General features: G+C 43.4%; 40 protein-coding genes, 1 long non-coding RNA gene and 3 other non-coding genes across 75 annotated transcripts in view; 18 read left to right on the top strand and 26 right to left on the bottom strand.

Moving 5' to 3' along the window:
- The first annotated feature begins 10651 nt into the window (after positions 1-10651).
- Positions 10652-11701, top strand: LOC117140375. Its single transcript, XM_033303240.1, has 2 exons — positions 10652-10707; positions 10766-11701. Exon 2 carries the CDS (start codon positions 10814-10816, stop codon positions 11552-11554), a length of 741 nt encoding a protein of 246 aa, XP_033159131.1. The 5' UTR covers positions 10652-10707; positions 10766-10813; the 3' UTR covers positions 11555-11701.
- A 2251-nt stretch (positions 11702-13952) lies between these two features.
- Positions 13953-20436, bottom strand: LOC117140372. Its single transcript, XM_033303237.1, has 3 exons — positions 20139-20436; positions 19473-19773; positions 13953-15605 (listed from the first exon to the last, which is right to left on the bottom strand). The coding sequence occupies exons 1-3, from the start codon at positions 20290-20292 to the stop codon at positions 14744-14746; spliced, it is 1317 nt and encodes a 438-aa protein (XP_033159128.1). The 5' UTR covers positions 20293-20436; the 3' UTR covers positions 13953-14743.
- Positions 20437-43260: 22824 nt separating this feature from the next.
- LOC117141262 lies at positions 43261-44349 on the bottom strand. The gene is made up of 2 exons (XR_004459470.1): positions 43863-44349; positions 43261-43806 (listed from the first exon to the last, which is right to left on the bottom strand). It is a non-coding gene; the product is annotated as an uncharacterized LOC117141262 (long non-coding RNA).
- Positions 44350-52983: 8634 nt separating this feature from the next.
- LOC117140457 (myb-like protein AA) lies at positions 52984-67084 on the bottom strand. 8 transcript variants are annotated; one of them, XM_033303396.1, is made up of 5 exons: positions 65477-67084; positions 65000-65399; positions 62734-63768; positions 61244-61409; positions 52984-53164 (listed from the first exon to the last, which is right to left on the bottom strand). In XM_033303396.1, the coding sequence occupies exons 2-3, from the start codon at positions 65305-65307 to the stop codon at positions 62787-62789; spliced, it is 1290 nt and encodes a 429-aa protein (XP_033159287.1). In that variant the 5' UTR covers positions 65308-65399; positions 65477-67084; the 3' UTR covers positions 52984-53164; positions 61244-61409; positions 62734-62786. The 8 variants fall into 8 exon arrangements, with proteins under 8 accessions (XP_033159287.1, XP_033159286.1, XP_033159281.1 ...); XM_033303395.1 differs by lacking the exon at positions 61244-61409 and adding an exon at positions 56091-56390; XM_033303390.1 differs by lacking the exon at positions 61244-61409 and having other exon boundaries at positions 65477-66048; positions 66108-67080.
- Positions 67085-72015: 4931 nt separating this feature from the next.
- On the bottom strand, positions 72016-75616 carry LOC117141072 (putative ATP-dependent RNA helicase BoYb). The gene has a single exon (XM_033304369.1). It carries the CDS (start codon positions 75456-75458, stop codon positions 72261-72263), a length of 3198 nt encoding a protein of 1065 aa, XP_033160260.1. The 5' UTR covers positions 75459-75616; the 3' UTR covers positions 72016-72260.
- A 1810-nt stretch (positions 75617-77426) lies between these two features.
- On the bottom strand, positions 77427-78518 carry LOC117140080. Its single transcript, XM_033302833.1, has 2 exons — positions 78439-78518; positions 77427-78289 (listed from the first exon to the last, which is right to left on the bottom strand). The coding sequence occupies exons 1-2, from the start codon at positions 78439-78441 to the stop codon at positions 77600-77602; spliced, it is 693 nt and encodes a 230-aa protein (XP_033158724.1). The 5' UTR covers positions 78442-78518; the 3' UTR covers positions 77427-77599.
- A 5601-nt stretch (positions 78519-84119) lies between these two features.
- LOC117140892 (cationic amino acid transporter 3) lies at positions 84120-92914 on the bottom strand. 2 transcript variants are annotated; one of them, XM_033304046.1, is made up of 3 exons: positions 92626-92914; positions 85463-86593; positions 84120-85390 (listed from the first exon to the last, which is right to left on the bottom strand). In XM_033304046.1, the coding sequence occupies exons 2-3, from the start codon at positions 86589-86591 to the stop codon at positions 84699-84701; spliced, it is 1821 nt and encodes a 606-aa protein (XP_033159937.1). In that variant the 5' UTR covers positions 86592-86593; positions 92626-92914; the 3' UTR covers positions 84120-84698. The 2 variants fall into 2 exon arrangements, with proteins under 2 accessions (XP_033159937.1, XP_033159938.1); XM_033304047.1 differs by lacking the exon at positions 92626-92914 and adding an exon at positions 88667-88785.
- Positions 92915-97455: 4541 nt separating this feature from the next.
- On the bottom strand, positions 97456-99115 carry LOC117140895 (general transcription factor IIH subunit 2). Its single transcript, XM_033304049.1, has 3 exons — positions 98940-99115; positions 98545-98886; positions 97456-98492 (listed from the first exon to the last, which is right to left on the bottom strand). Exons 1-3 carry the CDS (start codon positions 99002-99004, stop codon positions 97583-97585), a joined length of 1317 nt encoding a protein of 438 aa, XP_033159940.1. The 5' UTR covers positions 99005-99115; the 3' UTR covers positions 97456-97582.
- Positions 99116-99602: 487 nt separating this feature from the next.
- LOC117140891 lies at positions 99603-104684 on the top strand. Of its 3 annotated transcripts, none has more exons than XM_033304043.1 (6): positions 99603-99742; positions 100351-100434; positions 100496-100921; positions 100983-101908; positions 101975-103241; positions 103703-104684. In XM_033304043.1, exons 2-6 carry the CDS (start codon positions 100377-100379, stop codon positions 103798-103800), a joined length of 2775 nt encoding a protein of 924 aa, XP_033159934.1. In that variant the 5' UTR covers positions 99603-99742; positions 100351-100376; the 3' UTR covers positions 103801-104684. The 3 variants fall into 3 exon arrangements, with proteins under 3 accessions (XP_033159934.1, XP_033159936.1, XP_033159935.1); XM_033304045.1 differs by having other exon boundaries at positions 100327-100434; XM_033304044.1 differs by lacking the exon at positions 99603-99742 and having other exon boundaries at positions 100219-100434.
- Positions 104675-106347, bottom strand: LOC117140894 (tRNA (cytosine(72)-C(5))-methyltransferase NSUN6). The gene is made up of 2 exons (XM_033304048.1): positions 106041-106347; positions 104675-105952 (listed from the first exon to the last, which is right to left on the bottom strand). Exons 1-2 carry the CDS (start codon positions 106104-106106, stop codon positions 104696-104698), a joined length of 1323 nt encoding a protein of 440 aa, XP_033159939.1. The 5' UTR covers positions 106107-106347; the 3' UTR covers positions 104675-104695.
- Positions 106348-106367: 20 nt separating this feature from the next.
- On the top strand, positions 106368-109717 carry LOC117140896 (ADP-ribosylation factor 1). 2 transcript variants are annotated; one of them, XM_033304050.1, is made up of 5 exons: positions 106368-106472; positions 108246-108554; positions 108621-108730; positions 108924-109049; positions 109149-109653. In XM_033304050.1, exons 2-5 carry the CDS (start codon positions 108407-108409, stop codon positions 109311-109313), a joined length of 549 nt encoding a protein of 182 aa, XP_033159941.1. In that variant the 5' UTR covers positions 106368-106472; positions 108246-108406; the 3' UTR covers positions 109314-109653. The 2 variants fall into 2 exon arrangements, with proteins under 2 accessions (XP_033159941.1, XP_033159943.1); XM_033304052.1 differs by lacking the exon at positions 106368-106472 and adding an exon at positions 106835-106934 and having other exon boundaries at positions 109149-109717.
- Positions 108770-108853, top strand: LOC117142156. Its single transcript, XR_004459548.1, has one exon. It is a non-coding gene; the product is annotated as a small nucleolar RNA SNORD21 (small nucleolar RNA).
- Positions 109718-110150: 433 nt separating the features above from the next.
- LOC117140547 (ER membrane protein complex subunit 4) lies at positions 110151-110913 on the top strand. The gene is made up of 3 exons (XM_033303541.1): positions 110151-110299; positions 110360-110489; positions 110542-110913. The coding sequence occupies exons 1-3, from the start codon at positions 110244-110246 to the stop codon at positions 110854-110856; spliced, it is 501 nt and encodes a 166-aa protein (XP_033159432.1). The 5' UTR covers positions 110151-110243; the 3' UTR covers positions 110857-110913.
- On the bottom strand, positions 110843-112640 carry LOC117140549. Of its 3 annotated transcripts, none has more exons than XM_033303544.1 (4): positions 112487-112640; positions 111502-111555; positions 111365-111447; positions 110843-110996 (listed from the first exon to the last, which is right to left on the bottom strand). In XM_033303544.1, the coding sequence occupies exons 1-4, from the start codon at positions 112499-112501 to the stop codon at positions 110933-110935; spliced, it is 216 nt and encodes a 71-aa protein (XP_033159435.1). In that variant the 5' UTR covers positions 112502-112640; the 3' UTR covers positions 110843-110932. The 3 variants fall into 3 exon arrangements, 2 of the variants coding, with proteins under 2 accessions (XP_033159435.1, XP_033159434.1); XM_033303543.1 differs by lacking the exon at positions 112487-112640 and adding an exon at positions 111630-111846; XR_004459425.1 differs by lacking the exon at positions 112487-112640 and adding an exon at positions 111630-111863 and having other exon boundaries at positions 110857-110996; positions 111088-111447.
- A 504-nt stretch (positions 112641-113144) lies between these two features.
- LOC117140550 (single-pass membrane and coiled-coil domain-containing protein 4 homolog) lies at positions 113145-113574 on the bottom strand. The gene has a single exon (XM_033303545.1). The coding sequence runs from the start codon at positions 113424-113426 to the stop codon at positions 113250-113252; it is 177 nt and encodes a 58-aa protein (XP_033159436.1). The 5' UTR covers positions 113427-113574; the 3' UTR covers positions 113145-113249.
- Positions 113575-115019: 1445 nt separating this feature from the next.
- On the bottom strand, positions 115020-117577 carry LOC117140548. Its single transcript, XM_033303542.1, has 2 exons — positions 115356-117577; positions 115020-115300 (listed from the first exon to the last, which is right to left on the bottom strand). Exon 1 carries the CDS (start codon positions 116449-116451, stop codon positions 115993-115995), a length of 459 nt encoding a protein of 152 aa, XP_033159433.1. The 5' UTR covers positions 116452-117577; the 3' UTR covers positions 115020-115300; positions 115356-115992.
- A 3517-nt stretch (positions 117578-121094) lies between these two features.
- On the top strand, positions 121095-122581 carry LOC117141236. The gene is made up of 3 exons (XM_033304599.1): positions 121095-121298; positions 121357-121548; positions 121597-122581. The coding sequence occupies exons 1-3, from the start codon at positions 121095-121097 to the stop codon at positions 122281-122283; spliced, it is 1083 nt and encodes a 360-aa protein (XP_033160490.1). The 3' UTR covers positions 122284-122581.
- Positions 122582-123716: 1135 nt separating this feature from the next.
- Positions 123717-124973, top strand: LOC117139378 (the record flags this gene model as incomplete). The annotated part of the gene is made up of 1 exon (XM_033301636.1): positions 123717-124973. A coding segment is annotated over one exon (927 nt), but the record flags the coding sequence as incomplete, so codon positions are not given.
- A 5155-nt stretch (positions 124974-130128) lies between these two features.
- On the top strand, positions 130129-130200 carry Trnae-cuc. The gene has a single exon. It is a non-coding gene; the product is annotated as a tRNA-Glu (tRNA).
- Positions 130201-135419: 5219 nt separating this feature from the next.
- On the bottom strand, positions 135420-135502 carry Trnal-cag. Its single transcript has one exon. It is a non-coding gene; the product is annotated as a tRNA-Leu (tRNA).
- A 5255-nt stretch (positions 135503-140757) lies between these two features.
- On the bottom strand, positions 140758-141906 carry LOC117141676. Its single transcript, XM_033305272.1, has one exon. The coding sequence runs from the start codon at positions 141815-141817 to the stop codon at positions 141227-141229; it is 591 nt and encodes a 196-aa protein (XP_033161163.1). The 5' UTR covers positions 141818-141906; the 3' UTR covers positions 140758-141226.
- On the top strand, positions 141876-142422 carry LOC117141677. The gene has a single exon (XM_033305273.1). The coding sequence runs from the start codon at positions 141941-141943 to the stop codon at positions 142229-142231; it is 291 nt and encodes a 96-aa protein (XP_033161164.1). The 5' UTR covers positions 141876-141940; the 3' UTR covers positions 142232-142422.
- Positions 142423-145638: 3216 nt separating this feature from the next.
- Positions 145639-166333, top strand: LOC117141700 (zinc finger protein 768). Of its 5 annotated transcripts, none has more exons than XM_033305309.1 (6): positions 145639-147070; positions 161768-162655; positions 162721-163480; positions 164068-164265; positions 164314-164717; positions 165001-166333. In XM_033305309.1, the coding sequence occupies exons 2-6, from the start codon at positions 162191-162193 to the stop codon at positions 165571-165573; spliced, it is 2400 nt and encodes a 799-aa protein (XP_033161200.1). In that variant the 5' UTR covers positions 145639-147070; positions 161768-162190; the 3' UTR covers positions 165574-166333. The 5 variants fall into 5 exon arrangements, with proteins under 5 accessions (XP_033161200.1, XP_033161202.1, XP_033161201.1 ...); XM_033305311.1 differs by having other exon boundaries at positions 145640-147070; positions 164326-164714; XM_033305310.1 differs by having other exon boundaries at positions 145640-147070; positions 164326-164717.
- Positions 166334-174009: 7676 nt separating this feature from the next.
- LOC117141701 lies at positions 174010-174928 on the bottom strand. Its single transcript, XM_033305312.1, has one exon. It carries the CDS (start codon positions 174872-174874, stop codon positions 174257-174259), a length of 618 nt encoding a protein of 205 aa, XP_033161203.1. The 5' UTR covers positions 174875-174928; the 3' UTR covers positions 174010-174256.
- A 3310-nt stretch (positions 174929-178238) lies between these two features.
- Positions 178239-210302, bottom strand: LOC117139078 (calcium-transporting ATPase type 2C member 1). 6 transcript variants are annotated; one of them, XM_033301189.1, is made up of 5 exons: positions 209940-210302; positions 186343-188056; positions 181254-181569; positions 180238-181201; positions 178239-179705 (listed from the first exon to the last, which is right to left on the bottom strand). In XM_033301189.1, exons 1-4 carry the CDS (start codon positions 210300-210302, stop codon positions 180502-180504), a joined length of 3093 nt encoding a protein of 1030 aa, XP_033157080.1. In that variant the 3' UTR covers positions 178239-179705; positions 180238-180501. The 6 variants fall into 6 exon arrangements, with proteins under 6 accessions (XP_033157080.1, XP_033157083.1, XP_033157081.1 ...); XM_033301192.1 differs by lacking the exons at positions 178239-179705; positions 209940-210302 and adding exons at positions 189817-190224; positions 191221-191406 and having other exon boundaries at positions 180502-181201; XM_033301190.1 differs by lacking the exons at positions 178239-179705; positions 209940-210302 and adding an exon at positions 199618-199896 and having other exon boundaries at positions 180502-181201.
- A 1402-nt stretch (positions 210303-211704) lies between these two features.
- On the bottom strand, positions 211705-217358 carry LOC117140223 (ras-GEF domain-containing family member 1C). 2 transcript variants are annotated; one of them, XM_033303021.1, is made up of 5 exons: positions 216576-217358; positions 213436-214933; positions 213214-213357; positions 212950-213152; positions 211705-212881 (listed from the first exon to the last, which is right to left on the bottom strand). In XM_033303021.1, exons 2-5 carry the CDS (start codon positions 214840-214842, stop codon positions 212596-212598), a joined length of 2040 nt encoding a protein of 679 aa, XP_033158912.1. In that variant the 5' UTR covers positions 214843-214933; positions 216576-217358; the 3' UTR covers positions 211705-212595. The 2 variants fall into 2 exon arrangements, with proteins under 2 accessions (XP_033158912.1, XP_033158913.1); XM_033303022.1 differs by having other exon boundaries at positions 213436-214930.
- A 1507-nt stretch (positions 217359-218865) lies between these two features.
- On the top strand, positions 218866-221433 carry LOC117139169. The gene is made up of 4 exons (XM_033301328.1): positions 218866-219750; positions 219818-220614; positions 220810-221000; positions 221061-221433. The coding sequence occupies exons 1-4, from the start codon at positions 219093-219095 to the stop codon at positions 221170-221172; spliced, it is 1758 nt and encodes a 585-aa protein (XP_033157219.1). The 5' UTR covers positions 218866-219092; the 3' UTR covers positions 221173-221433.
- Positions 221434-221757: 324 nt separating this feature from the next.
- Positions 221758-226832, top strand: LOC117139171 (alanine--glyoxylate aminotransferase 2, mitochondrial). Of its 2 annotated transcripts, none has more exons than XM_033301330.1 (4): positions 221758-222017; positions 223587-223911; positions 224332-225406; positions 226685-226832. In XM_033301330.1, the coding sequence occupies exons 1-4, from the start codon at positions 221996-221998 to the stop codon at positions 226817-226819; spliced, it is 1557 nt and encodes a 518-aa protein (XP_033157221.1). In that variant the 5' UTR covers positions 221758-221995; the 3' UTR covers positions 226820-226832. The 2 variants fall into 2 exon arrangements, with proteins under 2 accessions (XP_033157221.1, XP_033157222.1); XM_033301331.1 differs by lacking the exon at positions 226685-226832 and adding an exon at positions 225579-225879.
- Positions 226812-232243, bottom strand: LOC117139172 (transmembrane protein 64). 2 transcript variants are annotated; one of them, XM_033301333.1, is made up of 4 exons: positions 231247-232238; positions 228115-228238; positions 227515-227676; positions 226812-227352 (listed from the first exon to the last, which is right to left on the bottom strand). In XM_033301333.1, exons 1-4 carry the CDS (start codon positions 231948-231950, stop codon positions 227233-227235), a joined length of 1110 nt encoding a protein of 369 aa, XP_033157224.1. In that variant the 5' UTR covers positions 231951-232238; the 3' UTR covers positions 226812-227232. The 2 variants fall into 2 exon arrangements, with proteins under 2 accessions (XP_033157224.1, XP_033157225.1); XM_033301334.1 differs by lacking the exons at positions 226812-227352; positions 228115-228238 and having other exon boundaries at positions 227535-227676; positions 231247-232243.
- Positions 228245-231229, bottom strand: LOC117139170 (xaa-Pro aminopeptidase 3). Its single transcript, XM_033301329.1, has one exon. It carries the CDS (start codon positions 230470-230472, stop codon positions 228868-228870), a length of 1605 nt encoding a protein of 534 aa, XP_033157220.1. The 5' UTR covers positions 230473-231229; the 3' UTR covers positions 228245-228867.
- Positions 232244-232583: 340 nt separating the features above from the next.
- LOC117140562 lies at positions 232584-233906 on the top strand. Its single transcript, XM_033303559.1, has 2 exons — positions 232584-232845; positions 232897-233906. The coding sequence occupies exons 1-2, from the start codon at positions 232661-232663 to the stop codon at positions 233828-233830; spliced, it is 1119 nt and encodes a 372-aa protein (XP_033159450.1). The 5' UTR covers positions 232584-232660; the 3' UTR covers positions 233831-233906.
- A 318-nt stretch (positions 233907-234224) lies between these two features.
- On the bottom strand, positions 234225-236330 carry LOC117140561 (protein maelstrom). The gene is made up of 4 exons (XM_033303558.1): positions 235875-236330; positions 235559-235820; positions 234946-235502; positions 234225-234883 (listed from the first exon to the last, which is right to left on the bottom strand). Exons 1-4 carry the CDS (start codon positions 235992-235994, stop codon positions 234443-234445), a joined length of 1380 nt encoding a protein of 459 aa, XP_033159449.1. The 5' UTR covers positions 235995-236330; the 3' UTR covers positions 234225-234442.
- A 2543-nt stretch (positions 236331-238873) lies between these two features.
- On the top strand, positions 238874-239780 carry LOC117140431 (gastrula zinc finger protein xFG20-1). The gene has a single exon (XM_033303348.1). It carries the CDS (start codon positions 238933-238935, stop codon positions 239725-239727), a length of 795 nt encoding a protein of 264 aa, XP_033159239.1. The 5' UTR covers positions 238874-238932; the 3' UTR covers positions 239728-239780.
- A 1060-nt stretch (positions 239781-240840) lies between these two features.
- Positions 240841-242809, bottom strand: LOC117141044 (peptidyl-prolyl cis-trans isomerase CYP63). Its single transcript, XM_033304326.1, has 2 exons — positions 242663-242809; positions 240841-242576 (listed from the first exon to the last, which is right to left on the bottom strand). Exons 1-2 carry the CDS (start codon positions 242735-242737, stop codon positions 240885-240887), a joined length of 1767 nt encoding a protein of 588 aa, XP_033160217.1. The 5' UTR covers positions 242738-242809; the 3' UTR covers positions 240841-240884.
- Positions 242810-243240: 431 nt separating this feature from the next.
- LOC117140506 (ADP-ribosylation factor GTPase-activating protein 2) lies at positions 243241-246221 on the top strand. Of its 4 annotated transcripts, none has more exons than XM_033303476.1 (7): positions 243241-243345; positions 243457-243566; positions 243647-243970; positions 244122-244238; positions 244331-244480; positions 244538-245381; positions 245436-246221. In XM_033303476.1, the coding sequence occupies exons 2-7, from the start codon at positions 243486-243488 to the stop codon at positions 245579-245581; spliced, it is 1662 nt and encodes a 553-aa protein (XP_033159367.1). In that variant the 5' UTR covers positions 243241-243345; positions 243457-243485; the 3' UTR covers positions 245582-246221. The 4 variants fall into 4 exon arrangements, with proteins under 4 accessions (XP_033159367.1, XP_033159368.1, XP_033159366.1 ...); XM_033303477.1 differs by having other exon boundaries at positions 243242-243345; positions 243471-243566; XM_033303475.1 differs by having other exon boundaries at positions 243249-243566.
- A 782-nt stretch (positions 246222-247003) lies between these two features.
- Positions 247004-248475, bottom strand: LOC117141535 (translation initiation factor IF-2). 4 transcript variants are annotated; one of them, XM_033305025.1, is made up of 3 exons: positions 248266-248475; positions 247977-248168; positions 247004-247911 (listed from the first exon to the last, which is right to left on the bottom strand). In XM_033305025.1, exons 1-3 carry the CDS (start codon positions 248342-248344, stop codon positions 247139-247141), a joined length of 1044 nt encoding a protein of 347 aa, XP_033160916.1. In that variant the 5' UTR covers positions 248345-248475; the 3' UTR covers positions 247004-247138. The 4 variants fall into 4 exon arrangements, with proteins under 4 accessions (XP_033160916.1, XP_033160917.1, XP_033160919.1 ...); XM_033305026.1 differs by having other exon boundaries at positions 247004-247896; XM_033305028.1 differs by having other exon boundaries at positions 247977-248147.
- Positions 248476-261478: 13003 nt separating this feature from the next.
- Positions 261479-262781, bottom strand: LOC117140235. The gene has a single exon (XM_033303034.1). It carries the CDS (start codon positions 261843-261845, stop codon positions 261513-261515), a length of 333 nt encoding a protein of 110 aa, XP_033158925.1. The 5' UTR covers positions 261846-262781; the 3' UTR covers positions 261479-261512.
- A 1578-nt stretch (positions 262782-264359) lies between these two features.
- On the bottom strand, positions 264360-264725 carry LOC117141231 (protein new-glue 1). The gene has a single exon (XM_033304591.1). The coding sequence runs from the start codon at positions 264723-264725 to the stop codon at positions 264360-264362; it is 366 nt and encodes a 121-aa protein (XP_033160482.1).
- Positions 264726-265841: 1116 nt separating this feature from the next.
- LOC117141050 (protein new-glue 1) lies at positions 265842-266322 on the bottom strand. The gene has a single exon (XM_033304337.1). The coding sequence runs from the start codon at positions 266293-266295 to the stop codon at positions 265945-265947; it is 351 nt and encodes a 116-aa protein (XP_033160228.1). The 5' UTR covers positions 266296-266322; the 3' UTR covers positions 265842-265944.
- Positions 266323-267914: 1592 nt separating this feature from the next.
- LOC117140500 (protein new-glue 1) lies at positions 267915-268401 on the bottom strand. Its single transcript, XM_033303466.1, has one exon. It carries the CDS (start codon positions 268299-268301, stop codon positions 267915-267917), a length of 387 nt encoding a protein of 128 aa, XP_033159357.1. The 5' UTR covers positions 268302-268401.
- Positions 268402-268551: 150 nt separating this feature from the next.
- On the top strand, positions 268552-269058 carry LOC117140499 (protein new-glue 1-like). Its single transcript, XM_033303464.1, has one exon. The coding sequence runs from the start codon at positions 268569-268571 to the stop codon at positions 268953-268955; it is 387 nt and encodes a 128-aa protein (XP_033159355.1). The 5' UTR covers positions 268552-268568; the 3' UTR covers positions 268956-269058.
- Positions 269059-270172: 1114 nt separating this feature from the next.
- LOC117141505 (protein new-glue 1) lies at positions 270173-270538 on the top strand. Its single transcript, XM_033304993.1, has one exon. The coding sequence runs from the start codon at positions 270173-270175 to the stop codon at positions 270536-270538; it is 366 nt and encodes a 121-aa protein (XP_033160884.1).
- A 3801-nt stretch (positions 270539-274339) lies between these two features.
- On the bottom strand, positions 274340-275412 carry LOC117140211. The gene is made up of 3 exons (XM_033302999.1): positions 275179-275412; positions 274802-275116; positions 274340-274694 (listed from the first exon to the last, which is right to left on the bottom strand). The coding sequence occupies exons 1-3, from the start codon at positions 275242-275244 to the stop codon at positions 274479-274481; spliced, it is 597 nt and encodes a 198-aa protein (XP_033158890.1). The 5' UTR covers positions 275245-275412; the 3' UTR covers positions 274340-274478.
- Positions 275413-275488: 76 nt separating this feature from the next.
- The window catches only part of LOC117140212, a 728-nt gene continuing 529 nt past the window's right edge, over positions 275489-275687 (top strand). The window contains exon 1 of the mRNA XM_033303000.1: positions 275489-275623. Coding sequence (XP_033158891.1) covers positions 275528-275623 — 96 coding nt within the window. The 5' untranslated portion in view covers positions 275489-275527. The remainder of the gene's footprint in view (positions 275624-275687) is intronic.

Here is a 275687-nt window from a genome sequence, read left to right as displayed (position 1 = left end):
TCCACACGCCTTGTCTTAGAAACGCTTCCAGGAAGTCCGAGAAAAACGAGAAATCTTCATCTGTATGCATCCTTGTATGCATCCCTGTAGAAACACGCCGGTCCGTAAGCTTATCCATTGTATTTGCGTATAACTCCCGCTTGTCATCCCATCGCGCATTTACACTGTGTCCACCCCAACCACCAACTCCCTTTTCCGGTTCCGCGCCGAACGAGCCAGAATCGCGCGAACTATGAATAGCGGGAATTAGTGTTATCTCCGGCCAGACGAACTTCGCATACCCTGTTTTTCAAAAATGTACTGTCGCGGTGGCCAATGTTAATAATTACCGCCTGATTGGTCTTGAATAAGTAGTAAATTTGTTTCAATTCTATTCACTTTTGTTAATATCTGAGATTCCTTTTTCACAGAAAGCCTTCCTTTAGGTGAACATTTTAGACATATTAGAGCATTCAAATGTTCAAAGTACTTTTTTTTGGGGAATCTGCTGTATTTTCTTTTTACTGTAGGCTTTCGGGAAAAAGCGGAAATATTTTCGCTATTTGCGGCTTACTCAGGAGGGGGAGTGGCACGTTGTTAGCATAGAAAGCGCTATTCGCTGTTCATGCAGGATATGTAATATGTACTAGGTGACTAAGCAGCTAAGGGAAGGATGTCGAAAACAATTGCACTGTCTGCCCTCAATCGAATATCCTTTTTCGCACTTCTCCGGGTTAAGCCAACGCCATAAATTAATAATTGTCAATGTGATACAACAAAGAAACATCCTGGTTCCTGTAAATATGTATGATTACTGTTAATTATTAATGCTATTGAGCATCGTATTAATGCATCTGCTTAATAAAATAATTATGTGAGTCCTTCGGAAGAAGTCCTTTGATGATTTCTCACTAGCCATTGCCAATTGAATTTCTGTCATGTCATTAAAATTATTTGTTGATAATTTTGTGTATTTAAAATTACATTTGATTCTCCGTATGTTTTTGGCACAGTAAGAACTAGAGTAAGTTTTAAAAAAAGTTACATGATCCTTAGGTCAGTATTAAAAGTGCAAGTCTTTGGTAAAATTGTGCTTTCAAACAGTGAAACTTATCCTCTAAAATTGTTCTTCACAGTGTGACCGCTACTACTTGTTCATAAATGGGTTTATATTAATCAATATTGTTCATTTTCAGCCAGTACTCGATGTTCGCTTGAAGAAATTGAGTAAAAAGATTAAAACTTTAACCCTTATAAATTTCTGCCATTGTCCACATGACATCTTTTGGGCGATATTAGTTTTTTGAATTTTTGCAAAATGTTTTAAATAATAAAAATAATTTGGCGAAAACTCAAAAGTGAAAAATGGTTCCATGGTGCGGGAAGATGATATATAGCAAGCTCCGACGGGTTTCATTTTCATTTTTAGCATGAAAATGTATATCAGAAAACCGGGCTCACCCAACCAACAGGAAAAATGATAAAGGGAGCGCAGAGGCCTGAAGATGCCACAATGGTTATTTTTATTGCAGCTGCGGAAACCCAGGCAGGCAAAAACTGATAGATGAGTGCAGAATTCGGCTAGAGAGCTTCCGCCGGCCATCAAGTTGGCCATAATGCTGGGAAAAATCGGAACAAGCTGTAAATACTGTGAGTACTGCGCTGGTAGTCGTATATTGTGGCACAATGCAACCGCATCCCATTGGAGACCCACGCCCTCCCAGACCAGGCCATTAATAATACGCTTACGCGCTTTTGTTTCCGAACCCTTTTGTATCTGTGATGCGGGATCAGCTACCAAGCAGGGCAGGAGCAGTGCGACGGAGATCTAGGATCTATTCGATGGGATATGGAAACAAAGCGGCCAGTGAGTTGTACATTTAAGGACTATTTTCTTAGTTTTTGGAACGAGGATATTATTTTTTTAAACCCATTTAATATACTAATCGTCGCGAGCGAGACTCTCACCAGCGGACAAGAAAACATGTAATAAATTTCAGGTGCCCTTTAGTCGCCTGATAATCTACTTTAATAAAATATTGCATATATACTTAAAGGGTTTAATGCCCTTAAGCTTAAATTATGGATTCGTAATTTGTCATAATTTAATTATAGTCTTTATTTAAATTTTAAGTAATTTGTAACATCTTTAACTCATTTCGGTGTGTGTACTACCAACGCCATGCGGGGAGTGTCCTTAAAAACGGACCGAGTCTGGTGTCCTGTCACGATGCCGACGTCATGCAAACGTTAGTAGGTACGCTTTATCGACGGGCAACATGGAAATATGTTTGTATGTCATACTGTGGTCTGTCTCAAATTGCAGTACCCATTTATAATTCCAAGCTGGAGGCATTTTAAATTGAGATATGTTATCTGTTTTAAATGTTTTTTTTTGAACCGTTCTCAAAATTAGTAACCAAAATAGTTATACTTTTTATACCCGTTAATAGGGTATACTACATTTGTTGAAAAGTATGTAACAGGCAGAAGGAAGCGTTTCCGACCATATAAAATATATATATTCTCGATCAGGATCAATAGCCAAGTAGATCTAGACATGTCCGTCTGTCCGCCTGCTGTATGAATTCCGAGATCTCAGGAACTATAAAAGGTATATGATTGAGAGTAAGCATAGATTCTAGCGACATAGACCCAGCGCAAGTTAGTTGACCTATGTTGCCACGCCCACTCTGACGTCCTAAAGCCGCAAAACCCAAATACTTATTGATATCCCAAAAAACTGAAATGTAATTTCGCGTTCGCAATTCAACTAGCTGAGTAACGGGTATCTAATAGTCGTGGAACTCGACTATAGCATTCTCTCGTGTTTTTTTTTTTTTCGAATTGTAACTTTTCACATTTCTGTTCATGCCAATCGATTCATGGCGTTTGGCACGCAGTGTAAAGAACACAATGTGGCAAAAAGAAAACAAAGTTTGTGGTGAAGATGGATAGGCATAGGATAGTCTAGATGAAAATTCAGTTAACACAGTTACCTAAATTTTTGATAATAATTTGTGCGCAGCAACCTCATTTAGCTTTGGTTCGCTGTTTTCATTTAAAGTCAGTGATATTTAATTAAACCCGTTCTTCGTGGAGTAAAAGGGTATACCAGATTCATCGAAAAGTGTGTAACAGGAAGATGTTTTCAACTATATAAAGTATATATATTCTTAATCAGGATCAATAGAAGAGTCGATCCGTCCGTATGTGCGTATGAACGTCTGAGGCATCTATAAAATCTCAGGCACTATAAAATCTAGAAGGTTGAGATTCAGCATACAGACAAAAACTCAGCGCAAGTTTGGACCTTGTTGCCATGCCACTCTAACGCCCACAAGCCGCACAAAACTGCCACGCCCACACTTTTGAAAAATGTGTTGATATTTCTTCACATTTTAACTAGTCTTGTAAATTTCTATCGATTTGCAAAAAAACTAAAACTCCCCAAACTTTAGATATTTTTTTATAATTTTATTAGTCGCTTAAATTTCTATCGATTTGTCTAACAAAATTTGCCACGCCCACTCTAACGCAATTAAGGCGCCAGACCATAGCATTTGCACTTGTTTTTGTTTGTGTTAGTTAGGCTATCGTGGGCTTGTTTCAGGAATTAGCAGCATGAAAGCAGGAAGTTTTTATCCGTAGTTTATGTATTTTCAAATATCTGAAACGTTAGGCAAATATGTATATGTGCATGGCTAAATAGACTCGGTTAATGATCTACGTGTTTCATTGTAACATTGCAGTTCTCTATATTTCCCGAAATCTCTTAATTGACTGAACCGATGATGAATTTATGAAGCAAAAATCTAAGTGATTTTTTTTTTGTTAAGACGTTTCAAACATTAAAGAAACGTATACCTTGTATACTTTGTAAAGAAAAATGCGGCTTGGGCCTGAAAAAATTATTTAAAAAATGTAAGGTAAACCAACTGAATTTGTCGGTATTTTTCTTGTTTCCTTTTAAACCAAAGCGGCAATACGCATCCTTCCCGATCCTTACTTTAAGTCACGCTAGCTTCTCGTTCTTCAATTTTCTTCTTTTAGGACATACAAAGCATCTGCAGTTTGTTGCCTCCGTCTTTGTTTCCCTCTTGTCGCTTTTGCTTGTATTAGTGGCTGGAATCTTTTCCATCGCTTTTCCTTTCTGCCGGGCGCTTTTCCACTTGAGCAATAAGCTATTCTTCGGTGGCACTTATACGGCACCTCAATTCGCACTTCACCTGAAGAGGAGGTGCCCTCCCGGCTCCAAGGGTCCAGAAGACAATCGATGGCTTACACAAAACATGGATTTCGGAAGCTTCGGCAATTAAAAAAAGGCTGCGCCAATCTTAATTTGAGTCTTTCTCTCGCCTTCTTTTCCGACAGAGCCCGTCTCTTATTTGTGTTTAATTAAAATTCCTTTTGTACTGTTCGCACATTGTGCATTCTTTATTGTAAATTTACAAGAATTTCTACTGTTTCTTGCTTGCTGATTGGCTTTCGACTGACGGCCGAAATAAGTTGCTAAACTTTCAATCTGGCTTTTGTACTACTTCACCTTTTGCATCTGTCTTTGAATTGCACTGTAGAACGATTGGGATTCCTATCCCGAAATCGGAAGTTTATAATTTTATTGACCATTATTGCTTTAAGTGCTTAAATCATATTGGTTAATACTCCTTTTACATCACGCAAACTATTAAAATTTCCATTAAACTGAGCAAACAAAATAATTTTTGAGATTCGCACTTACCTGTCTTGAATTAATCGCCTTTCTCTGGCTTCTCAAGTTTGCAGCTGCTCTGAGACCATCAGCTTGTGATTAATTTACAGACCGCACTTTGTTTTGATACTCAGACCCATAAAGTGGATTTTACTAGACTTCACTTCTAGAGAAATCGAAGCTTAATAATTCACACCCTTCCTACGATTATAAACCCATTACCATCACTCAGAACTATTATTATCCCACAGATTCTGATAGGCTTCCGCCCAAAGTTCAGGCACGTGCACAACTAACTTTTCAACTTAAAAAGAAATCTTACTGCGAGTCTTACTTGCCAAATAATGTTATTACTCTGGTCTACAACAAAATTTGGAAAACATTTTCTTTCCCTATCCCTTAAAGATTCGAGTAATTCTCCCGATGCGAAGCCTGCAGAGCCCTGCAGCCTTTAAGCCCTAATACATTTCCTAAAAATGGTAACTTTCTGTCTTGTTGGGTACATTTGCATTTATTTAGGATGTGGACGCGAAACACGCTGCACAAATAGCAATTGGCAAGCACCGAGCGGAACCGAAACGAAAACCGGATGCGGGCACGCGTACAGATTCGGCTACATGGTCGGTCCGCACTCGGAGCCGGGATTTAGCGCGTGCGAAGGACTCCGGTCCGTACATTTACGTTTTCCACTATTTCTGGACTGCAGCTTCCGCCTTTACCACTAGCGAACTCAGCGTCTGAAAGGTCCGTTTGCAACTGAACGCAGCAGGAGGACGAAAAGTGCACAGCTCTTTACAGCGGCCGTCGGGAATCAGACTCGAGTCCTCCGTCGAAGTCGGGCAAAAGTCAGCGCAGTAGTCTTCCAATGGAATCCGACTGACCGAAGTATACTGACAAAGGCGGAGAATCAGGAGGAGTAGCAACCGGATGCACGCATCTGAACGATTCGGCAGACTATTTCTTAGTTTTACCTTCCTATCTATTTGGATTGCATAAACCATTAGAAATTGTCCCCAAAACGTGAACGTGGGAAGTTTCCTGCAAAAGTGGAATGCACCGTAAAGTGCGCTTTGGGAGAGCACTGAAGCTCCGCTCCGCTCTCTTTCCGCTCTTCTGTACACGCGAGCCGACTGGAAAATGTGGAAAGCCGTGGGCACGCAATACACTCTGAACAAAGAGCGGAGTGCCGAGCGCTCTTCGTGCACTCTTGAATAGAACGCTATAAACTAAGCGAGCCAACTTCCAGTGACGAGTCCGCTATAAAGCTTTAATGTGAGAGAGGTCTGGTCGCCGCTTTCTTTCCTTACTGTGCCGCTCCTAGATGTGCTCCACATTTCGAAGCCACAAACTGCTGACAGCTGACGTTATTCCTTCGGCAGGCCGCGCAACGCGATTTATGGCCGGAGTTATCGCGGACGGAGCGGAGTGCAGTAGCTAGGTGGAGCTCCTTTCCAGAGCAGCATCCGGAGGCAGAATCAGCACACAAAACACTGCTTAAGTAATGCTAATATCTGATTTTGAAACCTTTGTTGGTTTAAAGCTAGGCGGGACCAATCACAATTCTATGGGACGTAATTTTAAAGGCCGGAAACACTTCATGTTCATGTTTTTTAATAAATTATATGTTAATTGTTTTATTTATAAAAGCTACCTTTTCTATTTGTATGTATAGATTGTCTATTTGTTTATTCAGATACTTTATCGATTTTTTAAAAGCAGTACGAAAGAAATTTACGTTTAATTCTGTTAACCTATTACAATGTAAATCAAACAAATAAACCTTTAACATGTAAAACTGATATCAACTTTTGTGTTGAAATATAAATTTGCACTTAAATATGTAAATGTTCTCATTACACATTCAAATTATGTCAGGGTGCAAACATATATATTTAATAAGGTCAATGCAAAGTAATTTTTTATACATTTCACATCGTTTGCTTGCAAATACTTCAATTATGTGACCAGAGGTAGTTCGCATAAGCGTAGTATCACCATAGTACCAGTATATATTAAATATATACAGTTAAATTTAAAAATTAAGCTTTAAAGCCGTTCCAAAAAGAAATGTGAAAAAAATGAAGAATTCGTTTCCATTGAAGGTATTTTGACAAAAAAATGCGACTAAGCAAAGATTGCAGTTGAAAAAGCTTTCCAACGACATCTATACAGTAAAAAGCAGGCTCTTTCTAGTTCTTTAAGAAAAAAATTATTTTAGATCTTAAAATCAAAAAAGGGAAAAATCTTGTCTTCGTAACAGTTTTACGTTAACACTAGTATGGCTATATTTTAATTTTTTTAAAGGGGTTTGCAATCAGTTTTAATTTTATAATACATTTTGATTGATGTATTAGTGGATATGACTGGACGCTTACAGGTGATTTAGAATTGTGCTCTACATGTCACCCGTGATGTAGAAGCATACAAAAATCAAATAAGCCCATAAGCCCTCCTGAAAGCCCATCGAAGAACAAGACTTACGCACAACAGAAGGCCCCTTATTTCACCCAAATCTCATATAGTATTCCTGTTCATCCGCTTACAACGAATGCAACGCGACATTTGCTGCTCAGAACCGCGGATCAACGTTCCTTGGTTTTCCGGTTCACCATTACCTAAAGGGCTGGCAGCAGCATCCTTGTGCTCCCGATTGAAGTACTAGTAGATTATGGAGTCCGGAAACAGCAATCAATTGCTCGCAACAATGCAAAATCTTTTGGATACATGAATTTGGTTAGTATGTTTTACTATGGCGCCCTGTGGGGCTACTCCGATGTGCAAACATGAAAATTAACGAGGGCTCTGGGAAAGACGCTTGGTATTGATTACAAGAGGCGATTTTTCCTCTTGTTGCTCAGTTTGTGTACTAATGCTGCATGCCACAATCTGGCTGGCACTTTCCACAATCAATATAAATTTTCTTTTAAGTAACTTGCGTATATTAACGAATACTACTTATATGTTCTTCGTTGCGCACCGTGATAAGTACATCTTTTAAAAGGACTATATTTGTCAATTTGTATGTCGATATGTATCATTTAATATTTATCTCCAACCGTCCAGTCACATATATTATCTACCAAAATAAGTGTGTAGTGTTTAGGCGTTTTTTAATGAATATGTACATAGTATTTTTCATACAGCATACTGGGTATATCACTTTAAAATTAAAAAGCCTTTAGAAATAGATGGCGAACAACGATATTCTACGGTGGCGCCCCCTGTCAAAAAGCCACCTAGCGTTGGATATTTAATCGGGGTTTCGATCATTTCCATGCCTCATCTCTAATGAAAACTAACGTAGCTTATCCTCTCTTTTCTCACGGGCCCAATCGTAAACAGTAACATTAAGTCAGTAAACAAATTCGACACGCCAACAGCACTATTGCCGGAATCGAATAAAGACACCCACAAACGTAGAACGTGTACTAGCATCCAGACTCGTGAATCACCCCAGTTTCAGTTAGTACACAGCCTAAATCGCAGATTATTAACACTCACTGTCTGTCTATCGCATATCTATCAATCTATGCTTCTTATATATAAATCTATTAACACGGTTAGGGAACAAAGCTCGCAAGTACATTCCATCATGTTATACCCGTTACTCGTAAGGTAAAAGGGTATACTAGAGACGTTGAAAAGTATGCAACAGGCAGAAGGAACCGTTTCCTACTATATAAAGTATATATATTCTTGATCAGAATCAATAGCCGAGTCGATCTGAACATGGCTGTCTGACCGTTTGAACTACTCGATCTCAGGATCTCAGGAACTATAAAAGCTAGAAAGTTGTGTAGGTAGAGTAGTAGTAGAGACATAGACGCAGTGCAAGTTTTATGACCCATGTTGCCACGCCCACAAACCGCAAAACATTTTTGGAAAAGTTTTTGATATTTTTACTCTTACGCCCACAAGCCGTCCGAAACTTCCACACAGACACTTTTGAAAAATGTTCAAATTTTTCTTCGTTTTATTGTTTGTCTTGCCAAATTCTATCGGTGAGCCCAAAACACTTTGTCCACGATCTCCATATACCTACAATACGCGGAAAACGGGCACACCGACACATTTGAATAATCTTTACATTTTTTCCTATTTTATTCCCCAATATCTATTGATATAACAGAAAAATTATGAAATTTCGCGTTCGCATTTCCACTATCTGAATAACGATAATCTGATAGTCGGGCAAGTCGACTATATCCTTTTCTCTTGTTTTATTTGGCATTTACTAAATAGTAAGTTCAAAGAAATGCTTAACGAAATCCAAATCTGGGCCAACACTTCCTGTGCAACCCATCATCTTACAATAACATAGATATATAACGCATTTCTTTCCTTAAAATTTTTGACATGATATTCGATAGGCGACCCACATTTAAACCAAATTGCAATGAACCCCGAATAAATCTCAATAGCAGAATAAGCATTATTAAATTCCTAACATCTATGCTTCACACCATAACACGTATTAAAGCGATAAGATGATATCCAAAATTGAATACGGACTCCCTATATTTGGCTTGTGCGCCCTACCCAACTTAAAAAAAAATGGCAGCTCCCTAGCATGCTGCCGTTAGGCGCAGCACTTAAACTAATACCAAAGCTCATTTGCTCAACGAACTCTATCCTTCACAAGGACTTTCAAATTGCCTTGCCTTGAAACACACAATTACTACAGCTACTCATAGCTACCCATAAATCCGCCGATCGGAAATGGTTTTACACGGACGGCTCAAAGTCCGACGCATCGACTACCTTTGCAGTAGTAGACGAAGGCGTATCAATTGTTCCGTGGGGTCATCTTCCTCACTACTCCTCGGTTTTTACCGCCATCATTTAGGCAAGTAAATTGGCTCTTGAACTTAAGGGAGACATATCATCTGCAGTGACAGTCTGTCCACCCTGCAAGGAATCCAAAACTTATACAACAACAACAACCTTTTTGTGCGAAAATCGTCACCTGTGAATAAAATATATTAGCAACATTTAGCTATTACGGGTCCCAGAATATAGGAAATCAATGGAAATGAGTTAGTCGACAAAGCCGCAAAGCTTGCCGGTCGGGACCGTGCCCTACAATTATACCTGGAGTGGAACAGGACATCTGGAAAAACTCAAAAAGATATTGCTCGACATCGAATTGGAAAACTGGTCATCCTTTAACCACTGGTATAAGCAATTCAGCCCCGACAAAAAATCAATCTCCCTACATCGTGCAACAGAAGGAAATGAGCCATCCTTACTCGTTTAAAAACCGGACTCACAAACTTTAGACATAGGTACGTTCTCAACGGCGAAAGGAGGCCCAATTGTTCCTACTGCGGAGACGAACTATCAGTCAAACATAAATAGATACATGCAGTAGATACATGTCTGTCCGTCCGTATGAACGTCGAGATCTCAGGAACTATAAAATTTGGAAGGTTTGGATTAAGCATGTTTTTGACCTACGTTGCCACGCCCACTCCTACGCGAAAAACCGCCCAAAACTGCCACTTTTGAAAAATTTGTGGATGCTTTTTATAATTTTGTTGCTTTACTTTGGAGTATTTAGGTATTTAATAACATTAAACAATATATAATATTATTTATGTATTAATTAGGTTTATTTGATGTTCATTTATAAAATTTGTATACCCGTTACTCCTAGAGTAGAAGGGTATACTAGTTTCGTTGAAAAGTATGTAACAGGTAGAAGAAAGCGTTTCCGACTATATAATATATATATATATTCTTGATCAGGATCAATAGCCGAGTTGAGATTCAACATACAGATTTAAGAGTCAAAGGCGCAGCGCAAGTTCGTTGACCCATGTTGCCACGCCCACTCTAACGCACACAAACCCCCCAGAACTGACAAGCCGACACTTTTGAAAAATTATGTGTTTTTTTTCATAATTTTATTAGCCTTGTAAATTTCCTACTCTAAAAATATAAACAAATAATGGCGTCAGTCACTAGCAATGCTACATCATAATACTATTCTAAAATTGATATACGGAATACGTTCAGTAAGTATTCTACTCTGAATTTCACTGTCAAAATAAAATTGCTTATTTATTTTCTTAGCTTTATTGGAAAATATAAAGCGTACATTTTCAGAAGTCTGCACAGATTATGGGCAGTAATAATAATGAAGACCAAAATGTCGCTGTATCCGGATGGACACAATCCAGTTCGCCGGAATTCACTGAAGAGGGGCGACTTTACACCAAACTTGACTCGCAAGGCCGGATGATAAGCAGGACTATGACGCCATATGAGTGTCAGCTCGAGGGCGAAGTGGAGCAGTTGCAAGAGGCGCTTTTTAAAATCTCGTCCCATTACGCCAAAGTTCAGTTCGGACTGCGGCAAATATCCTTGGCTTCAGGTTCCGAGCGGGACAATCTGTTGAAAGATTTGGAGCGATTAACAGCAAAAGGACTAGATGCGACTGGTGCCATGCGGGACGGAAAGTTCTCCATGCCAGCCAAACTGCGTGTGAAGCAAGACAAGATTCTCTGCCAACTGCGTGGAAGTCTCGGAGACTTAGTCGGAGCAACTGGAGTCTGCCTTCACGCAAATCATTCCCAGGCCACAAAAAGATCTCTAAAGATTTCTACAGATTCTTCCAATAAGACTCCACACAGCAAAGGCGTCGGCCCGGGATGTGGCATAAGCCGAAGATGTATTAGCCATGCGACGGAAGACAGCAAACCTGCCACTGGATACATGAAACGCTGTGGTGATTTAAGTACAGAAAGCAGGATACACCTTTACCATGCCAAGTCAGCCACTTATTCGAAGATTTGCGGTAATAGTAAAAGAATGGAAGATGGAAAAACTCGTACAAACAATAATTATTTGGAGCTGTTATAGTCGAATAATATTAAATTTGGCAAAAAGATTAAAAGCAAAAAAGTAACTGCACGATATCAAATAAAAAGGGGATAAAGACGAATAACAGCGCGGAATCTTCGCAAATGAGAAGACGACGATTTTAAGAAATGAAAAGTTAAATTTATATTTTTTACCAAATAAAATAATGTTTAATACATAATTATTTCGTTTTATTATTAAGATTTTACACTTTTATTATCGAGATATCCTCGAGTTTCTCGGCAATCAGATACCCGTTGCCCGTATGCCAAATAGAAGCAAAAGAGAATGCTTTAGTCTAGTTCCCCGACTATCAGATACCCACTACTCAGCTGTTTGAAGGGCGAACAACAATTTTCATCGTTTTTCTGGCATAGAAACTGGAGACAAAATGGAAAAATATAAAATATTTGTTCAAAATTGTGGCCGTTTTGTAGGTGTTAAAAGGGGCGTGGACCAAATGTACCGATAGAAATCGGCAAGACAAACAATAAACCGATAAAAGTTTTAAAAGGCGCGGCAGTTTTGGGAGATTTGTAGTCGTAAGAGTGGGCATGAGGAAAATTGTTTTGACAAATCAATAAAAATTAACTAGGCTAATAAGAAAATGAAAAAATATCAAAACATTTTCAAAAAGTGGCATGCTAAAGGGGCGTGGTAGTTTTTGCCGGCTTGTGGGCGTTCGAGTGGCAACATTTGAAATTAAGCTTGCGCTTTCACTGGAATCCGCATGTTTAATCTCAACCCGATAGCTTTATTAGTTCCTGAGACTAGTTCCGAGGCGTTCATACGGACCGATTGGTCAGTTCGATTCGGCTATTGATCCTGATAAATAATATATAAATAAACATATGTCGCAGCGTTGGCATTTTCTTGCGCCTGATCTTCCATATTGGCAAATAAACTTTTCGAGTGAAGCGAATTCCAACCGGCGTGCGCGATCGTCTGTATGCAACTGACCGTATTTTCTACGCATCGATCTATCCTTTACACACGCTAGCTGGACTACACTTGGCGACAGCGCGACAACGCCGTCGCCTCACTCGTAACGGTACTTTGGCGCCAGTCATATTCTACGTTGTAGTCAAATTCTAAGAATGTCCTCACAATATACCAACCTCATTGCTCAGCTGCGTCTTGCAAGCACAGTGGTCAAACCATGCTAATAATATGACAGACACGTACAGTGGTCAAAATACATTCGTAATGCGACACATACATATAAATATAGGTACATACATGAAGGACATGAAGTACAAACGTGAAGGATACAACTATATACATATATGTTATATTCTTAATAAGTATCAAGAAACGAGTGGTAATAGCCAAACCCGTCCGTAAATCTGCCGTTCTGCTGCAGAAACTAGTCTTAGTTGTAAAGCTTTCTGCAAACAACTTTTTCAAAAGTATTTTCTATTTCGGGCACTATATATGTAAGTCGCAGCGGGCCGGATCGGACACCTATATCTGCCAAACTGGGGCAAATTTAAGTGTCAGTCAAACGAAAATGTTGGCTCTTTAAAATTTTAGACAGGGTCATTGAACCCGCTTCTTTTAGCAACAGAGGTGCCAACGCAGGCAGCATCCCATCCCTTAGGGGCACTGCATTACGGCCTTCAATGAATCCATTCAGCTATTATTGCGTTGAAAAACCAGTTTTGGGCTAGGGCTGAATTTTGGCATCTTCTGCGCGTGCGCAACGCTATTTTTGCGGGGTTTGAGGTAGCTAGATACCTTGGCCAGGCCGAATCTCTTGATAGGGGTTGCTGACTGAAGGTTTCGATGTGGCTATGTACTTATCCAAATAAATTTTTCGGTCATATGCAGCGATACCCAGGCTCGGTTCGCCGTTTTTTTGGCTTGGCTTGCCCACATCTGCTTACCATGGTATTTATACGCTGCTCTAGTCTTTTGTTCCTTTGTTCTTTGCCTATGCGTCTTCTGTAATGAATGAATTGGAATTCCTGGCAGGAATGGATGTGTTACAGGCCCAATGTGTGTGCTTGCCATTATAAAATCTATCTATATATTTCTATCTATCTATCAATCTATTTTTAAAACTATTAAGTTCTTCAAGAAAAGTATCATATTCAAATTTTTAGTAGCTTTAAAGATACAAACAAGTTTGAAGATTTAAGCCAACAAGCGGAAAAATGAGCTTTCGCATTAATAATGATTTGTATACCTTTGCAGAAGGTATATTGACATTAGTCAGATGTTTGCAACACAGTACGGCATTTGCAACCGAATAAGTTATAAAGCCAGTCAGTCCTGAATGCCTTAGCAATAATCGCAAAAACAAAATGGATAACAAAGTTTCCTGATATGGCATCGGTATAAATTATTTATTCCTGACTATAAATAATTTCGGTTTAAATTTATAAAAATCGGGAGACTATGTTTATGTTCGGTAGATACGTTTTATTTTTTATATTTAAAGGTACTTTATTAGTCAATACCCATCGAAATACGGACAACTTTTCAAGCCGGTTTATTTCAAAAATTTTGATTTAAATTGGGCTGAATGGCCAAAACATTGTCTACGTCCATCGATATCAAAACATTACTGCCATAGATGGTGTTTTATTCAAAAACGACAAATTGTAAAATTTGTTCTCATTTAGTGTTCAGATATTGTTAATATTCATATCGCTGTATATGAAACTATGAGTAATAGGCTCGCTTTTTTAAGTTAAAAACTTTTCTTTTCTAATTTCTACGTTTTCAACTTAACAAGAAGTTATATTTTAGATTGGCGATATAATCTGGGTAAAATAGTAGGTTATATAAAGAATTGGTTCATGTGATGAGACGTTGGCATGAGTATGAACTACAGTTGATCGACTTAAAACGAAATTAACATTTAAAGCTTAATTAATCTATGTTTCTTATTTAGCTATTTCTTGGTTTACGTCTTTGTGTTGTCTTTTCGTTGAGTTTTGATGATTTTTGTAAATAGGAGCGCAAAAATTCGAGAATGTTTTAGAAAATCATTCATATTCGATTGATCCTTTTGGTATGGCACAGATTTGGCATTGGCAAGTAAATTTGTATTTCTTTAGGAAAGTCATATATAATGGCAAGAAAATTCAGTTATAAGTGCTCTGAGCAGCAACATCATTCCATTATGAACTTTTTGGCTACTATAACTACACCCGTACACTTAGCGCCCTTCTTTGCCGCTGTCTATTTCGTGGACCCTTCGCACTGCTGCACTTGAACCAGTAACAGAAGAATGCGATTCATTAAATTGTCCGCGTCCGAGTCCTCCATGCTGTTAAGCTTGGCTGAAATAAAGCCGCAGAACTTGGAGTTCAAGACCTCACGTACAGTTTGTGGGGGCGGCAGATCCAACCCTCCGCTTGCGACGCCCTGTTGCTGCCGGAGATGGCGGTGCTGCTGCAACATTTGCTCTTCGTAGTCGTCGCCATCCATAACCGCATCGCCGTGGCCGTTTCCTTCCTCCATAACATCTTGATCGACGTTACGGCGGAGCTTGCGGGCCATGACCACATCGTCTACACCAACATTGGGGCTACCGCGTGAGTTGGAATCCAGAATCAGAGGATAGGGGAAATCTGCATCGATGGCATCCAACTCCTCCACTACGTCGGATGCGTGGCCGATATCTTCGTCCCCGCTGCGTATCGAGCTGTCGTCAATGTCCTCATAGCTGTGCTGCAGTGCATTCTGCTCGTTTCTTGTCGAGCTCACCCGACTGTCGTTGTGAGCCTGGTGTTGGTGAGCTGGCAGAGGAAGTGGTCCGCCGCCGGAGCTACTCCCACTGGTGCTACTTCCGGCCCCGCCGCCCACCGAGAGATCCAGCTCCGGCTTCACATAGTAGTCGCAGTAGTAGTGATCGCCGCTCACATTGAGCGAGGAGCACTTTGAGAGATTCAACACTGCGGCGGACTCGTTGAAGGAATTGGACAGCTTCAGGGTCATTGCCTTTCCCCCTGCAGCCAAGCTGTTACTGTTATTGTTGTTGTTGTTATTGTTAATGTGGCCATAGGCTGTCAGGCTAAGATCGGTCGCATGCGAGGCGCCCCTATAATGGAAAGAACATATGTTAGAAGACGAAATTAGTTCACAGGCTAACGGTTTAATTAATTAAATACAACGGCATATAACCGTGATTAGTGATTATGCACATCCATTTCAGAACCGGGTCTTAAATTAAAAGTAGAATGAATACTTTTCTTGGTCTCTCACAAATTTTCTTTATCTCATTTTAAATTATATAAATTACAATAAATGAAAAGATATTATATAATGCTGGCAATAATCATAAGCAAAACGTTGTGCAACAAATTTGAAATGGAATAGTCTGACAGACAATTCAATAAATTCTTAAAACTTGGCTAGGTTGGACATCATGCCATGCCATTCATGTAAAATCAACTAATTAGCTTTTTTATGCGATCGGATAGTGACCCTGATAAAGAAAGCATGTTCGAGTAGATTTTGAGTTCGAAAACACACAAAAATATAATTGTAAAATCCTACTAGAGATGATATGTTTCCTGCGATTCAGCGATTCACATCCCCATTTTTAAATCGTGTCCGTTTAAGGCAATAAGAAACAAGGAATGCATAAACATAAATGTCTTTCAGTGTAGTTTCGCTTCCTGCCTCTCTCCTTACGCGTCTCAAGTTTCAAGAGCATTTTCACAGGCAATGCAGCTGCCTAGGCCGGGTGCTCGAAGAACATCTGAACGTGGCTATTTTGGGCCTCCCCCATACCCATACCCATACCGGAGCTATTTGCCGAATGCAAAGACCTGGCCTAGTAGTCATGGGCAGGGGCGACCTAGAAGACAGGCTTATCACCGCGATCGGCTGCAGGTAGTTGACAATTGTAAAATTTGAAAACTGATACTCGCTCGCCAGCCAAGACCAAGAAACTCGCAGGACTAATCACGTCGAAATACATTTTCACATGTTCCACAATCGGGAATGGCTTTATTTACTTCAATATTTTGGCTTGGTTTCTTTTCGGGGTTTGAATCGCTCAGCTTATCATTATTTGCTTCCGCTCTTGCTCAGGTCCCAAGCCGTTTTCCGAGATTGTTGATGGGTTTTTGTGGTTTGAAATTGTTATCTAAGATCTGTATCACTTGCACTTGGAAACAAATCTATGAATATAATACACCCGGAATTAAATATTCCAATGGTCAGAATGGAGTTTAGATTTTTGCAGACCTACAACTTTTTGTTATGATTGATTAAGCAAGGTCTAGCCCCATGCAAAGGTATTCGAGGGTACTCAATGGTACGAGAATCAAAAGTCAGGCACGGACTACCGCCCACTTTTCTTCTTCCGTGACGCATTGGCTAAAGCATTTCAATTCGAAATACGGCGGACAGTGATTTCAGGGCGTGTGGCGAGATTCGGACTGTGGGGATGACGGACAGCCAAACAATTTCAGCAATTTCGCAGCACATTTGCTTATTAAATCATAAGCGTGACACAGACAGAGCCCAGCAGAACTTTCACACCCAAGTGGCCTCGTGTGTGTGGGTACGAGAGCCCCCATTAAGAGAGGACCGACTGAACGCCGCAACTCGTGGGCCAGGGCAGCCTGAAAGAGGCGTCCAGACCCCGACTCTGGGTCGGAGCAACCCCTTGGCCGGGACGCGGCCGATGCGGCTGGCTAATGGTCGTGGGCATATTTTTAACCCTGGCCGAAGCCAGACCGACCGAGCGATTCGTTCAATTACTCAGCTCACCCATACAGCGATCTCTGCGAGTGTTCGTGGTGCTCATGTGTATGCAGGCAGACTCGCTCATTTTCCCTTACCAGCCAGCCCCTTTCTCGCTCACGAGCTACCAGTCTTTCCCAACTTGGTCCACTCGCAATCCGTATTCTTCTGTGCTGATTGTCATTTTCGTAGTGCTCTCATTAATTTATCGCTCTCTCGGCGCCCTCCCCACCCTCTCCCCACCCTCCGCAGGCACTACTCGATGCGATGGACTTGGGCTTGCGTTTGCAGCTTCCCTCAATTTCGTTTTTGGTTCGAGCAGCGACGATGCTGCGCCGTTGTATAATATTCGCCGCTTGGCGAGATCTGTCTTATGGCTATGGCTGTGGCTATAGCTGCGGCTATAGCTCCGGCTCAAGCGCTGCCCGACTGGCCGGGCCCGTTGAGCTGTCTGTTATCAGCTCACAATAATAAAAATTTAAATATATACACACACCATGGGTGAGTGTGCGCGGGCATGTGTCGGGGCCGTCGACTGCTTGTTGCCCATGTGGGTACAGTCAATTGAAAGGAAATGGCCTTATTTCATATAAATATGTACATAAAGTACACACACTCGCACACACCCGCAGCTCGAGCACGGCTCCATATGAGCCAGAACATTGGACGGGGCAGACTCTCGACTGAGACCATTTGCGGGTCTCTGGCCCGGTCATTCCTTTGTTCGGATTGGTTTTTTCCACATTACCGCTCCTTAGTGTCCATATGCCCCTTTGCCATGTTTTTGCTATTCTCTTTCGCTGGGCAGATGTTTTCTCAGACACGGTGCCGAGATTTGTTCGAATCGTTGGGCGTTTATGCAAATCGACTGGGCTAAGGGATGAGTGTTGTGTGAAGGCTCGAATGGAAGTGGAATTTCGTAGTTGCGGTTCGAATAACTTTATGTTTAAGTTATCACATGATTTTTATGTGACAATTATACTGTTGTCATCTGTTAATCGTTCGTGCATAATCGTCATTTGTGTGAGTGAGTGCTGACCTATTCGATCTAAACATATTTCCGAATTCTGAATTTATTTGAATTGTCAGATCTTTGCGAAGTCCGTGACACTGAATATGCACTGGTCCTTCCACGATTTTCCAAATTTATTGACATATTTCGTCCAACATTAGATCTAAGCCATGACTCACAAACACTTCTCAGTGTACATAAGCTGAAGTGGCTACTCGCATGAAATGATAAGATTCTTGGAATTTCCTGCAATAATTTTTGATTGAGCCCAGCTAAACAACAAGGTTCGCTTGACTGACTACTGACAAGCGCACATATTTTTGGGGGGGCAGATTTGGGAAAACCTTTTCCAGACACAGGACTGCAAAGCATACAATATCTTCGACCAATGTAAAAGATCGGTGGAAAGGTGAGTCACATTATTATTGTGCATAAGTTAGCTAGTCTTCAAACTGATGCATGTATTTGTTTCGCATGAATCAAGCCGTGCCTGACAAACTCAATCACAAAAACCGAAAACTGTTATTCACGACTCAAGCTGAACTTTGACCGTTGTTCGATGGTTGTTTGGTTAGCGGCTTATCAAACTCATTGTAATATAAGTAGCCAAATGTACTCCTGACACAATTAATGTTCAGAGTGTAAGGCGATATTTTTTAGCAAAGTAATATTGAAGAAATTTAGTCTTAAAGGTGCCTCACTTTGAGAAATTAAGGTTCTACGTTTTAGATTGGTTTTGGTATCGATCTCCAAAACGCAGAGGATTAGAATAATTTTGGGAAAGGTAAACATTGTCTATAAACCCTAAAAAGTTTGAAAGATTAAAAGAAAACTTAGAAATAAGTGCTATATATCTCCACGGTCTGTAATAATTATTCGTAGATATAGCATTTCACACAAAGTGTGTGAAGATATTCGAATATAAGAATGACTCGTATTTATGTCAAGTTTTAAATTGAAGTGTTCCTCTCTCGTATTCTATTATTGTTTTTGCCTTTTTAAAGCCATTTGGATTAAGATCATTTTAATGACATGATTTGTGGTGTGGCCATAATGGGTCAAGCAGAGAATGGAAAATTCATAACGCGTTCTATATCACTGATCAACCCCAGGAGTCGATATTGGCATGAAATTCCCTTGACGGTTTTAAAGAGCATCACCTGGTCACCAGTTCGGTAAAATACTATGCCTTATACTTACTTTCGTTCTCTGATGACATCGCGCAGGAAATCCATGGCCTCATAGAGACTCCACTTGGGCTTAAAGCCGTTGCCCATTAGCTTGACGTGGGCGAGTTCACGGCGGTAGGATTCCCTCAAGGACTTGAAGGCCCGTGCAACGCGACGCCCGGGAGCGTTGAACTCGCGGCCTATGTGCTCCCAGGCTCGGTTCTTTTCTTCTTCGGCGCCCTTGAAGTTCGGGAGGCGGGAGTCCCAGAGAATTGGGTTGTCGTGCACCATTTGGATGAGCTTCAGCTTGTCGGAGGCGTTGCGCCGAACCACTGTTGGGACACAAAGATGAATGCAAATAAATATAGGTTAAGATCAGCATTATTCCCCTTCTAAATAGAAGCGTTCTCGAGTTTTGTCAGTCGAATACTTTAAGAAAGCACGGTACAGGCACAGCAAAACTTCTATAAGTCGAACTTTATTAACCCAAATGTACATATGTACATACGTATGTACGTACACATATATGTATGCACATAGGGTGAACCGAACTATTTGAATAGGCAATGAAGAGATAAAATAAATTCTACTGCTTGTTCGACGTATCGACTTTCGACTGCATTTTGCATAAAAATTGTACATATATACATATGTACGTATGTTTGTATGAATGTGGGGAATAAATCTGTGTACGCACATTTCTTTATCTTCTGAGAGGGCATGGCAGTTGCGGCGGCCAGGGGGTGGGGCTCCAATTTGGGCTTCATGTCAAGAGCGATCGCCGCGGCGGCAGCACTCATGTCCTGCAGCGAGTGGGTGGCGGTGGGCGAACAGCCGCTCACGGGCGCCATCAGAATGTTCTGGAGGATTCGAAGGCTTGAGCTGGCCAGGGCTCCACTGTACTCTTTCGTTCGGACGCGATCGCGGTTGGCTGATAACGAGGCTGCTACCCTCTCACGACCAAGTTTAAACGGCGACTAAAAACCAAGACCAGAAAATAACAACCACCGCGGCAAGCGGGCTGCGCTCAGCCGTCGTCGACGCCGAGCCGGCAGCGCAGTTGGCAGCAAGCCCGCATTCAGAGCCAAAAAATCACGCGCACTCGACATCGACATGAGAGCCAGCTCCAGCTCTTTGCGCTCTCTGTCTCTCTCCGGCCGTGGCTCGCTGCCACCGTTCCCGTTATCTGATCCAGACATATAGGTCTAAAGCGCTCTCCGGGCGCTGCCTAGAGCGCGACTCTCCGGATGGAAACCCCGTTTAATCGCAATCACAAGCCACAGAAAGTAAAAGCAAGCGAAAAGCGGCGTCGCACACACACACACACAACAGGGAGAACGCGCAGAACGAAACAACAGAAAATGTGTGTAATACAAAAATCCGTTGACGCGTTCGCATTTGGTTTTAGCAGAGGAATTGACGAGCGTTCGTACGTACTTGCATACATATGTACTACATGAATGTACCATATACACATGCATGTACATACATATGTACCAAACGACTTGGATAGCGTTTCTTGGCAGAATACGCTGCACTTCGGCCATATCAGCTTCAATTAATATAGGGGGGTCGATTCCCGTATCGGAACAATTTCGAGGAATTTAAGGAATTCATGACTATGTACATACAAATATTGTAAATCTCCAACGCATTAAGCTTTTGGACTAAAATAATAATTATGAGTATACTGGAGTACACACATATATTCCTGATCAGTTCGCATGCAAGTTAGTGCGTTTGCACGCCTACAAAACGGTTCCTTGGTATCCTGCTCTCAGTTGTAAAATATGATTTGATTTTCATTTCATCGAAATTACAAAAAAGTCTCCAAATTCGCAGAGTAACGGATTTCTGATAGTCGAAAGTAATCGACTATGTTAAACATCGTTTTTCCTCTTTTAAATAAATAACAAGAGAGAACGCTCGAGTTCTCCGACCATCAGTTACCTATTACTCAGCTAGTGGAAATGCGAACGGGAAGTTTCAACATTCCTCTGGCATGTCGATAGATGTTGGGAAAAGAATAAAATAAAAATCAGAGAGAATGCTATAGTCGAGTTGCCCGACTATCAGATACCCATTACTGAGCTAGTGAAAGTGAGATAGCGAAATATCATAATTTTTCAGAACCATCGATAGATATTGGAGATTATAATAAGAAAAAATGGGAGGTTTGTGATCGTTAGAGTGGGCGTGGAACAAAGTTTTCGATTGAATTTTACAAGACTTATAAAAATATGAAAAAAGATCAACATAATTTTCAGAGGTGTTGGCCTGACAGCTTTTAATAGAAATTTAAAATTTAAAAAAAACGATTTAAAACTTTTTTTAAAAGTGGTTTGCAAAAAGTTTTTTTGCAAATCAATACAAATTTTCAAGACTAATAAAAATATAAAAAAAAAATATCAAAAAATTTTTTAAAAGTGTGGGCGTGGCAGTTTTGGTCGTGAAAACAAACTGGCGCTGCGTCTATTTTTCTAGAATCTGTACGCTTAATCTTAAACTTATAGCTCTTACAGTTCTTGAGATCTCGTCGTTCATACGGACGGGCAGACAGACGGACAGGCACAGATCGACTCCGGCTATTGGCCTGATCTTATACATATATACTTTCTTCCTCTACATAGTTTTTAACGAATCTAATATGCCAGTTTATACTACGAGTAACTGGAACATAATACTGGAAGATAAATAATTTTTTGTCGAATTTACGATATAATGCCCAAATTTGTGGTTACATGCAAAGATGGCTAAATATACTGAGCGGCTGCTTGTCTTAAAGATTTATAATTTTTTTCCAGGGGGCCTGGCCATAGCTGAAGCAATGAATAGTTGAAGAAGGGTGGGTTAGTCTTCTACCACAGTGTGTTTTTGTGGACTCCGCCCGTCGTTGGCTGCCTTCGTTCGCTGCAGTTGTAGAGTCGAAGTTCAGTTCATTATCGTATTTCCCCGTTTAGAGAATTTACAAATGAACATTTGGATCACACATGTTGGTCTTGCCAAGGAGCGACAGGGAGGAACCGAGAGTGTTAGAGTGAGAATGCGTCCGAGGGAATGCGTGTGTGTGAGTTGCTGCACAGATAAGGCCGTCCGAGGTTGCCTATTTTGTCCCCCGATCATTTAAGCCGCTGAAATCCAGTAACTGCAATCGACAACCGCGTCGGTAGGGAAGCAAATGGCGAACCGAGAGCCAGAGAAAAATGAAAACGCTTTGTCTGTACGTAATTTATGCCTAATGAACTATTTCCGGCCAAGTGTCAATTAATGTATTCTGTTTTGGGACAGCACAACGTGCCCGCACAACCGTTGTCACGATCATTTTTCTGGCAAAACTCTGCGATCTCCGCCCTATATCAGCTTCCCCACCCCCTTCACCAAGGCAATAGCTTGCTTCCGCTGCTGTCTTTCCTTATCCACAGCTACATGCATATGTATCTGGCCAGATCTGAAGATTGCCTGACCTATTGGACCGTTTGTTCGCAGAGCGCAAGGGTATACAAGGTTAGTTGATCCAGAATTTACTTACATACACACAAACTTGACCTAGACCTGATGTCTGGATTCCATCAAATCGAAATAGACGAAAGGACAACAAATATAACATCATTCTCAACTTCTTCAGGTGAATACCGCTACACGCGATTTCTATTTGGTTCAAAAATAGCACTGAATTCCTTCCGAAGAATGATTGCACTTGGACCAAAGACACTAGAATTATTCTAGTGTCTTTGCTTGCACTAACTGGCTTACTACCTTCGCTTTTCTATTTATTGATGATTTAGTGGAAATCGGATGTTTTGAAAAGCATATGCTAAAGAACTTAACCAACTTTAGAGCTATTTCAAAAATTTCTTACATACAAATTGGAAAAATTTAAAAACACCCATTTATTCTTAAGCTTATTAAGTGAAAAATTAGATTTTAAATTGAAACATGTTGAAATAAGTGCACCTTAAGCCTTCGTGATATGAACACAACATTGGCTTTGGTACATTTTTTATCGGTAATTTCTCAGCGCAATTTGAAAAACTGACACTCAAAACAAAAGCTTGGGACGGAAAAAAGAAGTCCAACGATCGTATTCTAAGGAACTTAGCTCCGTTAACCGATTTAAAACTGCTAAAGATATAAGATTCGAGTCGACTCGAAGGTCTGCAAGATTAGATTAGATTGTGGCCTCAGTATTTAAAATAGTTTCGAAAACTTTATTCATTGAGATTTTTGTTGAAAATAAAGAGGACCTTGTCTTGTCCAGGTCCACACTTTTGAAACATGTTTCGATTTGTTTCGTTTTATTATTTTTTCCCCCTTTACTCGTTGGCACTAGCTGAGTAAAGGGTATCTGATAGTCGGAGAACTCGACTATAGCTTTCTCTCTTGTTAAGAAGTGTTTCCGTGATAATTTTTTGCAGTTTGTGGCGAAAATGTCTTTGGCTTATCGATAGAAATTAAAAAACAAATGATTAAATCACGAACAAACGCTCTGGTAGATGAACGGAGGGACGAATATGTCAAGATTTTAGTTTTGATTTCATCTTAAAATTAAACCTAAATTAAGTTTTACAGGGCAAAATGGCACTTAACTGTAAAAAAAAGTTTGCCAACACTTACATTTTTAAGTATTTGTTGATATAGTATAAATTGTGGTTAACGGCCTATCTTTCGCCTCGGGTCACTTATCAGAATGTGTAATCGCTATTTAATGCAAATAATGTATTGGCTGTAAGTAGAAAGCTGATAAATATTGACTCAGGTCAAAATGTGAGAACAGAGAGACTTTTTCAGAGAATGAGCATATGTACGTAATAAAATGAACGATGGTAACTGTATTATCTTCGCCTTAGTAACCATTCGATAAGACCGAAATCAAACCCTCAATTGGGCGTATTTCAGAAACGAGCCTCACCCAAATCGACTCAAAGCGGCCATAAAATTAATAAACGCTATCAAGCGCTTGAGTTTTCTGATGGGGGATCGCGAAGTGTCAACAGCATGGGTAGCAATCCAGACCATTTGAGATCGATTTTGACCAAATTTTTCTGATGAACCAATAGACTGAGACGCCGCAAATAACAGCGGCATAGATACAGAAATTCCCAAGGGGACAGGAATACACATTCGGTTTGGACCCCTGGCAATTCAAGCAAAACGAGCCCAAAGCCAATACCAAATCTGAATTCAAGTCGAGACTGAATCGATATCTGAATTGAAGCTGATCGGACTCGGGCGAAAAGTCAGTTGCCGTAAAATACTTTGTTGTTATTGCAGCCCGCTCGGCGGAATATTTAAATTTTGACCCAACCCCATTCCAATTTGTGTCGTAATATTCAGCTGTGTGTGCCTTTCAGTTTCAGTCTGGTCGAGCGCTGATTTTCATTCTTTTTTGACTGTTTCCTTTTTCCAGTCTCTTGGGGTCAATACAACCGCATATCTTTGAACAACCAATGAAGTGTTGATCAATGACGTGGCAGTGTCGACAATGCGAGAAGGGACACTTTAGTCGCGTGCTCTTACTACTAGTTAGTTGTTACTCACTTGCTCAATTTTAAAGCAAGTCTAATTCCTCAACTATTTGATACCCGTTAGTGACCTCAAGTTCGCGCGAGGTATATTGAGGCTTGCAAATAACAAAGCAACTGTTTAACACTTGGGCTTCGGCTAATTAATTTATTGCTTGCGATCATTTAACGTCATTGATCGTGGTAGGTCTTAAAATACTAATTCTGCGGTCGTTGGAATGAGCGAAAAATTATTTTTGCCATATCGATAGAAACTACCAATACAAATTGGTAAATAATAAAAATACAATGTTTCCAAAAGTGCGTGCAAGAAAGTTTTCGGCGTTATATAAGCGCTTCAAAAATGCGCCAAAGGAAGTTATTGTACTTTATTATTATTGTGACTTAAGATGCTAATACCTTATTAATCCGATATTAAGAATTTTTGCACCGAAATGGCCATATTAAACAAAAAACCGTTCAAGCATTTGTGCATAATAATAATAATATTATACTTAAGCTACAAATACTTAGGACTTATGGGCGCCGTTGCACTTTTGCGTCATGATCTTTATTGTTCGAAACAATGAAGAATAATACCTTAAGATATAGGTGGCGTCATGTGATATTCTACATAAAAATTTACACACATACGTATTTATCACTGCGGAAGACAGTTTATATTTACTGATATGATAGGGAGGAACGGAAATGTGTTCCGCGAATACTTTCAATATGTTTTAAAAAAACTAGACTTTAACTTCCTTTGTTTCTCGTTCTGTTGTTCTCATATACTATCTTCGTTATCTGCTGAATCTACTTTTACAGCTACCACTTTTATTATATAAAAAGAAGGGAGAACGGTATAGTCGAGTCCTGGACTCAGCTAGTGGGAGTGCAAATAAGAAACTTTATCATTCTTTTTTATGGCATATCGATGGAAATTAGTAAGAAAGATATTAAAAGTGGGCATTAGAGTGGGACAGACTCGTACAACATACCGGCTTTAACAGTTGAAATTTGTTATTTTATGAACGATTTATTTTCCCGTATATGACATTCTTTGAGGTGAAACCCCAGCTGTGCTGTTGAAATATAATAGAGTTATATTATAAAACTCCCACGCCCACACTTTTAAATAATTCTTGGATATTTTTTCATAATTTTTTTAGAATTGTAAATTCTTATGGATTTGCCAAAAAACTCGTTGCCACGCCCACTCTAACACCCTAAAACCGACCAAGGCTGCCACGCCCACACTTTTGAAAAATGTTTAGCTTTTTCTTCGCTATACTGTTTGTCTTGCCAATTTTCATCGGTATATCAAAAACTCTGTGTCCACGCCCCTCCTTTACCTACAAAACTTCCAAGACTATCACGCCCACATTTTTTAACCATTTTTAGATATTTTCTCACTGTATTCCCCAATATCTATTGATATCCCAGAAAATGGATAAGTAGCTGAGTAACGGGTATCTGATAGTCGGGAAACTCGACTATAGCATTCTCTCTCTCTTGTGTATTTTAGATTAATTTAGAATTAATTATTCCTGCTCTAAAAAGAAATATCTAATTGTAAACAGCTCATGTGCAAGTGAAGTCCACCCCGAGTATGATTTTTTCCTAGAAGATTATCTTAAATTAAAAGTACGAAAACAGCAGCCAGCTCATGTTGCCACTCAGTTCCTGCCCAACATTCCCGTCCTTCCTTCTGTTTTTGTCGGTGCAGTTCGTTCCCGCGGGCAATTTGCCTGGATTATGACAGTCGGGTTAGCATTGCTAGGAACATAGAATGACCACAACTCTGTTCTTCTTCCCAATATTTTTAATAAAAAACTGCATATAAAATTCACACTTAAAAATGTAGATTTCTTCCCTATCCAAAAGTATTTTATTTAAGAATATATGTATGTAAAGAAATTGAAATCACTTGAAATCGGAAATAATTACTATGTGCAGCATAATTCCGTACCCTTCAGCCATCCTTTGGAGAATAAGAATGCACAAATTTAATTAACAATTTAAGGCTACATTCGGACCACCAAAACAAAGACTGAAAGCCAACGGCACCGCGGTGCTGATGACGACGCAAAAGTCTAACTGGGTGGTGTGGTGAAGTGGTGTTAGCCAGCAGCAAGGAAGCCGGGGAATGGGCGCGTTGTTAGATGCAAGTGAAGGACCCTCCGCTCGAGGAAAAGCTGTCATGTTCTGAGCAGGCAGCAGACAACAGACAACGGACAACGGACTGCAACAACAACTTATCACTCAACAATCGGAGGCAGGCCGAAGAGCATGAAGGACCACCCTAGCCAACTGAGGCAACTGGCAAGTAATTACAAGAGAACAAGCCAAGAAGGCGCCCTCCCATGTGATGGGAATTGGGACGAAATGGGAGCCCAGGCCAGGGCGGGACAGGTCTATTGCGGCAACCATCGGCGCTTGTATGCGGAATTGTTAGCTGGAGCAGAGGGAGAAATCAAAATTTCTTGGCCTCCATTAGGTTAGCATGCGAGGACTGCTTCCATCCCAAGATGTGTACATATATACATGTGTTACGTCGCATATAGCGGAACCTATGCCAGTGACCAACTCACAAAAACAAGAGCTCACTCCTTCTGGCCGAGATGTTGTTGCGGCGACTGCTGTTGTGGTTCCTGACATGTAAGCCCGACGACTGTCATAATCAAGGCAAATTGCCCGCGGGGACGAACTGCAGCGAGAGAAGCAGAAGGAGGAAGGACGAGAATGGTGGACAGGAACTGGGTGGCGGCATGTGCTGACTGCTGCTTTCGTACTTTTAAATTGGGAGAAGCTTCTCGGAAAAAAGCAGCCTGTTCCGCTGTCACAACGAACTAGTTTCCCAGTCGCAGCTAAAGTTCATTTCCAAAGCCCTCGGGGTGGACTTCACCTGCACACGAGCTGCTGCCCATATATCCCTGCCACGCAGCATCAATCCAAAGTAATTCCGCGTTGTCACTCCCTTGAGAAAGTCGCCAGCCACGACGACAAGAAGCTTACCGCGGGGAATCCATTTGGTCGCGTTATTGTTGTGGCTTTGGAGAAGGTAAACGAATTCGGAGCCGAAGACCTTGAACTGGAATAGAACACACTCTTCCCAACGATTGCTTGGCTCTCCATGTGCTCCATAAGTTTTCTCCACGTTCTGCTTTCCTTTTGCTGGGTGCGTCCTGTTGCCTCACTTTTTTCACGGTCGCTCGGTCTTTCTCTGGATTTTTTGTTACCACCCGCCAAAGTAAACGCCTGGAGCGCAATCTAATTAAGTGAAGTGGGTTTGGACGACGGGACGGGACGATGAACTAAATTTATCCCGATCTCAGTTTTTTCCGCGCTTAGTGTGTGCGTTGCTTGGATGCAACTCGGTTTGGGTCGCCGCAAGAGATTTGATTCTTGCTTCTAGGTTGTAGCTTTTTCACTCTTGTCTTGGCTTTTATCCCGAGCTTGTTGGTTACTCGGTGGTTTGTCTACTATATAACGATACGTTTGTGTTCTGCTGCGGCTTGTTCGAACAACATTTAAATTGGCTAAATGGTTTTCCACTTGCTTAACGCAACCGACTATATCTTCTTGCCCCTCTAATCAGCCACTCTGCTCCCTCGGATTGAGTCCAATTTAGGAACAACGTCAGTTGACGCAAATAAAATTTGGATTATGTTAGTTTTGTTGGCTAACCAGAATGAATTAGTTTGTAGGCGAATGAAACACGTGACTTCTCGAATTTTGATGCAAGTGGCATTAATTAAGGGAAACGTTCAGTATTATCAACTAATTTGTGTTAGAAAACCGTTTTTATTTAAAAAGCGTTAGTTTTCATAATTATAGAGGGCAAATTCATCAGTTATCACACAATTTAAGTAAAAGCTTTTGCTCCAGATTGACCGATTTTTATTGGGAATAATTGTCTTCTCCGATAAGGAAGAACGGCTTCTTTCCTGAAGTATTATCATTATCATTATCATTATCATTATCAATTTATCATATTAAATTGCCTGCGGTTAAATGGCCATGTAGAGTAGTATTTACAAGCCAAAAGAATAACCGACAAACTTGTTACTCAGCTAGTGGAAATGCGATCTCGAAATTTCTTTATTTTACTGGTATATCGATAGATATTGAAAAATAAAGTCAGAAACAAATTTAAAATTTTTCAAATAGTTGGCGTGACTGCTTAGGTGTAATGAGGGGCGTGGCCAAAGTTTTTAGTATACCGATAAAAATTGGCCAGACAAACAATAAAATGAAGAAAAATCAAATATGTGGGAGTTAGAGTCGGCACGGCAAAAAGTTTACTGGCGGCCAATCGATAGAAATTTGCAAGACTAAAATAAGAATATGAAAACAATTCAAAATATCTTTCAAAAGTGTGGGCGTGGCAATTTTGGGCGGTTTGTGGGCGTTAGAGTAGACGCTGCAACATGGTTATAGAATCTGTATGCTTAATCTCAACCTTCTAGGCTTTATAGTTCCTGATATCTCGACGTTCATACGGACACGGCCAGTTCGATTCGGCTATTTATCCTGATCGAGAATATATATAAACCTTATATGGTCGGAAGCGCTTCCTTCTGCCTGTTACATACTTTTATGGCTCTTCTGCCATCCCGGCGTATACGTCCCTATCATGCCACGCCCATCGAAACGGATGCAATTTATAAAGCATGTTTATTTACCGCAAATTGTTATAAATCGAATTTTAAGTAGGGAAAAAGTGCTTGCAATGGTGGAAAAAGCAAATAAAAATGCGTGTAAAATATGATAAATTACGCATACGCCATGTCTGCACGTGTGTGCAAGTGTGGGAGATTGAGTCTGCTTTTAATTGCCATTTTTATCAGCATTTTGGTCGATGAAGTTCGCATTATTGCCATCATGGTAATGCCATAAATGTGTGAAATGCCTCTGTGTGTTTCCCGCCCAGCTTTGTTCATAATATACTTCTGTAGTTACAAGAGAACGGGCCAGGACCAGGACCTTTATGGCTGATGCATTACAACTATTGAAGTCTTTAAGCAGTTTACGCGTTGTAATCGGGTGATAGCCGGCAAATAAAGTAAAGCTTTGCTGCAACAAGATATATGGCCAGAGCAAAAGTTTGTAGTGGCTGCATCTCTTTGCCATAAATTATAGAAATAATCATGAATGGCAAGGCCGAGCTCTCCGCCCCGCCTGCGCAGGATTTACTGCCCAGTTTTGGCCTTGCGATGAACAGCGACGAATTAAATCCAGCTTTTCTCAGTCCGGTCTCTGCTGCCGGAAACTTCACACCCGAAACTTTTTGCCTTGGCAGCCATAAATTGTAAATTTAATGTGCCCAGAGTGGCTTCCCCAGTTCCCCCCGAATAAAAAATCGGCCAAGCGCAGTGGCAAACACGGCTTAATTTGCGCGCCAGTCGTTGAGCTGTCAACATTCTATTGGCTTTCTATACAAGTGGTCTATACCCTGTCCCACACCTGTTCTGTTAATGGAATAGAAACACTTGCGTATCCAGCAAGGGTCTCCCTTGGGTCATTGGTCAGCTTGGAACTCACAATCGAAAATCAGCACCTACATGAAATATATTAGAAATCTTCGTAGTCTGGCCGGGCCAGGAATAAGTTCTTTAGAAAGTTTTCCCACTACTCGCCGTTGACGCCAGATCCAGAAAATCAGAGGCATCTTTAAAATTGAGTGGGGCATCCGCAAGCTGGCAAACTTTCAGCTCCACGCGTTTGCTTGTCGGCGTCCAACTGTACGAGTTGTAAGAGCAAATTGACATATGGCCACCGAAGTTGAGCTGGGCCCTCAAAACTTTCGAAACTTGCCGCCTTCCAGTTGTCAATGCTGATTTTTTCCGCTTGCTTCTTGCCTGCTTTGCTTATGGTGGTGGTCAGAGGAACACTTTGATCCACTCTCCGACCGGGTAAATGCCAATCCCTGCTGCTCCTGAGTCCCTCGGCGAAAACTTTAAGGCCAACACGAGCGGCAAATGTTCGGGAAAATGAGATTCGTGCTTTAAATTAAATTACTCATCCTAGCACGTTAGTTGGGGATTACTTATCACAGCAGAACGCGGTGTTTCCAGCTTCGCCTGAATGGGAACCGCACCACTTCAGTCCGTTCCTGTGACCATTGCAAATGGCGGACTCGGATGATTCTCCCCTTTGATTGGTTTTATCGCGCGGAAAGGAGTATCTTCAAATGCTGCTTTTAAATCGACGGATTCCGCGAGTGGACGGGCTTAGGAATCGCTGGGCCTGACACGGATGAATTCGAGCAAATCGCATCGCAAAAAAAGGAAATTTGTAGCCCACGAGACGGCAAATGCTTTGACGTGGTTTATACTGCTTAGTCCTGTGAATTGGCTTAAAGCGCGTGGTTAACACTTGCAAAGAGCGAAGTGCAGAGTTGCCGGCCTGCGAAGCGATGCTAAGAACCCACCGAACGCAACCATCAGCTCCACTGAAATCCAACGGCGGAACCGGAATTGTGGGTGACGTTTGACGGGATGCGAATGTGGTGCTGCTCCCTTGCTTACTGTATTGGCATCGCATTGCTAATTGGTGGTTTTAAAGTTGCAGCTTGTAATGCCTTTGAAATTTCGGGCGGCCCAATCACAGGTCACCGCCCGACGATGGGGAATAGACTCCAGCCGGGGATTCCAATCAAAAAAACGAGTCTTGGCGAGAAGGCGCATTTAGATAAACGTCGGCACTAATGATGATTGGCAACTGTTAAAATGATTAGAGGGTGCACAAGTGTTGATGTGCCCGCGGCTCTGGAATTTCAGTGTGTGCGTGTGCAGGACGCAGTGAAACGGAGGCGTTACTCCTGTTAGGTGCAGCTCCTCTGCGTGTGAACATTTAAAAGTTTTGCCCAAAAGTGAGGAAAACGCGAGGGGGGGGGGGGTTAACCTTTTAAATGAATGGGATTTTTGTGGGCGAAAAGTAATTAGGAAACGATGCACTCAGGTGAAACTCAAACAAAAAGCTATATAATTAGTTTAGCTTTGCCCTTTAACTTTAAACTTTCGCAGTACGAGTAGTGCGTAAAAATTACATTTTTAGAGAAAGAATGGATAGGCCGAGATCCTAGATTTAGGAGCATATGCATCCATCTTTTTAAAAGTTCTTACTTTGAAGTCAGAAACACAGTTACATTTAAGACATTAACAACAATAGGACCGAAGAGGTAAAACCACTTACTAACATTATAATTATTATTATTATTATTACTACATTATTACTACATTCGATTCCGAGCATATAAAGTATATAATTTCTTGATTAGGACCAATATCAGAGTCGATCCGACCCTATCTGTATGAACTCAATTTTAGGAACTACACAAGCTAGAAGGTTAGATTCAAAATCGCGCATACTTCTGAAAAATGTTTAGATATTTCTTCGTTTTATTGTTCGTCTTGCCAATTTCTATTGGTATATCAAAGACACCTTCACCACTCCCCTGCAAACCGCCAAAAACAGAGACGCCCACCCTTTTGAACAACTTTCAAATTGATTCTCATTTTATTCCCCAATATCTATCGATATCTCAGAAAAATTATGAATACAGCTGAGTAATAGGTACGTGATAGTTGGGTAAATTCGACTATAGAATTCTCCCTTGATTTTTAATTAAAATGTGCTTACCTCACACAGTTTAAGTATGCAAAATGATGCCATTGTATTCCCACCAAAATACCGCCCAGCTTCCACAATTTGATGAGCAATTCCATTTGGCTAAAGTAATAACGATTTCCTTGACCAATCTAGCCTTTCACTGAGTCTTTAGCCGACTTTAACCCCAAGGAGTCAGGGAGAGAGCAGCTAGAAGTAAACCAATCTACTACTGAATCTGTTTTGCGGGAGAAATTTTCAATTAATATGCGCGGTTGCGATAGAGCAGGGGTGCAAGTGCCGCCGCCACCAGAGTGTTTGCATTTTTCGCATAGAAATTTGTTGCTCGGCAAGCCCCGAAACTCGCCCCACGATAAAGCTGCAAGCATGCCCGATAGATATGTTTCCGGTTCAGGTTTATGTTTTCGTTTCCTTTTTTATGGACGGGACTACACACGCAACATTTCATATTCAAGTGTAAATTGCATTGCAGTTGCAGCAGCGACGGAAATTTTGAGAGATTTTGCATTTTTATTGAATAAATGAAGGAAGAGTGTGGCCTCCAGTGCGATCTCTAGGAAGCTCCATAGGAGTTAGGGGCGACCGTGTTGTGCCAGGTGGCGCCATTGTGTCGCCATACATGGTGGTACGGTGAAGGAGCTCCGAAAGTTGTTTGCTACATTTGACAGTCCCACCAGCAGGCATCACTCATCTATCCGACTATGCTTCCATTCGCTCTGCCGTTGGGCGCCCCTTTTTTCGGAGACGCTTTGTAATTTACAATTCAAAATTCGCGGAATCTTCTTCAGTTCTGCTCTTGCCGCTTTGCCGCGAAATTATTTGACAGCTGTTAGTGGTTGCAAACTTGCCTTGGTGCTCTAGCCCAAGTAACAAAAGTTAAGAGTTGTTACTTAGACTTAACGTTCTAAGACAATAGAATTCCCTCGTGTTTCACTAATCTTTTGGATTTGAAATTCTTAACATTTAACATGCAATTCAACAAGTTAATAGACAGTACGAAACTTCAGCGTAATGAGACAAAATAACCACTTCGGTATATGTAACTTGAACACCGACTATCAGATACCCGTTACTCAGCTAGTGGAAATGCGAACGCGAAATTTCATCATTTTTCTGGGATATCGATACTCTGGGATATTCACCAATATCTAGTTGAATAAAGTCAGTAAAAATTTAAAAATGGTTCAAAAGCGTGGGCATAGCAGCTTTGGGCGGTTTGTGGGCGTGGCAAAAAGTTGTCTTGAAAGTGTAATTAAAATATGATAAAAATATCAAAACATTTGGCAAAACTGCAGGCGTTGCATTATTGGGCGGTTTGTAGGCGTAAGAGTGGGCTGGCTAAAGGGTTTTTGGCAAATCGATAGAAGTTGCAGACTAATAAAAATGTGAAAAAATTTCAAAACATTTTTTAAAAGTGTGGCGGTTGGTTTTGGGCGGTTTGTGGGCGTTAGAGTGGGTGAGAATCCTTATGCTTAATCTCAACCTCCTAGCTTTTATAGCTCCTAAGATCTTGTAACGTGCAACGAATAAAGAAATGATGAAAGACTGGAGAACCTGTACTTGCGGGTGCACGCTTTAGAGGCCGGCTCTAGCTCATGGCAATGGGTGTGGTGGTCTTGCTTGTACAGATCTCTTTTCGTCACGGACAACAATTAATAAGATCGAGAAATTGAGCGTGCTGGCAACAACAACAAAATGAAGGAGCTAGGATACAAAAATCGGAGGAAGCAAATTAATACCTTCGGAAGCGGACAGTTCTAGATTGGGAGGAAGGTTTGAGAATTTTTCGCCTGCGAAGCACCGGTGGAATCGTGTTCGCGCATTGCCCTGCCCTACCTTAGACCACTTCCCTTAAGAGCATAGCTCTAGTGGCCCCTTCAGTGCCCTACGTCAGGAGAAACATCAGCCGAGTCAGTATTTAGGTTTTCTTAGAAATTCATATTTTCAAAATCAATCAAGGCTTAATAATTAATAACAAAATTTATATTTAAAAATAAGTACATACTAAAGAACCAAGTAAATATACAAATAATATACGGGCTAGTGTAACTCAAAAGATCTAAAGCAAGGTTTATTCACGCAGTTGCGAGATCAGAAAAGGTAGTTCAATTCGATGTTCGAGATCATTACAATTAAAGGTTAAAAATACTAGGGCTAAATATATATATTTTCCATTTTTCATTTAAATCTTTAATAATTTCCGTTCTCTCTATAATCTCTTTCTTAATTTTAATTTTTAATTTTAATTTAATTTATTTTAATTTTATTTATTATTTTTTTTGAGTTTTTATTATACCGAATCTTTAACGAGAAAGAAAGTTAATTCTGTTTGAGAGAGAGCCACTAATAAATTCGGTTAAATTTTCTTTTCTCTTTATATTTCAATTGGCTGCTCTCGCCACTCCATTATCATATATATATTTTTTTTATTGCAGTGTGAATACAACATAAGATGACCTCTAGCAAAATTTATTCGGTTTACAACCGAACATTTCCAATAAGAATAAAATTTTATCAATGAGACTCACTCAACTTTTCACTCCTCGGCGAAAGATCGATCTCCCGGCGCAAATGAGCTGAAACGAAAAGGTGGCTTTTTCCACAAACACTATAAAGAGGCATAATTTTTGGATAACACGACTGCATGAAAAAAATTTTAAAGATCCCCACTTGAATATTTAAATGAGTAATTTCCGAAAAGGAACTCCAAAGAAAATTTAATTAGCTTAGGTTAGATCACTTACTATTTAAAACTTTAATCACTAATAAGAATTCATTTTTTTTTTTAAATTCAAGAAAAATTATTAAACGGTATGACCGAGTTTCCTACTCGTGAACCTATTCTTATGGCTTAACGTTAAACTTAAACTACATAGGAATAATTTTAATTTCTGCCAATATGTCCAAGATGGCGATCAGGTGGAATTAATACTCTTTAGTAAGGTTAGGTCTGGCTTTCGGCATATCTCAGCGTACACTTAGAAATTTTGTTCGATTCAACTGGAATTTAATTTAATTTCGACATTCTAGACTGCCGATCAAGCCTAAAGAAAATTCTATTCACTCTAACCTCACTCTAAGCTCTACTTAGGCTGCATTTTTATTTGTTTAAAGATCCCTCCTGGTGGCCCCGATTTAGGGCGGTCGCTGTCCGGCTGCTGCGGCTGGTCCTTTGCTCCGGCTCGCTGGAAAGGCGCTCCACTACTCGGCCTGGCGCAGTTGCCGTCTCTCCTTCTGCCCGCCGGTAGCGGATCCGTAAAATCGTAGGACCCGGGCGAAAGTATAAGACGTCCAGCGAAAACCCACCGGGCTTCAATTTCGGCTGCGATTATATTCCGTGTCAAACTACCGTCCGTCAATATTTTGAGGTTGACTAACCTGCAGTTTGTCCCAGTCGAAGCTAGGATTTGGCGGCAAAGCGGCGGTGAGAGGGCCGTGACAAACGCCGATCTCTACGGCTTAATATCGCCGGGAAAACACACGCCGGACTTATTCCGCGCACCACTATAAGCGAAGGAACGCCGTATTCTCGATATTTCGCACGACAAAAAATTCCGTATGACCGCAAGTTAAAATTTTCGACGCACTTTTACAACTTGACGCGTTGACTGTTCAGATCGAAAAGAAGGCGAACCGGAAACATTAGTCGAGGCGTAGGCCATCGGCGGAAATCACGATCAGCTGAACAACACTTTTTCTTCGATAACCGAATAATACCAAACTTATCGGGTGCAGCTAATAAGGGTTGCATCCAGTCTAGTACATTCTAGCTACTTCGTGCTACATCTAGTATGACCTCACATTAGTGTGTCACAGCTGACCGCCCTATCGATTATTTATCGAGATTTTTTTTTTCACCCACTGCTTCAGTCGCCTCTACAAAACCCCCCCGCTACACTCAGACTAGGGTACTCATTGACACACTAGGCTGAGACCGACTGGAAGCACCTTACTGCCGAATGTCCTTGGCATGATAGGTACCCACAACTCGTCCTTGGAGATCCTCCAGCTCGTAATACACGTTGCCGATCTTCTTCCGAACTCGAGACTTCACGAACGTCGGTCCAAACTTGGCGTTGTAACCGGTTTGGAAACAGCTTGGCTTAAAATTCCGCCGATAAACTTCTTGCCCTTCGACAAATGATACCTCACGAGAACGGATATTATACCGCTTCTCATTCTCGTTATGCTTGTTTCTCATCTGATCGACAGCTTGCTTCCGCATTATCTCGAAAGATTCGTGCCGGTCGAACTTTAGAGAACGATCGTCCAGGAGATTTAGGCGTCTGATCAACGAATACGTCGACCCTGACGTGATCATGTGCTGCCCAAATACCATATAATAGGGACTAGTACCAATGCTAGAATGCACCGCCGACCTCAACGCACAACATATTCGGCTGAGAAACTCATCCCAGTCCTTCTGGTCGAGACGCAGATAGGCCCTGATTGCAGCAATTACTGATCTGTTCACGCGCTCCGAAGCATTTGCCTGAGGCGAGTGAACAGCGGTCAGAGTGTGCTTAACGCCGTACTGCTCCATAAGTTTCTGGAACGTCCTCGCTCGAAATTGGGAACCATTGTCAGACAGTATCACTTCGGGCACTCCGAACGTCATGAACAACTCGTCTTCCAGATACTTTATGACGACGCTGGAATCAATCTTCTTTACGGGTTTCATGAACACGTATTTCGTAAAATGATCCAGAACAATAAAGATTCCTATGTTGCCGCTCCTTGACCTAGGATACGGTCCGAGAAAATCTATGAACAAACGCTGGAAGAATCGCTGCGATTCAGGCGCTTTTCCCAAAGGCGGTCTGAGAGTGAAATTTGGAGATTTTGTACTCTTACAAACCTCACACGCACTAATATAAGCCCTCACGTCCGAAACGAGACCGGGCCAGAAGTAATATCGCCGTATTCTTTCCAAGGTTTTGTGTATGCCACCATGCGCAGCTAACGGACTATCGTGCGCGCGAGCCAGAATCTTCGATACCAACTCTTTGGGGACCCAAAGTTTCCAGGCGTATTCGTCATGCATTCGTTCTCCAGTCAGGTGCTCGGCTTTTCTATATAAAAACCCGCTCTCCACCTTGAGATCAGGAAAATTCGAGGTATTTTCCTTTACGGTCTCTACCAACTTTACGTAGTCACTAGACTGGAAAAATTCAGAGTCGAAATCAACAATTAAGTCTTCTTGCAAGTCCACCGCGGCTACAATCTCCTCGTTTACACGAGACAGTGTATCCGGGACGACATTTAAAGAACCCTTACGGTGTTCAATCTCGAACTTGAATCTTTGCAAAGCTAATGCCCATCGCGCCAGTCGTGAATTTAGATCGTGATTGGACATTAGCCACTTGAGCGAAGCATGGTCGGTTATTATTTTAAAAGGGAGTCCTTCCACGTATGCTCTGAAGTTTTTGAGAGCTACTATTGCGGCCAAACACTCCTGCTCTGTGACGGTATAATTTCGTTGAGCTTTGTTCAGCTTCTTCGAAACGAAAGCGATAGGACGCTCGTCACCTTCTTCGGACACTTGTACTAGCACGGCACCCACGCCTGACTTGCTAGCGTCGCAATGTATGGCAAACGGCTTCGCAAAATCCGGACTACACAGGACTGGAGCTTTGCTAAGACACTCTTTGAGCTTGATGAACGCTTCAATTGCCTCCTTCGTTAGTACAAACTTCCGCTTCGTGGTCATCAAGTCAGTCAATGGTGCAGAAAGTGTCGCGAAGTTTGCCACGAATTTCCTGTACCATCCGCACAATCCCATGAAACTGCGCAAGCTTTTCAAACTTTTAGGCAATGGGAAATCGGTAATCGCGGCCACCTTTTCAGGGTCTGTGCGAATTCCACCGTCTCCGATAATGTGGCCCAAATAGCGTACTCGTCGCATACAAAAGTGACTTTTAGCGACGTTTAGCGTTAAGCCCGCGCGCTTTATCTGCAGGGCTAACTCCCTGAGTACATTCAAATGGCTCTCAAAACAAGAAGATACTACTAGTAGGTCGTCTAGATAGATAAAAACCTCGTTTCTCAAATGAGCCGGCACTACTTTGTCCATTAACCGTGACATAGTGCTCGTGGCGTTACACAACCCGAAAGGCATGACTCTAAACTGATATAACGGTCTACCCGGGACGGTAAAAGCTGTTTTGTCCCGAGACTTAGGATCCAAAGGGACCTGCCAATATGCATCCTTCAGATCTAGGCTCGATATGTACTCAGCTCTCGGCAAACGACTCAGTATCCCGTTTATTTGGGGTAACGGATATGCATCCTTCTCCGTAAAACTATTGACCTTTCGACAGTCAAGACAAATTCTGACTTTGCCTGGTTTAGTCACCATCACGATCGGTGAAGACCAAGCACTCTCAGACTCCTCTATCACCCCTAAGCGTAACATCCGGTCGATTTCCGCATACATTGCTTTTTCGACGGCGGGGGAGACAGGGAAATGCCGTTGCTTCACAGGCCTAGCGGTGCCCACATCGATCGAATGAGAGACCAAATTCGTCTTACCTAACCCTTCCTGGCTAAAGGAAGGAAAACAGTTGATTACATTGGCCAACTTGGCTTTGTCACCTTCACACAATTCGTGCTGGTCCACCACCGTTTGCTGGTTGGGCTCAGGCGACGATATTTCAGCTATTTTCAAGTTAGCAGGAAGGAGGTCATATAGTTTCCAAAAGTCAATTCCCAAATAGAGATCCTGTTTTAACGATGGCACGACATACAACTTCAAAAGCTTTTTGATGTCACCGTATTCCACTTCTATCTTTAGCAGTCCTACTATCCGTTGAGAATTCCCGTCGGCTGTCGCAGCTTCTCCTATCAACGACTTAAACTTCTTGTCTTCCATCGCAGCTCGCACTAACCCTCCTCCAATACAACTAATCGATGCGCCTGAATCCAACAATCCGTAGACTAGGCGATTCAATAAGCGAATCGGTAAGAACGGTCGAGGGTCTCGAGGTCCTGTCGGAATAGATCTGATGTAATCCAAACTGGCTTTACATTTTTTGACATTCTTCCAGAACAATTTCAAGCGTCGAGCACTGCGAGGTTTTCGTTTAAGAATTGCTGGAGTTTTTCTGGAATCCGAAATACAGACGTTTCGTAATTCCGAAATCTTGATGTGAAGCAGTCTAATAGCCGGTTTAATTGGTACGTCAGGGAGGAGTAGAGACACACTTTTATTGGTGTTCTCTACTGATCGGTCATTGTCGACTGATTCCTTGCGGCATTCGAAGTCTGCGGTTTGACTGGCAACTTCGACATGCCGACCTTGAAGTTTTTTGAGCATTTTCTGCAACTTGGTTTGTATGTGTTTGCAGCACCACACCCGTAACAAAACACTCGTCTTTCGGCTATGCATTCTTGGTATCGGTGACCTTCGACTCGGCAATTCCAACACACTAGGGAAAAAGCTTCGATTTCGTTCTCAGCTCCGTATGTTGACTTCACCTCATCTTCACTCTCCTGACAGACCTCGGAAATCTCACGTTTAAACGGGGTATCTTTTGCGTAGCTACTACATCTTCTGACGTCAGCCAGGAATGCCTCCCTTCGCTTACAAATCTCTCTTAACTCCGACACCGTTCGGACATCTAAGTTTAGAATTTCGTGGCGGATCTCTGGACGAAGGTTATTTCTCAGCACGCGGACAAGTTTGTTGGCTGTCCAAGGCTGTCCTAGCTGGTCGACTAACTCGGATACCGTGTCGTAGAAACTATCAAACGATTCATTTGGTTTTTGTTTGGTATTCCGGATCAGTTCTTCTATGTCCCCGTCGTCGCGACTCTGTCGAAATTGCAGGCGTAGGGCTGTGCAAAATCTCTCCCACAGAATTTCACCGTTGGCTTTATGATAGCGCCAAAAGAAGTCGTTCGCCTTGCCTTCAAACAATACACTTATGTTTCTGCATAACAGGTTGAAATTTCCGTTCAACGTCTGCCTTGTAAGCGCTTCGACTCTGTATATAAAGTTGTCCACTGACACTCCTACACCAGAATATTTTATTTTCCAACCATTTAATATGTGGACGACTTTATCTGGCCGATCAAACAAATCGGAAGAAGCGCTTCGCGGAGAAGGAACTGGGTTTGGCGATGCTGTATACTGCCTCTCATATTCGTTTGGGTGATCAGCGGACATTTCACTGGCTGTAACGACTACAGCTGGACTCGGAGTGGGCATTATTCGCTGCATGCTTGAGGTGATAGCGTTCTGTACTAAATCAGCCATCTTCTCTGACAACGTTGCTAGAAGCCTCCGCTCCATGGCTAACAAAGCTGCATTAGCACTTACAGCGCTTGAACTAGCTTCATTTGCGTTAGCACCGCTGGCTGATGTCGAAGGACCCCCGTCTACTGTTGCGGCTGGAAGATTTTTCGTTTTACTGCGAGTTTCTCTCCCTACCCTTTCGGACGCTTCGGCTGGAGGCCTACAGGTTAGTTTGCACCTCGGACAGATCTCACTTTTTTTAAAATGATTGCCAATGCACTCCCTGTGAAATTCATGGTGACAGGTTGTCACATACAAATCTTGTGTGCTGATCTCGGCTGCACATAATTTACAAACAGGGTTTGAGACACTAGGAGATTTCCTAGTTGGTGATCGGTCTAACCCCATCATACTTGCTAAAAATTACCGGTTCAAAATGGCGAGCAAAAAAGAAAATAAACTTATACGTAAAAATATCAGCGATAAGGTGCGAAAAAGATAATAAAACTGAACTCTTAGCTTGATGTTCTCCTTTCGTAGGGCTGTCTATTATTTTGGCTCAAAATTCTCACGAAGGCGTAGACGGAGTTTCATTAAAATAAGATATTCCATGTTAGACTAAATTTCAACACCACCAGTAGGTGTATCAGTTAAGTCTCGGATCGTGCCTTTTCCTTGGCACGAATATTCCAACCTATAAGAAACTCTATCTTATTTAAACGAATAGTAAATAGAGGAAAATCGTCAACTATATGAGGATCTTGCATTTCTCTTGAGTAACGCAAAGATTTTCCGTCATGTTGCGTTAATGATTTTTTTTTTTTTTTTTTTTGTAGAATAGCGTTTAGTTAGCTCAAGGAAGTAGATAAAACCGGGACAGAAACCTAACCGAAGTTACTGTTACTCTGTTTTCCTCAGCAAAATCCACATTTCCCTTTGCTACACTTAGGAAAATTTTTGGGATCAGTCTTAGTTATGGCCAGTCAGCAATATTAGTATTGACTTGACGTGTACTCCACAACCAATTCTAAACACAAAAATTTTTGGAAGTGAGACAGAAAATTTAAAGAAAGGATTGAAAATATTAATTCGCGAGTCTTAATGAATTTAAAAAAAAAAAACTCACTAAGGCCCCACACGTTGGGCGCCACTTTATCTTATTCATTATTATTCTTAACTAAACTGTAACGTGCAACGAATAAAGAAATGATGAAAGACTGGAGAACCTGTACTTGCGGGTGCACGCTTTAGAGGCCGGCTCTAGCTCATGGCAATGGGTGTGGTGGTCTTGCTTGTACAGATCTCTTTTCGTCACGGACAACAATTAATAAGATCGAGAAATTGAGCGTGCTGGCAACAACAACAAAATGAAGGAGCTAGGATACAAAAATCGGAGGAAGCAAATTAATACCTTCGGAAGCGGACAGTTCTAGATTGGGAGGAAGGTTTGAGAATTTTTCGCCTGCGAAGCACCGGTGGAATCGTGTTCGCGCATTGCCCTGCCCTACCTTAGACCACTTCCCTTAAGAGCATAGCTCTAGTGGCCCCTTCAGTGCCCTACGTCAGGAGAAACATCAGCCGAGTCAGTATTTAGGTTTTCTTAGAAATTCATATTTTCAAAATCAATCAAGGCTTAATAATTAATAACAAAATTTATATTTAAAAATAAGTACATACTAAAGAACCAAGTAAATATACAAATAATATACGGGCTAGTGTAACTCAAAAGATCTAAAGCAAGGTTTATTCACGCAGTTGCGAGATCAGAAAAGGTAGTTCAATTCGATGTTCGAGATCATTACAATTAAAGGTTAAAAATACTAGGGCTAAATATATATATTTTCCATTTTTCATTTAAATCTTTAATAATTTCCGTTCTCTCTATAATCTCTTTCTTAATTTTAATTTTTAATTTTAATTTAATTTATTTTAATTTTATTTATTATTTTTTTTGAGTTTTTATTATACCGAATCTTTAACGAGAAAGAAAGTTAATTCTGTTTGAGAGAGAGCCACTAATAAATTCGGTTAAATTTTCTTTTCTCTTTATATTTCAATTGGCTGCTCTCGCCACTCCATTATCATATATATATTTTTTTTATTGCAGTGTGAATACAACATAAGATGACCTCTAGCAAAATTTATTCGGTTTACAACCGAACATTTCCAATAAGAATAAAATTTTATCAATGAGACTCACTCAACTTTTCACTCCTCGGCGAAAGATCGATCTCCCGGCGCAAATGAGCTGAAACGAAAAGGTGGCTTTTTCCACAAACACTATAAAGAGGCATAATTTTTGGATAACACGACTGCATGAAAAAAATTTTAAAGATCCCCACTTGAATATTTAAATGAGTAATTTCCGAAAAGGAACTCCAAAGAAAATTTAATTAGCTTAGGTTAGATCACTTACTATTTAAAACTTTAATCACTAATAAGAATTCATTTTTTTTTTTAAATTCAAGAAAAATTATTAAACGGTATGACCGAGTTTCCTACTCGTGAACCTATTCTTATGGCTTAACGTTAAACTTAAACTACATAGGAATAATTTTAATTTCTGCCAATATGTCCAAGATGGCGATCAGGTGGAATTAATACTCTTTAGTAAGGTTAGGTCTGGCTTTCGGCATATCTCAGCGTACACTTAGAAATTTTGTTCGATTCAACTGGAATTTAATTTAATTTCGACATTCTAGACTGCCGATCAAGCCTAAAGAAAATTCTATTCACTCTAACCTCACTCTAAGCTCTACTTAGGCTGCATTTTTATTTGTTTAAAGATCCCTCCTGGTGGCCCCGATTTAGGGCGGTCGCTGTCCGGCTGCTGCGGCTGGTCCTTTGCTCCGGCTCGCTGGAAAGGCGCTCCACTACTCGGCCTGGCGCAGTTGCCGTCTCTCCTTCTGCCCGCCGGTAGCGGATCCGTAAAATCGTAGGACCCGGGCGAAAGTATAAGACGTCCAGCGAAAACCCACCGGGCTTCAATTTCGGCTGCGATTATATTCCGTGTCAAACTACCGTCCGTCAATATTTTGAGGTTGACTAACCTGCAGTTTGTCCCAGTCGAAGCTAGGATTTGGCGGCAAAGCGGCGGTGAGAGGGCCGTGACAAACGCCGATCTCTACGGCTTAATATCGCCGGGAAAACACACGCCGGACTTATTCCGCGCACCACTATAAGCGAAGGAACGCCGTATTCTCGATATTTCGCACGACAAAAAATTCCGTATGACCGCAAGTTAAAATTTTCGACGCACTTTTACAACTTGACGCGTTGACTGTTCAGATCGAAAAGAAGGCGAACCGGAAACATTAGTCGAGGCGTAGGCCATCGGCGGAAATCACGATCAGCTGAACAACACTTTTTCTTCGATAACCGAATAATACCAAACTTATCGGGTGCAGCTAATAAGGGTTGCATCCAGTCTAGTACATTCTAGCTACTTCGTGCTACATCTAGTATGACCTCACATTAGTGTGTCACAGCTGACCGCCCTATCGATTATTTATCGAGATTTTTTTTTTCACCCACTGCTTCAGTCGCCTCTACAATCTCGACGTTTATACGGACGGACAGACGGACTCGGCTATTGATCCTGATCAAGAATATGTATACTTTATATGATCCTTCTGGGTGTTACATAGTTTTTAACGAATATAATATACCTTTTTACTTAAATAGTTACGGGTGTAAAAATAGGTTATGATGTAATTTTGTTGTTTAACATATACATTTGGTAAAACGCCTATCAACCAACCAACTTAATGGCTATAATACGATGAGTAAAAGAAAATGAAAAAGATTACGCGAACACATAACGGGACAGAGAAGACAATTTTGTTACCATTTATTAAAACCAATTACTGCTTACTGCAATCATGTGCAACGCCCGGCTTTGAACTCTTGGCACTTTTTTGACATTCGAGTCTGAGGCAGTGCCCCATATTTGGATGTAGTAGGTCATTGAGGGGACCGAAATCGATTTGAATAGCAACACGTTGTTGCCAAGTTCATTTAAGTTAAGTTAAGCTTCCTAAGCTTAGCATGACATGTGGCTGCTATTTTTCTTGTGTGCTGTTTTCAGGTGTCATATAGCTCAACCCTAGGAAGGATATGTCCTCTAAATGAGAAGTTACAGTGTTGCGAAGTGCTTCCATTTATAGAAATGTTCCATCTGTTTGACCATTCGCCGTACGAGTCCAGAAATTACTGTAAGTCTTGATGCTTCGAGTAAAAGTTCGCGAGGGAGGCAGTCTCATAAGGATCAGGACGTTTCCCTAAGGAACCCCAGCCAGAACACTTCTGATTCTTGACCTTTCCCCTCGCCACAACCATAAAACTTATACTAAGTAGGAAATATTGACCAGTCGATATGATATGAGTACGTTTAAAACGGTATTTAGTATGGTAGATTTATAATAAAACTTAAGTTTTCGAATGTTTATTCAATTTACATTAAATAATCCAGATATTTTGAGAAATTTGAAGAAAAATGATTTTCTATTTTAATAAATTTACAACTCTAAAGAGCATATAAGAGCGTAAATATAAACGATTCTAGAGGCCCTTGACACAAAAATGTTTAAAAAATGCCAATGTTCGAGCTTCCAAATGAGCTCCCTACGCCAAATTTATTTGTTTTGCCTACATTCCGTCCTATGGGTTGCACTTTTCAGAGGCATTCATAATTTCCACACAATTGGCTCAGCTCGTAGGACTCATCCCACCCCCTCCTCCATTACGCATCCCACATGACACACGTACTAACTTCATGATTTATGCAGTGCACTTCCAACGATATCGATACTGGGAAAAATATGTGGGCAGCACTTATATTTTCTGTTAATTTACCCAGACTAATGAAAACAACTGCCCATGCAGTAAACGTAGAACCCTTTAATGTTTTGTTACAAAAGGTGGGGAAATGAAGGGGCTATAAGGCACCCGAGCAGAAAGACATTGCTTTCTTCAAGAAGAGTGGTGGTGAGATTCCTTTACAGGCTTTAATATCAGTCGTCATTGAGTGGCTCCACTGTGGAAGCGGATTGGCGAAACATCGAAAAAACCCCGCCGAAAATAACACAACAATTTGTTTTATTGATGACAATTTCTATCTGCCACTCGACCGCTTTTGTGCATACGAAATCAGTTCGACATCTGCATCAGCATCATGCTCATCATCGATGTAGGACCAAAAGTATCCCAACAACAGACAACAATGGGCACCGCGCACATATGGCCGAGCATTTCGATTGCATTATGAAGCCGAATTTGGTGAACAGCCCACAAAAACCGTTTTTAGCTTGGGGAAGGACGACAAGTCAACTTACTGTGTTAGCCACCGGAAGGGAAACTCTTTTTAGTCGGGGCCAAATCAGCGAGGCTTCAGGCCATCGGAAAGCAAGTGCAGCTTGGCCAAATTGCAGTGCATGGGACATCGCTCGTTCACATGGCCATGTATATTTCGGGCACAGTAATTCGTGGAAGCTCTCTGCAGCGATGGGTTCGCAGCCATTGTTGAAATTTACAATTGCGATTCATCAAAAATAGATTAGGTTTTCATTGCAACAATGCGTATCCATGGCGATGCAAGGACACATGGACCACGGGCTTTGTTTCCTGAGCAAGAACAGTGCACTTATTTGTCATCAAACACAATGTTTATTATAAAACAAGCATGCAGCATCAGTGAACTCTGGGCAGCTACGATTTTGATCACCCTAATGGCTCCACCTCGGTTTTTATGGTATCGGTCGGTGGGGCGTGCTTTAATATCCAAGTGGAGCAAGTACGCCGAAGAGCAGTAAAATAAAATAAAAGGGGAAAACTTTGAACTTTAAATACATTTTTTTGACTTTGCCATTGGCTTGGAAAAGTTCTTAAATAAAATAGAATATGAAAAACACCAAAAAAGCGCTGTTAGCTGAGACGCCGTGCCTGAAAAGCCGGAGATGGAAGCGGCGGCAACTAGCACTCCAGTGTGCAGCGGAAAATTTGGAGAAATAATGGGCCAGAAGCCTCGGCATTAACTTGGCTCAAGCGGGCACCAGGAGCAGTCATCCAGATTCGAGTGTGTGTGCGAATGTGCCTCAAATTTAAGAGCCCTGCCCCGGCTTGTTGGCAAGTTTTAGCAACAGTTTCTGAAGGGAATATGTCAAAGGCGGATGGTGCATCCTCGACTCTGTTGCATTATGAATGCCGCATAATTTAAGCGCATTCACTGCAGCACGTCGAGGCGCACGAAGTTTGCCCCAACTCAAGAGGGGCATCTTACGCTTTAAGGCCCGTGCTGTCGCATCCCGTAACGACTGCTCGGACCCGGCATTTGGCAACTCAACTTGCCACTTGCAACCACAGTCGCCCGGCGGAGTGCATGGTCGAGGCTTCGGAGCACCAGCTGGCGGAGGACCTCCCTCCTCTCGGACGGGTGCAACTTGAAGCCTGCTGCTCATCGACAAACTTTGCCATCTCAGGCCGCCGCAAGTGTGTTGCGTGCGTGCCGTGTCCTCTTCCGGTCAATCGCTTTGTAATGTCCTGGGCACTTGACCTGCAACTACTCGGGGTTTAAGTGCTGGAATTGAGTCCCCGAAACGTGCCCAGCGGCAGGATATTACGTGCATAAGTGAGTGGTGACGGGAAGATGTTACGGCGTGCAGGCATCGGATCGTGGGCGATCATAAGGTGCCTGTGATTTGACTGCTCCTCTCCCGGAGTGGAGCATGCATATCCTGCACTCTGCCACCAAAAGTGCCGTATTGGCCCACCATCGCAATCAATCGCAGATGGGAGCGTCGCTGCATCAACACTTGGTCGCCGCATCTTAAAGTACCCCGCCACCTGGTCGACTAACCATCTGCCACACCCTCTCCGGTTTTACGGACTGACAGCTTTCCTTTAGTTTTACGCGCTGTTGAAAGTCATGGGAAAAGAGGAAAACAACGCACCCAGGACGCACGTCGCAGTTTCAGTCTCAGATTCAGCTGCCTAGCTAGGCATCTTTGCATTCCGGCATCCTTGACTGCCTCCGTTTGGTGCACGTGCTACACGTAAAACTTAAGAATGCCGCACCATCAGCTGCAAGCAACTTGCCCGCTCCCGCCCGCCGTCCTGCCCCAAGTGCAACTGTTGCTATCGATACCAGTTGCCCCACTGAAGACGACGTCCCAGGGCACTCCCGTCGCACACTCTGCACGATGGGGCTTTTCAGCCTTATCGGGCCATTTGCGATGCCAGGTGGCTCCTTGAGATTTCCAAGCCAAATTTCGAAACTTATCGATGCAGCTCCACTCAGACCAGGCGAGCTGCGAGCTGCGAGCTGGAAATTGGCAGTGAATCGCGCTGCAAAGGGCATTCGCGCCGCCTTGTTTGCTCGCTCGCAGTTCATTTTCCAACTTGGCTGGTTGGCCCAAGTGGCCCGAGTGCAGCCTGGGCGACGGCACTTGCGTTTTTGCGCTTTGCGTTTTGCGATTTTGCATGGAGCACTAGCGCAGGCTGCCATCGTAATTTACCAACTATATCCGCCCTGCTGCCTGCTGCCTGCCGCATGTTGCCTCCTGCCTGCTACCTGCCCCAATACCCAGCCGAATCACAATGGATGCAGCGCTGCTAGCAAGGAGCCACCTCCGCTGGCGGGAACCGGATACGGAAGCGTGCCGTAAAAGTGGCATATTTGCCGCATCCTGTTGACAATGGCTGGTCCATGGCAGTGGCACACAGCCTTTGCCCGTGCTGCGGCTGCAAACAAAACGGGACTTTTTTCACCTTCATGGGAACTGTGCCCTCGGTGCTCCGTTTGTGTTTTGCAGTCCTCGTCTTCGTTAGGCAGCGATTACTGTGTCAGTGTATTGATGAGTTAATTTAAGGGTAAGGTACATGTTTTTTTAATATAATATAAGTTTTATTTTACGTTAAGCAACCAACGAACATAACATGTTAAATAACAGCAATAATGACTTACAATTTAACCAAATTTTATAGATTAGCCTATAGTTTTGGCTAGTCCCTAGACCTATCGGTCTCCTGGAAGACGCTTCTTCAGTCTTCGCCTGGTCTTCGGGTTAGCAACTGATGAGTCCTCATATTAATGGACTGCCATCAATAACGAGCCGAAATCAGATCGTAACACAAACTCTCAGGAGACTCCGCCTGATAAATATGCCTAATTGAATTAACTGCCCCTTAGATTGAGGAACCAAGGGACCTAGGGAGCTAAACAAAAACAGGAACAACGGTTGAATTTGTGTCGTAAATTTCCCGATTAAGAGGCGTTGGGGGCGGGGCAAAGCTGACGCACAATTAAAACAATAAAAAGTGGGCAGACAAACGGTTAGGATCCCAAAGAGACAGGTGTGACCATCCCCAAAAAGGTAGGCACCTGGTTGATGGGTGGGTGGTGGGTGGTGGGTGGCGAGTGGTAAGTCGTGTGAGGACGCGCCAACTTTATTGTCTGGCAACGGCTGGCTGTCGGCACTTCATCAACTGCCGGTGGCATTTCTCAAGCACCTCCCCGACTTCCTCCTTTGCTCACTTGGTTGTTGTTCTGCTGCTCTGCTTATTGTTATTTTTGAGGGCGAGCAAAATGTGGCCTTGGCGCCCTGCCTCATCCCCATCCCTACCTGCTAGGCAGGGGAAGATGGGGCTCCATGTATTGGCTCATTCCGTGCCGTTGCAGGAGGGACCTGTGAAGAGGCGAGGAAAATGATTATTTATAAACTGTTGATTTCACCTCTCTCGCAGGGCAGAGAGCACCTAGCAGCGGGGCATGCCTCCTTTGTCCTTTGAGCAAAGTTGCCGCCGCCGAAGGGCCAACTTCCCGCCCAGCTGCCCTTCGTGCCTCCATGGTCCACAACCTATTGTCTGATAGTTGGAAAACATTTTGCACGCTTTTGGCATCTAACAGGGAAATTATTGCGCCTGCTCTGCCTTGACAGTTGGATGCACTGTGCCCAGCTACTCTGCAGCTGGTGAAAGGCGGGCAGATAGATGCTCGCATTTTTAATTAAATTTAGACTGCTGCAGCTGCACAAATAAATGGATGCGCGGAGGGCGCGGGGAGCGAACTTCCACTTTTTTCTGGCGAACACTTTTTTCGTTTCAATAAACAATTTTTATTGCCCCTCGCAAATTAGTCGACTGCTTTTGGGCGTGGTCTATACTTTGCCACTGCAACAGTTTTCCTTTTCAGTTCCTCTGCGGTTCTTGGGATTTTTTCCTAATGGGCTTCGCTTGATTGAGGCTGAATCCCCAGCAAATAATATTATTTCAGCAGAACTCTCGGCTCAGGAATAGCGCTCATCGTGGAGCAACGTCCGTCCTGTCCCATTATCTACTCCAAAGGCCCATGAAATGTATGTTTTACTTGAACTTCCAAATTGAATATGCTGCAGTCCTCGGGGCCGTGCATGAACTTCCATAATGAAATTGTGTAGAAGCCGAACGACGCCGCAAAAAGCAGTCGCCGGGTCCGAACGAGATGGACACCCACTTGCCCTTCGGTCATGGCCATGTCACGTGCCAGCAGTGGGCCAATGGCCCAACTGGAAGGAGTTCCGGGCAGCCCGCGTCCAGGTCCAGCTCCTTTTCCGGCTGGTGGGACAGGCCTACAGCAGCCATCCTTGGGATGTCAGTTCTGTTTGCATTTTCCGCATGAAATTGACGTTTCATTTGTTATAATATGCACCGAGGCAACGTTTCAATACTCATAAATATTTAACAGGCATTCATATGTTGGGCGAAACGTTGGAGGAGCCACAGGCACGCCTGCACCGAGAGCCATCCGATAGCTCACGTCGAGAGGATATCGGGATACGCGGAGCCTGGATGCCGAGCTCGAAAAGCGGGGAATGGCCGCTGGACCCCGGACTGGGTTCCGGCTGGCGGGTGGCTGTAAGTGTGTGTGCAGCACGCTGGAGTCGTAAAAATGCCAGTGCCGTCAAAGGGCTTCCCCAGACGAAACTTATGCGTTGGACATGGGCGTTGACACATGCAACAACAGAGATAATATCAAAAGCGAGGCTAAAAACAGGAAGGATGCGCACAGGATACCCAAAAAACCATATACCACTCCGAAAATATTCTAGGGCATGATGAGACCACTTGAGACCACCTTGAATGCCAATAACAAAGAATTTCTCCACGGCGGTGTTTTGTTTTGTTTGCATTGCAAATCTAAATTTTAAAAAAATCATTTTCAAATTGTAAAAAATTAAAAATAAATGAAGGCAGCGGACCTAAGCTCATGGATCATTTAAATTTAGTTTAATTCAGTTTTATCTCCCTTCCGACGGCTTTCTTGCGTTCGAAGTCTATTATACCCCTGATTTGGTGGTAGAGCAAGAACGACCGCCAGATCCACCAGCCGGGGATCCAGCTCGTTCACCGGGTGCAGTCAAGTGCATCAATTATTTATTTAAATAATACTCGACTCGCGAGCTGGGCCGCCCCTTGTCATTCCCTTTGATTTGACTGCTTCGAACCAATTGGAACGCAGGGATATTAAAGGACGAGCTCTTAAAGACTGTACACGCAACAATCAGCACTAATTGGAATTTTAAAAGTTCATAAAAAAGCCGCTCACATTTACACGAAGTGTAGACGCCGCTGTTGACCCAAAAACCCATTGAAGGTGGCGTTATGGCGTTGCCACAGCTTGTGGCAGTGGACGGGGGGATTGGGGGATGGTGGACGGGGGCCCACCCATTCGCAGTGGATTAGCACCAAATAAATTAGTGAAATGGTAAAAGAAAGCGGCAGCTTCACACATATACACATATGTATGTTAGTTCCGAAGGCTCAATGGATCCCCATCTGCCCCGCTACTGTAGCGAGCCATCGACCTTTGCTGTGGGTGGCAGGTTTCCACATGGAGTGGGTGGTGCTGTGCTACTGATGAAGTATTTTTTGCAGGTGGCAAATTCATACATCCGCAGATACGAGCTCGCATTTAAAAACTATCAGCACGGTGTGTGTTTCATTTCACTTACGAGCTGCTCTGCCCTCCGATCTGCTCCTGCCGCTTGCGTCTTCTCCTCGGGATAACACTAATTTTACACCACTAATTACACTTTTTCAACAGCCTTTCCCACCCCGACACTATTCGGTAATTATGCGGAGTGAGTTTTGCTACTTAACTCTGCTGGGAAATATCGTTATACAAATTAGACCAACCAAGGGCTGTTTGGTTGCTGCAGTCCTGCAGTCCGGACTTCCAAATGGATCCAAGCCGAAGCCTTAAGTGCACACTAAAAATGCTGTTTTAAGTGTGCCGACTTCTGCGCAAAATGAAGTTACGAAGTTACCTGCTCCTGACATTCAAAGATAGCAAATTATTAGTCTCACGTAACATCCGAGATGCCGAATCAATTCGAATCGAATGGAAGATATGTTGGCAATTGGCCGTCCTCAGTGCGCTGAGTACATGCTGCATGTGGGAACTATGGGGGCAAGTTGCTCATCAGCCACAGAACGACCTTTCCGACGAGGTACATCCGCAAAACAAATGGGGAAAACTTTTCTATGCAACACGTAACAGTTTTTAGCTCGCCCCAGTTGCACCAAAAGCCCTTAGGCCCGATAGCAAAAGTCGCGCGGGCAAATGGAAAAAGTTGGCGGGGCTTAAAGATTGAAAATAAGCTGACGGTCCCAGGAACCTGAGATTAAGCCGGACGGAAGCCGAAGACGGCGAAGGAAAATTGGGAGCCGGGGCATAAAAGCAAGAAAGAGGCAGTACACCGCCGTAATAATCGCTTTAATTACAATTAAAACGTAACTGCAATCATTTCGCCATGTTGTTGTTGTTTCGCCATCAAGATGAATAGCCACCCATCCATCCAGACACTTCAGCAGACAGACGGGGCTGAAGCCCAGGCCAGAGCACGGTCAGCGGGCACGGATCAGGACGAACAGAGAGGTGTGTTCCAGGGAAAGCCGGTCAAAGCGCGAAAGTGGAATGGTACTACAATGCTAATGACGTTTAATCGCTTTTTGGTTGAAGACTCTAGGGAGCTCCTTAATTTGCATAAAGTTCAAGCGTTTAGTGGCCAGGTGAGTCGAACCTTCCCGACCTTCCACTCACTTAAAACCATAAAAGCTGGCGGACTGCCAGCCTACTCGGTGCTGAGAGCCCAGAATGGTAGGAATTAAATTAAACGAGTAATTGTAAGACTTGAGTTCGGAATGATACAATTTTATTGGTCGCATTTTTTGAACTTGTTTGATTTAAGGACTTATCCATTGATTTTAATAATAGACTATCATACGCCTTGGAGAGATGCTTAAATGGCACATGGTACAGACTTGATTTGTGCACCTTAATACGCTATCCAACACTATGTCGCCTTGGTGATGGGAGCTGCAAAGAGACAAGAACGTTATGTATTAAACCGGACATTAGTTAGTTAGTTAGGTAGTTCAGATATGAGTTGAATGGCTCACAAAGTTACTCCGTGCTATAGCCCTTTACCCACTGCAAAGACCCAATTAACAATTCCCATTATGGGCAATAAATCAATTTTTACGACCATTTCGCCTAATTAAAAAGCCCCAGAAAATATTAGCAGTAAAAGTTTATGACCACCACACTCGGATAGCTCCGTTCCTCTGTCAAAAATGCTGCAGAATGTAGCAGGCAATTAGGCGCCGTATAAAAACGAGGACTAGGAGGAAATGACACAGAATGAAAAGCAAATATTATTCTGGGAACGGACGAGAGTAGAAAAAGAATGAGCATGGAAACTGGCAAGATTAAGGGTAGGTGCAAATGGCGAAATTGCATTCAATTGGGGGTTTTCAAACTCCCGGGGGCAGCGGAATGGGAGACATTGAAACGCACCTGTTTCGGCATCAGCACCCTGGTGACCCCGCTCATCCCACCCGGCGAAGATAAGGCCAAACGTCTAATGAAGTGGTGCGAAGTGGGGTCCTAACCGCTTGACACGTTGTTAACTTTGAGTCTACAACAATGCAGGATGGCAAAAAATGTCTATGGACAAGCGGAGCAAGGAGCACGGAGCAGAACATCCTGCTCCTTGACGTGTGTGTGGCCCCGGCAAAAAGAGACCCGTAGTTGCTGGGCTGGTAAAGGACAGTGTGGATTTTACGCACTGCTAAATAAGCTATTTGCAAAATGTCGAAGCCAATAACATAACAAATGACAAAGTGGCTTCCCCAGCCGCACCAGCAACAACCACTTTGCGGTGAGAAACGATCGGGTTGGGTTGCCAGCGCTTTGAGGAGTTAGAAACTGCAGCTAATGAAAATTAAAGGTGTGACTATAGCGTGTGTGAAAGGTTTTCTAGTTGGAAAAATATTTGGGTTTTGCTCTTTGAAAGTACAAAACAACCTTCGAAAAGTACCTTCTCATTGGCCTCAGATATTTAAAGCAAATACAGGCTAAGTAGGAAGGTCCTAACTGGGATTTTTCGCAGCCCAGCCAGCACGAAAATTCAGCTCGTCCATCTTTGGAGGGCCCTTGTTGTCAATGAAGAGCCATTTGTCTTCCCAACCTTGTCCATCGTTCGATGCTCTCGTTGCAAAAGTCTCATTAATTGGCTGGAAACCGCAAAGCGCAGGACCATAACATGTCAGAGGCATAATGGCCAAGCTCCAGGCTTAAAGCGTACTTTAAATAATAAAGCTAAGCACCTGGGAGGCCACTTCACTAGGCTGCTCATTTCTGGGGCGAGGACTACGTGGACACAACCGCAAAACATCAAACTGCAGAGCTGGAGAAGGGGATCCACTGGGGCTGGACCAGACTTCGAGGTTGGAGGCTAAACGCAAAAGCGTATAATTTACATCACACCTCAGGGGGAAGGGCATTTTGCTGGTGTTTGGGCCATCCAGGCAGGGGGCGTGACCCACACCTTCTGCCAGGGGGCTGAAAGTGATGATCACCGTCATGACAATGGAGGCGATGGGGATGATGAGTGAAGCGGGTGGGGGTGGCTACAGCATTGACAGCAGGGAGCGTCTGTTTATGAATACAACGTCGGCAGGAACGGGAGGGGGCTGCAGTGGAGCTGAACGCATAATTGGTGTTGGACATCTTGGGCAGAGCTATGTGAAAATGCAAGGAGGGGCATGGGGTCAGGGCGTGGAGCAGACGTGCCGGAAATCAATTTAACACAACCGCAAAAGCGCAATCCATTTTGGCCAGCAACAGCAGCGGCCACATCCTCAGCCCCCTGGATTCTTTTTGTTTGTTGGTATTTTTGGATAATTGGTGTGTCCATTTTGGGGTCCTTTGCGAGTCCGTCGACGTGTGTCAGCGCTAATCCCTGGCTGGACATTAAATTGCCGCCTTGGCTCTCACAGATGCACCTAATGACGCTCTGGTGCATCTCAAATCCTTCAACCATTTTGTTTGTTTGTCTTGTCCTCATGCATTCGTATTCCGATAGCTTTTTGTCCAGAATTTCCTAACCCGGAACTGCAGCTGTTGGCCCTTTTGGAGGTCAAGTTGTTCCCGGTGGTATCGTAATGATGTGGTAATGTGTCCCACTGACCGTTGGCAATAGCGCCCTCTGGCTGAACTTCCGGTTTGCCGCCCTGAGACTTGCCCTGGAAAATAATAAATTTCTCATGCTGACCAGGAGACGTGTGAATATACAAAAGGAATCTGCGGTTGCCACCCCATCGTGGGAAAATAAGAACACCACCGATTTGAGACTTTAGCGGCACCATGACCCATGATCAGGGAACGTGGCCAGCTGGAGGAAACGCTCCCAAGTGAAGTCTTCAGTTGCGGCTCAAATATTTCACTCGCGGAAATCTCTTTTTATCTCTTCTAATCAAAATTAGATTTGTTTAGTTGAAGATACTGATACTGATTTATGTAGTGGAAATGCACACTTGAAATTTCATCATTTTTCTGGGATATCGATAGATATTGGTCAATAAAATTAGAACAAATTTAAAAATTATTCAAAAGTGCGGGTGTCACCGTTTTGGGCATTTTTTGGCGTTGGGAGGGGCGTGGCCAAAGATTTATTGCTATACCGATAGAAATTGGCAAGACAACTTCTATAGTTCCTGAGATTTCGACAGTTATACGGACGGACATGGCCAGATCGACTCGGCTATTGTTCCTAACCAAGAATATATATGCATACTTTATATGGTATATACTTTTATACTTTTCAACGAATCTAGCACACCCTTTTACTCTACGAGTAACGGGTATAAGAACAGTCTACTAAGCCGCTCAATTCTTTTCTGTTAGCTATTAATCAAAGCAAATAGCTGCAGGAGAAAACTAATATTTAATTACCACTCACCACGGCAAAAACAAGTATTTCCGACAAGAGCTCTTCTCAAATTTGCATTGCCTATCGCAGAAAGGATAGCTCAGCTCGAGCGCTCGGCACAGGCTGAAATATTGTTGGGCCGTAGCTCGTTTTCTTTGCATTTCATTAGGGAAATGCATAAGCAGTGAACCAGTGAACCAGTGGCCCTCCCACATCGTTCTCCTGTTGCTCGTTCCTTGAGAGTCGGTGCCAACCTGCAGGCACAGCCTGCTCCGTGTGCTGTCAACATGTTTCGTTGTGATTTGTGGGCCAGATTGCCGAGCTTCAGAGCTGAGGAGTTTAACAGTCGAAGTCTGCGATATTGTTGAACATTTTGATTAAGAAGAGAGACAAATTGTTCTGGCAACTAATGTAATTAGTCCATTTTCCCCTCGCTGGTCTCACTAGTTAGTGGTAAACAATTGCGGAGCTCCGAATAAGCAATCTTCCAAGTCAATGTCAGTTCGGATTGGGTGACGGTTACTGAAAACTTTACTCTGTAAGAGTAAGAAGAAAGTACGGTCTACCCATAACGAATATAGTAAAATCATACCTATCGATCTGAAGATGTGGATATTTTCATACAGAAACTAGTAATCAACTTCATAATATTTATATGTAAAGTTCGACAGTCGAAATATTACCATCAAAATAGAAGGTGTCCTTATCCCAAACAAGAACAGAAAGACATTTTCACCAAAGTCACCACAGTCAGTGAAAAATAGTATTTCAAATTTCGAAAATTATCTTTTTAAATTGGATTTTCCGTTGTTCCTTAGGTAGTTATATTTTGAAACCGTTAAAAAAGAAGCAAAATATGTAGCTTCATTTGTAACTGTGGGTCTGTAGTATGCACATTTCCACTTAGTCTCCGGACATTCAACTAAGTTTTAACCTTTTGCCTTATTTATTAGCTTATTAGCACATGCTTTGCACTCGAAACTTTGCAGCCGGCGCAGCAAAGTGAGACCTGCGCAGCCCCTTGATTGTCAAAGCGCCGTCAAAGAGACAAGTTTAAGCCCTAATGATAATATTTTGAGAAAAACTTAAGCAACTGAGGCGGGCAAACTTCGCTGCAAATCCATGAGGCAATCAAAATTATTAATTTAAAGTATTACGCTGCCGCTTGGCTAGGCAAATGCGAAAGGTAAATGCCAGCGATTATTTTGGCTTCGTCCTTTGTGCAATCTGGCGCCAGCTGGCGTCGATTTTATGCCCGATTGATATGCAAGATAGTCCTGGGGAATGCAATGCGGCCTGGAGAATCTGAAGTGGGCCGAAACGGGGTGGCACGCGGGCCGGACAATAACTAGACGGAGATGTGACACACAGAGCGCCACTGCAGAGTTTTATGATTGCAGTCAGCGCACGTCGAGCCGGAGTCAGTTCCTGTTCCTTTGACATGTCCTGCGGCCATTAATACCAAGGAGCCTCGGGACATCGGCGTCCAAGACGGGTCATGGGTGACTTGACGTTTCCGCTGGTCTTCCGCTACCTCTCAAATTAACTGCTCTCTCCTGCTGCCGGCTGGCAAATTTCCAATCGCAGACGAAAGCAGTTCGCAGTCATCAGCCAGCAGCCAGCAGCCAGCAGGCACCAGGCACCAGGCAGCAGCGGAAGCTTGGGCACGGCGCCTCCTGCACTGGTGCTCATTAAAAATACAGCACTGGCAGGAGACGGAGCCAGGCCAGACTGTCCCCGAGCCTCCCACTTGCAGCCTTCTATCAATGTCTCAGCTTATTGCATAAAATGCCATATTAATGGCTGTCAATATTGATACTGCTCATAGTAATAGCCATCGACATGTGCTCTGGCGCAGGCATTGTCACCGGCTCGGCATCCTCCTGGCCACGTTCCCTACGTACCAGCATTGTTGCACAGTACTACTGAGTACTTGGATATTCCAATTTCCCAGGACCAACGGGTATTCCGGACCGGTCCGGGCGTCTGGCGAACAGAGGAAGTTGCCAGCCAATAAATTATGTATGTAAATTCGATGATGGACCTGGGAGAACAATGAGTGAAATATTGGGTATGCATAAATATGGGGTATCTGACATTCGATCACCATTACGAACTTCCTGCACGGCGCTGCTTCTGTGCCATATGTGGGATTTGCTTCGCTACTTGTACATATGCTCGGGATGACTGCATCTGGAAACTGCAGTTTCGGCGGCCATTTCTAGTGCCATTGTTATTGGCTCTGCGGCTTGGCCTGATTGTGCCGTTTTTGTCGCCTTTTCAATGTGGGCGTGGCCGTACAACTGATTCAAAGATATAATAATGTTGATTGGCGTATGCATTTCATTAGATGATGGAGGGAACTCGACCGGAATGAAATGCATTCAGTCACTGCAGAAATTCGTTGGATGGGCTTGCAACATATACGTATTGCATGTACATTATGCGTGTAGTCTTGCCTTGTTTGGTTCGGTTTCGGATTCCATAATTTGTCAATTGCAGTTCACTCTTCCATCTTAATGAATTAGTTTTGCCACTTCATCGGAAACGTGCATCTCGAAAAGACCAGCAGTAGTGGCGAGCTCACCTCAGTGTTTATCCATTGCCAGCCACAAAATATTAGTACACCAAAATCATTGTATACCCGAAAATTCACATCCCCGACACCAGCAGGTGAGCGGAAGGGGAGAGGGGTGTTAAAGTCAATATGAAAACAGGGCAAATCCCTAAAATAAAACAAACAAAACTTACTCTTTATGTTTCGGAAAAGCGCAAAGCGGGAGAAAGATGGCTGCATATTAAACAAATAAATGCATTTTGATTATACTAACAGTGGCAAACTTTGGGCTCCGCTCGAAGGGAGGAGCTCGTATCCTCCAACCTCCCTCCACACCCACCCACACACACACACACGCTTGGGCTTTTACGCCCATCACTTCACACTGCGTGGCACGCCCTTCGAAAAAAACTGATTTCGAAAGTTACGATCCTAAGCCGCCGTTTGCATCCCTGCCCCACGCAGTGGCTGGAAAATCCATTAAACTTTTACGACTATTGTAAACATTAACTTGCATATGCATTTTATGTGTAAAGGGGAACGCGCGCCGCAGGGTATGCAATACTTTTTAGCGCTGCCGTTTAAACTTGCCACATTGACTAGGAGGTCGCCGCGCTACTCTATGGCGGCGGCTCAGTGGATGGGATCGGAGGAGCTGGAGGAGCTTGGCAGGCTGGAGGAGGCGTGGAATTCGTATATCAGCTTCCTCAGACATTGTAACCAACAGAGAATTGATTTTTGAGCGGAAATTCAAAGGGGACGGTGGAAGTGAGAACAGTGCTTGGGAAATTTGGCAGGCTGGCACTTGAATGCCAGGACTCAGCCTGCCAGCCTGGGCGCAGACAAAGATCCATTTAGGAGTCGCTCCTTGGTATCTAGTCAAGGAAATTGTACGGGTATTTACTGCGAAATTCGCAGGGCTGAGAAGATAAACGTGCGTGGAATGGCAGGGAGGAGTTGCATGTGGTTGGGACGCCAGTTTTGTCCAATTTATCGATCCCCTAAAAAATACTTCCAAGATGGGAGCTTCGGCAGCTGGTGGCGATACTGCTGCTGCAGCCCGTTTAATGCTCATTTCGGATCAAAAGTATCTTTTTAGCCCGTCGTGCCATCAGCTGTATCCATAAAACTATAATTTATGGCAAATTTATAATGTTGTAAGTGCCAACAAACTTGCTGTAACTATCCATAAAAGGTCGGACATGCCACCCACAGTGACAGCGAATGTCTGCGCCGCTCCCCACCGCAACCCCCTTGCTCGTAAAAAGACTTGGCCAAATCGCAGATAAGAGTGGGAGAACGGGCTTTGAATGCAGAAGGGTGCTGGCGCGTACAGTCCTGGGTGGAGAAAAGTGGTCTGGAGCCGCAATGCCATCCAAAGGGCACACACCAAAGGCGTCGCACCATAAATACTAGAAAATCGTAAATACACAGGCCCCATGACAGCGACGCTTTGAAGTGCCGAGTGCTAAACCATTCACACAGTTGCAGTTACTAGATACAGATTCGGATGCAGATACAGATGAGGGCGGATGCGTTGATCCTGAAGTCTGAATTTGCAACAACGCTCTCCTTACAATACCCAGTTGGGAATGTAAAGGCCCACAACGTGTAATGACTGGCTATTCATTTACTCTGAAAATCACGAGAAATGCATTGCTTATTGAGATACTTAGTAAAAATCAATGCTCATCAAAACTTCGGTTTAGCTATAAAGGCCTGTAATGTGCACCCAGAGTGTTTCGCTGCCCCATAATAAATATGAGAGAATGCTACAGTATAGTTTCCAGACTATCAGATACCCTTTACTCCGGTAGGGAAAATGAGAGCGCGAAATCTCATCATCATCATCTCATATCGAAAATTATTGGGGAATAAAAGGAAAAATTTTAAAAATGGTCAAAAGTGGGCGTGACCGTTTTAAAATTTTTTGAAAAGTATGGGCGTGACTGTTTTCTGCGTTTTGTGGGTGTAAGGCGTGGAAAAAGTTATTCGCCAATTCGATAGAAATGTACAAGACTCATCGAAATATGAAGAAAAATCAAAACATTTTCAAAAAGGGTGGGCGTGGCAGTTAGAATGCGTTAGAATGGGATTGGCAAAACATTACAAGACTAATAAAAATGTGAAAAAATATCAAATCATTACAAGACTAATAAAAATGTGAAAAAATATCAAAAAATTACAAGACTAATAAAAAAAAATATCAAAACATTTTTCAAAAGTGTGGGCGTGAATCTATAATCTCTGTGCTGAATCTCAACCTTCTCTAGCTTTTATAGTTTCTTTATAGTTTCATACGGAGACGGACAGGGCCAGATCGACTCGGCTATTGATCCTGATCAAGAATATATGTACTTTATATGGTCGCTAACGCTTCCTTCTAAGTGTTACATACTCTTCAACGATTCTAGTATACCCTATTACTCTACTAGTATATAACCAAGACTCGTGAACGGGTAAATGTGGCCGTACCCAAGTCCAAATTCAAGTCCAAAGGCAACGCTAGGAGCTGTATGCGAAAAAACTGGGCCCTTTTTGTTTTAATTCTGATTTTTGGCTCATTGTGCGCAGTGTGTCTGTTTGTCGGCCTCTGGGAAATTGATGGATGGGGATTGCCATTTACCATGGTCCTAGGCATTTTATTTATGCGTGAAATGCTCTCAAATCTCCAAACTTGCGTCGTTCTCTGCCATTCTGGGCAGCAGTCCGTGTGTCTGTGTGAATGTGCGAATGTCTGGGGCCCACTTCAGTGTCCGGAAATTAAAACTTTTTTATGGTCCTGGTATTTGCTGTGTAAATTAAACTCAAAATTTAAGTATGTGTGTGTTGCTGAATAAATTGGTCAGAGCAATAAATTTGTACAGCGAGCCACGATGTTCAAGAATTTCTGGCACAAGCACCAAACACACAACATGCTACATGTTGCAATTAATGAGAGCACTCTTTTCCCAAGAGGGAACAAGCTTAACAATGTTAAAAGCGGTAACATACTTATTTTTAATCTTATAAAATTTTGTTACCTTAAAATATTAAAGTAAAATATTAAAGTAATCAGCTGAGTAACCTCAGCTAGTAAAGATTACAAGAAGGTAAGACTGCGTGTTATATATATACATATGGTGTATGGTACAATCTGAAGAACTATGAAATTTAAGGGCTATACAGTTTTGAATTTAAAAACAAGAAAGTAAGCTAGATTCGTCAAGCCCTCGAAGTATACAAACAGGTGTGTCCCAAAAAGAAACAATATACTCGTAATATATGGTAACAAATGGACACTATGATTTCTTTTCTAATATTTTAAAACATTTTCTAAGGCAGAAATATTAAATAGTCGACGTGTTGTGTGTGAAAAGATAAATCGATAAGTCCGCCAAAAAGTGAAAACTAAATTATTGTATTGAGTAAGAAGGACATAGCGGACATGGTAGTTCAATTTTCATTTTGAAAAGGAAAATCGGTAGAAATTGGGGAAACATATTAATTTTAATGCTCTAAGGTGTGGGCCCTTTTTAGTTTTTTTGGCAAATCTATTGAAATTTACAAGACTTATAAAAGTATGAAAAAATATCAAAACTTTACAACACTAATAAAAATGTGAAAAAATATCAAACAATTTTCAAAAGTGTGGGCGTGGCAGTAAATGGACAAAAGAAATAATAAAGTGAAGTTTGTGGTGGCATTCTTCTATATATGTATTCACATACATATTACATATTCACATATATATTGCATATGTATATACTGTCTGATTTTTGGGTATATTTATGCAGTAGTATATCAGTTGGAACGGGTCCGATTGGATTACTATATTACTTAGCTACAATAGGAACTTTTGAAATACACAACTGTATTCTCCTTATTTTTCGGTTTATTCCATATTTTTAACAATATATTGGTATAACATAATCGAAATCGGACGACTTTGTATTATAACTGTAGTACAAGCAAACAAAAAATTAATTGCAAATCATAGAAAAGAAATCAAAGTGTTCTTATTCGGTAGTCATCAGTAATTTGCAAAGCATCAGCTTGTCGAGGCAAACTTACTTAGTTGCTTCTATTTGATAACTGATAGTGGAAGCTGCCGTTTCAATATTTGATTGCACTTACCTACGCCACTCCAAATGCAATAATTTTAGAGGCGACATCGGTCCCCGCTTTCCTCACTTCTCTGCAATTAGCAGCAGCATCTTGTTCATCAGCTCATTAGCTACAGTCTCATGCAAAGTGTTCAATCTGGCGGCCAGGAAGTCACCGAATTTCATGTAGAGCAGTTCCCTGGAGGTAGGCACGTGGCGCGCCTGAGTGTGGGCTCTACCCAGACCCCTTCCGCAGTCGCCACCCTCACCGATATAAATGCTTCCGACCGAGAGTCTGCCGTCGGCACCCATCATCTCCGACTGGCCGGCGATTGGTGAGCAGCGTCCGGTCACGTCGTCGTCCTCGTCGAAGTCGTCCAGATCCTCCTCCAGGTCCCCGGCGTCGGTGTCAATAAGCTCGTTGTTGGCATTGATGATCAAATGGGGCGGCGACGTAGCGTACGATGATGAGTTTTTGGGCGTGGGCAGCTGCAGACGCGCTTTAAGTTGCTGTTTGGTCTGCGGACGAATTGTGGCCAGCTTCTTCCTCGTCGCCTCTGGTCCATTTCCGGTCATCACTTCTTCCGGGCAACCGCCTGCCGGAGAACCCGGCTCGTCCTTTATATAGATGGAGGGCGAAGAGCTGCAGGAGCGCGAGCTGGACAGCACCTGGGCGGGCGAGGTTTGTGCTAACGGCGCGGGTGTGGCAATGGAAAGGGAAGTGGGCAAAGGTTGCTTCTGCAGGGAAGTCAGCGTCACGTCCGGTTGCAGCTGTAAGGCTTGGAGATGCTGGGCCTGCTGCTGCAGAGCCACCGGCAACTGGCTGAGGCTGAGACTTAGACTGGGAATAGTCACAGGCAGACTACTCTTTGGTTCGGGCTGCGGCTGGGGCTGATTGTTCGGGTTGTTGGGGTCGCTAGGAGCAAAGTACTGGTATTCGTCTAGGGCCGCACTGCTGCTGTTGTTGTTGCTGCTATTGCGGCTTACGCAGTTGTTGTTATTGTTGCTGCTGCCTGTGGCTACTGGTGCGGGATCCAAAGAGCCGTGCTTGATGCGCTCGCGAGATCTGAAAGGAAAAAGGTGTAATTAGCTTTTTTGGAAAGCGGGTGCTTGCTTCAAGGTTAGCTGCTATCAAGGTTATGGTTAGATAGCTACTATGATGCAGATCCGCAGACAAGCATTTCACTTTTTCCTGTTGGACAGTTCTGGACCACTTGAAATGAATTTAAAGTAGTAATATAAATTGTATATATACCCTTCCTAAATGCTTATATATAGATGAGAGTTTGACTTGCACACAATCCTTGAGAATTATCTAGACATTTTATTCTTATCTCCTTTAACGTTCTTATTCGGTAGTCAACAGTTATTTTAAAATAATGTACAGCATGAGCTTCCTAGACTTCTTTTTATTTGATTTGATTTCAGTAAAATCAATGTAAATTTAGATGAGGAAGATGACTTGCGGCGCACTATCTTGACAACTATCTCGACATTTATTTTCCTAATCCCTTACACTATTCATGCTTACTTATAACAATAACAACTTAAAAATCGAGAAAATCACAATCTAAATGTTAGAGAGTAAAGAGTATTTTCGGAACAGGCCAAATTACTTACATTTTAAGTAAATATGTTTAGGCTTGTAACTTTAACAACTTTTTGTGCGACTATAATCGCAACACGAGAAATTGCTATAGTCGAGAACCACGACTATCACATACCTGTTACTCAGTTAGTATCGGGTAATATCGGCTTGTCGATAGATATTGGGAAATATAATGAGAAGAAAAATTAAAATTGTTGAAAAGTGTGGGCGTGACAGTTGTGAGTGGTTTGAACTTTTTAGAAGAGGCGTAGCAAAGTGGTTTTGGTATACCATCAAGACAAAAAAATAAAACGAAGAAAAAAGTGTGAGATTTTGTACTTCCTAAGCTCGAGGCTTGGCTATTGATCCTGATCAGGAATATATAAACTTTATATAGTCGGAAACACTTCCTTTTTCCTGTTACATAATTTTCAACGAATTTAGTATACCCTTTTACCAAAGACACTATAACAACTATTCTAATGTCTTTTATTCTACTAGTAACGAGTATAGAAATAAAATCCAACCCGTATGGTCTAACTAAAGCTTAATTATCTTTCGTATCGTGAAATGTTACAAAAACCACAAACACAACTTTGCCAAATAACAGGAATGTCCAAAATTGACATTGGAGAAATGCAACCTAGTTATACTCTGAGCTCTTCTAACCTTAAGCTAGTATCTTGGGGCAGGTCAAACGTCGTCTTACTTGCGTTCTCGAATGACCTCCTTGAGGAAGGCCATGGCATCGTAGTACTCCCACTTGGACTTGAAGCGCGTGGTGCCCAGCATCTTTTCGTGGTTCAGCTCGCGGCGGAAGATCTCGCGGAGCGAAGTGAACGTGCGCTGCACCCGCTCGCCATTAACGTTGAAGAGCCGCCCCAACTCGTTCCATTTGATGGCTTTGCGCTTGTCCGAGCGCTTGTAGTGTGGCAGGCGGCAGTCCCAGAGGATTGGGTTGAGTCGCACGAGCTCGATGAGTCGGCGCTTCTCGATGTTATGGCGGGAAAAGGCCATGCTCCTCCGCTCTCTGCTCTTTCAGTCGCTGTTGGCCGAAATGCAACTACCAAAAAGGCCACTGCGCATGTCCTGTGTCGCCGGATGCTGGGCTGCAAAGTAAGTATAGAAGTGAGGTGAGAAAATCGTTAAAATTGCTTATGCGATGGTCGCCATGTTCGTTGCATACTTTTCGGCGTATTTCTGGGTGGGTGCTTAGTGCTGGCTCACGCACCCACGCACCTTGGGTGCAATGACCCCAGCAGGAGGGGTGGTATTTGATTTTGAAATCGCATACGCACAGTTAAATACAATTGATTGATTCGGGAGTATGGGTTCCACTGAGACTGAGACAATAGAGGGGACAAATCAAATACGGATCTGCCTTCGGGCCTGCTCGTGGCAGGGGAAATCTGCTTATAGCAGACCCTACCAGCCCCAACCCCCACCTCCCCCTTCAATTAATGTATGTATTCCACTTTCGCATAAGAGGCTGTTAGCTAAACAATAATCGAATAGTGTAAACATTGGCGTTCTGAGAATCTGACTCGGCAGGAAAGTGTATTTACATACGATTTCATGCGCCGATCGTGGAATTTCAGCTGCTACTGTTAGTCTGCGACAGATCTGATTACGGAGGGAACTATTCTACACAAGGATTGGTATTGGTAGGACGCCTCCTTTTTCTCTTCGGCCGCAGTTTGAACTCATTTGCAATGCACTGCACGCCACACCACACTCACTAATGGGAACACACTGGGGCTATAAATAAACGCATGTTCTCTTTTTGGTTACTGCCACGAATCGCTTGTGATACCAACATTATTCACATTGTTCGCTCGGAATTCCTTAGATGCTCTGGTTGTTCGTCGCTTGTACTCAAAGTCGTCCGACGCCTGGAATGGAACTAAAACCACTTTTGCTCACAGTTTTGTTTACTGCTGCTGCTGATTCGCTGTTGCGTCGCTCCGGCTACTCTTTATTAACAATATGAGCAGCAAAGTCGGGGAATTTATTTCAATTTATTTCAATTAACAACAAATGCGGCCGTTGGTGCTTTGCCATGCGGCGTAGTTGCTGCCACTTATTGGGGATGCTGTTGTTATGTGTTGTGTTGCGAGTGGCTCGAGGGCCTTGCCACAACTATTGGCTGCCACAGATACAGATACAGATGTTCGGCAACACGGCAAAATTAACCACACTCATACACGCGCCCGGCCCTGTTGTCAGTGTGAAAGCACGTATATGTATACACACACTGCCGCCTATGCGGACTCCCGAGAGAGACGAAACCATCAAAAACCAACACGAATAGCGAACTTGGACGAAAATCCGCAGCCAAACGGGCAGCTAACTTGCGATTACTACCAGTGAACCTGTCACCATTTGGTACTTCCACTTGCCACTTTTCACTTGTCACCTCTCGCTTGGCCGTTCTCGCTGGCTTGGCAGCTTCCTTGTGGAGAGTGCGCCGCTGCTCTCCACGACGATTGTCACAACTGCACAGCAAACCAACTTAGTTTTCTTGCAAATTGGCGCAGCAGCACGAAGAGAGCCGGAGAGAAAGTGAGCGAATAGCGCTTTTCTTTTCTCCTCCGCTCCAGAGCGCAAAGCACGGGAGAGAGAAAGAGAGCGGAGGATGCTGTTGTTGTTGTTGCAGTGCCGCCTACGCTGATGTAAACAATCGGAGGCTGCCAATCCTATGCTATTACACTACACAACAAAAGAAATTGGCATTGTGAGGGACCCTAGAGGGCTGTGTGAATAATGGAATTATAAACTCAACTTTTTATGTGTGTATGGAATGAAACGAACAGATTTTTACTTGGTATCTATATAGGAATACACGAGACAAATCCGCCGCTCATACCAAACGCTTTTTAAAATTAAATTACATAAAAAATTAAAATTATAGAAAAGCTTAAAAATCGTATTCTTTAAAACGGAGTACCAGAAATAATTACATAAATGCGATTATATATATTCTGTTCATCTATTCTGAAATATATAACTGATAGCTGAAGAAATGTCTTTGTTAGGCAGTGTTATTTTCGCTGTGAAAATTATTTATCGCCGTTGCGGTTCCGTTTGTGGCAGTGGCACGTTATCGCCGAGCCGTGCCCAGTGAGTAATCCAAGAGTGATAGCACCAAGTGGCTTGTGAGCGGTATTTGCTTACCACCAGCCGGATAAATAATGAACGGATTCCACCCAGGATTGGCAGCACCCGGCAATGAGCGCAGCATCCGCAGAGCAACAATTGTACGCTGAGCTGGAGCTGAAGCAACAGCTTGAGCATGAGAGTTCCGAGAGAGCAAGGGATGACGTCGAGGTCGAGTTTTGGTAGCAAGCTGTGAGATGGAGGAGGAGAGAGGCACAGAGGACTGTGTGGACTATGCGGATTAACAATGGTAGCCACTCGCTCTGCTCGCGCTCCGTTCGGCATTCGGCATTCGGCATCTATCATCCCATTTGGCTGCACTGCTGCTGGTGCGGATATTTAACAATGCGAACAAGCGCAAACACAACGGCTGCACACACACGCGCGCTGGCAAATATTCAATTTGCCACTGCTGCAATCAACTTTATTGCCCGCTGTTGCTCTTGTTTACTCGTTGTTGTCTCCCGCTTGGTCATCTAAAAAATAAGCTTTAAGAACGAACTCGTATTTATCAATCGCACCAACACAGCCATCCGTGTTTTCTCTCCCTTTCCCTTTTCAGCAGAACACCACAGCATACCGCTTTGTCTGATTCTGATTCGGACTTATCAGTATGCGTTCTCGGCGCTGATGAATCTGCAATTGAGTCGAACGCGGTCCACAGCTTAAATTAAATCCATTACTGCCATGTAATCGGTGGCACACAAATATTTTCGGATAGCCAACATGTCAGGGTGTGTCAGATTGGGATAAGATCAGCTGGATGGGGCGACTTCGGTTCCGTCAAGGCACAGGGAATATTTCCTATTATTTTACGTGGTAAGAACATTTATATTGTTCTTTTATGGCATTTAAGTTTAGATTTTCGAATCACTAAAGAAATTAATAACTGTGACCCCAAGTTGTTATGCCAGTACAAATCATTAAAAACATGAAAGAAACAAAATTAATCAACCTTTCTGCACGACTCCGAAACTCTACTGGCGTTTCCATTGCACTATGGGAAATTTACCAACTTTTTGTGCTCAAAATTAAAAACTTTAGAAGGAAGAGAGATATTAATATAATTATACCCGTTACTCGTATAGATATAGGGTATACTAGATTCGTTGAAAAGCAGGCAGAATGAAGCGTTTCCGACCATATAAAGTATATATATTCTTGATCAGGATAAATAGCCCTGTCCGTCTGCCCATATGCATGTCGACATCTCACGAGATCTCTAACGCCCACAAGCCACCAAAACAGCCACGCCCGCACGTTTTTAAAATGTTTTGATATTTTGTCATATTTTTATTAGTCTTGTGCATTTTTTATTGATATGCTAAAAACTTTTTCCCACGCCCATTATTTATTATTGTGTAAAATAACGCCCACAAACCGACCACAACTTTTACGTCTACTCTTTTGAATAATTTTAAAATTAAAAAAGTTACAAATTATATTATTAACACAAGTAGATACCAGCAAGTTTGCTTTTAGAGGTGCGGTTTTTATACACATAGATGATTTAAAATAATAGTAATTAATAATAAATAAATAATTAATTTAAAATATTAATTATATATATGCACAGCTTCTTATATCCGCAGCTTTTCTAAGTATGTATAACCAAAGACCCTAGAATTCTAATGTCTTTGCTATAACGCAGTACCCTGACCAGAAGTCGAACGCATATAATTCAGTATGATTAACTAAGATAAGTATTTGGTTTGAAATGTGATATTTATAAATATCTATAAGATTGTGTCATTAACTTTAGCACTAACCTTTGAAATATTAATTGGCTTAAAATTGTTTCATAACGACTATGCAAATTTCAAAAGCTTACATTTGGCTTGGCCTGTGTGTTAAATCTCAATCTTCTCTAATTCTCAAACACTTTTGTGATCGATATTTTGGCCCTTTTTTGGTTAAAAGTAAACACTTTCTTGTGAGCAGCAATTTGTATGCCAGTTTCTTAACTTTTATCATATTTACATATTTTCCCAAGAGTGTAAATGCTACACAAATAATGTTCGAAGATTCACAAATTTGGTTAGTAGCATTTTTGATCTTTGTGGCACAGCATTGCAAAATTTGGCAAATGTTATCCGAAGTCGTTTATGTTTTCCATGTTTTTTTTAATTGGTATGCAGATGGAGCCAGCACAAGAACGTAGTCTTACGGATTTTGTGATATCTGTTCTCTTCTCTTCTGGGCATATCACAGGTTTTACAGTGTTTGGTATAATCGGTTATGTTTTTGATAATTTGGGGTTTTGGATTGGTAGATATCAGGGAGATGAATTGGTTTTGTCAATAATAATGCTTGCCTTTATATATCTATTTATATCGGTGCGGGTACAGTTTGTGATGGCTATTAGGGGAAGGGTTGTTGCTTCTTTGGCTGCAGTGTCTGCGTATTCATTGCTGAATTTTGACTTTAGAAGCATGTTTACTGCGGATCGTTGAGATTTAGTTGAGATGTAGAATTGATGTCCATTGAGATGTAGAATGTTGTGTTGTTAATGTTATCAATATTTATTGTAGAAACGGAGTGGGAGCAGATGCAACTTTTCCCCCTTCTTTTTAACGTTATTTTTATTGCCTTCAAGATGGCCATCGCTTCCGATGGGAGTACTACGGAGTATCTTGGGAGGACTGCTTGTTTCAGTGTCTCGCCTTCTTTAGTTATTGCAAAGTCTACTATTTCCTTGTTTCGAGAACCATCTGTGCATTGTCCTTGATTTGTAAAATTTATTTATTGTAGGTTTTCCTTGTTTGAGTTTTCTTTTTTTAGGTCTGCATAATTGGGTGTCTATGTATGTCGAGAAAGCTGGTTTGGCTGATTTATGTTTATGAGGTAGAGAGATGGATTATAATATTAGTTGTTTACTTGTTCGAACCTTAAATAATAACAAGAGAGAAAGCTGTAGTCCTCGACTAACAGATACCAATTGGCAAGAAGCTTGCACCGCATTACACATAACTGTTACATCTTTTTCACCGAATCCAGTATACTCCACGAGTACGGGGTATATAAGCAGGCATAAAGAGCTTATTATTGCAAACGGGCTCCTGTGTTCTCCGCTTCATTTGGCTAAGCGTCAATCGTGTGCCTCACCATTCCAGTGTAGATTAGCCAGAGCAAGTCGATGAAGATATTTCTTTAAATGGATTTTTAATGGAACCAAAAGGCAAGCTGATAGCGTTGGAAGCAGAAAATGGGAAAGTCGGCGAGAAAATCTCAGACAAAGCAGATAACCAACAAATTGTGAGTCGCTGCTACCGATATGCCACCTCCATCTGTTCTCTAAGCACCCGGTGCCCCCGGAATGCTCTTTTTTAACGTATCGGCTTACGAGGCGGACGGACTCAAGCCGCTTTCGCCTTAAGTACTTCACCTCAATTTGCCCGTCTCGGCTTTGAATTGCCTTGTCGCAAACGCAAATGGCAATTGCTATATGCTAAATTTAAGCAGACCCCGACCTGGGTCAAGCTGCTGGTCGGTGGTGGCCAGGTCAGGTGCAGCCATAATTTTAAATTTTTCATAAGCTTGCGCTTGAAAAGTTTCCGCCTGGGCAAAAAGTTTCTACATCTGGGTTTCTGCGTGTTTGACTTTGCCTGCGCCTGGGTGCTCCAGGAGCTGCTGCTTTTTAGCCAATCGCTGCTAATTGGACCTGCCAAAAGAGCTGGGAAAATGAAATAAATTTCTGGTGCTTGCCGTCCACTGAAATATTGAACAAACATCAAAGAAAAAGTGTTTTTCTGGAGCTACTGGTCGCAGCAAGTTATCAGTATCACTTGGTAATCGAACGAAACTATCTTAACTTCCACATTATGGCTTTAATTGGTCCTGCAACATAATGGCCGATGTACTATCCGCCAATATATAACAAACCTCCAGTTCCCCCATATATGGAATTAGAACATTGTGATTCCTCTCCATAAAAAAGTAGCAAACCGGATGCAAGCAATTACAGAAGAATCTCTAATTTTTCGGCTACACCTAGCTTTTTGAAAATGTTATTACTCCTCATTTGCAAATCGGAAATCCAGAGGAAATATTCCTTTCTTTGTGTGTACACTAACTATATGGTGAAATATCTTTGAAAACTAAATTTTGTATACCCTTGCGGATTAGTCAAATGTATAATTATAACAGGAAACTGACTTCAGCTATTGGAAATTCGATCACGAAATTTAATAATTTTTCGGGAATATTGGTGAATAAAACGAAAAAAAATTTAAAAAGCGTGCAAAAGAGTGGGCGCGGCTGTTTTGGGCGGTTTGTGGGCGTGGCAACATTGGTCAAGACGCTTACGCTGCGTCTATGTCTCTAGAATCTGTATACTCCACCTCAAACTTCTACCTTTTAAAGTTCATACGATGTTCATACGGACGGACAGACAGACGGACAGGGGCGGATTTACTCGGCTATTGATCCTGATCAAGAATATATATACCTTATATGTTCGGTTCCTTCCTGTTACATACTTTTTAATCTAGAAAACCCTGTTAGTCTACGAGTTACGGGTATAAAAAACGCACAGTTTTGATTAAATTAAACGGATGAAACCAGTTTTTTATTTCAAGATTTATTCTGAAGCGCAACTAAAACTTTGTACAGGTTTTAATACTTAAAAGCACAAGATTTTTGTCAGTTTATTATTGCTTTCATGCTTTTTACCTTTCGCTTACTACTAGCTTGTTAGTTTAACAATTGTGTTATATTTATATATTTATATATTTATATTTTATATATTTCTTCGTGGCCCCATAAAAAGAACTATAGTTCTTAATGTATAAATGGATTTTCTCTTTAGTTTCTGATTATGAGTCCCATATTTTATGGCAGTGTGGACGCTCAGTCCCTTCCATATTCACTTCTTCGTCCTCACTGGTCTCGCCCTTTTCATGTCCCTCAAAATTTCGTTTCACATAATTCATATCCTCCAGGAAACGAACCAATCGGTTCTGTGTCTCCTGTCGGTGTTTGTCAACCTTATCGAACAAATCGTGATTGGGCTTCAGAAATCGATACTCTCTAAATGCCAATGGATCGATAAGGGCCAGCAGCTTTTTGACACTTATGTACACGGTCCGTCCGCGGATGTTGTGACTCATTGTGCTGTATGGAAATCTGAGGGTCATAATAAACTGCAGAGTCAGGTCTGAGGAGTTGGATTTTGCCCTGAAGAACAACTGTGCTCCGAGCAGTAGCGCCTTGTAGTCGTGTCCATCTTCCGGCAGAAACACCTGCAACTCTAAGGTAGTCATGGTCTGATAGTAGGTCACGGACGGTCTCGCTACATTGTTAGGAAGTAGTAGTAATGTAGTCTTCTGCTGAGTATGGTTATGGGATAGCAAAGTCGAGGGTGTAGCATCCTCGTTTGTCACAATCTTATGGAATTCAACTGAATCGCTGACCATATGGTCAGAATTCTTTGGCGGTTTACTTTCATCTTCCAGCTGCAGAGAGGCGCACTTCCTGATACACTCGTACAGCTGGGAAAGTCTGTCTTCATTGGATTGCGGGCTGCCAGATTCGTTGGTTTCGTGTGGTGTTTCCGAGGTTTCAAATCGTCTTTCTTGCTGTTCCTGATGCAGCTCATTCGCCTTGCCCGCCTCGTAAGCCATATTGGCTAGTCGCAGACACCTTCCGCTTAAAGCGGGCTGACTCTGCAACTTGGTCGGTTGATCTGTCATCTCACCTTCCATTTTTTCATGTAGTTTGCGGTTTGCTTTCTCCTTGGAGTCATCTATATCGTCTTCTATGGTCAGCTCCACAAAAAATTCACGTATCATTTCGGCAGCATCCTCACTTCTTTTGACCAAGGTGGCTTCAACAAGACGCCTTGCTAGGCTTAGATGCCGCACATGCGCCTTAAATTGGTCCGCATACATCATGGCTACCAGATCCTGGACAAACAAAGTTCCTGCTGCGACGAATAGTATTTTGGCCTGGAAGAAGTGATCTTTTGGGAGTTGGGTCAGAATGAAATTTACATCGCAAATATTTTCTTCAGTCCAGCTGCGCTCGCCGAAATAAGGCACCCAGCCCGGAAGGCGCAGATCGCAGGCCAACGGCGCCTCCTGCTGCAACGCGTCCGGACACTCAAACAGTTTTCCACAGTTGGTAGAGAAGATGCGCGTGTCAACGTCCAGGGCCTGGAGTTTCACTGTCAAATCGGATTGAACTATGTTCGGGTTTTTTATATTAGCCACCTTCAGGACGCGAACACGCTCCTTGGTAAACGTGGTGTGGTACATGCAAATTGCTCCGGCAACGGGTGGCCAGTAGCGTCGGGTCTCCTTGCTCTGCATCAACTGCATGCGGAACTCCTGCACAGCCGAGTATTCCATCACCCGCCACGTGCCTTTGGGCGGTAGATGTGCAAGCAGGCGAACGCAAAAATGTGTCGGCGAGTAAACCTTGACCAGCTGAACCTTGACATCTCCAGACGCGGGCAAGTAATCAGGCCTCCTGTCAATATGGGACACGTGATGACGACTCTCGCAAACGGGATCGTAGCACTTGCCCAGCACTAGGATTTGGTCGCACAACTGATGCTGGTCGTTTCTAGCTTTGCCCAACTCCTGCCGTATTCGTTTGGCCACCTCAACTAAGTGATAGTCCACTTCTTGGTGCAGCTGAAGAAAGTCTACGAGACGCGGCAGTTGACGGTGATTGTTATCATCAAGGAGTACCAGAGAATGCAGTGGCCTCTTCACAATGTTTGCTGATGGTTCCACCATATTGCACAGATTGTCGGATATTTTGAGGTGCCTTAACTTAAAATTTCTCCACGAGCGACTCATACTGTGATGAATTATGGTGTGCGCATCTCGAATGTCCAGCTCCGGGCAATTGTCTGTGCACAGCAGAATAACACCGTTGCTTCTTGCCCGCCAGCTATGCACCTGCCGCCTAACCTCCAGGTCCGAAGTCTGGTAGTAGGGCAGGCAGCTGTAGTTCCGATCTTCCAAAGCTGCCACAAGGCACTGCATGTCCACGTCATCGCTGCAGAAAATAACCGTTCGGAACTCCTCGGGAGAACACTGCTGCAGCATTTGGACCACTGCGTTAGCCTTAGCGTCTGAGCGCATTATGGAGATTCGTATGCGTGTTCCGCCGTAAAGGGCCGCCTCCAGTATATCGCCGAATACAAGAGCCGGCTTATCGTTGACAGCTCTTAACTTGGACATCAGCGTGTGACAATATGACTTCGAAACCATTACCACTTGGGGAGAGTGTGACAGTGGGAGGATCTCCTGCAGCACCTGCTCGGCGTCCTGTAGCTGCTCCTTGGACATCAGGTCCACGTCGTCGTACACTAGGAACTGCAGGCAGGGAAATCGCATTAGGCCAGGAGCCTCTTGCCAAAACCATACCAGCTGCGCAGGAGTGGCCACCAGGCAACCAACTCCGTTCAAAAGCTTCAGGAAGAACTGGGAACTTTTCGTGGAGGAAACATTTAGTGTCAATGTAACCATGTCACTCTTATGCGCCTGGCGCAGCAGGGCTAGACACATCGCGCTGACCTGGTGGACGCGTCGCAGATCTGGAACGAGGATCAATGCTATGGGGCCAAAGCGGTCCGGTTGAGAGAAATCGTGCTCCGCATCCTCGCGCTGGCCTGTGAAATCCATTAGAGCTCTTGAAACAGCATGGCACACAGGTGGTATATAAGCAAAAGTGCGACCACTGTCCGGAGACCCCACAATCATCGCCCCGTGCCCAGATCCTCCGACCAAGTGTGGCCATGTGTAGCTTTGCAGTCGGAGCAACTGGTTTAGGCCCAAATTCCTCATGGTTTCCAGGATGTGCGGCAGAAGAGAAACCTCCGCAAATCGACGAGCCGGACGCAACTCGCAGTTTGCATGGGCCACCGCATACTCGGAGCAATTGGTGGCCACCAGAGGTCGGATGGCATTTGGGGCGCCATAGTCTGAGTAGTCTGAGTCTCTGCTGCTCTGCGAGGTCCTTTCCATTGTGTTAGCCAGCTTTTCGTTGCTAATTTTTATCATCTTTCTTATCAATAAGATATTACGGAAAATATAAGTGCACTTGTTAAGTTCTTGAAAAGTTCGAAATCAGCTGTGATTCGATAATTTATCGATAAGTGTTTGGTTGCCATTTTTAGTACAGTACGTCTCTGCTTGCATTTGTGAGCGGTTATAATTTAAAATTATGTAAATTTACGTACATAAATTTAAATGCAAAAACATGATGATTCTTTCCAATAACAAGAATTTTCCAGCATTGAGTTCCTTTTCTCAAAATACCTGTCCAAATCATACATACTAATACATCCAAATCATCTGGATGGATTGGTGTTCTTAATTTTGCAACGCAGCGAAGGATTCATTTGGGACCATATTAATTATATTCCTGATCGATATCAAATGTCGTTTCGACAAAAAGTAGTCTGCCAGTTTTAAAGCTATCTAAATAAATCTGCCCCAGAAGTGTTCTTTCCATGGAAGGTAGAATTCGTATGTAATGTCCCGGTTCGACCCAGTCAAAAATTAAATACAAAATAAAAGACAACTATCGTTGTTCTTGATCATAAAGTGTTATAAATTTGTTAAATTTGTACAACTATAGTAAAGAACAAATAAATTGCAAATAACGCAAAACATAGTTTCGTTGTTTTTGATCCGGAAATAGTTTTCAGAAACATTTAATTTCTGAATAAGTATATAGGATAACCTTTTTTCTTGTTTTAATTTTTTTTTTGTTTTCCAGTGTAATATATCTGATCGCTGGCAACAGTGCGGATGAGTAATAAAATTTTGAACCGCTGAAGATACATTACTATTCAAAATGTAACATATCTTAAAATTTGTTTTAATATCATAGATTACGAATAATGGTCAGAAGAGTTAAATTTAAAATGGTATTGCGCATGAGGTATTTTTAAACTAAAATATAAATAATATATTATATATAACTTATGATATATACATATTTAATAAATAAAAACCATTTAACCAGTGACGAATTCTTTAAGCATGCAGGCAGCTTTGAGCGTCGCATACTTTTCCTTTCACATGTACTTCACAACGAATATATTATACCCTTTTGAATTAGGAGTAACGGATATTAAAAAGAAGGGTGTCAGAAAAACTGCCTATGGCTTTAAAGACGATTAGTAGAAAATCAAGCAAATAGTGTGTAGGTATCATGAAACCCGTACAGCTTTACCCTATCTATAATTGGTTTTAAACTGGGTTCTTGATTCGAATAACACTTTCTGTGACAAAGGTCACAGAGGTTTTGATATCACCGTGCCCGAATGCTTCTCTTCAACAATCCGCTGGGACGGAAGCTCATTTCGATATCTTACTGGATCTGAACTCGTTGATAACCTTTTTGGCCTGAGCCAGTTAGCAAAAGTCAGGCGCTCAATTACGAAACTTTGTGTTTGGAGAGCAAAAAATGTTTTATTTACTCTTTTGCAGCCGCTTTCGGTCCTTCCCCAGCTCCGTGGACCACCAGCCAAGGACCAAGCACATAGTTCCAGGAGCAAGCCGCTACAATATTGTAATTTGGCTGGCAGCCCGCAAAGCCAAGCAAAGAAAACAAAGAAATCAGGGAAAAATCAACTTTGTGCAAATAAATGCAAAATAATATTACGAAAAGTTGACCGTAAAAAGATGCCCAGTCCCAGGCCCAGTCGAGCAGGAGACGAAAAGTCGGTGCACTCAAAGTGCCTACTCCTGCCGCTCCGGCTGCTCCTTGTGCCTCCAAAAAGGCGCACTTAATTTAAAAATAGAATTTTGCCCTCTTGGCGAGGAGGGCCAACCGTTTTTCCGCTTGCATTTTGCCCTTTACTTGGCCATTGATTGCGATTCCATTTCGCCCATTGGCTTGAGCTCCTAGTCGAGCCGTTTTTTACATTCGAAATTCGAATATTATTATTTAATGTGCAATTCGGAGAGTATGCTAATGTTGATCCCATTCCTGTGGCTCTAAGTTGGAAATATGTTCACTGATTTTTTGTGAATAAATTTTATTATTCCATATGCTGTGACAACTGAGTGAATAAGTATTGGGAAGGCCAAAAGAAGAAGTCAGTCGACTGGACGAGGCCCGTTCGACTTTACTTCGTGAGTGTACTTTCAGGATCAATTTGGTTCAATGTGCCCAGGTTCGGATCGGAGGCCTAGTGGCGGTAGCGGTAACGCAGACGGCGCACAGTCTTGTAGCGGTAGCCGTCCTTGGCCAGCTCAGTGCCCTCCTCAGCGGACTTCGGCTCGGCCTCGACGGCAGCGGGGGCGGCAGCGGCTGCCTCGGCGGGGGGCAGGTACTCTCCGTTGGGTGCGGACTCGGCAGCAGCCTCTTCGGCGGCAGCAGCCTCGCGGCGGTGGCGGCGGAACTTGAGACGGCGCACTGTCTTGTACTTGTAGCCATCATCACCTAGAATGGTTTTTAGCTCGGGAGCGAGCTCAACCTGCACGGGTGGGAGGTACTCGCCGCTGGGCTCAGCGATTTCGGAGACATCGCGGCGGTGGCGAGCACGGTACTTAAGCTTGCGCACCGTCTTGTACCGGTAGCCGTCGTCGGCAACCTTGGTGTCCCCAATGGCGGCGGCATCTACTGGCGGCAGATACTCCTGGCTAGGTGCGTTTTCCACGGGAGGAAGGTATTCCTGGTTAGGCACCTCACGGCGGTGGCGCAGCTTCAGCCGGCGCACGGTCCTGTACTTATATCCGTTCTCCGAGAGCTGGGCGGCCTCCGCCTCGCCGACGGGGGGCAGGTACTCGGCGGAAGGCTCCAGTGCGGCAGCGGGATCTGCGGACTGGGCTGCCGCGAAGGCCACTAGGCAGATGGCAAGGACGGCGGTGAAGAGTTTCTGTCAACGACAAATGTCAATGTTGGAAAACTTATTTTGAAAAAGTAGGGAATACAACACAAATCACCGCTAAATTGCAATATGAGCACCGCCTTTGAATTTGTTTAGAAATTAATTTTATATAGGAGTACGGGCGAGATGAAACATACCATTCTGAAGCTATAGTTCTGTTCTGAAGCTGATAAACGAACTATTCGAACTAACTGAAGGTGTTGCTGTGTCGATAGTATTGAACCCAATGATGTCTTGCTCCATTTCGGCCGCGTCTTTATAGCCGGTCTTTGGCAGGCCTGCTGGACTACAGTTTCCATTACCAATCTCGATGGCAGGCGGAACTCAGCCGAGATGAAATCATACCCGCCGAGTCGAGTGCTCATCAAACCCAACAACGAACTTATTAACCACTTGGGCGATGACAGCGACTCTGGTCTTTGCTAGCCGAATTTGTCGATCGGCATTCGACCACGCACTTGAGCACAATTATTTTTGGAACTGGTCTGCGAAGTGAAGTGTATCGTCCATTCGTGCCGTGCGTCGGCGATGATTCGTGTAAGTGCTCGATGGAGCTAATGTGGAGGAGCCTTGCGATAGCCAAGAGCTGGTTATGTATGAGTTTTCTAAACGTTCTCCACACGCCAGCCACTCCACAAGTTCTACTCCAGTTTAAAAGAAAATTTCGACAAAGCTCTCGAAAGCTGACCTTGAACACGGTTTGCAGATTCGCTTCCCACCTCAGCGTCTCTTCAGGTACAAATCATCGATGGTTCGCTCGATCAAAGAATCGAGCTGCTCATCATAGCATCAAATAATGACAGAATCTTCGTAAAAGTGCACAGTTTCTATTTTTGTGCTTCCCACTCAGCACTTTTGGCCACTGTTCAACTCCTAACACATATATGTATGTGGCTCCTTGCCTGCGACACCTGCGAAATGGATGGTTGCATCTATCGGACGCAAAGCGATAAGCCATATGAATTCGAATGGCACTCGACAAACACAGACAACAGGCAAATATAATCGATGACAGCGACAATCGAGAGTAACAATAATAAGCAACTGCACCAGAAATTATGCATTGTCCCGTCGTCATCCGCATCCCAATTATAGGATTGCTTTATGAAACCAGTGCTAAAGTGGGTGGGGTCATTCGCCAATGGACCGGCAGGACGCAGGACACCTTTGAGGGATGCGTTTTGCATTAAAATGAAATTAAATGGATGCTGCTGTATTATTGGCCCTGTGGATACTGTCATTGCTGGAACAATCGTTGCTGCAACTGCATTTTAATTGGAATCGAGAACGTGGATTTGGCCTCTCGACCTTTGGACACTGAAACCGTTTATTTGGATTTTGCGATTTATGCAACAATATTTTAAAGGCACATATTTACATATTTTATATTTGCCGAAATCTTAAACGGATAGAGGTGCTTTAAATTCTTTTTTTTATGAAACAAATTCGACACTTAAATGTTGATTATTATTAAGTTTTTCCATGTTAAAAAATCCCTTTTACGACGCCTGAACATCACCGAACACAGTAGAATCGCCAATAGAATCAGTTTCCCTTGCACCTTAGGAAAGTGTGCATTGCCAGCCATAAAACATCATGCACCGCCTCAATCGAAGTTGGCCGGAAGCGGCGATACCCGCCCATCGCATTACCTGCCCGTGCGTCGACTTGTTTACCGTTTCGGCAATCTGCTGAAGTGAAAGGGCTTAAAGGACTCAAGTGTGCACTCCTTTTCCGTGCCTTTGACATCGCCGACGTTGCCATGATAATGTGTCATTATATTAAAAGCTTTGCAAACACGCCCCCTACCGGCCACGGGTTGCGCAACCTCTGGTTCTCCGCCTAGCCACGCCCACTTATCACACATCGCCGCCCACCACTGAACCCGCCAAAGAACCGTCTGTGCTGCAAATTTCATTAGCGCTTATACTTTGTGGCTGTGCTGTGCTTGCTCATAAAACTAAGATGCCATTGGGAATTGGCCGCGGGTTTGTGTGTGTCAGCCTGTTTGCGAGCCTGTTTGTGCGCCTCCTTCACATTCAGCCAGCAAAGTAGGCAATTAATTTGTTAATTGGCGGCAATACTGTTAGTCAAATTGATGGCAGTTGACGAACGGGGACGAGGCCGAGCTGCAGAGCGATCTATTTCCGGAGCAAATTGAGTTTTCGCACTGTGTTCCCTGCAGCGGACTAATTTGGGCAGCTGAGTGGATTTGGGACAGTCGCAGGCAACGACATTGTGTGAATTGTGAGGGGCGTTCTGATTCAGGGCCGAAGATGCGGAATTTGATTTGCATTAGGTGCCGTCGTCCATCCCCAGTCATCTGGGGAGCACAGCTAACTCGATATTTGGCTAAAGCTGCTTTACAGCCCATTTAAACATGCATGCACATGCATGCTCGTGCATGTATGTAAAATCCCTTTAATAGCGCCGTTATTTTTCGTGTCGCAAGCGAAATCTCTCCACCTTTCCTTTAGGACACGGCATTTGCAATCCAAATTTTATGCATACTTTGTGGCCCTTACCATTTTATTCGTGTCGTTTATATTTTTGTCATTGTCCAAAGGCCATTTAATGGGCTTTTGATCTTTTCATTACGGCCATCAAAAACACAAACACACCACCCAACCACCTGCCTCTTTGGCCACGCCCCCTTCCGATGATTTGATTTGCACAAAGGCCAAATGCGATTCCACGGCCATGTGGGCTGTCCACGTATCTGAAATAATCAAGAGGTGCGAGCCGTGCAACAGTGCGTATTATGAATTTGTTTAAACGGCTCGCTGCGCCAACGATTTGGGCCGGAAGTGAAATGCACTTTAACCGCATCTCACGTGCGTGTGTGATCCTACTGCGCGTAAATAAATAGGGAACATTCTGTGTTTATTTAGTGGCGGTGCTCTTTTCCGATGACACACGTAAAATGCAATTAGTTTGAGCATCTGGAAAATGTTAATTGAAAATATATGTACGCCTTGCAGCCAGTCAGCTCGGATTATCATTATCCTCCTACTATTGCCAGTGGCTGGGTGCACTCGAGTCCATAAATGACATGTCCTTGCGGGCAGCACCTGTCATCGCGGTCGGTTCCATCCTCACCCGGAGTGTCGTCATTACGACCTTTTTTCGCCCGCTTAGCGTATGCTGAATATGTGCGCTTAATTCACAAAACCGCCAGTTGGCCACCCACTCCGCCCACTCGACAGCCGTTTTTTGCCCCGCTTTTGCTGCCCCGGCTGGTGTCAAACAATATTTATATACTAGCCGCTTTCGCTCTTACATTCGCATAATGCGCGGATTATTTTCTTAATTGATGTCGATCGACTATTATGTGCACAACACAAGCCCCAGCTGCCAGCGAACTGCCAATGAATGCGAAATTCAAATTTAAAAAGTGCGCCGCACCGTGGCTGTGGAAAATTTATTCGCGCTAAAAGTTAATTTGATTTTGCTGACCGCATGTACATTTTGAACTATTTGACTTTGACAAAATTGCGGATTCAAATTGCATTGGCCATGAGTGTGGGGGGTGGATTGACTGGGCGGTGGTGGGCGGCGAACGAAGTAACCAGAATCATTAGCAATTTCGGTTTTTGTTCTGTTTTGCAAATTGAAAATTTGTGTTAATTGGTCTGCAGAACATAGAACATAGAATATATAACATAGGACGTAGCACATAGAACATGGAACATATAACATCACATACCACATAGAACATAGAACATAGAACATCACATAGCACATAGAGCATAGAATATAGAACATAGAACATAGAACATAGAACAAGCAAGCAATAGGCCCATTTTAGTTTCCAGCTCGGCGATACAATTTGAACAACAGTTTACAATGGGTAAAAAGAAAATGAGCCCAGCAGCATAAATGGCAATCTGCGGGCCTTCTGTAATTGAACACAAATGAATAATTGCAGGGCTCCGATGCTCCTAAATCGCTCTATTCGGCGATAGGTTCATGAGGAATACATGCAACTCAATATCCGGTCGACTCCAGCGGCCCGCCCCGCTTCCTGCTACACTTTACAGGATTAAGCACTTAGCAACAATTTTACGCACGCATTTTAGATGAATTATGCATTATTTATAAATAAATAAAATGCTCACGCACCGAAAACTTTGCCAATGATGTGCAGCAGTCACTCTCCCAACTCGCTGCACCGGAACCCATGGGAGCCCGTTCCCCAGGATGCTGGCGATGTTGGTGTTGAAAGCCGCAGGACGAACATGTTGCGCTTAAAATACTTTGCTAATTTTTCGCTAATATTTACCAGGTGCACTGATGCCGAGGCTCCATCCCTCTGCCCCGCCTCCCGCCTCCGCCTCCGCCTCCCCATTCCTGCCTGTTGTTTGTTGTGCTGTTGCTGTTGCTGTCTCTGGTCGTTCGCTTCGGTTTGTCCGCCTGTCGGACATAACAAATATTTAAACGTATTTAATTAAAACTCACAAATGAAACCACAAACGTAGAGTGCGCGCAATAAGCGCCTAAAATGGTGCAGCTCCTCCCCGTCCGCCCCGCACCCTTGGAACTGTGGCCAGTGGCCATCTCAGGCATTTATTGTTTATTTATCTACCTTTCGCTGCATCGCGATGCAGCGCAACGGATACTTTTAGGCCGACATTTTATTTGAGCCCCATTGCAGGGCAAAGTGCGTTGCATACTGGGAGGGGCTGTGGCGAATGCGAATCGATAAAATGAAAATTGCATCCGCAAAGTCGGCAGAATGTGGCCATTTAATACCGCTATCCACTCGCAGCATTTACACCCGTCAGATACGAATCTGCCATGTAAAATGTGCCAATCTCGCATAGATACACAATGTTTACACTCTGCTTCAGGCTTTGGGGCGAAGAACGCTCCCCGCTCCCCGCTCCCCGCTCCCCGCTCCATGCCTACTGAATGGGTCGCTGGAACGGTCTGATCGCATCTGACCAGGCTTTAAGCATACTTTAAGGCGGTTTCTGGCGGCTTCATTGGAAGTGGGAAAGAAACGCGCGGTGGGCTTATGCTCACCAATGCTCACATGGCAGCGTGTGAAAAACTGCATTTTTCCGCATATGTGCGCAGCAAAGACACAAAAGTCAAATTACACTCCTCCTCCCGCAATATCCTCTTTTTTGCCATCCGCCAGCCATTCCCTGCCACGAAAGCATTTGATATGCTTTTAAAGTGCATAAATTAGTGCTGGGTCGAGATTGAAATAGAAGGGGCTAAGGCGAAATCCGGGCAAAACAATTGTATTTTCTCAGTGGACGCCTTTGTGGACCATCCGGCGATGGCAATCCTCCATTTGGCATATTCAGGACCCGTCCCATCCATTCATATGTGCTGCAATGTGTGTGTGGTGTGGTGTGTGTGTTTGTTTGCATTATCCGAGCAACTTTTGTCTGGCTTTTTGGCTCTGCGCTGCGATTTTTTCGACCCGCCCGACTATTTACTCTTGAAGTTTCCCAGGGCTTAGATATTTGGTAGGAGATGGAGCAGGCGGAGGAGATGAAGAGCGTCGGAGGCCAGATTCTTTGCCATTTAACTAAGCCGGTTAGCAAACAGAGTGGGTCCTGGACTCCACGGCACACCCAGTCCTAGTTGCCAAAAAGAACAAATAAATACGCTCGGAAGGGGCTGCTCAAGTCCATGGAGAAGTTTCGTTTCTGTCGCTGAGGCCTGCAAACTTGCAAAGAATGGAGCTCCACAGTCCGTGGATAAATATTTATGAGCCCCAGTCCCAGATCTCATTCCGGTTTCGGGTGGCAAGGATTTGTCTGTGGTGGCTGGGCTCACATCTCAATTAAATATACCAAACACGTTATGTTGAACATTATTGCATTTATAATAATCAAGAAGGGACAAAATTCGTTTCTCTTTTGGCTAATAATAACAAATGTGGAAGGCTTAGCAGCTAAAGAGCTTAAACACTAAGTGCGGCTACGCGGGGCGATGACACACACATTATGATACAATTCCATTTACATAACGATAGTAATTGTGACAAACATACAAATATGCGACCAATATTAATCTATATATAGGTATATTTACAAATATCACAACAAATGGGGCATTGCGGCGGAATCGTTTGGGTTGATTAAAATTGGATCGTTGAAATGGGGGTAAAACAACAAAATGGTAAAATAGAGTTTGCTCTGAGCTCCCTCTAGAAGTCCTGAGGCGCACAGAAATAACGGATCCCAAGGGCCGGGACAACAAAGCCGGCCAAGGCAGATCCATTTAATTTCCATGCGCAATCTATTCATCTCTCTCACATAAACGTGCTAGCTAAGAAGGCAGAGGAGTCTTGGTACTATTCAGAAGTAGATGCAAAGGCGAATGAATGAAGTTTAAGCTGTTGGAAAGGCTAACAGTGCACGGCTAGAGCAGCTAGCCCTTACAGCTTCTCGGAGAACTCGTAGGGCGGGGGCAGGCGGCCGTTTTCCACCTTGCAGTCCGGCTCGAAGCCGGGATTCACGTGCTGTCCCTGGTTCTGCAGAGCGCTGGCCGCCACCTCGGCGTGATTGCGGCTCCTGCTTATCTGCGTGGAGTTGCGCATGCCGTAACAGAAGTAAATCACGTAGCCGATCACGATCCAGACGAGGAAGCGGATCCATGTGTTCAGGTCCAGCTGAAACATCAGGTACAAATTCGCAAAGACGCTGAGGCAGGGCACGAACGGCACCAGCGGCACCTTGAACGTGAGCTCGATGGTCGACACCGGCTGCATGCCGATCACGACGCAGATGAGGATCAGCACAGCGCCCACCAAGCTGAGGGCCACAATCCCGCCGGTGCTGTCCAGGTCGAAGACTTTCTGGAGGAAGCACCAGACCAGGCAAAATATGGCGAACACCACAATGCCCACTTTGGTGATGGACGAGGTCATAGAGTTGGGCTCCCGGAAGGAGTTGCCGTTGAAGAACTGCCGGATAACGTTCGGAGCCTTGACAGACACCAGCTTAGTCATCTCCTCGTCCTGGTAGCGCAGCACTAGCACGCAAATTGCTACGATGGTGTATGCTAACAGGGTTCCGATGGACATCATGTCCACAAGCTGATCCAGGTTAAAGAGCATGGCCATAATTGCTGAGGAAGGGAAGGACGTTCATAGAGTCATAAATAAGGTGGACTGAGGACACTTTCTGACAGCGTACTTACATGCAAAGATTCCAGACACAATGGTGGCCAGGAGCGGGGTTTTCGTGTAGCTGTTCACTGTGGACAGTTTCTTGAACAATATGCCGTCCTTGCCCATGGCGTAGAGGATGCGAGGCAGTGGGAACATGGCGCCCAACAAACTAGTGCAGAGCGCAAACACAGCGCCAATGGTCACAATCCACTTGATGGTGTACCACTCGACGGAATCGAAAGCGTGCGGGAAAGGTGCGTCCTTGTCCTGCAGGTAGTAGGGCAGCATCATAGTCAGCACCGTGGACACTCCAAAGTAGGATAGGAAGATTATGATCAGCGACACCACGATAGAGAGCGGAATGTTGCGCTTTGGGTTGATGGCCTCCTCGCCCGTGGTGGCGATGCAGTCAAACCCTACGAAGCCGTAGAAGCACTTGGCAGCTCCGGCCATCACTCCAGCAATGCCGAACGGCATGAAGCCGCCCGTGCCAAAGCCCTCGGGAACGTCTTTCTCCGGGATGCGCCAATTGTCGACGTTGGCGTTCATGGCGCCGGCCACCAGGACGATTGCGATCGTAACCAGATTGACTGTGGTGAAGATGTTGTTCAGGAAGCTCGACTCTTTGGCGCCAAAGGCGAGGATGCCCGCCAGCAGCAGCACCATGCCGAAGGACAAAAAGTCGGGGTAGTCACCCAGAAAGTCGACGTCGATGTGCATCGACTCATTCAATGCCTTCGACATGTCGTTGTTTATCAGAGAGTCGAAATATCCGCTCAGGCCGCGCGCAACTGAGGCTGTGCCAATCACATACTCCAGAATGAGGTTCCATCCTATGGTGAAGGCGACGAACTCTCCAATGGTCACGTAGCTGTACACGTAGGCGCTTCCCGCCTTGGGCACTCGGGCGGCGAACTCCGCATAGCAGATCCCCGCGAAGGCAGACGCGATGGCCGCAATCAGAAAGGAAATGGTCACCGCCGGCCCGGCAATATTATAGGCCACCTGACCAGCCAGCACATAGACTCCCAGTCCCAAAGTACTGCCCACTCCCAAGGCCGTCAGATCGAAGAGGTTCAGCACTCGCGCCAACTGGGACTCGCCTTCGTTCACGTCCTCCGTCTTGCGACGCGTCAATGCCTTCCAGAGATTGGTCATGGCTGGAAAGAATAAGATTGGTCAATTACGGTCGCATTACAAACAGTGTTGGATTATTAAATCTAATCATAAGAACATACTTAGAAATCTGTGATTTAAGCTTGATTCACTTAACTACTATTGGACATTGGACCAAAATTAATCGGAACCATTATTATATCCCTCCACTCGATAAGAAAACAGTTGCGTAAGCTGATCAATAGAGCGGCCGGAAACCAAATTTAATTTCTAATTCAAGCTTGCTGTTGGTTATCATTGTTTTGTTTGGCTATGTCCGGATTGGATTGAGTTATTCATCGCTCTAAACTGGTCCAGCAATGTACAATGACTGGTGATTTTGGTTAATGAATGCTTGTTGCGATTGCCATTGAAATGCTTCTTACTGTGGATATTTGATGAATTCTTTGATTGCAGAACAAATATTAGTGTACAGTAAACATGTATTGGCGCAACTCCAAAATTAATACGAAATATGTATGAAAGCGGAATCTAGCATTAACACTTGAAACTCTCAAAGCATGGAAGTCATAAATGATTTATAATTTAAATTTTCATAATGCATATTAGAGGGATAATTATTTTGTTTTCATACCATAAGGGGACCGCAAAGACTGAATTCAGAAGTAAAACCGGACCCCAATTTGCCTCTCGAGTTTCCCGACTAACAGATACCTGTTACTCAGCTAGTGTGAATGGGAAGTTCCTGAGATCTCGACGTCTATACGGACAGACAGACGGACTCGGCTATTCATTCTGTTCAAGAATATATTTACTTTACAGGGGCGGAAACGCCTGTTACATACTTTTCAACGAATCTAGCATACCCTCTTACTCTACGAGTAAGGGGTATAAAAAGTAAAGGTGATCGACACTCGAGTACATTTTTGGGTCGATAAATCGTATGCCATAATTGGCATTTAAATTGAGTAGACTGTGAGTCATTGAGCTCCAGCTGTTTTAAGAAACGGATTTGTTTTTTGAATTTGCTATAGGTTCTTTATCTCGTATACATCAGAGGCGCCAGTAACTAAAGTCTGCAAGAGCGGTTAGTTCTTGTGTTTGCCTTTTGTCAGCTCATGACTTGTATTTGGAAAACCCAGTAATAATCATATTATTTACAACATAATTGCAGTATTCGGTCTAATAATCGGCCCGTGCTACAAGTAATTTCACATTATTTGGCTTAGCCCAACCCCACCGGCCGATAAGCCGCTTAGGGGCCAGTGAAGCACGCGCCGGGCTTTATCTTATCGGCCGGAGTTCAATGTAGGAATCTCAGATTAGCTGGCGAAATCGGTGTAAAGGCGAGGACCAATGTCGAATCTCTTGGATTTCGAGGGTGCCAAGCGAAAGTCGGCCTTGATTCTTCCGAGGATCGATAAGCTTTCGCTGGGGCCGTCATAAACGGAATGGCGGAGTGGTTACAAGTTTGTAGCCAACACTGGCACTGATATCGATAACCTGTTTTGCACTGAGTTATCTATTAGCCGACGATTGTCAACTGTCAACTGGGCTGTGAAAACAAAAGTGAATCCCTGAATGTAATACCCTGTATGAAACTCTCAACATTCTAATAGATGCAAATCTGGTGGTCGATAGGAAAGCATTTGGACTGCCGAGGCTACTCATAAAACAAATCGAAGCTCGCCTTGAAGGCAGACAGTAAAATTGAATCGCATCTATACCTAATTAAGAGTTGTCTACACCCAGAAGGCAATCATCTTCAAACACGGCATTTTTAGCGAGGCAAATCATTCCTCGAACATGCTGCGTTGGTGTGGATTTTTTGTAGTCTTTTTCTGTTTTTACAATTCTTGCTCATTATTTTGAGGATTGCCTTGATAAAAGCTCACGTTGTTCTGGATGGCAATTATAAATTACACAATTTTATTAGCTCGCCATTAAGTTTACGATCATTCTCTTTGCGTTCAGACGGATTGGGGATTAGGCCGAATGATAACGTATCTTAAAACGAACCGCCAGCTACCGAGTCACCGAGTTCTTTCACACTTCAGGTGGCATAGTCCTGGTAGCCAATACCCTAGTGGATCAGTTAGGTCCTGAAATACACATACTTTTTCCTTTTTATTCGTCCGCCGGCTCGAGTCGAAAGTCGCCCCGTTTCACTCCAGTCGCGTTCAACTCTCAGAAGGCCAACAAAATAACTGCCGATCAAGTAACCGCGCGCGACGCTCTCCAAAATGCTTCTGATCGTCGTGCGCTGCTGGCGGATCGGTTAAAGCTTTGGTTTCGCATTTGGCCGACGCGTCGGCTGATTGCTAACAACTTTTTCCCAACGAAACGAAAGCCGTGTCGCCCTGGATTTCCGGTTCAATCCGATTCGCGACCGAGGGCCATATAATATATATTTTCGGGGCGGTAGGACTGACCGTACATATGTTGAATTGGGACAACAACTCCCAATTACATAAATACAGATGTATTTGTCGCCTTAATGCGGGTGTTAGCAGCTGCACTTGCTTCGCCGGCCTGACGTCACCGCGATAAGCTGTTTTCCACCGGCGCTCGTGCCATTGATAAGCCATCGTCGAGCGACCATTGTCGGCCACAGGACGGCTAGTGTGAACCGTCCCGCTCCCCCGAGGGTCTATCGAGGGGCTATCGGCACGTTGGTACGCCGAAAAATGCGAGTTGAGCGAGCTTCGCCACCGTTAGCCATGAAATTTCTGCCGTAAACTCGGCGCAAACAAAATACAGTCAAGTCGCATTAAACGCATACCAATGAATGTGGGCGAACGCCTGCCACGCGACCTTGACCCCGTTGGGCGTCGTTATTTTGACCTGCAACTCCAAGCCCGAACACTGAAATGCACTAAATGTTCTGAAAACACCTGCCAGCTGCTCTGCTCGATAGGGAAACACATTTGGGGCTTACGAAAACTTTTCATCACGCAGCTCAGTTATTTTCCACACCTCGACTGGGACGTGGACGAGACGGCTCTTCAGCTCTTCTTCTTCGCCAATCGGCAATCGCAACAAATTCATCAAGCGCGCTGCCACTGCCGCTGGGTCTCCGATTTCAATTCAAGCGGCGGCTACAGCCCCATGACCAATGACTTGTCAAAATACTTCTCGCCCGCGAAGCCTGGCCCAAGCTGCGACGAGACCGGCTCTCGGCTCTCGAAGTGGCGGAGGGGGTGGCAGGGGCCAGTCAAACTCGAAAGTCAAATCACGAAGCCCCCAACACCTTAAAATCTCGTTTGTCAGTCCATAGTCCAGCCGCAGACCTACTTCTTTGCAACGCGAATCGCAGTGAGACATGGACATGGACTCCAATCGCCGCCGAGCCGCGATTACATCTGCGCCAGTGCACCTGTGTGCTGTGGTGAAGTCCCAACGCCTCTATTTGATGTGTCATTAACGGCCATCTCGTGGCAGTGCCACTCTTCGCAGTGCTCGTCGAGACACTTTGACGTCAGATGGTCGTGTTGTGACGTCACTGGTGTGCCATATAAACGAGTGCCCGGGGATGGAGTAATTGATCACTAATTTGATTCGTTCGCCTGCAAATATTTGATCAATTCATTGACCATGGTTAAGCATTTTCACACCTCCGCCAGACGTCTTGGTCCCCTGTGTGTGTAGGGCACTTGTGGCTCGAGCCAACGTCACCACTACGTGTAAAAAAAACGAAGCAGTTGGGTGGCGATATCGGCGGGATTGTGGCATGCCAAATCGGTTTATGATCCGCACAATATATTTGCCTTCTAATTTATGAGCCCCCAACTGCGGCCTAGCATTTACGATTCCGGCTCGATTGCGTTCAGACTGCCCTCCATCCGACCTGCCCTCCATCCACTAGCCAACTTTTCGGAGCACTCGACTGGCTCGTTTCAATGAAAACTCCATAAACACTTCCTTTGACACTTCTCGCCTTTATGGTCCGCAATTGGTAAAAGGATTGTAAATATCTTCTCAATTTTATTTCATCTCACCTTTTCGTTAGATGGGATCGGAGCATTTTTATAGCGTTTCCCAGACGGCCAATAAAAATTAGTCAAATTGTATAATCCCGCGGGTTCTGGAGCACACAAACATACGTTATCTTCCCAGCGGACCAACGCTGGCAGATTAATCGCTCGAGAATTTTTGGCCTGCGAGAATCCGCGGGGCGGGAAGAGGCGCCCATGCGTTGGCTTAGTGCAAAGTCGGCCTCTGTCGTGTCGGCGGTGCTATATAATTTCATTCGCCTAATATCTGATGCAATTAAAGTAGGCCCTCATCCGTTTGGCAAGACTCGCGATAAGAGATAACTGCACTGGAACAAGCAATTCCCATATTGTATTTGGCCACTTGGCCGCGACTCGTGAGTTCGCCCGATAAGAGATAACAGAAAGGGAGAGAGTTTAGCCCACTCCACATCGCACTATCTCCACCACTATCTGACATGGCCTCTATCAATCCCTGAGGCCGCCCTCACAGCTCCAAGGAACCAAGAATAGACAATGTATGAGCCCGTCCCTTGGTATGATTCTCCTGTCAAACGGACTCCATACGATAGACACTCCATACCCATGCCTGACTTTCGTAAAAAAAGATTAGGGCGAATACTTTGTCAGAATTTGTTTTCCATTATCAACCGATTTCGAGCTCGCAGGCTGCATTGACACTTGTGAATTGGCAAAAGGTAGACAATGAGCTTGAATTTGATCGATTGGCTGTTTGTGCGATTTATTTGTCAATACCTCTAGACGCAATTACCAGGGAAGTGCCGTCTAGGCAGCGATGGATGTTTATCTCCTAGCGCCGAGAATGCTTTTACCACCCAAGACCCCAGGGCGGCTAATTACGTTACAGTCAACGAACTTTATGCATTTTCGCTTGTTTCACAAAGTTTTAAAGCGCACGGTTTGCATACTCCATATCTTAACTATTTTTCATTAGCCTACGAGGGCGCGCGGGATGTTGGGAGTTAACCTGCCTATAACAATGGGTTGTGTTTCAATACGCCTTGTTGAGTGCTCAGTGTTGCCTGCAAATTGTTTGTGACTTTGAAGCTGCCTTTTTCGCCGAGCGGGAGGAGTTTTCTTAACTTGACATTCGCGGAGCCAGTTGGAAACTGCAAAATGGTGCGCTAAAAAGCAAGTCATATGGAATGCACAGGGGAAAGAACAAAACAGAACATGCACATTCGCGCGCAAATGCCAAAGGGGTGAATCACAGCCATCTGAGTCCGTACCAAAGCCTATTACCCATCACAAACTTTTCTTATCTCTGCGAATCACCGATTACAACGTAATCTTTCTCTGATACGGCTCTTAGAGAATTTGTGTTTATTTACCTGCTTTTGTCGAACTTTAAGTCCTTTAAAATTATACAGAAAATTTTCTGGGAAGTCAGCTAAGATTGCCTGTTGAAAGTAACGATTAAAATCTGATTTCGGGGACAACCACAAATCACTCCTATGCCTGAACAGATTATTTTATTAGCTACGGTTGCCAAGTGCCGTTTACCGTCTTAATTATCGCTGATAATCGGGCCGATACGGTGTCGTAAATAATCAGATCACGGGAAAATAGCCCTTCAACCCAGTGTTGGGCTACTTGAAGTACAGATCATCATGGCCAAAGCTCCGCTAGGCCACTTCTACAATGAAGTCGTCGCTGATGGCTCTCGATGTACCCAGTGACATGTACCCATGTACCCTGTACCCACATAAAAATTAAAAAAACATTGCTCTGTGATTCCAAAATCCAAACAAGCTTATTCACAAGCTTATTTCCTGCACAATTCTTATTTATTCTGCAAAAGCATTTACTTCACAATAGTTAGAAATGTGCGCAAACATGAACTAATCTTCGCATTTTCAGTGTAGCAATTACTGTATATTGCACGCATACATATGTATGTACTTGTATATGTACACGTTATAGCCACTTCAAGGGTACAACAATGATGTCATGTAGGTAGGCCAACGATTTGCGGAATACAAAAACAAAAAGAAAGTTCCAGAGGTAATAAAAATTCAGAATGCCGAAAAAAGCAGTCGACTGCTCTCCAAAACCGGAATTACCGTAGTTTAAGTAAAACTTTCTGGGTTTCAGGTTCGATAGGTTATAACTTTTGCGTGATGTGTATGGTGGCAGTGCGGATTGGAATTACAGCAATCGACAGTCAAACGACACTTTATGAAAAGCACTTTCCGTAAATCATTCGCACTTTATTTTGCATACACGCCTGCGATCGCGACAAGCCACAAAAACAGAAATTAACCCAACACTCATTCCCGCGCTCCTCGCGAAATGTATTAAGCCCAATCCAAGACGAAACAAACTGCACTCAAATACTCGAGCCGCACTTGGTTTTAGCGAGCAGCGCAAAGAGGAATCTGATAAAGAGAAGGTCTGGCAACCCGCGCAGAAACCAACGGGACAACTCAGTCTGTAATATTTGATTTCGCGGTGAAGAATCGAACCGCGCATTTCCATCTTGTTATACCCGTTGCTCGTTGGGTGAAAGGGTATACTCGATTCGTTGCAAAGTATGTAACAGGCAGGAGGAAGCGTTTCCGACCATATAAAGTATATATATTCTTGATCAGGATCAATAGCCGAATCTATTTGGATATATACGTCTGTCCGTGTAAACGTTTGGATCTCAGGAACTATAAAAGCTAGAATGTTGAGATTAACCATACAGACTCTAGATACAAATACACAGCGCAAGTTGGTTGATTATGTTGCCACGCCCATTGTAACGCCCACACTTTTGAACATATTTAGAAAAAATGGGCGCTTTGTGCTCGTTAGAGTGGAGGTGGTACAAAGTTTTGTATCAAATTGATAGAAATTTACAAGAATAAAACAAATATGAAAATATATCAAAGCATTTTACAAAAGCGTGGGCGTAGCAGTTTGGGCGTTAGAGTGGGCGTGGCAACATGGGTCAACAAACTTGAGCTTCGTCTATGTCTCTAGAACTCTTAACTTTCTAGCTTGTATAGTTCTGAGAACAGCTTCTGATCAATAAAACATCAAAGGTACATTTTTGATTTTGATTTGATTTTATTTGGCTATAGTTCCTTACCAGTTATGTGATTTTGTACTCCCGAACCTCCAGTTCCGATTTATAGAAAAATAGGGAAAAGTTTCATCCAGATATGTAGCTTCCAAAAGCGGACACTTATTGAATATAAATATATATGTATATATATTCGCTTCCTTCTGTTTGTTACATACTCTTCAACGAATCTAGTATACCCCTTCACTCTACGAGTAACGTGTAAAATAACATTAAATTGCACGCTTATTACTTCTTAACATCTTGATTATCGGTAATAGGCAGCAAAAAGATTGAAAAATACATATGTACATATGTATGTATGTACAACATTTTTTTAATTGAGCATATTGATTTTATATTTGTACTAATGTGCTAATAAGCGCTAACACTAACCACTTTATACAATACATGGGGGAAAAATGTAAGTACATTTGGCCAAGTTATTCCCTTATTCAATTGGCAAATCAATTACTATGTACGACGTCTAAAAGCGGCATCTTTTAAATAGGGGGTTTTCCCGAGCATTGCGTTTTCCCCACGCTCCGTGAAAAACAGGTTAAGGCTGTTACGTGCCGCTGCATACTGCAAGCGGGCAAGTCTACAGCTCACACTTTGATGCAGTTAAATTCAGGTAAAAAATAACGAGGGCGAAAATGCTTTGGCAAGCCGATTCTTGTATACCCTTGCTGAGTTTATTTACCCTAAAAAGATGATAAACTTAAGGCGACGAATCTGATATACCCTTTTACTCTTCGATTAACGGAATTAAACATTGTGTTCACAAACACAGTTATCCTATGGACTCTTCAACTTAATTTCAAAACTAAATTAGGTGCTGTTACGTGCTCTTTTAAACAAAATCAGAACAGTTTCTAATCAATAACAACGAAGGTTTGTAGAATTTATTTTTCGATAGTCTCTTTACCAGTTATGTGATATAGTAAAAAAAGGAAAGGTTTTGTGTAGATATGTAGCTTCCATAAGCAGAGACTGATTGACTGACAGACGAAGTTGGATATATCGACTCGACTGATGATACTGATCAATAATATATAGACATTTATACTTCATATATTTATACCCCTCGCTGTTCTGCGGACTTCTAAAAGAAGTCAGTATACCCTCTGCAAGGGTATACAAGCCCCTCGGGGGCGTGGCAGAGGCCAGTCTTTCACGCCGTCCAACGCCCAGTGATTTGCATTCGCCATATTTCAAATTAGCAATTCAACATTTACAATTAAAAGTTGTGCAAACATTTTGAGGCATTTATTGTATAATTGCGTTCGGAGGTGTGTGGGTGAAAAAAAACCGAGTTTACCGACATAAATCGGTGGGTTTTTGTTAAATCCTTGTTTTTATATAATTAATTAATATCCATGTGGCTTGGCCGGCGAAAGGGGGTGGGGAATAGGATTATCATTTTCATTTCAATTGCCCGGAAGTCATTTGCGATAGTTGTTGATGTTGCTTTTGGGAAATGGAGCAGGAGGGCGTATTGTCAAAGCAGCTGACAAACAACTAGAATGGATAATTTCTATTTGTTTGTAAAGTTAATGCGGCCGTAAACAAATAAAAATGCTCCCACCGCCTGCGCTCTAATTTAATTATGAAGCGATATTATAATTTAAATGTCCAATGCAAATCTGCTAATGAACGCTCCCCTCTTTTCTCGACACACTCGTCTTATTCATTTAGCAGCATTTAAATTTAAACCAGGAGGCAACTCCCACCGAAATAAACACAATGCCCGTGGGAGGAGGAAGCTCCCCATCCTCCGATTTGCGCTTCCGTCTGGACGGGTTGATTGGATTCAGCACAGCCGAATTATTCATCACTTCCCTTTTATTGCGCCTAAAGTCGGACTCGGAAACATCAAATTTTAACCAGCGATGGCAAATTACAAGCCATTCCAGGCAATTTTAACCGACTTCTGAACAATGCAAATAACTCCGCCGGCGGCAACCAATCAATGGCTTGCGTTGCCAGCTCGAGAAATAACTTAGCAAGTGATTAGCCGCACAGAAGTTTTCCGTATCAAAGGCGCTGCCTAGTCCCTCAAACTGTCTCCCCATCCCCCTCCTGCAGCGTTTCATCCTTGTGCGAACACACGCCTACAAAGTTGGGGAACCAACACTCTTTTGGGCTATTTTTGCATAAATTTTATTGCGCCTAATTTCAGTTGGTTATTCCTGGGGCAGCTTTGAATAAATTAGCGAAGCAATTCCGCCTGCAATGGCAGAAACTAGACCAGGAACTCTTTACTCCTTCAACTCGGCTAATTACCGCGAGTCCCCAATGATGTGTACACACAAATGAAAATACAATTAAGAGCGACATTTATTATCTGATTCATTCCACTTTCACATATAATTATCACCAGATTTGTGATTGTGATTTCGCGCTTTTGTGTGGGGTGCGATGCGGAAACGTCTTTATATTGCTCAAATGCATACGGGTAAATTAATGAAAGCTGCTGCCATGGGCTAGTCGCTGGGCTAGTCAGTAATTAACGAGACAGACTAACTGCGATTTGCGTCTGAAAAAGCTTTAATTGACGGATATTATCCAGGCTGCTGTTGCCCAGATGTTCACTGAAGGTCAAGTTCTTAGTTAATGAATTCCATGACGGATTCTAGTAGCAATAGTAACCAAGAAATGGTATGTATAGTATAGCGAATGTTAGACTCAAGAACTATCTCCAACTTGCTACCGCTACTGATGCGAAACCATCATAAGATGTATTTATGTGGATCTCATTCGGGCAGTTTATAAACTATCTTTGAAATCAGTCATCGCCAGCTTGTTTGCTATTCAAGAGATATATAGAGTTATATAGTATTACTACGAGCACGTCTTGTTCCACTGGGAATTATAATTAAAGTTAGAAGTTATAAACTATCTTTGAAATCAGTCATCGCTTGTTTGCTATTCAAGAGATATATAGAGTTATATAGTATTACTACGAGCACGTCTTGTTCCACTGGGAATTATAATTAAAGTTAGAAGTATTTACATTCTTAATTAGCAATCTAGCCATGTCCGGATCGGACGAACATATCTTAAAGTCCGCACGACTCGCTTTGTTGGTTTTTTATCCTATTGCATTTTACCGCAGGTTTCAGAAAGTTTAAACTTCTTTTATTTATTTAGACAAATTCATATCTAAAAATGAAAAGCTTTTATTCGTGTTTAATTATCTCTTTTCAAATGCCATTTGCTCGCAATTTTTTTAGAAACCGCATAAAGCATTTGTTGTGTAACTCTAAAATCAAGAATCATAATTCTAATAATTATCTTTCATGAATATATAGAAACAAAAAAACAATTACTAATAACAATAACACAATATGCGTACATACAGTTTTGATTTTTATGGTAGACCTTCGGAATGTTTATGAATCTTCAATTATATGTTGAACTTTAAAAGGTAATACAGTTGTGGCGGCTTAGCTGGCCTCTAACTGGTTTAATACTAGTTTAAAGCAGCGTCGTTGATCTCCATAAATTGTTTATGGTGTCACAGAGCAATATATCCACGTCACATCGGTCTCCCTCTGAACGAAGGTTCTGGCTCTTCCAAACTCACAACACCAACGCGGGCTAACATCCATAAAGCTAAAGTTCCAACGAGAACACCTGTGGGTGCCGAGAGCTTTTGGATTGAATCGAAACCAAACCCGACCGAATGCGGCAAACGCTGGCGATGAACTCAAGCGAGCTCTAGACAAAAGTGCGCCAAGTTCGCATGAAGCGGCACAGAGAGCCTATGGCCAAGTAATTTGCTATACAATTGAGCGGGTCTCACACAACGGCCATAATAATGCTACGCTCGCCTTCACAATTATTAAGCATAAAACCAGATTTTAATTGATACAACTCACAAACACCGTTTCGAATCGAACTGTATTTTGTATGCCCTAAATGCGTAGTTGTGTGGAAGTCCGAAATACCTATCCATAGAAAGTCAGTTACATCGCAAACTGGCCGCGCTGCTTCGAGGGCCCTGGGTGTGCATCAACCTGGTCAGACTTGGAACTTTGCTGGTAAACCAGGCCGTCCACGCCGGGAATGGTGTTGCATCCCACGCAGGCGTGCAAAGTGTCGTGAATGAAGATGTCGCAGTCAACGCAGAAGAACTGCTTGCAGAAACCGCATCTGAAGACGACTTTATCGGCGACCTTGTCAACGCCCTGCCCGAGGGCTTTGGCGCAGCCGTAACACTCCCTGAAATCGCTGGTGAGGTCGGAGGACGAAGCAGGCATCGCCTCAAACGGCAGTTCCTCAAAGTTTGGCACCGGGAAAAGGTGGTGGTAGGAACGCGCCAAGTGCGGCGCAGAGACCAGGGTGAGGCCGCAGGACTGGCACTCCACTGGCAGCTCGCAGTACTTGCTGTTGCACTGCGGGCAGTGGTGGCCAGTGGTGGTGAGTTCACTGGGCTCCTCCAAGTTCTCTATGTGGCACATGCACATGGACAACGGCGCGTCCTTGCCCTCCACTTCGTTCTTGGTGTGCGGGAAGCCCATGCGAATAAGGGAGTTGTGCTGAGTCTTGGCGGCGGGCGGTGGATCCACCTGAGACATGAGTTGATCCCGAAAATGGGCGTCATCCAAGACAGCCCCGAAGGTGCCCATTGTTTGCTGAGTGAGGTAGCGGGCCACGTGAATCTCAGCCGACAGGGAAATAACCGAGCAGCGTATGCCCTCCTTTTTTAACTCGTCGATGGTGAGGTTAATGTCGACAGGATCACATGTGGTGAGCGAGCCCATGATAATGACGATCTCTCGGGAGGCGTGCGATGGCACCACCTTAAGCGATTTCAGCGCCAGATCTAGGCCATTTTGCAGCGACGGCTCGCTGGTCAAGGACACGTTAGCCAGACTAAACAAAAAGGGGATATAAATGGAGAACGCTGGTTTGATTTGGGGCTTACCTCTCTAGCGCTTTGAGGTGCACGCGCGAAGTGCCGGTAAGTTCGGTCACCTTCTCCGCTCGCTTAGCTTTTAGCGCTATCAGTCCTAATTGGCTGATGGGGTTCTGATCGAAGAACTCCTCGATAAACAGCTCCAGCAGCTTGACGGTGCACCGCAGGCGTGTGGGTTTCAGATCAGGCACGCTCATGGACTCAGAACAATCTAGCACGACGAACATGTGGCGCATCATGCCCAGGCGGTTCTGCTTGGTCTTTTGAGCCTGCCTCTGCCGTTTGGCCTTCTGAATGATCTCTGCAATGGCTCCATCCAGCATCCCATCCTCGTCGTCCTTGATGGCCTCCCTAATAGGATGAAAAGTAAGTGCGGGCTTACATTGTCACGCACACCATCGCACCATGTCTTTTCATAGCCCGTTTCCCAGCGGTACTCCTTCTGGTCCTCCTGCTCATCGTCGGCCATACTTGCAGACCTGATGCACTACCAAGTCAAAGCAAGAAATAACAGCAATAAACGCTAAATAAAATGCGCCGGCTAATGTAACAGTGTGTACACACACGGCCTACGATAAATACAATGCTCTGGGTGGCAACCCTGGGCAAGTATTTATATCAATAAATATCTACAAAAGAATGAAATAAAAAATAAAGTAATAATAAAGTCATTTTGAATTTCTTACCAAATATTAACAAAAAAATTACAATATTATTATTATTGCTTAGCGCCCAAAGTTGCCACATCAATAAATATTTCCACCACGATGCGCCATTGGCTAACTAAGTGCACCGCCACGCGGGCGAACGGAAAAGGGCGCTACACCCTAAGTTTAGGCACTTAAAACGGTGTGTGCATTGAAACCCGCGTATTTATATCATATATGATATTCGAAAAAACCTTTGAAATCTTAAAATTTACTGGACTGCAGTAAGTTTAAGGCTATCGGCAGCCAATACACTCCAAGTTATATTGGGATTTATAAATATCCGCACAGAAGAGCATTCTAAGGTCCGCACAGCCGGAACCAAATCATCTCTGGACACTTTCCGTGCAGCCGATTTTCGCGTTTGGCATTCAGAGTTCGCGCGTACAACTGTTAGCAGCAGTAGAGCTGCTCGTGTTGAAAAATCGGGAGTCAGTTAAATTAAAATAACCGTTTGAAACAACATTCAGTTTGATATTTATCCAAAATTGTTTGTGAAGGTGTGTACCAAAGTGTTCTGGAGAAATTTTTTAAATTAATGATATGTGAAATAGGCTTATTTGCTAACATATCTGGCCTATATCTAGTGCCTGCAAAGTTTTAGCGGGCAAAATGAAATTGTGAACTATGATATTATTTAAACGATATGTTATACTTTTTTTTAAATGAAAACAAATCGGATCGAACCATAGGGTTTTATTTATTCTATTTTTTAGCTGTGTTGAGCTACAAATGCATTTGTAACAGATAAGCTTAAGTTACTAATAAAGTCGCATTACGCATAGTTCGTCCTTTTCTGTGTTTTATTATACTATATATCTACGACAGTGCGGCTCGTCCTTTATTAATGTACTTAGTGTTTTTTTCGGCTGCCTAAGCGCCGCTGCATTTTGCCCATTGCAGATGTACATATGCTTGAACTCACCATATCGGGCACACACCGCAGACAGCGACCGCTCGCGTTGCCACCTGGTTCAAGTTAGCCCAAACACACCACGGCACTGTACTTTTTCTTCGCCGTTTACCTATATTTTAAAATCAAGCAATAACAAATAATTAGAATCCATTCAACACTATTTTTAAGTCACACTTTAAATGCTCCCTACAGAGGTTTGGGCGCTGGAGTCGTGAATAATGTTGGCACAGGAGATTTCACCTACGGAAATCGGCAAACACGCAAACATTATAAGAGGTGAGTGGCTAAAAACAGTGGCGAATAAGTTTTATTGTTAATTTTGTGTTCTGCCCTGCAGCTGCCCAGGAGGAATTGGCAAACATGGACGTTCTTGTGTGCGGACGCTGTCTCCGGGCCTACAACTTCGTGGAAGAGTTTCAGGCCCACAAAGAGGATGCCTGCGAAAAGGAAAATGCAAATTTGAAGGAATCGCTCGACCCCAAGCCCACCATCTGGGCTTTCACACTATGGAAAGCTACTCAGCTGCACTCGCGCAAGGACGCGTCCGGCAACTCGTGGGCCTTGTACCAGCATTGGGTAAAACTGGACGATAGCGTCCGCGAGCCGTGGATTGTGGCTGGGAAGACCATACAGTCATTCGGAAAAATTGCACACGGACAACTCCAGGACATGCCTGTGCGAATCACAAAGACTGTGGTCAATCCAAACAATAACAACACATCAAATAGCAACAACAACAACTCGAGCGTCTCCCCTACCAGAAGTAATACAAAACATTTGAAATAAATGTCACACTTCTTATTAAACTATATTTAAATTAACAGAATCACCAACCGGTAAGCTGCCTACGTTAGCCAATCAACTAAAGGATACAGAAAACGAAAGACCCAAGTCCAAGCCGGGCACACCAACGCCTTCCTCAGTTCCCTCTGCCGGAGCCGTGAAGCCCAACAACCGCATAGCCATTAGGGTCGATTCCAAGACAGATCAGCGCACCGAAGAACCAGTGGAGAAGATAGTCGCTAAGCGCTTTAATCCGCGCCGGAAGACTCACGAGTATTTGGTTAAGTGGGTTGATCGATCGCATCATGAAAACACCTGGGAGGTGATGGCCAATCTCGAGCGTGTGCCATACTTTCTGCAGATGTTCGAAAAGCAATTGGCGCGCCAGAAACTCACTAGGGAGAAGGGTCTGGATGCTCTGAAGCGCATGCAGTCATCAGGGACGAACGCAAAGTCAGATACTGCCTCCCCACTCAGCCCAATTCCGACGTCGTCGCAAGTATCGCCATCTTCTCGGCCCTCGCGAACTTCCAAGACCAAGGCCATGGACGCCTTTAAGCAGTGGGTCAATGAAACCGTCGGCGGAGATGGATCCTCCTCGCCTTCCTCGGCAAACGAAGATGAATCCTCCACGGAACAGGAATGGCCACCGTCTTCAGGAGCGATCAAGCGAAAGCTGAACAATACAGACTCAAGCTTAGAGGGGAGCGGGGTAAACGACTCGATGGACCTAGAGGACCTTGAAGAGGATCTTCCATCCCACACCGTGAAACGTCTAAAAAACGGAGGAAGCTCCGTGCAGCTGAACAAGCCACGGATTCAGCCCACGGAAAAGCAGCAGACTAAAGTTAACGGCAATTCCACCTCGCCCTTAACGGAACAGAGAATGGGTGAAATCATCTATACTGAGGACAGCACGAGCTCCGGCATGTTTCGCAAGCCCGAGATGCCAAACACAATAAATTTGGTAATAACAAAGAATCCTATTTCTACGCAGCAGTCAATTGATAACAATGATCTTAATTCGTTGCAGAAAAAGGAGAAACCAGAGTGTCCCGTGCGTTATCTTTCGCGCTCCGAGGTGGGCAGCAGCACAAGAGGCGTTTTTCGGGTTGAAAGTTCCGAGGCGTCGGCACCCGTTTCGCCTGCACCCGTTCCGCAAAAAGTGATCGCCGCGCCGCCCACGGCAGGCATAGCCAAGCGTTTGCCAATGGCTCGACCTGCGCATTCGGGCGTTAACTCGCCCATCACTGTGGGCCAGCGACAACACGCGATTCGCACCCCCGGCCACGGCCCGGTAACAACAGCACTTCATCGCCGTCCTGCAGTGGGTGGTACATCCCATGTGCGCCAAAACTTGCAGCAGACGCCCGGTCGGGCTCACCCGGGTGGTCGAGTCCTTGCACGGGCCGGTGTCGGAACTCCGCAACATCGCCAACAAGTACAAACTCCTCAGGGTGCCAAGGCAGTTACGCCAGAGCAAAAGATTTTACAGCTGTCAAAGTCAGGGGACTTGAAAGTTACGCGTAAAGTAGTGACCCGGGAGGAGTTGTTGGCTCAGCGCTCTGCCCAGGCACGCCAGCGACAGGCACTGTCGCAGCAGCAGTCCAGTCAACAACAGAAAGCGACTCCTGGCCGGCAAAGAATAGCTTCCAAGCCAACAATCCAGCCAACGCCCCTGCAAATGGAACTGGAGGAGGAGATTAATCAGCACCAAGCTCAGTTGTGTCCAATCACCGGCAAGCTTATTGGTCAGGAGGAGACCCAACTGCAAATGGAGCAGGAGCAGCAGCAGGAGCAACAACGAGAGCAGTTGGAAGCCGCAGCACAGGCCCTTTTGGGCAGCGATCAACAAGTTCTTACCAACGAGGATGGCTCGGCTTTGCTGGTGCGGGGAGAGGACGGCACTGTTTACCAGGTAGCGGGAAAAAATGCGGAGGGACAAACTATTCTCGTTACGCAGGGCCCGGATGGAGAACAGCAGTTTGCGTACGTGGCAGCCGCAGAGGGAGAAGACCAGGATGTTCTTTCTCTTGACCACGCAGTGGCCGAAGCCGTTCAGGCCGGGGAACAGGTTGAGTCTCACGGCGTCGGAGCAGCTACGGCGGACGGTGAACAGATTCTCGTATCCATGACAGAGGAGGAGTTGGCGCAACACCAGGTGCTTCAACAAGCGGAGGCTTCTGCCGCCGGAACTGGAACGCCACCCACAGCTCAGATCCATATCACGACCTCAGACAGCGATGGCACGGAATCCCAGATACCAGCGGAGGTGGTACAGGCAGATTTGCCTTCACCGGGTAAGTCGTGTTTTTTCATAGAATTTGTAGGATATCAACAGTATAGTTTGACAAGGCCAGCCTCTTCTGCTGGCTTTTATACCCGTTACTCGTAGAGTAATAATAAAAGTACATAAAAGGTAGAAGGAAGCTTTTTCGACCATATAAAGTATATATTTCCAATATAAATCAGGATCAATAGACGAGCCGATCTAGCCATGTCCGTCTGTTTGTCTGTCGGTATGAACGTAGGCAACAGAGTAACTATAACAGCTAGAATTACTAAGTATGCATATTCCAGAGACGCTTGTTTGATACCCGAGGGGTATCTGATAGTCGATTAAATCGTCTATAGCATTTTCTTAGCTTTCCTCCTTGCAGATCTATACATTGGGTAGCTTTATATAAAACGGAATTGCATTGAATATTATAACAATATTTGGGGATTATTCTTCAAAAACTAACTACTTGTTCTTTTCCAGGAGGTACACGTCGCGTTGTTTTGTTGCTTCAGGATGGCACCTTCATGATGACTGAGATGCACGAAGATCAGTTTAAGACGCTCAACATCCCAACGTAAAATCATGTTAATAGTATCCGTACATATAATTAGGCTTAGTTTTTAAGACTATAATATTGAAAGAACCTGACGTTACTAGGTTTTTCCCATTTCCACTTTTGTTTGGTCCTAGCCAACCCACTCTCTTGGCCATGAGTATGCACCACCAATGACTGAGAGCCGTGTTTGCTACTAGTGAATATTATTCTGTCAAAAGCAAACCGGGAACCAGAACGCTAAACCTCTAGCGAAACAATAGTGCTGCGCCGGGGAAACAAAAGGCATCGTACGATGAAATAAATTATGCGAATACCTTATTTAAAACATTATTTTATCGTGGGAGGCAAGCAGTTCTACGATATTTACAACTGCAGCCAAGGTGAGAGATTTCTTCATCGATGTTCTCATATTTTGTAATTTCCGCACGCACAAACAAAACATGCATTTATCGGCGTCCCATCAATGGTTGGTAATATTTTGGACTTCCTTTTAATTTACAACTCGTAAAATCATTAAGTAAATCTTTGTCGTAGAAAGTTTTAAATTTCCCGAAATACATAATTTTGCTTTTAACATGAATCGTTAAATAACAATAACGGACTTAGATGTAAGTAAAATTACATTAGATATGAATTGTAAATTATTTAAGTTCTTTTAAACTAGAAAACGAAACGATAACATCAAGTATCTCCGTAAAGATAGCACAAACAAGCGGCTATGGGAGAGCAAAGCCTAAATGTTATCAGACTGCATTTTTCAAATGCTTTTCTAAGCGTAGGGTTGCAATTTTCTTGATCAATTCAGTAGCGTAGGTCTCACTTATATCACTCATAAGCCGGCTTACTTTTGCAAATCAAAACGAATATTTAAACTATCGAGCCCAATAAACAAAGAATTTCAGTGAAGTTGAATTTATTCATAACTCTTTCTGGAACTTCGCAATAAAAAAGCCCACAGTGTCTGCATTTGCTCCGCTTGGACCGAAGCGCTGCAGGAGACGAGACTTAGATGCCTCGAAACCGGGTAGCGAAAGTCCGGGACCGCCCCAGCGGGGAGTAGCATCTGTTAGGCGCAGCTCGACAAATTTTCCCAGTGCCCAGGCCACAAGACACTCGCACTCATCCTCGGTGACGGTGCACGTGCTATATACAAGGATGCCGCCAGGACGAAGGAGCTGCACTGCCTGTTCAAAAAGTCGGCGCTGATTATGGGGATATGAGGACAGGACCTTGGCCTGTTTAATGCTGCAGGACAACTGTGGCCGGTTGCCCAGGCCACTGCAGGGTGCATCGAGCAGGATTCGGTCAAAGCTTTCACATGGAAACGGAGGCCCAGTGAACTCTCCAACGGGTGCAGATGGAGCGTCCGGTGCCACTGCCTTAGTGGAGTTAAAAACATGCGCCGTAATGCTTTTGTAGTGTCCCAATTTGGGCAGCATGCTGCGGACCCTACTGGCCGAATTGTCTAGGGCCACCACAGATCCCCGATCGCCCATCAACTCGGCTATGTGGCTCGTTTTGTTACCGGGAGCGGCACACATGTCCAGTATGCGCTCGCCGGGCTGCGGATCCAGGACACGGACGCACACAATAGAAGGCAGGTTTTGCAAAAGGCCGTCTTCGCTGCTTAGGTCCCCCAGCGAGGGCACTCCGCTGACGTTCGACTGCATTTCCACGGCCACTCCGGAGGCGGGGGTCTCCGCGTTGTTGAACAGCTGATATCGCTGCATCAACACCTTGCCTGTACCCAGGAAAACCTTATTCGGGCTTTCGTACCGCTTGACTGTCCCGCGCTTGCATTTTCCATCCAGATCTGCGTAGACATTGACGAGTTCCTCCCGCTCAGTGTTTGACTCCATAGCTAGAACACCGGGGGCGTATATGTGGGCGCCTCGCAGTAGTGCAGCTCCGCAGTTAGTGTCAACCACTACCTCCTTCAGCTCGGAGTCGGCCACAGCTTTGGTGAGCTGTGAGTCCAGCGGATCAATGCACAACATCTCGGGTAGGTCTGGCAAGCAGTAAATCCTTGGAGATTTTACACCATAACGAGCGGTGAGTTTTTCTTCTACCTTTTTCTGGAACGCGTCAACGGAACACCGAAGAGTGTTCACCCTGTAAGTGGTGACTTTGGGAGTAAGGCACAGCCATTCCAGCAGCGGAGCAAGTGCAGCCGACTTGACAAAACCAGGAATTAACAGTTAATCAAATTTGCAAACCAATTTTTGTTGTAAATACGGAGTTGCCCATATGGAAAGTACATACATTCACTTTAAGGATATCGGCTTCCAGCAGCGGGTTCCCCAAAAATGGTGTTTTTGGGTAAAACATGTGAATATGATCGTTCTTTAACTTAGTTCAAATCACCTGGATAGTGATTTTTATCGATTCATCATTGTGCGACAATGATGAATCGATTAATCCAAATCGTTGGCAACTCTAGCCGAGGTGGCGGAGAAGAGACGTGGCAGCATTTCTAGAGTTTTCACCACGGGACTGCGCAGTATCGTCATCCCGCTCTAGCTAATGTGCTGCGCCCATCTCTATCGGCAACGTTTATGTTGGTGAGTTTGCAGTTTTTTCAACAGCAAGTGTATTCTCGGTCAAGTTTTATTTTGCTCTGTGATTTTAGACATTTCCAAGCAGAAGTTTTTAAAATTTCCGCTCCTACACGTGTGCATTTGATTCAATTAGTTGGTGCGTATGCGTTTTCTGTCGAAATAGGGGGTGGTATGTCATTGCAGAGATACTTTTCTTGATTTTAAGAACTTCCGCAGTAATGTAGATGTTCGTGTGAGTGTTTAGTGTGGGCTATCCACGCACACTCGCGCAACGTACGCGGCTGTGGTGAATAGTGGAAGTATTAGTATTGGAAGCCGCACGAACTTATCGTCGGTGCTTTGTTTATAGAATTATCGTATCAGGAGACAAGGATAAGCTCTCCTTTAATCAAATAACATAACTAAATTATATAATTGGTAAAAATATACCAACTCTGCTCGACAGACAACAGTGACTTGTGCTCATCGACTATCGGTAGCGGATGCTATCGATACATTTCTCCCCATTATCTTTCTATTCGCAATTCGGTGTGTGGTGTGTTTAGCAGCAGAGAAAATTCAATCAAAGAAAAGTCGACAAAAAAAGGCAGAATAATCGGTAAATGGACGTGTAAAGTGTCACTGAACTCAAAGGATCTCAGTTAAAAGAAGCCCAAGTAACTTTGCACCGATCCCTATATTCTTGTAAAAACAAGGGACGGCGGCCGCCGCATTTCACCAACCCATAAGAAAAAAGCGTACGTCACTCACACAGACGCAGGCAACCACGTATAAAGTTCAAAGTTGTCCGATCCCGATCCGAAACCCAACTAAAAGTGGGCTTCGTTGCGAAATGTCTGGACATGGGGCGTGGGCTGACGAAGCGCTCATCTTGGAGCAGTGACGTCTTCCGCCTGGAGCTCTATTTAAAATGGCATTAAAGGCAGCAAAGGCAGGGCGGCTCAACGCAGTTGGCAACCCTGGCGCCTGCGGGTGTATGCGTGAGTGTGCGGTGGTGGGCTGCCTCGCTTCCCTCAGCGCTAAATTAAAAGCTGCTACGTGTAGTTTTCGATTTCGGCTGCTTCCAAGCCAACTATCGTCAGCTGGCATCAGCATCTTCTCAGTAACGTGGAGCACCTATCTTTGCGCACTACCGGCAGGGAGAAGAAGTCTCTGGGGTGTTAGTTCCCTATAAAAGCAAAAAACTGTTGGCAAAACTTAGTTTTTTGGATATCCGATTGCTGTCAAACGAAAGGTTTCCGTATGTTTCGCTGGCAACCTTTTTTCTGGTTTCGCTGGCTCATTGCGTTCCTCGATGCTAACATGAATTGCTCAGCCATCGGTTGCAGGGCTCAAAAGGCGGCAGCGGTGACTCAGCGCAGAGTTCGGGAGCTTCCCCTCCGCCCAGCAAGTTCGCCGAAAACTGCAAGTTACCGGGCCTTATCATTCACGCACTTCTCAGCCCGCACGTTTCTTGCGTACTCGGTGTAAAGTGGGCGGAGGAAGTTGGAAGGGAGGCGCTGAGCGCCGACAGCCGTCATGGTTCTATACTAAAAATCGATATCTTATCAGCCAGCCGCTAGCGGGGCAAACACCAAAAGCAAGCGACTCGTGTTTCATACATCCTCCCTTTCGCGTTATATTTAAGTGTGGAATTAATTACATAAACAAAATTCCTGATTTTCGCACACTGACACATTGAAGACGTCTTTATTACAATAAACCAAAACGAATTTCGTTATTGATTAGGCTCTTCCGGTTTTTGTATGACTCAGAGGGGCTAAGAGCCATTCAACACGTAAGAGCGATCTGGTTGAACACAAGTGAATCAAACACCAGAGGAGCTTCGGCGCACCCGTCCTTTGAGTTAACTCCTCCCAGCCACGAAAAATTCCCGACTACAATTGTCTATTTTTTGGACTATTCACAGATTCTCCCAGTCCATGCACACAAGTCCGCAGTTTGCATATTCTGATCGGTATTGCAACTCGGATTTGAACTTGTCATAATTCCAGCCAGCAGACAGAGAGCAGGCCAACCAGAGATCCAACTTCCTACGACTACCGAGCATCCGAAAGACAAACAGCAGCCATGGGAAACGTATTCGCGAACTTGTTCAAAGGCCTATTCGGCAAAAAGGAAATGAGGATATTGATGGTCGGTTTGGATGCCGCTGGTAAAACCACAATTCTGTACAAACTCAAATTAGGCGAAATTGTTACAACGATACCTACCATTGGTAAGTATCTTATTAGCACCTTTAATGTATCTTTTCCATATCTAATATCGTATGGTTCCCCCCTAGGTTTCAATGTGGAGACTGTAGAATACAAGAATATTAGCTTTACAGTGTGGGATGTGGGTGGCCAAGACAAAATTCGTCCCCTGTGGAGGCACTACTTCCAGAATACACAAGTAAGTGTGATTTCAGCTGCCCCTCAGATTCCAGAAAATTCTACATGATGTTAACAGCTTGTAATGATTATACATTGTGATTATTCAAGTTTATTTTGTTTCAAGACGGGACTGACTATATTATCTTAGAGATCTAACTTCTACGATTCAAGCCAGGACAATTGGAGTAAAGTTTTCATCTGAATCGTTTCAGGGTCTTATCTTCGTCGTGGACAGCAATGACCGAGAGCGTATCGGGGAGGCGAGAGAGGAGTTGATGCGCATGCTGGCAGAGGACGAGCTGAGGGATGCAGTCTTACTAATCTTCGCAAACAAACAGGTAGGTCCAAGCAAAGGTTGTCGTTATCAGCAGCCAGTTGTTCGGTCCTTATATTGTCATACTAATATTGCACCTCGCTCTTTTCTGGGATCATTTTAGGATCTGCCAAATGCAATGAACGCGGCCGAAATCACCGACAAGCTCGGCTTGCACTCACTCAGAAACCGCAACTGGTACATCCAGGCGACGTGTGCAACTAGCGGCGATGGGCTCTACGAGGGACTCGACTGGCTGTCCAACCAACTGAAGAACGCTAATCGCTAATTAAACACTAAAATTAAAGCAACAATATGAATACAACTAACTCTGATTTCAAGCGAGCCGAAGCAGTTAACCAGCAACCAGAACCATAGCAAGAGCGGCTGAAGGACATCCAACATCCAGCGGTAAACGGTGGAAATCGACATCAGCAGGAATTTTCACAAAACAGCAGCAGCGGCACCAACACCAACAACAAGAGCAGCAGATCTTCGCATAACTTAAAGGGCTCCTCATGTCCGTATTTCCAAACAAGAAACTGAAATTGTTTATTGAATTGCAAAAACATAACCTTTCAAGCAGCATATAAAGAACGCTATAATATAATTTAAATTCGTATACATAATTATTGGATGTTTAAAAGCAAAACGAGTAAAAGAAAAGCCCAACCAATCACACAAGAAAGGAAACTATAGTATATGGTATAAAAATGTCTTTTTTAAGTTATTTTTGTCCTCTCCCTCCCCCTCATCAAAATATATATTTCTTTTTAATTTTATAAATATAAAAGTAATATTAATGAGAAAAAACTGTAATTGTAATTGCTCTTTAAAAATACAACAAATACCATTTTAATTTTTAACCCTTTTGTTTCTTGTTGTCGCTTGGTCACGCAAAATCCATTAAAACTCACGCATATATATAAGACCACATTAAAAAGGAAAGTACTACTTAAAAGGTAATTTGAAATAAAATTTAAATATTAATGAAAACTACTGCGCTGCTCAATTTTTGCATAGGCGTTTCAAAAAGTCCGCGTGAAATCGTATCTGCCTATCGATACCCTGGTGTCATTCACATCAGGTGTCTATCGAATTGTCCACACTACACTAATTTCGGAATTTAGCGTTGAACAACACTGATCGACCAATTGTCGGAAAAAATCGTCATTTTATTTTGTAAATCGGAAAAAGATTAAATAAAAGAAAACGCATCATGTCCGCCAAGCAAAACTCAAAGAAGTTCAAGTGGGCGCTGGACTTTAACGTGAGGTAGGGAATGCTAGCCTGCGCGGTGACACAAGTTCTTACCACTTTTGCTATTTCCTGCAGCAAAAATGCTGATATTCCTTCGCCGCTGGGCTACAATCCATCTGCCTTGGTGAACCAGAGCGAAGTGGTGCGCGACCAGCGCCTGGTCATCAAGAAGTCGTGGGACCTTGCCCTGGGACCTCTTAAGAACGTGAGTAGCAGCCCTTTGGAAAGACCCGTGGCTAACCTTTGGATTCCCTCAGATTCCCATGAACCTATTCATCATGTACATGTCAGGAAACTCGATTTCCATTTTTCCCATCATGATGGTCGGCATGATGCTGATCCGGCCTATCAAGGCCATCTTCACTACCCAGGTGACTTCCAAAATGGCAGAGGGGGCCCAGGGAACTGGACAGCGCATCGTCTACTTCCTAGGCAACCTAGCAAACGTGGCCCTGGCCCTCTACAAGTGTCATAGCATGGGGCTCCTGCCCACCCACGCCTCCGATTGGTTGGCATTTGTCCAGCCTCAGACACGACTGGAATATTACGGCGGAGGAGTTTCGTTTGTCTAGTTTTACACATATAGATTCTCTTTATTTGAACATAGATAAATTTGTTTAAACTAAAAATGTGGTTTTATTCCGCCAGTCAGTCGTCTAGTATCTTCTTGGCCTCCTTTTTGATGTCATCCACCAGTTTTTCGCCGGGCGATCTGTTAATGAAAATGGTAAAATAATTAAGATACATAATGATCATAGCATACGATATGATCTTAATTAAGCTTGATTTCGACATGGCTGCACCTGGCAAAGAGTTTTTATTGAGAACAGCGATCATTTAACCACAATGGAAGGAAATCATCACGACTTCATACGCTTTTTTTCAGCACTTCGTCCTATTTTCAGAATTTGTAAAACAAGCGCGTGGAAAGCTCAACATAAGATATCGCAAAAAAAACCAGGTTTAGTTGACAAATTTGGGCTTATAAAATTTTTACAATTTTAATAACAAAGGTCTCTCTATGACTTTGAATTTAGTGAAGGTAACGTTTTCCTTGTACAAAACTACCAAGGCTGTTACTTGTTCTTGGTTTGATCCATTAGTTCCTTGAGTTTCTCGTTGAAACGCTGGACCAATTTCTGGGGATCATCCACTCGGGGAACCTAAAGAAAACCACAGTATTAGGAGCAAGATCGAAAATGGGTTAGGATGCTTACCTCATAGTTCTGTGAGACATAGATTCCCGTATAAACCCCGGCGCCAAAAGTTAACTGGAATGGAGAAAGAAGGATTATTAGAGTGGGTCGTGAAAATCTGCCTGAAGATGCCAATTTCGCATGCTGACCGTGGAGAAACATATCACTCGCTTGAAAGTCCAAAAGCGTTTTTTGGGACAACATGGCGAGGGCGGGCGAACTTCCGGTGGGCAAGTTTTCGCAGAGCGACTCTGCCCGCCAGTTTTGAGCCTCAAAACCTGCGCCCCAAGTCCGAGCAGTTTCATTTTAGCTTCCAGTCAATACAAACGATCAATTTAGTGAGGCCTGTGTTGTTTTTCAAAGAGTCCGAATCTTTTTACTCATGACTTGAGCGGTCGTGGTTAACATAATTTCCAACGACTAGGTGATTATTTTATTTTTGTGGATATTTAAGTTTGTGAGGCCTTATATAACCATGAACCAAAAGTCACTTATGTATGTATATATTCAACCATGGAGCAAACACGGGGAAGTAAACTCAAATTGAACCAATTTTGGAATCTTTTTAGCTGGTGCACTTTCTACCGTTTTACCAAAAACACTAGAATAGTATTCTAGTGCCTTTAGTTTTACCAATCGACTTTTGCTTTATCTGAGCAAGAATATTTTGAATGTTGATGGTGCTTAACATTTTAATACTATTTTTTTACTCGTTGAAGTAGGACATTGCAATGTCTGGATCACAGTGCCTTGGGACGGTATTTTCAAAAGTATTTTACTTTGTCATTTATTCAATCAAATAGTTGGTTTTGTTTTTACCCCGTAGATAACACATTTCCCCACTGTGCAGGTGCGCGTCATCGCCACAAAAAGCAATACCAGCACAAAAACAACAGCAAAGTTTTATCTCGTCTCTGATATGCATACCGTAGGATACTTTTGTGAGTGCAGTACTTTTCAGGTGTGAACCATAAACGTAAAAACATCAGGAAACCGGAAAACTTACCAGAAACTTGAGCATTGTGGAATAGCTGAAGGAGCCTTTGTCACCCGCCAGCGTGAGAGTCTTAGCAAATGTGAGAGAATGTGAAAAAGAAACGTCAAACGACGCTGCTTCGGCGCTTCGGCGGCAGCTGCTCGGAATCTGAAAACAGCTGACTGGCCCACTGCGATTTGTGTGTGTGTGGTTAGGTAATCGTGTTTGGCTGACTCCGATAAATGTGGAGTTACTGCCTTTCGAGCACTGAACTTTTACTTCAATTTATGTACATGCATATGTTATTATATTATGTATGAACAATTATTAGTTTGCTACGGCGAGCTCCTCGGTGGACGGGCGTTAGAGAAACTAAAACAAGGGCAACGCAATTAAAAGCTGAACGCAAAACGGCCAAAAATAAAACATGTTCGTGGATGCCGCATTCTCAAATATACATGTGTACATATGTATGGACATATTTACATATTGAAGTGCCTCTGCTACGGTTTTTACCGTTTCCTAGTGCTCTTTTTAAGTCAACCGCCAAATCGCTAGACGGTTTTCAACACTACCAACGCCCGTAAGTCAAATACATTTAGTCTCCAAATCCCAAATTCCCAAGAACTGCACTTGGACGGCAGGGTGTTGTTCGTGTCATGGAAGATTCACTTTATGTAAAACATGATTTTTGGATGGACGAACTGCGATTTAATTGTACTATTAAAGCTATGTGTCTTTACAACGATTGAATTGCATTGCCCACGACTATCAACTACATTTTATGACTACATTAGGCCAAGACAGCGGGGCGGGTCTTCAGGTAGACGAACAGCACCAGGAAGACCGCCAAAACGCCGAGCGCCGGCAGCACCACGGTGCGGATCTTGGCCTGGCTCTCCAGGTTGTCCAGTTTGCGCTCCTTCTTCTGTTTGCGCGTCTCCTTCACCTTTCCCTTCAGCTGGCGCATCCTTATCACTGATAGTTTTTGCGATAGTTCCTTTAATCTGGTGACGTGTAAAACGCGTCGGAATGTGTGTGCGTGGAGCAACAAAACAGAGAGCTGGCTCTTCTATCGTTCAACAAGTTGTTTCTGGGCCAAAGAAGAAGAAGAAACGTTCGACTGGGTTGGCTAAGAGCAGGCAGCTTTTGACTGTCGACAGTGCTGCTTATTATATCATGCAGTTTCTAGTCGGGTTACTCCGATGACACATCCGGCTGACTAGTGTTGAACAACGGCTTTGGGACGGAAGCGCGCGTTTAAAAACGTCAACATGATTAAAGCACGTATTTCATAAGTTAGAAACCCATCAATTAACCTGGGGCTGTATTCGTCTTCATGTTTGGTAAATGTTGAACATAGAACAGTTATACATAACTCACTTGCCAGTTAATTGGAAAAGAAATACTTTATGCGAATTTATATAAATAAATACGACTGTACGAGAATCTAAAGTAAATTGTAGTCAAAATATTGAAATGTTTTTCTATCTGCTTCAGGGGTATTTTTTTATACCAAGTATCGAAAATTCGAAGAGTACCTTGCTCTGGTAATTAATAGTTTTCTATGATTCAAAAATGATTTGTATACATTATTATAGCTATTGGTTTTGGGTTGGTTGTTTGTCAAGGCTGCACAGCTTCTGTTCTTCTGAACTCACAAGTTTAGGTTTAGTGTCTCTTCAGGCGGTACAAGCCGTTGCGATCGGGACCGAGTGGACCGCGTGGCAATTTTGTTTGTATTGGCAGTAAGCGTGCTCCCCCACACGACCGCTGGCATGGCGCTGAGGAAGAACCTAACCCATATTTTCCCCCAACTGGCCTGCCGCCCCTTTAAGCCCTTTAACTGCGCCCGAGGCCGCCGAAACTAGATACGCCAGCAACTGTTGCACCTTCACCTCTGAATGCGATTTCGAAAATGTTTGAGCAGTTCGCAATGCCCCCAGGGGTCGGGTCTCTGCCGCGCAGTCACTGCTCGGGCTTCTGCCGCGAGTGCTGGACACTATGGACATTGTGGACACCGGACGTGCTGGACACGCTGGCCACTGCACACTTGATGAAGCAATAACAATGCAGACCGCTGGCCGGCAACCGTGGCCGAGTGGCCAATCAGTCGGGACGCACTGCCAAGTTTGTGCATTGGTAATGAAGCCTGGCTAGCCAACGCACATTTCGGCATCTAATTTTGCCCATTACCATAAACGGCAACCCGATCAGTTTGGACACGGATTATTGGCAACTATTTAGCCGGCCCCTAAAGGCCTAGACCTGCCAGCCCGGGCGAGTCCTCACGTTGCACACAGATTGGCCTCAATGCGCACGCGGCTGTCCGAAAGTCGTGTTCCCGGCCAGGTCCAATCTGAGTTTCCTGGTTCTGGCCAGCGCTTACACGACCATCATACTCGCCTGTTCGTTAGCTCGCTGGCCAGCTATGTGTGATGGCCAGGCCGCTGATTGGCCAGGCCGTCGTCCGTCCGACCGGTCCGCCTGTCCGTCCTTGGGGCCGGGAGACCAACTCTTAGCTAAACCCCTTGTTTTGATTGCCAAGTCGTAAAATGATGGATTACCGAGTTGGGATTTATTTCTTGTTACGGTCATAATAGATTATCGCTGCTCACTCATTGTCAGAGCTCCACCTCCCCAGCCTACTCTCCTCTGCCTAAACGTCCTACCGTTTGGCCAGCAGCCAGAATTGCTGTCGTCGGAGGATTTGGCGTTTTGATGGAGCATGCTTCGTCGACTGGCCTCCGATCGCACCATGCGAATGATCAAAGGAACAATTAAACGCAAGTACCTCTGGCAACTAGGAAGTAGTTTCAGTGGTAGCAAGTCCTCTTTTACAAACTAGGATCGAAATTGAAATGTAATATGCAGAATACGAATACGAATACGAATTTACTCATTCCATGCCACTCATATGTTGAAAGTTTTGTGCAATATACCGCTATATTTGATGCGAATTTCGAACTAGACATTGAGCAGGAAATTTATTTCTCGAATTTGGCAACACTAGCTAATCAGCCGACATATGTATGTAATTCAAAATAAAACCACCAAAATATAAGTAACGAAATGGGAAAAACATCAATAAAGGGCTTTCAGATGTCGTAGTAAGTTAGCTGTTTTATTTGGGCCCAAATAACAAAAACTAGGTCAAATATAGTCTTGATCAGGATTGTAGATTCTGTTATTCAACTGAAACACATATCAGGGGTAACTTGGAAAAATAAAATTTTGTTGGCGTATCGATAGATTTTGCCAAGAGAAATGCACCAATAAATAAGAAATTGAAATTGAATTGTTCTGACACAAACTGAATCTTCTCGTTCTTATAATTTCAGATATTTCTACGTTCATACGGACAGATGGACATATGTATGATGGACTCCGATAAAGATCCCGAGTAAATATATGTAGAATGGGATTACTGTCTGTGTGGAACAGGCCAGGCTTAACAATTTAAGTTATCTAAGTTAATTTATATCTGTATCTGTAGTTGTATCTGTATCTGTATCTGCACCTGTATCTGTTCATGTCTATCCAAAATAGGCTTGGTAGTACTGCGGCGCAGCTACATATGGTGCCGCCTGCTGTGGGCCCCCGATGAACTTGGCGAAAGTTGATGGCTGGACGAATCCCACGGCTCCGGCCGGATAGTATGCGATGGTGGGAGTTACCGGTAATGCTGGCCCTGGAGCAGGAACTAGGCGTGGCACAGGAACTGCCTTGGGTTGGGTCACCTCCACCTCCTCGGCGGCGTCGTCGAGATCCTCCTGCGCCTCACTGTTGGCCACAAGACGGGCGGATTTCGGTTGCTGGGCGGTTGCCGGGAGGCCAAACTGTCTAGAGGGCTTAAAGCCGGCTGCTGGATACAGGGCCGATTTCTGCTGCTCCGCTGGGCGAAGACGCTGCGTGGCCACGCCCACATCTGCCCGCGCGAGGCTGAGGAGGAGCAAACCGGCGAGAAGAGAGACAACCGTCGAGCTGAGCGCCATTGCGATGAATATGTGGCGCTGGGGCGGCGGGGCCCAATTTTATACAAGCTGCTTAAGATTCGGATAGTGCGTCCCACCGAAAACAACGTTGACATTGACCCGAAAAGCAAAGCAAAGGCCGAAGCTCAAATCAATCAGCTAATGCACCTTTGGAGCAGTGCACTTGGCGCTCCATCAATATGCAGCCACTGTTCTAATGCTCGAGGGATTGCGGCCATTTCGAGTGCCCAGTGGTCAGTAACCAGCTGATTATGCAGATGGAGGTGGTAGCAGTTCAGTCACGTCCGCGCGCGACACCGTAAATTAAGCCATCTGCTCCGGCGTGCGGATGGGATGGGGCACTTGACTTCGCTCCGTGCGGTCTGCCGCTGGAAAATTGTTTTAGATCGCATGGTCCGGCCCGCCAGGCAGTGGGCCACTTGTCCGGATCACCGCACGCTAATCAATACAAAGCGCCTTCATTTGGTCCCATGCCAGGAGTACACTCCTCCGGACCACGTCGCATAAATTCGCCATAAGTTAGACTCTCCTCCGGCGAACGGCGATGAAAAATGCCCCATAAATCCCCGCAAAATGGCTGCTGCTGGCTGCTCGAGTTGTCTAGCCCAATATTTACAGCAATTTCAATAAAAATGCAGCAGCTAATTGATGTAATTAATTTATTAAATTACATTTGCCACTTTTTGCCGCCGCCTGCTGCCTGAATGGTTGCCTGCCGGTTTCTCGATCTCCGTGCCCATCCCGTCGCCGTCCACGTCCACGTCCACGTCCACGTCCCGACTCAACGGGAGGCATCCACAAATGGACAGAAGTCGGTAGTTAGTTGGCAGTCAGTTTATGGGCCAGAGAAACTACGTTTGGTGCGAGCAACCGAGAGATGTGGCGCTATTAGCATGTGCTGGCCATCTGCGGTCGGGAGGCTTCTGGCGAAGCCGGGTAAACTGTACTTCGTTTCGATTAACGTTGTGCCATTGTTAATTGGCGAAACTCGCAACCCATCGGCAGCCCGAAATTGCTTTTCCAGAGCATTTCCATGCGTCATCCCAGCCACGATGGCCATCGATGGGTGCGAATTTGTGGTAAATTCCAAGCTGGCTCGCGTGCCTGCGAAGGTGGTCCCAGCCGCATGCATCCGGGATCATATGCTGAATGGGAACGCCGTCGAATCCCCCGATTTACATAATTCATATAACTGCGTGCCATGCTATTATATATTTGGCCAAAAACTTTTCCAGTGATCCAATATATTTCAGTCAATAAGAAAAATGTTTGAAAAGCTTTTCGCGGAAATCCAGCAGATTTCACAAACTGGTCGTCATATTTCAAGGCAATCGGAGGCGACTTCGGCGTCACGCATGCGCCTGGGTCCCCAGCTTCAGATTCAGTCTGCTGCCCAGGCTCATCCCCATCCTCATCTCATCTCCATCTCCATCTCCATCTCCATTCCCATTTGTGTGGATGCTGCAGCTCTGAATTGATGCGCCCGGCGCACTCACAATTAATATTCGGCCTGGCCGAGGAGATGGCACCTGGGAGCAGGGAGCTGGAAGCTGGTAGCCGGGCCAGAGATTTCTCTAATGCCCGCCCGGTTTTCAGGCGCTATCACTTGATTTATTTTCCTTTTTAGTGTCTTTTATTTTATGATTTATGCAGCCAGCATGCGAGCGGAGCACTCGGGGTGTAGTTTTGGGCCCTGCACTGTGCGGCTCTGAGCTCGAGGCGATCATCCAATCGCACCACAGCGCCGGCTGCCTGCACTTGGGCTGCCCGTCACGTTCCTGGCCGACGACGATCTGCTGACTCAGGATGCCCATCTCCCCGCCAGTGGCCAAGTAGGCAAGTGGACAAGTGGCAGAAATAGACAAAGGCGGCGTTAACGACAATTGCGCACTAATTATCGCCTCATGCGATGCACAGGGGATCGGGACTGGGATCGGGACATTCCTGGCGGGCGTGAATTGAATTCCCTGCATGACGGCCGCGACGGGGCCGATGGAGATGAATGGTCTGCTCGAGGACTGCCACCTGTCCGGTGTTCGATCCATCGCGATGGCCACTGGTAACTACTTCATTTAGAAGCGAATGCCTTCGCGCTGCAGTCGGCCGGGTCGCGGTTTGATTTATGGCGCTGGAAATTAAAGTTGCGCACACTTCTGCGTGAGTTGCAGGAATGCGGCCCGCTCATTAGCCGGACAATGCGTTGCTATTTGGGTTAGGTACAGGGATATTTGCCCGTCATGGTTGCCAACGACGCTGGCCAACGCGGAAGCGCTGTGCTAGGATAATTGCATTGGCCCAGGTCGATCCCATCCAGCAACCATTCAAAATCGTTGTCATTAGAGCCAGCAGAGCGGTGGGGAACAGAGCCAGAGTGCCAGAATCCAAAACATAGGCAAATGGCATGGCGTAAGGTGTCAGTCATCACCACTGACAACTATCAGTGGAGAAGACCACACAAGTCCGAGCTCCGATTTCAAACCCGATCACTAATAGGGACCCGTCTTCGGAAACAGTCTTGGAACACGCATCTTTTCAATTAGCCAACATGCAACCGGTGGTGGCTCGGAATTCTAAGGTAAATGCATGTAAGTGGCTAATAACTGCATTCCCCACACGCCAAAGCCCCAGATTGGATTATGGGATTAGCTCCAATGCAAATCAGCTGCCATTCCGATTTGCGCACCACTGGTGTGCCTTCCTGGGAGGACCCACTGGGTTGGGCCAGCTCTAATTAGCCACTTGCCAGAAGATCAATGAAGCTTTGTCTTGGCCACGTGTCCGTCGTCGGTGGTGTGTTAACTGGAGTGTGCCACCATCCCGGCGCTTTGTATTTTGAAACCCGAGGCAGGATTCGGGCGCCATTGTCACCGCCTTCGTTCCCTTTTTCCGGTTGGTGCCACATCATTTGCATTTGGCTGTAGTGGCTACTCAACAGCGCGTGGATCTGTTTGGTGTCGGTTGCAGTTGCTCCTTTCAGTCCATGCCGCCAACTTCCACTTTACACATGTGCAGCAGATACAAAAACTCAAGAGGCGTGGGCGTCACTAGAATCCGCATGCTTAAGGGTTAAGTGATCCTAATCAGGAGAGTACTTCCTGGTACCTGTTATGTACATCTCAACGAATCTTGTATACCCTTTTATATACCCTCAAATTATAAACTATATGAACTATATAAGATTAAGATAATAATAAAATATTTCCATGGTTACATGTTATAATTGATTAGGTCTCGTATGCATTTGTTCTAAAAGGGCTATGCGTTCTATGCTTTAAGTTCTTGCGATTTTTTGGAGCAAAGTCTATTAGCTTCGACCAACCTAGATTCTTCACATCAGGTCAAGTGTTCGGGGTTTCCATGAAATTCAGTTGCATGGGAAATGTACGCTCGGACTTTCCACAAAATAATTTCTCCTTGCTGCATTAGATTGGCAGGTTCATGACACCACGTGGGCAACACAGCAACACTTGGCGACAGCGAGACAACATCGGGTTTTGGCCAAGTTGGTGCAACGGCAACAGGTTGCTGCTGTGCCCGATATCAAATTTCAAGTTCGGTTGGCCAATTGGCGTTCGAAACGAAAAAGAGTGAAGAGAAAGAGATGCCAAATCAAAAGAAACGCCTTGTTGAAAAGCCAAGCCACCTAGTCTCTAACTTGCGTCTACATTCTGGCAATCAAATGAGCTGAGAGTCTATAAGAAGGCGGTGAAACTAAACGTTTGCAGTCTGCGGAATACCTTTGTTACCGATTTGAGTTTTAATTTGTATTCCAACACTAAACATTCTTAAGGGAACTTATCTCTAAAACCGACGATTACGTGTATCCTTTTCCGAAAGAGCGGGGGATAGATTTTGGAAGAGAGTTGGGTTGGATTGGATTCTTCAATCCGTGTAATTGGATATACGATGAGTAGCAGAACTCGGGAGATTTGTAACTAAGAACAATGTTTTATGCTTTCGAAAATGGCATATTTCCCCTTTTTGTAAGATTCGGTCAATAAATGGAAGTATTGTTTTGTAGCTTTGACCTGTTAGATAGTTTCCTCTCAGTCCACGAGTAACGTAACTGACAGCCTCAGCGATCAAGTAAGTATATCTTTTCTCCTTCTTCATTTGTAGGATATAGGTTACACCTCAGCAAAGACTGTTGCATGCCACAAAAGAGACGTTTTCATCAGAGCAAACCATCACATGGGAGGTTGCCGGCAAGTGGAACTTATCATTTATAAAGAAGAACGGCAGGGCAGCAAACGCAGCGAACTTAATGGACTGTAATTACGCCTGGCAGTTGAACTGGGAGCTGGAGTTGCTTGTCTGCCGAACGCTACAGAAAATGAAGACCTAAATTTGCGTGTGCGAAATTTACGACGTGTTTACGATGCCTCAAATTATTGGTTGCACTAATGCGTTACAGAAACGCGAAGTTAATTTCCGCTCTCTGTGCTCCAGGACTGGTTATCACGATCTCAGCCCCGGGGTGGCACCCCTTTCTACTTCAATGAAAGAAAGGAAGGAGACTCTGAGCCGACTGTCAGAGCAAAAGATTTCGAGTCAAGTATTTCAGCAGGAACTAACATATTTAAAATTTGCAGTGATAGGTTTCTACTTATCCAAGCATTGGTAATTTGGAAATTTTCGGTTAAATGGAACTGGAACGGGAACTGCCCACCGACGATGCCTCCGTGGAGTTGGATGAACCCGAACCGTGGGGTGATGTGAGATCGTCTGATAGCCAGCTTACCCTGAAGCAGAGTGAGAGCCAAGAGACGATAAGACCATCTGGGTATGAGTTAGCTGATCCTTCCGAGCTTAGCTCGTACGACATTCACCTGGGTCTTCTAGTAGAGGTTAGTAGAGTATGGCCACCACGGACGCTCGGTAGTTAATAAAAGTCTGTCCCCGCAGAAGGGTTTAATTGACATTAACTCATTGGACAAGTCCTCGAACGAGGACCCTGCAGACTATGCGGACTATCGGGGTCTTTTGTCCATGTCGGCGGATCGTGGTGGAATTGCTGAGATAGTCAAAGAAATGCGAAACGAATTCATGGACAAGCTGACCTCCAAGGCTAAGAGCTTCAAGGAAATCCTGATTAAGGTAAGAGTTTCTGGCAGCCTTTCATATTCCTCAGTGCTTCGCTTTCAGAAAGGCCTAATGGAGCCAAAGGACGAAAATCCTGTTATGAAGAATGATGACTCTAAGAAGAAAGCAAAGCCCGAAGACGAGTCCCAGATTCCTGATCGTAAGAACAGCGCGGGAAAACCTAAAAATACATCTCTGGGAGAAGGCGACGTCAGACGAAATGGTGAAATCGCCCTGCTCATCAATGAAATCAATCAGTTCACTTCTGGCATGGAGAAAGATCCGGACACTGCGGACTGGGCTCATTTCCGGGCCAACCTGCTGAAGATACATAAGTACTATGTGAGTGCCAATGAGCCGGAAGAAAGAGGCCAAGAACAACCAATCAGCAAAATCGGCGCTGTCGGCGTTTCAGAACCATCAGAAGACGTCAGCGAACCGATGAAAGTCCTCAGCAGTCGGGCCCAGGACCTCCGTAAAAATATCCGGGGTCTCGAGTGCAAGATGCTTACCCTGGACCACTCCGTTGATATCTTTAGCGACAAGTTCAATCGTAGCCTGGTCACTAAAGAGCACGTGGAGCGGGAAATGGTGGCGATTGCACAGGTGCGCGATAAAATCGGACGACGTCTAAATCAGATGGAAGAGGAATTTCGCAGGGCCAGGGAGGATTTATTTGATCGGGGCAGGAACCCAAAAAACCAAAGCTATATTGCTTCTTCAATGAATAATCCTGATTGTGGAGCTTGATTGATATGGTTTTTATGATAGTTGGCTATTGATTATTGCCATTAAATAGGACTAAAAACTTTTCGGAGTAATACTAATAATTATTATTTAAATACATAACTTTTCCGGACTGATAAGCATTTGGTATGTGAACTTAATTAGTTTCAAAGAGGCCAATAATAACATACAATTTATAACCATTCCTTGTATAAAAAAATATGAAAAAGCAGCAAATGTATATACCGACAACTTTTTTTAATGACAATAATAATGGAGCGTATTATTATATGTATTATTAGGTTTATTAAACAACAAGGAACGCTATAGTCAATTTTTTCGACTTGTTATTAGCTAGAGGGAGTACCATTTCAACATTTGTTTGGCATAGCGATAGAACCTGACACAAAAATAATAAAACGCCCTAAAACCCTATGGATTTGACAAAAAACTTTTGCCACGCCCACTATAACTACCCGCATTCTCGCATTCACACTAGCAGAGTAACGGGTATCTGATAGTCGGGGGACTCGACTAAAGTATTCTCTCTTTTGTTTACTGACGAGTCATATTATGTGAGCTTTTGAAACGAAAATTTTAATTTTTAAAATTACTAGTATAAAAATTAGTAGATAGGCAAATTTATATTAAATTTAGTATTAAAAGAGAGTTTTGTAAAAATATTGTTCGCAAAGTGGCCGAACAACCCTCAATAAGTAATGTACATAACGTTACAAGTGCTATGAATACATTTTGTTTTGAGTACCAAAAATGGATTATTTGAAAATCCTTCGAATAAGAATATTTGTAATATGATTAGTAATGACCTAGAAACCTCGTCTGGTCCACCTCTAATGCAGTCGCCATTTGATTTGTATCTGATAGTCTCAGCAGTCGATTATGGCGTAACGGGTATACTGCGAATACACGCCCACTCTAACGCCCACAAATCTGGAGAGGCATTCTAGGGATTATTCAGTCCTCTTGCGAATCCCAAAAAGTTGTGCGAAACTGTGACAAGGTGACGTTCGTATTAAATCTCGGAAAGAATCGCTTTCCTATTCGCATGTCTCCATTTCCCAGCATTTCATCAACATGATTAACCAACATAACTCAAATCTAATTATTGTAGGTATTTTTAACAAATGTATGTAAATGTAATTTTTAACAAATGTATGTAAATGTAATGTCGATTCCTTTAATCGTTAGGTGCTACGGTAGGCTCTGTTTTTAAGTTCAGTTCCAAATTTTCGTCCGTTAAGTAATTCCAACACCTTACACTTTTTCGAGGCATAAGGAGGCTGCTGCTGGGGAGTCCTTCCGGAATGTCCTTCTTATTACGCTGCCCTTTATGACGTAGTTCACAGTCGCCTTGCATTTATCGTCCATAATGTGGCGCATGCGCACCCACAACTTTGTGCGAGACATCCTAGTTTCAGAGGGTCCTCCGACGCTAACGCCGAGGTTTTACATCTTGCCCGAGGGAAACAGGTGTCACCTGGAAAATGAGGAAAATGGGCAGCGAGGAGTGTGCCAGTACCGGCGCCATATTAAGGCAGCTGGAGCAGACTGCCTTGCTGTCAGGGCGGAGCGAGTCAGTGACCTGGCTGACGCCGTCCAACTGTCTGCCGATCTGGAGCCGGCGGCTGGGCCGCAACGTGGAGGGTTGCCAGAGGCACTGCGACGCTACTCGGAGCCAGAACTTCGACGTGGAGCTGACGGGACGACTGTGGTCGCTGTGGGGCGGACTGCATCCGAGGGCTCCTTGGTTTGACGGGAAGGTGCGTGGGCGTCAAACGCTCGGATGCTGCGTGGTGGCCTGTTGTGTGGCCTGTACATTCCGCCACCTTGGCGAGTGGAGCGGAAAGCTGCTGGACGCCATCGTGGTTAACGGAGACCGCTACTACCGCGCCAGCGTGGAGCAGAGCCAGCGTTGGGACCTTCATCTGGGTGTGGACGACATGTGCAGCGAGTGCGAGTTCCAGGACCTGCGATACCTGGTGCAACTTGAGCTGGTGGCCTTCGGGCACGTCTATAGCTCCCCAGCCAGCACCGAAATGAGTTTGCTAGAGGGCCTCAACTACTTCTTCACGCGCTTTCAGTTTGGCGTCCTGGAGTGCCAGGGGCGTCGCTTCTCCTTCGGGCACAGCTCCAGCCGCGATGGTGGCTACTTCCTGTTCGACTGTTCCGCGTGGGACGAACCCCTATTCCCGGACGACATGGGCGCCTCCTACCTACTGCTGGCCAAGCAGCTGCAGATGCTACTCTACTGCGTGGTGGTCACGCTCAATGTGCGGCGCCGAAATGTCGAGTTCCGCCTTTACAACGTGGACGTGGCCCGATTGCCCGGTGATGACCGAAAATGCATTGAAGGCGAACCTTAGTTATCTCACCCATTCGAAAGTTCGTCAGGACACCAGTATTCGAATTCTGCGCGACAAATAAGAGCTACCTTAAGCATTACTTTTACTACAATCGATTTAATTAAGCCCTGCTCATTTTGTAGTAATAGCGAGCTTACGGAATAAGGTTTCGAAGGGGACCTCCGGCAACCCAAGAGATTTCTCCACGCCCCACTGTGTGTGCCCAAGCAGCCAACTGACTCAGAAAACCAGTTCCGTTTCAAAACCAAAACAAAGGAGTTTCTCGTTCTCTTTTTGCCAGTCGCGGAAAGTTAAAAATAAAACACAAATAATAAATAAAAGTAAAACCTGTCCACTACGCAAATATGCAAAACATTGCACGGAAACTGAATCAGGCTGAGAAGTACGAGAGCGAAAATAAACAAAAACAAGCAAATAAGGCAGGAATGGCACGAACTGCGGTGAGGCCAAATAAAACAAAACTGCATTCCGAAAACTCAGTCAAATGCAAAAACGCCAGTGAGGCGGCGCGCAGCACGAGACAACTCAGAACTTCTAAAAAGGGCAGCCCAACCAAGTTGAGTAGCAGAGTGAGCGAAAATCGTGCAAAACGAAATCCGGTTTCGTTTTCAACCAGCGCAGAACGGAGCGGCTCGGAAGAGGCAATGGGTGCGGGGTCGGGATCGGGATCGGGGCGTCCCTTTGTTGTGCAGCCTTTACTATGTGTGTATTTATTGCTTCGTTTTGCTTTCCGCAGATGCGGAAAATGCAGGGGAGTGGGAGTGGCAGTGGGAGTGGGAAGCAAAATCCGACTGCCAGGATGGATTGCCCGGGAGACGAACTTGAAATTTAGATTTCGAGAGCAGCCGCCAGCGATGCAGGCGTCGCAGCCGCAGCGCAGTGGGCAGTGGGCAGCGAAGAGCGCAATTCGGGGAGCTCTCTCCTGCAGGTATGCGCCCTGCAGAAGTGTTGGTGAGAGCAGGAGAGTGTGGGCTTGGAGAGTATTATCGATTTTCGTTGCTTTTCGGGCTGGCACAAAATCGCATGCGATTTCTCTGCTCTTAGTGTGAGTGTTCGTGGATGCCTTGACACACCGATACTAAGAAGTTTTCATTGAAAACGTACTAATCACAAACCATCTGCTAAACAATTCCCTATCGAAACTGAAATGTATGGAAGCCACAATCATAACTTCAAACTGCAAGCAAATGCCAAGCGACCAAAGTTCGAGGTCATTGCAACGTGGAACATTGCTCTTCCCTGGGTGTCTAAAAAAGAGCCAAGCACTAATTAGCAAACAAAGTAGAGGGAAATGGCTAAAAAGTGAAATCCGTAATTCAAACTAGAGCTGCTCTCAAAATGAGAGCAGCAGCAAAAAACCAATGCTAACTGTTGCGGGTAATGCAGTGGAGTGGGGGAGTGGGAGGAGGAGACCAGAATTGACAAAAAGGCGACTCACAGTCAGAAAAAAGGTTCAGCTAGAACCAAGGCAAAATAAAAGATATTAAACAAGGATTTTGAGAGATTCTTACTAATTTAGAAAGCGATAGATATCGATGCTATAGCAAGAAGAAATGTGATAGAGATTTGGGGCTTAGAGGTATATTTGATCCATATTTAATTTAATAACAGGAATACCAAAGAATCTGCGCCTAGAGGTACATTTTAAATAGCTTGCTAAATTTGAATAAATAAACAGCTATGAATTATAGTCTCGTATGCAATACTGTTAAGATTGTGAATAAAAATTTTTCAGGAATCAATTTTTAAATACTAAAAAAAAAGAGGAATGCGTATCTGTTACCCTTTACTCAGATAGTGGGAGTACAAGAAAGACATTTTAAAATTTGTTGGCAAATCGATAGAAACGACAAAATAATACGTCTGCGTAGCAGTTTTGAGCGGTTTGTGGGCGTTTGAGTGGGTGTGGCAACGTTCTGATGGATAGATGGGCGGGTAGAGGGATTATTAACTCGGCTAGAAAACTCGGCTCATGAACCTGATCAACAATCTTTATGCTTTATAGGGTCAGGAACGATTCCTTATACCATGTACATACTTATTAATGAATCTAGCATACACTACAATGTGTAATGATTTTTGAAATGTTTGTTTGTACTGTAATTTTAATTTCCGTGTACATCTAAAATTTATCGTATTCAGCCTTTTTCTCCTATTATAGACATGCTTGCTTCCGTTAGATCTCGCATTCCCTCGGAAGATTAGATATTTGCTCCTGATGACGCGTGGTCTCAAGCTGATCCCTGGCCGCCTTGATAAGCGTGTGTTCCCAGATGGTCGTAATGCCGTGTCTAAATAGTAAGGTGTCCAGTTTCTGGAAATGCTCAGCGATAGCATTGAGACGATTCCTAACCATGGTAAGGTTATGTATTGTCGACTCAACGCTAACTCCTGTTCCTTTCAAACGGGAAACACTAGGCTCTATTTCTTGCGGATTCATTTTTTTTGCCTGTTTTAATGAAATGCCAAAAAAGTCGGGACTTACTGGGGCTTACAAATATTTAAAAAATACAATGCTAATAATGTAGATCATTACATATTTACATTTGAATTGTGAAAAACTAGTATTAGCTTAAATTTGAAGACAAAGAGAAAACAAGGGAGAATGTTATAGGCGAGTTACCCGACTTTCAGATACCCGTACTCATCTAGTTGAAACGCGATCGGAACATTTCACTATTTTTCTGGCATATCAATAGAAAAAAAAATTTTTGAAAAGCGTGGACGTGGCTGTTATGGGCATTTTGTAGGTTTTTGAAGGGGCGTGGCCAGAGTGCTTTTGGTATACCGATAGAAATTGTCAAGACATAAAATAAAACGAAGAAAAATTAAAACATTTTTCAAACGGTTGTAGTGGGCGTGGCAAAATTGTTTGGCAAATTGATAGAAATTTACAAGAATTAAAAAAAATTAAAATTTAAAAAATTATATTATATAAAAACACTTTCCATATGTGTGCCAGTTTTGGGCGGTATGTGGGCGTTTCAGGGGGCGTGACAATATTTGGAAACAAACAGGCTCTGCGTCTATGTCTGTGGAAGCACAATCTCAACTCCTAACTGTTTTAGTTCTTGAGATCGAAGCGTTTATTAAGACATACGGTCATGGCCAGAACGACTCAGCCATTGATCCTGTACTTTAAAAGGTCGAAAACGCTTCTTTCTACGAACGAATTTAGTATACCCTTTTTCTCTACGAGTAACGGGTATAATCAGGTTACCGTAGCGAGTGGACTTCTCCAAAATTTGGTTCTTCTTTATGTAGAATTTGTCCCACAATGATCGTGTAATTATTAAAGGAGACCTTTAAAGTAGGGACTGCCCACAGATGTTTTGTATCTTTTTTATTAGTACTGGCATTTCACTTGGGTCAAAATTGTTTATTTTTTTCTTAAGTTGTGTCGTACATTAGAATGAATATGATATAATATGAATAAGACATACATTTAAAATACAAGTAAATTATGATAGGCCCTAACATATCAGAATGTAAAACGAAAAGAATTCCTTACTCATCGCTTGAAAAGGCGTTATTGCATACTATATAACTGACTGCCAACAGCTTGGATCTTAATTAGAAGCGGATATGCCCGAAGAAAATGTTATTGATCAGCTGTCTACGAAGAATTGACAAGACAGCGACCGGAGGGGTTTTTGGCGACAACATTGCAGGGTAATTAAAATTAATTTTTGCAAATATCTCGGGCATCATCGAGAAGTGAGCAGCGCCAGCCAGCCACGACTTTTTAGCGAGTTGGCTATGGAAGTGGTGGCCGAGGTCTCTACTCGGTCAGTTGGCGGCAGAGAAATCTAGTTTTCCCAGTTCGGTCCCGTAATGATAAATGGTGTCTGGTTAGCGCAGCGCCAAAAGAAAAACAAGTTCACTTGCCTGAAGACAGCCCAAAAGCCGTCTCCAGTACCCGGCCTTCTGCGGGAAAGTCTGATAATTCTGCGGGCCTGTTGGGGAGTTTGGGAGTCAAGTTGTGTGTTGTATTTCAATTAGAGTAAAGTCGTCCTATACCCCAATTAGCAACAAAGTAACTGGCAATGTGTGTTTTCGCTGGTATCATTCAAATTTATGTTATGGTCCTACACACATACCACATGCGAGCACTAGCTGCAGTTTGATCATGGATGTAGTTGGCCAATTTGTTAGAAGCTGCTTCGCCGCCAAAAGGAACTTGTTATTGTGGTGCAAAGCAGGAAAATCACTGGTAGCAGTCAACTTAGGCCCATTGCTCAAAAAAATAAAGGTTTTATCATAAACAGCTCATGAAACACGGACCAATTGAGGTTTATTTATTATAAATTGAGTGAAATATAATGAAAAGAATTAATAATTAAAAAATGAAACAAGGGATTATATTTTATATTAACTTTAATATCATGATAAAGATGAATCTTTAAAATCGTGATAGTAGTTTTCATATGATATATGCACAGTTTTAAGAATAAAACAAGAGAGAATTTCGAGTTTCCCGACTATCAGATACCCGTCACTAAGTTTGCGGGAATGCGAGCGCGAAATTTCATCGATTTTCTGGGAGAAAAATTTAAAAATTGCTTTAAGTGGGGGTGTGACCGTTTTGGGAGTTTTGTCGGTAAAAGGAGGAGCGAGGCACCAAAGACACTAGAATAATTATAAACACTAGAATTATTCTAGTGTCTTTGGTGGCACAGTGTTTTTCGTATACCGATAAAAATTGGAAAGACATGAAAAATCTAAACATTTTTCAGGAGGTTTTAGGGCGTTTAAATGTCCAAAAATGTTTTAAAAGCGAGGAAGTTTGAAGTTGACGAATCAAGTCCGAAAAATGTGAAGATTATACAGATATTTTATGTTACAAGAGCCTCGATGATGTATTAAATGGCCTGCAATCTTCGTTAGCGCCTACTGTGGAAACGGTTGCAGCTTTTCAGATGCCCCACGCCCGTGCACCCCCGCACCAGGCGACCTTTCCATGAGCTCCGTGCTGCTCTTTTAATAAATGAAAATGTTTTTAATTAATATACTTCAATATGTCGAGTGGGGCACACAGCCAGCGCCAAACAGGTTCAACCCCTCGGCGATCCGTAGCTAAATCCTACCCCCACATCACCACCCACTTCCCCTCCCCTTTGCGGCAGCCATCCTTTCTTGTGTTTCGTTGCAATTTGCTTTGCATGTGGCGCTCGGGCTTTATTGTTGTAGCGTTCAAGTCCACGGGCTACATATTCATACATACTTTATGAGCACAAAAAGATTGCGGCGTTTAAGTACGTGCATACGTATGTGCCGAAATAAGAAGTGCCTCGGTTACTACCAGAACACCCCTCATCCCCCTTTAATAACGGCACTGTTGCAAGCTGGCATTGGTATTCTTAATAACTTCTTAAACAGTGTCCGAATCTAATTCCGCGCGCACGAGTCACCCTGTGGCTGAATTTCTATTTATAGCACGGCTGAATGTGGCTCATGTTGCTAGTTTGCACATCGACCTCGCATCTCCCATATTGTCTAGTGGTTAGGATACCCGGCTCTCACCCGGGAGGCCCGGGTTCAATTCCCGGTATGGGAAGTATGAGATTCTTTTTTTGCAGCTGATGGCCACCAAATTTTTTTTTTTTTCAAAGACTTCAACAATGCCCAGAATACCATCTCACATTTTTGCTATGTAATTAAGCTTTCGGCATTTCGTCCACTGCCTGCCATATGTCATACATGCATCAATGTCCATTTCGTCTATATCCATATTCCATATCCATATTCATCTGCTGCTTGTCGGTTGGTCCGTCCGAAAGTCGGGCTGCCTGCCTCGGAGCTTCTGCCGGTTTCTGTCATCTGATGAATGATTTCCCGAATGAGCTTCATCACCAACTCTCGATGGCCATCGGCAATGGGAAGAAGCGCAATGATATGGCCAGAAGTTGAGGAGTGGGCATGTTGACGGGCTCTGCCGCGTCCATTGATTGCTTTAGATGCAGCACAGCACTCCCTCCCCGAAGTGCGCTCCGCGTGCATTGATTAATCAGTGTATGAAAAGTGTGGGCCTGGAGAAAAGTTTTCGGATGCCATATCGACGCAGCCACGTGTATTTCCCCATTAGGCCTCGGCACTCCCAAAGAGCACCCTTTGAGGACCGACCGCAAACTTCAGCACAGAAATGGCCATTCATTTGCAATTTTAATCGAGGGGGACGTGGCCGCGAACAAGGCATTGCCATATTATTTAAAAATGCACAATTCTCTTGTTGCGGATATTGCACCTGACTGTGCACGCAGGATGTGTTCATGCTGCATGCATGTCCAGGGGACGTGCATCCCAAATTGGCAATCGTCTGTGTGCGGTTGAATTGCTGACAACACATCGAACAAGGTCCATCCAACATGCACCGTGCACCGTGCCCCATCCACCATCCACCCTCCACTCCCAAGTCTCCACATCCGCCAGAGTGGGTGGTTGGATGCAGCTGACAACCGGCTTCCAACTTCATTAGACGTTTTTCCGAGCCCCCGCCTTATCGCGGGCCGGGGAGAGGCGTCTCCTCCGGGGAGCATATGCCCGGCATCAGGAGGAGCGCTTGTCGGCCGAACCCTTTTGGGTGCATTCAAGGATGAGGCTCTGGCCGTGGATCAGGCCTCGGTCTGTTGCATCCACAATGCACAGTGCTGGGGAGTGGGCCGAAGGGGTTGGTTTTATGTCCATGCACATTTGCATTTTTTATGTTTACTCCATATATGTATGCATGCTGAAGTGGGGAGGTGGTCGTACATACATATACATATGTATGTACGTATGTAAGTATGTGTGTGCACGGCAACATGGGGATGCCTGCTATCTATCCCTCTCGCACTTTGAGCTCTGCACTCATGCCGCCTCTTTTCCGCAACGAAAATCGATAGCAACGAAATTTAAAATGCACTCAACTGTTTCCTTTGTTTTGTTTGCTCTTCCTGCTGAATCCAGCCTGCTGCAGTACGCAAGCCAGGTTTGTATGCATGCACGTGGAGTCGAGTCCTTTATCGCCCTCGAAGGGGTATCTCGGATGAGATAACGGACACAGCCAGGCACTTGCATTTGAAATGCTCTAATTCAAAACGGAGAGGGATATATATATATATCCTTAATCTTAAATACCAGTATCTGATGCTCGTCAACATATTGTCTGCAGGTTATTCTCGGTTTGAATTTTGATATGTATTGATGGTAATATAGCTATCATTGTACATATAATTTTATAATATTATGTAAGAATCATGAATGCCCTTGACCTACCACAACATTAACAAATAAATTTAATTTTAAATTTCTCTTAAGTTAAGTCACCCGCCAAACCACTTAGTTATTGTGCTCTCGGACAGATTTTAAATAAACAAACGCACGCTACAACAATAAAAAAAAAAATGAAAAAATGAATCATTTAATGGCCTTTTTATTTTACATCGATTGTTAACTGTATTAAATCTAATATTTAGGGTTCTAAAACTATCAAGCTGAACAACACTCGGTCTACAAATTTCAGTAAAAGCGGACAGCTAAGCGGTAAAATGCCTACAAATATCCCAGCCTAAATTATTTATTTGCAATACATTTTCAGTATATCTTTCTATTCAACAAAGGACTTCTTGACGAGCTGATGATCGCACATTTAATATCCAATTTCTGACATAACATTTAATGACAACAATGATTTTGTACTAGACTTCATAAATGCACTTCCTAAAGTATATTAATCCGACAGGCTTCAATAAGAATTTGACGTTTGGACAGTAAACATTTTGGGAATGCGTGTCGGATTTCTATATTTTATATATCAAGAGTTTGCGAATATGAACAATATGGTCAACAAACTTGCAATGACCTTATGTCTATAGAATCTTTATGTTTAATCTTAACTCTCCAGCTTTAACAATTCTTTAGCTCGATCTTGAGATCCATACGGACATGGTCAGAATTTCAACGAATTTGGTCCGGTTTGACGGCTTTAGGGCGTTAGAGTGGGCGTTGCAAAAATTATTTTTGCAAATCGAAAGAAATTTACAAGACTAATATAAATGTGAAAAACGTCAACACATTTTTCAAAATAATTGGCGTGACAGTCTATAGAATCTGTATGGTTAATCTCAACCTTCTACCTTATATAGTTCCTGAGATCTCGACGTTCACACTGATTGACGGACATGGCCAGATCGAATCGGCTATTGATCCTGATCAAGAATATATATTCTTTATATGGTCGGAAACACTGCCTTCTGCCTGTTACATACACTAGTGGGCATAAGTATTTAGACACCATTAGCTTGCAACTGCCGGGCTATGCTTTTCATAGTATAGTCAAATAAAAAAGTAAACTATTGATGTTAAAACAAAGAGTGTCATTACAGTTACACGTGAGAGGTATGTTTTGCTTTTTACCTTTTCAATTTTCCTTCTGATGATAAGAAAGCTAGACAGACAACGATTTGGGCGGTGGCAAAAGTATTTAGACATCACATTTAATTAGTTCGCATTGATCTGTTGTTCGAAGAATATTTTTGACTTTTTTTTAATCATTTAAACATTTGCTCTTGATAACGTGTTACTACCTTTTTTATTTTATTCATAAATTTGTTAAACATGGGGAAAATAAAGGAACTGAGCGAATTTATAAAAAATGAAATAATAATTAAGTATAACTCTGGTATTTCGGTACAAAATATCATTGATTTATACAAAATTCCACGGGCAACGGTGTATTACCAAATAAATAAATATAAATAAAATCGCACAACCAAAAACGTTGCGATGGGTATATTTTATTGACGATTAAGCAAAATGTTCTACAAACTCCCCGATCGGCTGCCAAAGAATTAAAAGAAGGAGCAGAAATCGATATCAGTGAAAGAAAAGTTCGCAGACTTCTTAAGGAAGCCGATTTTGGAACATATTTTAGCAAAGTTATACCACTAATAACTCCACGAAATAAGTTAAAGCGCCTCGACTTTGCCAAAAAATATGGAACAATGCATCATTCTGGAACAATGTTTTATATGTATATACATTTGTATATATTTATATTTTATATAAATATATATATATTTTTTATTAATTTGTCATAATTTTTTAGTCTACGTTTTTTTTCAATTTATAACATTTAAATAATTTGTCCAAATACTTATGCCACTGCTAATTTGTAAAAAAGTAATTTTTGTTAAATTAACAATGAAGTTATCCATATGTTTATGTTACCTAATTTAACTACGATAGTCTACCTAAAATTATTAAACAATTTTCTTTAAGTAAACACTGAGTTACAAACAAATATATTGAATATATTTCTTGTCCAAATACTTATGCCCACTAGTGTACTTTTCAATGATCTACGAGTAACGGGTATAAATATAATAAATAAAATAAAGAATCAAGAACTTTTACTCTACAATTAAGGGGTATAAGTAAATAACACTATACGATTATACAATTACTATCCGATACGTGGTATACAAATACAACTTTGCATATTAAAATAAACCTTTTAAAGACGATAGTATTTGGAGAAATTGGTTGGCAGGATGAGTACCTGCTTATATTCGTTTTGTAATTTTGTGGACGAAGAGAAAAGCAGCGGGATCTACAAACTATAAGAACTTAAAATAAAAACCTTCTTCCACGGGGAAGACATATCATGAATACATAACAGACGCTAGAATAATAAAATAAAAATAATAATAAAATAATAATAGAATTATTCTAGTGTCTTTGGATAAGGTGTGTCTGGACAAGAAAACGAATTGCCTCTCGAGTTGTAAAGTAGCAATTGTCATTCTTCAATTGATTTAGAGAATTCCAAAAATGATCTTAGATTTCTGGACGGAATACATCTCTGTTAAGTTCATTGTGTATCTTAACTGAAATTTATCCAGACAGAAGGACAGTAAATTTGGTGGGTTACTCACTCGTCGATAATCCAATTACGGGGTCATATTATCCATTAGCTATCAGGCACTGCTCATCGAGGTGCAGTGCGATTGCAGCCAATTGGCTTCGCTGCCAGGCTGCAGCTGCAGTGCTGGGAGTGGCAATAGATGCTGGCGACTAACGAACAATTAATTGAATATAACATTCAATTATTTTTAAAAAGCATTGAATCGCCAAACAAAGGTCTGGTTCGGTCCTGCGGGTGTGCTGAGGATGAGGGTGTGGGTCCGCTGGTGGCCGTAAACTGCATTGCATAAACACCGTACTCTACATATGTACTACATAGCTGGGTGCACGTACCTTTCTATGTACAAGGCCCTGCATATGCTCCACCATGTCCGCGGCTATCCCTCCCACTCGTGCGCTGCCTGACCTGTACATGACGCACTTTAAGCCTACAGCCAGGACCCATTCCGCCCCTGGTCCACCGCCCCAGTGGCTGTCTCTGTCGCTCTCGCAGGCCCAGCCTCTTCCCAGGCACTTCCCCCGCACTGCCGCCCAGCGAGAGGAGGTGGGACGGCGGAGTATTAATGAAAATTTCGTACATCGAATTCGCATCATTAAAAAACGAAGGCTCGAAAATCGCATATGTGTTGCCGGGGGTTTTTAAGGGTTGAAAGTGGTTTGTTTAATAAAAACATTTGGAAAAGCTGTATAAAAATCAATTCGGTCTGTGGGCTCTTTTTTGCTGTGGCGGCAACAATGCGTGTATATAAAGGGCAGCAAAAAGCGGCCATGTAAAATGTATTTTTGTTGCATTATTTCGACCGGAGCAGCGACGATATGCGTTGAAAATACATTAACCAAGACCAAATAAAACCACGCAAGCCAAAAAAATCTTGTCAGAAGTGGGATTCGAACCCACGCCTACAGAGTAGACTGCGACCTGAACGCAGCGCCTTAGACCACTCGGCCATCCTGACACCTGAATTTTGGGATCCCAGTGACCGTTATCGACAGCGTGATCACTCGCCTTTTTCGGGAAAATTAATGTGGTCGTACGGAAAACGATAAATAAATTCCATTATATTTTTACTTAGATAAATTACTCATATACTTGTAGCCAAGTTTGTTTTCGAACAGAAAAATGTCCCATCTTCGCATTATGCTTTTAAATACGGAAGAGATTCTATTCGGAATCGATAAACGATGCTCAAATGCAGCCAAACAGCCAGTTGCGTATGTGCAATTAGCCAATAAGCGGAATATGTTATCCCTTAATGCGGCACTTCGAGGACCCTACATTGCAAATACAATTATGGGTATTTACTCAATTATTGTAGCTGCCATGATTGGACAACTCGTTAATCATATATTGCAACACAATGTGGCTGGGGATGGCAAAACAGCAACCACTTATAATAATTCACCCCACCATCGATTAATCGAACCCCGCCACATTTAATTATTGTGTAGACATGAATCGCAATATATGTATATGTACATAGGTACTTCCGGCTTATGTACTACCAGGGCTAGGATCCTCGGATGAGCTTTTTACTAATATCCCATTTTTAACCCGAGTACATAGCCCACGCACTTATACAGAAACAGCTCATTTACCAGCCATATATATACTCGTATGCGAGTCGCACTTCCGAGAGGCGGCGGAGTGGGCGGTACTGGTTTGGGCTACGCAACATGACAATAAATAGCATAAAATGGCAAAAAATTCGAAATAAAAGTGCTGTACAACGCGGCAGAAAACAACGAGCGCGGATATAATGCGTTGCTGCTGATGGGCGGTTGCAGATGGCCCGCCCCCTTGGGGTTGCATTTTGGTTGGTCGGCGGGTCTGCGTGGCTGCAGCTGAAAAAACGGGCAAAAATTAATAATAAATTGTATTATAATTTCTTTTTTATGGCGGACTGGGCGGGTTGCAGTGAAAAGTCCCCTACGAATATCACATTTATAGGGAGAAATCGGCAAACGCGAAAAATTAGGTATTGACTATAGGTACAATAATATTTATTAATTTATTATTATCATCCTTATCATATATATTCATATTCATCATTATCACTATCTAGATGAATCTGTGTATGAATTAATCTGTATATAGCCAGACTCACGTAAAGCTTGTGATAACTAGAATGATAACTAGAACATGTTCATCGGAGATCAATGCTCAGCCAGGCTCGGATGATCCTGTAGGACATCCATTGATGAGCTAACTGCAGGTCCAGCTCAAACTGTGAATGATAAGCGCCGAGTGAAAAAGTAATGAATACACTTTTTGTGTGCAAACGCACCTAAAAAAGAATTAAAAACGGAGCAGCGAATGAAATGGCAGGCGGAGAGGCGGTAGGAGATCGGCATCGCGGAATCCACCGGACAATGGTTGGGCCCACTGGATCTGTGGAGGGGGTGCGGCTGGGAAAAGGGACTGGGGGTGGAATGCATTAATGCACTGCTGCTGCTGCTGCTGGCGCAGTCCACGCAGGCTGCAGTGGCTGATTATGTTGATGACGATGCGCAAACATCAAAATAATCGAATAAATTAAAACGCCCGAGAAGGGAAGCACACAAAACTCAATCGACACCCAGTGGGCGGTGGGCGGTGGCAAATAAGCCGGGGTGGTCGCAATTCGCATTAATGGGGTTGCTAATTATTGACGTTTGCGGCCCGAGCCCCGTTCCCGGATTCCCTGATTTCCGTTCGCCAAGCGCCAAGCGCCAAGCCCCAAACCCCGAACCCCATCCACCATTCCGGCCCACTTTTGTGGCTTGGCGCCCAGTGTGTCGACGACTCTCATAATGAGTTTTTTCTGGCTGCATTTTTGTTGCCGGGGCTGCGACAAATGCGGCTGTGCGTCGAGTCTGGGCAAAATCAGTTTCGAAAATGCTTTGTCAACAGCAACACACATTCAAAATTTTCGGTTTAGTCGCATAAGTTTTATTTTGCCTGAGTTAGTAGCACTTTACAACTTTGGCTCGCCACTTGATTCTGTGTTGGAAAATTCTCCTGATTTCCTGCCAAAAGGGAAAGTCCCCCCAACATGAGTGAGTGTGCGAGTGTGGATGTGTGTGCGTGTGTGTCTGCGCGCCAGTGGGTGTCCAGTCTAAATCTAAGCGCATCCAGCGAGCAGCCCCCAAAAGCCCAGTGAGCAGCGTCCGCCCCACCGGAGGGGGATGTGTGTTGTGTTTTGATGTAAATTATGCAAATACTACCCGTGTTTCAGCCCTAAACCGCAGAGGGTGCCCCTCCACCGCCCACCGCCTGCCTGCCTATTGCTCTATTACGCTGGCGTCGGCGTTGTCGCTGTTGTTGTCGTTGTCGTTGCGGCTGGTGCTTGCGGTTTTGTTTTTGCCGCTAGTTAGCTGCGCTGGCCGACGCATCTGATTAACAAAATTAGTTTAGAAAACTCCGCTCTCGCGTTCGAAACAAACAAATATTGTTCGCTTTTTCGACAAAAAATAAAATGATTGCGAGTTATTCTTAGTCTTAGTGTCGGGATGACCTAAACAGAAGTGTTTGCCGTCGCTTTTATTTTCGGATTACTGGAAGTGCAAAACGAAATATTAAGCCATGGTATATATACGACCAATAAGTCCTTAGCTTTGAATAAGTGCAAAAAACTTGTAATCGATGTGTAACTTCAGGAGTGAACTTCTCGCATTGGAAGCTACTTTGGAATTTACTGTGGCTTTCCCACCAGGAAGAGTGTTTAATCCTTAGGCCTGTTAATGGTTTCAAGTGCCAGAAAAGTTTGATACACTACAATGTATCTTTAAATCGCGACTGGCGAAACGGAAGTTGCTGCATCCTTTGAAAGTCCTTGAAAGTTCGCTTCAATTTTCATTAGGACTGTGTGCTGCTTGCTCGCCTGTGTTCCCGACCTCGAGGAGTTTTGTTAACCCTTTTGTGATCTATTTTCTAGCTGCGGCATCGGGCATCGTTTCTGTGTCGCGAGAAGAAGAGGCGACTCCCGACGCGACGAAGACTGTTCTTGAATGAAAGTCAAAGTAAAAACGGCCAAACGGCAAAACGGCAAAACAACAAAAACCTAAACAAAATACAAAACGACACACGAAGCGAAAGGCGCGTGGGTCGGAGGGGTCGCAGGGGGCTGACAGCTAAAAAGCGCGCCGGAGAGCGCCAAACTTTGATAAGGCTAAAGCAAAACAAAACGGAGGGCTTGTGGGCAAAAACGGGGGCCTGTCGCCGGGAAAAACAAACAAGAAGCGCGATCCGTTCGGCTTTCCGTCCCAAGAAGACCAAAAAGGACTACAAGGCGACGAGGAATGGAGCGCGAGAATGAGAGCAACTCGAGGGGGCGGATGGCAGTGGGCGGAACTGGGCGGGGGACTGCTCAGGTGCCTTACCGGGTTGAATGCACGCCAAGCCAGAGCGAGACGGCCGATTGTCGTTGCATTCTCGCGACATTGCCGCTCTCTCCCTTCCTCTTCCTCTTCCTCTCACTCTCTCTCTCTCCTTGCGCATGCGCAAAGTTTCGAATCCATTGATGCGGTGAGGGGGGAGGGGGAAAGGGCAGGCGGGGGTCGTATGTAATGAGGGGGCCGCGGGGGTGTGGTGGCTGTTGCTTCCAGGTGCAATTTATTTATTTATTTCGATTCATTTCCGCTTTTGTGTGGGACTAAATGAAAACTCATTTCCCTTTGATGTGTGCTCCGCTCCTCATTCACTTTTCCTCGGACTCTGGCCGAGCGAGATGGCCATAGCCAGCCGAGGCGGAGAGAGCGAGAGGGACCGACTGGTCGTCGCTCCCTATTGCTCTCTCTGTTTTTGGGTGCTGCTGCGCGATAATGAAAAAGTGTAATGCACCAAAAAGTGACATAAGGCTGTAAATTAAGCAACAACAACGACAGCGACAACGGGCTTAAACTCTGCCCTGTACATATGTGCCGTGATATACTTGCATACATAAAAATGTGTGCGGTACATAGGTGGGGAAATATATGTGCATATAATCGGTTATTTACAGTTATCTGCATATCCTGTCGAGAGCCAGCCACTGCCGTGGGTGGTGGTTGGCATTGGGTGGCGTTGGGTGGCATTGGGTGGTACCAGCTTTTATCCCTGGGCAGCCTACGTCCGAACGAAGCTTTTTGGGTCCAACTCCTTTATGATTTCCCATCAAATTACGTCTTTTCACTGCGAATTACAAAAATGGTAATTGCGCGTCTATGTATGTGCCCACATCCCCATCCGGCTTTTATTGAATTCCTGTCCCGGCTAATCGACGGTTTTTGTCAGGAGATCTGCTTAGGGACGCAGAATAAAATGTCCCCTAACGTGTCTCGTATATATTTTCTTTAGTCATAGATTAAAAGGTTTGACGAAGTTAGTTTCTTTTAGATAAATCCTTTTCGCAACCAGATACTGAATGAATTTAAATAATTACTCTTGAGAATACCAAAGTGTACTATAAATATTTAAGCACCTTCTTAGAATAGTCTCTAATACTACATTTTATTGAATTATTTTAATTAGCGCCTATGGTGTCAACTGTACTTGCACAACTATGTCTAATTGAGAAAGTATGCCTGGTCCGATCAAATAACCCATCTTTAGTAATACCTAACACACAATAGGAGATGTGACTGCCCCACAGATGCAAAATACTTGCTAATGCTAATTTAGAAGGCCACGAGGGAAACCCCACCGTCTGCTCTGCCTGCCAAATTCATTTTTATTGGGTTCTATTGCTCTTGTTGCTCTTTCTGTTGGCTCTGGGGGCATATGCTTCGCGGGGAGCGGGCCGGCACAAATTTACATAGCCAAAGTCGACAAAGTCACAAAAAACAACAGCGACCGAAACCGGCTTGCCAGCTCACACACGAACAAAACTCACCCACATATGCAGTCCCAACACAAGATAACAGAGCCAACAACAAAAACAGCCGAATACAACAGAAACCGGCTTTTTGTGTGACCTAATATTTGAGCTAACTACTTTGCCGAAAGGCGAACAGAATTCGCACTGGCGAGTGCTCCATGAAGTGAGTTCACTATTCGCTCGCGATAAGATTAGAGCATATCATAGGGGGTGGGGCGGAAAGGGCACTTATCGCCAGATAGGCCGCAAAAACACAGAGCTGTCGGCGTGGCAATATCTTAGCCAGTTCCACAAGGAGGCAACAAAAACACGGGGCTTTGGCCGCGTGCTCTTCCATTGTCCCGACGTGGGACCCTGCGAGATGTACATACATACATACATACACCAGTTGCCAGTTGCCGGAGCAACAACTATTTGATGTTTGCTTTTATTTGGATTATGTATACGCCGTGTGTGACTTTGCGATGGTGATGACGCTGATGAGGTACCGTAGTGCCAGAGGGGGAGGTCGAACTCGAAATCGGAATCTGAGTGCGAACGTGAATGTGAATGTGAATTTGAATCTGAATCTGAATCTAAATCGCGGAGGGAGAGTGGAAGCTTTCAGCGTTTGCTCGCATTGGACTTTTTGCACCGGCAAAAAAACTAAGCAGCCGGCAAATGTTTTTGTGCACACTCTCCGACCGCCCTGGCTCCCCCGCCCCTTTCCGACTCGGGTTCGGACTCTCTCTGCACTTGACGTGCCCTCTCGCCAGTGTGCTCTAGTGTTTTACATTGTTGTCGTTAGTATTGGCGCCAAACGAGAGTACCAATTGTCGGCATTGCGGCGTTGCCATACTTCACGGCTTAGATGGGGAGGTTGGCTCGCTTTGTGAAAGAACCTGGTGGCGCGGAAGGCAGCTGAGATCTTCCCAAAGACTCCATTCGTCCATCCGTCCGCACTAGATCGCTCCCCCCCTTGCACTCCACGTACTCCACGTAACGCACATATCCTTCGCAGTCGCACTCGTCGAATTCTTCGTCTTCCTCGGAGTCCACGTCCAGTTGTCCGCCCGCCATTAGAGCCAGCTCGAAGTTGCCCTGTCTCCGCCGACTGTGCATGTCCAGAAAAATTTCTCCGTCCGATCCGATTTCCACGTCACTGTCCTCATAGAGGTAGTCGTCCTCACTTAGCACATCCAGATGCACGAGGCCGCCACACATAGTGAGATGGGAAATACTACAGGAAAGGTTCGTGTTTTTGGCAGAGGTCCTGATCGTTGCATCCCGGCCAGGTCCAGCGCTCTGAGTCGTATTCCTTCCTGGCAGGTGTCGCGGTCTGAAGATGGGAGTCCGCCTATACAGCTTCAGCAGGAGCGTGAGGGCCTTGTTCCTCGCCATGAGCAGCAGCTGCCCCATCCACGGCTGCTTGCGACTGATCAGAAAAGAGGCTCTCATAGCCGGACTAGTTTACTGGAACAGTGTTTCGTGTTTTTCTGTATAATTCAAAGTTTTAGCTCCCTGAGTTGTCAAGTGAACGTCTCACTTAAATACAGTGTAGTAAATCAGTTGAGAAACACGATGAGTAAATCCAAATCTGAGATGTTTAGCTCCTCGGACCATAGTAGCAAGGAGAAAGTCGCTCAGGTAGCTGACCTAAGGCTTTGCGGAAAGCCAAGCTATGTCGTGTGCCGAGGCAAAACGTCCCCGGACCTTGCGGAAGTCGATAGTACGACCGACCTCGGACAGCCGAACGACGTTGCTCTCCGGCAAGATGTTCAAGACATTATGAAGCACCAACAGAATATAATCAAACTGGTGGATGGCGTGTACAGTGACATCGCTGGTTCGAAGGATACGAGGATTGGCTAAGAGAACTAGGTAGCCATCAAGTGGTGTGGGCTTTATCAAAAATTCCCAGTTAAGCTTAAATTGATCAGAGGGACTCTCGCAATCCAAGCTTCCTTCATCCATTCCAGCCAATGCATTTGAGTACCCGCAACATTTGTTGTTTTACTGCGATTCAATTGGCATTATCATTTTGTTTTTAATAAATATTTATAAGTGAACACTTTTGTTTGTCTACTGATAGCACCGGCTAGGACGGAGGCCTCACTGCCCAAGCGCAAAAACAGCGGCGGCTGATTAAGCCAGCGCAGCCGATAGAGATAAGTTTATATATAGCATTTGGCATATGTTTCCTAACTCAACCGACCATCGAATACAAGCTTTTCACAAAAACCCAACCATTATCCTTTGATATTTTGTAGCTAGCTTTGGACACTGCTCCAATTGTCATAATAAGAATTCTAAAATACTTTAAGGGATCGTATTGAAGCGAAAATGTATTTACCGCATTTAATCTAATTGTTTAAATGTGTATGAATGAGAACCAAACCCTTTGACCAGGCGCTACGTTTCAAGGCAGTGTTAAGTACCTAGTTCAGGTGTCCCGAGTTCGCTGTTAGGGCTTTAAGTTCGAGACTTAAATTTGGCGCGTCAAAGCCCTGCTTCCTCCACCGACGCTGGTGGCTGCGACTGATTTACCCACTTCTAAGCTCGGCCAGTTTCCAAATCGTAACACTTTCACGCGCTGCCGCCAAAAGCAACCACATCGCCAGACGGCCAGCCGAGGGATTCACGCAGGAGGAGGGTTAGGCCAAGCCCCCCTGGGGGCTAGACGCGCCCCTTGCCCACCCACGGCCGGGCATACCCCTTGCGGAAACCCAGAAAGGGGCAACAAAACCTCAGCTGCAAAGGCACGCGACGCAAGGCCGCAGTCGCAGCGACGCGCGCGTCGACCGCGGGACTCATGTGAGTCGCGAGACACGAGTGCCTGTGGGCTCAGATGTAGATACACCACATCTATATCCAGATCCACACATGCCTCCCCGTTAAGTTGCTTTTTGCGAACTTTTTGCCGTCGCTGTGGATGCTTTTTGTTGTTTGCTCTGCCCCCTCCTCTCGTCCCTCGCTATGTCTGTCTCTCACACACACACGGGCAGAGTCTTGAGTAGCGCTCTCGCAGCACTTGTTTCTCTCGCAGGGCGGCTCTCTGGGGGCTGGGGTGTGGGCGGGTGGTGGCTTATGGTTATGGGATGGGGCGCAGTTCTCGTTCTCGTCGTCTCTTTGCGTTCGCTTCGTTCGATTTTCGCTACGCTGTTGTTGTCCGAGCGAGAGTCCGTAAAAAGCTTTGTGCGCCAACCTCCTCGCACCGCCACCGCGTCAGTCCCCTACCCGCTGAAGAAAATTTATTCAGTTTCTTTTTGACTCTCTCAGCTCTCGCGGCTCCTGATGCTGCCGACGGCGACGCCGGCTGCGACCGCGACTGCGACTGCGGCTTGGCCATCGCCGCTTTCATGGGTTCTTGAGCGTATGCAAAAGATTTTTGCACATATTCATCTTTTTGGCCGTTTTCGGTGCGTTTCGCGGAGCTCTGCGGCTCTTGGAGTGTTCGCGCGAATTTCCAGCATTTTTGCGCGCCCAAAGAAATCGTATTTCCCGTGTTTCTGTTCTGGCTCTGGGTCTCTGACCGAATCTTTGCGATATGGGTGAAACCCAGCGTCCGGGGGATGGTCGTTTCTAAATTCCTCGACTTAGAATTCGGATATAATACGGCATAAAGAGGCATCTATAACTTTGGAGTTCCTTACTTTCTTCAGTCTGAAGAACGGAGACTTAAAAAGAACACAACTCGTAGGCTCCATAACATCAACTTCTGTCGTGACATATAGTGGTTCGAGCTACGAAAGTTTGACTGTACACGCTTTTCGTGGCTCGCAGAGATTGCGAGTCCAATCTGCGTGTGGTTCTGTGAGATCTAAAGTGCGCGGAAAGCTTTGCGTAGGACCATTCTCATCTGAAGTGAAGTGAATAGTGCTTAAGCGAGCAACATTGTCAGTTGGAGTTGCTGCTCTAACCATTGTGTTTGCTCCTAGAAAGTTGCAGTAATCTGCCAAATGCACTGCAACACCCTTCCACACACTCGCTATCTGACGCATCTGCGGATATTGTCTCTCCCCGATGCGGTTCACCAATTCCTGTCCAACTATTCGGAACTTTGTGTTTCAGTGCTGGGCGGGTGGAATTGGCGGTGCCGGCGGTCGAACCACTTACCCGCAGTGCTTCATGGCAAAAAGCGAACTCTGTGTACTCGTGTGGGCTGTATCGCTACCCATTAATCTGCCCCGCACACAGTGCAGTCGCCTAACTTTTATTTAACTGGCCTGTGTACCTGGCGTTGCCGCAGCTTTCTCGGCTGTGTTGTTGTCTGCATAAGATCGTATCGCAGTTGCCTGTTTTGCTTAGTTTGATGGAGTTTGCTTTGTTTTCCGCACCCGATTTCATCGTCTGGCGGCGTTTTGAACTTGAAAATTTTGTTGTTCGCTTAGTTTTCCCGTATTTTCAGCTTTCCGGCGTTGTCCTTGCGCCCTCTCTCCGGTTCTCTCCGCGCGGCTCTCTTTGAGCTCCTCTCCGATGTTTAGACAATGCGTGGTGCCCCCATACAAAACACTGGTGCCTAGAGTTAGAAATAGGGGAGCACTAGATGGGTGGGGGTGTTTGTGCGTGGGTGTTTGTGCGTGCCAATAGATTTGTTTTTATCTGTGCCATGTGTTGATTGTGTTTGGGCAACATCCAGAGGAAGCAACTCAGAGCCAAGAACCTGCTGGCACGATTAACTTAGTTTTCTTTGGCTGCACTGCAAAATAGTTTACTATATTTGCAGTTTTTAGCCGCTGTCAGTTTCCGGATACCACTTTCAAAGATAAGAGTCGATGGCATCCAAAAACTGCTGGTAGCGCCTACCAACATGGTCACTAATCGAACGTACTTTCTATTTGCAGGTGCTTTTTGACTGTTTGGAACATTTTTAAACATTACGTTAAAACGTTGTTGATACTTACTGAAATATTGTTTTGTTTAACAAATAATAATATAACCACTATAATAATGTCAGTATAATACAAAACGAACGGAACGAAGATCAGAGCATACTATAATATAAATGTAATAAAATAAAAAGCGACAACGATAACAAATTATTTACCATCAGTTAACTTTTTATTTCAAACATTCTTATTAAAAAATAACTAAATGATTTGAATATAATTTACGTCATCAATTCTACGACATAAATTATAGCAACAACAACAAAAGAAAATAGTACAACAAAATAAAGTTATCTTTCAGTTGTATGAAAAAACAAAAAGTGATTTTTAGTTAGTTTCTCAAAATTTAACAAACAAAATTCACAACAAAATTTGGAATACAACAACTACAAACACCGCAACAACAACAACAGCAACAACAATTACAACCACTGCAACAACCAACCAACCGATAACAACTTCAAAATCAAGAAAATAAATAGAACACATAATACGAGCAAAGTTAATAATATCGAAAACTGTAACCATAATAAAGAGCCTAATTGAACGAAATAAACCGAAAAATAATCAAAGCGCAACAAATAACGAATAACACAACCAAAAGGAAACAGCCAACTAACCAGGCAAACAAATCAAAGCAAACAAACGAAAATAGACACACGAAATAGCCAAAAAACCCAACAAGAAACAGCAACAGCAACAGCAGGAGAACAAGCAGCCGAAACAAACGAAAATAGCAACCGAAGCCAACACAAAACCAATCGAAACAGAATCAGAATCAGAATCAGAATCACAACCAGAAATAGCCTTAAAACCGCCTCCAAGCCAACACAATAGCAGAATTCAAGAGATATAACCGATAACTAAATCCGATAACAGAATAACAAATAGAAAATAGAGCAACGAAACAGAAAACAGCAAAAGAAAATGCAACAGCAAAAGTGACAACTGAAATTCAATACCAAAAGCCAACAAAAGAGAAAAATAATACAAAAACGGAAATAGCCAAAATTTGTTAAATTTATTTTGTGTGTTTTTTAACGGGAAAAAGCTAAACAGCAACTAAAACATAACGGTAATTAATAAAAAGCCAAAAACATTTGTCGTTAAACAAATTGAACTCTTGCGTTAGCTTATTTACATATTCGCCTTAGTCCTTAAATTTTGCGTTCGTCAAAAAAGCGGTCGAGAAAATGTTCTGAAAAAGTCTTGAATAAATCGAGCTGAATAACACTTTATAAACTTTGAGAGGTGAAGCAATCGAAATAACGAAGAAAGCGGCGAAAACCATTTCGCAAGTGGAGAGCAGCAAACTGTAGAAACAGTTTTGTGCCAAAGTTGCGCAATCACAAGTGTAAATTTGTGTATGTGTGTGTGGAACGCGTCAGTGCTAGGAGCTCACGTCGTACCGAGGAGAAGATACATAAATCGGATCGAAGAACATCTCTATACAATATCAATATATATCCATATACAAATTATCTAAAATTGTTCATATCGTGGCAAAAGCCAAGTATGATATAAAGGCATGTAAAATCCGTTTTCGAAAGCATTTCGTACTTACAAGAAATTAATCTAACACTAGTAGTGAGAAAAAGATAAACAAAAACCAAATAAAATTCCATTCAGATAGGAGGAACGATCTAGGCTAAACATCAAATTATATTACTATAACAATAAAACACAAGTTTTGACGATCTTAACAGTATAGAGGAGGAGTATTTCTGGTAAAAGCCAACAAACCCCACACACCCATCCCATAGGCATCGTAGCAAAAGAAAACCTTCGAAGGGAATCGAAATCATCTTTGCCTGTCAATTTGGTGAGTACATTTTGTAAATTTCCCCAAAAATTAATCGGAATAACATTATAACTGCAAACTGCAGCCAGAATTGGGTTAGGCAATTTAACGAAATACCACATGCCCATATAAACTTGAGTTGATAGAGATTTAGATTTTTCCAGTATTGGAAAGTCTATGTTTTGGAATTTACGGATTTTATATATTCAAAACGCCTCTGTCATAGTAATCTTACTATTTTTTGTACATATTTATTTTTCTTAAGTTTGTCGCATTAATTCTTAAGTTGGTCGCATTAATATATTCTGGATTGGTATTAAAGAAGAGTAAAACGGATGAAGTAGAGCCTCTTTTAAAGCTAAAATGATTTCCTTAAGCTATTTTACTGCGAATCTAACAATATGTTGTTTGTGCAAGTTACATCAGCGATAGTTCAAGATATACGTTAAGAAAATATTCGAGCTATAACTCAAAACGCAATAATTAATATAAGAGGTCCTCTGGGACAAACCCCACATGCGCATTTGTCTAGGTGTCCAGTACAAACGTATGTATACATATGTACATACCTATCTATATGAAGTCTATGTACAGCTTTGCGTGCTCATCTACATGCAAATTTCACTTACGCGCAAAAAATTAATTATTGAAAAAATGCGCGACGGGCATCCGAGGACCACGAGACCGAAATACAGCTCCATTTCCGCCCACCCCCCAGTCCATTAAAAGCTGCGGGGGGGTGGGTTGGTTGGTGTTGGGTGGTCCATCGGCAATCGAAATACAAAGGTCGAAAGGATGGGCGACCGCAGCAGCAGCAGCAAAAAAGCAACCATTACACGTATTTTAAATGAATTGAAATAAAATTCGTGTACAAAAACGGTCGTATGTGTGTGCATGTGGCCGTTGAAGTACAGTTGACTCCACACATTTTTAACTGAAAATAGCAGGCAAGCAGCATTCGCAGCGACCGCGGCAGAGTCGGCGGCAGAGGCGTGGGCAGTGTGTGTAACGGGGGTGGGGCTGGGGTGCTGATGGGGCGCCCCGAAAGGGGTTGCCCGGCCGAACGGTCAGTTGCCGAGAGTCCTTCCGCACGAGGATGTGCAAAAGGGACGGTGAGTGTCTGCGTCTGCCATTCGCCATCCCCCCGCCCCCATGTACGCCCCTCCCTTTCCCCACCGGCAAGTAGCTGCACTTTTTAATGTGCTGAAGCTGACGATGCGTCGCCCAAAAGAGCGCAATTATATTTCCGCTCTCTATCCCTGTGCTTCTCCATTTGCTGCTGTACATACAGCTGCGTACGTGTGGCCCATGTCATTAATGACAAGTTTAATTTACATTCGCGAGCTTCTTTTTTTGCTGTTGCACACTGGTGCTGCGCTTGCAGTTGGCAACAGTGGAGCCGCCCAGAAGACCACAAACGAAGCGACCCAGCCAAGCAACCCACCACCCACCACCCACCAAACCCGCTGAACCGAGCGCAAATTGCATTTTTCGGTTGCATTCTTTTCCATGCCATTTCACTTAATTTTATTGCAGCTGCTGCGTATATTTTTCTGTCTCTGCGCGTTTTTTGCCATGTCATTGAATGTAGTTTCCAGAGTCTAGAGCAAACGTGACATGTCATTAAGGGGGGCGGGGGCGGTTTTTGTTTATAACATCAGAATTAATTGTAAGTCGGCGGTGTTCTTTTGCACTGCCGAAGGTTTCTTCTGCCGTCTAAGCCAAGGTGATCACGAGTCGCCTCTTGGTTGGACCTGATTCAAATACTTGTGTATAATCCTGTCTCACGTGAGTCCTTCACGTGCATCGGTAAAAACGTTCGCTCCGTTTCAGCCAGCTCTAATTATCCCCTCAACTTGTTCAAGAGCGCTCCCATGAATATTCAAAACAAACATTCCGCTTGACACATCCACATCCACATCCACGCGAATCAGCCTCAGCTGCCACGCAAGCGAAAGTCGTGAAAGGCAGCAACTAGAACGGCTATATTGGTGCCAAATTCCAAGAGGGGGGAGGACAGCAGATGAGAGTCCGGTGCCTCCTCTCCACCTAATTGGGATGGAGGGCTTTCGCCGGCCTTGGCTGGGTGGCAGAGTGGGTGCTTAGTTACAAAGATACTTAGATGCATGGATGGCTGGATGAAAAGATGAATGTATGCATGTGCATTCACTTAGAGCAACTGGGCCGGAAGTTTGGTTTCCAAAAAGCTTTTGGAGTATTTAAGGAGCTCCTCACATGCTGGGGGCTAAAAGGAGTAGGGGTTCAGTTGATTGACTGAGTCCGTATTTACCGAGAAGGATTTATAAAGAGGCTCCGCGTTGATAAAAACCAGAGGCAGAGAAACCCTTCACTCTCTCCTACCACCTCCAACCACGCCCACGCCGGAGAGCACACTCACAGGTTAAACAACAGAAGATGGAAAAACTTATTTCTTGTTTGCCTTATTTTATTTAAAATAAACGACACAAAATATGGCGGGGTCGAGGGTTGGCCAATGCATGTCAACAGCCTATCGCGAGGCAGCACGGGGCGTATGCGTAATATTTTCATACGCCCGTACTGAGATCGCCCGGTCGTCTTTCTCTGAACGGGTGGCAGGGGACGGAGACGAGAATGGGGCTGGGATTGGGATTGGAACTGGCGTTTCCTGGCAGGGTGGGCAAAAACGGAAGTGGGGGTGGTGGGATGGGTGCTGCCATTATTCACACGGCGTTGTTGTCGTTAGTTGCCATGCAATAAACATTTCGCCAGCGTACGGAGGTTCGGTGGTGCAGGTTTTGGAGTTCGGATGGTTGCAATGGCTTAAAAGCGAAGAGAATAGATGAGGCCTTTAAGCAACTAGTATCAGGTCGAAGCCACCACACTCTTAGTATTAGCATTAGCATCTTAGTATTAGCGAGTTAAATGCAAATATGAGTATAAATGCCGTGTTATGCAAGAGAGTTCTTTCAATAATGAAATGCCATTCTCTTCATGTATGCTTATCCTTTAAAAACTTGCATTTAGCAATTGCACATTCATACTGATTCCAACCTTGCACCCCCTCCTGCTCGCACAGGAACTCTGTTTTTCTTCCCGTCTACGTAAAAATGGAAACAGTGCAAAAGAGCTCGGGGCATGCGGCATTGCTCCGAGGACAATGCAGCCAGACTGTAACCAACTCCAACGTTAACTTGCAGCTATAACATTTGAAACATGCAACTGCATTTAAATGCAGGGGAGACTTTGTTTGCAGCCCGTTCAATTTGATTTACGGTCGGAAGTGGGTTGCATTGCGGTCTTCGATGGGACCGCAAATTTGGCTGTAATTCAGATCAGCTAATTGATGTACTTGAGACCAGAATGTGGCACAATTTTATCATAGCCACTTGCGATGTCTCGATGTGGCATGCATATTTTCCATTTAAACTATCTTTTGTCTGGTTTCTGTCTGAAAAAACTTTCCCGCTCGTAAAAACTTGTTTCTCGGAGCAGGGGAAAATTCAACGAAGGGAAGACTCAACCTCGTATCCCGCAGTTTTCACTTTTAAGGAAATCTAACGAGGCAGAAAATGCGATAAAGTTTATTAAGATGGGCAAGATGGCAGGATAAATACATAAAACAAGAATATATGTACATATATGCAAATATGGCAGGCTCAAACAAATACTCAACATGCCTAGACTTTGAATTTGACACACTCCCCGAAACGGCCCTCAAAAGTTGCCAGACGTCAAAATGCGCATACGCCCCGTTTGCCCAGCTTCACTTTATACAGCCACTAGAGCGGAGAGAACTATGTCAAAACTTATTTGTCCTCAACGATGTTTTGGCACAACATCTGAAAGTGTTTGTTTCCGCTTTGGGAGTAGAAGTGGCAGTGGAGGGGAAGCAGAGTTCATGGAAATGTCTGAAACACTGGGAAGAAAGGTGCATTAATATTTTGAGATTCCGGTGAAACTAGACACCGGGGGTCGGCAAAAAAGTGTGCGACCCCCGGTCTCAACTAATCCTCTTACTTACAAAAAAGCCATTAAACGGTAAGACCCATGAGTCGGTCTGTAGAGGAGGGACTGGGGACTAAAGGGTAGCTAGTAGCTACTGTTTTGTGCGTTGAGAGGCTTTGTTGGGTGCGTGCGGATTTTCACACTTTACGCATGGACTGATTAGCGGACCAACTTGCAACAAAGTAGCCTGGGCGGAGTGGAATGGCGCGGGCTGCATTTAGTGGCACCTGCCAACTGTACTTGCGGCTGTTGAGTCGGCCCTTTTCTTGACTACTTGCGGCACCTAAGCTGTTGGCCGTTCGCTGCTTCCCTAGATTTAAACATATTTCGCTAAATTGCATTTTTGCAGTCATTTAAGGTAATTGCATTAGACTCGTTTGACATGTTGCTTTGGGTCCAAAGCGGCGTGAGGCACAGTGGCAGTGGGAGGGAAAGCACCCATGGAGAACTATGAACCAATCCGGACCTCATGGCAAATAAATGAGAGGGTGCATAAAGACAAATTCATTTTATTGAAATACGTAACCAAAGCCAAGCTGTGATAAACTATAGTGGTAACTCAATTGCAAAGTAAGCAACTTAAAATAATTATGTATGAATCCGTGTATGAATTCTTCAACATAAATATACATAGGTTCTTATCATGATTTTCATTTTTTATGCCTGCACATATAATAGGAACTTTTTAGCTGCCTTACATAATTAAGGCAAAAGCTATACTTGCCCTTGAGTGCCTTATAACTAATGATTAAAAATGACATTAAAATCAATAATGACAGAACTGTGGGTTCTCCTTCCCTCTAGTCCTTTTACGGACTCAATTTGATTTACTTCAACATGGCTGCGAATCCCGCCTCGCTCTTTTCGCCGCTTCTGTTTATCAAGGAAAGGTAAACAAAATCAAATCGATAGGTTACTGAACCAAAAGGCACGGCGAAAAGATTCGCAAAGCAAAACAGCTGAATGCATTGGCAAACGAAGAGATGAAGGGTAGCAGGAATCTTGGCAACAATGCAATAAAAACTGCTAAATTTAAACTACACACCGCACACCAGATGCACAAACAGAGAGAAAAGAGCAAGAAAAGCGCATCTGAGAGATACAATTGTATCTGTCGTTTATTCTTGGCCATCTCAAGGAAAGTTGCCATCTTGGGCTTTGGGCATTTTTCGTTCTCTTTCGTAATGACATTTTGAATGCATTTTTTCGAGCAGCATAAAAAATAACTTGTAATATTTCGTGTTTTTCGATTTCTGCAGCGATGCAAAAACCTTAAAATAGAGCAAAACGCAATCGAAAGTAAATAACCAGCGAAAAATACAAAATACACGATGTCAGCACCGAATACGTATGTACTTATAAATGTATCGCGGGAAGGGGTGCTAGTATATCTGCTCGATTTGTTTCTGTTGTTTATAGAGAAAACAAAAAGAGCGCTGTTTATTTATACAATAATGCATACACATCATACAATACTTTACTTTTTATGTGAACACGCCCCTGCTTCGCTCCCCTCCCCGCAACGCCACACCTGTCAGTCGCAGTCGCTGGGAAGCCGCTTTTAACCCGGAAAGCTGCGAAATCCAATGAGTATTGCAATTTCTGGAACGATATGTGCCTGCAATCTGAATCTGGAGAATCGCAGGTTAAGTTCCATATTTGAATTGCCAGAGTTGGTCAGCAGGTCCTAAGGTTGGTTCGGTTTTGCGAGGGCATCATCAGGTCGATTAGGTTAAAATAAATTTCTTAAGGCGTAATCCTAAAGATACGTATGTAATTGCTGATATTTTTTCTAGTTTATGTAAGTTACCTCCAACTATGTCCGGATATTATATGCTAATGATATATCAACTGGCTTTTTCTTTATAGGAAAAAATCTATTAGTATAAGCACGACTAATATTTTAATCTTTTAATGTTAAAACGAAAATTGGATATTTTTGTATCGAAATTAGGATGACAAGCTAACTACAAGCTGGAGCGACTTTTCCAAGCCACACATTTTACAGGAAATTCCATCAAAATCTGACTATGGGAATTTATCAGCCTTAATCTTAGTTTATACTTTTCCAATTTGTATGCTTTTTCATTTGAACTATATAGGTTTTTTGAGACTCGGTATGCAATTTTTATTTTTTGTTTATTTTTTGCTATCTCGTTCTATATATATGATATTCGCCATATTCTGATATTCTTTACTGCGTAGACTGCAGTCCTCAGTGACGTGGTAAATCAGGACGATTCTAGGGTGGAGTAATATGTATATTTTATAGGTACATTTTCGTAAAGGTGAATTTTGTAAACAGTATAACTATATTTAATTTGTGGGCTCAAGAATCTATAGTGGGAACTAAAATTATTAAAGTTTCCATGCATAGTATATATGTACATTATTAATATGTACATAAATATATGTATATACATACGTACATCAAGTCCAAGCACATTTCAAGTTTAGGAAGCGAAGCGGATCCTGAGTTGATTTGTTCATAAGGTGTAACACTTTCCTTAATTGCAGCTCCACCTTAAAATAAAATAAATAAATGTTGTTCTAAGCCTGAAGTTCAAAATTTTTCGTTTGATAAAGATGTGTTAAATACATACATATGGTATATGTACATACATTTTCATCTATATAATTGGGCACCACACGATGTTTTGGGACATTATGTTTTGCTAATACAGAAAAAAAAAAGTGCATCAAGTTCGAGATTATTAGAAATTATGGCGGCAGAGAAGGACTGCAACGCCGGCTGCGACTGCGGCTTCGCTGCTCCAACTCTTGGAAAATGACAATAGAGCTAAAGAGCGAGCTTTTCGAGAGACTGCACTAACACCAAGGCGGTTGTGTAAGACACGCTGAACCCACACTCACGCAGGCTCACTCGCCGGCAAAAAGTTGAAAAAATTTGCAAATGTTTTGGCTAAAAAAGCTTAGAGAGGCTCTCCGAGATGGGGCCCCTGTCCTCTCACGGTTGGCGACTCCCATTCTAAATACGCGCTATGCTCCCGCACACCCAAACAGGCACATGAACAGGCACAGAGACAGTGAAAGAGAAAGAGTAAGAGGCAAGACACCGACACACAACGCCAGCAGACGAGAAGTCGTTCAGACGACGAGGCATCGCTGAGAGGCGAGTCAAGTTGAGTCGCGTTGAGTCGCGTTGAGTCTCGTTTCGGGTTCGGACTCAGAGTCGCGTTGGCTTCGCGTTCGGTTTGTTATTTTTTGGCATTTTGTTCGATTTTTCGTGCCGACATCTAATAAAAAAGCTGTACACAGAGTACGTACATGTGCGGAGAGCGCTCCCGTCGAGAACTTGTGAAGCAGCCATCAAAAATAACTAAAAATGTCGTCGGCCAGCGACATAAACCGAAATAAAACGCAAAAGTGCACAGAAAACAATCGCCAGGAGGGCAAGTGTTGAATAAACATCGCTTAATTTACGTGCAGTACAACACTGCGTATACGCAACGTCGCCCTCAGAGGGGGAAATGAAAAGAGGAAGCAGAAGACTGGGGTCCAACGCGCAAACAGAAGTGTGATGAAGAACCGCCAAATAAGAAGTGTACAGGCCCTTTGGAATTGCAACAAAAGCCACTGAGCAGATTCGCAATCAATTTCGCGATCGTCTGCAGTTTGCTATTTGCAACATTGCAACTGGAACTGCAACTGCAGCTGCGTATCTGTGTGTATCTGCCACGCTGCTGCACTGGTAGAGGTATCTATGCGAATTTCGGCTCGTTTCGGGGGTGTCTGTGTGAGCACGTGCGTCTGTGTGCGCTGCGACCTGCGCCTGTGTTCGCGGCCCGTTGCAATTTGCAATTTTTCGCCCCTACTTCCTCCGGCTCCCTCGTTCCGAGCTTCGACAAGTCGTGCCATTGCCTGCCGCAATCAGCATTTTGAGGTTAGTGTCTTTATACCCTGTATACATACTAATACAGTCGTTGGGTCACATATGTATGCACTCACCGTCACAGTATGTCAAACCCCCAGAGAAACTGGATGATTTTGGGTGTTCTTAGCCATGGGCACGAGTTTAGATGCAGTGAGCGGAACTGGAATAGTCATGTTAGTTTTCATGTGGGAGGCGACGTAACTCCGAAGATTCTGGCCCGCGCTATTAAATTGTTAATATTGGAGACGCCAAGTAATTATGATTGTCCAGATGGAACAAGCAGTTTCAAGCCCCGATTTCGGTAGCCGAACCAATTAAGATTCTACCGAATGGGGGATGCACCTAGAGAAGAAAGCAAAAAAGCAGAGCTTGCGAAAATTGAATGAAAACTTACTAAAAGTTTAAAGATACACAACTAAAAATGTTTGCGCGTAAATCATGTTGACGAATGCAGAGGAAATTCGCCGGGGGTAGGAATGAAGGGGCGCGGAAGGGGCACACACCAAACACAAAACGGCACTAATGAGCAGAGAAGCCCAAAGCAGAAGCGCAAAACTAAAGGCAAGAGCAACAACAAAAATTGCCACAAATCATTTGCAATTTTTATTTGCTTTTTTGCTCTCCGATTTTTTGCGAAATTCTCCCTGGGGCTGAATTCATTTATATTTTTGGTGCCTGGGTTGCGCCAGTGTGTGAGCAGTGTCGGTGGGGGTATTGGGGGCGGGCCAAAAGAGTAGCACATTTGTGTGTGTGTTTCCGCCAGTGTGTGCGAATGTCGGGCCATAAAAGAATATGATGAATTATAAGCAAAAACGGTTTTCGCACAAAAACTAAAATCCACAAAATGTTTAGCAATAAAACAAGCAAAATCACTTAATTGTATGTTCGTGTGTGTCTGTCTTGGTTGTAGTTTTTTTGTAGTCTTTTCGTTTTTCGGCTTGTGTATCTAACAGATGTGTACATCTCCAACTCCTAATGCATGTGTGGCGTGCTGTGAAACTCAGATCTGCGATGATTTCGTTGCCGGTTGAATGTCGGTTGTCACACAACAGAGCTGGTCTGTTGGGCGCCAATTAAATGCATGAGTATGTGGACAGTCGAGGTATTGCATTGCGGATCTCCACGTACCCTTTTCAGGGCTGGAAGTTATCACGGGATATTAATCCGCATTGGAGAACTCCCATAGCATTTGGAGCGCTTATCTGAACTGCTATGTTCAATTATTTTGGTGTGCAAAAAAAAAAAAAACAAGCTACGCAGATAACCTAAAGCTGCTAAGTTTTTCGCACAACGCTCTCCAAAACAAAAAATAGACAAAAATGCCCATTCTGCTGTTTTCGTGAGTCACTTTTTGCCTTATTTTTCTTTTTGCCTTTATTTACTCTCACATCTGTATACCTGTCGCTGTAGTTACGTGCTCCCGCTCTCAATTCGCTGTGCACTCTCTCCCCCGCACTCTCTCTCCCGCACCCACCCATCGCCGATGTGGATCTCTCTCTTCGTCATTTCTGTGTGTGTGGAGGTATCGCTGGCGGAGCTTTTGTACATTGAATTAGATAGCTGCACAAATTACGCCAAAATGCTTTGCCGCTCATTTTGTGTGGCTGTTGGTGCAGCAACAAGCGTTAAACTTTTGACAATTTGTGTACTCTGCTTAATTCTGTTCATTGCCTTAACCTTGAAGTAGTTTCAATTTCGGGATTTGGAACAAAGGTTTCCTATTGTAAATATATATGTACATACGCACACGCCTTTTGGAAACCACTGAAGCGGTGCTTTAATTAACTTAAATTTTAAAGCGAATATAGATTTTCACACCGTAAAGAAAAATTAGAAACAAAACATTTTAAAAATTTGGAAGGTAAATCTAATCTATAAAGTTTAAAGCTTTTCACTTCACAAATAATTCCAGTTCTAATTAATGATAAAAACACGATTGCAGAGGGAAGTACTAAAGCATTCTTTCTAACTTTAAAGTGTAATGTTGTTACGTTACATCGTGTATATTTCTATTTAATTGTATCTATTTAATTAAAGCCTTATTTTTGCATTTTCATTTGCGTTGTTATAGATATGCCAAAAGACGATTAAATTTAAAAAGTTATTTGAACTTGAAAACTTCTATTCTTGCACTCCCACCATCGAAGTAAAGGGTATCTGGTAGTCGAAAAACTCGAATATAAGAGCAAAAATTCAGTTGTTTTACAGCATTTTCAACTGTTCAAAAGGGCCAGTCTAATTGGCGTAGTATAGTAGGCATATGCGTATAATAAGTGTGAAGCCAAGCCAAACGCGATGCAGTCTCAGCGAGTAATGGGAGCAAAGCTGGGCGGGCAATTGCGGGCAAACTCCACCTTCTTCACACCTGACGGCCTAAGCTCAAGAAACACGCTGCAGCAAACGGATATTCACACTGCACAATAGTGCAATGCCAATGCACATGACGGAGACACGAGTGCAACTCTGCTAGCTTCTCCATTGGCAATCAGCTGCGGCGCCATTGGCTGCCTCGCTGTTGGACGCCATTCAAATATAAATAGAAACTGAAATATCATTCTCCCCCTTAAGCGGGCCACGACTTGTGGGTGGGGCAGCTGCTGCAGCTGGAGACGGGCTCGTTGACAACTTTCACTTGCAGCGTAGCCTGAGCCAGAAATTTCGCTGGCGATAAGTGGTCGAAAAATGGAGTACACAAGTACTTAGCGTCGATCTTCAATTCCTCGAACTTTCCTCCTACAAAGATGCACAAATCAAACTAGATTTATTTGGTTAAGCAAGTTGAAATACATCTACAACGAATATGTAAGGACTTGAATTGGAGGTGGAGAAGTATTTGGATTGATTCTGAAAAGCTAATTATAATCACAATACTGTAAACAAATATATTTAAAATGTTTTGCACGTGGAAATTCGGGTTGTGTAAGTCAAAACTTTTTTTTTAGATCACATAATTAAAAAAAAGTTATTCAAAATTTAAGAGTTACACGAACAAAAAGGTCAGCATCAGTAGTAGTAATTTCAATGCGAGATATCATACTATCATGCCACAATTTCTAGGAATTTGTCATCAACTCTTCAAAAAGGGGTGTTATTGGCTCTATTCTATTACTATATGTATATATACTATATGTAACATTTTTATTTATTTATTGTACGCTGTATGCTTAACGTGTAAAACTAAGATACAATGCCTTAGTTCATCACGCAGTGTCGGTGCGTGACATGTCGAACGTGACATATATGTTGATCTATACAAACTTGCGCCTGAACTTCATTAATCAATTGAGCAGTACGCGCTATTCATATTGATAAAGGTATTAGATAAAAACATTAACATTCATTAGAATAAGCGACTCAAGTTGTAATATAATTACAACATCACTACAAATATTAGCTTCAAGTTGCACCTGAAACCCTGACCTTAAAACCCATTTCCTTTTATCAGAAGATAAGTTTGATTTACGAATTCTGTACTTAATAAATCAATACTTTTATATAGATTATAAAAACAATTATTCCTTAGATTTTCCATTTTCCTCGAACTTCTGTGATATTGCTGGATAGACTTTAGCTTAACTGCGTACATCCAACTCTCAAATTTCCTTCTTTGAGCTGAATCCATGTGACTTACATATTCAGCCAAAAGTCCTTGATAAATTACAGATCCAGAAACAGCAGCGCTATCTTCTAGACCTTTTTTATCAGTAGAGAACCGCTTGCAAGGCAGGAGAAGTGGGATGTGGGGGAAAGGGAATTCCGCCAACAAAACAAACAGTGCGAGCTTACAGATAGTGTGACGCGGAATCGAAATGAAAGGCGACCTGGGACGACAACGAACGCATAAATTGCAGATGCTGTTGCTCTGCCAATGGAGCGCAACAACGCACAAATAGCAGCGCGCGGCGGAGATGGCGAATATGTATGCACATACTTGTGCATCGCATGCATTTGACGCGAAGTGCAATCGCTGGAGAACCCAGTCCGACTGCCTTTTGGTCCCTGAGTACGTATGTACGTTCATCGCGAGTTCAAGGTAGCATGGTTCTGTCTGCGTCGCCTCCACTCGATAGCCGATTTCCGATGGTCGGTTTCCGATTCCTGGTTGGGACTGCTCCACATGGAGTTGGGTTAAGAGGTGCGTGTTCAATCGACGCATTGCTTTCTTCAGCAGCTTTAAATTGTCTTTCGGAAAAGTAAATACGCAAAATAAAATATTCAAAGCAAGAGAGAATGCTCTAGTCGAGTTCCCCTATTATCAAATAATCGTTACTCAGCTGGAAATCGAATAATTTTTCTGGCATATCGATAGATTTTGGGAAATGAAATGAGAAGAAATGAAAAAATTGGTCAAAAGTGTGGGCCTGACTAGAAGTGCCGGTAAAAAAACAAGAAAACGCATTGTGGGCATTAGAATGGCGTGGAAACATGGGTCAACAAACTTGCCTGCGTCTATGTCTCCAGAATCATTATGCTTAATTTCAACCAGCTTTTATAGTTCCTGAGATCTCTCAATATATATATACAATATATATATGTTCAATAAAATTATGAATATTTTCTAAAAAGTGAGTTTAGTTAAGTTAATTCGTATATTGAAAACGGCAATAAATTTTAAAAAAAGTTAGTCCCTAGGCTCAATGCATAATAAGGTTAAGCTTCGCTAAAACCTACCTAATCTGGCCAGTCTCCAAATGGCATAATATCTTTTGGATTGATGGGTCAAAAATAGTGCTATTTGGTGGAACTGGTCCACTACAGTATATCTGATGACCTCCAAACACGGAGTACAACCCAAAACACCCACTGAATACTTTCAATCATGGTGAACCTAAAATCCTGGTATGGGCTTGTTTTTTTTACAATGGTATGAGTCCATCACATATGATTTATGGTATTATAGACCAATACGCATATGCAAATATACTTAGTGATGTCTTGCTGTCATATTCTGAATTAAATATGCCCTTAAAATGGACATTAAAATATTTTTTTTTTTTTTTTTGGATATATTAATTTAAAACTGTCCTTCGCGGACAATCATTAAATTTGATGACTAAACTTAACGGTAGAGAATTAATTGATTACATAAATTGTTGCGAAACTATACAATAACGATCCAAAACGCAGAAGCACATCGGATAAGAATTGGTTCACCCAAAATAGAATAGATGTAATGCCGTGGCCAGCACCATCTTCCGATTTAAGCCCGATTGAAAACCTGTGGGGGGGACATTAAACAATAAGTGTCGAAGAACTCCCCGACGTCTAAGGCTCAGCTTTGGTAAGATGTGCAGGATGCTTGGCAGAAATTCCCCCCAAACGTTGCCAGGACCCGGTGGACTCCATGCCGCCAGCTGTGCTGCTTAGCAAAGGCTATCCAATCAAGTATTAGACCGTAATTAACACATTAAAAAGAAAAACTAGGTTAGTTCTAAGTCAAGTGGAATTTTGTTACTATTTTTTCATAGCACTGCTATTTCAGTGAACACCAGAATTTCTGCCTATTATGTTGTTTTAATCAATATTTTCGAAACTATTGAAGAAATAAATCTGAAGCATTTGTTGAATTATTTGAAATTAAATACCTAATGATATTATAAAAAAATGTGCCCATTAAACTGTAGATCATAGGAATTTTGTATTATAAACTCGCAGGTGCCAAACACTGCTATTTTTATGAACACAGCTGTATATTGTATATGGTCGAAAACGCTTCCTTCTACCTGTTACATCCTTTTTGAACGAATCTAGTATACCCTTTTGCTATGCGAGTAATGGGTTTAACTAAAGATTTAACTTGCTGTTAATATAACATGTCATATAAGCATCAATGTTTTTAAATAGCCTTTAGTTCTCCGTCCGAATGAAGATCGAAATCTGTGCAATTAAAAAAGTTATTGCGTTTTTAACTACCTTTATTGTTGTTCGATTATTCCCATAGAATATATGTAATATATAGAAAAATTTTAATATTGTAGAAAGAAAGTTTCATGCAGATTTTAATAAAATTACTTGCGTAGAAAATTTTTCAAATCAATGATTAAGTTTTTAAGCCTTTCTCTAACAATGCATAAGATCGAACTTTTTAGCTTGATTTTTGTTTTACCCATGTTAGTCGCCTGTTGGTTCTGGATTTCCTCTAGCGCCCTAATATAAAAGAAACAATTTTTTTTGGCTATAAAACATTCAAACATTCATATGGAATGTCCCAAATGGGGCATGGTGGATGTGGATCAGCGAACAGGCACCATCCGGGCCATGGGGGTATACGTGTATGCCTGTGCCCTACCCGCGTCTGCGAAGTGCCTGTGTTGTGCGCACGCTCTACAAGACCTTGATCCCGCATTAAAAAGTTGGCACGTCGTCGTCATCGTCGTTAAACAACAAAAATAACGCGGCACAAAGATAAAACCGAACCGAAACCAAAAACGAAAGGCAGGAGGGCCAAGGAGACAAGAGAGTCAAGACAGACCGGCGAGGCAAGACAACAAAGAAGGAAACATGTGGACAGTCGCTTTGTGGGTCGCCAGGCGGTACTGGGGGAATTTTAATGGCGGGAGGAGCTCGCCTGGCTCTCATGCGGTGTCCATTTATGCGCCACTCCTCCCAATCAGCCGTTGATGATCTTCATTGTTTTTAATTTGCCAGACATTTTTGCTAATGTCGTCGGCCTTTTCACTTTTTGTGGGCTTGAAGTGAAGTTGGGATTTGGATGGATGTGTTTTGCATAGCAACCTACGAGTAGTTGGGTCTTCTATTGGCCTTTAATGGGGATTGTTGAACCATTGAACCAGCCAACTCGATACATCCTTGAATAATTACCTCTTATCTTTCAGTTGAACCAAAGGAAAATCGCATCAATTAAAGCATATTTGAAACCAATTTTAAGCCAACCAAGGAGAGGGTGACATTTTATTTAAAGGAAAAAGCAAACGTATCGGCTTTCGGTGGGCGAAAGAGCCAACTAGACAAAGAAGTTTATAAACGTAAATAAATAAATGAAACACTTAAGAAGAAAGGAATTTAAAATTTAATCAACATGAAAAGAAACAAATAACCAGCAGAGACCACAGTGGCGATAAGCCCAGCACAGCCAAGAGAGCCAAGAAGCCCCTTAATAATGTGCATCAAAAGCCAATAAAAGGACACTTTGCAATTGCTTAAAACGTCATAAGAGTCAAAGGTCACAACAAATAAAAGCCCGAGAGAGCAGAAGCCCTTCCTCGACCACTTACCAACTGAACAGGGAACCAGCAGCAATGGCCATCAACTTTTCGGCTTCCTTTGCGGCTTGCATAGCAGCCGGACTGAAGGTGCCGCGCCAGATAATGTACTGCATCACCCAGGACACGGGCCAGCCATACGTGCTCTACAAGGACTCGCAGGACGCTGAGCGGAACCCCGGTGCCATAGGTGCCAGTCCCGCCCAGTGGGGCAGCGAGATGTACCCCAACATCCAGCAACAGGCCCAGCAGCACCTAACCGCCCAGCAGCAGCAACAGCAGCAGCAGCAGAACGCGGCGCAAGCGGCGGCCCAGGCGGCAGCTGTGGCAGCGGCAGCGGGACAGCCACAAAGTCCGCCGGGAGGCGGACAGGAGGCCCGCGACAACGGCAGCGGCGATGGCCGCCAGCAGCAGGTGTCGCCCTCCTCGAGTCCGTACCCTTCGGTCCAGCAGCAGCAGAGGGCAAACGGGGCAGGCGACGAGGACCCCATGAACCACCAGGTGAGCTGTTCTTCGAGTTGCAGTTTTGAGCAACGCTCCGACTAAGTCTTTTCAACTTCTTACAGCTCGCCAACCAGCAGAACACCGCTCCCAATCAAAACCAAAGCAGCAATGACCCCCAGCACTCGGGCTCCAACGCGGGCGAGTCGGGCAACCCGCATGTCCAGCAGAACGGCGGACCGCAAAGTGACCCCGGCAACAGTTTTCAAACACCGGACTATTATGCCCCCCGCCACGCGGCACCGCAAGGGGGGATGCTGGCACCGCCTGGCTTCCCACCGCTTCATTATCTTAACAAGGGCGTCTTGCCAATGGAACAGTCTGGCGGAGGCGGCGGGGCCGGAGGCGGAGAAGCCTACGCGCTTCCCGAAATGCTGCCGGCGCAGCAGAACGGTCAGCAGAACGCCGGACCAGCGAACACCAATGCCAATGAAGGCGGTGCGGGAGCCAACGGGAGCGGAGGAGTAGGCGGTGCGACGGGAGCGAGTGTGGGAGTGGGATCGGTGGGCGTGACGAGCGGCGGCAGGACGGGCAACGGACCAGGACGCCCGCACAAGAACAAGCCACACAGCGACCTGCGGCTCTTCAAGTGCCTCACCTGCGGCAAGGACTTCAAGCAGAAGAGCACGTTGCTGCAGCACGACCGCATCCACACGGACGCACGGCCCTTCCCGTGCTCCGAGTGCGGCAAGCGCTTTCGCCAGCAGTCGCACCTTACGCAGCATCTGCGCATCCACGCCAACGAAAAGCCCTTCACCTGCCCATACTGCTCGCGCAGCTTTCGGCAGCGCGCCATTCTCAACCAGCACATACGCATCCATTCGGGTGAGAAGCCCTTCGCCTGCCCCGAGTGCGGCAAGCACTTTCGCCAGAAAGCCATCCTCAATCAGCATGTGCGCACCCACCAAGGCGAGCGACAGATACAGATAACTTACATACCGATGCAGATGCAGATACAGATTCGAATAGTTTATCAGATAGGAGTAGTGCTAGATCAGACCCCGGTTAGCCAGCTGGTCCACAAGCTTGGCTTATCTCATCCCTTTGGCAACCGATTTCCCTGCAAAATTCTGTTCTCTCTGCAATGGAGCGAACTTTTGGTCGAATATCGAAATTGTCCCTATTGAAATACCTATTTGGCTCGCCGACTGGCTGAGCGCAAAGACGGAAAGCAAACCCTATGTTGGGCAACTTGCTTAATAATATCATATAAGTAAGGAGAGCCAGGATGCAACTTTTCCATCGCCTCAGCCAATCGGCAGCCAAAAAATTCGGTTATTAAGTTGAAAGCTAGGCAGTTTTTTCGAAAATTTGTATCTCGGCTGCGCGCCAAGTTTAAGCGCTGCTAACAGTAGCCTCTTTCGCTTGATTACTTCCATGTGACATTGCGGATCAACACGTCCCCTCAACAGACGTCTCGCCACACCTTATTTTCAAGAACGGGCCGCACCCGACCCTGTGGCCCTCGGACGTACCCTTCCCTGGCGAGGACAACGACACTAAGGGCGATATCGCCGGCACGGGCGGCGGCTACCACGACGAGGACTCCCAGGGAACGCCGGATGGCAGCGGTGGCATGCACTACCCCTCCTACTTCAAGGACGGCAAGGGTGAGTACTACTGTGAGGCGTGTTTGGAGGCGGCTACCTTCTAATCAGATCCTCGTACAGGCCAAAAGATACTGCCCGAGGTGCTGCAGCATATCGGCGTGAGACCGGCAAACATGCCGCTCTACGTGCGGTGCCCCATCTGCGACAAGGAGTTTAAGCAGAAGACGACGCTGCTGCAACACGGCTGCATCCACATCGAGTCGCGGCCGTACCCCTGCCCGGAGTGCGGGAAGCGCTTCCGGCAGCAGTCGCATCTGACGCAGCACCTGCGCATTCACACCAACGAGAAGCCCTTCGGCTGCATGTACTGTCCGCGCTTCTTCCGCCAGCGGACCATCCTCAATCAGCACTTGCGTATCCACACCGGCGAGAAGCCGTACAAGTGTGGTCAGTGCGGCAAGGACTTCCGTCAGAAGGCCATCCTGGACCAGCACACGCGCACCCACCAGGTAGTTGTAGCCTGGCCTCAGCCCGCTTGGGCTCTATTTCTCAAAATCAATTTCAATGGAGAACTCAAGTTCTAATGTCAAAGCAGTGGGCCTCGGTAACCTTTGCTAGAAAGTCTAGTCTTACTTGCAGATTATTTTATATATTACATTTATTAGCTAGCCACTTCTGAGATCGTACTGAAATTTCACAGTGCTCTTATTGATCTTATCATGAAATTGAGAAATCGTTCCTGAATTATCTACCCTGGTCTGAGCTCTAATCTATCAATTTGTTTTCACCACGCAGGGTGATCGTCCATTCTGTTGTCCCATGCCCAACTGTCGTCGGCGCTTTGCTACGGAGAATGAGGTTACCAAGCACATCGACAACCACATGAACCCCAACACCACTAAGGTGCGGCGACAGCAACAGCAGCAGCACCAACAGCAGCAACAGCAGCAGCAACAGCAGCAGCAGCAGCAGCAGCAACAGCAGCAGAATAACAACGCTGTCGCCCAGGTGGCCAATCACCTGATGAACGACGCCAAGAGCCTGGCGGCCCAACAGTTCCTCAACAACAACAATCCCTCGACAGTGGACAACAAGGCCAACATCCTTCCGGTGCGCAGTATAGCGTCCAACGCTGCGGCAGCCGCTGTTGTCCAGCAGTCCGTAGTAAAGAACGAGCTCTATTTTCCGCAGTGCTACGGACCACCCTTCCAGCATCCCTTTCAGGCACAGCAGCAGCAGGCCCAACAGCCCAGCGTGGCCCACGCAAACGGAGGACCCACTCCGCCCGTAACCGTAACGGTGGCCAACTCCGTGGCATCCGGCGTGGTGGTTCAGCAGAATGCTTCTGCCTCTGTGGTAGCCCAGTGACATCCCACCACTGCAGCAACTGGGGCACAACAACAGCAGCCATCGGCGCCGCAGCAGCAACACCATCCGCCGCCACCTCCGCCCACGTCGTCCGCGCATCACATTGCATCAGCGGCCGCCGCTGTCACCGCGGTCACGCCCTCATCCGCCCACGCCTCACCAGTTGCGGCGCCACAGACTGTGACGCTCTCGATCACGCTGCCGCCGCCACCGGCCTCCCATACGGTCCATCCGGGTCACCCGGGTCATCCAGGTCATCCGGGCGTGGCTAACGGGGCAGCGCCTCCGCCGCCAACTCTATCACACGCGATTCCCATTCATCCACACATACACTCGATATTCGGATCTCTATGATGTCATCAGTAGGAGAGACAGGAGCCGGAGGCAGGAATTCAAAGTTAATAGACACAAACTATTCACCATACTTCATAGGTTCGATTAGTTCTTTAGTATTAGACGCAAAACAAATTCTCCTAGTTTTTAAAACTAATCTTAAAATCACAAAACACAGTTTGGTAATGGCAAACGAACGAACCGAGAGGAGCTGAACAGAACGCAAACAGGACGAGTACTAGTCTTTTTGAAAAGGACTCTAAACTTCTTTGATATAAACCATGAACATAAAATGCGAATGGTCAATGTGCAAGAGAAGTAATGAGCAGAATGAAGGAGAAACGAGAGCCAAAACACAACGTTATACGATTTCTATTTGTTTTAGCACCCCAACAACTTTTAAGACTAAAAATACATCAAATATTTATACACACCAAACACACGGACACTTTAGTACAGGCGAATTTCGTAACCCTTAATTTTGGATACCATTAATCGAGGATATACGACTTAGGCGTAACACTAGGATAGCTCCGATACAATGAGTATGAACATGCGACGTGATAGATAGGGCAGCTATTTGGGGCGAAGGCAGAAGGGGCAGAAGGGGCAGAAGGATTGAGGGCAGAGAATAGGATGGGGAACGCAGACGTTGGCGCTGAGTAATTTGATTTTCGAAGCAGCATCAAAATTTGAGTTCTGTACTTTAGATATGTTGATGTATTGGAGTTTTTGTTTAATGAGCATGCTTGATCGATACGCTTGGCTCAGCCAAGGGGATTGGCCACGGGGCCACCACCAAACTCTTATTGGAAGTTTCTTTTTCATTTCAATTGATATGTGATTTTTAAAGTGTATAAATGAATACTGGAATGCAATTTAATGATACGATAAATCAAGGATAAGTTATGAAACCTTAAGTACATTGACCTAGGATTCATTTGTTGTCTTCCCCAACTAATAATGTGTAATTTATGTTGAGTTTTTATTTAGTTATTAGGCACGCATACGTTTAACCCAAATATGTCCACACTTTTGCACACACAAGGCAGACAAAAGAAATCAGCTGGAACATCTTGTTTACCAAGCAGGCAAATTCGAATTTCGAATGTGACTCTTCAGGTGCCATACACAAGCATAAACAATAGTCAAAAGATTATCGATAATCGCGTACCCATCCTCCAATTTATACTCAGTATAATCTACCGTAATGAAGACCACCCGATCCCCACCATCTAAGTTCTTCCCCTGCCAACTGTGTGGATATAATCGACAAATTTAGTTTCTTAACAAATTTTCCAATGTACCGTCAAAGCATTTATAACTGTTATTGATATTTTAGAATATGTTTCCTAAAACACATATACATATTTTATGTGAAAGTATGCATATTTGATGTATATGTAGAAAACACCGTGGAAGATAAGAAATTATATTCAGTTAGTCGTTTCACCTTATCAAGTATCTACTCATTATTTCATAAATTTAATAATTAGTCTATTAAGTTTCTAATGCAATCAAAGTAAGTGCTCCGAATACGATTTGTTTTCACTGTTTTAAATTTAAAGTTTATGAATTATGTTTGGATATTTTATTTAAATTTTTTCAATAAAACAATTATATGATTTATCAGATTTTCTGTTGCATTATGTTTTCAAGTACCCTTTGATTTTATCCTTACCAAAGTCTGTTTCTTATGATTCCCTCTCTAAACGGGGCAACTCAGACAATTCTGGCATTATACAACACTACGAATTTTCGGCTTGGGAGAGCGTCTGGTTTTTGTGATACGAGTGTCGCTGCAAAAGTTTCGGCAACAATGGTTTATTCAAAATTGTACATAGAATGTTTTGGCAAAAATTAAATGTAACTCTACAAGCAAAAGTTTTATTAAAAGTTTGAATGAATTGTTTGACATTGTAAAATATTAAATTACGCCTACGGTTACGGTAAATTTAGTCAAAATTTTAAAATCACTTTTAGGCACATTAAAATTGCACATCTAAATCGAAATTGAGAGCGGATCACGACGAATAATCCAAAAATATTGCATGCTCCGTCACAGGCAACCAACATCCAAAAATTGATATGGTACCCAATATGGTGGCTTTTATTGGAATTAGACAAAAGGGACATGATCAGATCGATCTGATCAGCATGATTTGCTATAAAAACACAAAGTTTATCATTAAGCTCTAGCAAACCTTTAGGCCTTTTAGACAAAATTTTATTAATCCTTTCGGCTTTAAAAAATCGAAAATGTAAATCGATAATAACATACGACGAAAACACACATGAACCTTTTGGCTTTAAATCAAAATTATGTTTAGTTTTAGTTAAAAAAAAACAAATGAAAATGTTTACGAGAACGTTTATATCAAAGAAAATTATGGCAAATTATGCTATAATTCCAATAAAAGCAAAATTTAGACTGAATGTCGCTGTGATAAATGCAAATTAAAAACAAACCTAAACGTAAAACTTTTGTACATTTTAGGCATTAACACAAAATTTAAAGCATACTCCTAATCAAAAAAAAATCATAAATTTAGGCGCAACAAAATCTAGCATAAAGACAGAGACTAAGAACAAAATTTTAAATGCTCCAAAATCATTTGCAGAACATAGCGGGAGCTACAAATTGTCCTACCATGTTCTGCAAACACTTATAGTTTTCCAATTACCTATTATTTCATATACTTTGAATTTTGTTTTCATTACTAGTTTGTTTGAGTATTGTTTATTTGATTTGATAGTTGCTAACCAAACTGAATAGCAAACATGAGTTATAAGAAAGCTGCACAATGGAGTACACCAGCTGCTTCAGTGGAATTTTGCGCTTAGAAGTCTTCTAAGAAGCATTAGCGAAGAGTGAAGACCGAAGATCACACCGGAAGTGACGAACATAAGGTACATAGGTACATAAGTACACTTATAAGAATGTAACAGTTGAGATGGGGAAACATTTAAGATGACTCAAGCCTAGAAGGACAAAGAGGCTAGAACGTGACTAACCGGATAGACCAGACCGAAACAGAACCATAATGATGTAAAACACGACAAACCGTCGGAGGAGATAAATGCTGCAGATAATAACTGATAAAGAAATAGGAAAACCAATCAAAGTTACAAGCATACCTAACAAAAAACAATAGCCCAATTTAAATAACCAAGAGTACAAATACAAGTAATTTTTATAGCAGAAATTTTAATTGCAGTTTCAAAGAGCCATAATAAGTAAACATAAGTAACGTGTAACCATATTGCAAACCCAAGAAACACAATCACACAAGGTAACAGAGGCATGAAAAAAACACTAAACTTGGCACATAAAAATCGACAGAGAAAAATTAAAATCAGACATGACAAAAGTGAAATTATCTAGAAACTGCGTTTCGATACGAAATCGTGACACCCTGGAAATCCAAAACGAAAAACTAAAGTGAAGAAAATAATATGAAAAATCCTTTCTTCTTAAAATTGAAACAAATTATAATAGCGATGAATAATACATGAAAACGTCAGGATAATATTTGAGAATATTTCAGAAGTGATTACTTTTCCGGCTTACATTTCCGACTCAGAACATACATATAGCTCAATACCAGAGACAAGCAATATTAATAGAAAATGCCCACAACCAACATACAAACATCAAAGAAGCAAACTCGAAACAGAAAATATTAGGGATAGAGGGCCGTGTAGTCTGAGGAAAACCCAGCCCTTCGCCCTAAAATTTCCAGAAGCGAATGCATTATAATTGAGTACAGCCGCTTTCTGCAATAGTGATAATAGTTTTTAAGTCAACCACCAAGCATAAAAGCAACCAACAAACGAAATATAATTCAAGAGATCAGCTAACAGAAGAGATTATTAAAAATAGATAAATACACATTGAAATAGCAAGGGTAAGAATTAAAATAAAAACTGAGTCATGATAATACCGATGATTCTGAATGAGAACCATTTGAAATGATATTACTTAATAACATACAAAAAAGCCCATTCAACATCTGTTTGATTTGATTTGAGATTGTAAAGATTGTAAACACCCAGCCTACGGATTGAATTCGAGTTACAAAAATATTTTTAGTTCAATTACCAAAAATCCGAAAGGGAAGCGATTACCGAAGAAAGAAATGGATTGATGTCACTCAAACTAATGAATAAAATAAAACAAATTCAAAGCAAAGGAAAAGCAAAAATAAAAGCAAAAATAGTTTCAAAAAACGAAGCAAATAGCGTATAGCATATGGAAAACCCTAAACTCTTAAATTATATGTATGGTGTATTATATTTTTTAAACTATTTAAGGCATACTCTCTATATATATACGATATATCTACTTATATTTAACGTAACCCCTTGAAGTTTGTGACAGCAGCTAGCTGCGTATAAGGAGGAACTACAGACTTTTATTGTATTGAACGCCAGTTAAAAACTAATACAAGATCACAGAACTTCAAACACATCTTGTTTTTGGCTTAAAGAACCCCAAAAGTGAATTGAAATGACGAAATGAAATCCAAAACAAAACAACAATAGCCTCGTTAGTTGTTAATTACGCCCATGGCGTTATTGATAAAAACTCTATATTGAAATTATTGCAAATATCTGATCGATCAAGGCATAGAAACTGTACTGCGCCCAGTGTATTTCAGAGTGTCCTAAAAGTGGTGACAAAATTACTTTTATACCTTTCAAGAGAAGATACACAAACGTATCCCATAGATAAGACTTCTAAGCTAACAATTCGAGCGAAGTTCAGTTTGAATTTCTGCGAAGCCACACTATAATAAATCATCTTAAATCTTTTAGTCAATGGGCCCATTAGCATCATTCTATGCCCATGAGTACGATCACTTTTTGCAATAGACACCATGTGCCCATAGAACAAGTAATTTATTGCAGACAGAAATCAAATAATTTATTTATATTATATACGAAGTTGTTTTTGCAACAGGAACGAACCACAAGCCGAAAGAAATAGTACCGAAAATATTTTACAGAATTTTTACAAGCAACCGACAAACCAACAAGTAAATACAGCTCTTAAATAAATAGAAAATCAGAATATCAGCAAACACAAGCAGAGGTACTAAACTAAACCAATCAGACAGCTTACAACTGAGAAAAACAGCAAAAAAATAGTAAAAGTCGACGAAAACGCCGAAAAAACAAACTAAAAGGAGAACATATAGTAACATTTACTTACAGACATTAAAGTATATTCCATTAAGTGTTAAGTAAAGTATTCAAATGAAAACTCATTTTAAAACGTGCGCTTGCCTGTGAGCGCAGCAAAGATACAAAATCATCTCAAGCGGTGATTTACGATAAGTTCAATAACCCGAAGGATCAGATCGGATCGGATCAGATCAGATTGAAGAACGAACCGAACACAATTTGTTATGTTGGCATTACTTTTATATATACGTTTGTAATTACTATGAACGATTGACAGGGACTACAATTTAATAACTACCATAGAAATAATAACTGAGCAGTGTCAATAGAAACAAATTTTATTTACGCATATATCAATGGCCGCCTCGAAAGCGAGCAGCAAAGCACTTATTATTAATTGTAACTCAACTGAAACTGTACATAAGCAACCACAAACTGCAACTGCAAATGCAATAGTACCGACGTAAGTAAATCAATTATTTCACTAATTTCGCTAACAAATAGCTAATGCACCAAGAAAACGAAGAGCAGATATGCCCGACCAGCCGTTCAGCTGAGTAAAAAAGAGGTACGATCGAATTTCCGCTATGAGTTTAATCAGCTGAAAAGAACATATCCTTGCAGAACTACTGACCACTGCGCTACCATAGCCGATTACGTTTTTACGACACACCCGGAACAAACTTTAATTTGTTTTTATCAGAAAGTGAGAATTTCATTGCAAACGTTTTAATCGAAAATCAAAGCCACAAGCCGAATCAAACCAAGATAGAATCAAACAAAGCAATAGTGATACTAAACTACCAGGATCAGGACGAGTACCTGCCCTGGGCCAGCCAATAGCCAATAGCCTGATACAAGTAATAACAATAAACCGAACAAATCTTTTCATTTACAAGATATACACAACAAATGCCACGGATACCGCAGCAGCAACCATAGTACAATAATAAGTAACACTTTTTTCTTACCGACCGACTTTTATATGTACAACCGACAGGAGCAGCAAACCCAATTGAGCAACTGATAGCCAAGCAGCAGCGGATGAGATGCGGATTGAGGGGATTGTGAGATGGATAGATAGAAAGATACAAAGCAGATTGAACCGAATCAAAAATAGCGACAGAGGCGATTTTAAGTATACAACAAGCATAAGAAGCAAGCTAACTACCTATATACATATATTTTTTAAAGAGGCAAATGCAAAACCGAAAGCAGAAGTAACAATAGCAAAAGTTGTTAAGCAATTTACTATTTGAATTTGTATCATTTTGAATCGATTGAATGTAAAAACCAAGTTATACATATATAAATAAAAACCAACGCAGTGAAAATCAAAACAAACGAATGTAAAACGTTTTTATATTACAAGAAACAAACTAGAAGAACAAAAATCTCACTTTCCTGGTAAAAATTGAATTAATTGGTACAAAAATAATGAAAACAGATTGCACCAAAACAATAAAACTGGCTTACCGACATCAATGACACACAGATGTACACACTTTGTTCGCGTTTTGTATAATCTTCAGTGTTAATTTTTTTATCTAAACCAATCCTAGTTTGATAGTTCAATTGTTGATTTAGTTTTACACTTACAACTACAATAACCGGAAAAGAACGAATAGGATTTTTCGTAGGAAAGAACACCCCTGGCAACTATTTCGAATATTAAAAGCATCTTCATTTCGGCTGAATCAAAAATGAGGTTCGTAACATACCACGTATTAATTTGCATACTAATAAATGTTTCTCTAAACTATTCAGAAAACATATTCTACGTAACACAATCTAGAGAGAAAAATAAAAAGAAATCATTGCAAACCTTACGAAGAAAAGTTTGGCGACAAAAACGTGCTTTCGAGCGAAAAGCGATGTCTTTAGATATCAAAATCTGAAAAAGAAATGGTGACTTAACCACTGGCATTGAATAAAAAATACAAGATACACGTCTTGCGCAAATTAGAAATACATTGATGTATACCTTCTCGGCGATATTCCAAATAAAATTCTCGGAACAACACTAATCTCGGTCATTGCAAAATTGATTGCATAAAACAATGTATACTCAAGTCTTGGCAACTATTTAATGAAAATTCACGTTTAATTCCATTTTTCGGAGCAACCAAAACAAAAATTAAATTTAAGCCAAATGTATAAGCATCATTTTTTACATAAAAATTAGGTAATACTACAAGTAAATACTCTAGGACTTAAAAATAAGCAAAAATTAAATGAACGAAAAGAGGACATCCAAAAAGCGATAAGCAAAAGTAAAAGTTTAGAAGAAAAGCGAATAGTGAATAAACAAAATTCACCGTCATGAAAATAAAAACTACTAAATCCAAAAAAAGGTCAAATTCAAAATTATAATTGTTATAAGCAAATAAAAACACACTATGCAGACATATATCCAGACAATTCATTACACCCCAGCCAAACTATAAGTAATCCCTTAGATTACGCACACCACAAAGGAACACCATGGGACACGCAACTAGCACCACCAAGTCACACACCAACACTCTCCACCACACACACACTCAGACCCACACCCACACCACTTCCATTGGTTTAGATTTTAAGCATCATTTTAAACTTAATCGTCAGCCAAAAAAAGAAAAATACAAAAAGAATCCTATCATGGCAGTGCAAAATTAATCGAACTCACAAAAGAATAAATAAGATTTTAAGGCAAGCAAATATTACCGCGTCAAAAATTAATATTTAAGCAAGTAAACTTATGCAAAATCTTGCGTCGTCTAGTTTAATGTCGTAAAATTTTACTTTTTGTAACAATTAATTAACATTTAAATATATATTCTGTACCACACAAAAGAAATGGTAAGCGCAAAAGTATTGTAAACATCTATTGACTTACTAATTTCGAAAAGATACCAATTTTTCAATAGCTCACCAAATATGAAAATGGAAAAACCAATGCTACGGCGAGTGCAACAAGAAAATCAAAGAATTTCTGGCATCCAAAATATAGAACTACTAAAATACGAACCCATATTATTATACAAGAAAATGATTTGAAATAAATTGAATCTTGTAATATAGAGGAACGAGTTTCTTTCGGAACACGGTTGCAATTTTTTTTGTTGCGAAATTTGTAGATTCTCTTACACAATCTTAGGAGAAAATATAGGTCCGGCTGCTAGCACGTTAAGTCAAACTTAACGACTCCGTCGTAGTCTGGACCAAACTCAAAGATTGGCTTCTTTTCCCATGGGCGGTTGAAGCACGCGGAGTAGGTGGTCTGCATGTTGCTGATCTCGTCCAGCATTTTCTCGCACTTGAAGCGAAAGAGGTAATTGTGTGTCTTCGTAAGATTTCCGAAGGCCTGCAGTCTGTCCACGTCCGCCGGTTGCTTCGGAGGACCGCTTTTGTCCTTTTCGCCACTCGCGTGTATAAGACGCAGTCGAGGAATCTCCTGGAACTCCAGGGTGTGGGTGGTAGTGAAGTTCCTCTTGAGTAGCTCATCGTCCACCAGGTTTAGGGAAGATCGCCTATTCCTTATAAAGTTCTGGTAAGCCAATTTGCGATGATCCACGAACAAGGGCACTACCTCGGCACCATCGAAGGGTGCGGTAGTGTAGGTGTCGTGGCAGAGCGACCTATGGAGCTCGCAACCACTCACCCGGATCCCCGGCAGGATGGCATTGCTCTGCTCCTCGACTGCGTAGCGGCGCTCCGCCCAGTTGCCAATCAGCACCTCCTTGCCGAAAGGCGTCGAGGCCATGTCGTCCGCCACGGACTTTTGGCTTTTGTTCATCCTTCGCCAATATGAAAAAAATCTAACTAGCAATGTTACTACTAAATGTACAAGGTCGACTAATTTAATAATTTAAACTACATTAAAAGCCTTGGCCTTCTTAGCTTACCACTAATTTTGGCTTTGGCCGTTTGCAAGGACAAATCTGTACCTACCAAGAAATAAACAGAAATGACGCTGAAGAAAAGCCTCTTCGACTATTAGTTACCCTTTACTCGACTATGAAGAACTAGTACTGAAGATATGCCGAAAATAAGCAACAGAAGACTGATTTCCAGATCTCTTCTCTTCTCTTCTCTTCTCTGTCCTTTACGCAGGACGGCTTTTTTATGAATACATATATACTTTTTTATCGAAAAATGATTTTCCATCGAATATTCTCAGTCATGGTATGGAATCGATAATTTTGTTTTCAGTACGGAAATTTAACTGGTATCCACAGCGTCACCTTCCATCTAATTCCTATTGACCCTAACCTCGCGGAATGATCTTCTGACCTGACAAGGAGTAATGTGCCCCATACGAATTTATCACTGGCCACATTAACTTTCTACCTTTCTGAACTTAACTGTATTTCTACCCGCCCATTCTAACGCCCTCAAGCCACGCCCACACATTTAAAAAATGTTTTGATTTTTTAGTTGTATTATTCATCTTGCCAATTTCTGTCGACATGCCAGAAAAATGTAGAAATTTATCTTCCGGACTTCACTAGCTGAGTAATGCGTATCTGATAGTTGAGTTACTCGACTATAGCGTTCTCTCTTTTTTTCTTGTTTACTGAATGTTATGGTAATTTCAACGTTATTATTTTTTACCCGCATTTCCTTGCCACCGCCTACGTGATGCGAGCGTTAAGGTCGCGTGGCTCTAGAATCTGCAAGCTTAATCTTAACATTTTAGCTTCGAAAGTTAACGAGATCTTGAACTATGAGCGGATACGGACACGGCCAGACTTACCAGCCGATAGAGATCCATATTGAAAATAAATATATTTTTATAGGGTCGAAAACGCTTCCTTCTACCGGCGAAGAAAAGGCAAGGCAGAACAACCTCTAAGGTAAAGAGAAATTCTTATAAAGCAAAACCGAAACACTTTGGTGACTTCGTGCGCTGCAATAATTAATACTTATGGCTAATTAAGCCACCGAGCTATTGCGACGCACAGTACTCGCCAAATTTTCCCTAAGCCTTTCTACTCCAGACTTACATTCGCGGATTTCCTCTTTTAAGGTGTAACTTGCAAACGTGACTTACTTACTTATTGAAAATATAGCGAAACACTTAAAACGATGCTAAAACACCCACCGATACGACGAACATGACCGAATCGATTCCACTGGTGATCGGAAAATACGTCAGTACTAAACGCTGCGGTTTTAACAATTCTAGTATAGGAATACTAGATTTTTGGGAGTTTAGTGGGCCTGTCAAAAAGTTTTTTTTGCATATCGATAAAAATTTACAGGACTAATAAAAATATGAAAAAATTACAACACTTTTTCGAAATTTTGGTCGTGGCAGTATTGGTCCGTTTGTGGGCGTTATAGAGGGCGCGGCAAGAAGTTTTTTCAAATCGATAAAAGTTAACAAGACTTATAAAAATATAAAAAAAATGCATAACATTTTTCAAACGTGTGGGCGTTTTAGGTTTGGTACAGAATATATATTTTTTTTAATAACTAATTCTATTTATTAAGGTTTCAAAAGGAATCGTTCAGTAATTCCTCTGAACTTAACCTAATGTGTGATAAAGATAAATGAGACCAAGTGGTATCTTAATTATAAAGTACAAGAGAAAGAAAAAATCTAGTCTAGTTATTAATTACTTAGTATGTAATATGTTATATTATCCTCCGGGTAAGGAGATCGCTGGGGTGTACCCTCTTCAGTCTTCGGAGGGAGATGGGATCAGCTAGGATAGTTGCTAGTCGGTTCGGGTGGACCATAAGCCTGTCGGCATAACGGCTGCTATGGAAATTGATCTGATCCCCAAGAAGGGTAACTTTCAGATCTCTTTCGATACAGAATATATATACTTTATATGGTCGAACACGCTTCCTTCTACCTTTTCTACCTTTACTTAACGAATAAAAGGTATACAAATTGTGATAAAAAAAAACTAAACTAGGATTTCATAAATAATATTTTAAATTAATATTCCGACAGCTATATATTTTGGTTGTCCGATTTGGATTAAATCAAAACCAAAATTGTATAAATTAACATATATAATATAATGCTTTGCAGATTTCGCCTTATGTATGTTGAAAACTTCCGACTAAAAAGTTTTATTTTAAATTTCTAAATTCCTTTCCAAGAATTTAAAGTACATTTCTGCAGCTGCAGCGAAAAACCAGCCATTGCCCGCCACCAAGAGCTTCAAATTTATTTAGGTTTCAAACGCAGCTCTTCAAGTTTTTCTTTTATTGAAAAGGCCCTCAACACCATTTTTAAAAAATATTAAAGACAAGACTGTACTACATAAAGTTTATTATATTCGGTAAATACTTGTTTCACGATATTCCGCAGATTAATATTAAATATATGGTTGCCATTGCAAAATTCATTTTATGCCTAAGATCTTGCCCCAATATTGTTAAATTTATAAAATGATATACACTTTTAGGGGATAGCTTTGGTAAAACAAACGATGATGGTTCAATTTACTTTATGCCATTTCTCAGGGTTCTTATTATTCTCGAAATATGTTTGAATGTATGTTTGCATTACTCTTGGTATTTGTCTATATTTTATAGCTTAAATTTAATAGCACAGATAGTTATAGTTAATTTTTATAGGTTAAGCGTTTTTTAAAAATGGATTTTAAGAACTCGTACGGTTGTCATCAATTGTACATTTCTTTGCACCAAACTATTTAAACTATTTTGGTAAATGGTGAATTTAGACAACACATTTTTCGGAGCTCTTAAATTAGGCGGTCCAGTTAGACATTTAAACTTACATATATATTAATAGACGATCAATGAATATTTCAGTGGTTAAGAATTCGTTTAGTACCATCATTCATTATAAGTCGAATTTCGGACTTTCCTTACACATAACATTGAGTAGAGTTTAGTTTAAATTCCATAATGTATACCTGCTTTGACTAACATATTTATTTTATTTGGTGCACTTTATTTATTCCTCCAGACATTCATACTTTTTACTCTATATCAATACGCTTATTTTTCTAATTATTGTTACCATTGTGGATGAGATGTGACTGAACGTGTGTGGGAATGTGTGTCTCTGGTTGTCTGCTGATGTACTTTTAGTATGCTTTTATGCGCTGATATTATTATGAACCTTCAATTGCTTGCTCTGTTGAACGAGCATTCTCATCAATTATTTTTTCTGGTTTTTTTTTTTTTGTTTTTGTTTTTTCATTTTTTTTTTGCCGTGATATATGAGTGCGTTTTTGTTGAGCGTAAGCTGATCTTAATGTGTGTGATCAAATGAATTATTTAACGATTGGTCCTTTGAATGCGATCTGCAGTGTGCACATAAGTTGCTAAAACCAAGTTTTAAATTCGTGAAAAATGTTGACATACAAGCTCATTCAAATAAAAACAAAAGAGAACGCTGAAGTCGAATTTCTCGACTATTAGATACCCGTTACTCAAATAGTGGGAGTGCCAGGGAAGTATTTCAAAGTTGTTCTTAATTATCGATAGAACTTGATACAAAAAATATCAAAATTTAAAAAAATGTGGGCATATCAATAGGAATTGACAAGACTTATAACTTTAAAATATAAAATCATTTCTATAAAATGTGGCCGTTGCAGTTATGGGTCGCGTTTGTGGTGGGTTGTAAAATTACATGCCTAGTCTCTAGCTTTTATATCTGCCAAGATTTCTACGTTTATACGGACAGACATACGGACGGACAGACAGTGATCTCGATCAAGAATATATATTCTTTAATAGGGTTAACATTTCTACGAATAAAGAATTGCCTTCTGCTCTACAAATAACGGGTATAAAAACATGGACAAATTGTGATATGCTTCCAGTGCAACAGTGAACTCTGAGTTGGTATGATATGAATTTTATGTCAATGATATTTACGTTAATTTATAAGGGGTAGACAAGTGTTGGTAATCTACTGAATTTGTTTATTTTTTCAAAATGTATTAATTTATTATTGAGATGTATACTTTTGATTACAATCTGGATAAGCTATACTTGTAAATTTCTGTTGCCGTTTAGTAAACTATTGCATCAGAGTTCAATTCAACCTACAAACAACAGAACAGTACACAGAACCGTGTTTTCCTATGAATTTATTTTTTATTTAAGTACATGAGCGAAAACTGCTTTACATTCGAGTAAACGTGGTGCTGATTGCTTCGTAAAATTTCGCATTTGCTTGGTGCATTATTTCGTTTTGGTAAACCCATTAATCATGAACTTAATTACCAAAGCATCAAATCAACGCCCACAAAGTATGCGGAAATGATAGCATTTTTGATTACATACAAAAATCTTTTGTTGATCTGAACTCTCCATTTAAAGTTGTTTTGGAGATGTCTTCGTCAAAAATTGTTTTATTTTGATAGCACGCTAGAGTTTTGATTTGCCTCAATTTCATACAAATTGAATGCTTGCTTTCAAATACCGAATAAATTATTCATCAATAATACCAAAAAAACCATGTTTTACTTTAACTACGCCTCGCTTAGCTTTGTCCATTTCATGCCTTTTTGACTCGCTTCCGTTTTATTCTTATGTATGTTGACTGTGACCTAGTGGTACTGCACTTTCCCGGTGAATATACTCGGATTATAGTAAGTGGTCACTTGATTTATAATCCGGTTGCTTCGCTGTGGGGAAGAACGAGTAAGATCTATGAAAATCAAAATCATAATTAATTGTTACAATTTCTTTACAGTTTAAGTTTTATTTTTCAAAATTGAAATAATTTGTTCCACAAGTTGAGATGCAAATAAACATAAATTAAAAATTTGCAGTCTGCACACTAGTGGGATGATCAGGTTTATGTGCTTAAAATAATATCACATTAAACTGTTTTTGCCGACATTGTAGATTATTAAACACTTCGTATTGACTCAAATTGCGCGGTGAGCATTAGAAACTAGAGAGAAGCACTTAGAGATAAAATGAAAATAAAAGTTAAATAAAAAGTAGCTTCGCAGCCCATTGCAGAACAAATAAATTGTATGCGCTTAACGCTTTCGTTTATATACGTGAGCATGTTTGAATAAATGGATCACAAAAAATAATAGTACTACACAGGCTACTTAGATAATAAACACATTAAGATAAAACCAAACTCTTTGCCATTTATAAAACAATGCAAAAATTAGAGCGCATAGAACAAACCTGGAAGCTTACTTCAAATCTATGAAAATCCCTGCTGTGCAATCTGGTTGAAAACCCACAGTAACAATTAAATCATTCTTAATTGGTCAAGTCAAATGTAAAAGTAAACACACACATCCTTGCTCCGTCGCTCTTGTTTTCGGCTTTTCTCTCTAACTGCACTTCGCCGCGCTCCTCGCTTGTTTTGGCATAGTTTTACTTTTTTTATGGATTTTTTGTTAGTTATTTAATTTACTCGGCTTTGGGGTGCAAATCTTCTCTAGCGCTTGCGTTTTGTCATACAAAATCCAGCTCGGAGCGGGTGCTGTACATCTTGCGCTCCATGGTACGCTCGAACCATTTCTTTATCTCTGAAACAACCAGCACAGATGAGGTTAGGGAGACCAGGAAGAATATGTCATACGGCGTAAGAGCTTCCGTCTGGAAAACCATTTGCAGCGGCGGAAAGTAGACAACGAGCATTTGGCCAATGATCGAAAAAGCGACGGCCAGCAAGAACATCCGATTGGTAGTGAGTCCGATGGTAAAGACACTCTTTGTCTGCGAGCGGCAAGACAGGGCGTTAAACATGTCGAAAAACACGAAACAAGTAAAGGTCATCGTCGTGTCCCGCTTGGTCTTTCCCAGCGTCCCGTCGGCCATTTCGCGCTGGAACACCCACAGCGTGCCCAGTACAATTATGCTGGCACTAAGCAGAACGTTCACCACCACAGACTTTGTGATCATCGGCTGTTTCACGTTCCGTGGTTTCTGTTTGAGCACATCGTGGTCGACGGGCTCCACACCCAGAGACTGTGCGGGCGGACCGTCCATTATGATGTTGATCCACAAAATCTGCATGGCATTCAGCGGGTTAGCAATGTCCATCAGAGTGGCCAGGGCAATCAGGGCCAGGGCAGCTATTGATGTGCTAAGCTGAAAGCGCACGAAGTTGCGAATGTTGTAGAATATGCCCTTGCCCTCCTCGATGGCGGCGCTGCATGAAAAGAAAGTTAGGCACAACTCAACTGATTAAGTAATCCGCTTACATTATGGTGTGGAAATCATCATTGACCAGGATCATATCAGCCGCCTCCTTACACACATCCGTCCCGTTCTTACCCATGGCAATGCCGATGTCAGCCTTCTTCAGAGCTACTCCGTCGTTCACCCCGTCGCCAGTCATGCCGACTATGTTGCCACTGCGCTGCAAGGACTTGACTATCTCCAGTTTGTGACGTGGCGATACGCGGTAGAAGACGCTCACATTGTTGGCTACCTTGTCCAGTTGGTGCTCGTTCATTTGATCCATTTCCTGACCGGAAAGCGTCTGGTGGTGGATTGTATCGATACCGATGAGATTCGCTGGGGAGTTAAAAAGAAACCTTGTTAAACACGCAGGCTAATACAGAGTTCCCTGCATTAACAAAACAAAACTGTGTTAGGGCAGACTGTAGAGGTAGCGAACATGACTCACAAATTACGAACCACTTCCCTTTGTCCTTGAACCCACTTCCAATGCCTAGCACCCCTTCCTACCTGTCACTAAAGGCAGGCCCTGTTGTGCCACGGCAGTCAAGTTAAATCTCTTTCATTGCATTTTCCAAGCAATTTGTCGAGCAACAGGCTGAAGCGCTGCAAAGTGGTGCCCCTCCTGCCCCATTGGCCAGGCAGGAGTCGCGTGTGTGTCGGCGCAGCTTGAAGCCGTCGACTTGGATCTTAATCCCCAGGGAGTTCAAAACAATTGTTAATTTGTTGGGTGTGCAGGCAGCGGGTTGTTTGCTCCTCGAAAATTCAATTGAAACCCAAGCAATAAAGTTGGAAAACTTAAGAAGGAACGACCTACTTCCCCACACCCTTTATGCCAATACCATTTCCCGCCTCCATTCCTTTTGCACTCAAGCGCATTTATGAAGTGCGCTCAATGGGTGGCAGCTGTAGGAGACAGGAACAACAATAGCATCAGCAGAACTTCTGCGAAAAGTCGCACCGCCATTTTTCATTATGGCGCCGGCGTATTTGTCCTGCCCAGAACCGAGCTCCTTGCCTTTCCCATCCCAGTGCTGGTCGTGTTTGCGCAAAATTTTAGCCAGAGTGCACTGAAGTAAATAATAACAATCTGCAACAAAAGCAACAGGGTGTGCCCAACGCAAAGATGCGCGGTAAAATGAGCAAAGGGATGCGTAATTAAAACGCATTCAGCGACTTGAATCCCATTCGCCGTCTCCCAACAATTAAAAGCAGCCAGCCGCCGTCCGGAGGTGGCCAGGAGGTAGCCGTCTCCTCACCATTTTCCTCGTTTTCAATTCTCCGCAGGACTGTTTTAAACTTGCAGTAGCAAGGAGTTTGTCTCCTGCTCTCTTTATATCCTTTTGCCCTAATGCCCGAGCCGTAAAGAAGTCGGTAGCATGCAGTCCGCGGCCGCCTTGGTGCCCCCAAAGTGCGTCCTTATCTCATCCAAGTTGTGTTTCATTGGACTGGTAAAATGAGTATAACCACGCGTTTGTTATTCTTTATACTAGTCTCTCAGCCATTTAAGTCTGCATCAAGCATCGAAAATTTAGCCAGTTTATAGGAGCTATAGATCAAACAAGGTTTTGTCTTACATTCACACACTTTGATACGTAGATACATTTTAAACAAATACGATCGTGTGGATTTAAAATCATAATAAATCACCTCCTTATCATAATCACCCACCTTATATAAATATATAACATTTTCAATAGCTTCAGCATCGGTTTTAAATTTTTTTACATGTATATTTTCACCACTTTGTCTTCTGAAACATACAATCATTTCAATGCCTTGGTATGCAATTCCATTAGTTTCTGGGCAACATTTCGATTGGTGTATTACTCGCGATCAATGACAACAGAATAAAAAATACGGACAAAAAATAACAATGCATTATAAAAAGAATCAATTCAAATTCCATGCTTTATCTGTATGATCATCAATGTACCTTTCCATGTTTACCTGATGAATACGTCAAGCCAAACTGTGATTCCTATTCAATATTTAATTTATTTAATTTACTTCCGAGTGACTATACCACTCGGAAGCATTTATAAGCAGTGCCTTCAAACTCGGAAAGTAGTACAACTCAGACTAATACCAATAAATAATAAAACAATGCATAATTATAGCGCGTGACTCTATACTTGCACCTTGACTGAACAATATCCGCCGACATTGAAACCAACTTGGATAGGCTATAGATAGTTACTGCATCACAATGGATATCATGTTAAATGAGATTATTAATCGGATATAGTAAGCCTTGTGATAGCTCCTAGAGCCCCGATTCGGGTTCTTTTCTGGAGTCTACTTTTACATAGGTATTTTAAGTTGAAAGTGAGGTTGAAGAGCAAAAAAGACTAACTACAGATAGAAAGAGAAAGCAAAATGAATAGCAATTATTAGATTAGGTGAAATGTCGGTTGTTTGCCTTTCCTATATAGACAACATTTTTATTCTACATTGAGCTATTATAACAAATACTTTGTTTTTAACCCGCTAATCAGAAAATGTTTTGGGCATTGCATGTGATGTAAAAATGTTGAGACACAAAGCGCAGCATAACCGCAAGCCAAAGGCGGATTTGGCAGAATCGTGGGTGCAACCGGATGCAAAAGTTGCTGCAAAGTTTATGAAAATGTCAAGCGCCTAAAATTGTGCAACAAGCTTTTTGTTCACCACTTGAACTGCCATCCACAAGAAAACTTCGCATGGCATCGGAGTGAAAAGGGGTTCGGAGTGGAGTTGGCGGCCAAAATCAAAGCGAATTTGTGCCCAATATTTTAATAAAACAAGCATGCACTGCCGAGTAAATACACTAGCCCATATTTGGTAGTTTAAGCCATCGTATGGGTCACGAAACAGTAAGAAGTTTTCTTTGCCAGAGTCGTTTGCATTTTTACTTCCAACTGGAAGCTGGAGGAGCAAATTCTCCAAATCACTCCAAATTGTTCAGCGAGTTCTTGTACGTGACTACTTCATTCGGCTGCTTGCAGACTGTGTTCCCATGAAAATGGCCATTATAAATACTGCAAGAAAAAACACGCAATCAACATGCAGGATTATTTGGCCAAGTCCGTACTGCATTTGCAAACGCACTTCGCTAATTGGGAGGAAGTTTGCAATGCTATGGAAATTTAGACTGATTAATGCGAGCATATGCACGATTTCAAAAAAGGTTTTACCTTGTTTTAAAGGAAAATAAAATTCAAAATGAATGAATGGAATGAATGGCCTGCATTTATGAAAACACGTTCAATGTATAACAAGGGAACATTTTGCATTTGAGTTCCCGGACTATAAGATACCCGTTACTCAGCTAGTGTGAATGCGAACGCGAAATTCCACAATTTTTCTGGGATATCGATAGATATTGGATAGATAGATAGATAGATAGATTTCGGCGGTTTAGGGCGTTAGAGTGGGCGTGACAGCATGGGTTAACAAACAAACTTAACAAACATCTTTGTCTCTAAAATCTGTATGCTTAATCTCAACCTTCTAGCTTTTATTCCTGAGATACCGACGTTCATTTGGACGGACGTGGACTTGTCCAGTTCGACTCGGCTATTAATTCCGATCAAGAACATATATAGTTTATATGGTCGGAAACGCTTCCTTTTACCTACATACAACATACTTTTTAACCAATCTATTATACCCTTTCACTCTACGAGTAAGGGTTAATTAGTGAGCAAAGGCCTACTGCTCAAAACAGGCAAAAGCATTAAATAAAACGCAGCCTCCTGATGTAATCATTAGTCCAATCACAACCCATACAGTATTTCAAGGATTAGTCGATGAAATTAGACACAATTGTCTGGCCTAACACAAGTGCATACACGAACAGAACAACAATGGGCTGCAGACGGATGTAGAATAGGATACAAGTGATGTTGGAAAAATAAATATCGATGTATTTGTAGAGTACTATGTACATATACACTGTACCTATTTAAAGTCCCAAGGATCAAACATGCTTTCGCTTTGTTTGATTTTAAAATAAAAACCCTAATATTTTTATACACGATTATTGGTATCTGAAGGCTCTAATTGGACAATGGTTTGGCTAATATTCGACCTGCAAGGATTTCTTAAAAACCACACTCCTTTTTAAATTACTATATTCATTAGTTATCGGTAAAGTCAGACCCTAAAACCGTTTCTGAGATATATCTATAAGTACCAATTGAATGTAAAACGTAACAAAAAATGTTCCCTTTAGTTACTAAACAACACAGCTTGCACGATGACAGGGGACAGAATCAGACAGGAAAAGAAAATGGCAAAGCAATGGAAGTGGTTCAATATTCAAGCTTCAATCTTCAGATATTTGAAAAAAAATGTCAGAGACAGGGACAGAGTCCTGCCCGCCGCAGATGCGCATATGATGGCTAGGATGCAGACGATGCTGGGTTTGTGATAAGTTTAGGGGAATGCGGAGATGAGGCCCACAGTTAATTATTTCTGACTGCTGACGACGACGTCGATGCTCTCTCCTATTATTTCCCGTTTTGCAGGATATTTGATATGGAACGCCTCCTTTGCCAAGGAACAGCTACCTAGGGTTGGTTTTCTTTCTTAGCTTTTCCATTTTGACGGTTTCTTTTGTGTTTTGTGCGCGCTAGCTTTTCCAATATTGTGAACTAGCTTTGCATTTGTCAGCTTTTCGGGCAGAAAAAATATTTTGAAAATTACCCAATACCTTACGAGATGAATGCTTAAATTTACTCACACTTAAATGTTTTAAATAAAATATCACAAAAAAAACTTCTTCAGATAAAAGGCTGGCGTGTCTAGCCACCGGCTCATGTTCAATTAATTCTGTTTACACAGAAGTAGACCACACTCCCCTGAGCAGAGGTCCTTACACGCTCCCGTGTCCTCGGTTAAGAGCGAATTCTCATAAAACACAAAAATTGGTTAGTTAGGGGATTGTTGAGAGCCCAGGACATGTTACTTAGCAGAACAAAGTTTCGTCTAGCTCAAGACAATAGATATCAACAAGAATTTGACTTGAACTGATATATTTTATCCCGTATACAAATTGATTAAATGCGACTAAATGAGAGCACAAATTATAAAAAACTTGCCTAACGAAAGATCTGAGTTACTTACCAATGGCCAAGGCCGTTTCCTGGGCATCTCCAGTCACCATTTTGACACGCACTCCGCTCTGCATCAACATTTCAATGGACTCTCGAACAAGGGGCCTCGGTGGGTCAGTGATGCCGACTAGGCCGCAGTAGATCAGATCTTGCATGGACCGGCCCTTTGCCAGGGCCAACACGCGCAGGCCCTTGCGCCCGATCTCGTACGCCTCGGCTAGGAACTCGGCCTCGTTCTGCTTGGTAAGTGGTACCGTCTGGGTACCGAACTGATACTTGGTGCACTGCGGCAACAGGGTCTCTAGAGCCCCCTTGGCGAAGAAAATCTCTTCCTTGTTGTTGTTGTACTTGTGGATGCACTTCACAGCCATCATCTTCTGCTCCGAGCTGAAGGGATACTCCTGGATGCGAACGTAGTTCTCAGCTGTGGCGTACATTCCGTTCTTCATGGCAACCGCCACAAGGGCTCCCTCGGTGGGTTGTCCTAGCAGGGTGCCATTTTGTATGTAAGCGTTATTGCAGACCGCCCCGATTTCAAGAAGGTTTGTAATATTGGTCTTAGCCATCTCCACGTTGTTGCAATGCCGTATGTGGATTTCACCCTGGTCATTGTAACCGGCACCGGTCACGTCCGCCATGTAGCCGTCGGAAGTGATGATGATCGTGGCCGTCATCTCGTTCTTGGTCAAAGTTCCCGTCTTGTCAGAGCAGATAACGTTTACGCAGCCCAAGGTCTCAACAGTAGGCAGCTTTTTAACGATGGAATTTCGTTTAGCCATCCGCATTACGCCAAGCGCCAGAGTCACAGTTACCACGATAGGAAGGCCCTCGGGGATGGCCGCAACGGCCAGTGAAACGCTGATATTGAACATTTCCGAGAGCGGCTTACCTTGTAGCCAGCCCAGCAGCATGATGACACCGATAATCAGGAAGGAGTAGAAGCTCAACTGAGCGCCTAGAATGTCCATCGACTTCTGCAGTGGCGTCTTCGGAGCCTCCTCTGCCTGCATCATTTTGAAGACCTCACCGAACTCACTGCGCTCCCCAGTGCTGACAACTATGCCCTTGCCGTTGCCACAACGCACCAGAGTGCCCATGAAGGCAATGTTCTTCATGTTGCTGTGGTCCTTTACGTTCGTATTGTTCAGCAAAACATCGGTAATCTTGCGCGCCGGCTCTGTTTCGCCGGTGAAACTGCTCTCGTCGATAGATAGGTCCACAGCTTCAAAAAGACGCACGTCGGCCGGCACCCGGTCGCCCACGTTGAGGTGCACTATGTCCCCGGGAACCAGTTCGCGTGCCAGGAAGGTGTCCAGTCGACCTTCCCGCAGGCAGTGGCATTCAGGGGGCACCAGCTTCTTAAGCTCCTCCAGACTCTTCTCGGAGCGGTACTCCTGAATGAAGGCCACCGTGACCACGATTAGGATGGCAATGGTTATGCTCACGGCGTCGTCAAACTGCTTCATGATTACGGACACCAGAGCAGAACCAAGAAGCAGCAGAATTAGCGGGTTCCTAAACTGCTCAATGTACTTTTTCCATGTGGGATCCTCCGCCACGAGCAGCAGCTCGTTATGCCCGATGATCTTGGCACGATACTTGGCCTCCGTCCATTTGAGGCCGGTACGCACGTCGACCTGCAGTCGTCCGGCGACCTCGGAGGCACTGTGGGTCGATGATTCCGAGGTGGATAACAGCATTTCAGGTGTGAGGGTTAGACCCGTCTGCGGGGAGAAAATAGGATTGTTAAATACTTTTAAAAAATATTTAAAATGTAATTGCTTAATTTGAAAGAAACTCCCAACGTGCAAGGCCCCACTTTCGACCACCAATTCTTGGCAGCGAATTATTCCGATTTCTATTTAGTTTTGTCATTAAATTATAGTAGCCAACAACATGCTGTTTTTCCACAACTAGACGTGTAAGTTAGTTTGATATGAGAATTTTTTAAAAATCCTATTTAATATCAATTTGGGAACATTATTAAACCATCCATCAAACGTCCATAAAAAAGAACCGCCCAACGAGGAAAAAACTAAAGACAATCGCACCTTCAACATACTAAAATTTGATATCAAGTTCTGTGACGAAATTATTTTTAAATTGATTAAGCATACAGATTTAGACGCAGCGCAAGTTTTTATTTTTTGAATTCTATCACTTGTCTTGTTAATTTCAAACGTACTTATATGAAGGCATATTTATTGTTTTTGAATTAATAAGCTCAGTAACTGGCATCTGACAGTCGAGGCCATCGACCATAGCGATCTCCCTTGTTTACTGCATTAAATTAAATTTTAAATGAAATGTAATGCCGAGTTTTGGACCCCCTTAATCGTCTAATTTCCCCTGCAATTTCTTGCTACTTTGAACTTTGCAACGCAGTAAAGGAGACAACTGCGACCATCTAAAATATGCATATGCAGGATCAGTATCAACAGCATAGCCCATATAGTCATGTCCATCTACGCAAACTAGCCTCTCATTAATTAAAGCTTTGCATTTAGATACAGCACAGACCAGCCGGAAAAATGATAACAGATTATAAAACAGAAATTCTTTTTGGTCAGAATCTTCTCCTGCATGCAACCGTTTCTTTAGTATATAAGTATATAAGTATATAAGTAGTATATAATTGTAGTATATAATTGTAGTAGTATATAATTGCTGCAAAGCTATATAAACGTTTTCCGAAACTATATAACATTTAGCTCAACGGCTTAGGGGCCCTTCAGTTTTTTATTTTAAATGTGTATTCGAATACGGAATACCGCAACTCGCTAACAGTTCATGCTTTTTGAAAGGTAAATGCGTAGGGCTTTGTGAAGTGGAACTTAAAAGCACTGGTTCAAAAACAAACACTATGAAAAATAGTTGCGAAACGTGATTGGCATATTAGATGAGGAGCTTTCGCGATCAAACATTTGGTGCCCAAAAATCCAATGGGAAATGGTTGAATACCGTCAAAAGTCAATAGTTAGTAGCTCCCACGTTACCCGTATATCTAAGCCAGTTAATCGCTTAGTACTAGCTGTACCTGCCCAGGAAACCGGATAGATCTCACGTGGTGGATGGGGATCTAAACATTACAAAAGCCACACTTAGCTAATTTGCACCCAGGGCTCGGGCTATAAACTTAAACAAATCGGCTTAGATTAGCAATGCAAAGTTTTAAACAGAACTTCAACTACCACTGTTTGAATTCCGCACTTCAAGCTGCAGCAGCCTTTACACTTTTATATGGGAGACTTATAATACTTGAAAGCCTCTGTACCTGCTCCTCAATGAAAATACTTATAGTGCGCCTAGCTCTAAGCATCTTTCACGGCTTCTGGAAGAAGAGGATCTCGAATTCATAAGTACTAGCAGACATCCGCACAAGGACCGATGAACATTTACCTATAACAAACCGCCACCTCCAACCCAAACATATGTGCACACAAATGGCAATAGGTACATATACAAGTTAGTGGGGGCCACTTACGTCAGAGGCATTGATGACTATCATTTTGGTGGAACAGAGAAAGCGGCGGCGATGGGACGAATTCTTATTATTAGCGCGGGAGTAGATACCTTCCGACCCTCTCGCCACTCCGCATTCGGGATGCACGCCAATCGATTCTGGGCCAGTTGGGAGCGTGTTCTACCTGCTCGGTCACGAACGAGGTGGCAGCATGAATACTAAAGTTTGCCTGCCACAAATACCTCTCCGCACATGATACGTGCGCTTAGATCGGCGGTGGAGCTTTGTGAATCGAGTGGTTCCGGGATTCCGGGATTACAGCCGTGGAGATCGCCCAGTTCCGCGACACCTAGTGGCAGTTCTCATTGTCAGCAATCGCTGCCAGTTTGTAGTACACTCGAGCGGCTAAAAAGCGTTCGTTCGGCGAATCTGATAAGGAAATATTAAATCGAAAATCGCAGTCAGGCGACGTGGGTCATTGACAGCACTCGGTGGGCCTCTTCGCTTTATTTGATTTTTGGAAATAACTCTAAAAGACGTCAAAAGGCTGAGCATACAAACACATACGCATCCATATGTATGGAAGTTTTGCTATAGAGCCAACTCAGCTCCGGGCGAATAATAATTACACAGTGGATACTCGTAAAGAGTAAAAAATAAAAAACGTAAAAAATAAACAAATAACTAATATGCACATGTGTCAACTAATTCCAATCCATTTTCTTTTTTGAGATTCAAATATACAATTCGTGCACTAAGATTTCTGAAACACCGACCACTAAAAGCGCTGTTCTTGCTAAGCTACGTCTTAACCAGTTTTCACTGTAAGTGGCATTGAAAGAAGACGGGAGAATTCTTTCAGCAGAACCGCCGGACAGACTCTTGGAATGTCCGACGCCGTCTGACGAAGAATTCTGAAGAATTGCGGGCTAGTTTCTTCAGGCCGTTAGAAAATCGATAACGTGGCCCAGACTATGCGCTGCATACGTATGTATGTGACTGACTGCCACCGGCCAAGAAGAGATGCTATTGCACCACAGAAATTCTATTGCGCTAGACACTTTCTCCGGAACACGGGACCGAGATCTGGGATCGCACGGAGTACTTTCTGATTGCTGCGTCGGAAGTTCGGAACACGACTAAACAAGCAGTTATCGGGGCAGGTTGTTAGCAAAATGAATTGATTGAATTGCGAACCGGGAGATGGGTGGATCGGGGTGCGGTGGAATTGAGTGGGTGGGAGCGACAACGGCAACAATGACAACAACGGAGATGTGGACAGGTGAGAGACGGCAGCAGAATGGGAAAAACAGGCGACAATCACGTTACAACAACAACAGCGGCACAAACAGTTCCCGAGAGTGCGGGAGAGGGACGCAACACTACTAACAGTGGGCGCATGCAGCACCGCTTCTTTCGACTCACGCGACAGCTTGCAGGGGGGCGGGGAGGTTTAATTAAATGTGTCACATGGAGCACAGACTGTTTTGATTCACAAAAAAGGGTATCGCCTTATTTCACTTATATGCTTCCCGTTTATTTGTCGGCAGACACGCGCAACGCAGCAAAAATGACGAATGCGATCGAGCGACGTGTACAGACTGAGAGAGCGTGCGAATGCGAGAGCGGGGGGGCGCCACTAACAGCACTGTGTGTGCTGTTGCGGCGCAAGCCCAAAGTCGCGAGAGCAGCCTCGGTGCAGCTGATCTCCAATTAGAATATATTCCCTGTTATTGTTATTGCTGGATTCCTATGCCGTGTGTGGGTCAAGTTCAGATTGGAGTCTGCTATTTGAACGAAAACACTCAGTCTACCAACTGAGAAATATTCCAACATGATTATCACATCTCTTAATGTTTCTATTTTTGAATGTTATTTTACAGAACTGCTCTGCTTTATTATTTTAAAATCATATTATTTGAATGAAAACTTAACGCAGATAACGAGACGGAAATAAGTATTTTCCTCCATGCGTTCCGCACTTATTACAAGATAATTGATCAAATTAATAATATAAGTATGTACATCAAATATGATGTTAGTGGGATGAGCGGATGATCTCACTCGGATGACCTGCACTTATTGGCGGTTTCGCTTACAATTGTTTCGCCACTGCTAATTACTCAATTACATGGTTGCGCTATCTGCAGCGATCGCTTTTTTTGGGAAAGTCTGCTCATTGTGTCGTCGCCACCCCGACAATTTTCATATGCAAATGTCTACGCGGCAGCATGTGAAATTTCCTGATCGCTCGCCCATTAGCACCCTTACAATGTGCAATGTATAATGTACAACGAACAATCGCGTCGCATTTCCAGAGGCCTCGGCTCCGCTTGACTAACTCGTCATTGCATAAGCAGTTATAAGCGAGGACGATTAGGTGATTCCAGCAATGATTCAGATTACGCAAGCCATTTTCAATATTTAAATTAGTGTTGGTTGACGCACTCTTTTTTGGAAATATAAACATAAGACGTTTACTGCCTACATATCGTTAAAAAGTTGGGATAATGCCTGGAATGCCAAGTCATTTTTTCAAACTTATACGAGCATGTTTTTGTAATTATAAGAGTTTGTGTGAAAGGTTGAGGGAGATTCGTTTTTTTTAATAAATATACATATATGTCAAAAATGAGTATTCTGCTAGTTCGAATATTTTGATATAGCTCTTTTGCTCGCTGCAGCAGAAGCAGCGAGTTTTTCAGATAACATTAACCTTTTTCGCCGCTAAGGGCGAAAGCAACGTTGACTAATGATGGCGCGATGACAGCCGACCACAAAGACGTCAACGAGAAACCTCTAGAGTATTACTGCGGTTTCTGGGCCAGTTGCCAGTCGCTATTAATTTACGTTGCCTGCCTGGAAGGACATCAGCTCACCAGGGGAAAGGTCATAGCTGTTCGAGAAGTTTGAAGCTCACTCGATGATTGCACCAACTACCTAGAACCAATTACCAGCGATTGACGGTTAAATACCATACAATACCATTCTAATCGATACCCTCTTTCGCGGCTCTCGAATTTTGCGGACTTTTCCCAGTACAGCTAATAGCGTCGCACTGCATTGAGATTCAAGGCGAAGGGCAGTTGTGGGGCTTGATAAAAATACATGAAACGTGTATTTAAAGGGTCATTAAGGATTTTATTTCTTGGCGACTCTGTTTTGAGAACGTTCCTCATTTATAGATACTTATAATCAAGCGCCCCAAACTACATACATATGTATTTTTTGGGATCAAGTGCTGATCAACTCAATCTATTTACTCAAAATATTTTACTAACTTGATTATATTAGAAACGTTGATAGTAGAAATGGAAAATTTCGTTACTTTTGAAATTTTTATTTTTAAATACTATTAGAACCATTAAACCATTTTAAATTTTAAGTTTAACAACTTTTAGTATGCGATGTTGAGTCCCAAATGTAGCCAAAAAATCAATATTATATGTTCTTGTTTATATTTAAGTATATTACAACTCTGCGGTTTCAGGCATGACGTAAAGTTATTTCTCTCGCTCACCGAACTTTGAAGGCAATTATACCTCAATAAATTGTTGTCAGATATCAAATGGGCCGTTCCATTCCCAGACATGGCTACGCAGATACACAATACTTCCAGTTATAAGTTTTACAGATTGACTCAAAAACTGACCACTAGACGAGACGCATTCATCATCCCAATGCAATAGCTCAGCTGGCCAGACGACGATGAGAAGCAGTGGGGCAGATGAGGGCGTTGCCACGCCACGTAACGCAAGCTGTGCGTTACTTAACGGTCGGGAGCAGGACTCCCTCGACGTAAAAAATGGGTAGCAAGTGCGACCATTATTCTTGCCCTCCGTGCTGGAGGGCTTGGGTCACTGGTTAGTTTGCATAGCAAATGCCTCATGGAAAAACGAACTGCCGCAGAGGACGAGGATTCTAACGAGCTCGCCGGATGCGGATGCGCACGGAAAAATGCGGAGTGCCCAGAAATGTCAAGCTAAGTGGCGGCAAGAAGGGAGTTTCTATGCGGAGATGATCGAAAGTTCGAGTACTGAAATTTGATTCGCCATTGAATATTCGGATGGGAGGCGCCACCTCGGGCGCTAATGATGAGCAAATAGTCTCGTTAAAGATGCCAGTGCAAATGCAAGTGCGAAGTGCCATAAATGTTGATGGCAGCAAAGATATGGAAACTCTATCGAACGCACGATGAGAGGTTGAGTTTCGTTTAATGACTTGAAGTAACGCATCGAATCGATTTCACTCGCGAATTTATCACAAGTGACTCCGGCACAAGCCATTAAAAGTTGGAGCAAGTTGAGGGCCGCTCTAATGCATACAGTGAACCGACCGCACGACCCCAGTGTGGAGTGGCCTACTACTGCCGTCTCGGCCACATGGTTTATGGCTTGTAAGCGGCTTAGCCTAATGGCTTCGACCGGGAACATTGTTTAGGTCGAAGGTCCTGCGGCGGCGTCCCAACATTTTATGCATCATTAAGTGCAGCCCAGCGGCAAGCGGCAAGCGGCTGAAGCCGGCAAGCTTTAACTTGGCTCAGTCGAATCAATCTCAGTCTCAGTCCCGCGAGCCGAACCGAGCCGAGTCGAGCCAAGACAAACAAATGCGGCGAATTTGATTTGCAATCCAATCTAGGTAGCGACGCTGCCAACATCGCAGCACCCTTGCGGATGCCTTTTTCGTAGCGAGCATGGAAGCTCCTTAATGGAACCCTTAAAAATATGCAGGCTGTCACTTTTGGCCCCGAAACAGAAATCCTATTAAAAGCGAAGGAAGGAAGGCGGTTGGCAGGGAAGGCAAAAAGTTGGGACTCCAAAGGATGAGGGCTGTTCTTCTCCTGCATCTGCACCTTTTAGGTTGCACAGTGAGCTTAAGAAGCCCCATTCATTTGTTATAACTTCTCGTCATTGGGTTACATTACAGTGGGCAGAAAGTGCACCAGAATGTGATGCGACCACTTAAGGTTCAATCCATTGCGACACACAGTGGCAGCAGAAATAGATTGAACTGGATCTTATCTGGGAATTTGCATGTATTTCAGCAGAGCGTTGCAGCTAATGCAGATGGGGATACGTTTATACGTTATGGGAAAGAATAAATCTTGAATGACACAAATATTTGCAACACGCGTGGTTTTCCTCTCTCTATATGTGCGTTTCGCCGAAAGAAACAACAAAACAAGCAAAATCCTACAGAAGCACCTTCGCGGAGGCGAATGGGGAGGCAGGACCATTACAGTAGTTTGCCACGCCTGCAGCAGAATGACAGCTTGGGGAGAATTCCCCACTTTGACAATTGAGAGCCGGAACGAGATAAAAACGGCAGACGAGCAGGATGAGTTAGCAGTTAGCAGGAACTAGGAAGAGGGGCATGCCCCATCTTGTCCCGGAGTCGCATTCTCGGAGTGCACAGACGACGGTTCACAGTGACAAGGGCAGGCGTCGCATGCAAATAGGAGGTGACTCCCACTCCACCAACAGAAGCACCCAACTTCGGAGAGATTCGCCCCGCCCATGCGTTAAAATAATGCAATCAAAAACACTGCAGAAAACAGTTTTCCTAGCTCTTTAGAATATCAGGCATCGTAGATACATATTAAATAAATATCTATCCAGTACGCATTAGGTAACAATTATGCGATCCCCAAATTAAATGGTCATAGCTATGATTGGAAGCGACTGACTGTCCTTGCAAGGCAGCCACGACGTTTCTTTAACTTTTTCAGAATGCGTCTCCGGGGAAGGACATTTCAGTATCACAGCGCTGAAAACAAAGCCAGCCGGGGAAAAAATGGAGATGCGAGCGGAGATATAGTTGCAATCTCTCCGTGCGTGTGCGCTCGGTGTTGTCTGTTGCTAGCTCCATTGGTTCCACGCTTTCAAGCAACAAGAACTGCCTCGGGAGTGGTCGCCCTGAAATTAATTTTCTTCTAGGTGGAGTAGTTTGCTCTGGCCCAGAATGTATAGCATCTGGTGACACATCTGCGCCGCAGGAAAGCCGGCAGCTCCTTGTCGTCCTGCGTGATAATCAGCGCAAAGCCATCAAAGGATGTGCCCTATAACAGTAATTACACTTTTTCCAATACTAGGGCCTTAATGAGGCAATGGTGCAAGGAACTTTCCCCAACTTACAACTGGGCAAAACAGGCGATAAATGCGGAACTGACAAGTATCGAGGAAAACTGCCAGTAGTAAATACTCAAGCACAGAATCGAATTAATTAAAATACATTCAAGTTCATCCACAGACAATAGAACGTTCCGAAAAGTTTGCGAAAACTTTTAGTTTTTAAACATGTTTGGGTAAACAATAACTTGGTTGCACCTCACTATACGTAAAGTATACGCCCCGTCTTCGCAATAAACTCCGCCTTTTCAATAGAGAAGCGCCAAACTGAGCGAAATCCATGTTCAATAACAGCGAAATAATGCAAAAAATTCAAACATTTAATATTGTAAAAATCAGCTATGGGAAATTGTAAATTTTCTTCCGGCTTTTAACTGACTTTCGCAAGTTAAATTTATGCGTTGCATGCGCTGGTAATTTACATATAATTGAGTGGCAGTAAGGCCGGCGAACTGCCCTTTTGTCCAACATTCGTTCCACATGCATTTATATGGGATGCGGATTGGACATCCCTTTTGTGAATGATAATATATGCACTCTCAAAGGCCGCATCTCCAAAATGACCGGTGCCTACCTTTGTTCTATGGTAGCTCAGTTGAAGAGGACCATTACAACTACAGAAAAATATTCTTTTGAAATTGTGATTTTGAAATATTTCTCGAGATAAGGAACTCGCCCATAAGTTCGAAAAAACCTCCATAGACTTCAGAAAGGTCTTATAGTCGTGGGAATCAAATGCAGCGGTCTCTTTTGTTGTTTTTACACAAATAATTTCATTTCCGTCGTTTTAATCAATTGTGTACTTTTGCAGGCGCGACTTGGATGGTCCATTGATTTTAATTTTTCAATTAGTAAAATCAACAGCAAAAAACATAAAACAAAAGACTGTGTCCACACTATAATTAATCCTATTTACAGCTATCACACGCTAAAAACGACCAGAACTATTTGATGGGTTTGGTTTTGTGACTACAGAAATAGGTGTTTAAAACCATTGTAGCCTGCGGACATTCGAAAACCCGAGCTAATTTCTGACTAAAGAGTGCAATCTACATGTTTGCATTATAGTTCAACCAAATCTTTTATAAAATAATAATTACGTGTGCCATTGCAGACCACAAATACTTATTTACTTTTAATTGCGTCAAGCGCCGCGAGCGGACACGCGTAGTGCACACAACGTGTGTCTGGTGGTCAATAAATAATCCGCGGCAGAAAAAACTAAATTAACTTAAATGTAATTGCAAAAGTCCACGTATATCAAATTTATCGACCGGAGTCCGCCTAATTAGACGGAAAAAATATCTTTGGACAAAAAGTGCAATCAGAGTGTAGCTTATTCTGAATAATTATCCTTTCAATAGTTCGCTTTGGACGCGAAATGAACTAGGAGAGCACGCAATGGTAATAAAATAAATCCAAGTCGGTGCGGACCAAATAAATTCCATAGATAATCACGCTGCTCAAGTACTGAATTGGAGATCCAGGTCAACGAATTGCAGCTAGAAACGAAGTTGAAAAATCAATTTTTCTCCGTTCTGAGACGTTATCAAGGAGATAGAGGACCCACAATGCACCCGACTGCGCAGGAGGAATGAGGTAAGCGGAAGAACGGCCCCTGTAAACTGTAATTTCGAGCCACTTACATCATCTGGAACAAGTTTGCAACTCCATAAAGTTCGTTCCCACGTCTCGACAACGCCATTCATCCAAAGCAACGAAAGCCGTTAAGTGCCTCCCAGAATCTTACTCGTTGCGAGGAGTCGCCAAGACCACCATTAGCAGAGAAAGGCGGAAAAGCCGCAAAAAGTAATATGCCAGAGGGGGGAGGGGGCGGATCACGGGCGAGGAGTTTCCCATCGAGTTGGGAAAAGTGTTGATTTAAGGCCAAGCTCCCCGAACAGGCGTATTTAAACAAAAGCCCCGCCCGGCTGAACCGAAATCAATATTGATGTTCGCTCCATTGAGGAAATCTGAGATGGGAGGTAGTCTAGTTAAAGGGCGAAACCAGGTAGGTACATGTCAAGTAACGAACGTAACTCAGTTACTTTAGAGCTGCTGATTCGGCAGCCTCCATGGTGAATTTTCCGTCTATTTCTAAGATGGGGTTTCTTCATTCACATGCCTCATTAGCACGCGAGTGGTGATATCTTGGGGGGCCATTCCAGGGTAGGAAAACCCTATACAGATTCCAATGAACATTGAAACAATTAGAACATTAGCCAGAAAACTCTATGTCCTGTCAAACGCTATCTAAAAGTATTGCATTTCGTCACAACCTTTGATATTTTTTAAATCGTCAAATGCCCGATACCCTATAAGAGTTTGTCAATTGCAACCAAATTCTGGGGAGGCAATAGCCCTACACAAAAATTTAAAGTCCATTGATTCCAGCTACAGTCGATCCATTGATAAAAGTCGTTTTCTTTATGCACACGATGGGTTTGTTCAAGAATTAATCCGAACAAGCTAGAAATATACACCAGTCATTAGCTACATTATTTTGGTATAAAGTAAAAATTCCACACATCATGCGGTATGAAGTGGGTGTAAATGAAAACTGTATTATCTACTGACTGCCGACATTCTTCTAACTATCTAACTTTGGCTTTGCATCCAGGGATTCTTTAGATTATACCCGTGACTCGTGGAGTAAGAGGTATACTAGCTTCGTTGAAAATTATGTAACAAGCAGAAGGAAGCGTGTCCGACTATATAAAGTATATATATATTCTTGATCAGGATCAATAGCCGAGTCTAACTGGCCATGCCCGTCTGTCCGTCCGCATAAAAGTCGAGATCTCAGGAACTATAAGAGCTAGAAGGTTGAGATTAGGCCTACAAATTCAGGTTTGTTGTTCTGTCGGTTACCAAAAACACTTTGGCCGCGCCCCTGCTCACACTTACATAACGCCCATAACGGTCGCGCCCACACTTTTTAACAATTTTTAAAATTGTTTAAATTTAAATTTAAAATTTATTTTCATTTTATTCCCCAAAATCTATCGATACTGTAGAAAAATGATGAAATTTCGTGTTCGCATTCCCACAAGTTGAGTAACGGGTATCTGATAGTCGGGGAACTCGAGTTTGGCATTCTCTCTTGATTTTCATCTGTGTTGTGGTAATTAGTTTTTGTGTGAATTTTGATTACGACAGTTAAGCCTTAGAGCCTAACTAATGTTTATACTTTGCTTTGGTGTGGTATACACGTAATAAGTCTAATGTGATAGAGAAAATTGAAGTGGTACATACGTGAAAAGGTAAAAGACGGAAAAAGTGATAGATAAAATAAAATAAAAAAAAAATAAAATAAACTTTAAACTTTGCCGAATAAAACTTAGTTGTTAGGCATTATTCACCTAAAATCAGCAAAAAATTGCATTACAGAAATCAGCCACCAAATGTTTTATATAACCTTTTAAACATCCTATAAAAATTATTTTTGAATTAAAGCGATTCCAAAACATATACTCTTTAGAAGAACAAGAGTATCTTCGCCTTGCATTATGAGTTTCGGCACGTGGGTGTAATTATTAAAATTTGTATGACCAAGTTATGCGGAGACACGTCCCAGTGAGAATGGGGAGAATTGGTCGAGGAACTTGAATTCCCTGAACAAACGCGTCCATAGCAAAGTAACCCCGTCATATGTCATCACTATAGTCAACACACATTTTTCATCACCTCTCACCTGATCCACATTGTCCTCATCCGGCTCTTTGCAATCCTTAAAGACTGCTACTTTGCCCGGCTTCACATTTTGCGGAACAGCCCGTGAATCCTTGACGTGGCCGATGGTCCTCTGTGGGTTAGCCTTGCTGCCGACGCCCTTGATCTTGGGACGCCGATTGCGTACGCCACTCGATGTGGTTGGGCTTTCAACCAGGACCGTGGAGCCAGGACTCGCCGGCGAGGTCCTGCGCTTGGACGTCAAGGGCTTTGGAGTTTTGGACATTCGGGCGAAATTGTACTGAAGTAAGAGTCAATGAAGCAGAGGGCGCCGCCTCGTTAAGAGCAATGAACTGCCCTTCCATTTACGTTAATATCCTACGCGTGTTCTTCTGTTGATAAGGTCCATAGAGTTACCCATCTCGGGGCATAAGTAATCTAATTATTGGCCAGACAGAAGACACCGGGGTGGGAACCTTAAAGTGTCGCCATATGGAAAACCCCCTTCTTTCCGGCGAACAGTAAGCAATGGGCAGCAAGCCACTCCGGAGCCAAACTATTCCCCGAGCCAGATTTTTAATCGTTGGAAACTGTAACAAGCAAGCGCTCCTTACGTATGTTACAAAATTAAATTTAAAAAACACCTGTCAATGGGGGTTTACTCGATTCACTCCACTTGGAGGGTGGTCAAGTCCTCAGTACAACAATCTTATATGCGCAGGATACGTTATTTATTGAGCCTTGAGAGTCGTTGAAGGCGGATTGGGTGGATAGTAGTTGGGCCCAATGGCCAGTGCGAGATATGCGGTCTTTGGCTGCAAAGCCGCAGGGCGTTGGGGCTGAAGACAACCAGAGGTGGGACCATTAAATTCCCCGTTTGTAAGTGACAAGCAATATGGGACTTGATTTAGGGGTTACCACATATGAGAAATTAGTGTGTGAAAGTAGTGTTGATTTATAGTGTTTTAAATTAAGAATCACGCACCTTAAAGCTAATAATTTTGTACTAGTTGATTACATGTATGAAATAAATAACAAAGCATGACCAAAAAGTTTCGAAATAAATTGTTATAGTAATTGCCAGTCTCTGTTTTAAAACAAGAGCGAATGCTATAATCCAGTACCTCGACTATCAGATACGCATTACTCAGCTAGTCCAAGTGGTACCGACGAGAATTATCAACATTTTCAGGAATATCGGTAGAAACATCGGGAGAACAAATTATTATTTTAATGTTCTAAGGTGTGAGATATTAGTTCCGTTGTTTTTGATACTAAAAGGCATTAATTTCCTATAGAAAAATTGTGGTTGGAAATATTAAGTAACTGCAAGGGTATATAAGCTTCGACTTGCCAAATAAAGAATAAAAATTTCAAAATAATTCTACGACCGAGGCGACTTTGTTATTGACCATTATATGTGGTCAGGGGTTAAGCCCCTGAATTGGGAACTTCCCATTAAAAATCTATTCACAACTAGGAGAGAGTTGGTTTCCGGGAAAGTTTTAAGTAGGAATTTGGAGGCGAAAGACAAAGCGCAATCATAAACAGGCATCTCTCCTTTCACGAGCTGCCAAATAAAAAGTTTTTCAATTTAGATTTATAAACCAACATAACGTAGGTAATTGCCGCACAAAGTTGCGCCTGGTGTGTTTAAATAAAAGTGAAGGGGGAGATGTAAAGCCCAGCCGTCTGCGCCTCGAATGAAAAGTGCTTCCCGTGCTCGCGGATCCGAATCATTTTAGCGGAATTGCAGCGCATATAATTTTGCTGTTGCGTTTTAAAGCAGCCACTGCCAGGTGCACCAAGGGCAATGCAAGTCTCCGTGGCAGTCTCCCCAACACAAAACTCCTAGCCAGATATTCTGATCGTGGCCAGCCAGCACCCCTTCCACACAGGACCTACCGAATTTGTATCTGTTGGGGAACTGAGTGCGGTTACCCGCTGACAGACATTAGCACAGCTTATACATACCTCCGGCACCCAGCTCCGCTCCACTTTCTCCCCCTGCGTCTAATGCATCCGAAAACTGCGAAAACTTCTGGCACAGGGGGACTTCCCTCTACGCGCCGTAGAAGGTGAAGGGGAAGGTGCACTGTGTATATCTGTATCTGTATCTGGCAGATACGAGCCACAGTTATTTTTATAAACTTCTCGCTTTCGCCTCGCCCGATGTCCGTTTATCTGGCTGTGGACCCGGGGCAGACGATGTAGATTTAGCCAGTCCAATGAAACTCGTGTCATTTTGGTCAACGTTTACCACACACAAATTTCCATCACTTAAGGTGAATCCTCCAGTGGCTCCTGGACAAAATCCGTGTAAATTGCATTGTTCCTTACCAGAAATGAATGTAAAGTATGTAACAAATAGCTGCAGTATTTGGACATACTTCTATACGATAGATATGAAATGTAGACTAGAGATATAATATCCAATAGCATCTTCATAAAAGTGCATCTTCAAGATTAAGTTCACTATTAAATTGAGGCTAGAGCGCTCGGGAGCTCCTGAAAGGCTTGTCAAACATTACCTGGGAGGTGGATCAATTTCCACCTCCGAAACACGAGGCTTATGCTACTCGTATTGACGCAGACACCAGGTCCAGACGACACATACTCGTGTCAAAAATCCGACAGAGAAGCCTGGGAAGCTGCTACGTCAGCCAAAAATGATGTAGACTGGATGCAGGGACAGCGCTTTCAGTAAATATGTTCTCATGTCGCTTTATCGGTGGCCATTTTAATTGTTTTTACAGGAAGCACCCCGCCCGTTTTGCACTTCACATTAAATTTTGCAAAAGTTGGTGTAGTAACTGAAAAAATATTAAACGCTAAAAAATTTCTTCTTTTACTCATCCATGTACGAGAAGTGAGTATAATAATCCAAGCTCAAAATGTAAAAAGGTGGCTTAATATTTTTTTTTGTCAATCCAACTAGTTTCACAACTTCAGCTCAGGACTCACATACACAATTTCGTATGGAATGTGCGGCTCCTTAACTCCGAGTGCATAATCATTTCTTGTTCCCAAGTGTTTCCAATAAAAAGCGTTTTCGGGTTCCTGTTCTCCTGTGGCTGCAAGGGGTGTTGGTAGCTGTGGACGAAACTCTACATTGCACAAGCGGCAGACATCGTCGAGCGATCCCATTTAGCTGGGCCGCGTCCTGCCGCCTCATCATACTCGTAAATTCCAGGGCATTGTGGTCATGTTCGTACTTCACGTTTCATACATGTGTTTCGGGCTCTGTTTGTGCAACATTCGTCTCCATTATCTCGAATCCTTCTTACATCCGCTCTTCAAAAGCGGGAAAGGGTAGGTACACTCTCAGCACTTGGGATTAGCCGGCAAGGACCGAAAAAGTTTGGAATCAAGGGGCAGTCTCTGTAATGCGCAGATTAAAGTTGTCGCACCAGCAAATGGCGCTGGCCAGCACAAGCCCGCCCATAATGCATTTGGGGTAATTAAAATGGATAGCTAATTAAAATGTTCGAAAGCAAACTGCACGAAATTTCAAACTGTCATCATCAGAATGAAAATCATCGGTAGGAACAGTTCGATTTATCTCCCTCTCATCCGCAAAAAACTGTCATTGTCAACCACCCAAAAAATTATCAGCGGAAGTGCAGAATGTTTGACTTTTGTGCGTGCTTCTTTTGCAGATGGAGCTGAGCGGGATGTTGGAGGAATAGGACGAGGGGATTTGGCAAGGATGGGCGACTAACCCAGTATAAGTCTCAACGAACAATGCTGGCCAAAACCGTGCAAGCGTATTGAAGCTTAGTGCTTTATAGGCCTGGTTTGCGACTGTGTCTCTTCCATGCCATTTCTCGCTTTCTGCTTCGGTTTCCAACACTTTTTGCCTGCCTCATGGGGCAGGATTACGGCTTACATGGTTTACCACCCACTGTTTAGGTCAGGAGACAACGCACCATATTTCAAAAGAAGAGGTGCTTGAATGAATGACTTTTATCGTTATAACATCTAAAAAACAAGAGAGAATGCTTTAGTCGAGTTCCCCGACTATCTCACTTGTTCTCAAATGGGAATAAATTTATTTATTTTGTCAATATTTACCGACAAGTCAAAAACACTTAGATCATGCCCAAAAACCGGGTTATAGTTTTTTTTAATAATTATGAAGGCAGCGATTGCACACATTAAAGGTATAATTTGTTATTTTAAGTGGACATCACATGTGTTTTATAGACGGCAGAAGTAATTTGTGTGCTATTAGGGAGCTGGACACAAATGATTTCCTAGACAAAGGACGAGAAATCTTGGAGAAAGGGGCTATAAGAAGTAATCAATATACGAATTCCATAGTTGTGCACTGGGTATGTGGTAAAGCCTTTGTCAGGACATGAAGTGGGATGACCAACAAAGGTTGTCAGGAGCTTCGAAAAGTACAGTCATATAGAGAAGGGAAAGGATTTGCGTAAGTCATTTGTGTGGGTAGAATAAAGGAATGCTTGAATACTTCAATTCATAAAACAAGAAAAGAAGAAGAAAATATGAGAACAACTTTTTCTTCCCCTTCTTCGGGGCACTTCTGACTGCTTCTATCGCACTGAGAACTTTTGAAGGTTAATAGAATATTTAACTTTCAAGAAAATTAAAGTGTCTAAAAATAAACATATTACAGATAATAGGCATTAATGCGTTGCAGTATAAATATAGATATTGTATGTAAGAAAACTGAAGCCTGTTTAAATCAATTTTGGCCTTTTAAATCCTCAGGCAGCAGTCCACTTGCACAAACGGTGGGAGGTGGTCCTTAGGTGGGAACTGACCCTACTGTGAGTCCTAGTGAATGTAACACCCTGAATGAATGCTTTTCAAGTGCGTCACTCACTCGCGTGTGAAAGGCACTATCGAAAGCAGCAGGGCCCGTCAATGCTCAACATGTTACTATGAGATGTATCCAAAGTGACAGCTGTCACCTGTCCCAGAACGAATCCTTACCGGAGATACTCGTATTCCAGGTTCATGGAAAGTTTTGATGGCGAAAGTCCCCTTAATGCTAAAAAGCTTTGGATACGACGAATTTAAATATGACAGTATATGTATGTATATATCAAATCGATCTGTAAATATTGTTGAAAAATGAATCTCTGATGCTATGCCACCAATAATATGTGATTAAGTATATTCTATTATCTTTCGATGAGCCATTTCAGTAATGCTTTATCCAGCTTGCTTTAACAAGGCGATGACTTACCCACTCTTTCAAAATATAGTTGTGGAAAGACTGAGTGAAATGAAATAAGTTTTTTTTCTACCACGACGCATCTTGAAAATTATAAAGCTGTCAACAGTAAAATGGGTACTGACAATGTTGCCTTCCAAATGGCACTCGCAGCCACGCCCTCCCCAAAATAAGTTCAGCTGTCATTTGCTGCCTGTAGCTTCTGAGGAGCTGTGCGGATCAAAAAATACTTAATATCTGGACACTTATAACTTTAAGAAACAACCATTCTTTCACGTCGAAGAAATGCGGAAACTGGAAATGAGATTGCAACATGGGATTGCTGTACAATGTACCGTTATGGATAAAAAAGGAGCTTTAGGAAAATGTGAGTGAAACAATCAACTATTAAAAATGGCTTAAGCATTTTTTCTTTACTAATGGCATCAAACTATATTGACCTGTATTAACCTATTTGAGTAAAGATGAACCAGGTCCTAAAATGTGTTTGTTTTATATACAAACAAATTGAGGAAAGACTTTGTCTTTTTAAAGTCTAGACATTGATACATACTAATGTAATTTTTTTTGAATAGTTAAGTGGTTCTTTTAAATCGTTTAGCACAGAAATCAGATTGACAAATACATACGTTTTATATATATGTACTTTTGACGAATTCAATTTTGATTATAAATTCTACAGTAATTTGGCATGGATTTTTAAAGCCAGTTTTCTATTTTTGCCTACGAAAAAATGGATAAAATATTCTTGTAGTACCGACAGGAATTATGCCCATTCCTGCTCACTTCAAAAAATGCCGGCCTACGGCGACATCCTTCCCTCTTCATCATGTTTTGACTGCTGCCTGGTCCTTAAATTGACAATTTTGCATGTTTACAGGCCAAAGGGAAAGTCAGGAGCGGAGTGGGTGCGTCAAGTAAAAAAGAAGAGAGGTCGCTTTAGGTGAGTCCTTGACTATCAGGAGTAATGGGTATAAAAACCAGATGCACATAGAGTCTTCAGTTGCTAAGCTTATGTGGAGTCTGTATGTTATATGATGTCAACTGAACCAAATCTTCCTTATTTTGGGGAGCGAGTAAATGATTTATAATATTATTAAATCCGACTTTGCTTTCGGTCTAGCTATACCCAACGAGTAACGACTCGTAGGAAAAAAAGGTATATTAGTTTCTTTGAAAAGTGTGCAACAGGTAAAAGGATGCGTTCCCTGCCCTATGAGGTATACAAGTTCTTGATCAGATTCATTGGCTGAAATCTGGAGAGCAATAAAAGTATTTGAAATGTTATTTTTATTATTATTATTTTCATTTTCTTGTCATCTCTACCGATATGCTTACTAAATCTCTAGTTGTTTTCTCCAGCTGAGTAACGAGTATCTGATAGTCGACTAGTCTGTTCCCTCTTGATTTGAAGTCGTTTCCGCTTATGTTGTTATGCTAATGCGTCTCGTCGAAGTCAATGCTTCTTCGGGCGTTCCATAGCCTTTCATCTCAGTGCTCCGCTAGGTGGTCTTCATCCAATATAACTTCCCTGAAAACGCCTTTTAACCGGATGCCGCTCCAAGTAAGGACCCTCTTAGCTATTTTCTACGAATTTTCAAAGAAGCGACGACAACCGAAGGGGGAAAAACATGGAGGGACTCTGGGTAGGAAGCCGACCAACCAACAGTTAGTGGCTTTGTGCTTTCTGGAATTTTTGCACGCAATTAATTCAATTTGTAAACTTTTTTGGGTTCCACAACATATTTGTGGGCAAATAAAAAAGCCTTGAATGATTCAGGTTTTGGCCACTTAGAATTTGAAAAGAGATGCTGATTTCTAGCAAACACAATCACCAAACGCACATTGAGATGTAAATGCAGACAATACGATTGTCTTGCCATAAATCGCAGATCATACAAACATATAAATATGTAATAATATGATAAATTTGTTTAAAACAACTGCATTATCAATGTGAATGGCAGTTGAAGCTAATATCACATCACATATCATTTTGTGTGTGGTAGTTGCGATCCTCATTTGTTTTTAAGCAATGTTTTTGTTTAATTATAAATCACGAATAAATTACGCAATTTAGCGCCCGAATTTAAGGCAACAATTGCACCACATGGACAGCTCCAAAGTGGAAGCCCAATATATGTTAAAGGAAACTCTGAGCCATCGCCGCAGGATGCGCCGGAGTTTCCTCGCTTTCCTCCCTATGCGCAGCAATTAAAAGTGCAAATTATATTTGTCAAAGCGAATCCGGAATACAACTAAAATCCAGTTGTAACGTAAACAGGTTTTACCACAGGAAACGCGACTACTAGACTTTTGGTTTGTAGATCAATAAAAAAAATAAAATAAAGCTAAACACAATACTATTTTCCAAGCAATATGGAAGTCTGTGGCCATACCAATTTAAGCTACGAGTTATGGGAGTAAAAATCCAAATCGTAGTTTGAATGATAAGAATCTCAACAATTTCGTTGCAGATTTAATACGAGTATTTCCATCACACTTGTTCAATATTTTCAATTAATGGGTGCTTGTTTCAAACCTCGATCCCTGCATATTTGGAATACAATAGAGTTGCAATCTAACGCTTTATGTATCCATGTAGTCCCGAAATTTCTGTGAAGACTCTGTAGATTCGCCCACTTCCTGGCTCCGTGTCGCCTCCGCCTTTCCTTTCAGCGAGGCACGCTCGGGGCAACGACAATGCATAATAATGCATTTGTGTTTTATGATTATAATAAATGCTCTTAAACGCTGCCCATCACTTTGCCAGCTTCCATTTGTGCTGAAAGTCTGGGGGAAAAGGAAAAGCGGAACTCGCATTGTAAGCGGCAGGATGATAAATTTCCTTGTCCGTGCTATAAATTCATTTGTAACACAGCACTTTATCATAAATTTGCATGTCGCAAAAGCAGCCGGAATAAGAGTCAGTGTAATTCTCCTAGGGAACGCCTGTGCTTAGCTGCAAAGGATTCTTTGCAAGCCGACCCAAACGAATTTCATCAAAAATAATTTGACGCATTTGCAATTTTTCTAACATTTTCCATACTTATGTACTCTATGGGTACAATGCGTGTTTAAATACGTTTTCACATCTTTATTACCTCGACTTGGGGTACTGCTGTAGTCAGATATATGTATATATAAATGATCAAATATTTGGATATTTGGTATCTTCAGAAACCGCGACATATCTCAGATTAGTGATTAGCAGCGATATAATAGACAATAATACATTGTATCTCAACAAACTCGTGCTAAATTAGAGGCAATGACAAGAAACATTAATTCCACTTCAAAAATAATGTTCATCCAATACGACTAAATAAAGGATGTGAAAGTCTTTATTACAAAAAGCAGCTTGCAGCTTGCTCTTGTATATTTTCCGCATTTTCAACTTTGCTAGAGATACTAATCAGATTCATTGTATATTTCTTATAAAATATTTTTATGTTTACTTTGCGATGCGGATTCTTCGCTACGCAATAGAACGCGATCACGATTTTAGTAGCTGTGGTTAGTGAATTGAAGCACAGCAAAGCAACGCGATGTTTAGGACTTGACCTCAAAAAGGAACTAAGCCCAATCCACGTGGCGTATACGTGTCATTAAAAGTGCCTAAATCTAGGTTAGATTGCAGTGACTTGAGGCCCAACAAACTTAATGGGGTGCATGGGGCGTAAGAGCACGAATGACCTTTAATTGGTTGCAAACGTGAATGTAGGACGAAGCGACACAGAAATAAGGTCTTTAATGTAGCGGAGCAAAAGTGTCTACCATTGCATGCATTTTCTGCAACTTTCTCGACCAAAATATACCCATTGTAACAATAAAGTTGATTCTAAAACCAAATTAGAAGATTCTTATTTTAATATTCCATCAAAAACTGCAGTAGACCGCTGAAGCACTCAAAACTGGTTCTAAAATGGCGTCCAAGCAGTCAGAGGTATTTATATTTATATTTATTATTTATTTATGTATGATAATTTTACATAATAAAACCTTCCTGTTTATGATATATTTGTGTCTACTAAAAACAAGGCAGAACGCTGTAGGGTGGTGGTGGCAATATTGGACTATGTCTCTTGATTCTGCGTGCTCAATCTCAACTTTCTATCTTTAATAGTTCCTGAAATCTCGACGTTTATATGGACGGACATAATGGGACATAGCCAGATCGACTTGGCTTTCATCCTGATCAAGAATATATACTTTAAATGTTCGGAAACTCCACCTTCTACCTGTTACATACGTTTCAACGAGTCTGGTATGTCCGGTAATTCCAAGCGTAGTCTGTATAGAAACGAGTCCTAAAAATATTGTAAAAACGATTTCGAAATCGTTTCCTAAGGTCCGAGAAGGGTTTTAAACGCGGTTTTCTTACGAATTTACGATTTTCAGGAGAACTAATTTAAATTAGCTTACTAACTTCATTTCTGATATAACACCACCTCCAAGTCAGCACTTCTCGCCGCAATTAACTATGCTTTTTATCGACGACAGAGGGACAGGACGGTGTTATGATTGACACGGGTCTGACGCATTACTGATTGCAAATGCGTGGGCAGTACAGTCGGCGCCGTGGCAAGTTAAATTATTAACAAGGTAAACGGGGGCGAACTATAGATTTTTCAAGTCTTTCTAGGACACCGACCCACTTGGTCTACTTGATGGCCAAGCCAAGCCAAAACAGTTCCCGGAGTGTGTCAACACAAATTCCATTAATATCAGAGCTCATTAGCATTAGAGCAAATTTCCGGCGAAGAAATCCCCCTTGTCCCCCGTACCATCCATCGGCAAGGCCCTTTTCAAGTGCCATTCCCACTCGCCGATTAAAAGTCAACAGGGATTTACGGGGAAAACCTTTGCCAGCGGCACTCGGGGTTGTCACAAGCGCCAGAATATTCCCTTTGTTGCTTATCGATTTTTCCGCTCTTTGTTTTGTTTTGCTACGCCGCGCAATCCGCAGCATTTTTCTTGGGCCTAGGAATCTCCGCCAGCCACAAGTTGCAGGCGCCGAAGAAGCCCGAATCCCGAATCCCCAAAAATAATCTGATGTAGCACTAAGCTGCTACTCTTGTTGATTCAGTGGAGTTGTTGTTCTCCTCCTTCCATTGTTGCTCCTGATCATGACTCACCTCGACGATGCTGTCGCTGCCTAGTCCGCAGATCTTGCTCTTGGGCAGGATCTGCTTCTGCTCCAGCTGGTTCTTCAGCTGCTTGCGCTGCTGGTGCTGCCTGTGTGCCGCCACTGCCTCCGCCGCCGTGGGAGCTAGTCGAAGTCCTCCGCCGCCGGGGGCGATGATGACCTCGTCGTCGTCGTCCTCGTCCAGGCCCAGAGACGCGGGCACGTTCACACTGAGCGCGGCCACATCCGTGTCCGCAGCCGGGTCTAGTTCTACGTCGATGTCGGCCGCCGTATCCGGCAGCAGGTCCAAATCACTGTGGAAACTCAGATCGAGGTCTTGGGGCAATTTGACGTACTTATTGTGGTTTTTCATTGTTCCTGCCTGGCATGAGTCATGTGGCCGAGGCCGCGCGAGGATTACGAGAGCGGGAGGCCGCAAATCAAAACAAAAATAATCACACGAGCACAATCGATTTTTCCGCCTCGATTCACCGCGTCAACAACGGCCCGGGAGGTGGCACATCGTCAGGCTTTCGAATGGAAGTGCGTGCTCGGTCGCGTCCAACACGTTCGCAGGCAGCTTTAGTGTGGCCACGATTGGGCCGAGGCAATATACCAGCCGACTGGAATGTACCAAATAGGTATCCTTAAAAATACCACTCTGTTCGGTCACTGGCCGAAAGGAGTATTTTACTGTATGTAGAAGGACGAGTCCGTTGCTCCATTTCCTTACATTTACTTTACCTTACTTTGCAATGTGCCTTCCAAGCTGCGTGTAGAAAAACTTGACTGCTGGCAGTGAAGGTAATTTTGATTTCCCAGAATTATGTAATATATTTCAAAAAACTAAGGCAAGGGGCTATTTGAGTTCCTTGACTATCCGTTACTCAGCTATTGGGAGTGGGAAGAAGAAATTTCCTAATTTTGTTCGGCAAATTGGTAAAAATTGGCAACACAAATAATAAAACCCAAACATTTTTGCAAATTGTGGGAAGGTCAGCTTTTCGATTTGTGAGCATTACAGTGCCCGTGATCACATTTTTTGACGTATCAGTAGAAATTGAAAATAAAAAAAGAGAGAATGCTATAGTCGAGTTTCCAAACTGGGTTGTCAAAACCCCAGTTTTGGTTGTCCCAAAAGTTTTAAAAGTAGAGTAGATACGTTTAAAATATATGTTTTAAAGCTATCCGACTCCCACTAAAACCACACAAGTTTTGAAAAAAGTCATATAATGATTATAATGCAACGGAGAACTTTTGGTTTTGGAATGAAGGTATACAAAAGTTAACTGTGCATTAAACGTTTTCGACCCTTTGAAGCATATGTGTATCTGCCTCAGGATCAATTTCCAATTCGATCTAGCCGTGCCCGTCTATCTGTCCTACTGTACGTCCATATAAGCATCTAGCTAGAATTTAGATTCTGGAACGTGTAATTTGTCCAAGGTAATTTAATATTACCCTTTAGAAGCACTGTGGGGATATTGCATGACAAAATATGATTCGAGTCCTATTGGCCCGTACAAAAACAATGTAGTCAAATGTATTGTCGAGTTGTGGGTGTTAAAGATTTTAAAATAAACGTGTAATACCAGAAAACAGATATTGACGGAACTGATAATCAGGAGTGCATAATCTTTGTGTAGTTGAAATGCTTATTTGTAAGTGTACCATTTATGATCACTAAATTATAACAAAATGTATGTCCTTAAAATAACTTACTTCTTACCTTCTCTTGAATAATCCCAAAGAATAGAAAGGCATTAAGAGATTTGTTTTGGGAACTGGTTCTGTTCATATCGTTTATTCGAAAGCTGTTTTAATCATTAATGGTGTGTTTAGTCCCGTTATAGTTAATATCATTTATGATTTCATCCACAATATTGCATAATCTTGCAACTGCATTGTTAAAAATCAAATTCTTATTCAGAAGAAGCATTTTTCAAGCACAAAGTGTACTTCTCCTTCTGATCTTTCTTACTTTTCCTTATACGAAAGTATTAATGGCCTGCGACTGATAGTAGGCCGATATATGTTGCTGATGCAAAAAGCCTCGAGACAGAATCAGAATGAAATCCGTTAGAATGTACCCGGATGTAATTACGGAATATCAAAAAGATTTCATTTAGCTATAAAATTGTATACATAAATATAAATACTGGTCACGTACGGATATCGCGTACTTATGCAGCTTTGTCAGATTGATTTTATCATAATTATATTAAAATGAATTATGATATACCAAATATTTCGCGCTAATAACTAAATTAGTTGCATTAGCTGTTAGCCATATACGGCCTTAAGTACATAGATTCATTATTCCCATCCTCCCAATGGTCTAATTAAATAAATAAAATTACTGGCAACGTCTCGCAGCATATTCTTAAAAATATTTGAAGCCGCCCGTCAATACAGATTTGGAACAGGAACACAAAGATAACGGAAATAATTGAAAACAAAAATTATTGACAAATTATTACTTGGCGACCCTAGCTTCAGAAGCTCTTCCTTCGGAGTAAGGGGTTAATGAGGGCTTGAGGCTTGGTAGCCCGGTGAACTCCTTGGTTCATTAACTTAGGCTAAAATATCCCCGGTCTTACGGCTTAGTAGAAAAAATAATCATGGCAAGCGCTTAAGCGTAGCTTAATCTACCCCCTGTATTGGGGTTACTGCGACTGTTGATGCTGATCTTGCAGCTGCTGCAGCAGTTGTTGCTTCGTCTCCGCCTTTACGGTCCTGTAGCGGTCCTTCTCCTCCGTGTTCTCCGGTGGCTCACACTCGAAGGATGCCATGGAAAGAGTGTTCTCATTGAGTACTGCGCTGTGTTGAAGATAGGCTATGACGTTGGGAAGCTTCTCAAACGGACAGTTTACTTTCTTCCATTCATTAAACTCCATTACTTGTTTGGCCAGCTGGGAGCATTTTTCGAAGTTGATATGATTGTTCGGCAGCCTGTTTAAATTATCGGCAATATGTCAATAAGCAAATAACTCTCGAAAAGCACTACAAGTTCTACTAACCGGTTGGAACATCCCTCGTTCAGAAAATACAAATCCTTAACAAATAAACTAAAGAATGGAATGATTATGCGTTCGCGTTCCTCAGTAGCGCCCTCTGAGCGCCACATCGCAGCTTTGAGCGTAGAGCGATAGCTGTTGAAGTTCGATGTTGGATCCATTTGATGTTCCAGCACGGAGAACTTTGCCGATTGCACTTTGGACCACTAAGTATTAAATTCACAATGAGTCAAATCCGATATAAGTTTAACTTTCCACCCAACTCACCGTCTTCTTCAGTCTGCCTATGGGCGCCAGATTTAGACCTGCTATTATGGCCATCAGACTATTAAAGTTGCCAATATTGAAGCACTCGCGGGCTGTTTCTATCCAATATTCTATGATGCGAACACGCTGCTTCTTTTTAGGGTACTGCAAGGGACACATTGAATAGAACATATATTAATATATTTTTAAGATCCGTTGATGAATATTCTACTGTTTACCCACCTTGACTATCTCGCTTGCCGTCAAGTAACTGAGCCGATTGAACCACTGCACATACGATTCCAGGTTACGAGTCTTTTTCATGTCGTTCAACGAACCACCTCCGCCTCCACTACACTTGCTTTTGTTGGCCTCCTTACTTCCATCCTTGGCCTGCTGTTGATAATCCTTTGCAAAGGCCTGGACAAATTCCTCTGGGCCGATGTGCGACAAGCGCTCCAGCTCGATGGACGTAAGCTGGTGGGCCAAGTGTGCACAGCTCGGACACATGTCCATGATGCCAAACACATCGTCCGGCTGGGGTGTTGTGGAGATCGAGTTTGATGTGGAGGCAGATGAGGTGTGGCCACTAGATGATGAGTTAGAGGTGCCGCTGGCAGATCCACCGCCGCCACTAGCTCCGTTAGCATGTGAAGAGCTCCCTAAAAACGTCTGAAAGGCATTGTGCAAGTGATTGTGGTGTCCGTGGTGGTGGTGCTGCTGTTGCTGACTCTGTGCCTCCTCCGAGCTGATAGTCTGCAGAAACTCCTCATACTGCTCTAGCGTCGTAAGGCGAGACACCAGCAGCTGCAAGATTCGCGATACTTGCTTTCCCAGCGAATTATCAATGTAGACGCACTTCCTTGCCAGGATCCGAACTTGCTGCATAAGCCGTTCATCTCTAAAATCGTAAGGGAAGATCTCTATCCATTCTGACAGGAGTCTGATGCAGTGTTGGGCAGAGCGCTGAGTGTTCGTCCGCTGTTGAAGACGCGGTTCTAGCTCCGAACTGTGTGAGGCGGCCGCTGCACTTCCTTTCCGCTGCGTTAGCGGTGAAGCTGAGTTGATGCTGAGCATCATTGTGCGACCGGGCACCTGACCGGCATCATCCACTACATCTCCGCCGGTGCCTACAACCTGCTGCTGATGCTCCCAGGTCTGTGAGATCTGCGCCAATAGCTCGTGGGGGCGCACAAAAAGCCTGGCGCTTAGAAGGAAAGCGAAAATAAATCCTTCATCCGGATAATATTCGTGGGTGGGGACCATGTGGGCAATAAGCGACTGCAACGGACCTGAGTGCAATCGTCCTTCGCTGTAGACAAGGAAATCTTCCCTAGCCTCCTGGCCCAGGATCCGGCTTTGTGCCGCCCCATAGCTGAGCAACTTTTCGGGAGGTTTTTCCAGCAACGCAATACGGCGAAGGGCGGACAACGACTCATGGGCGTGGCAGGCGCTATTGCTCCTCTGCGTCTTCAGGTCTGGCAGTGTTTTGTGAGTAATTGACGTAGTCGTGGCACTTGATGCCCCAGACCCAGGAGCTCCCCCTATGGACCTCTCATGCCCCTTCAGATTAAGGTTAATGTTGGCGCTGCCGGTGCTGCCGCTGCGGCCATTGGTGGCACTGCTAAGACCACCGTTACTTGACGACATCTGGATACTGTCCAATCCAAGGCTAGAGTATCTAAGCCTATAGGCAGGTGATCAATGCCCGGGACTTGGAGAACATTCGAGCGGAGATCTACTGCAATAAAGTACCAGAGAGAAAGAAAAAATTAGTAATGCAGAGGTTATATATGACTATTTGATTAGTTTACTGTCTATCACAGAATGTTAAACTAAAACTAATGCTTGTATACAGTTTATTTAAAAAAAACTAAGTTTATACATTCTTTGGGTGGAATGGTTTTTGGTCTCGTTTGGTAAGCATTGGAAGAGAGGCTATCAGAAAACGAACTGCTAGAAACTGTCGAGCGACTAAACTGTTAATTTGTTTTGAAAATCAACCCAATCGTGGTTTATCACAGCCCAGCGAACAGAACACGGCCTCGAAGCCAAAGCGAAACACGAGAATTACAAATATTAATTAACAGCAAAACAAAAACGCCCCAATATGGGTCAACAAAGTGCTGGGCCCGGGGATGAAGTGGGGCCAAATGGGTGGTCTGAACACGTTAATAGAATTATTAAGACGCACAGCAAGAAAGGAGGAGTCCAAGCAACACCAAGTTCCACCCGCCTGAAAACAAAAAGCTGCATACATATATTGTACGCTTCACAGCACAGTGGGTAGCCCATGAGGAGGACTAGGGGATAACTTATTAACTGCAGACCAGGCAAAATCAATTTTGAAATAATCACTAGCTACAAGTAACTCAGCCAAAAGACAAATTAACGTCTATATTTATAACGTTTCAGAGTATATGTACATGGCCAACAAAACAGCAGCAGCAACAACAAACAAGTGAAATGCACTGCCCATAAAAGCTTAAAGCAACAACAACTGCAAAAACAATAACAACAAGAAACGCTCACAATAATTTGTATACAAAACGGAGCAAGAAGAAGAAAAAGCAGAGGCAGCAATGACAGACGAGAAACGCTAAGGCCGGGCGCACAGTGGAGTGAAATCTCTAAAATATGGTATTAAGTTTTATGATTCTTGAATCTTATTTTTGTTTATAACAAAAAAACACGAACGTTGATCTTTCCTAGAGGGCTTTCTACATTGATGTAATACTTATTTTTCATCGCATTTATCCAAATGTTCATACTCATAGAACAAAGGGAAAAAAGAAGCTAGTGTTTTTGACCTACCTATATTGTAAATAAATTTTTAATCATTTTCGTCTGTCCGTCCGAATGACTGTCGAGACCTCAGGAAATATAAATGGTGCAAAGCAATAGCTGAGTAAGGGGTATGTGATTGTCTAGAAACTCGACTCTGGCATTCTCTCTCTCTTTTTAAACTTCAGAGGGAAACTATTACAATTGTATTGTAAAATGGTATTCAGGTAGGCATTTTAATTATTTGTACCGTAATAGGAGAGACTAGTAAACGAAAATGAGTCGTTGTAGTTTGTACAAAGAAATAGTTTGTATAAAGAATAGTTGGAATAAAAGGTACGCTTACTCGACTGCCAATCGAGTCTCGAATTTTGATCACCTTTTTTATCTTAAGTTCTACTGTGCAAGGTAAAAGAAACTCAACGGCCGACGCGTGTGGAAATGCAGGGGAAAAGCCAAGAGGCCAGCAGAGAAGTCAACCGGGGTAAAACGGAGAGAGGACGAGAGAGTCGATAAATGGGGCCGTGGCCACAGAATAGCTGTTTTTCCCAATCGGACTTGGAAGAATGTCTAATTAGAACGGACTAAAAGGCACTTACCTGTAGCAGCTCCCAAGCATGCTGCAATGGTCCCTGACAGGAGTCCTTGGATCGGTGGCTTCGCTCCCAGGATTTGGGACAGGACGAGGAACACGCCCCCAAATAAGCTGCTCTCCCGGCAGCGCTGCAGCGAAATCAGGACAGTCGAAAGTGGAACACACGCCGTTGTTGTTTTTGCTGGAGCGGGAGGGGTGTTCCAATGGGCGGGCGGTTTTGTTTGTGTGTGTGTGTGTTTGCACGGCAATTCACAATACGCGAAGTTTCAGCGCACCACCTTCGCACTGACACTCACACTATCGCGCACGCAGATGCAGGCTCACATGGACGCACCCTCACCCCCACGGCAGAGGCTTGGCAGAGGAGCGGCAGAGCGGTTGCATATGGACACCAAAAATTAAGAACTCGGCAGACAATCACCGTTTTTCGAGGGCCTCGGCGCAATTAATTTGCCACACAAAATGCACTGCGACGCTTTTTCCTCGGCCATGTACGCGTCTGAACTTGTCTGTGTGTATGGTGTATACAATGTATGTACAAGAGCACCGACCGGTTTGTTTGCTACGCAGATTTTTCTTTTCACAACTGCGGGACAAGAACACCCTCGAATAACGTGGAGCCGGACCTCGATAGATAACGGTGAATGCCACATTTAATGCTCAATATGGAAGTGCAACGCCAGTTGCGTGATTTCTGCAATCCTTTCGCTTTTATTGCATTAAAAATGCGCAGCGAACCGAACGTCGCGTTTTGTTTACTATGGCTGGACTGACCGCGTTTACAAACACTGGCCGCGGGGCTATTAACAGTACTGGGTATGCTCAAAGACACTAGAATAACAAGATGCGTAACGGCCATACAAATTTTTGGCACGCGATTTTTTGGCCGTGGCTCTAGAGGTGGCTCCAGGCTCTCTTGAGTTTTTGTTCGAGAGAGAAAGAGCGGAGAGCGCTACAGCAAACAGCTCTTTTCTACGCATACAGTGATAGGATACAACTGTATGTGTGCACACGTATGCTCATGTATTGTAAATTTGACAAAATATGCCCTTTACCTTAGAAGTTCGTTGACTTTAAATCTATATTATTTTTTATCAATTGGCACCATGCGAAAAATTCTTGTTTTGCATTGCCTTAACGTTATTATTATTTAAATAAAGCTTAGAAATAGTAATAGACGAATCTATGTACATCACAAAATAAATTTCGAAAATGACTTTATATTAGAATACTTGTCATTAGGGTATTCAGCTTGCGGCGTGAGAAAAATTAATAAGGCAATGATTGTTGAGTGCTTGTGTCCGCACTTCGTGCCTGACGATATGACTTTTGCAACGAACTGTTTTCATATTTTTATTTATTTTATTAATTTTTATTTTCTACTACGTATTATTATTTTTTATGAAATATTATTATGAAATATTATTATTTTTATTATTTATTAATAAAATTATTATTTTTATTATTTATTAATTAAATTATTATTTTTTTATGAAATTAAAAAATAATTATTATTTTTATGAAATATTTATTTCTCAATGTTATGTCTTCTTTTTGGAAAATTTATGTTTCAAATTACAGTAGTTATAATAATTTCCTTTGTATTTGCTTTAATTATTATTATAATAATTATTATAATAGTCAGGGAATTTTTATTTTATTTCATCATATTGCTACGAAATTGGCCACAACTCCAAATATGTAAATTCGTTTCTTCGATCAGAATTGATTTCGGCCCGAAAATCGTCTTCTAGCACAGCACGCACACATATACGCGTTTTCGTCTCTTGTTTTTACTCACGCAAGCAAGCAAATTCTATTTTTATATTTCTTACGCTCTCAACGTGAGCGAGCGGAAAGAGAGCAAATTTGGCCTTCACCAAAAAAGTGGCTGCATAGTGCCAAACGAATGTATGGCCGTTACGCATCTTGTTATTCTAGTGTCTTTGGTATGCTATTGCAAAATGATAGGGGTGCTCAATGTTTTTCCCACTAACCAAACTTTCTATCGATTATGTTCATAACTCGATAGTTCGGTCATTCCAGATCTGGAGAATTGCACGAGCTGTTATTTGTCTCAGTTCCGATTGTAAGGCCAACTTTTAAAAACGTTTATAATGTTAATTATTTATTAATTACAAATCAGAGGTTCATTGAAGGACAACAAATGATATCAATTATTATAATATATGGTTTATCCGGGCTTCCCCCGATTCAAATATATGTAGTTTCCCTCTGCTCCAATCGATAACTTGTGCTGCATCCCTCAGCCAGTGCTGCAAGCCTCTGCACAGCTGCCCACGACTTTCGAGCACTGCAGATATAGCCCCAAGTGAAAAGTCGCAGGGAAAAATGGGATGCAAAAATAACTGAGAGTCAGGAGAGAACGCGACCACAGGAGGCAGTGAAACAGCACGGGCTACAGACAGTAGGACACACACACCGCCCAGCTCGGCCGACACGTATAAAGGCAACCGGCAAGAAGAACGGCCCACCGCTGCCTGTCCGCGTTTACAATTAAATGGCAAATGGAAGTGCGACCGAAGCGGCGGCCACGGCCAATCCGCAGCAGAGGATTCCACAAGCCGCGCAGCAAGCGCTCCTTGCCGAGACGACGATGGGCTCAAAAGATTGCGCGCCGGCCGCTTTGGGGGTAAACGATCTCGTGGCGGACGTGTGTATGAACGGTCGTGGAGCGGACTTCCCAAGCACACGAACCACAACGGCCACGGGAGGAGCGGGACCGGCAGCAGCTTCCTCGTCATCGTTCTCATTTAAACACTTTCTAAGCAGTACCGGAACTGTGACTGCCCCGACTAGCACGGTGACCTCGGCAGCCGTGCAAACGTCAACGGGTGCCCGACCTAAGGTACCTCAGTCAGCCTCTGTCTCCCATATGCAGCCGCCTGATGTTAACGGCAGCAGTGCATCCTCTAGGATGAAGCGATCTCCGCGCTTCAGTAGTTTTGACTCGCAGGCGAGTCTGGCGGAGTACGCAGCATGTGGGGGAGGCGCATCCAGTAGCAGCGGCGGGTCGCAGTCTCAGCACCGCTTGAGGCCGGATCATCGGCTGGGTCACGACGCTGTTCAGGACGCTCTGGATAACGACGATGACGACCATGTGGCTCTGGCTCAGGTGCGCAACACAAACAGGCATTACGATGAAAGAATAGACGACGGTAAGTTTGAAATTCGACTTCCAACTTGTGTATCTAACTCCCATTCACTCTCCGCTTTCATTGGCAGATATTTTTCCATCCGCTTCCAACCAGCAACCCGCCGTTGGTTCGCGCTACGTGCCACGCTCGTACTCCAACTACGATATGCCTCCCCATTTGCCGGGCCCTTCGTCATCGCCTCGTCGTCGGCCGACTGGAAACCGCGACCAACGCCCCACCAGACTTGTGCTGTCTGCCGGCCCAAAGATGAAGCTTGACCTGCCCCTGGATACATGCAATGCAGCTGGGGGCGGAGCCGGTGGTAGTGCTGCTGCAGCTTCAGCCCTGCCAGACTTCGTGCAGGATCACTTGCCGGATGCTTGGTGCGCCGGTCAGGATGCCCTGAGCTCTCCGCCAAACTCCCCTCTGGGGGGAGCTGAAGCGTCGAGCGGAGCAGTAGGGCTTCTGCCGTCCTCTCTCGCACCCAGAGGTTCCAGTGCTGCCGCCCTCCCCGGTCCAACCGGCGAACCAGCCGCCGGCTCTACCGTCAAAATGCTGCCCGACTTTCTGTCCGACGGTTCCATAATTCACTCGTCTCAACGACTAGCTGACGTAGCTATCGGGCTGCCCTCCAACCCCATTGACTCGCCTCCCCAGGAGGCGGAAGGTACTTTGCAACTGTCAACACTGAGACAGGAGAACGAACGCCTGCAGCGGGAGCTGCAGGAAGCTCGTGCGGAACTTAATCTCCAGACCAAACGGGCCAGCGAGTTTGAGCAGCAGCTTGTGCAACTGTCAGAGACGTCGCGGCGCCGGGAGGCCCTAGCCACGACGACCAATACGCAAACCACGCAGCACCTAAGGCGACAGCTGGCTCAACTAGAGGTGAGTGGCCCGATCGGTAGGGTAATGCCCGAAAGTTGGAAGTGCATTGATCTCATACTCACTATGGCGAATGCCATTGGAACGTTCTGGAAGAATTATTATCATGCAGCTTTTTGTTAAAATACTTTATTTAAACCCGGAAATTCCGGAAAATTTACAAGCAATAATGACAATTTGAAAACTCGTACTTTTTAGGCGGAGCTTCGGTCTCTAAGAGGAAGTTCTGGAAGTTCTGATTGCGCAACAGGAGGAGTTCCAGTGGCGACACCTGGTAGAGACAGTGAGGCCTCCACCAGCAGCGGGACTAGCGCACAACGACCGTCCAGAACACACCATTTGTCAAGGGATCTGCTGCGTGCCGCCGACACTGCTGAACAGAATCTCAGGTAGGACGTGCCATCAGCTGATGAGTAACGAACATGCCTACTATAATTCATTCCTTGCAGGCAATTGCTAACTGGCGTCGAAAATCTGCGACAGATGGCAGCTAGCCTAGAGCAACCGGCCCAGCCAGCAGCAGCGCCCAGAAGTCCCGATCTGTACACTGACTTTAACTGATCTCCCCGGGATGGAGGCTTTAAAGTGAACGTTATATACGAAGATAGGTTATTGTTCTCTGTGTAAACACTGTATCCCACGACTTCGCATTGAGCTTGTTTTTAGATGACCCCGCGAACATTTTATGTTTCCGTATTATCTGTTGCATTGGGTTATATTTGGTGGGAAAAATAGGGAGGGATGGGCAATGTGAGAATCAAAGCGCAAACTCGTGATGTTGGTTGATAAAGCAAAATATATAATTCATACTTGATAAATCGATATAGCATATTGAAGGACCTAACTAATATCGACGGCTAGTGGAAATGCCAGCCACTCCAGAAAAACAGCGAGTCTAATCCGGGACAGGACGTCCCGCACAGCGATGGCAAAGAAGCGCAAATGCGATATATTTTTTGTTAAGAACAAAAGATTACCTGTGCACTTCAGTAGTTTGTGCTTCAGTACGTAGCAAGCAAGATTTGAAATAAATTATTATGAGACAACAAGCTGTTTACCTACTGTGCTTGCTGGAGGTGCTTGCTCCAAGCGCTTCCCAAACAGTTCCCCCTTGGGAGAACGAGAGTGCTTATCCGCGGCCTTGACTTTGCTCTCCAATCCGACAGCAGAGACCAAAGCTCTCCGTTGATCGAGCTTTCTCCGCCGTCACTGGAATCGGAATCGTGCCCGCCTATCAGTTGCTCCACCTCCGCCGTTACTAGTGGACGACTGTCCCCGCGAAGAACACGTGCCGCACAGTTGATTCGAGTTCAAAAAGTGCATCCAAGCCAGAAAAGTTTACATAGAAAGTGATAAGAGCTTAGAAAGGAATCCGAAGCCCAAAATGATGTCCAAGCGATTGTTAGGTAAGTTTTCTGCATATGGTCTCTTGTGTTCTAATTCATAGGGAAATCGAATCGATCCTTAAATTTCAACTGAAAAGATAAATCACCTGACTCTGGTGGAGATCATCATCATATAATCATACATAGTTACTTGCCACTATTAAGGAATCTGTGGACATAGTGTAACAGTAATTAAAGCACAATTGCTCAGATTTACAATATCTAGGGATTTGAGACTGATTCCCCCTGTAAAAGTGCTATTTATAAATAATTTTATTGGGTGGTCCGCCACGTTCGGTCAAAGTTAGTGTTTGTTCAGATAAGAGTGATAAGAGTTTTTAATTTGACAGGTGGCTGGCAGTCCAAAGCTGGTCCCAATCTCACTAGGAATTCGAGTGGCCTAGGCTGTTGGCAGGGGGCCAGTTCTTATCAGTTGAATTGTGTGGATCAGCTCAGTCTTAATAAACAACCCAGTTGTGGTCCCAATTGCGCATTTAAGGCATTTGAATACAGGCAATTGGAGAAGACTTCCCACGGCCAATGACCTCTTTACAAATTGTGTATAGTTCAGAACTCGAACTCGAACCTCACGTGGGCAAGTGCAGCACATGTTTCTGATTAAATAAATACGACGAGCAAACACAAGATTACTAGGAAATTGCGTTTTAGTTCGATTTATACACCAATATCAACAGTTGTGTAAATAGACATGTTTTATACACACGACTGATCTTTAAACTACTTTTGTGATGTTTCAGTTAAAAAAATATTCAATTCTACAATAACTATATTCAATTTTGTCTTTAAGATATGTGGTGTTTGTTTCTTAACTTTCGTATCAGATGCAGGAGTTTCAGGATTTGAGTATCAGATGCCTCGACTATCAGATACCCGTTACTCAGCTAATGGAATGCGAACGCGAAATTTCATCAGTTATCTGGGATATCGATAGAAATTGTATACACTTTTACTTTATGTGTAACGGGTATAAAAATAGAACTGTTGGTTTCGGAAGGGATTTGTAATTTTTTCACGTTGTTATCTGGAATACAATGCAATGAAAGTGTGGAAATCTCAAATATTGGACACGAATGGTAAATTTTTTTAAAAAGGTGACGCTTAAAGAGTGTTGTGTGCTTTTTAATTCGTTCCTTTTGGCTTGAGTTCTCCTTCGTAATAAATATTAAGTAGGCAGTAAATGATTTTCTTGCATGGAAATTGAAGCTCAAGGGCATAGATCGTCGCTCTGAGCACAACATTCAAATGAAAACGCATAAAAGTTTTGTTTGTTTTTTCCTTGCGACAAATGTGATTTTTAATTTTCGAATTCTATCAAACATTGATCGAACACCAAGTGGTTAATTAGCAGTCAAATGTACAAGCAAAGAAAACGATTTCCTCAACTATCAGATACTCCTTACTAAGTTGGTAAAGCGAAAGAAAACATTACTATCTAGTATTTGGTTTGGATAAATATTGATCTAAGCATTACCAGTAAAAAGGCTAATGAGCATGCTTTCAATAAAAAAGGTATTAGTTTTTAACTAGATCTAGATTGCAACTAAACCATTCTCATCTTTCGCCTAACAGCTCAGACCAGGCGGCTCCCTCCCAGGTCCTCGGTCCGTAGGAGCTCCAGCTCATCGCTGCACTCAAAGGCAGCCCCCGCAACGATAGCCCAGCTGCAGGTAGAGATGCCCGACTGCAACCACCGCCCGGTGGCCTACGACGGCTCCAGCTACGAGCAGATTCTCAAGACCAGGCGCAACCACCTGACACCGAATCTGCTGGCCCACTTCAAGAAGCCACTTGTGATCCACGCTGGCCACATGCAGTGGCTGTACGATCACGAGGGCCGGCGCTACCTGGACATGTTTGGCGGAATCGTTACTGTGTCCGTTGGACATTGTCACCCGTAAGCAGGAGGGGGCTTTAGGCTTTACACAAAAAAGGAAGTGATATGAATTTAAATGTTAATACATATTCACTACTTTACAAAAAAAAGGATTTTTCAACAGTTAGATATGAGAATCGATTTCAGTGTGATTTAATTCCGTTTAAGCAAATACCGAATTGTCGTTTTATTTTCGATTGAAGCAATAGGACATTACAAGATAATGCCAACTTTTGTGCAAAGTAATATTATTTTATTACTTACCTCTTTTTATGGGGCCAATAAAACATAGAAGCTCTCTTGTAAAATTAAAAGAAATATACATGGACTAAGTCTGGGTAGATTATCTTCAAAAATGAAGTTAATTGTGTTATACGTGTCCCCACGTAGTATGTAGAATGTAGAACGTAGAATGTAATCACATATTTTGTTCATTTGTAGAAAGGTTAACCAGGCGCTCAGCGAGCAGACTGCTAAACTGTGGCACACGACTAACATCTACATGCACCCCAAGATCCACGAGTATGCCGAGCGATTGGTGGCCAAGTTCCCAGGAGACCTCAAGAGCGTGTGCTTCGTGAACTCCGGCTCGGAGGCCAACGATCTTGCTATGCTAATGGCGCGCCTTCACACAGGCAACCAGGATATCCTTTCCTTGCGCAACTGCTACCACGGAATGTCCCCCTACACCATGGGCCTCACGGCACACTCCACCTGGCGCTTTCCGCTGCCAGGGGTGAACAACGGACTTGTGCACGTGATGAACCCCGATCCCTACCAGGGCATTTGGGGCGGCTCAAACTGCCGGGACTCCCCTGTGCAGACCACCCGCGAATGCCAGTGCACCGCAGGCTGCCAGGCCGGCGATGCCTACTACAATGAACTGGAGGAGACCTTCAAGTATTCCCTGCCGCGCGGCAAGGTGGCTGCTATGTTTGCAGAGTCAATCCAGGGGGTCGGCGGAACGGTCCAGTTCCCAAAAGGGTACCTCAAGCGGGCAGCAGCTCTGGTCAGAGCTAACGGAGGACTCTTTGTGGCCGACGAGGTTCAGACTGGCTTTGGGCGAACCGGTGAGCACTTCTGGGGCTTCGAGGGCCACGACTATGTCCCCGACATAGTCACCATGGCCAAGGGCATTGGGAACGGCTTCCCACTGGCAGCCGTTGTCACCACGCCAGAGATCGCGGCATCCCTGGGCCAGGCCCTGCACTTCAACACCTACGGAGGGAACCCGATGGCCAGTGCCGTAGGCATTGCCGTGCTGGACGTGATCGAGGAGGAGCAACTGCAGCGCAACTCCCTGGAAGTGGGCACGTACTTCCTCAAAGGTCTGGCCGAATTGCAGCAGCGCTTCGAGATTATTGGCGACGTGCGGGGAAAAGGCCTGATGATCGGCGTCGAGCTGGTGGGCAATCGTGAAAAGCGTACCCCTCTGGCTACGCCGCACGTCCTGGACATATGGGAGAAGTGCAAGGACCAAGGAGTGCTCTTTGGACGCGGCGGTCTTCATGGAAATGTAAGTGAGGCTTCTTATGGGCCAAGTTCATCCTCATTTGGGCTCGTCTGTCTTCGTACTGCACGTCCGACTAACAAAAATTCGTGTTTGTTGAAAAGTCTCCACCGAGAACGAATCTTTGATCATCTTCTCCTGTCTCTATTGGTGCATCATTTCCCTTCCATTTCCACAGGTTCTGCGCATTAAGCCTCCCATGTGCATCACGCTGGCTGATGCCAAGTTCGCCATGGATGTGCTGGCCCTGGCCATCACGGAGTCTCAGCCCGAGAATAACTAACGAAGATTGGCGAAGACGAATACACATACACGGGAGAGCGTTTGTAGGATGGTCTCAGCTGCATTTATTAACTATCTAAGCAGATCTCTAACTAGTTACTCCTAACAAAGACTTATGGACCTTTAAATAGTCAACTGTTCAATATTTAAAAGAATTGGTTTTTATACATTAAATTGTTGAAGATCCCACAAGACTAGTAAATGTTACTGCGTTTCCCAAATGGGCGGTTCAAATCACCCCTGAAAATCCACAGTCTACGGCCAGATTATCTTGCATCTTTGCCATTACCATCTGTGGGTGGAAAGTAGTTCCATATTGATCCCTCAAACGCTCTGGCCAAACTTACACATAACTCACTTTTGGATTCTCTAAAACCTCGGTTGCACACTTGTACACTTTAATTACTTTAATTAACATTTCCACATGCAAAAAACATAATCCACAGCATTTAAAGTCCAAATAGTAAATTTTTTTGCAGTCCTAAATCCGATTATGACTATAATCTACCATCAACACTCGCACCATTCTAAATTTATCTTAAAAATCGTTATAACCACTTATTTATATAAAAATCAGAAGACTTTCCCAAGCTATATCTTTTTGAAAATGCACGTTCTAGCATTTTGAACTGTTCAAAAAGGAATAATTATTGATATTAGGATATACATATTGCTTTTTGACACAACAAAAACATGAAATACAAAATGACTGAAAGTATGCACTACATTTTACGTGTATATAAACGTGTAAAAATGGCGTAGCAATTTAGGTTTTTCAAAATATAAGCACAAAAACTTAATTTGACAATTACTTTACAAATTATTTCTATGACATTGGAGCAAGATACACAATCTTAAATTGTTGTTTTTAGTTTTAAATTTAGTACCTGGTAAAGTTGACCTGTAAAATGATCCCTGTGAAATGTAAAATTTCCAGGATACATTTTTGCTTCTACACTGTAGGCGGGTCATTAATATATTGAAGTTTCCTCTTCTCTTTAGGTGATGAGCATGAGACCACCACTGTGTCTTTGTGCCGAAGACGTGGAATTCGCCTTGGAGACACTGGAGGAAGCGTTTAGATTTCATATGAGCAAAAGCCCTCGCAGTTGGAGAAACAGCACAAGGATGATGTAGAAAAGCTGTACTTCAGAGCTCTTTTATTCGCTTATTCGCTTACAAACTAATAATTGAACAACATTATAGAGCAGCATTATGACCAACAATCGAGGTTAAGAGCTAGCGATTTTTGAGCGAGGCTTTGACTTAGTTATAAATGTACATCTCAGCAGTTCTTAGAAGTAATATGTGATGTGAGCCATGAAGCATCGTACATAGTTTAAGGGAACGAGTGCGATTCGAATCCGTATCTGCATAGGCTAACTTAAGGTTTGGTTTCAATGGCATTGCCTTGAGCATAAATAAATAAAACAACTCGAAAATCGCCTTAGTTTGAACTAGTTAATGCAAAAACGCAGTCTTCTTTTAAAGTCCAGGAGATTCTCTTTGGCTGGGGGTCCTGTGGGACTCCGTTCTCCAAGTGGCTCCTGTTAAACTTCTACGTCGGGATGCTTGCCCTCGTTATTGTAATCAGCGCTCAGCAGCGTCTCAGACAGCTCCTTTCTTGCCTTCTGCAACACCCAGAACATCAAGGCCACGCCACAAATTACCTTAAAGACACAAAAGACACATTGTAGCTTAAATAACTTAAAAAAAAAAACTTAATAAAACACGATCATTAAACAAAGAGCTCCGTGGACTTATTAAACACCAATAATGAACCAATTCAAATGTACAAACTCAAAAACTATTAAGCACGCGATTTAACCTACCTCAAACAGAAAGCTGATATACCCCGTCAGTTTGGTATCGTTATCACTGAGCACTTCATGCATGGACCTTAGCGTGGAACCCAAGTAAACATTGATGGTTTGGGCTGGCAGCAACCCAATCAGCGTGGCCACATGGTAGTCTCTTGTGTTGATGGAACTGATCTGTGAAAATAATAGTCTGATATAGAAACTGAATGGTTTAAGCGTGCCATGATTTTTTTAACTACGACAGTGTCAGTAGGGGGGAAAGCACCTGACTTTTAAGGAAAACTGGTTTTTATTTAGTTCAACTGCAGTGAAACTTGACGAATATGCACATATATTAGTAACCGTCTCTTAATTTAAGCATTTTGACGCGCTGTATTGTCGTATAATTAGCTTTTTAACTATTGCAGTATAAATATTTATTCATATAGATTCACAAAGCTTTGCACAATTTAATTTACATGTCCGTGTAAAGAATATTTGGTTCAATTAATTTTAAGTTCGATTTCTTAAAGTTAATAAAATAAAATAAAAGAATATCCAGATATTCCGACCTCACCCCTGTCTGAACAAGTTCAACAATAACAATAGATCTGACGAAATCTAGTCACTTACTCCGAATATCACATTCTGCACTCCGAAGGGAATGGGGGTAAGTCGGGTAAAGAGAACGACTCGAAATGCCTTTGGGCCAGAAATGACGCGGAGAATGGCTCGTCCCGTGTCATTCTTGATCAGCCTGCAAGTAGATGCAATCGAACGGGTCTCGTCATTTCATTTATTTATTATTTATGCATAATTACACCCAACTGTGCGGTGCTAGTGCTGAAACATGGCTCTAATTGAGTTTATCCAACAATCAGGAAATGTTTATTGGGGCTATAAGCCAGTTCCACCGTTCGTCGGCGAAACAGTTTACGCTCCCTCATAAAAATTGGTAGGCACTGATTTCATGCTATCACACAAATAGCCTGTAATTAGGTGGGCCTATGTATATAGCTCTTGGTAAATGTGATGTTAAATAAATGTGTTATTTTTGAAGAAAATTCATGTGGCGCCGTAATTGATAATTTATGAATTAGGTACGCTGGGTAGTGGAACCTAGTTTAGTAATTATCGGAAATGTAATGCTCTCTGCTATCAGCGCGCCAAATGTCTGATAAGGAGATCAAAACCGACTGAGCGACAAAGGGGGTATTTACCCAAAGAAGCGGGTCTTAATTGCAAACGGGTTTAATGACAAATGAGCGTTTAGTACGTATATACAAAACATACAACACATTTATATGTGCCGGCGACGTGGTTACGCGATATCGATTACGCGGAATAACTGCCCTTATCAGATATTCCTTGGGCAAATGTATTCGCTCAGTTGTCGCCACCGTGGCTTTGCAATTGTCGTGTGTCACAAGGTCCACTTTGATCACCGTCATTCCGCACTCGATGCGACCTGGTTCGGCTTGCAGGTAGACAGACTTCAATGTCCTGGGGCTCGCTGGGGCAGGCAGCGGTAAGAAGCTCCACGGAGTAATCATCCCGGATGTGCAGGGTGTCGCCAAGCTGACAAAGAATGCCCCGGAACTCGGGATAGGCCTGGCAGCAGTCATCGGGAATAGAGATTGACAGCCGCAGCGACACCACGTTTCCGGGAGCGAAGGGATAGTCAAGGAGTCTGCGACTGGTGTCTCGCTTTCCCAGACCCACGTGCGAGACGACGACTGGGGAGCAGTTGAACCTGCGGGCCATCTCCACTGTCTCGGCCGCACTGCCGACACCCTTGGGCAACACGCGGAGCTCCCTAAGGTGCCGAGCCAGAAGGATTAAATAGGCGGCGTGCAGTTCCAGAGGTGTGCGGACGGCACCCTCACTTCCTGCGTACTGTATCAACGAGCACAGATCCCGACGCATGTCCAACAGCGCACCGTAAATCATTTTCTGGGGCGGCGTGAATCGCCCCGAGCTGGGCCAGCATCTGGCCAGTCCCCCCTCGTAGCCTCCGTACTGACATCCAGCGTCCATCTGCCACAGCCCATTGCCATCCAATCCGCACGACATTTTTGTCACGTCGGGACGGGCGTGCCGCATATGGCACTTGTAGTCAAATGAAGCGGCCAGCTCCTGAGGAATCTGATAATGCTGTGCGATTACCTCCGCCATGGAGTCCGCAGCGCTGGCGTTGGCCCGACGCAGGGCTCTCAGCTCCCGCGAGGTCTTGACGGTGCGTGTGTACTGGAGGATGTATCGGGGGTTGCCCATGGGAATCATGGCTTCATGAGCCACCTCTTGCACTATACAGCTGACAGGACTCGATGGCTCGTAGAAGTGCCACAGCTCGGGCGAGAGATCCCTTAACAGCCAGAGTAAACTTTTCTTAAGCATTGCGAGGGGCAGAACGTCGTCCACGTAGTGCATATGGCTATAGATGGTGGACAGCTGTGAGTCCACATCCTGGGAAAGAAACAGCAACGCGCCTGTCCTTCGCTTACGGCTTCGGGTGAGAACCAATGCTGCCCCTGGTCTCAAGCAGTCGCAAAGATAGAGGAAGTCGGGCCTCTGCCGAAAGGGGTAACTCCGAGCTGAGTCAGCTCCGGCCACCACAAGAACGTGCGAAAATATGCGGTTTTTTCTGTGCGGCTCTTTGAATGCGTCCTTCGCGTGCATATAAGAATTAAGGTCGTCCAGGGACATTTTTCGGTGTAGATCAATTTCATCCGGCAGGAGAACGGCGTCGGGGCGTGGATCGCAGCGCAGGTACTCGGATATTGTGGCGAACTGGCCGCCAGGGGCATCGCAGGAGAACTTCTCGATCAGGTCGGGCACTGGGAGCGGGCGGATCCTCTTGGTAAGCTCGGAGGGCCAGACCGTTGGCAGCACCAGATGCACATCACTCCGATCCGATGGGGCCACTGCGGAACAACCACGACGCACCTCTTGCCAGGCATAATACTTAAAATTTCGAAGGAACCGCAGCATTGGAGAATAGAAAAAACACAGAGCAATGGGTAGTATAAGCTTGATACAAGAAAGCGAGACTTATGGAAGATAGGGTTCCCTGATCGCAATGAATTTGAATATGTACTGCTGGTAGAAGGGGCATATTGACTCTGTAGCACTTGCCAATACAAAGTTCATGGTGCCGCATAAGGTTATCCGCTTAAAAAAAGCATCAACGATATGGGCGTGACCACCACTGCTTCTTAATTATTGTAGAGATGAATTTACTATTATTTAAAAACTTAAGAAGCAGTTTTTGATCGCCGCAATGATTTAAAACCAAATTGAGCGGATTAGTTTGTTAAATCTCGACAGACGAACGGACAAATAGGCTCGGTTGGAGATCATTACCAAGGATACATAGACAAAACGCCTCCCTCCACCTGATTCATACTTTTCAACGGAGTGTACCGACCAACTCCACGAGCAAACCGCATGACTTTAGAAGCTAGTACACCTACTTTTCCGCAGTTTGGGACTTGTGTGCGTAGTATTTAACACTCCTTAACGAACAGATAAATAAACTATGCACTTTCAACGGAGCTTCGAGTCTTGAAGGCCTGCGATTTTCAGCTTTTTAACTTGTATGCTTTATACCACTTATTATGTGTTCAGAGGCATAAAGTGCACAAGTTGGTTTCTAGAATATCGAACCATTTTGAACTGAAGACGCAAGAATATATGATTTTAAGAAGTCGATGAAGTATCACCAGACGCGCAACCCTACATGTGTATTCTCAGCAAAGCACTCACCTTTGCACGGGAATGCGGTGCCGGCAGCTGCGAATGGTGGCATGGGCAACGGCGATGCCGAGATTGGCGCCCAGGATCACGGTGACCCAACCGCGCAGGCAGCCGAACAGGTAACCGGCGGTGATGAGCAAAACGAAGTAGCCCACCACCACGGGGAAGCTGACAAGAGCGAAGAGCCCCATGTAGACGGCAAATGTGATCCAGGCGTTCTGCATTTCGATCCAGAAGAGCAATTGGCGGGCGTAGTCCCGCGTCGCCCATCCGATGAAGACGAGGGCGCCTAGAATGGTGGCGGGCACTAAGCAGCCCAGGAACCAGTTGCGGGTGAGAAAGCTGTGGGCTCGACCCCACCACGAGTTGCGCTTCCGGTTGCGTAGCACAGAGGTGGTGGAGGAGGAGCGGGTAGCTCTCCGACTGGCTAGAAACGGGTCGCATTCGCTGTCCTCCGACGTGTCCGGTGTGCGCTGCGCGGCGGAGAGGGCTTCGGAGTTGCCGGCAGCCCCCGCACTGCTGTCTGGTGGATCCACCTCCACGGCGTTGGAACAGCTGGCCTGGATCAGCTGAGGGAAGGCGGGTGCGGTGGAGGCGGGCACTGGCATCTGCATGATGCAATTGGTATCATTGTTGTTCGAATAGCCGTACGTGTTTTTGTTTTTATTGTTGTTATTGTTGCGAGAGCTGCTGATCTCGAATTCCAACGACATGACCAGGATTTTCGCTTGGCCACAGCTCTGCCTTTCTCCGTTTTCTTTTCCACTTGTCGCTGAGAAATTTCACTTTTATGCACCCACATTCGCGCAAATACGGAGTTCTGGGTTTACGGGCGCATGTGTGTGCTTTGTGTCACATATGGCAAGGCAACCGAGTCCCAGAAACCGTTGTTGTTATTGTCTTAATTCAATTAAAACTACGACTTGTATTTATTGTTTATATATGTGCCACAGCCGCTCAACAATCGACGCACGACTGCCACTCCGACGTTCACGTTCCGATTGGAACTTCGAGTTCCCGCAGCGAGAGTGAAAGAGAATGAGAGAGCACAGAGAGCGTGCAGTGCTGCGCTTTTAGCATTTTTCTTTAGCCATAGCTAGCCATAGCTATATGTGTATACGGACTGGTCCAGATTCTTTTTCCTTAAAAAATAATTAATGTGATTTATATTATATTTATAAAGTATTCCCTTTATAACTTTACTTAAAGTGTATAATGCTTGCTGTGTGAAATACATGCCATTTCACACAGCTTTTACACCTAACAATTAGTTGCTATAAATTGTTTGTGCCCGTCGATGGTGTACCATTGTATATCGATTAAATAGGAAAACTGAAAACAATAGCTTGGTCCCACTAACCTAACAGCTGATTAGACGATATCAAATTAAGTAACAACAAATATACATCATACAACGGAAAATATGTTGTGCCGGCGCTCATTGTTGGGCGTAACGACAAGATGCCTAAGACTCTCGTCCACGCAGCAACACGGATCCGGTCAGCCGGAAAGCGACCAAGCCATCGGCCTCTTGCCCGCCTACTCGGATGCAGATCGCTTAAAGATCTTGAAGACGATTAATGAAAACGGCATGAATCAGATAGCCAAGTAGGTAGCCACCCCACGTTGCCTTGCACATGTACTCATTATCCTGCCCAGCTACGACATAACCAAGGCGAGGGCCACCAAGCTGCAAAACTGGAAGGACCGTCACGGACCGCTGCAGGAACTCAGCGACATCCTGTATGTGGAGGGATTCGGACTGAAGGTCACCACCAAGTTCTTCAAGAGTTTGCTTGCGTCCCCGAGCAGTGGGAGCGCAGCAGTAGGGGAAAATAGACCAAAGACTGCACGAGTCGCGCCCTTTATAACACCGGCCATGGACGAGGGACAGCGTTCCCGCATTGCATCTGCTGTAGGTGTGCGCATCGGAGTGACCAGTGTAAGTTGGGCGAGATTAAAGATCGGGAGCAACGAAGCTCCCTGTTTGCTCACGCACTGGCAGCACCATGAGCTGAACGACAAGAAGCTGCATTTGTCAGAACTTTCCCGCCGCTGCCTCTATGTATCTCACCAGATACCGGAGGCCGATTGCTACGTCATGGAGAGTCCACAAATGGCCCAGGCCAGCAGCAACCCAGGGAGCATCGATCAACAGAACGTGAACATCCAGAAGGCCCAGGTGGCCGCAATCATGAGCTTCTCGTTGATGGCCCGTTCAGATGGTGATGAGAACAAGACGAACAACGTCTACTACATGCGACGTTTTCTCTCAGCCCGGCTATTTAATCACCTGGTGGGTACTGAGCGCGTGTCGTCCGAGGACACGATATTGGCCATGATGCGAACCCATTACAACGTGGAACATCAGATCCCCGAAACAGAGTCCCCGTTGGAGCTGTGCAAAATGATCGACTTTCCCGCTGACTTACGCCTCGTATTCTCGCAGCAAGAGCGCTATCAGCGCGAGCTTCTAGGCCAGGCACTTCTCCTCAGCTTAGCCTTTACTCGTCTCGTGCTTCAGCAAGATCCCCAAAGCATCGCATCCGTGTCGCGCAACTCCAAAGACTCTCCTCCAAGTCGAGCCACTTGAAAAGCTACAAGAACACTGTAATAATATGGATTGGAGTCCTTTTTGCACTTTGTATTATACTGACCCATTGAACAATTTTAATGTGTTTTTTCTTAGGATTTAAGAGGGGGTTCAATAGCAGCAGTTTTAATTGGCACAACTGCATTTTCATGGAATACCATAAACATCGATTATTTTGACCTTGGCGCCACTTAGCTATTGAGAATTTGTCGCCTTCAAAATTATGATGTCTTCCTTTCTGCACTGCCCACACATAATAGGTTTTAAAAATATTTATTTAGCATATGTAACTGAAATAAATAAATACTTGATTCTTGCCCTGTCCATATGAACGTCGAGATTTTCGAGACTACGTGTAAGACCTTTCCCTTGACCAATCTATGGCTCATTTTTGGTGGGTTGTGCCCAATTTATGCGAATTTATTTTTTAAATACAAGTAGTGGTATTTGTACAGTTTAGTCAGATAATAATAAAATTTTAAATTAAATCTATAAGGAATGATTCTTTTTAAATCCAATTAATAGACCAAAGTGGCTTAGTTTTTAGGGTTCAGAACCAGTTACACAGAAGTCGTTGTCTGAAACCTTCCGAATAGAACGCGAGTGCGTCGGTCAGTTCCTAGCCCCTGCGTTCCATTTCCGCTGAGCACTAGCGGCGGAACCGTGATGCTTACTAGACTTACGCATGCCGAGGCTGGGGAATTCAGACATTTCGTTTAAATCTGCGGCAAAGGAAGTGTGGTCTTTGGGCTTGTAGGAGCTTCTTGATGCGACGGAAAGTCGACTGCTAGAAAGCGAACAATCTTCGGGTTCGCTTTCCTTCTTGACCTGAGACCCGGGGAGCGAATAAAAAGAGTCGAAGGAGGACTCGTGGTCGAGTGAGGAGGCGTCCGAGCTTATTATACGATAGTTGGGTTTTGTTGGGGCAGGAATGTGCTTTCCGGGTTGGACGGTTATGGCCAGATCTCCGCACATAAAATCTGTAAAGGTGTACGCCCATCTAGTCACCATACTCTGGGTACAGTACTTGGTTCGATCATTATCCTCGTGGTACTGCAAAAGTAATCAGTGAGGAAGTCAACTAGGGGTTGTCAGAATGGGGAACAGAACCTTACCTGACACGCAATCCCTGCGGTAAACTCGAAAAAGTCATTCTTAAAAAAGGCATCCGTCGCGAATTTGTTAATTTTCTCATCATTCAAACCAGCGACACTCATGACCTCCTTCTTCAATATGAATAACAAGTACTGGATATCAAACACCTCGATTTTTCCGCCCCCGTCCCTGGAGTCATCCTCGCACTCCAAATAGCGGAAGCATGACTTCACCATGCCAATATTTTCGGCGGGAGTAAAGACAATTGGGGTCTTGCCTTCTCCCTGGCATTTGGTTAAGTAGTCAAGAATGTTGCGGTACAGTTTGGCCATGTTCTTCTCCCCCAGCGCGTTGGGCGGCAGCGGCAGGTCGTGAGTGGTTGACGAGTTGTGCAGGGCATCGCTACCTTGCCCAAAAATGATCTGACCGGGGTCAATCATGGTGCTGTAGATGGATCGGATTCCCTCCTTCAACGAGTATTCGCATGCCGCAAACTCGGCGGGCACATAGACATCGGTGGTCAAGGCTTTAGTGAAGTAGTTGAAGGCAACGAAGACAAACTTGGCATTCTCCAGATCTGCGGCAGCGGTTGGAGTTAGTCGAACCCAAATGTCTTAGAAATGTGTGACCTACCATGGGACATCTTGGCGTTTAGCACGAGGCGCTCGGTGGAGCGTTTCATGTCCATCAAGCTCTCGGCGGCCTCCCTTTGGGCCTTGTCCATCAAGCTCTCGGCGGCCTCCCTTTGGGCCTTGTCCATCAAGCTCTTGGCGGCCTCCCTTTGGGCCTTGTCCACCTGGCCGTGGCCGTTGAGACTTTCCCTTTTGTCGCGGCGCGCCGCATTTGCGTCCTTGGCGCCTGAGTTGTACGGACCACGCTGCTGGGTGTCCATTTTCTGAAAAGGCGTCCCTTATTCCAGCGCAGATCCGACGCATCGACAAAAACTTACCTCCCATATGGTGCCGCAGTGGTAAACAGCCTCCGCCAGCGTCATTCGTCGGCCCTCGGCGTTCCGGTTTCTCCACTCGTTTACGAACATCATAAACCCATTCTGCTTCTTAGGAGCCATCTTTACGGGCGTGGCAAGGAGAAGGTCGGTATTTTTGACGGGTTAGGGTAGGTGTTGAGCGCGTGTGCGAGCGAGGTAGCGACTAATGGCGGTAACCAATGAACAGCGCGAGCAATTTATATGAACGTTGTTTGTATGTCCGTCCGACCCTACAGAAATGGTTACTCTGGAATGTTGCGGGTGGCTTCTCTTCTGGCTTCGCTCACTCACGATTTATTTCACTTCAAATGATCTGGTCTGTAGAAAATGGAGAGAAGCAGTTGTTTTGTCAGACGCCGATTCCGCTGTGACTTCAAATATCTATTATTGGCTGCTACGACGTTGCTCAGCACTAGCATCAATCCAAAACTATCGATTCTTTAAAAATGGAATATGAATTTGTGATTCGGTATTCGCTAAAAACCAGTGGTATTTTATAACAATGGTTTAATAAACCCTAATAAAATGATCTGTCGTCTGCTTTGTAATCGTATGAATTAACTGAACTTGCAGTTAAAAGGCAGAACGACTTTGATAAAGATAAATGTTTTGACCTTTTTTAAATGTATACCTTTAAGACTTAAGAGTTTAAATTATTTTAATTAAATAAAATTTTTGTATATAAAGGCAGCTTAATTAAAGATAATAATGCTTATTTATAAAGCAAATGGTCGAGCATCCAAAACTAAAAATTCTTTAAATATAAATTCTCTATCGTAAAACTACAGTATAACCAGTTAAGTCGAAAAATTATACATATTGTATTGTACATATAGTAAAATAGTTATTTTTTTGAGTCGAATAAATGATCCGTATTTGAACAAAGATCAAAGGCGAAATAAATAAAAACTCCGAATGAATCCGCATTGTGTTTTTATTGATTGAATGTCGGCTTAAGACTGAAACAAACGGTAAATCTTAGATGTACTGGGTTAGTGGATTGTTTACTTGATCTGCGCGAGAGCGCTTCTTGCTTATGCTTATGTGCATACATATGGAAAAAGAATTCTTATGTACTACGTGGCTAAGTGCCTGCCAAGTGTCTGGGTTTTGGTTACAGCTTGAGTGGATGCGCAATATCGAGAAATATTTGTTTACCACCACGGTCGTTCTTTTGTATAAGTCAATTTACCCTCAAAGTCGATGTGCTTCAGGTCTATGAAAAATTCTGTCTTGGAAATGCGTTTTTTAATGGTAATTATATGTATGTACATATGTATGAACGATTTGTCTGAATCGGTAAATTCATGCACATCGTTGTTAGTTAAAATGTTGTTTTTGAAATGATAAGCATAGGCATAATCATTTAGAAAGAACTAATTATACCCGTTAATCGTAGAGTAAATTAGGTTGAAATGCCTGTAACAGGCAGAACGAAGCCTTTCCGACTTTATAAAGTATATATATTCTTGATCGGGATCAATAGCTGAGTCGATCTAGCCATGTCCGTTTATCCGTATGAACGTCGAGATCTCACTTTAAAAGTTAGAAGGTTAAGATTCGGCATACACATTCTATTGCCACATATTGCCACGCCCACTCCGCCCCGTCCACATTTTTGAAAAACTTTTGAATATTTTTTCATATTGTTTTTCTTTTACAAGAACGCATCCCATACTTGAATTCGCACAGTAAAAGGTATACTAGATGCTTTCAAAAGGTACAAGTAAGTGTTAATATTATTGATCAAGATCTCTTTGGCCGCCCGCCTCTCAGTGTGAACGTCGAGAATTTAGGAACTAGAAAGTGGATATAAAGCATTCTCCGCAAAAAAATTACTTGTGCTTTAGGGTCCTAACAAAGACACTAGAAGTGGCTTCAGGCTCTCTCGAATTTTTGTTCAAGAGCGAGAGAGCGGCGAGCTCTACAGCCAGTAGCTGTTTTTTACGCATGCAGTGACAGCCGACAACTGTATGTGTGCACACGTATGCTCATGCATTGTAAATTTTACACAATATGCCCCTCACTTTACAAGTTCTATATTATTTTTAATCAATTGGCACCAAGCAAAAAATTCTTGTTTTGCATTGCCTTAACGGTATTTTGAATTTGAATATAGTTTAGAAATAGTAATAGCCCAATCTATGTACATATGTAATATTACAAAATAAATTTCAAAAATGGCTTTATATTAGATTACTTGGCATTAGAGTATTCAGTTTGCGACGTGTTTAAAATAATAGTAGACATTGTCCTGTAGACATCGATTCATAGGTGCTTATGACCGCACGTCGTGCTTTAAGAAATCAATTTTGCATTAAACAGGTCGCATCTTTTTATTTATTTTAAATTTAAATTTTAAATTTTAAATATTACCCTTTAAATATGTAGCTTTTATTATTTTTATGAAATATATTTTGAAATATGTGATTTCTTTTTTTTTTTAATATTTATGTTTTAAATTACAAAAGTAATAACAATTGCAGATCGCAACTGTATTTTATTTATAAGTTGAAATATGAATGAACTTAATGTTAATACTGAAAAAGGTACTGCTCACAGTACCCTGTTGAAATATTGCAACGAAATTGGCCAAAACTCCAATTATGTAAATTCGTTTCTTGGATGCACAATTGATTTCGGCCCGAAAATCGTCTTCTACCACAAGGTCGCACACATATACATGCACGTTCTCGCTTATTGTTTTTACTCACACAAGCAAGCAAACCCAAATTTTGCCCTCACCAAAAAAGTAGCTGCATAGTGCAAAGCCAATGTATGGCCGTTACGCATCTGGTTATTCTAATGTCTTTGGTCCCATATAATTAGGAATAGCTTCATTAAAAAGTTTGTCACTTGTGCACTATATAATTTTTAATATTGAGGCATGCCAAATCAAATGACTACACCTAAGATATTTCCATTTTCCATCACTGGCAGGGCCTTGCACAAATTTACCCAACACTGCCGATAGTTCGGCGCCATATTAGTTTTATTATGGGAAGAGAAGAGCTCCACAATGGAGAACAGGAGGTGCACCGTCGTTGCCGTGGCTGAACTTGTGGATGATCTTGCCTTCTGTTGCGAGTGGTGCGGCAAGGTGTACAAGAGTCTTGTCCGCTACCACAAGCACATTGTATGCACCCACAAGTTACGCGTTCCGGATCACCAGTTGGTCAACTGCTTCCACTGTCCGCGCAGCGATTGCAGATACCACAAGCATGGACCCGGCGTACAGGATTTTCGGCAAATCGGGAAGCTCCGCCGCCACTACCAGGAGAAGCACATGACAGGACACCATTCGTGCGAGTCCTGCCAGAAGCAGTTTCAACTGAAGTCATCGCTGGTGGCCCACAGATGTCGGCTGAGGCATTCAGCCATCAGGTATAGCCAGTCCGCCATTAATTTGGGGAGGCATGTGTGCTCCGTCTGCGGAAAAGGCTACACGCATCTGGGCGCCCTACAACTGCACCTCACCTGCAGCAAGCACGGAACACCAAATACTCCGACGGAGGACCAAAAGGCTATGAGGGACAAGGTGTGTCTGCAATGCAATGTCGACACGCATCGCTGTAGTGTGAGAACCGAGAGAAGCTTTAAGTCCGATCGGCTCATCTTCAGAAAGTCTAGTCAGGACACCCACGGTAAGTCCAGCCACCTGCAGGCGGAAGACTGGCGCTTTCTGGTTGAAATGGAGCAGCTTGTCCGCGGCATTGTCGATGGGACTGTGCGGGACCCTATGTTGCTCACGGAACTCGCCTCACTGCTGCCGGCGCTTCAGCAGATCCAGGATTCCGATTTAGAAATTAAGTGAAATTATTTTGTAACGTCCAAATATAACAAAATTTGTTGTTATTTGCTGCTCAACACTTATCCTTAGTGTTGTCTAACAGTCCACTGTGCTTCATTACTGGCTGTATGTCCATACATGATTTAAGCTGCGTACCTGCATACGTACCTAGTTACGAACTAAAGGTTAGTTATACCCGTTACTCGTAGAGTAAAAGGGTATACTAGATTCGATGAAAAGTATGTAACAGGCAGAAGGAAGCGTTTCGAAACAAAGCGTATATTCTTGATCAGGATCAATAGCCGAGTCGATCCGGCCATGTCCGGTCTGTCCGTATGAACGTCGAGATCTCAGGAACTACATATGAAAGCTAGAAGGTTGAGATTCAGCATACGGATTCTAGAGAGAAAAACGCAGTGCAAGCTTGTTGACCCATGTTGCCACGCTCACTCTAACGCCCAAAAACTGCACAAAACTGCCACGCCCACACTTTTGCAAAATGTATTGATATTTTTTCACATTCTTATTAGTCTTGTAAATTTCTATTGATTTGCCAAAAAACGCTTTGCCACGTCCACTCTAACGCCCTTACGCCGCCAAACAGGTCACTTTGGAACAATTTTCAAATTTTTTCTCATTTTATTCCTCATTATCTACAGTGCCGTGGTACTATTAGCTTGTGTCTTGGCCAACACTAGTTCCACTACTCCTTGCGGGATTATTTGTTTATAGTATTCCATTGAAAGGTACAAGCACCGAGCTTCCAACACGTCTTATGAAAGCATCGTACAAAGCATGGCCACAAGTCAGGACGATCAGGAGCGGGCTCATCCAATGTTCTTACAAGTCGACCGCTGCGTTTTGGATCTTGGTAGGAGCGAAAACAAGAAGGAGCGGTTGGACAGTGACTTCAGTATGAGCACCGACCGCTTGGCATTCTTGCGTGCCGAAACCATGGAGGAGTGTCGGGGAGACACCGCTGCAGGATCCTCCTTGGATGAGGTGTTGTGCCCGCTACTTTACACTTTCTATCTTTTACGTCTAGCCTGGCTTTGGTTTTTAGCCTGGATTGACCCGTCGTCGAAGAGGCTACTCAACCAAAGCGCTCCTTAATCTAAGAATAAAAGAACTTGTAAATGTATTGCAAGTAATAATGTTTATTGTTAACCATAGGGTGCCTTTTAGTAGTAACCACTGGGGTGGTAATTCTCAGTAAACCCCGAGGGCCACTCGGTGTAGGCATTAAAGGCGGTTTGGTGCGAGTAGATTCCCTGGATATGGTGCCGCAAATCGTTGGGCCCTACGTAATGGAGTGAACGCGTCGTGGACAAGCGGTGGCGCAGGTCGTACGGCCCCAGCTCTGGAAAAGGCTGCCCGAAGGATCCGGTAACGTTGCCGGCACTATACTCCGCACTATACTCCGTATGGGTGTAGTTCGTCTGCCTGTAGAAAATTTGTGGAACATTTGGGGTAGGAAGCAGGTACGGGATCATCTTTGAATAACTAGTTCGATTATCGTGAAGCGTAACCATCGGAGAAATGGGGCGCGGCGATATTGCGGACAAAGGTGGCGAGGTGTTATTCAGCTGTTGGGTGTGTGCGGGCTGAAGGCTACTCTTTGAAACTCTCCCAAGGCGAGTATGGGGGCTGTTGGATCGGCTCCTGGATCGTCGGCAAACCACGGTCTTTAATGACCTGTGTATACTCTTTGATCGCGACTTGCATGCGCGTTTTGAAAGCTCCCGCTGTGTGATTCTTACAGATTTGGATTTGCTTGCTGACCGGCCCCTGCTCCTTGAACGATCACGCAGGTAAGCCCTACTTTCTATGCGAGAGTTGCTCCTTGACCGATACCGAGAGCGGCGTACTGGCGAATTCCTCGGCCCAAGTCTCCGTCTAACGCTTGTGGATCTAAGTGATCTGTGACGGCTCCCACCACAGGGCGACGCATGTCTTGACCCTTTGCCTAGAGGACTATCTCGTACATATCGGGAACGACTTTTGCGATCTGGGCTCCGGGACCGCGAGATATGTTTGCGCCTAGATGGTAGTCTGCTACGCCGCTCTATCCGGTCCCTAGAATGGCTTCGCTTCCGAGACCTAATGTGGTCTATAGATGGCCTGGATCGCCTTTTGTGGGTGGGCGGACTCGATCTTTGCTTGGGTTCAGCTGGGCTCCTAGACTTGCTCCTTCTTCTGCCTCTGCACCTTGGGATGCGACTGCGACTAACCGATCGTCTTTGTGTGGCACTCTTTTCATTGGATGTGCTGCGGGTGCTCCTTCGATTTATCTTATTCTCCGAGGAGAACCCTCGTTCGCCGAAAGCGTTGATACTGCAGCGTTTTAAGCTCTGTTCTGGACTGTTTCGGAATCGCACTAAGGCAATTTGATGTAAATTATTACCACGAACTGGTTCTTTCTGGCCTTCCTCACTTGAAGAAATTTCTCCATGCTCGTATAAAGATCCATTAAAGCTTAAGGGAGAATCGTCAGCATATGGTCTGGATCTTCTGGTGAATAAAGAGGCGTCGTCGGTAAGTGAGATGGAGGGCGCCGGTGGCGTATCCGCTTCTTCCTCATCCAACTCAGCCCGCTCCTTATCCATAATCTCTCCCTGGTCCCTATCTCTAATATTGCCCTGCCTCTTATCCAACACATCGTCCTGCTCCTCATCCAGTATTTCTCCCAGCTCGTCCAGGACTTCACACAGATCTTCGTATAAGGGCTCGCTCTTAATATAAACTTCCTGCGGAAGTCCATCGTGCTCATTGCTTCTCGAGCTAAGGACTTCTCCATCCTGCACATTTGCGTTAGCGGTGTCTCCGATATCCAGTCCGTGGGCTATGTCTGTGCTGCCCTTGTGGCTCATGGGCTATACATGAGGAATCATATTTCGTTTAGGCAACTGGTGACTTTTGATCAGGGATTCAACAGGCCGACGCCGGTTGAAATACACACCTTGCCAGAATGCTTTTTTTCACTTGGGAGGCCAATACTAGACAAAATGAATGTTTCGCCACTCCGCGTTCTCATTGTTTTGCCATACGTTTGAATTAATTGTATTTATCAGCGAAGTATTGGTCTTCATATACTCGATAACTGAAGACACTCGATAGCTCATTCTTAAAATTGCTAAGCCATTGAAGCTAGTAGTTAATCGTTATCGGATTTTTTTAAATCATTTTACATTTCATTTTTACCCAAACAAGAATGGTCACCTGAATGAGTAACCTTTGCAATTTTTGTTTTATTAATATTTAGAAAATAATAATTTTAGACATTGCGAACTAGCAAATACAAATTTCATGCCTTCAATTTTTCTGTTCGTTATTGGCAAACAGAGAGAATTGTAAGAAACCAACTAAGGGCAACATATTTCATAATTTAGTTTGTAAAAACTATTCCGTAAAATGCGAATAATAATAGGCTAACAATCGCCGATAGTTATCGAATACCCCTCATGAAATGTAATTATTTATCCAAGGCAAAACGTGGCATCTCCGAGAACCTCTGCGCTGTCCAGCACTAGTGCGCATAACAGCACTGAGCGAACTAACAGCACGCAGTGGTTCGTTCCGTCGAGTACGACGAAAGGAAAACACGTCCACGTACGTTCTGAAAAGTCGAGCAATTTGGCAAAGGTTTGTGTTTGGTATCTAGGGCTTCCCTCGGCCAGCGGAAATCGAAGTCGCAGAGAGCGCCAGAAAGCGCCTCGAAGGCCGTCTAGCAACGTCGACCAACTCGAGTTTCAGTTGAGATATTTCAGTTCGAACCATCCGACATGGCCAGTCCAGCAGCAGGACCCTCCAAGCAGGAGATCGAGTCGGTCTTCAGTCGCCTGCGCGCCCAGCCAGCCAACAAAGTGAGTGGCCTACTTTCGCCAGTTCGCCCTTGGGGTTCTGACTAATGGGGCTCCCTGCTCTCCTTCCCTCTCATTCGCAGTCCTGCTTCGACTGCGCTGCCAAGGCTCCCACCTGGTCCTCCGTTACCTATGGCATCTTCATTTGCATCGACTGTTCTGCCGTGCACCGAAACTTGGGTGTGCACCTGACCTTCGTGCGCAGCACCAACCTGGACACCAACTGGACCTGGCTGCAGCTCCGCCAGATGCAACTGGGCGGCAACGCGAACGCGGCGCAGTTCTTCCGCGCCCACAACTGCAGCACCACCGACGCCCAGGTCAAGTACAACTCGCGGGCGGCCCAGCTGTACAGGGACAAGCTGTGTGCCCAGGCCCAGCAGGCCATGAAGGTGCATGGCACAAAGGTGAGTTCAAATCAACCGTTTTGTTCATGTGCATGTAGTTCTTTTACACTAAAACCCACTAACTGACGATTGCTTTGCTTCACTGCTCCGCCTGCTCCTTTCCTCCCATGACTCCGTTACTCCTCCATGTTGTACACATTACACCCACCAGCTGCATTTGGAACAGACGGACAAGAGCGAGGGCAACGAAGCCGCTAGGGAGGAGGACTTCTTCGCCCAGTGTGACAATGAGGTGGACTTCAACGTCCAGAACAACAATGTCAGTAAGGTATGGCGCCACTTACACGCAGGGGACCCGCACCAGCTTTCGATTTTACGTTTGTAGCCGTTCACTGATCCTTCACACTTAAATTGTTTCAGCAGGATCCAAACCCACCCACCGTTGCTCCGGTCATCAGCGTTGAAACGCAACTAGGTGGCGCCCCCAGCGTGGATCTGCTCAATTCCGTGGTGCCGGCAGCAGTGCCGTCGTCCATAGGCGCGCGAAAGGTGCAGCCGAAGAAGGGTGGAGTAGGTGTCAACGCCAGCAGTGTGAAGCACTGGCTAATCAACTTTCTTATCTTTTAGCTGGGTGCTCGCAAAGTGGGAGGCCTGGGAGCCACGAAAGTTAAGACTAACTTCGCAGACATCGAGGCCCGTGCCAACGCGGCCAACGAGATGAAGACATCAGCTGCAGCAGCACCTGTGGTTAAGCCACAGACGGCCGAGGAGGAACTGGAGACGGTGGCCAGCATGCGCCTGGCTTACCAAGAACTCTCCATGCAGAAGACTCGCGAGGAGGCCAAGCTTAAGACCATGGATCCTGCCAAGGCTAAACAGATGGAGCGGCTGGGCATGGGCTTCAACCTGCGAGGCTCCGACATGGCCCACTCCGCCCTCGGCGACATGGAGACTATTCAGCAGTCGGCCGCCCCTAAAGCGAAACTCTCCTCATTGGAAAGCGAAAATTTTTTCACTGACTATTCGCTATACGGCAATAGCAGCAGCGGCGGAGGAGGAGGAGGGTCTAGTGAAAAGCGGGAGAGCTCAGTTGGCGGAACCAGCAAGCTGGATAAGTTTGAACTTGATGCGCTGGGCTACGAGACAATTGAGCCCATTGGGGGCAGCCACAGCAATATAACGTCCATGTTTTCTGGCAGCAATGACTATGACAAGCCCAAAACGTCGGCGCCCGTTAAGAAGAATAGTGGTTCCTCGCAAACCCACACCAAAGGAGGAACTAGCACAGATCCCGTGATCGCCCAGCAAAAGTTCGGCAACTCCAAGGGCTTCGGCTCCGACCAGTACTTCGCCAGCGAACAGTCTTCGGCCGATGTAAGCGCAAGCTTGAACCGCTTCCAGGGATCGCGAGCCATATCTTCGTCGGACTATTTTGGAGACGGCTCCCCTGGTGGCAGTGGGGGCAATAGGGGTGAGTGAAAGAAGGCGCTCTAGACTGATGAGGTCTAAATGGGATTTATTGCAGCATCTTCGGTCAACTTCAGTGCACCGGATCTGGATGTGGAAAGCGTAAAAGAGAGCGTACGCCAGGGTGTACACAAAGTGGCCGGCCGTCTGAGCAACCTGGCCAACGATGTGATGACCTCGTGGCAAGACAAGTACGGTTACTGATATCAGCGAAACACCCATGGTGACCGCCAAAGCAGCGCTAGCATGAGAAGCAGCAGCGGCGGCATCGGAGAGCAGTCTAGTTTTAACGTTTTTATATATTAGTTGTCGCGATTATGCAAAAAGTTTTGAAGGATTCCAAGCCGATAGCCACGTAGTCTTGTTACAGAGGAGCAACCACTTCGCATGCCTCATATCGTTCTTGTATACAAATAGCAGAAACAGAAGAATCTGAAACAAAATCGAAGCAGTATAGCCAGCTGTACAATACGCGTAGTGTCTTTTAAATATACATATATACACCATTCAGATTAAGAACGTAACCATGTGGGTTACGTCTGTGCACTGTTTTCTAGGTTCGGTTGTTTTACTTTGTTTCTATCCATTGCGGACCATAAGTGCACCTATGTTTTGAAATTACAATTTGCATTTCGGCTGGGCTGCTTTTAATTTTTTTTCCGTTTATCATGAAATTAAGCAAAGAGTGTGACATAAATAAACTAACTGCATAGCAAACATTCCTGTGTTGAGGAGTTTAGAAAAATCATTTTAAATTTAACTTGAACGTTATAACTTCGGCATTTAACTGGATTGAAAAAGTAACCAATATATAAATACAACTATTTAGAGCATATAAAACCGATTTAAAAATAGTTTTGGTAATTGAGACCTGATTTTCACTGGGTTTCGTCCGCATATGACAGCATTCTTAGAAGCCTATAATACGCATCCAACTACTCCACCTATTCAAAAATTATGAAAGCGTAATGAATAATAGTCAACTTTAGACTTTTTGAAACGCTCTCTTTTCATCCATACTAAGTTTTTGGAAACATTAAAAGATAATTTTATGTACCGCTTGTAAGAGAAGTGTTACTGAAAGTGTGAAGTTTCATTAAAATGCCATCGCGGGTATTAAAACATTAATATTAGGTAAACAAAAACAATTTACAAAGTGACCTTTCAAAAAAAGAGCCTACCTTTGTTAAAAACTAAATATTTATTCCGTTTTCTCCGGTACAAACTCTCTATTTTTTTTGTATTTTTTATTTTAAATGATGGAGAAGTTTACAAGCCTAAAAAAGATACACTAGCTACAGGTCATTCGGCTAAGTGGATTGACATTGATAATAATCTTTCAATGGCTTAATCATATATTCTTGCCCAAATCAGTCTATAACTTTAAACGGTGTTATAAAATTAGGGGATTTCCATGACCATGATGTGGTAATTAATGAAAGAAACCGCCGCTAGGTGGCGTTATCGTCGGTGGAAAGCAGATAGTTCATTTATAACTATAAATTTACTATAAGCTGGTTTCAATCAGATGTGATGACTAGCCAGTCAATCCATGTTAACGATTTTGCTTAGGAAGGTCAACGTATGATATTCACCCACTGACAAAAGCCCGATGCGATCGAAAAATTTAAAAACAGAAAACTTTATTTTATTGCGCTCAAAGATGGAGAAATTTGCTAATAATTACAGGAGAATCGTTTTAGACTGATTTGATTCGGGTGCCCTCGCAGTTTCGGGCGCCAGCGAGATGTGGTTCAGGGATTAGTGGCGGAACTTGCTGGGATTGGGGCGGGCACGTCGGACGGCGGACTCCGGAGAGCCGTAAGCGATGGCGTGGCTGGTAGCAGATCCGCCTTCGCCGGTGCTAAAAGAGTTGGCGATGGCAATGGCACCGCCGTTGGTGCCTCCGAAATCGATGGGGAAAAAGGTGCCAGCGGGCAGAGGGGCGGCGGGCTTCTTGGAGGGCTTGCCAGCGGGAGAAGCAGCCTTCACGGGCTTCTTGGCTGCGGGACGACGGGCGATAATGGGTTTCACGGGCACGGACAGCTCCTCCTCGTCCTCCTCAACGTCGTCGGCCACAGCGTTCTCTACCTCCTCCTCGTCTTCGATGGCGGCGGCCTGGGGCTCCTCCTCCTCCTGATCCAGCTCGACGATCACCTTCTTCTTGGCGGGCAGGTAGCGGTTCGCTGGCACCACGGCGGCCACTGGAGCAATTGGAGCGGGGGCTGGAAGCTCGGCCTCGGCAACGGGCAGGGGAACTGATTCCTCCTCAGCAGCAGCGGCGACGGAGGCCTCCTCGGCGGCGAAGTTGAAGTCTCGTGGAACCTTAGCGGCGTCGTCTGCGGCCTCGGGCTCGGGTTCAGCCTCTGACTCGGCTTGGGGTGCTACGTCGGAATCGGTGGCCACCTGGACAACTGGCGCTTGGTCGGGATAAGCCTCGGCCACGGAGGTGGCGCCGTGGGCTCCGGCTGCAGCGAGGACGTCCTCAGCTGGGACTCCCTCGGCGCTGACATCAGACTCTGCGTGATTGCAATCTTTGGTTAGGAAGGGCGTGGTTAGTGCTGGCGGGGATTGGGAGGCGGACGGGAGGAGTACGTACCCTTCAGGTAGGTTCCGGTGGCTACGGTCTCTCCGGCCACGAGGGCACTGGCTGCCTGGGTGGAACGGGCATGGGAGCGGCCGGGCTGGACATACTGCATATACATGAAGCGCTGATGGGGCGCGGATCCGTACCACTCTGCTGCTGCGGGCTGCTGGAGGTAGACCATTCCTGGAACGAGGTATTGCCGGTCTTCAGTATGGTGGCGAAGGGATGGAGGGTGGCAGATGATATGATTAGAGAGTGATTGTGCTAGCGGAATGTGTAATCCTCTGGGCGGCGAACTCACTTTTCCTGGCGGGCAGGGCATCTCCGCTGGCCACGATGCCGGCGATCAGTAGCAGAGCCACGGCAGCACAGAACTTCATGTTGGACTGAGCTTAGTTTCGGAGGGGAACTAGTGTTTTAAATCCTTTTAGGGGTGGGCGAGGGTCTCGGTTGTGGGATACGGAATGGCGCACTGATCACAGCAGGAGCTAAACTTGTCACTGAAGTTTCCACCAAAGAAGTGATGTCTGATCGGGGCAGCGCGTTAGATTTATATACGCGACGAGCCAGGCAAAAGGCCAGCACATCGAGCATAATGAGAGGCTCAAAAAAAATCGGATATACCCATAGACGCGACTGATCCCTGCTTAGTATGCAGCGGGGATCTTCGCGGGAACGTGCGAACCATCCGCCTAACAACTCCGAACGCTGGATGATGACGCGGAGTGCGCACCATCCAAGTGCCGACGGTCTGTGGACCTCTTCGGGGGTGGCACTGGGCCAAGGGATCGGACCTGGGTCGGCTAAATGATCCACGCCGCCGTGGGACACATGTGGGCCATAAAATCGCAATTGGCAATTTGGTTTTAAGGTCATTCGAAGACTCAAGAGGCGGGTGGAATCGAGGTTTATGGGTGCGTGTGCGCCTTATCGCCCAGATATAAGAGCGCCGCCTAGAAAATTGAAGTAGACAGCTAAGGCATGCGGTGCATAATCAATCTGCGGGAAAAGGATACCGCCAGTGGTGACTCACCGTCTCGGTGACGTCAACGAAAGCTTGGAGGAGGCGCCAGAAGCTGCATATTAAATGTCAATTACTGCACATTCACCCGCTCCACTTCACGGAAAGAAGTGATGGCTCCGGGGCATCAATCATACGCACTGCGGCACAGAAGGTCGGAAATGCTTTTTGATTCGCTGGAATACCTGGTGTTTTGGGTTTCCAAATGAAATAATATGAAATCTTAAGATTTGAGTATTTCAAAGAGATAATCGGTTTCCACTCAAAGAAGTGTGTGTTAACTATTAAAGGCAATAAATTAAATTGCAAATTATTCATTAAAATTATATTTTTCATTTATGTGTTAACACTAATTTGCATTGTTCCAACAAGGAATACACAAAATATTGCGTTGCGCAACATTGGCTATAAGTAGGTAACTACACAGTATATAATGGATCGCATATTCGAATTACTCATCATAAGCGATTTTTGAGTTTCTGTTTTAATCGTCTTCTGATATTCGGCACTTCAAAGGTGGCGACATCTGCTCAGTAATCGCAGATTAAGTGGATTATGTGCATATTAATCCGTTGCACTTAATATGTCTCGCTTTTGCTTGATAAAAAGATAGAGTAGCTCAACAGACTGAAATATTTATTGCCTCCTTATAGTTTAATACGTAAATCGCATAATTGAATCGACAAGAATACTGGAATGAATTATTTGAAAACTTTAAGAAATAATTGAAAGCTGGACCACCCACATGAGAAACTCAAAAACAGCAATAGTCATCATATTCCAATTAAAATTCTACCTATTTTCTAGAACGCAAACTCATGATTTTGCGTGCTTCGCATGGCAATAGCCTATATTGAGTTACTTATACGCAATACTTTACTTCGACTGGAGCAAAACAAAAAACGGGGTCGGCATTATTTCGAAGTAGGGATACCCTTACAAATCGCTTTCTGTTTTTAAAGATGGAGATTTCACCAAGAAAAGTTCTAAAAGAAAATGTCTGTTAGAGCTTTAGCCACTAATTGAAAACAATAAAGCCACAAACAGAGGGAAACTAGTCAGGACTAAAGGTAAAAATCATTTTTTGAGAACTGCAAATGATTTTTTAAAACCCTTGAAGCTTAGGAAATTCCCACCAACAAACCGTTTATTCATTTGATTTCTAATAAATCTTGAACCTTCCTTCAAACTATTACATATAAAAAATAGTATAAAGGAATACAAATTTCTATTCGAAAATTTATTTTCTTAGGAAGAGAAAAGGTTTTGAACTTTCATATAATTCTGTGTCCACATAGAACAAGAAGTCACAAGCACTTTAGTTGCCACTGGCTTCAATGAATATTTTAAAATACCCGAAAACAGAAAATGGACCCAGGAAGAGCAAAACAAATAAAAACAAAATAAGAACCAATTTGCTTTTATATCCTGTTCGACACCTGTTTATCACATACCCTCTTCGGCTCTTTATGCAAATTGAGGGATCATCCTTGGTGTGCTGTTTTTACGTTCTATTTAATTTCAGAATTTGGAGCACCAGCGACCATTAAACCGAATGTCCGCTCCACAAGATAGTGAGATACAATAGCTCGATACAGCAAAACGCGAAGAGTGGTCACAAAAAACCAACCGCCTAATGTTCGACATTATTGTCGATGTGCGATCGGAATTTCAATGGGCGCTGATTAAAAGCAATTTGGTGTCGGGGGCGACTGGGCAACTGGGCGGATGCCGAATCTCGAGTGGGGTGCCTACTTTGATATTCATCGAAAGCGCAGCTAATTATGCCTCCAAAACCCACAGTACGGTCTCATTTCCGCACCACGCAATACATGACTTTTCCGCTCGACTTTCCGCCAATCTGCCCGCAAATTGTATTAAAAGCGTGGCTCCGACACTTAACACTTGGCATGCGGTTTCAGCAGGCCTTCTGTTGTTTCGGACTTGATGGTAGAAGGCCTTAACCCCTTTGACAATGCAATTAATCAACACAAATTAAAATGAACCGTACTGCAGGCAGCTCGACATCGCGGTCATCGTATCCCGCCTCACATACTGGGTTTCATGCCACATGGTTGTGGAAGCCTCTCGTTTGATGATCATCGGTGTTGCTCCTACTAAAGATACTCTTGAATATAAATGAATAAAATGAGAAGACATTTCAGAATGGCGCAACACAAAACATTATTCTTTAAGGAGATGAATAGATACATGAAATATACTTCGATGATGACCGCCAGTATGTACAACAATTGCATAACATTACATCATATTTACATCACATTTCTTCACACTTTCCAGGTATTTGGTTAATAGAGTGGTAGCTCTTAGCATAATCAATTTAATTTTTGAAGGTCTGGACAAACCTCTTTGTTGCGGTTACAACCACTCGTAAGGAACGTGAAGTTTGAAATGGTAATATAAAATAATCGAGCACAAAAATAAAATAATTTAAGCTCAACACCTAACCGTATACATATATCCTGGCATGTACACTCGTTTTTCCAGGACTGGGCACCACCAGATGTCAGCTGGACTGGGCAGTGATTAAGTACAACTAGCGACGGACACGGGACATGGGACACCAGCTGGCCCAGAAAGCCGCGCTTAGCTCGCCAGAGCTCATTTTTCTCGCAGCTAGTGGCCGAGTTGGCAATTAAAGATATGCACATATATCGGTCTAGGGCCGCTGCGGACCGCTTCTCTGTATTTCCTGTGGACATAAATTGTAGAAATAGGAAAAAACGTGCAACAGCTGTTTAGCGCTGGCCCAGGATCTGCAATCCGGAGTGGGGCGGCTGTCGCATGCAAACCGGTTGCCATTTTCACTTCTACGACTTTTTCAGAATTTATTTTCACACTCTCGAGGACAAGTTTTGCCGGGCCACATGGCCCCTGAGTGTTAAGTCCATCCTGCAGCCCGGCTCCCTCGTCCGCCTGCTGCTTGCGTGGACCGGGACCTCCTCCATTCGCAGGCGCCTCCTCTAAGTATGTGAGTGGCGCAGTAGCCAAGATGTTGCCATGTTTAGCCTTGTCTGCTGCACTTTAATGGCTTCATATTTCCTGCGAAATTAGAGAAGTTGCTTCTGCTTACATTTGGAGTTGGTCCTGGCCCCAGGACTCTTTGTCTAGAGCGAACTTGGCTTTGTTGCAAGTTCTCGCTGCTCATTATGACCGGGACCACGCACACTCCTCGAGTCTACTCCATTAAACTGTAATTTTTGGCAACATTTTGGTTTGCATAAATCTTTGCCCGACTGCAGCCGGTCCTAGTCCGCATCCTGCAGGTCTCTGGTGTCCTTGTGGCTCACGCTCGCTCATGTTTCAAGTTTATTAAAAAGTCCTCAACATATTATGGTTACTTAAACTATTAGAATAACAGCGACTGACTCCAGTGCTAGAGTGGCTCCGTGTGGAGTGGGGAGTCCTCTGGGGCTCCAGTGCTCGTCCTTTGCCTGGGTCTGGATTACATAGATAATGTGTAAATAATTTGGGTACCAACAATGGGTCCAGTTCTGGAATTATTTCGAGTGCGGACGAAGATATGCATCTACAAGCAGGATGTGGCACCTTTTCCAAAGCCAATCACACTGCCCCATTGTTCTGGCTTTTCACACCGATTTCCATTCCCAGCTCCTGATGGGTGGAAGAAACCGCAAATCCGTACGAAGCTCATTACGAAAGTTTTTCCCCCAGCGAGAGTGGGAGGCCCAAGAAAGTGAACCTGATATATAAATCGAGGTGGTTCCGGAAAAGAGGCCGGGTGCCCAGAAGGAGCAGGAGGAGCAGGGTGAGCCGGCGGAGAGACGGCCGCACACAAAAACAAAACAACTGCAGTGTGACAAACAATGGGACGCTCGCAATCGGTTTTGTGGCAAGTGTCCTATCCAACTGCTGCTGGTTGTGGCACGTCCCGCCCCTCGGGGAGTCCATGTTACCGGACCAGCGATAGAGGCCACGGACGGATGGCGATTGCGCCGCAGGCCAAATAACTTACCTAAAAAAGCCGCAAATGCCCACAGTTCCAGGCACATCGGGAGGATCCAGTGACCACCAATGTTTTCCACATGTGGGCGGTGGTCTGACTTGTCAGACTTTCGGAATTGCATTGTCAAAGTGTCTCCTAGGTGGCATGTAAATAATTTCCAGAGAAAGAAAACTTGCAACGCAAATAGACTTACTAAATGTATTTTATATTTCCCAATTATTTGTATATAATTCTATAATATATATAAATTATAATAATTATAATTCTAGCTTAAGAAATGTAGTTAGTTTAAAAACTCAAAACTTCCATACTCACTGAAGTAAAAATTGTTTTTCTCTTGTGATACTTTTTAAAAAATGTTTCGTTTTTTTCCATTTTATCGCTTACAAATTTCTCAGCTGACTAGCGGATATCTGATAGTCGAGGCACTCGAGGCTATAGAATACCCTCTTGCCAGCTTTATATTGACTGCAAGAGTATATAAGCTTCGGATTGGCGAAGCTAGCCTTTTTCGTAGTTCAAATTTATTTTCCTACGAATGTCATTTTTGGGTTCGGTAAAGATCAAAACGACAAAACTAATAAATCGATGGTCTTAAAATCGATTGTAAGAAAACAATTTTAAACTTCCTAGTGCTAAATAAAATTAAACGATACATAGTAAGGCGAATAAAATCTGAATGAAACATAGGCCTTTTTTGGGCCATAAGTTACATTTTGACAGAAAAAATGGAACAACTTTAAAATTCAGGTTCAGAATCCTTTTTGCGTGATCTCATATAATTGTATCCTGCAGTCCAATTAAGTAAGGATCTTAAGCAAACAGACATAGAAGAAAATAAACATACCGACAAATATCATATGTTTTGGAATAACTTTGAAAGGTAGCAGTTGATGTCTATAAGGTATTATTTGACATATATTTTACAAGTAGAATGTAGAAATCCCATCCGACCAACCTATCCGCTCACTTGTTGATACCCACACAATATAATTTTATCCAAGTCTTGTGTATGCATAGTCTTTGGTTTGGAACACTCTAGATATAATCATATAGATGTGCCACGATATAGGAATCTTTTAGAGCTGGAGAGTTGGCAAGTGTGTTTTTGGGAATTGCGAGTCCGTAAGAGTAGATTTATAAACAAAGAGAGATGGGGGCTGACACGTCGCATTTCTGACCCATGACCCTCTGTTCCTTTTTAAAACGTGACCCTCATCATAGCAGATATTGCACTTTAGTGTGCCATTAGCCATTTGCCTCGTGTAATGGAGTCAGTGTTTTTGAAGAGCTCCGTAAATATTTTCTAATAAGTTTCGCACTCACATTACGGTCCGCTCGCGATTTCATTATGCTGCAGTCATGGGCGCAGCTTCTGCTGTCGCGGAAGTTGCAGCCACGTAATTAGCAATTTAGCGATGCAGTGTAATGGAATCCAGTGGGAGTACTTGGGTGGAATTCACTGCGAACCATCCAGCCAACCAACCAACCAACGGGAAGTGGCCAAGATGAGGCGTAAACTCAGCTCGCACTCGACATATGCAAATGGGCATTTTAAATGGACTTATAGTGTTCGCGTTAGCCGCGCTTTTGACTCGAGTTGTGAAAAGCGGATGCTGGCCTTAAAGTGTGATCCGGAATATACTCCTCCTGCTAGGCCATGCTAGGCTAATGTCTTCTTCCTGTAAGGCCTGCAAGTGCTAAGTTCCGTAATTAAACGCGCACGGAGCATTGGACGGGATTGTGTTGCACATGCCATTATTGGCCTATGGCCGGCACTAATTGCCCGGTGCAAGTTACGATTATGGCCATGAAGAAGTCGAGCTGGATCTTGGGGTAGGCACAAAGCGACTGAGCAGGACATGGCCAAGTGCCAATTAGCAAGCAAAATAGATTGTAGTAAATTTTAATGACATACACGGCACAGTTGCTTCCGCAAGGTCTCGCCGGTTTTTTCACCAGCTGGCCGGGCTAGTGTCCTTTCGAAGGAGCCAACTTCGTGCAGACAGTCAAAGGCGTTGACCGCCTGCCGCATCATTGAATTCAAAATACCAGCTCGGTGTGTGTCCGAGCCACTTCAATTAGAAAGACTTTCACTACAAAAAGGCCGACAAAGTCGGGCAAAGAAAGCCAGGAAAACACTTCCGCCTTACTTTGCTTCACTTTTGTAAACGTAGCAATTGCTTTGAAATGGCGTAGACCTAAAGGACTCTGACCAGTTCGGAGTGCCCGTTGCCTAAGCCCCAGTGCCAATGATTCTGGCTGGAAAAAATTGTCTGAGAACGGTGGCGGCATCCATTGCAGCACGACATGTCTTCCGGTTGGTTCCGGTTTCCTACTACGAGAGAAGGGCGATGATTCGAGCGGCCTGACCCTCACTTGGTCAGCTTGGACAAGCGAAATAAAATCAACCATTTTTACCTAGCAACTCTCTATTTTCATCTTATAATTCCATTTAAAAATAAAAGCTCATATTTGATTACTATGGAAAACAATAAAAGAATGCATTTACATTTTTATGTTTCTTTTGTTCTTGAAGTAAGATTTCCATTCATTTAGTTTATAATAATATAAATAATAATTATCAATGTTTTCTCTGCAGATTTTAGTTCTCCCTCTAAGTTTAGAAAGTATGCAACATGTAGAAGGAATCCGATAAAGTTTACACGTATGTACATATGTATGTATATTACTGATCAGGATCGCCAGCAGAGTTGCTCTGGCCATATCCGTCTTACTGTCCGAGGAAGCGGTGATGCCAATTTCTCTGCCAAAACAAAATTCTATATGCCAAAGTCTTGTTACCAAAATTCCCTTAGTGCGCACTAAAATGGTCATGCCTACAATTCTTAAAATGGTTTAGATATATATTTTTGATTTTACCATTTTTGAACCAAATCTGGCACACCCACTCTCTTGCAAAAGGTTTTTTTTTTTTTTGTGCTTTGACAATTCATTTTGAAATTTATGCCTCGCACTGCCACTAGATGAGTAACGAATATCTGACAGTATTGGAAAGTGAATTTAGTTGATAATTAACTACTTCACTTATTTTGATATAGTGTTTGGTAATTTTTAAGAATTTTTCTCCACCCTGTGATGTTGAGATACAATATTATGATGTACGGATTCTTCACTAAATAAAAAAATATATAAAAAAAGTTGGTAAGTTTCTCATATGAAACTGCTAATGCCAGCGATCAATTATACAGTGCTCGCCAAAAGCGGGCAGTGAAAAGCACAATTACAAGGAATAACGTGACGAAACCTCCTTCCACGCCACAACCGTTCACGACTTCCAATCGAGTGTCGGATGATTGAAATGGCTTTGTGGGTTTCGAAGGGCTAGAGGACCCTGTCCGCCCGAACTCCTTTCACTGTTGTTGCAGGCACAGCTATCCACCCAGTCGGGCTTCCAGCCGGCAGCCAGAGCTGGCGATAAAATAAATTTGCATATGAATTGAGAATTAAGAACATTTTGCACATCGTGCTGGCTCTTCTTTAGCCCCCTCCCCCTGGCTCCATCCCTTTGGTATTGGGCTGCATGGGGAGTGTGGCTGCTGTTTGGCCTTTGAATTAGAGCCCACACACACGTCCTTCTGCCTTCCCTGCCACTCGCCTTTGCCGATATTCCGTATCAGCAGAGTGTGAATGGCTTATTTCCTTGTTGCCTTTTTGGCTGGTTTCGGAATTTGCATTTGGCCTTTTTGGACCAACATTTTTATGCGCCATGCTCCCGGCAAAAAAAAAAAACAAGGAAAGCGAACCACGCCGAAATAGCAACAACTCGTTAGGCCATTGAAATTGAAAATGTTATTCGACTGATGCGATAAGAAAGCGCACAATAGTAGCTATATTGATGGGCTGGAGGATCGATTATGGCTTTGGAATATCTTAACCGGTAAACATTTTCAAAGACAATACGTAGATTGTTAAATTCCTTAATAATTGATATAGGCAAATCGCCTGTTTGCTGTTAGAATGCGTTTACTTAGGATAACCTCTCTCTTTAACTTTACTTCCGGCTAATGGTATTCTTAACATTAAAAAATGGAATATGTTTAAAGTTGGATAAATAGTTTAGTATTAGTCCCTACACTTTCATTGATATAAGAATTTCACCCCAAATCTATGGATTAACTAGGTAATGAATCTAATGCAACACTTAAAACGCACTGATTCTTTTACTAGCATACTGTACAGCTTGACAAACACGTTGACCAACACTTATCAGAAATCGATTCGAAATGAAGGACATGAAGAACTGGGTGACTATCTTAGTTAGCACAACCAAAATATCTAATCTTCGGAATCAAAAGAAGAAGTCGAGTATATCGACTATCAGATACCAAATTATATCCGGTTGTAAGACTTTTCAGTAAATATGTTATACCTTTTTGATGTAGATGGACCTCGATATGATATTATATATTATATTAAATAATAACATGATTATAAAAACGCGGACGTGACGAAAGATGCCATCACTTTAATGTTTCATTGCTCTGGATCAATAGTAGGTGAAAATTATTGGTTGTATTTTATTTTATTTAACTGTCTAATACCCAAAATATACTGGTGAATCTTCACGATGACAAAGCGAATGAAATTAGGTGACCGCGGGCTAAGCATTGGTAAACTTTTAGCTTTTAAACAACCGAAGCAATCGAACGCTACGTAGTTTTTGCTCTTCGCATTCCAGGAACATTTGCAAAACTTTCGTCACGCTCGTGAAATTGCTCGTTTAACTCATTTAACTTTTTGCGCTTGGGTTTCAGGCAATGTAGTATGTGTGTGGGCGAGAGTGTTTTTTCGAGAAAGTTTGCATAAATTGCAGCAACAAGAAAAGTTAATAATGCCAGCGGGCAAACTAGAGCTGGGGCGACAATGAAAATAATTCAATTAAAACACTTTTGGCAGCCTTTGGTTCCCCACCATTCACCCCACTACCTCGCATGTCAAGTTACAATTACGCCGAAACAAATTAACACGTAGACAGGGTGCAAGGCTCATCTTTATGTGTATATGTGTATGTATGAGGATTGCCCGGGGGGCATTCTCTGCATAAAGTTCTCATTGGGCGGTCCTGCTTTCTGCATTCCGCCCAGCACGCTCCTCCTCGACCGCTTTTGGTCCTTTGGGCCGAGTGCGACATCTATGCCATCTATGTTTACTTTGCTACTTAGAGCCATTGTTGTTCCTTAAAGCCGCAAGCGACTTCGCTTTGTAGGATTTTAAATGTTTGCGATGGCTTAGCCCCCTAAAAAACACTCGAGGATTAAGATTTGATTGGCCTGCTCAGGGATTATGGCTGAGTGCCATGTTGACTTTTGACTCGCTAGTTAGTGTTAATGATCAGTTACTTCTTTTTGCTTACTCTGAGGTTGGATTGGTCACATCGCGGAGTAAAGATCATTCTATTCTATTTAAATTCCATTAGTTCGCAGACTAAGGCCCGTTTAATAGCATAGGTTACCCTTTCCCAAACTCCATTTTAATTGACACACACTTCGGTTGATCAGCAGTAATTTTCGAAATGTATGTATGTCGTTTAACCATTTTATCCAGCACACATGCTGTCCGATTGCCCAGCCATTTGGGTCTATTAAAAATTGCTTTTCATAATTTTGTTGAGCCCGAATTAAAGCGCGTATAGGGGCGGTAAAAAACAGGAATTGATAGCGCACAGAGTTCATGCTCGTTAAAAATCAATCCCCGGTGGGAGTCGGAGGACGAGGTGGGCGAAGGGTCCAGCGAAGGTGTACCACCACCCTCGTGGTCAATATGCGCGACTATAAGTCTACATAAGCGCCGAGGATGCCGTCATGCCGGGGATATCTCTTGGTATCTATGTACATTGTGTCTCTGCTGGGATTTCAGGCTTCGGGGCGTATGTGTGTGTGTGTATCCGGGAGCTGTTGTGAATATATGGGAATTTGTTTTGTCATATCGCGCACCTCTCGTCCTTATTGCAGAGTGTACACTGCAGCTTACAATGTACATATTCGAAATGCGATGGGACGGATGAGCATAAGAATATTTTAATGAAGTAGAGAATCGAATATAGAAATAGAGAGTTTTTATTAAGACTAGAGATAGTTACTATGCGGAATTAGTTATGGTCATATGTGTGGAGGGGATCAGACATTACATTTTTTACTCTGTACATTTTTTCCGTAATTCTGCATGGGCATCACCTCAAGCTGAAGCGCAACATACACGCGACATTTCCAATCTACGCGGCATCTATATGGCTCGGACCATGTCCAGCGATGTGACCGTGGCCATGACTCTAGCCCTCGAAAATGTGTCCAATGTAACGCCACAACAAAGAACGTTAATTGACGCCAAAATGCTCCGGCACAAAAAACAAAACGGCGAGCGAATCTGAAAAGGGGCAAATCGCCAGCGAAGCGGAGCATCTGAAAAAAAGCAAATTGTTCAGTCGGACACAATTTGTGGCAGGACAGCAGCCCGGTGTCTTTACGGGTCTCGGTGAATTTAAATGTTCCTCCGAATCGATTGGCCCCCAACCAGATCCGACCTGAGCCATCCCACCAGGAGGCTCAAGTAGCTGTATTAACCCTCGAGAGGTCACCGGGGTCCCGTCCTCTGTTCCCTGTCGGCCCATTGCCAGCCCATGCTCACACCCGCTCCCAGCCACTACCACCCACTACCACCCACTCCCACCTGCTTGCAAAGTGGGCGTTGTTGAATCAGCACACGTGATTAATGGCCTTTAATTATGTCAAAGTGCGACGGAAGCCTCCGACCAGGAACCGAGTGCAACGGTACGCCAGTTAAACGCTTGACATTAAAAAATTGACACCGTTTGGGGTGAAATGTCTGCCAGGGCTGACCCTCCTCCTCCTCCTCCTCCTTGTGGCAACCCCAATCCTGACCGATGTTTTTGCCTGTGACAACTGTCTGGCACACGTAGCCGAGTTCCCTGCGAGCACGCTTGTCTTCTGGGTCCGCAGCGAAACAAATTTAAAATACACACCCACACACTGGGAACATGAACCGGGCAACTCCTTTGGCCATTCGTTACCCAGCCGTGATTGTGTGGGCGTTTGTCTCGCTTGTCGCTTTTAATGAAAGCGTCATAAATTATGTCGCAGTTGACGAAAGCAACAGCGAAGCTCCCGACTGCGAACGGAATGGAATGCCTTCGGTCGGTCAGGCGTTGAGGTTGCGGGGTCACTTAGCATACTGCATGTGTACGAGTGTCCGTGCGAGGAACACATGCCAAGGACTTGATGCACTGCTGAACGGCCGAGGATCCCGAAATTAAAGCTTATTTGGCAGAAGCAAACTCTTGACCTGAGTGAAACAACCTTTATTTCATTTGATAAGAAAGACAATGGCACACTCTAGCTGCACCAGTTTGTATCTCAGTTATAAGGGTATTCTTGCATCGTCGAAAAGTATTTAACAGGTTCCGAACATCTAAGCCAAGTGTATTTGGATCAAGATCACAGCCATGTCTGTCTGTGTGTCCTTCCGAGGATTCCTGCTAACAAACATAGCACCAGATTGGTCCAATCCACAAAAGTGATCAAAAGTCCGAGTGCTAATCTATAAAGCAAACAAATATGATCCGTTAAAAGGTCTAGCAAGGCCCCTTACATCATTGCCAGTTTATTGGTTTATAACTATTTTATGAGATCAATCCTAGCTACGTCTAAATCGGAATATAGCACTTTTTGTTTGCTAGTCAGTTACTAACACTTTTCGAAAGATTTTTTTAATGCCCAGCCTGATCATTTCGTTCTTTGGGATCAAGGCTATGGATTAAGTTAAGCCTAAGCTGCGCAAGATTATTTCAAACCATGCCACGCCCACTATAGCGCCAAACGCTCATATAACTAATTATGCTTAAGTGCTAAGATTATTAGTAAATCCATCAATTCTTGAAGCTGATAATTGGAAAGATTTCAAAAGTAAACTAAATTTATTTTTATAATTTTCAATATTTTTAAAATTTTAAAAACAAGAAAGAACGCTATTTTCGAGTTCCGCGATTATTAGATACCCGATGCTTAGGGGGAGGGAGAAATTTCAAAACTTTTTTGTAATGCCAGTTGAAATTGGCAAAAAATAATGTTCTATTAAATGCAAAACTCAAAGCGCATATGTTTTTTATAAGAAAGAAAATGGAAATGGATCTTATTGTTCCCCTAACGAGATCTGGCTCTGCCAGTATGTCCGTTCGCCTGTCCGTATGAATGCTGTGACCTCAGGAACTGTAAAAATTTTCAGAACGTTGCCACGCCCATCTCAACGCCGACAAGTCGACCACTTTTTAAATTGGTTTCTTGTTTCTTGTTTCTCTTAATTCTATCACACCCACTAGGTGACTTATAGGTATCCAAAAGTCGTTAAAAACCAATTTTCTGCTTTTATTTTGTTTTAAAGGTGTAGGCCATGAAAGTTGCATCAAAAATTGTTTAAATACCCCGGATATACAAAAACACCAATAAAAATATAGCTGAAGGAAACTCCTATGACGATGACATTTATTGCATAAAGCCCCGACTTAGAACAGCACATACACTAGGTAGCTAATATATATGGCGAAAAAGAGTATATAGAAGTTGGCCTTTCCATCGGCTTTCAGTGCGTGCCATATGTTGTAGTCTGCCGTATCAGAAGTGGAAATAGAGTTGTTAAATGCTTCACCACGCCGATTCTTTTCCGTTCTGAGGGCAATCTTATGTGAAGTGGGAATGGGCACAATCCGTCGTGATGTCTGCTCCGGAAGGTTCCTGCTACGTAGACGATAGTGTGTGGATTCGGCGGAGGGCAGGGCTCCGAAGGTGCTTCTTTCGCAGATCAGGAGACCGAGCAGAATGATCCAGACCAAAGACATTCCCCGCCAGCAGTATGTGATCAACTGCAGAACGCTCTCGGTTTTGTTGGTGCGCAGCGTTATCGTCGAAGCAGATAGGGAGCAGCTGTTGCGTTCTCTGTTTGCATACCTCACACAGGTGTTTTATGATTTGGTTCGGTGTTTGCTGTTCTTCGGGTGCACAGAAGTTTCCTAAGTCCTAGCCTTGACCTTCCGACGTCGCAATCCCATTTAGTTTTTGATTACATGTGCCAGGCGGCTGTGTCAAGGAATGAGATTCCACATCCGACAAAAGCAAACTGGCCTCTTTGCAACTTCTAAATGAAATTATACCGAAGCCAAAAGAAAAGACGGCGGCCTTTATTGCTCGGCATGAACAGCCTCTGCTATTTGATAAATCAAATAATTACAAAAGTTCAGACCCAGCCACTCCCACCGCCTTTGCTATTGCCTGGGCTCAGGAAAACTCGAAACAAACTTTTGCCAAAAAGGTAAAGCAGGCGAAAGTTTCGGCAAGTAACAAAAATTGCATTTAGGCGCATTTAGGCGGCAGTTAGGTGAAACGACGAGATCCGTGACATAGGCTGCTGAGATAGAATCAGTTCACAGTTTCTTAAAACCGTTCCTCCGCTTAAAGCTAGAAATCATATTTGGCCACAGATTTAATGCAGCCTCAGCGGCGGCGGCAAAACTTTTTTGCCAGCTCAGCAGCCCGAAACTTTCGCCTCGGTCGGTGTGGGCTCGGGGCTTCCTGTTTCGCCCAAGCCCTCCTCCTGGCTGCTCCTACATCCTTTGTGCCAATTCGTGTTGCAGAACTCCGGCGAAGCGTGTGAAATGCACCACAGCTTGGTTAGGCCTTCGAGCGGGCGCCGCTTTGAAGGATTTGTACGTAAATGGGGCCACGCGAAGGATGCCGGGCGACAATGCGCAACATTTTAATTTGGATCCATCTTCACCTTGGGCAGATCGAAAAATGGCTTAACAGTCTAACAATATAACTTCTTCTGATAGTAGAATAATTTTAAGACAAACCTGCAGTTCTTCGTTTATGTAGTTTTTATTAAACAAGAAGTAGAGCTTATGAGTGTAACAAATCATTTATGTTCTTCAAGACTTCACGTTTAATTATTTAGACTTATGACGAAATTTATTATTTAGATTTAGGAACAACCGCTCTGGGCAACTTTTGCACTCGACTCCACTTCACTCTACACTCGCTCCCTTTCTATCGATAGCTTGCTCTTGTCTACGGATGCATTTTAATCAGGGCTGCAATGTAGAAGTATCGAAAGATCTAATACCTATTACCACTGCGAGTATTCTTACTCGAACCAATTCCCACATACATACATTCAAATAAAGCCATTGTCCGCCTACCTATCTGTTTCATACCCTTGCCAAGGGTATACTGATCAAAGTGAGTAGCCTGCAACGCAGTAATGATGACATCCGCGACCATGATCTGTATGAACTGGCGTGTTGTTCCTTTTGCCCGTCTGTGGGCTCATTTCTACGTAAAACTAGTTTAAAGCTATCTGCATTAAATTTTCCAAAAGTCTTATATACATACATACATTATATACATACATATACATACCGGCATGGAAATAATCTAAAGATAAATATAAAAAATTAATCTTCGGGAAGAATGTAAGCTCATGACGGTCCGGATCGGTACACACCACTTTTTATACCCGTTACTCGTAGATTAAAAGAGTATGCTAGATTCCTTTAAAAACAGGCAGAAGGAAGCGTTTCCGACCATATAAAGTCAGGAACAATAGACGAGTCGATCTGGACATGTCCGTCTGTCCGTATGAACGTCGAGATCTCAGGAACTATAGCTAGAAGGTTGAGATTCAGCATACAGATAATATAGACAACAGATACAGATTCTATAGACCCATGTAGATGTTTTTGGAAAAATAACTTTTTGCCACGCCCTAAGTCCGCCCAAAACTGCACCGCCCGCATTCTTGAAAAATGTTTGTATAATTTTTCATAATTTTGATAGTCGTGTAAATCTCTATCGATTTGCCAAAAATCTTTTTGCATTGACCACTCTAACGGCCTAAAGCTGCCAAGCCGGTCACGCCCTCGCTTTTGAACAATTTTTAAATTTTCTCTCATTTTATTCCCTAATATATATCGGTATCCCAGAAAAATGATGAAATGTCGCGTTCGCATTCACACTAGCTGAGTAACGGGTATCTGATAGTCGGATAACTCGACTATATCATTCTCTCTTGTTTAATATATGATTGATTAGCTTAATGGTATGCATTATTGCTTTTGGAGTAAGGATTCCTACCGACGAAAAAAGATTATTGCATAACTATGCATAAAAGGTGACTAAACATGATATTGTAATTGTAACTTTTCAGTAAATGACTTGTATTTTTACCATTTAACAGGACTAAAGTTTTATCTTTGTAAGTTTTTACCAGGACAGTAAAGAACGCATACGTAATTAGCACAGATTATTACTTATTGCTTTATTTTTCTATTGCTAGTAACATTGGTTATCAGCCGTATCTATCCCTGAAGCTGATTGATCAGGCGGCGCTGCCTCGCCAGCAGCTGCTCCATCCTGCGCCTCCTCTTTTCCTGGCGCTGTCTCCGCTCCTGGCGACGACGGCGCTCACGAGCCAGGCGACGGCGGCGAGCACGTCTGCGTCTCCTGGCCTCCGCCGAGGAGGAGGAGGAGGAAGAGGAGGCAGTGGTCGTGGTGGATGCGGAGGAGGCAGTAGTGGTGGTGGTGGCGGATGAAGCCGTGGTAGTGGTGGCAGAGGAGTCCGTGGTTGTGGTCGCCGGCGAGGATGTGGATGACCCTCTACTGCCCTCCGGAGCCAGCAGCAGACACAGGAGCACACTGAGAACTAGAGCGAATAGGAAGCGCATTGTGTTGTGTCTAATCGAGGAAATCACACGGGCTTTTATACTCAAGACGGGGTAACAATTAAACAAATATCATGCATCGGAAATCGGAAATGTTTGCACAGCCTATCCACTTCGGCAATGTCTTGGGCTGTTAAGGTCAGCTGAGTAAAACAGTAGATCGATATCATTTTGATAGTTGAACTCGTTGAAAACGAGATGAAAAGCTAATATTATGATGCTCCTTACGCCTAAGTATATTTGGCGCCCACGTCACCTTTGAAATAAATATATTTGTTATAACCTATTTATGTACATTCACATCTTATCTGTGTAAAAATAGCAGCACTTGACCCGTTAAATGTTTTTTATTTGTTTTTCATTTGAGCTTTGCACACCCAATTTATAAAACATTAATTCCTCCGAAATTAGAATTTTATTTTTCAAAACACAAATACTTTTTACATTACAGTTTACATTATTTTCAAACGAAGCACATCAAAATATAGCACAAATGCAAATAATAAGTGTTGTAAAATGATGTTCTTTTTATAGCCGTTACCGACTTCAAAATCGTTTTTATTCCCAGGTCTCGTTTTTAAGCCGGCTACTCCTGGTATGAAGGATAAACTAGATTCGTTGAAAAGTATGTAACAGGTAGATGGAAGCGTTTCCGACCCTTTTAATTATATATATATATATATGCTTGATCGCTACCCATGTCCGTATGAATGTCTCGACCTCAGCAACTCTAAAAGCTAGAGAGTTAAGATTAAGAACGATGAACGCCCACAAGCTGCCCAAATATGCCACTCCAACACGTTTGAAAAATATTTGTTTTTTTTCCATTTTATTTCTTGGTCTTGCCTATCTCTATCGATATGTCAGAAAAATGCTGATATCCTTGCAGAGGAAGGATTTCACACAGTGAAATAGACATTTGGAACCATTTCAAGTATCATCTTATCTTGATCAGTATCAACAGCCGAGTCGATCCGTCCGTTCCTACGCAAGCTAGTCTTTCAGTTTTAAAGTTATATGAGTCAGGCCCATATATCAAATAGCTGACTTTAATTGAAAACCAATTTGCCTTTGTTTATTTTAGCCAATTAAGTAGACTCATCAGAATGTACACTCAAATGTTTTATTATCTTGGCGAACTTGAACAACGAAATAATTCAGCTTTCACATATTTACAACTGCTTTTCCTAAATTGTCATAGGCCGAGTCTTTCCGACGACCTTCATCCGCGCAGCTGGTTGATCTGTCGACGTTGATTCTCCAGTTGCTGGCGCAGCCTCTGAGTCCTGCGCTGCCTCCTGCGCTCCCTTCGCTGCCTCTCACGCGCCAGACGACGGCGACGGGCGCGCCTGCGCCTCCTGGCCGCCGCAGAGGAAGAGGATGAGGAGGAGGCAGTGGTCGTGGTGGATGCGGAAGAGGCAGTGGTGGTGGTGGTGGCGGACGAAGCCGTGGTAGTGGTGGCCGAGGAGTCGGTGGTTGTGGTCGCGGTTGTAGTAGTTGTAGAGCAACTGCCCTCCTGGCAAAGCAGGAGGCATCCTAGGACGGAAAGAACAAATACGATCGAGAAGCGCATGCTGAGTGTGTCTAAGATGGAAAGAAGTGAGCGCTTTTATAGGAGATTGTAATTATTTTGTTCTTACACTTGACATTCAGATAGTTTGCTCAGCTTTTCGATTTGTATTCTTTTGTTTTTCCCTCGACGAAATATTTTCTTTGATATTATTTGATAAATTGCCATTGTACAAAACAAATAGACCCTCAGCTAAAATTAAGAATAAAGATTACAGTTTAAAATGCTGTTTTCAAATTTGTGTTTCCATGACGTACTTTGAAAAAAGGGGAAGTCGTAATTAAGATTAAACGTTCTTTTAAAATACAGTTATAATAATTTATTAACATGTTAAAATAATAAAACAGGGCGTAGTTAAGATTAGGACCACAGATTCTAGAGACGTAGACGCAGCGCAAGTTTGTTGAACCATGTCCCACGCCCACTATATCGCCCGCAAACCGCACAAAACTGCCACGCCCACACTGTTGAAAAATGTTTTCGTATTTTTTGATTTTTGGAAATTGCTTTCGATATGCCAAAAATTTTTTTTCCGCGCCCACTCTAACGCCCCCAAACCACCCACACTATTGAACAATATTCAAATTTTCATTTTATTATTTTGTTTCCAATTTCTATCGACGTTCCATGATACCATGAGACGTTTTTCAAAGGATATTATTTGCCAAACAATATTGAAATTTCTCGTTCACACTTCCATCTGAGTAACCGGTATGTGATAGTCGGGGAACAGGACTATAGCATTTTATCTCCTTTTTTTTTTATATATTTTCGAAAGGCATACGGGGAATTCCAACTCCCCCTTTGTGACCTTGGCAGCTATTAATTCAGCCCATTTGGGCACGCTGGTTGTATCTAAATTTATAAATCACAAAAAGGGAAAATAGCAGTTGTATAAATGTCAGTGTCTACTGGCCCTCCTTGAAGGAGATCGAAGAATGAGGTCCCTCAGTTGCCTTCTATTAAGCCTCATTGGTGGCGAGTACGGTACAGGTTCCTTTGGTGCCCTAGCCTTTCATGCCAGCGACTCGAGTGCTGGTTTATTTTATCAAATACCGTGCAGTTTCAAAGGTGGTGTTTCTCACATACCACTCGCAACCACTGACCAATCTCGTAGCCCTATTCTGGATAACCTGGATCCTTGGCTGTCACAAGCCAAGCTGCAAGGAGCTATAATCCTTTTGTAGATAATCACCTTATTTGATAGTGACAATAGTAGCCAATAGTGCTTTGCCATCTTAGCACGTATTCGTGATTTTAAGTCCGACAAATAATATCCTTTGAAAAACGTCTCATGGTCTCTAAGATTTTAGGTGCTTTTGAGTTAATAATTAGACACGACACAATCATCTATTGACAATGCAGACATACTTTGCTTGGTTTTGCCAGAACAGAAAGCTTGAACAGACTTAAAAAACAAACAACTCCATTTCAAAAATTGCCATTGTGATAAGAGACCCTTTCTTAGTTGTAAATACAAATAATTTGTTTTTTAAAATGTTCTTTATTTTTAAGCAAACACACACCACAGCAACGCAGCTGCAATTTAGTTAAAATATCAATCTTTGGCTTGTATTAGCTGTCTGACTTGGCAGCAAGCCTCCTCGGCTGGAGCAATCTATCTATCCCCTGCGCTGCCTTTGCTGGCGTCTTCTGCGCTGCTGCTGGCGGCGGCGTTGTTGGCGTCGTTGGCGCTGTTGGCGCCTGCGTCGTTGGCGGGCCAGGCGACGACGACGGGCCCTGCGACGACGGGCGGCCGCTTTGGAGGACGAAGACGAGGACGAAGAAGTGGTGGTAGTCGTGGCAGACGAGGCCACTGTGGTCGTGTCGGAAGAGGTTGAGGCTTCAGTTGTGTCGGAGGAAGAGGTCGCGGTAGTGGTGGTGTCCGAGGAGCTGGAGCTGGTGCTATCCGAGGAGCTCTCAGTGCTCGAGCCTGTAGCGCCGTAACCCTGCTGGGCAAGCAGGACGCAGCCGAGAAGGGCCAAGAGCAGAACGTATATGAATCGCATTCTAAGCAGTTGTATCTTATGATTTGGAGAAGAGCCTATTTATATGATGTTTTACCCGGAAACTTGGTTGAGCAACGCCCTCATTAACGTAAATCTATTACATCTGTTAAGACTCAATAGCAAGGTTTAAACTATATAACGGCACGCATAATTTCTCAATCTGAATAAACATTACCAACATTTACCGTAGTTAAAGCTAACAAACCAGCAGGCCTATTAGTTTACACGCTTTTGGTGAACCAACATTATCAAATTTGCTATAAAAACATGCGTAACTGCTCAAATGCGTCAAAGACATTCAGCATGCGCTTCTCGATCGTATTTGTTCTTTCCGTCCTAGGATGCCTCCTGCTTTGCCAGGAGGGCAGTTGCTCTACAACTACTACAACCGCGACCACAACCACCGACTCCTCGGCCACCACTACCACGGCTTCGTCCGCCACCACCACCACCACTGCCTCTTCCGCATCCACCACGACCACTGCCTCCTCCTCATCCTCTTCCTCTGCGGCGGCCAGGAGGCGCAGGCGCGCCCGTCGCCGTCGTCTGGCGCGTGAGAGGCAGCGAAGGGAGCGCAGGAGGCAGCGCAGGACTCAGAGGCTGCGCCAGCAACTGGAGAATCAACGTCGACAGATCAACCAGCTGCGCGGATGAAGGTCGTCGGAAAGACTCGGCCTATGACAATTTAGGAAAAGCAGTTGTAAATATGTGAAAGCTGAATTATTTCGTTGTTCAAGTTCGCCAAGATAATAAAACATTTGAGTGTACATTCTGATGAGTCTACTTAATTGGCTAAAATAAACAAAGGCAAATTGGTTTTCAATTAAAGTCAGCTATTTGATATATGGGCCTGACTCATATAACTTTAAAACTGAAAGACTAGCTTGCGTAGGAACGGACGGATCGACTCGGCTGTTGATACTGATCAAGATAAGATGATACTTGAAATGGTTCCAAATGTCTATTTCACTGTGTGAAATCCTTCCTCTGCAAGGATATCAGCATTTTTCTGACATATCGATAGAGATAGGCAAGACCAAGAAATAAAATGGAAAAAAAACAAATATTTTTCAAACGTGTTGGAGTGGCATATTTGGGCAGCTTGTGGGCGTTCATCGTTCTTAATCTTAACTCTCTAGCTTTTAGAGTTGCTGAGGTCGAGACATTCATACGGACATGGGTAGCGATCAAGCATATATATATATATATATAATTAAAAGGGTCGGAAACGCTTCCATCTACCTGTTACATACTTTTCAACGAATCTAGTTTATCCTTCATACCAGGAGTAGCCGGCTTAAAAACGAGACCTGGGAATAAAAACGATTTTGAAGTCGGTAACGGCTATAAAAAGAACATCATTTTACAACACTTATTATTTGCATTTGTGCTATATTTTGATGTGCTTCGTTTGAAAATAATGTAAACAGTAATGTAAAAAGTATTTGTGTTTTGAAAAATAAAATTCTAATTTCGGAGGAATTAATGTTTTATAAATTGGGTGTGCAAAGCTAAAATGAAAAACAAATAAAAAACATTTAACGGGTCAAGTGCTGCTATTTTTACACAGATAAGATGTGAATGTACATAAATAGGTTATAAAAAATATATTTATTTCAAAGGTGACGTGGGCGCCGTAAGGAGGCGTAAGGAGCATCATAATATTAGCTTTTCATCTCGTTTTCAACGAGTTCAACTATCAAAATGATATCGATCTACTGTTTTACTCAGCTGACCTTAACAGCCCAAGACATTGCCGAAGTGGATAGGCTGTGCAAACATTTCCGATTTCCGATGCATGATATTTGTTTAATTGTTACCCCGTCTTGAGTATAAAAGCCCGTGTGATTTCCTCGATTAGACACAACACAATGCGCTTCCTATTCGCTCTAGTTCTCAGTGTGCTCCTGTGTCTGCTGCTGGCTCCGGAGGGCAGTAGAGGGTCATCCACATCCTCGCCGGCGACTACAACCACCGACTCCTCTGCCACCACTACCACAGCTTCATCCGCCACCACCACCACTACTGCCTCCTCCGCATCCACCACGACCACTGCCTCCTCTTCCTCCTCCTCCTCCTCGGCGGAGGCCAGGAGACGCAGACGTGCTCGCCGCCGTCGCCTGGCTCGTGAGCGCCGTCGTCGCCAGGAGCGGAGACAGCGCCAGGAAAAGAGGAGGCGCAGGATGGAGCAGCTGCTGGCGAGGCAGCGCCGCCTGATCAATCAGCTTCAGGGATAAGTAGGGGTTTGGTCGCTTAAGATAGAATCTTCGCCCGTCCAATAGAAATATAAGCGCTGCCCCAACTAATCTGATTATTAGATTGATCTCTTTCTTTGGAGTTATATCGAGAAGGCATGCCTGCAGTGATGAGCAAGGTTTCTTTGTGGGGGAATTATTTAGAGCATTTAAGACGTATCCACAGGCACACCCACGCACATCTACATATTCTATCCGGCGAGCGGCGAATCCGCGCATTTCCAAGGCGGCAGACAATTGGCCCTATCCCTGGAGTTTATTATGCCAGAGATTGAGCGCTCGGAAATGCTCTTCTCGCAGCTCAGCTCAGCAGTCAGCCCGCGTGGAATCAAATCAAATAAAATATTCATTTTGGTCTTTGAACTGTGCATAAATGTGCTGCTGTTCACGAGGGGATGGAGCCACCCAAGCCCTGGATACTTAAATCTATTGGATGTGAATAAAAATTGCGCTGAATGTGGGCATGTATAAAGAGTGCGGTTTGGCGACGGCACGTCATCATATCCTTATTCGTTTCAAAAAGCCAAGGATAACAGCGAGTGACAGAGAGGGATGCGATGTTTTTTGGCGAAGTGGAGGTAGTGCCCATGCATAACTGCTTGGAAGCAGTTCAGGATTGGGGTTATATTCTGTTAACAATATTCGAATCCCCACATTTACTTCTTTGTGTCCATTAATTGCTCAGATCAGACGCATAGAGCTCTTTATAAAAATATAGAATGCCGCCATCCCCAGGCTGCAGAAATTCTTTATCGGATTTCCTCGCTACAAAATTGCATTTCAGGGAACTTTGGCCGCAGACTGGGCAGCAATTGAGGGAAACGAAACGAAATAAGCAAAATGCCGCCAGCCAAAAGGTAAACTACGTTAGGCTGGGCCAACCCTTATTGTTGTCATTTTCCAGATTGCCATTCAACCATCGATGCCGATTCTAAGCACAGAACGGAGAAAAATGTGTTCTTTCCATCAGATTATTCCCTTCGGATCCTAACCCCTTCTTGAAGTTGGTGTGGCAGGGGAAATCTTAAAGGAGTCGTAGATTAATATGCCCATTTAAACAAATTCTTCAGACACTTGGAGTAACTAAGCCTGAACAAGAAAAGGAACTTGTTTTTGCACTAATTGTGGTTTCAGGTGAGTAAATCAAATAATCTGGCTCCGTACTGCAGGGAACATTGAAACATAGTTGGAGAACCCGCTTCCACCGCAACAGGGCATTGGCTTTGTACGAGATTTAAATGCGCTAGAAATTGTTCGGACTAAGCCCTGGAAACAGGAGATTTATTGTCCCGAAAAGGAAAGCCCTCCGTCCCACACTGCCCTTGGCATTATCAACGAATTCAATAAACCTACGGCGGAGGCAACAGCTCCATGTCGTGGACATTGGAAGAGGGAATTGGATGCCTAATAACATGGGGATCTGTGATTTATACCAGGCCAGTGTGAAATGCTAAAACATTTCCTCAGCTGCAAGCCATGTGAATGAATGTCCTCTGTTCCTGTTGCAACAACTTAATGCGCAACAACAAGCTGCGATGTGGCGACCAAGTGAAAACTCCACCAAACGGCAACAGAGAGCAAAGCCAAAAAAGAAAGAGAAATGTTTTGTTTAGCTTAGTTTCCTTTTTTGTTTGTTCAACTAGAGACTCGAGGCTCTGGAATTGTTTAGCATGTCCTTTACTATTCAAACAATTTGCATATCCTTTTAGGGCAGCGAGTATACTTAAGAAATCAGCAACAACCATAGCAGAGGGCCGAGAAATCCACAGCAGGCATACCAACACGACAGTCAACCGAAATCCAATGCCAGCTCAAGAATTCCGGTTGGGATCACAGGGACCACTTGGAAAAACAAGGCGAGGATTCAATACTCTATTTCCTATATTATTAGGCACTCTTAAAAGATGAGATAAAGACTTCTACTAAGTAAGGAGCACTACTTTCACATGGCTCTACACATTTGTACTTTATTTCAATTATCAACGATAATTGCTTTTTAATTTGTTGGACTTTCTATTAATACTTAATCCGATAAAGATGACGTTACCATACAGTTGTACATAAATTGTACCTAATGCAGTGGTCGTGATACTCCGTGAACGAATATTCCCGCCACGATAGGGTATTATTTAACACGTTCGAGGCGAGCTCGGAATGCACAGCTCAAGGGAAGTTACTTCGAAATGTGGGGAGCAGACGAGACGTATTCGAGTGAAAAGTGAGTGCTGGCGGGTCCTTGGTGCCATTCCTCGTGCTTCGACATCGTCCCTCCTCTTGACCAGTTGCCAGCCATAATATTTATGCGCAGACGTTGCTCCATAAGCTGCTCAAGGATTTATTAGCCAAATGGGAAGATTTGACTGGCTGGCTGAAGTGCTCCTCGGCTGGGCTGTTGGCCTGGCTGGCATATGTGCGGCTCTGTCGTGCACTGAGAAAAAAAGCGGTCAAATCGGCTTTTAGAGCTCCATGCAACCCAGCTGAAAAAATGATTGTTTAGCAGTGCAGCAACCTCAAAGTCGCGTTAGAGAAATTCGCATTGTTTGGGCTGAGTCGCAGCCAACCCATTGATGAATGTTTTCAAAACGTTAGCATTGAATGGCAATTTTTCAAGATTTACTGGACTGTAATCAGATGAGGACGAACCCTTTGGGGTCCTCGCAGCGGAGGGAGGAGGCACAGCTGGGCGACTTCGACAATGGATTTCCTTACACCGGGGTCCTCCTTGGGATCTGGGGCGTTATGTCGCTTTGTGTGCCTGTCTAATGGAGCTTAAATGGCCGCTGGCTTGACCCCTGAACTTTTTCTTGGCAGGAATAAAGTTTCACGAGTTCAACAAAGTGAAAACAAATGCATTGTGCGGATTGGGTCGAGGAAGGTCCAGGATAGGGACCATCATAGCACAAAGACTTTTACCTTTTACACCTCTTTTTGGTGGCTGCTGGTCGGGTAATTGATAAAAGTTGTTTGGGGCAGATTTGTCCAGAGATTTGTATTTCCATTCCGGGCCTATTATACCCGGTAATTGAAATTGGAAATTTTATTGGGGGAATCATCATCATCGAGTCGGATAACGAGGCAGAGGCGCCGAGAACTTGTTAGCATTCCCATTGTTGCTGTCGTTTTATGGCTTCCTCGATAACAGCAACACTGCATCAATATGCCAATCAACAAATGACCAAATAACCAAATCCAAAGCTCGGCAAACTCAAACTCGCATAAATCATACCAAGTGGCACCTTCAATAGGGCAAAAAATAGCTAAAAGCGGTTTAAAATTCGCAAACTGTCACTGTCGGATCACAATGGGCATGGCACAAGTCACAAACATTTCGTTGCGACTATATTGAATAATAATTTGATGTTGCGGCCCTCTTGTTTCTCTCGAATCCGTACCATTTTAATTCAATTTGGGAATGCTTCAAAAACACGAAATCGCCGAGTGTCGAAATTCGAGAGCAGCACGTGAATAATATAAAAAAATTTATTGACATTGATGGTTGTGCGGGCAACTGACAATTGGCAATTATATGAGCTTCACAGGCACTTTAAACGCTTTTTTCGATATTGAAAAGAAGTTATAAACAAAAATGTCTTCTTTCAATGAAATAATTACAATGTAATATATCAACAGTACTCTTTTGAAAAGAAGTAGATACAAATAGAAATGGAAATCATGGAAATTGGAAACTTTATAATTTCAAGTTATGTAGTTATCGCTCTGTCTTCTCGAATTTAACCATTCGGTGATTAAAAAATCATCCTTCCCATTAAACAATATCCCTGATTTGCTTTCTGCGGCAGCTTTATTTGCTTGCATTCTGGATAACACGAAGTGACACTGACAAACATTAATTAAATACCATTGGGACACGCGACTCAGCTGGGTAGCTCATTCCGGGGCGGGAAGGAGGCTAGTGGAGCTTCTAGGCGACCTTGGGCAGCATTGCGAAGATGCCGGGCTTCAGATTATTGACGTCCTGGACGACGAAGTCCCCACCGAAGTGGTCGTTCATGATCAGCGTGCGCTTCTTGCTGGCGTCCACGTGCATGGCCTGCCAGACGATCTCGAACTCCAGCTCGGGCAGCATGGCGGTGGTTGGGTCCTCTGGCCACCAGAACTTGTTGATGAAGTAGGAGCCCTGTAATTTGCGTTTTAAATGAATGCGATGCCAATGGTATCGGCCCTAGAACGTGACCGAGAGTGGGGGAGGGTCAGCTGGAACCCCTAAAAGAGTGCTCCACTCACCTTGGCGATTGGGCAGTTATCGACGATGTTGCCGAACTCGCGGATGAATCCGTGCACGAAGCGCCCCACCGGCGACTTGTTGGCGAAGCCCAGGATGCGGCAGACGTTCAGGGTGGTGTTTAGGTTAGTGGTGTAGTACGGGTCCTGCTTGTTGGTGATGCGCACCTCGAGGTGGATGTCCACGTCGTGCAGCTCCTGGTGCACCTCCATGGAGAAGTTCAGATGCGGGTCGCTGTTGTCGTAGACCACCTTGTGGCTGACGAACTTCTCGTCGCTCCAGATCTTGATGTCCTTGAACTTGGGCCTCATCATTTTCTGGAATAGAGGCCAGCTGAGGGATTAGTTCGTTGGCAAGGCGCTACTCTGCGAACTCTCACCTCGGCCAGGGAGCCATGGCACATGGCCATCAGGACGGGAACCAGCACCGCGGTATACATCAACATTATGGACCGACTGCAGTTAGCTGACTCCACTGTCTGGTTTTGTCAGGCGACAGCACTATTTATATGCAAATGGGCTGAGCGATTTTCAGTTCGATCTTATCGGAAAATGAGTTCGTTTCGAAACAGCTGAATGCTTTTCCAAAGTCCACCCACTTAGTTGACTTAATTCACCACGACCACGTGGCTGCGCCTAATGTTCGGAGCGCTTTGTCGCCCAGTGGGGCCTGACTAATTCTAATTGGATTCATATAAAAACTGACTAATTGAATAAGAGCCAGCCTCAATGGATAGTTGGAGCAAGATGCGCAAGGAGGTCACCCGAAGCTGCTGTGCCGTGGCCTTGATTCTGGTGGCTCTCATGCCCTTGACTGGAGCGTGGGTAAGTTGGGGTGGATCGGGCTGGGACCGGATATGGACAGAGTTCTGATTAATTGCCTTCGCCA

Source organism: Drosophila mauritiana, chromosome 3L, assembly GCF_004382145.1.
Source record: "Drosophila mauritiana strain mau12 chromosome 3L, ASM438214v1, whole genome shotgun sequence".
Classification (NCBI taxonomy): Eukaryota; Metazoa; Arthropoda; class Insecta; order Diptera; family Drosophilidae; genus Drosophila; species Drosophila mauritiana.
This window is presented reverse-complemented; position numbering and strand designations above follow the sequence as displayed.

What these genes read in the sequence shown, in the direction of transcription:
- LOC117140211 (XM_033302999.1), bottom strand. Translation starts at nt 275,244, where the DNA reads ATGTTGATGTATACCGCGGTGCTGGTTCCCGTCCTGATGGCCATGTGC. An exon ending in GCCATGGCTCCCTGGCCGAG is followed by an intron (nt 275,117 to 275,178) that starts GTGAGAGTTCGC and finishes CCTCTATTCCAG; the next exon opens with AAAATGATGAGGCCCAAGTT. An exon ending in ATAACTGCCCAATCGCCAAG is followed by an intron (nt 274,695 to 274,801) that starts GTGAGTGGAGCA and finishes CGCAAATTACAG; the next exon opens with GGCTCCTACTTCATCAACAA.
- LOC117141072 (XM_033304369.1), bottom strand. Translation starts at nt 75,458, where the DNA reads ATGATAAAAATTAGCAACGAAAAGCTGGCTAACACAATGGAAAGGACC.
- LOC117139170 (XM_033301329.1), bottom strand. Translation starts at nt 230,472, where the DNA reads ATGCTGCGGTTCCTTCGAAATTTTAAGTATTATGCCTGGCAAGAGGTG.
- LOC117141231 (XM_033304591.1), bottom strand. Translation starts at nt 264,725, where the DNA reads ATGCGCTTCCTATTCGCTCTAGTTCTCAGTGTGCTCCTGTGTCTGCTG.
- LOC117140894 (XM_033304048.1), bottom strand. Translation starts at nt 106,106, where the DNA reads ATGTTTTACCCAAAAACACCATTTTTGGGGAACCCGCTGCTGGAAGCC. An exon ending in CCGATATCCTTAAAGTGAAT is followed by an intron (nt 105,953 to 106,040) that starts GTATGTACTTTC and finishes GGTTTTGTCAAG; the next exon opens with TCGGCTGCACTTGCTCCGCT.
- LOC117140235 (XM_033303034.1), bottom strand. Translation starts at nt 261,845, where the DNA reads ATGTCTTTGGTCTGGATCATTCTGCTCGGTCTCCTGATCTGCGAAAGA.
- LOC117140223 (XM_033303021.1), bottom strand. Translation starts at nt 214,842, where the DNA reads ATGTCGTCAAGTAACGGTGGTCTTAGCAGTGCCACCAATGGCCGCAGC. An exon ending in CGGCAAGCGAGATAGTCAAG is followed by an intron (nt 213,358 to 213,435) that starts GTGGGTAAACAG and finishes TGTCCCTTGCAG; the next exon opens with TACCCTAAAAAGAAGCAGCG. An exon ending in AACGAGGGATGTTCCAACCG is followed by an intron (nt 212,882 to 212,949) that starts GTTAGTAGAACT and finishes TAATTTAAACAG; the next exon opens with GCTGCCGAACAATCATATCA.
- LOC117140891 (XM_033304043.1), top strand. Translation starts at nt 100,377, where the DNA reads ATGTTGGCACAGGAGATTTCACCTACGGAAATCGGCAAACACGCAAAC. An exon ending in ACACGCAAACATTATAAGAG is followed by an intron (nt 100,435 to 100,495) that starts GTGAGTGGCTAA and finishes TCTGCCCTGCAG; the next exon opens with CTGCCCAGGAGGAATTGGCA. An exon ending in GGCAGATTTGCCTTCACCGG is followed by an intron (nt 103,242 to 103,702) that starts GTAAGTCGTGTT and finishes GTTCTTTTCCAG; the next exon opens with GAGGTACACGTCGCGTTGTT.
- LOC117140506 (XM_033303476.1), top strand. Translation starts at nt 243,486, where the DNA reads ATGGCCAGTCCAGCAGCAGGACCCTCCAAGCAGGAGATCGAGTCGGTC. An exon ending in TGAAGGTGCATGGCACAAAG is followed by an intron (nt 243,971 to 244,121) that starts GTGAGTTCAAAT and finishes TACACCCACCAG; the next exon opens with CTGCATTTGGAACAGACGGA. An exon ending in TGCAGCCGAAGAAGGGTGGA is followed by an intron (nt 244,481 to 244,537) that starts GTAGGTGTCAAC and finishes CTTATCTTTTAG; the next exon opens with CTGGGTGCTCGCAAAGTGGG.
- LOC117140562 (XM_033303559.1), top strand. Translation starts at nt 232,661, where the DNA reads ATGTTGTGCCGGCGCTCATTGTTGGGCGTAACGACAAGATGCCTAAGA. An exon ending in GGCATGAATCAGATAGCCAA is followed by an intron (nt 232,846 to 232,896) that starts GTAGGTAGCCAC and finishes TATCCTGCCCAG; the next exon opens with CTACGACATAACCAAGGCGA.
- LOC117141676 (XM_033305272.1), bottom strand. Translation starts at nt 141,817, where the DNA reads ATGAGAGCCTCTTTTCTGATCAGTCGCAAGCAGCCGTGGATGGGGCAG.
- LOC117139172 (XM_033301333.1), bottom strand. Translation starts at nt 231,950, where the DNA reads ATGTCGTTGGAATTCGAGATCAGCAGCTCTCGCAACAATAACAACAAT. An exon ending in CACCGCATTCCCGTGCAAAG is followed by an intron (nt 228,239 to 231,246) that starts GTGAGTGCTTTG and finishes ATCTACTTGCAG; the next exon opens with GCTGATCAAGAATGACACGG. An exon ending in ATATCAGCTTTCTGTTTGAG is followed by an intron (nt 227,353 to 227,514) that starts GTAGGTTAAATC and finishes TGTGTCTTTAAG; the next exon opens with GTAATTTGTGGCGTGGCCTT.
- LOC117141700 (XM_033305307.1), top strand. Translation starts at nt 162,191, where the DNA reads ATGGCCATCAACTTTTCGGCTTCCTTTGCGGCTTGCATAGCAGCCGGA. An exon ending in AGGACCCCATGAACCACCAG is followed by an intron (nt 162,656 to 162,720) that starts GTGAGCTGTTCT and finishes AACTTCTTACAG; the next exon opens with CTCGCCAACCAGCAGAACAC. An exon ending in ACACGCGCACCCACCAGGTA is followed by an intron (nt 164,718 to 165,000) that starts GTTGTAGCCTGG and finishes TTCACCACGCAG; the next exon opens with GGTGATCGTCCATTCTGTTG.
- LOC117141535 (XM_033305025.1), bottom strand. Translation starts at nt 248,344, where the DNA reads ATGAAGTTCTGTGCTGCCGTGGCTCTGCTACTGATCGCCGGCATCGTG. An exon ending in TGCCCTGCCCGCCAGGAAAA is followed by an intron (nt 248,169 to 248,265) that starts GTGAGTTCGCCG and finishes ACCATACTGAAG; the next exon opens with ACCGGCAATACCTCGTTCCA. An exon ending in CACCGGAACCTACCTGAAGG is followed by an intron (nt 247,912 to 247,976) that starts GTACGTACTCCT and finishes TCCTAACCAAAG; the next exon opens with ATTGCAATCACGCAGAGTCT.
- LOC117140500 (XM_033303466.1), bottom strand. Translation starts at nt 268,301, where the DNA reads ATGCGATTCATATACGTTCTGCTCTTGGCCCTTCTCGGCTGCGTCCTG.
- LOC117140457 (XM_033303396.1), bottom strand. Translation starts at nt 65,307, where the DNA reads ATGGCCTTTTCCCGCCATAACATCGAGAAGCGCCGACTCATCGAGCTC. An exon ending in GAGGTCATTCGAGAACGCAA is followed by an intron (nt 63,769 to 64,999) that starts GTAAGACGACGT and finishes TTTTCCTTTCAG; the next exon opens with ATCTCGCGAGCGCATCAAGC.
- LOC117140550 (XM_033303545.1), bottom strand. Translation starts at nt 113,426, where the DNA reads ATGCGCCAGCTGAAGGGAAAGGTGAAGGAGACGCGCAAACAGAAGAAG.
- LOC117141505 (XM_033304993.1), top strand. Translation starts at nt 270,173, where the DNA reads ATGCGCTTCCTATTCGCTCTAGTTCTCAGTGTGCTCCTGTGTCTGCTG.
- LOC117140375 (XM_033303240.1), top strand. Translation starts at nt 10,814, where the DNA reads ATGGGCAGTAATAATAATGAAGACCAAAATGTCGCTGTATCCGGATGG.
- LOC117140892 (XM_033304046.1), bottom strand. Translation starts at nt 86,591, where the DNA reads ATGACCAATCTCTGGAAGGCATTGACGCGTCGCAAGACGGAGGACGTG. An exon ending in TGTGTCTGGAATCTTTGCAT is followed by an intron (nt 85,391 to 85,462) that starts GTAAGTACGCTG and finishes TCCCTTCCTCAG; the next exon opens with CAATTATGGCCATGCTCTTT.
- LOC117141236 (XM_033304599.1), top strand. Translation starts at nt 121,095, where the DNA reads ATGGAACTGGAACGGGAACTGCCCACCGACGATGCCTCCGTGGAGTTG. An exon ending in ACCTGGGTCTTCTAGTAGAG is followed by an intron (nt 121,299 to 121,356) that starts GTTAGTAGAGTA and finishes CTGTCCCCGCAG; the next exon opens with AAGGGTTTAATTGACATTAA. An exon ending in TCAAGGAAATCCTGATTAAG is followed by an intron (nt 121,549 to 121,596) that starts GTAAGAGTTTCT and finishes CTTCGCTTTCAG; the next exon opens with AAAGGCCTAATGGAGCCAAA.
- LOC117141044 (XM_033304326.1), bottom strand. Translation starts at nt 242,737, where the DNA reads ATGAGAACGCGGAGTGGCGAAACATTCATTTTGTCTAGTATTGGCCTC. An exon ending in AAAAAAAGCATTCTGGCAAG is followed by an intron (nt 242,577 to 242,662) that starts GTGTGTATTTCA and finishes CCTCATGTATAG; the next exon opens with CCCATGAGCCACAAGGGCAG.
- LOC117139171 (XM_033301330.1), top strand. Translation starts at nt 221,996, where the DNA reads ATGATGTCCAAGCGATTGTTAG. An exon ending in TCCGTTGGACATTGTCACCC is followed by an intron (nt 223,912 to 224,331) that starts GTAAGCAGGAGG and finishes GTTCATTTGTAG; the next exon opens with AAAGGTTAACCAGGCGCTCA. An exon ending in GCGGCGGTCTTCATGGAAAT is followed by an intron (nt 225,407 to 226,684) that starts GTAAGTGAGGCT and finishes TCTTCTCTTTAG; the next exon opens with GTGATGAGCATGAGACCACC.
- LOC117139169 (XM_033301328.1), top strand. Translation starts at nt 219,093, where the DNA reads ATGGCAAATGGAAGTGCGACCGAAGCGGCGGCCACGGCCAATCCGCAG. An exon ending in GACAGCTGGCTCAACTAGAG is followed by an intron (nt 220,615 to 220,809) that starts GTGAGTGGCCCG and finishes CGTACTTTTTAG; the next exon opens with GCGGAGCTTCGGTCTCTAAG. An exon ending in ACTGCTGAACAGAATCTCAG is followed by an intron (nt 221,001 to 221,060) that starts GTAGGACGTGCC and finishes CATTCCTTGCAG; the next exon opens with GCAATTGCTAACTGGCGTCG.
- LOC117139078 (XM_033301189.1), bottom strand. Translation starts at nt 210,302, where the DNA reads ATGAAAAACCACAATAAGTACGTCAAATTGCCCCAAGACCTCGATCTG. An exon ending in GCAGCGACAGCATCGTCGAG is followed by an intron (nt 188,057 to 209,939) that starts GTGAGTCATGAT and finishes TTCTCCCCGCAG; the next exon opens with ACGGGTCTAACCCTCACACC. An exon ending in GATGATTTCCACACCATAAT is followed by an intron (nt 181,202 to 181,253) that starts GTAAGCGGATTA and finishes CTTTTCATGCAG; the next exon opens with CGCCGCCATCGAGGAGGGCA.
- LOC117141677 (XM_033305273.1), top strand. Translation starts at nt 141,941, where the DNA reads ATGAGTAAATCCAAATCTGAGATGTTTAGCTCCTCGGACCATAGTAGC.
- LOC117140549 (XM_033303543.1), bottom strand. Translation starts at nt 111,785, where the DNA reads ATGAAACTGCTCGGACTTGGGGCGCAGGTTTTGAGGCTCAAAACTGGC. An exon ending in GAGTGATATGTTTCTCCACG is followed by an intron (nt 111,556 to 111,629) that starts GTCAGCATGCGA and finishes TCTCCATTCCAG; the next exon opens with TTAACTTTTGGCGCCGGGGT. An exon ending in ATGGATCAAACCAAGAACAA is followed by an intron (nt 110,997 to 111,364) that starts GTAACAGCCTTG and finishes TTTCATTAACAG; the next exon opens with ATCGCCCGGCGAAAAACTGG.
- LOC117141050 (XM_033304337.1), bottom strand. Translation starts at nt 266,295, where the DNA reads ATGCGCTTCTCGATCGTATTTGTTCTTTCCGTCCTAGGATGCCTCCTG.
- LOC117140372 (XM_033303237.1), bottom strand. Translation starts at nt 20,292, where the DNA reads ATGGCGCCCGTGAGCGGCTGTTCGCCCACCGCCACCCACTCGCTGCAG. An exon ending in CTCTCAGAAGATAAAGAAAT is followed by an intron (nt 19,774 to 20,138) that starts GTGCGTACACAG and finishes GTGTCCCAACAG; the next exon opens with TGGTTCGGCGCAACGCCTCC. An exon ending in GATGTCATCAGAGAACGAAA is followed by an intron (nt 15,606 to 19,472) that starts GTAAGTATAAGG and finishes TTTCCATTATAG; the next exon opens with GGGCGCCTCGCATGCGACCG.
- LOC117140547 (XM_033303541.1), top strand. Translation starts at nt 110,244, where the DNA reads ATGTCCGCCAAGCAAAACTCAAAGAAGTTCAAGTGGGCGCTGGACTTT. An exon ending in GCGCTGGACTTTAACGTGAG is followed by an intron (nt 110,300 to 110,359) that starts GTAGGGAATGCT and finishes TATTTCCTGCAG; the next exon opens with CAAAAATGCTGATATTCCTT. An exon ending in CCCTGGGACCTCTTAAGAAC is followed by an intron (nt 110,490 to 110,541) that starts GTGAGTAGCAGC and finishes GGATTCCCTCAG; the next exon opens with ATTCCCATGAACCTATTCAT.
- LOC117140561 (XM_033303558.1), bottom strand. Translation starts at nt 235,994, where the DNA reads ATGGCTCCTAAGAAGCAGAATGGGTTTATGATGTTCGTAAACGAGTGG. An exon ending in AAACGCCAAGATGTCCCATG is followed by an intron (nt 235,503 to 235,558) that starts GTAGGTCACACA and finishes CCGCTGCCGCAG; the next exon opens with ATCTGGAGAATGCCAAGTTT. An exon ending in CCGCAGGGATTGCGTGTCAG is followed by an intron (nt 234,884 to 234,945) that starts GTAAGGTTCTGT and finishes TTACTTTTGCAG; the next exon opens with TACCACGAGGATAATGATCG.
- LOC117140895 (XM_033304049.1), bottom strand. Translation starts at nt 99,004, where the DNA reads ATGGCCGACGATGAGCAGGAGGACCAGAAGGAGTACCGCTGGGAAACG. An exon ending in ACGGGCTATGAAAAGACATG is followed by an intron (nt 98,887 to 98,939) that starts GTGCGATGGTGT and finishes TCATCCTATTAG; the next exon opens with GGAGGCCATCAAGGACGACG. An exon ending in CACCTCAAAGCGCTAGAGAG is followed by an intron (nt 98,493 to 98,544) that starts GTAAGCCCCAAA and finishes CTTTTTGTTTAG; the next exon opens with TCTGGCTAACGTGTCCTTGA.
- LOC117140431 (XM_033303348.1), top strand. Translation starts at nt 238,933, where the DNA reads ATGGAGAACAGGAGGTGCACCGTCGTTGCCGTGGCTGAACTTGTGGAT.
- LOC117140896 (XM_033304052.1), top strand. Translation starts at nt 108,407, where the DNA reads ATGGGAAACGTATTCGCGAACTTGTTCAAAGGCCTATTCGGCAAAAAG. An exon ending in TACAACGATACCTACCATTG is followed by an intron (nt 108,555 to 108,620) that starts GTAAGTATCTTA and finishes GTTCCCCCCTAG; the next exon opens with GTTTCAATGTGGAGACTGTA. An exon ending in ACTACTTCCAGAATACACAA is followed by an intron (nt 108,731 to 108,923) that starts GTAAGTGTGATT and finishes GAATCGTTTCAG; the next exon opens with GGTCTTATCTTCGTCGTGGA.
- LOC117141701 (XM_033305312.1), bottom strand. Translation starts at nt 174,874, where the DNA reads ATGAACAAAAGCCAAAAGTCCGTGGCGGACGACATGGCCTCGACGCCT.
- LOC117140499 (XM_033303464.1), top strand. Translation starts at nt 268,569, where the DNA reads ATGCGTAACTGCTCAAATGCGTCAAAGACATTCAGCATGCGCTTCTCG.
- LOC117140548 (XM_033303542.1), bottom strand. Translation starts at nt 116,451, where the DNA reads ATGGCGCTCAGCTCGACGGTTGTCTCTCTTCTCGCCGGTTTGCTCCTC.